Source organism: Mixophyes fleayi, chromosome 2, assembly GCF_038048845.1.
Source record: "Mixophyes fleayi isolate aMixFle1 chromosome 2, aMixFle1.hap1, whole genome shotgun sequence".
Taxonomy (NCBI): Eukaryota; Metazoa; Chordata; class Amphibia; order Anura; family Limnodynastidae; genus Mixophyes; species Mixophyes fleayi.
Window position 1 is genome coordinate 192,508,833 of NC_134403.1, and position 234,062 is coordinate 192,742,894.

The window sequence follows — 234,062 nt, forward strand, 5'->3', positions numbered from 1 at the left end:
AAAAAAAGGGTCAACACTGCAAATATTGACATTTTGCATAAATGTAATGTAATGTCAATAAAAGCCTTTGACACTTTGACATCTGACAAAAGGTCTAAAAACACTGAAGCAGTAAACTTTGTGAAAACCAATATTTATGTCATTCTCAAAACTTTTGGCCATCACTGTATCATCCGCATTCAGATGTTACCTATTTACTTGCTTTTATCAGTGTTAAAAATTGCTAGTAAAAGCATGATTTCCAACGTCAGTGGATAAGGAGTGTTATGTCTGTAACTATTAGGTATAGGCAAAAAGGGGGGTAGGTTGCGCTTCCTCTAAGTATATAGAAGCAGCCAAACGGTGAACCTGAAGTGTGTGGGAGGGAATCCCTACCCTCCCAAATAGAGATTAAATATATGGTTATTATATAACAGGTTCTGGGCGCTGATGGGTATAAAATGCATAAAGTATTTATTTTGGAACAATTTATATATAACACATTCCGGCCGGAAAATGGTTAAACATACATATGTAAACATAAAGTAAACATTAAGAAAATGATGGTGTTCGGATCAGAATCTAATGGATTTCAAAATCCTGGTACATAGATATGTCCCGCTGGGTCTGCTTAAGAGGCCATATACAATGTGGCAATATGATATAAAATAGATATTGTCCAGTGGTAAAAATATGTTCAGTAAATAACCAATGTCCCAAATGCCTGAAAGCCTAAAGACACGAACCAAAGGTGATTTACGTGGCAGAATCGGCATGTAAGTTTGTCGGAAGGAACGAGGAATCCTCCTAGGATGCGACAGCGTCTCCTAACTCTCTGTAAACTGGTTGCAATGATCTCAATGGTCCGCTGACTGTACGTGCAGCGGCAGTGGCGTGCGCATGCTGTGTTGTACTTCTTACGGACAGCTGGTATCTGGTTGAACCTTCCGGTGGGGTAGTGGTGGTGATATTAAATAGGTAGCATTTACAGGCAGTGACCCATTAATGCCGATGGTGACCAATTCTGCAACACTTTTTTCACACTTTTTTCAGTTCACATGAACTGTTATGAATGAACAACTCCATTCCTAGAGTACCACTTAAAGGATATTTCTTTTTGACCATAAATTGCTCAATCAACGTGTCCCCTTTTTTTTTTTTTATTAATTTGCATATGCCCAAATACAGCCATGAGAATATAATTCACCAAGAACAAATTACTAGCATTCCCCCGCCCCCACCACAACTCCCTAAAATAACTTGTGGAAGCACACCACTCAAAGATAAAGTGGATAACCCACTTCCTTTTGATGGCAGTGTAACCCAATACCTAATAAATAGATGGCAGTGTAGAACAAGTAGATTATCTCTGATATGGTGGAAAAGATGCAAATGTAGCCACAAAAATAATTAGATTACAACAATACAATACAAAATAAAGTTTAATAAAGTTAAACTTATTTAAGTTTGTAGGCAATAAACAGATATAATAAATATAATATGACAATATGAAAATGAGATAATATCTGAACGCAGATTAGGCAAATTAGGCAGCTAATCAGGAGCAGTCTCTCCTCTGTCCTGATTAGTTGATTGGCCGCCATTAAATAGACAGTCTTACCAGACATTGGCTCATTTTCTGTCGGGAGCTCATTGGGAGCAGTCCACTTCATCTCTGTGGATTTTATTTTCTTCCTATTGATCAAGAAAAGAAGAAGATGGTAGTTCATTGTTTATTTATTACACTGCACTGCAGAAAATGTAAAAGGAAAACTATTTTTAAAAAGTGCCCAAATTAATTATATTATTAAGTACAGTTAATGAATCTACTGTATAATTATTCTACTATATATTTGATTATTATTAAATATTCTAATATAGAAGGGAGCACTATTATTTACTAATAAATACAAGGGACACACAATTTATTTTATTTGCCTGGTACCCAATAGCTAGGGGTATCAGGAGGGACCCAATGCTACATAACTAGAGATGCCCAGCCTAATGCTTACTTAGCATTAACTTTTCTTCTGGCCCTCCTAAAGGATCGGTCTCATTGCTGCAGAGATATGTTGAATGTAGTGCTGATAAGACACTGTAAATACTCTTAAGCAAAATAATGTACTCTGCTTAATAGTAGAAGAATGTATCAATATCATGTCACGTTAGTACCTTTTTCAAGGGTCACAGATTAACATAGCAATGAAAAGGGTTATAAAGAGTCTGTACAACTAGCTCAAACAGACTATAACAAGGGCAAATGGCTCCAGGTGTAGTGCAGTCTACTGTTAGGCAGGTTACCAACATATGCAATGGTCATTTACCAATTCTGGAAATCTGGTGGATCCCCGGAATACAAATGACCTTCATTGACTCTCCTCACATGAAGCAATATAGGTGGGGTAACACTAACAGCAGCAGAAAGAACATAAAACAATGGCAAAGAGACAGGAAAGTAGCAGACCACTGGAACAATCCTTTACTGTCCTTGAATACCTGAGCTGGGTCTGGGTTCTCTCTGTTCCTCTGGGTTGGTAGTAGTATAGACTACCTCTGTTCCTCTAGGCTACTGTAGAATTCCCTGTGTTCATAGTGGCTAGTATAACTCCCCTACCCTTCCTCTGGCCTAGTACTAGACTTCCCCTGCTTTGGCAGCTACCTATAGCAATCTTGTTGCTCTCCCTACTAGATTGCCAGCATTGATGACAAAGCCTAGTCTGTAAGGTTATCAACTCTTTCTGTCAGTATTGCAGCATATGAAGCCCTCCTCATCTCTTATAGTCTGTAAGTGCTGTGCAAATTCGCTGCTCTTCTGCCTGGCTCTAGGACTCTCATGCAAACAGTATTTATACTCTCTATGCATTTCCTCCTCTTCAGCATGCTCAACAGCCATGCAGGGATTTGCTTCTACTTTACTATGACTCCTCCAATGGCCACACCAATCTCCACATCTGCCACTCCCTTCTTCCCCTAATTCTTGCACCACAAAAGCAATTATGGTGAGATCTGACATCCTACCCTGAGTCCTAGCACCTCAGGCACGCTAGGAACAGTTGTTTTTTATAAACATAGCTGTACTGGGTGGCTCCCTACTGCTGAAAACTCCCTATTTTTTGTCAATCAACTCTCGGGACCCACCCATGCCCTCGATGGCCTCTTTATTAGGTAGATCGTTCTAGTACTGGGTAAGACCCCACTTTGCCCCCAGAACAGCCTGAAATTTTTGTGGCATGGATTTAACCATGTGCTGGAAACATTCCTTACAGATTTTGGTCCTTTTTGTCATGATATCATAGTGCAGTTGCTGCAGATTTGTCAGCTGCATATACAGGCGCAAATCTCCTGTTCCTGCACATCTCAAAGGTGCTCTGTTGGATTTAAATCTGGGGACTGTAGAGGCCATTAGAGTATATCAAACTCATTGACATGTTCAGCTTGAGATGATATCTGCTTTGTCACATGGCGAGTTACCCTGCTGTAAGAAGCCATTGCAAGATTGTTAGACTGTGGCTAAAAAGAGATGCACATGTCAGTAATAAAACCCATGCCACTACAACAAAAACAAAGTTATACATGATCTTTGGATTATAGAACATGCCTTGCACCCAGGAGTAGGAGTACTCTCAGCCGCTATCTAGGTGTTCCTGGTAAACACACACTAATGAATAGGTGGAGAAATAATGTGCATATTATAGTAGAAAAGCAGCCAGGTGTACCCTCATACATGGTGAGGCCAGAGGGACAAGACCTATCACTGTCAGCACCTGTTAACCATGGAGGAGGGGGGGGGGATTCGATTTCCAGGATGAGAAAAAGAGGAGAAATGCCTCATTTAAAAAGGGTGAACAGTTAAGGACCCTCAAGAATGAATGAAACACAAAAAGAAAAACAATTGGATTTGTGCCATTCAGAAGAATTTGCTTCTGATGTAAGAGACTGGGGTTGTGATGCCGAGCACTTCCCAAGGCAAAACATTCAACAACCCCAAGAGAAGAGAATGGCAATTGTTGAAAAGAGGGGCAACAACAGAGGAAACCAATAGTGAGGGGTCCCGATCATCTACTTTGGTGGCGAATGCAAGAGTAAAAGATAATGAATCAAGAGAAGATTCAGGAGAGAGATGAGATGTATCTGGAGTTGATGAGGCAGACTCCCAAGTCCACACATATCCTAGAATGGAGACTTGGATCCCATTATGCTCACTTATGATGTGAGGTGCCCAGGTGGGTACACTGTCGAACAGTGGGTCTGAGATGATACTATGACCCTAAAGTGCCTTATGATTGATGGAATGACCGTGGTAGCCTGTAAAAACAGTAGACAGGATGTATAACCCAGAATTATTTTGCAGACAGTGCACAGGCACTGAAAAGAAGAGCAGCCGTGCAAAGTCACCAGGGGAAGAGTGTAGCCTTCTTTGCCACTCAGGTGAAACAATGTAGCACACAATAAGATCCTCTATTACCCAGTGAATATGCAGATGTGAAGGCTCACAGCGCAGGTACAAGAGAATCTGTAAGGATAGAGAGAAAGCTGAGGGTGGGAAAGTTCCCTTTAGAAAGAACATTGTGAGAGAGCACAGGACAATATTTAAAAGACGAAATTGGGCCTTTTATGTACACAATTTTGGAGAGGTGTAGGTTTGGAAGGGACTTTATTGATTTGATCAAATACTTCTAGAATAAACCAATAACTTCCCTTCTAATTAACACACTTCAAGGGGCTCCCATAGAAATGCACAGGGGGACCAGACAGGGTTGCCCTTTATCCCCATTATTGTTTAATTTATCATTAGATCCAATGTTAAGGGTTCTTCAAAATTGGCCAGTCATGCAAGGGATCCAAATTGGTGATGAGAGTATCCGTGTTACGGCATTTGCAGGTAATCTTTTATTATACGTGTCCAACACTGAGGCCGCTCTGATTCCCCTGATGATGAAGATTGAGGAGTTTCTATCTGTCTCTGGATTCAGGGTTAATTTCAATAAATCAACTGTTTTCTCTCTGGGCATGGATGGACATAAACCCAATTGGGCAACTAACATTCCCTTGAAGTGGGAGATTAACTATATATCCTACTTGGGGGTCTTCCTTCCTCCTAATCTAGCCACTCTTTATACACTCAACATAAGACGTATAATCGAATCTATAAAGATAGAGATAAAAGGGTGGGAGAATCTCAAAGTTTCATATCTGGGTAGAGCGAACCTCTTGAAGATTGTGTCCTTCCCCAAATTGCTATATCCTCTGCAAACATTACGCTTACTTCTCACAAAATCAGATGAACATTTATTGAATTGTCTATTCCGCATGTTCATTTGGAGGAAAAAACATCTCTGTATCCCGTTTATCAAACTACAACAGTCATCTTCCAATGGAGACATCAACTTTCCCAATATAGTTCTGTATAGTTACGCTGCACATTTACGGTACTTGAGAGATTGGATATCACAAACTAATATATATAGCAATTTGGCATTGGAAAAACAATTTATACCTCCTATGCATATAAAGTCCTTTCTTCACATTCATGACCAGGAAATATCGATAGAATTATTAGATAACCCACTGGTGATGTCGGTGAGAAAGATTTGGCACATTCTTCAACATAAATTTAATTTAAATCCTTACAAATCTATACACCTTCCTTTTGTTGGTAATCCTGATTTTCAGGATGGCATGGTGGCTCGTCCCTTTAAGACATGAGAACAACAGGGTCTATACTCTGCAGGTCAATTGATGGATACATCAACCAAGAAACCATTGCGTTATGCCCAAGCTAGTGAAAACTTTCCATTTCTAGGCCCTTGCGGGATGACATTTCTCCAAGCCCAACATTATGTCAAGAGCCTAATTGTTTTTTTCTCAGACATAGATTGGAATATTCCATTAGACAATATATTACTCTCTAAATCCCCCAAACAAAAAGCTATTTCAATTCATTTTAGACTCCTGAGAAACAACATAGACTATTCTACCATGCGCTCGGGCCTTGCTCAATGGTTATTGACATTCACGCACTTAACTAATGAAATTTTGCTTAAAAACTTAAACATCTCGACCAGATTGCTGCCAGCCTCTACATATGTAGAAATGTTCCTTAATATATTTCACAGGGGATATATATCTCCACATCGCAGATTGGCTTTGGGTCTGTCAGATAATGATAAGTATCCTAAATGTGGGATGGGAGGGGCGGACTTGTTTCATTGTTTCTGGTGATGTCCAGTTATTAGAGGGTTCTGGATGCGCGTGTGGAGGTTCGCTACTACTGATCTGGTAAATTATCTCCCTTTCACACCAGACTGGGCTATATTGGGCATTCTCCCAGCAAATACCCGTACATCCAGGGGTGGCAGACGTCTGCTGCTGATCATTTCGGCAGTGGCAAGAAAATGCATCCTCCACATGTGGATCCAGAGCACATCCCCCACACTGGACCTCTTTAAAGAAAAAATGTTCTTTGCCATGAAAATGGACTGGTTGGAAGCCTCCCTCCAAAAACAAAATACACAGGGAGATTGTTTTGACACTTGGGAGAGCTTTGTTGGCACTTTGTCAGTCCCGCTGAGAGAAGAAATACAAAAATGTTTTCAGCACAGCCTTTGGTATGAAACTAGAATATTCATGCAAGACCCACCTATCTTTCTGAACTAGTGGAGTGCTTTTGTTGCCCCGGTCTCCAGGCTTTTGTCTCTTATGTGTCATATCATATATTTATAGTTCACTTCAGAAACTCAGAGATGACGGCTTTCCTCATACTATATGTCGTGGTTCGTGATTATTATGTATAAACATATCTTTGTTCTAATTTATTTACTGATGTGTACATGTTTGACATTCTTCAATAAAGAAGTTTAGAAAAAAAAAAAAAAAGAAGAAATTGGAGCCATCAGTGAGCCATGCTGTGTGGGCATGGGAAATAAAGTCAAGCTCTGGTCCTCTGTAGAGAGAACAGCCTGGCAGACCAGAGGAGGCACAAAGAGTCTGATACGTCCATTGTATCGTATGAAATAAAAGATTTTCCGATGCAATCGCCGTGGTTCCAAAATGTGTTTTATCCTCTGTGGACATTAACAAAATCCTAATTAATGGATTTCATGGGTGGAAATAAAAGTTTTTTAAAAAAAAAACTTTTTTTGTTGTTTTATCACCAACGCCTATATTATTAACAGGTGACACTGATTAAATTTTTTTTCTTTTGCGAATTTATAACCCACATAAGTATTGGATGTATCCTGTAGCGTCTTGCGTCTATTAGAGCACAGCAGACCTGCTCCTGATTGAAACAGCACATGTATCTTGAGATCATTTTATTGATGAATTCGAGAGTGCGCAAAGTCGAAATACATGCGTTTAATACTAAATGCAGGTTCTGCTCAGAATGCGTGCCTTGATGAATCAGGCCCATTTAGTTTAGAATAACTTTACATTTTTTACATACCCAGAGCCTAGCTGTGGGACTTAACCCTTTCAGTGCTGCGCACCAGCATCTTACCAGCATTGCAGTGACCATACATTACAAATACACATACATTCATTTAAAATACACAGTTTTGCACTCCATGGCGCTCAACACCGGGGGTTATCCCATTGAATGCTGTGCCACTGGGTATTACTCACATTTAAAATACATTTAATATTATAAAAATAATTTTTTACTAATTATTATACACAGACAGCTCCTAGTACCGGTGAATTCATCCAAGCACTTTCCAAGACGACCACACTCTTCCCCTCCTAGTCCATTTATGCCAGGTCTCCACGATTTGGATTCTGGTTTTGCAGTTTCTTGGGGTTACTGGAGGTGACCCCAAAAAAACAGCTCTTCCTGCTGAAACAGTCCATCTGCAATGCTGTGGGCCTTTCCTTGCTTGTGAATAATACAAAAGTAATAAATTTGAAGTGCAAAACTTTTTCAATAGTGGTATACTGCTCCTCTCGGGATAGCAGTTTCCTGCTCAAATAAGCCACAGGGTGCTACTGCCCATTTGGCCCCACTTGGCCAGGTACTGTTCCCAGACTATATTGTGATGCATCAGTTTGCCCAATCAAGCATTTGTAATAATTTGGCACCATCAGCACTGCAACTCACACCAGGGGGTGAATGTATCAGCTCCGATTTTGAAAATCCAGCGATTTTCTCACGGGTGTTTTATCTCGCAGATGTAATAAAGTGAGACTTGCTGTTAAATCGCCAGAGATCTGTTAGTGTCAAAATCGTTATTTACAAAATTGATAGAGACCAAAGTCCCGACTGTTTGCAACTCTAGCTGCGATTAAGCAAACTCTCCAGAGTTTGCTTTAAAAATCCCTAAATACAACAGGCTGCATCTTAACAGCGTTATTAGTAAACACATCACTGTTACACTGCCCCTGCCTATAGAGCCAGAGGTCTGCCAGCTGTCAAAAGTTTAAAAATAGATAAATATTCTAAAAAAAAATGCGTGGGATCCTCTCATCCGATCACTATTAACCCTACTGCTGCCAGACTACTGTTTGTTGCGTGAAAATCGGGTAAAAATTTGCGTGGGGTCTCCCCAATTTTCACATAACCGCCACTAGACAAACCAGCTGTGGTGGCTGGCACTATAACAGGGAGACACGTGGCAGGGGTCCCCCTGCCATACTGACAACTAACCCCAGGCTGTTCAGCGCTGGGCTAGATTCCCTAGGGAGTGGGTCCGCCAGACAAAACAACCGGGGCCCCCCCTCTAGGGACACCCAGTCAAGTGCTGGTCGGTGGGAGTAGGGTAATAACGGCGAAAATTAAGTTTAAAAAAAACCAGACGCCATTTTGTTTTGTGGAACTACAAGTCCCATTCATCCCAGGCTGCCATAAACAGTGTGTCACGGTTTGGTATTCTGGACTCTTGAATCCGCCCAACAGATGTTACCCCTAGCAGGGTGCGGAGTCTAACGGGCGAATGGTTTTCACCAGCGGTCACCGCAAGGTGACTTGGACTCAGCAGCGTTCGCCCGCAGGTCGCGGTCCCTACCAGGGGTGTTGGGCAAGATCCCAGGGGAGTGATGGTGACTGGTGTAACGTAGGCACACTGGTAATGTTGTAGTTATACACCCAGACAGTGGATAGACAACAGATGCAGGATAAAAGTACAATCAGCGATTTAATGATGACTGGATGATCAACAGGACAGTCTCAAATATATAGATACAAAGAACGTAGTAACAGGGTGAGCAGTGCCACCGGCAATATAGTATGAAAGAATACAATTAGAGATGTAATCAATATATTCAAATATAGCAATAGCGTGAACAGTCCAGCAACAGAGTAAAGATGGTAATGCAGCAGGTATATGGGACCACAATAAGGCAGCACTGCATCGGAGGTACATGTAACAGTAGAGGTAGCAAGAGAGAGATACTCTGTATGCACTATATGCTTAGATGGAATGGGAACAGTTCAGCCAGCAGGAGTAGATAAGAACAAGTAGCTAGATGATACGACCTGTAATGCCACTGAGCCACAGAGGCAACTGTGGAGTAGATGAAGCTTGTGTGTTGCAGTCCGGAGCAGTAACACAATAGGGTCAGGTGTAACTTGAGCAGCACGGCCCGTGTAGTAGCAGCACAATAAAGACAAGTGTAGCTTAAGTGATCCAGCCTGTGGAACAGCAATACAACAGAGGCAGGTGCAGCTTGAGTAATGGAGTCTGTGGAACGGCAACACAGCAGAGACAGGTGCAGCCTGAGCAGTATAGCCAGTGGAACAGCAAACACAGCAGAAGCAGATGCAGCTTGAGCAGTATAGCCCTTGAAACAGCAACACAGCAGAGGCACTGACGATCCAGGAGAGAGCACACAGAATAGGTAGGAACCTAATCAGACAGGTAACTTGATCAACAGGCCCAGAGGAAAGGGAGGAAGTGCCTTTTCAAGTTTAGAGCCAGAACCAGGAACCAATAGGAATCTTGCCAAAAGCAGACAGCTACTCAGACTGCACATGTGCAGATCAGGACTAAGGGTTTGAGGTCTGCTTAATGAGGCACAGGTGAATGTCTTAGTCTCTGTTTATGGAAGCCGAATAAGCGCCGTGTGACACAGTGTTGGCATGCTGATGCTTCTATAACTACAAGCACCAGCATACCAATGAAAGCCAGGGCATGCTAGCACGTGGAGAAACACAAGTGCCAACATGGCCTGACACCCATGGCTGGCTGCGACCTATAGTACCACAAAACAAAATGTTTACAAAACCACTACACCTTCATTAAAACCACATACTTTTATTAAAAATAATAAAACCCCAATAAATACAGTAAACACCATCAATCGTACCACATATATTTATTAAAAATAAGAAAACCCTAATATACTTACCAATCAGATTTCTTCTTTTGTCAGCAGCTTTTAATCCAAAAATTCTTCTAAACCATGTTTGTAGTTTCTTTTTAACAAAATTATTTTTTATTGGGGTATTTAAATGGTAAGGGAAGGGATACAGAACAAAGGAAGGGAATGGGGAGGGGTACATAGTGGGGAGCAGACACAACACAAGCTAAATACAATCACAATTTGTAATTTCAATAGTCCCTGCTTGAAATGTGCCAAATAAATTGTAATTCCCAATGTCCTGCTTGAAAAGTCCAAAATAAATTGTAATTTCAAATGTGTCTGCTTGTAAATATCTTCTGTTTTTCTTGACCAGGAGGGCCCCTTTGTTGCTTGCAGTCTTCTTAGCTTCAGCCCAGGAGGGGCCACATATTTGTAATCTAATCCGGAACATGCTTGGTTAGAAAAATAAAAAAGAGGACACACAACGCAGGAACAGCTTGTACACTGTACAAGCTCCGATACGCAAAGCACTTAGCACAGCCGTGAGGTCTATTTATAGTATAAGGGGGTTCCCCCTTTGCTCAATCAAATGTGGAAATATACTTCGTTCTAGCTAACTTATCTAATAGAGCTTCAATGCAGGGCATGGGATAGGCATCTGAAACGTTACCAACATTCAACCAGCGGTAATCTATGCAAAACCGCACTGACTTGTCCTTCTTGGGAGCTAATAAAAAGGAGGACACCCATGGACTATAGGAGGGCTGGATCAAACCTAGCTCAAGCATCTCCTGCACCTCAATGTGTATATAGTCCTTAGCCTCTGGTGAGACCCGCAAAGCTGCTCCTTCTTGTAAGCCCTCAAGTGCTCATTCTAGCCTTCTTCTTCTATGCCCGCCTTAGCTCTGGCATCTGCGAGGATGTCAGGTAGTGTATTACTTCCTGTCTTGTCAGTAGGTAAGCAGTAAAACCCAGCTACTGACTCCATGCGCTGGTAGTATGCCTTATAATTGCTATCAAACAACACCTTCTAGTGATGTCACTTAGGCATTTTGAGACCATGTACTGTCCAGCCCAGGTACCCTGGAGCTTGTTCTGACATGTGGGTATTAGAACAAGTACCTTCTGCCCAACCTACAGAACTCTGGCACGTGCATCCTGATCATATCAAGTCGTCTACTTGATCTGCGCTTCTGCTAGGTTAGCCAGTGTGAGCCCCATGTGATTCTCTAACAGATCCCTGAGCTTAAAACATACTCCACCACAGAGACATCCTGGGTGAGTATCTCCCCTTCCTAAGACACCTGGGACAGGTTGAGGGGCCCATGTAATTTGTGACCATATAGCAACTTAAAGGGTGAGAAACTGCTAGGCTCCTGTGACACCTCTCGATAAGCATATAGGAGGTTAGCAGGTAGCGTTCCCAGTTTCCTCCCTCAGAAGTTACAAAGGCTTGAATCATCTGGTTCAGAGTCCAATTTCACATAGAAAAACAAAGGGCAATGTGTATATAAAGGCACTCTTGGGAACTATAGTAACATATGAATTGGGTAAACACATAAAATTAAACTTTATTATAGAACAAGACAATTTAACTGCTCCCACAGTCTATTAGTCTGAGGATGGTAGGGGACTGTATGGAGTTGCTGAACTCCATACTTTGCTCAGAGACACTGGACCAGTTCACTCATTGTGACCCTTGATCTCTTAGGATCTCACTAGGGAGCCCTACTCTACAAAATATTCCTAGCAGGGTGTCCGCCACATTTTCTGCAGTGATGGCTGACAGAGCCAGTCTCCAGATACCTGGTAGTGTAATCCACCATAGTGAGGATGTACTTCTTCCTTGATCTCGGCGTAGGTATGGTGACCTATAATGTCCACAGCCACTTGCTGGAAAGAATATCCAACTATTGGCAAGGACCTGAGGATAAGCACTGGGGCACCCAAGTCGCTGACATACATCACGAGACTTACAGTAGGCTCGGACATCATCCAACAGTCCAGGCCAGAAAATATTCTGTGTCAGTCACTTTAGTATTCGGTCTCACCCCTGATGCTCAGCCATAGGGATTTTGTGGTCAACTGATATCATCTGCACATGAAAGCTCCGTGGGGCCACCAGTTGAAATTATTCCCGCTCAGTCCTATCCCCTTCTACCTTACTAGCTACCTGGTACAGCAACCCATTCCTCCAGGTCACTCTCCATCCCTGAAAGGCCACTGCCATCTGCCTTCCAAGGAGGGATCAGAGAGCTGAACTTCCCTAATCTCCTTCCTGTGCAGTTCTCCTAAGTTGGGACACTCTACAGGGGGGCCAGGTTTAGGGCTACTAAGGTCATTCAGGGAGGAATTAGTCATAAGGAAGTCATGGTGGGCAACACTATTCCATGCTGGAGCTGGCAGGCTACTAGAAGCAGGCAACCCCACAAGATCAGATGCACTGGTGGTAACAATATCCTCTTAATTGCTGGAAGATCTCACCTTTCCATAGACAAAGAGCTGGTTGGGATCTGATGATCCAGCAGCTTGTACATTTTCATTTGCGCTGGATGATGCTGTGGATGTTCATGATGAACTTTGTCTGGCAGCTTGGGTCTTTTCATCTAGGCAGATGGTGGTGCAGTTCCTGAAGACTTTAGTCTGGCTGCTTGACTCCAGGTGATGGGGATATTAAACTCTATCGCCATCCCATGATCAAGATTTTTGCCCAGGACCACATCTGAAGGCCATTCATCACTGTGGGAATCTCTCATCTCCTTGCAGCTCACAAACTGAGCCATACCCTTGCCATGGGCACCTCTCTATCATGTCCATCCACCACTCTGACTTTGGCAGGTTAGCAAAACTTCAGGGGTGATTGAGGCCCCCTCTGTGTCCTTCTCCCTACAAGTGTTCCACTTGGACTGGCTGCAGATGTTTCCACATGTTTTTAGTTGGCATTTTTGCCATACAATTGACTCTCTCCAATGAGTGGGACATTTGCAATAACACTTTCTCTCCAGCTGGGGCTTTGGAGGTCTCTGATAACTTCCAGGAATAGGGTGGAGCAGGGGCTGGCTAAAAACACCCGGATTTCTGGGTACTTGCTTAGGGGGATTATGAACAGAAGAGGAGTGTTCCCCTGTTCATACAGTCCTTTGGAGCTGTCTGCTAGACTATCGCTTCTGTCAGTGTGATTGAAATGCTAAATACTTATCCACAAACTGGGTCACTGCTTCCAGTGTTGCTGCACTATGGTGCAATATCCATTCCTTCACCTTCTATGATCCCCGGCGGTGAAGCTGCTGTCTACAAATTAAGTCCACTAATACTTCTCATCTCTTCACAAACTGCTGCAACTGGTCTTCAAATTCATCATGGCTAATGTGAGGGCTTTTAAGCCAAGTCCTAAATCTTCTGCAGTTATGTTTCTGGAGTAATTACATAGCGCTTAAGGAGGGCCCTTTTAACCATGTCATAGTCTACACAGACCTTTGAGCCCAATGCATGATAGGCCTCCATTGCATGTCCTTCTAGTTTGGAGACCAAATCCTTGATCCATTCCCATTTGGGCAAATTATGGTGTCAAACACCTGCAAATGTCCATCAATGTCCCCAACACTGTCATCAAACTTTGTAAAGTGGAGGAAACCTAATCTTTGCGTTCGCTGGACAGAGTCGCTCTGTCTCAATTGCTCTGTCTCCTATGGATTACAGCTGCTGCTTTAATACTGAGAATAAGCCATTATCCGGGTGTTGTGCTTGTCTGTTGGTTCATTCTGTGGGAGAGGGCAGTAATAGATTCAGATATCTCTAGGTTTGGTGTTGGCCTCTCTTCTTGATCAGCCGCCTCATCTGCTGGCCTGTTCTGCTCATTCCAAGCCATCAGGCCCCTTTCATTTCTTTGCCACTGAGAAATTATTTTCAATGTTTCTTACCTGACACTGAATCTCGAGATCCTCCTTAGACATTGTGCTGTATTTAGCCATCCTGTGTGTTTCCCTGTGCTGCTGGTACTCTTCACTTGAGTAGCTCGACTTTCCCAATCTGGGGGTAAATGTATTAACATGCGGGTTCTTCAACACCCGCGAGTTCAGCGTCTTCGGCGATTAAATTTAATGCGACGCTGCATTGTAAAGGGAAGTTTCCCTTAATAATGCAGCTCCACTATAAATTTAATCGCCGAAGACCCTGAACTTGCGGGTGTTGAAGAACCCGCATGTTAATACATTTAACCCCTGGTCTCCAAAAAATTGCCTGGGGGGGGAAAAGTGCAAGAATTATCCCACCGCTTACCACCAGTTATAAACTGTGATCAGATGAACTTACTTTGGCACCCAGTCTGGGAGGATCTGTTAGGAACCCCTCCAGCCGGCACAACACAACCCGGAATCTACTCTGCCAGTCAGGTGTTCACTGGAGCCCCTGAAGGTGGGGACAGACTGGGCCGCAGACTGACAGAGGGTCGTGAAGTGCGTACCAGCTGGGGAGTACCCAGGCAAGAAGAGTCAGGTCCACGCAGAGGTCAAGGGCCGGCAGCAGACAACAGTATCGATGAACAAGCTGAGGTCAGGGGTCACAGGCAAATAGCAGAACGGGTAAACAGGCCAAAGATCAGGGTCACAGGAAACACGAGCGAGGTCCAAATCAAAGCCAAGGGTCATACACGGGGAGTCAAATAGAGATATCAGGATACAGGACAGGAACTAGCAGGTTAGCAGACTGGAACACAGGAGCTATAACCGGCAATGAGGCAGCAGACCTCATTGCCTTAAATACCAGTGGCCACCAATCAGAGCCTAGCGCTGAATTAGACACAGCCCCCAGCATAATTAATAGGTTGCATTAATTAGCCCACAGGCTAGAAAATATGGTGAGCGCTGCGCCCGGCTTCCTCTCATTGCCGGGACGCAGCGCTGAAGCGTCTTCTCGTTGCCCCGGCAACGGCCGGGTCAGGGCCGGAAGTGACGTCCCGGTCGCCATAGCGACGGCCGGGACGCAGGTGAGTGAGTCGCGGTGGCTGGGCACCGCCGCGGCTCGTAACAGGATCTAACACAGTGTATCTGGGTTGCATTCTCACCACGAGTAACCCACTGTCTCTGACTCCAAATACTGGTGCCACCTGCCACTTGACGACTTGTGAGTGCCAACTGCACAATAATTGTAGGAGAATAGAGCTGTCACCACCAGACTTCTTCACCGGCACCTGGAACTACTTACTGGGTAGCTGGTATATCTGCTGCGCCTGTTTGTTGTAGGCTGGCACCCCCTGACAGTGTATAATGGATCAGGACTGCTGGGTAGCAGGCAGAGCTTTGACACAGAGATGCTGAGTTCAATGCAAGACAGCTGGGGAACGGAATAGTGTAAGATCTTATTTGTTGATCACAGGATAAAGCAGGGAATAGGCTATAGAATCTTGAAGCAGTGATGGTTTGTTACTCAAGAGTTCTTATAAGGGCCATTACACACTAGTTACAGGTAATAGGGATAATCCAGAAGTACCGATGGTATATATTTTACATGGACAAAAGAACTCTTTTTATACAGTTTAAAGTACATAACCTGGCAGGAGGAAATCCAGCATCGAGTTCCTTTAACAAATTTATGATTTGTGCAGCCTGCACATGAATCAACCTAGAGGGGTTTCACACTTCTAACATTGTAGCCAGTGGCAGTGGGAGAGTACTTCCCCTCTGTCCACAGGCTGCAAGGGAGAGGTATGGGGGGTCAGCTTCTTCCCCACTCCTTGTGCCTGCAAGTCTAGGGTGGTAGATTTATCTTTAAATCTCCCTCCTAAAAATACTTCCAGGGACCCTGCCTCTTCTATCAGGCCAAAAATAGTACCAGAAGGAGAGTGACAAGTGGCCCCTTTGGCCACTGGTAGACCTGAGCTGCTCCTGCAGCCCCCACTAGACTGCCAGGGGGTGGTGGGATGCCATATGAAATCCACAGGGCTCTGGTTCCTAAGGACTGGGAGCCTGAAGTCTAAGAGCCCCCAGAAAGGACCCCAAACTCCACTGGATCGCCAGTGAATAGGTGGAAACATGTTTATGTTTTATTAAATACATATAGTTTAGAATAACTTTACATTTTTGCATTTCCTGCACCTCTCGCTAGGAATTAACCCTTTCGGCCCCTGCACACTGGTTACTTACCGATGTCGCAGCGCCCATACATTACATTTCCACATACATTAATTTAAAATATACAGTTTTACATTTATTTTTATAAAATACATTTTTACTAATTATTATATACGTTATCCTAGCACCGGCCAGAGCTCCAAACCCAGCCACAGACATACATACAGCTTGGTCAGGAAAATCATATCTCACAGTGTGGCCAGAAGCAGCGTTCTTACGCAAAGACAAGCGCACTGTATTTACAGCTAGGCTGGGAGAAACATATTCGCAGCCCGGCTGGGAGAAGCGCATTTATTGTTTGGCTGGAGGAAGTGAGCATATAGCTTGGTTGGGAAACCTAACTCCACAGTTTGGCCAGGAGGAATGTGTTTACAGCCTTTTGTTAAGGAGCGTATGTGCAGCTTGGCCACAAGAAGAGTACTTATGGTGTGGCCGGTAAAAGTTTTATTAATTTGGCCAGGAGGCAATTTTAGCTTTATTAGGATGCTGCATCCTCTATTAAAGATAAAGGACCTACAACTTGTCTGGACCCTGGGCATCCTTACTGTGCTTATGTACCACCAATGGATAACTGTAGGATTAGCATCAGGACCACATGCTTGTTGATCTGGGATCTGTATAACTTAATCTAGTTTAGTAATTTCTGGTTATCTATACAGAAGTTGCTATATTATTGACTTTGGGATGTTGTGGAGATTCCTGTGAGGTCTGGAGGTATTCTGTTTTTTTTTTTTTTAAAGTTTTCTTTATTATTATTATTGCTATTGTTTTACAGTTGTGTTTTGCATTTCAGTACTGAATCACAGCTGTATCTTCCATCCCTCCTTCCTGTTTAACCTAAAACCCTCAGATAACAGGGTCACCTAGTGGCCCTAAGCCTTAACACCTTGTATCATCACAGTGAAAAAACACCATGTATATATATATATATATATATATGGCAATTTAATGGGGAAATTCAATTGCTGACTATGTGTCGCCAGACATCACAGAGATGTCCGGCTGCACACATTGCTGTCCAATACGGTAAAAAATCTCCACCCATTTTCTCCCCCACATCCCTATGAGACAAGAGGGAAAGTGCGCAGATTTGATAAAAAAACAACTTTCCCACAACGTGTCTCCACCAACTGTTCCAGAGACACATCACTGCATCTCATGCTGAATTGAATTCCCCCCTTAAGACTGATGAATGTGTTATCTTAAGTGAGTTTCTCTGATTGCTGTGTTATGAAATATATATATTGGTTTTTAAGTGTATTTTTAAATAAATTTCAACGTTTTTAACCAGAAAGTGAATTCTGCTGTTAACTTTCCATTAATAGATCAAGATCAATCTGGATTGATTACTTTTAACAGCTTTGGAATATGAAGTAGTTAGCGCTATCTAATTGAGTTTATCCTAGTTTGGTATAAAAAGAAGAAATAATAATCCTTACAAAGACAACAGCTTCACTAATTTTGCGTTTATTTATTTATACATTATACTGTATATTCAGCAATTAGATAAACTTTGTATCCATCTATTCATTTTTAGCACTCAGAACCACATATTTTTAGCATTGGTCCATGTTGGTAAATGCAGTCTGCATTTTACACTGAAGGCATTTTATATTATGATGGGAAATCACTGCCCCAAAAATATGAAATAAAATGAAGTGCTATATTTATTCCTAGTGTAGGCTTGGAGTTTAATAAAATATGTTATCTGCTTTTTTTCTATCTACAATTAAAACTGCATTTCCTTTATGCAAATTAAACAGTTGAAATACTAAACCCACAATACATAATCAGATCTTCCACATGTTGTTATATGTACATGCCTGTAAAGCAGGCTCTATTGTTTTGGTTTATGGTCATTGCTTTTAATACTGTATAAGCACAAGGGTACAATGAATTTCCATAACAATATTAACTACATCCCACGCTATAAGCACTGACTTGTTATTACAGCAAACTGTATATGTTTCAGATAACAGGATAGAAAAATGGTAGTATATGTGCATAATGTATCTGAACAAAGAGTCCCTCTGTGCAATCTGCGCTTTATAATGTGCACTACCTAACGCTCTGCTAACTATGCATTTCACGGGTTTGCTTGGTTGCGATCGATTGTTCCACAGGGAGTATTTACATGTAATAAACTTAAGACTTTGGTTTGCACAATAGGATGAGAGATGGAGCGAGGACTTGCCTGGAATTTGTATGAGTACATAGATTAAAAGCTCAGCAGGCCCCACGTCAGAGGCTGCTCGTCTGCAGCTGGTATTGTGCGTTTGTTAGAAATTGTGTGATCTCCTCACAAAGCTGATTTATGTGTATCCTACTAATCTACAGAAATCCTTCTACCAGTCACAAGACTCCATGCACTAGCTATAAACATGTATGATAATACTTGGCGGCCTGTGTAACTGGAATTAGCCTCTGCAATCCCAGGGAACACCCGAGCTAAGTAATTAAATGCAGTAATGTCTTTCTATAACCTACCTACCTGCCTCCTCTCTGCATCCCATAACAACAATCAATAACATTTCTGCCTTACAAATACTGTACATTAAAATGTACGATTCACAGTATCCTTGAGATTGATACTACACCTTAATATGATCTCTTGAAATGGTCCTCACCAGAGCCGGATTTAGACCTCATGGTGCCCTAGGCAACTTATTGGTTTGGGCCCCCCTCCCTTGGAGCCCCCACACGAAAAATGTAATGGGAATGTAAACAAGTGGATGGAATTTTATTATTTTACAATGAAGGCAGCATGAGAAGTAGCAATATACCATATACACCCCACTTCCACCACTGCTTACCTTTCAGTTCACACAAATTGTACTTTATGATTAACACCTAAGTTTAGTTAAAGTTAATTAACATGTCAAGAAACTGTAGTTCAGGGTTAGTAAGCACAGTAATGAAAAAACTGTAGTCTCCTATCACTACCACGTCATAGACCGTCCGCTACTACAGTTACTGACTGCAGCCCTCTACCTACAGAAACATGAAAAAGTGCTGTAATGTAATAATCATGTTAATATGTCAGTCTTCTGATAGTTGGCAGACTGTGCTGCTCTCTCCTACCTGTTCTTCTCACTTTCATCACTTGTGGCTGCTGTGTCTTTAGATTAGTTGCTGCTTGTCTGGATCCTGAAAATGTTGGAGACCCTATTTGGAAAAAAAAATGGGTACATGAAATTTAGTGAACTCCAACCAGCCCCAGTGTTAAATCAATATAGCCCCCACATTTTATAAGTAGGCCTCCCTCCAACCAGAACATTAAATTAATAGTGTTACCATTTAAAAAATAAACCTATTTCCCTCCCACAAACAGCCCCTCACACACACATAATATAAATACACTGGCCCCCCACACACACACAGTGGCCCTTCACACACACATAATACACACAGACAATGGCCCCTCACACACACATAATATACACAGACAATGGCCCCTCACACACACATAATACACACAGACAATGGCCCCTCACACATACATAATACACACAGACAATGGCCCCTCACACACACATAATACACAGACAATGGCCCCTCACACACACATAATACACAGACAATGGCCCCTCACACACACATAATACACACAGACAATGGCCCCTCACACACACATAATACACACAGACAATGGCCCCTCACACACACATAATACACACAGACAATGGCCCCTCACACACACATAATACACAGACAATGGCCCCTCACACACACATAATACACACAGACAATGGCCCCTCACACACACATAATACACACAGACAATGGCCCCTCACACACACATAATACACACAGACAATGGCCCCTCACACACACATAATACACACAGACAATGGCCCCTCACACACACATAATACACACAGACAATGGCCCCTCACACACACATAATACACACAGACAATGGCCCCTCACACACACATAATACACACAGACAATGGCCCCTCACACACACATAATACACACAGACAATGGCCCCTCACACACACATAATACACACAGACAATGGCCCCTCACACACACATAATACACACAGACAATGGCCCCTCACACACACATAATACACACAGACAATGGCCCCTCACACACACATAATACACACAGACAATGGCCCCTCACACACACATAATACACACAGACAATGGCCCCTCACACACACATAATACACACAGACAATGGCCCCTCACACACACATAATACACACAATGGCCCCTCACACACACATAATACAAACAGACAATGGCCCCTCACACACACATAATACAAACAGACAATGGCCCCTCACACACACACATAATACAAACAGACAATGGCCCCTCACACACACATAATACAAACAGACAATGGCCCCTCACACACACATAATACAAACAGACAATGGCCCCTCACACACACATAATACAAACAGACAATGGCCCCTCACACACACATAATACAAACAGACAATGGCCCCTCACACACACATAATACAAACAGACAATGGCCCCTCACACACACATAATACAAACAGACAATGGCCCCTCACACACACATAATACAAAAAGACAATGGCCCCTCACACACACATAATACAAACACACAATGGCCCCTCACATGCACATAATACACACAGACAATGGCCCCTCACATACACACACTATTAATATACTACCCTACCCCTTCCCCAACTTACCTTTTTACATCTAGGAGCTGTGCAGTCTTCTGTGCATCCCTTTCACACATGGGACGTCCCATGTGACACACATCAGGCCGCACAGAGGAGGGAGGGTGGAGACCAGCCTACACAGTAGCCCCTCCCCAGTCTCGCGGAACCCGACTCGGATGGACAGGATGAGGAAATTAAACTCAGCCATTAGCAAGCTCATTACCTCCTGCAGCAGCAGCATATGACATTAAGACAGTGGCATGAAATGTACAGTCCTATATAGGTGTGGCTAGGTACACCTTTCAGGTGTCGTGTTAGACTTGTTTAATAATTTAATACAGGAAGCACTGGAGCTGATGTTGTGCTGAGTGGTCACATCTGGTGAGGCTCTAGTCCTTATGGAGGGCTCAGGGAACCCAGTGTGGTGGAGGAAAATTCTGTCTCTAGCTTCAATGATTGGGCCATCACAGGCAGCATGCCAAGGGCGATAGTAGAGGTCATGTGTACCAAGCTTTGGTTCCTGAAGGTGTTATTGCAGTGCTTACATGGTAGAACACACCCTGGTGTATTGAGTTGGTAAATACCATAGCCTTTCTAGTCCCTTTCCTGCATCTGTTGATTTGTGAATAAAGCTGTGACTATTTTGGCCCCATACCAGTCTGCCAGTCTTTATCTGGGTAGCATGTGGCAGTGGGGTCCTGGCTTATTGACATATGCTCAATAATTACGCTTATGACTGCCTAGATCTGTCCTTGAGTAAGTCTCTCTGTCTGCAAAAACTAAAGACACATGCATTACAAGACCCACTCTGGTGTGATTTTCATAAGCAGGCATGCAAAATAAGAATTGACATATTAAGCAGAATTGTGAATTAATTTTAGTGAAGCAAAGAACTACGAACATTTCAATGTATTTGTTTTAAATCTGTTACCTTAGAAACCTACTGTGTACATGCCTGTATCTGTAGGTCAGCCTATATGCCTACATCAGACTGACTATGGCAATCATGTGCTGAATCAAATTTAATCAAGAAAAATACAGTTGGTTTCATCAGAGGATGACTGACGGTATAGGAATCATACTTATAAATTATGCCATGACACTATTTATACTACCAATAATGATTTTTACTGCACATCCACTTCCTCCCCAGCTATCATAAGGCTAATATTAAGGTATAAGAATTCCTAATGCCTCTTTAGACAGGCAGGAGGGAAAGAGTAACTGCTGTCAAGTCTCCATTTCTGTTTGTGTGTGTGTGTGCACAATAGTTAATAAAGACTGCACTCTCACCAACTGCAGGCAATACAGAGGAGAGAGCTGACCAGACCAGGAAAGTGAAAGGATGGCAGCTGAGTATTCTCTGCAGCACTACAATGCCCAGCAACTACAGGCAATATACAGAGTAGAGCAGATAGCGATCACCAGTTTCTGTGTATCACAGTGTTGCTGGAACTATGCACATTATCCAGATTCCAGGGGGCTGCATCAGCAAAGATACCCATAGGTTTGCTGCATTCAGAGGGGACCCTAGTGTGAGTTGTCATCTGCAGTGCAAAACTCTGACCGCTACACTTACTGTGGGGTTCTAGTAATGTTTATTTAAGACAGGGTATATTCTAGTATTATTGTAGGCTATTTGATTATTAAGTGGAATTTTGCACTGGTTTAAAACTTATAGCTGCCTGGCCCCAGACAGATACGTAGCATTGAGGCATTGTTTTACAGCTGTTCACACTATATACAAAGATATTTAAAAATATAATTAATGAGTATGTTTGTTCCATCCCTTTACAGCACTGTTACTCTGTTCTACCCCCAGGGGCAAATGCAGGATTTGTAGAGGGGGGTTTCCACACCACGCCACCAGTGGGCGTGACCAGCATGCATGGGGGCATGGCTATAATTTTAGACAGTGCTTGGCTGCTTTCCAACTCTTCCTACCCCTATAATATACATGGGCAATGATGCGTGCACTACTGTTTGGTGCACGCAGCTCTCCCTTTTCAAGCATAGCTGGGTGAAGCTGGGGCAGGGTCCAGCCACCTCAATTATACAGTGCCCCAGGCTTGTAGGGGGGTTTCTAGGCACTAGGAAGCCCCCCCCTGTTTGCCTATGACCCCTGTTATCATTGTTTTTACTTGCACTTATCATTTACCTGTGCTTGCTCCCATCCTATTTTTTTTACTGTCAATAAATTCAATGTTCTGATCTTTTTAATACTTGGTAAGACAGGCAGAGGTTCTCCAAGGTCGACCCTGGCATGTGAAGACTGCAAGAGAGCTCTCACCAGCTTAGAGCTGGTTGTCACTATGGCAGGGAGACCCAATGCTATGGCTTTCTCTGCTATACTGGCACCAGCACAGGCTGCCATAACTTAGTGCTGGTATTGGAAATTTCAGGATACCCAATGCTCTTTGTTTCCCTATTTTTACCAATATGAGCCTAGGATGTCAGCACTAGGACTGGTTTGTCCTTTTTGGGATTTTTTATTTATTTCTTACTTTGCCAGCTCACAAATTAGGACAATTTAGGACAAACCACAGTTTGTAAAGACAAACTGCATGGTAAAACAGGCAAACCTTTGGGATAGACAAATAATTTAAAAACAGAGTTGAACGCCTCCCCTAAAACCCCAATGAGTTTCTGCTAAAACAGGGAAACAACAAGCATGGGTGCCCCCTGCTTGAATAGAAACCAGTACCAGGCTAGATAATTTATTCCGGTTCCCATTATAACAGGAAAACCAACAGCATGAGGTCCCTTCAGTCACAGTAGAAAGCAGCCCCAGCCTGCTATATATCATCATCATCATCACCATTTATTTATATAGCGCCACTAATTCCGCAGCGTTGTACAGAGAACTCATTCACATCAGTCCCTGCTCCACTGGAGCTTACAGTCTAAATTTCGTAACACACACACTCGGACAGACAGAGAGAGAGAGACTAGGGTATATCATGGTATTTGATAGCAGCCAATTAACCTACTAGTATGTTTTTGGAGTGTGAGAGGAAACCGGAGCACCTGGAGGAAACCCATGCACACACATGGAGAACATACAAACTCCACACAGATAAGGCCATGGTCGGGATTTGACCCCAGTGCTGTGAGGCAGAAGTGCTAACCACTCAAACACTCCTCATTACCCTTGTTCGTGTTCTTCACTTTATTATAAAGTAGAGAACAAGAGTATTGGGTATTTTATTTTTGAGTTAATTAAACTTCATTTTACTAATGTGTTTCTGTGTTTTGTTTACTTTTTATACTATATTGGTTTTGTGGTCCAGGATTTGAGGGACTATGGTTACCATTAAAATGGAACCACTGAGGTCCCAAGGCCAAATTAATTGAATGGAATAAGGAATATAGGGTTTTATTTCACGTACTGATCGTACTGATAGGCAAATTGTTCTTAGACTATGAAAACCACCTCTATGCAGTTTTGGAAAACCACATCTGTTTTGTGAACACAGAACCAGGCTCTTAATAAATTGGCATGCTCTACACATTGCATTTGATTGCATTGCAAAAAAGGCATGTAGATGCGGCATGAGGGGAGGGCAAGGTACCAGTGGTACAGATTATGGAGTCTTCCATAGCCCCATCTAAGACACATTATAGACAGGAAAAGTGACTGAACGGATCAATAGCTTTCTATTGTTCCACACAGTTAATCTGCTTAATGTCTCCCATCAGATGGTGCAAACTTTTGCACTACCACAGATATGGCTCCTTTGGCCCACAATTCTATACACCTAAATGTAAAAACTTTCGTATATGCAAAAAAGTTTGCTGTAATTTGGCACTTTTATAAATAGCCACTCTGTCTGTCTTATAACTGTATATAGTCTTTTGGAAGGAAATAATAATTATGACAGCTAGGTATTCATTTACAATTGCAGGTACATTTCCCATTATAGCCAATAGAAATAGATGCTGTTTCTAGTGGCCTGGAAAGAAAGAATGACGGCTGATGTCAGCTATGTGCTGCCCCATCTGAAATCTATAGTGTTTCACATAATCACAGCTGCCTGTGCGAGCAAGCTCTTAAACTGTGTCAGACATAGGGGTATATCTGTGCATGATAAGTACTTCTCAGGGCCTGCTGTCAGACATTACTGATGTTTGTAAAATCTAATAATTCCAGCAACATTTGACGCTAGCATGAATTGTCTTTTCATTAAGCAGATCTTACCTGAGCTGAGCGGGGGTGTAACACGTACAAAGTATCGGGCCCGGGCCTGCCTGTATAGTGGGAGGAGCCACTAACCTGGTGACTTGACAGTCCTTTTGGAGGCTATGAAAGGAGCCCCAAGAAGTTGTTGTACAGGGGCCCGAAATTCCTTTTGCCAGCCCTGTTTTTCTGTAGCCCAACAAATAAAGTTTGTAACCAGTGTAACCAGCACACTAATGTGACACATGAAAATTCGACCTTTGATATTTATAAAAAATGTTTGTTTGAGGTCTTCAAGACAACATAAATGAGCAAAACCACTGCAAAATTTAGCTTCCATCAAGTTTAATGGTTCCACAATATAATCTTCGAGTTCTGTTTTTGTTTCACCTTCCCACAGAATGCCATTTTGTATTGTCTTTGTAAGCTCACACTTTGCGGAATTTACATCCTTTATTTCATTCTGCTGTGTGGTGAGCTTGGGGTAAAACTGGCCAAATTCCTCCAGTGAAACCCAGAGTGAGAGAAACATTTCGAAGAATAGGGATGAAATAACTTTTGCTCACCTCTTCTGGACAACACTGGAAGTAAAGATACATAAAGCTATTATACTGAAACCACTTTACACACGCAGCTTGTCTAACAGGTCAGCAAGATAGTGCCACATATCTCCCTCCATGCTGGAAATTCACACAGCAAGAAGATATTAAAAAATACTCACTATTAAAGCTTTTGAAACGAGGCAAAAAAAGACACACAGATAATGCAGATAATTATGTATTGTCATCTAAGTCACAGTGACTGCTGTGACAAGGCCACAAGCCAAGTGTTATAGATCTCCAAAGTGATTTCTAATATACATAATAATTTAGTAGGGGTGTGTTATACAGTTATTATTTACACTTTATATGTGCATTCAGAGGATTTATTGAGCATGTTTTGGCCTGAGAGACGCAACAGGAGCTTGCCATGGCTCCCTAACCCCAAATACTGAGGTGTGCTGGGGGCGGGGCATTGTATCCAACATGTGGGGGGCAAGTTAAAGTGAAAAAAAAAGAGCAAAGGCAGTGTCGGACTGGGATATAAAGGGCACACGGGGAAGGGAGAATGCTGAATGGTAGGAGCCCATTAAATAGTGTGCACCGCTGAAGGGGCTTGGCTGGTTTAGCTATTTTAGAACTACAAGTTCCATCTTGCACTCTAGCATGACATGCTGGGCCTGAGTCATTAAGGGACGTAAATGCTGATGCGTGCTGTATTTTGTGTAATATCGCTCTGCACATGCCCAGAAAGGGACTATATGTCAGGGAACGCAGCAACATTCAATTCGAGCGTAAAGGACCCTTCTGTCAGCCTATAATTACAGCGGCAGAAATTGAAGGGGAATGGGCATATGCACGTAGTCAATGTACAGTAAGGGCGTGCCAAGCTCGAGCACACACAGCAACATCCGATTCAAGCTTTGAGCATCTCAAAGGTACGTGCTTTCCTGTCATATCACTTGCACTAGAAACAGGTCGATGTAAGTGCCGAGTGATAGTGATGATGGTTGCGTATCCATGCTAGAACATGTGTTTGCAGTCAGCAACCACTGTAAAAATGCATTTTATGTACATTAGTCATTAATAATGTCATAATAAATGTATTTGATGGAAAAAGAAAGATATAAAAAAACTTTTTTTTTATGTTTTATCATTAATGACTATATTATTGACAGGTGACATTAATTGAATACTTCATTTTTCGGTACGTTCTGATGGGACTTATATGCATTGGACGTATACTGCAATGTGTTGTCTGTCAGAGAGGAGCTTACCTAGAGCCGTATTGAAGTCGTTTCTTCAGATCCAATCTTTTTTAAATTTGAATGCACGATTTATATGTGTTTTAAAAAAACACAATTTACGTTCGTTTTGTGTGACTTAATGAATTTAATTGCTTGCAGTTTCACAACACTGAATAGACAGAGGCATTGATAAAATTAAATGTTATTGACTGACGGACCACTTGCCTTGCAGCTTGTATTCTGGCCTGTCTGCTTTGCTTCTGTAGCTTCAACGGAGCACATTTTACTCTACTAAAAAAGACACTTTATAAGAACTACATTTAAAAAAAAAATATATTATTTGCGTTTATTTGTTTTTATAGCAATGTAATTTTGATATCACTTGTCTAAACTATGGTTAACATAGGGGTGCTTGATGAGAATTAATTCTGTTGAAAGAAAGACATCCTGTTCAAAGATATAGGGTCCTATTTTTTATGTACAGCCCCTTTATAACGTTATAAAACGGCTTATCACAATGTTAAAAAATCCCTTATCGCCACAATTTACCAAACAAATAATGCCAGGCAGCTCAGTTAATTTCAGCTGCCTCATTATAACTGGCCCAAAGTGAAAAAAGTTAACTTACCAGTTTGCCAGTTCAGTCTTTGAGACAGCTTGCTAGATTCATTTTCACTAATGTGGAATTTAAAAGAAAAAAATAAATAATAAAATCTATTTAAAAATTGTTAAAATTTATTTACAAGCTTATATACATTAATAAATGCTTTATTAATTGAATAGTTTTTTAAATGATTTCAGTATGTTTACCTGTTAACAGAATAGGTATTGTGACAGTGCAAGTACCGCAGTTCGCATGGGGAAGCCATCACTGGCGACAGCTGGTGACTCTTATCAATCATAGCCGGATTAAGGGGGGGGGGCACAGGGGGCTCTCTCTGAGGGCCCCCCGCCGCCGGCCGCCATCTGATCGGATCACCTGTCAGTTGGTGATCCGATTCTGTTGCTTTTGCTTTGCGGCTGTGGGGCCCCCCTGACGCAGGCGCACCGCCCCCCGCAAAATTTGACAGCTGTCCTGATGTACAGCAGTCGCGGTGCAGGCTATTCTAAGATGGCCGAAATGGAGCTGCAGCTCCTCACATGCAATACCAGAAGAGACTGTCTGGGATACTGTGCTGAATGTGGGTTCCTAGGTAAGTCCTACTTTCACTTGGAGTATGTATGTGTGTATTTATGTGTATATGTGTAATATATATTATATATATATTACACATATACACATAAATACATATACACATATATATATATATACCGTATATACTCGAGTATAAGTCGACCCGAATATAAGCCGAGGCACCTAATTTTACCACAAAAAACTGGGAAAACTTATTGACTCGAGTATAAGCCTAGGGTGGGAAATGCAGCAGCAACTGGTAAATTTCAAAAATAAAAATAGATACCAATAAAATTACATTAATTGAGGCATCAGTAGGTTAAATGTTTTTGAATATTTATTTCAAAGAAAAACAGTAAACTAGCTCTGTAAGTGGAAAAGAGTCAACAAAACCAATATGGTATCAACAATAACTTTAAAAGTACAAAAACCTTAGCTCAATCAGCAACCAAGCTAAAACACAAGAGTTAAAATCCTTCAAAACTGGATTCCTCCTCATCATCTGTATGTCCAAACAGAGCTTCAACTCTATCTGGTGTGAGGCTATCAGCATAGACATTGTCGTCATCACAGAGTTCGCAGTCATCACCATCACTGCTGTCGTTCTCATACAAAGCGCTGTCTTCACTGCCATCCATAGCATTACTAATGCCACATTTCTTGAAGGCACGTTGCACCATGTCCTCTGGAATCTCTTCCCATGCATCACGAACCCACTTTGCTACCAATTCTATGTCGGGCTTCCTCAGATTTCCAACTTTTGTCAGTTGGGCTTGACCAGATGACATCCATTCATGCCACATCTTTCGCACACGGTCTTTGAAAGGTTTGTTTAAACACACATCTAGGGGCTGCAATACAGATGTAAGCCCACCTGGGATAACGGCCAAAGTAACTTGAGAAGACTTTGCCAATTTTTTTATGTCATCAGATGTGTGGGCTCTGAACATATCCCAAACTAGCAATGATGGTTTTTTCTTTAAGGCTGTTCCTGGACGTCCGTTCCAAATTTCTTCCAGCCATTTTTTTGTTCCGTCTTCATCCATCCAGCCTTTAATATGTGCACGCACTGTAATTCGTGGTGGGAATTTGACCTTTTTAGGCAAGGTCTTTCTTTTAAAAATAATGACAGGCCGCAGCTTAGTTCCATTAGCCAAACATGACAGAACGACTGTGAAATGGTTTTTTTCATTTCCTGTGGTTCTGAGTAAAATAGTTTTTTCTCCCAAACTTGCCACAGTTCTGTTGCTAGGAAGATCAAAGGTCATAGGTGTTTCATCCATATTCCCAATATCTCCCAGGTCAAAGTTATGGATCCTTCTTTGTTTTATGATGAATGAATGGAATGACATCACTTTCTCTTCAAGGTCTTTTGGCAACTTCTGTGAAATCTTTGTTCTTTGCCGCAAACATAAGGCAAACCTATTCATAAAGCGGGTACACCATCCTGCTGACGCAACAAAATTTTCAATGCCTGGTGCTTTTAATTTGTCATCTTTAGCCAATTGAAGGGCACGTAAGCGAATTCCCATACGTGTCACGCAGTAACCATTTTGACGACACTCTATAACCCATTTATGCAATTCAGTCTCTAGAGCTTCATATGAAGTCGTTAAACCACGTCGAGCCTTTTTTGCCTTTGGAATCTTTTCCAAGTCAGCTTTCATTTTCCGCCACTCCCTCACTTGTTTTTCGTCAACACAAAATTCCCTACTTGCAATACTGTTATTGCTCTGTTCTGCTCTTGACACAACCTTAAGTTTGAAGCCAGCTTCGTATGACCTGCGTTTTTGTTTTGGTCCAGGATTAGAAGTACTGGGATCCATTTCTAACAGGATAAAAAAAAACATCTAGTATTTTATGCACTTTATTATGCTCATCTTCTTTTTTTTTTTTTTTTACTTTACTTTTATACATTCAGCTGAGACCCCAGGCTTCCACTACAGTGGAAGCACATTCATTAGAAGCAGCGGCACCCAGCAGTTATGCAGCTCTAGATAACAGTGACCCCCCCCTGTCAGGATGTGTGCATTGCAATTAGTGAGGGCATCTCGGCTTCTCATCAGCACCCCTCGCCGCTAAGTGCTTTGGCGCACAGTCCAAATTCTTGAAGACACACATACTTTCGGTTGCTTTGTTTGTGAAAGATGGGTGATGATGCAGGGTTGAATATCTGGGCGGCACGGTGGTGTAGTGGTTAGCACTTCTGCCTTACAGCACTGGGGTCATGAGTTCAATTCCCAACCATGGCCTTATATGAGTGGAGTTTCTATGTTCTCCCTGTGTTTGCGTGGGTTTCCTCCAGGTGCTCCAGTTTCCTCCCACACTCCAAAAACATACTACTAGGTTAATTTTTATTACCGTACTTTTGCAGAAGAGACACGTGTACTAATGTTGTTATAGTAAAATGATGGAGTTGTGTTTTTCTAATTACGGTACATCTTCCAGATATAACAACAACATACGGGTAATCCATTATATACAGTTAATGGGGGAAAATACCAACAAGACATTTCACATCCCCTTGTTAAATCCTAGAGGGATATGGGGGAATGAAGTGTTAACACACAACACAAGACATTTCATTGTGTCTTTTTTGCGATAATACAACCACCAATCGTTGATGGTGACTGTATTCAACCTACCAGGACCACAATGCACGATTACAATTCCACGGACACCATACTGAAGCTAAAAGGACTACAACTAATAATATACCGGTACTTATTGAACACTCAAGCGATGAGCGAGTTGTTCTACTGATGGCATGCAGCAACTTCTACATTCATGATTGTGCTGTGTTTTATCAATCAGTTTTCTTATTTATTAGAACGAGTATACATGTTGGAGATCTCCTTATTCTCGTACTGCTTAGACATAGAGAATTTCAAACCCTGGTTCTATTTTTATCTATACATTGCCTCCTTTATTGATAACTGGACTTTATCCATATGTCTGCATACGCATTTATGGTTTTTATGCGCATGTTACAGTACGGTCATTACCTGTAATTAACCTACCGGTATATATCTGTTGCTATAATATTGTACAATATTTTAATATTTCATTGCATATTTACATTGATATATGTGCTACATGATATTATTTTCACAAATTACTGTATATTAAATATATTCCATATTTTTACTTTAGATATAGTATACTGTGGGCACAGAATTGTATTTTGTAACGAGGATGGTGCCTGCCTCCATAGCTTCAGCCCTTAAGTTCCACTTAAGGGCTGAAGAGAAAGAGAAAGAAAATATTAACTTACAAGTTTGGTGAGAAAAAAATCAACTTTCAAGAGCTTGGTGCCTGTTGCTGTAAGTTCCGCAGTGGAACGCATGTGCGTTCCACCGACAGGAAGTTCCAAATGCCGAACTTCCGGTCGGTGGAACGCACATGCGTTCCACTGCGGAACTTACGGGAACAGGCACCAAGCTCTTGAAAGTTGATTTTTTCTCACCAAACTTGTAAGTTAATATTTTCTTTCTCTTTCTCTTCAGCCCTTAAGCGGAACTTAGGGGCTGAAGCTATGGAGGCAGGCACCATCCTCGTTACGGCGGTGCATTGGTGTCCTGGAGCATCACCCGAGTATAAGCCGAGGGGGGGCTTTTCCAGCACATTTTTTGTGCTGGAAAACTCGGCTTATACTCGAGTATATATACGGTATATATATATATATATATATATATATATATATATATATATATATATATATATATTATAATATGTGTATGTATATGTTAATTGAACCTTTAATAGAAGAGGCATAATTACTTTAATAATTAATGACAAAATAGGGGATCCCATAACATATTTGTTGTGTGTGCCTACGTATATACATATATATATGTAGATAGATAGATATATCAAAATTATTGACATGTTATAAATGTTTCTTTCATTTTAATGTGCGGCATCATTGCTCTTTATGTATGTGTATTTATATGTATACATATATATACATTTATACACATACACATACATAAAGAGCAATGATACCGCACATTAAAAAGAAAGAAACATTTATAACATGTCAATAAGTTTGAGATATATATATATATATATATATATATATATATATATATAAAGATGGAGGTGGAGGTGCACAATAGTGTAGTACAATAATATAAATGGAATCATACACGAATCCACAGTGGGACTTTAGCACCAGTGATAAGGAAACCAGAGACCATAATATATCACCCAAGTGCAGTTATAAGGGTGTATGTGTATCAAACATGGATACTTCACAGCATAGAACAAGGGTATACTAAATAACAAGCCCCTCAGCATAAATTATGGGTCACCCAATCCACATTTGTACGGGTGTATGCGTACCAGAAATAAAAACTTTTCCGCTTATCTGGGGGCCCTCAGATTGTACTTACCTGCCATGCTCAGTTTTGTCCACATTGCGTCTGATCAGCAGCCACAAGGACTCCATCGATTTCAAAATTGGAGACATACAGGTAAACACAAAGGGGGAGATAGAGACATGGGGGTGAAAGAAATATCTCGGGGGTGAAGACTGTAGACATCTAATCATTGTTGAAAATGGGGAGGAACAGAGGTGCCCAGGAACAGAGCAGAGGTCAGTCAGAAGGAGCAGAGGTCAAGGGGTATGCATGTGCACTATGAACATGATAAGGCAGTGCACATATAAGCACATTCTTGCCCACTCTCACTGTACATGAGACTCCTGGTAGACTCACCGTAGAGCAGGCCATTCTCCTGCACCCTCCCCAAATAATAATGAAGTGGATAGGATGTGGCATCTATTACGCCAGCAGCAGTGAATCGTTTCATTTTGGCCCCATCCCTAAGACAAAATTACACAGTCCCGTCTCCACACTTGCAATTCACTCTCCCTTCTGAGGAGTAATATAAAGTGGGCAATTATGTGTAAGCAGAATGCCACATGCTGCCTCAACAGAAATAGAGAAAACAGGAATAGGGGCAGTAACTGTGAATATGCAAATGACACGGCACATCATTTCTGCAACGTTCCAGTGCTCTTTAAAAGTAATTTAAAAAGTGGGAAAAAATCCTGGTCGGTGCATGGATATGCTAAGAGGAGCATAGAGGAGACTATGGGAGGGGAGACCAGCTCTACTGGGACAAGCTCACCTACATAGCGGCTGCTCTTTCTGCAGTATTTATTAGCATCATTTGTGTATCAGAATTATTTGTATTATTCAGCCTATGGCAGTGGTTCCCAAACTTTTGCAGTTCGCGGCACCCTTAGAGTCTCCAAATTTTTTCAAGGCACCCCTCCAAAATAATTACTGAGCAGTCCTGTTTTAGAAGTAGTTGGGTCAAAAAATTGTAATAAGTATTTAGGTCACGACAGAAATACTTATTTAGTTGTATGCAAAAATGCCCCTCTGCATCCGGACACTCTGCCCCCTCTGCATCCAGGCACACTGCCCCCTCTGCATCCAGGCACACTGCCCCCTCTGCATCCAGGCACACTGCCCCCTCTGTCACGCTGGCCCCCTCCTCTGCTCTCTGTCCCCCTCCTCTGCCATCTGTCCCCCCTCCTCTGCCCTCTGTCCACCTCCTCTGCCCTCTGCCCTCCTTCTCTGCTCTCTGTCCCCCTCCTCTGCCCTCTGTCCCCCTCCTCTGCCCTCTGTCTCCCTCCTCTGCCCTCTGTCCCCCTCCTCTGCCCTCTGTCCCCCTCCTCTGCCCTCTGTCCTCCTCCTCTGCCCTCTGTCCCCCTCCTCTGCCCTCTGTCCTCCTCCTCTGCCCTCTGTCCCCCTCCTCTGCCCTCTGTCCTCCTCCTCTGCCCCCCTCCTCTGCCCTCTGTCCCCCTCTCCTCCTCTGCCATCTGTCCCCCTCCTCTGCCATCTGCCCTCCTCCTCTGCCCTCTGTCCCCCTCCTCTGCCCTCTGTCCCCCTCCTCTGCTCTCTGTCCCCCTCCTCTGCCCTCTGTCCTCTATCCCCCTCCTCTGCCCTCTGTCCCCCTCCTCTGCCCTCTGTCCCCCTCCTCTGCCATCTGTCCTCCTCCTCTGCCATCTGTCCCCCTCCTCTGCCATCTGCCCTCCTCCTCTGCTCTCTGTCCCCCTCCTCTGCCATCTGCCCTCTTCCTCTGCTCTCTGTCCCCCTCTCTGCCATCTGCCCTCCTCCTCTGCCCCGCGCCAGCTACAGAAAAAAGCAAACAGAAACTTACCAATCCGCGCGGCGCTAGGACCCTGCAGCCTCCTCTCTTGCGCATCTGTCACTGACGTCGATATTCAGTGACAGCTGCGGGAGAGAGGAGGCTGCTGGGTCCTAGCGCCGCACGGATTGGTAAGTTTTTGTTTGCTTTCTGTGTTCTAGGGCTGGCCCGCGGCACCCCAGTGATAGCGCCGCGGCACCCCTGGGAGCCGCGGCGCACACTTTGGGAACCGCCGGCCTATGGTAAAAAGCATTGTGGTATAACAGTTCATGATGCAGTGCTCATTTCAGATGCAGTCGCATTAAAACTAAGGTTTCTGTAGCTCATCAGATAACACAAAGATATATTATATATCACGTTCACATTTCTTTGCTCGCTTTAAATTGTCAAAGAAAAGAGAATTTTAAAACCATAGGGTTTATGTTTAAACATTAAGCAAACATTCTGGGTAATAAAAGAGAAACCTTACCAGACTTCTAAAGCAGTAATTACATTATCTGCATTTAATTTTAACTTTTAATTTTCAAACCGTATAAAAAATACATTACATAAAGAGAAGAAGAACTGTCCAGTAACAAAATACAATTGTTGACGCGTAACATGTATACATGGTAAAGTAACATTTTTATAGTCTAGTGTTTATAGATTGGACAGGCAAGTGTGTGGGTGAGAAGAATCGTCAGACTAAAATAGGGTTTTAAATTTTGTGTGAGGGAGGTCTTGGGTTGAAAGTTGGGTGAGACAGGGAGGGGTGGGGAGTTTCTTGATCAAGCATTCCCGGGAACTGGAAAGTGGTGTGTATGGAACCATAGTCCATACCGCTTGTTGTTTAGGTACAGTATTGTTCAGTAGGGTTGGGTACGGTTTTTCGATTACGAAAAATCCGACACCCAAGAAACCTACAAATAAAAAAACGAATGTATTAAAAACCAATATAAATATTAACAGACTTGCTTGAAAACCGACTGTGCAGATCACCGATGGAGCAGCATGATGACCGTAAGTGATTTCGAATGAAGAGCGGTCCGGCACTAGTTTAGTATCATCGCGACTTCTATTAATGTTAATTTAAAGCGGCAATGTCTGGTTAAGTGTTTAAACACTTAACATGCGGGGTCTCGATATTATGGTGATCATGCTGCTCCATCTGTGATCTGCTCAGTTGGTATTTATTTAAGTCTATTAATATTTATATCAGTTTTTAATACATTCGTTTTTTATTTGGAAATCTCGTGGGTGACGTAAAACCGGTTCAGCAGACAAGTAATGTATCCCATGCAGGATATGTACCATATTCGATTCAGCAGCTCAGCTCTCGAGGGTCAGGCTGTTTCCAGGCTCGAGCAATGAGGAATTTAGAGGCCTCGAATATGTGTGGGGGGAAACGGTCGATTGGTTTACTAAGACCAGTAGTTGGTTGGTTAAGTAAGATCTTTAGGAGTTCCCTGGGGACTCATTCTCCAGTTGCCTAGTAAATGATATCCAGGGTGAGGTCCTAAAAGTCACAAATAATTGGACATTCCCACCAGATATGAAAGAAAGTGCCCTGAGCTCCGCAGAGTCACCAGCAACAGTCAGTCACCAGAGGGTACATACGGTGAAGTCTGTCTGGAACCATGTACCAACGAGCATAAATCTTAAAACAGTTCTCTTGGATACCAGCGTTAATGGAGACCTTGGCTCCTCAGGTACAGATGACGGACCATTCCTCCAGGGTGATCCCAAGGTTCTGTTCCCCCTCCTCTTCGTGGGGTGCGAGAGGTTGATCAGAGGTGACCATGATAGAGTGGTACATGAGTGATATATTCCCTCTGCGGCCAACTGAATAGATACATTTACATTCGAACGGGGAGAAGACATGGAGTTTTTTGGTCCGATATTGGGATTGTATAAAACTTCGGATTTGAAGATATTGAAACTGTGTTGAAGGAGAAGGGTGGCATTTGGCGCATATGTCTTCGTAGGACGCAGGGACTGATTCACCCATAATGTGGAGAAATTGGTCAACCTTATGTGATTTCCACCAATGAGAGACTGTATCTGAGTAGCCCAGGGAGAACAATGGATGAGTCCAGATTGGTGTCAAGGGGAACAGATAAGGTGCTAATTCATGGTGACGGTTAGCCAAATTCCATGTAGATAAAGTGAGAGATAGAGGTCCATGTGTAGACTGAGGCAGGTCTATGGATCTTAGGTAGCCATGACAAGTGATGTAAGGGTATATGCGGGGTTAAGGTATTTTCTATATCCACCCATTTCTTTTGTCCCAGGTTGATGTGCCACAAAATGATATAGCTGAGTTGGGTAGCTAAATTGTAGTTATGTATTAGTGGAAGACCAAGGACCCGGATTCTTTGAGCTTAGAGAGTAGTTTTACTTAGTCTAGGTTTCCGCCCACCCCATATGAAACAGTTACATCAAGATTGCAAGGATGCAAATATCCGGTGTGGCATCAGTACCAGGAGTGTTTGAAATAAATATAGGAGGAAGAACGTTCATTTTAATAGCCTGGATTCTCCCCACACAGGAGATATACATTGGGTCCCATTTGGAGAGGTTCCGTTGAATGCAGGCCACTAATGACAAACACAGGCAACACGGTGGCTTAGTGGTTAGCACTTCTGCCTTACATCACTGAGGTCATGAGTTTAATTCCCAACCTTGTTTGCGTGGGTTTTCTCCAGGTGCTCCGATTTCCTCCCACACTCCAAAAACATTCTAGTAGGTTAATTGGTTGCTTTCAAAATTGACTCTAGTCTCTCTGTCTGTGTATGTATGTTAGGTAGTTTAGACTGTAAGCTCCAATAGGGCAGGGACTGTTGTGAGTGAGTTCTCTGTACAGCGCTGTGGAATTAGTAGCGCTATATAAATAGCTGATGATGATAATTTGAGTGATAAAGCCCAGAGTAATGTTTAGTGATAGCAAATCCCAGATATCAGATAAAATGAGGACACCAGTGGAATTTGGGGAAGAATTGAAGGGTCTCAAGTGTCGAATGGGGATGTGAAGCGACATAGCTTCGGACTTGGTGTTCTTTATTTTGTATACTGACAGGGCCCCGAAGCAAGATAATTCCATCGTTAGCTTTGTATTTGTTAGTTGAAAGTAAGTCGTCAGTGAACATGGATGTAAGTGGTCAGTGAACATGGATATCTTGTATTGTTTGGTGCCTAGACGGACACCAGTTACCTTGTGGTTAAGACGAATTTTGGCCACCAGAGGTTCGATGCATAAGGCAAAAAGAAGAGGGGATAACAGACAACTCTGTTGTGTGCTGTAATACAGTCAGATGTAACTGGACACCTGGCCGTTATCCGTGAGGTGGGGGTTCATGTAGAGGGCATGTATAGACTGCAAGATATGACCTTGAAGAAAAAACACCTCCAGCACAGAAAATATGAAGGGCCAAGAGGCCATATCGAACACCTTCTCGGCGTCCATGGCAAGCAAGACTGAGGGGAGCTTTTTCGTGTTAATATATTGAAGTAGGTTGATCACTCTACGGGTGTTATCAGCAGCCTGTCTATTGCGGATGAATCCTACCTGATCAGGGTCTATGAACTCAGCCAGGACTCCGTTGATTCTGTATGCTAATATTTTGAAGAGAATAGTTTTATGTCTGTTGAGAAGTGATATTGGGCGGAAGTTAGTGCACACTATCTAATCTTTATCTGGTTTAGGTATAACAATGATCGTGGATGAGGTGGAGTCTGGGTGGAAGATGTCGCCAGGCAATACCAAATTAAAGAGGTAAGTTTAGGGAGCAATTTGTGGGCGAAGGTTATATAGTAAGTCATGGGAAGTCCACCAGGTCCTGGAGCTTTGGAGGGCTTCTGAGAGCTGAGGGCGACTTTAACCTCTTCTTTGGAGATGTCCTCGCACAGTGCCACTGCCCTCGCCTGACTCAGTCTTGGTAAGTTAAAGGATCATAAATAAGTGCTAGTGTCAGAGCTGTGTAAGGCAGCATCTCCCAAGGGTGACAAATTGACAAATTATAAGAGCCTCGTAGAAGGAACAAAAGGTATTATTGATTACTCAGGAGTCATAGGACCAGAAGTTTGTGGGATCCCGTATTATATTGTCTGCGATGAACGTTTAGCTTTAACACCGTTTGCCAGAAGAGAGTCAGCTTTATTGTCTTTCTTGTAAAACCTCTATCCCAGCCAACGAATACTCTTTTCTGTTTTTTTTCAGCTAAAAGGTGACTAGGTTTACCCCGTAGTTGAGTGAGTCAGGAAAGGGTGGATGTGGAGTGGGTGCGTTTGTGTTGCGTTTCCAGGGAGAGAATTTGAGAGAGTGAACCAATCTGCTCCGTCTGCTAGTTGTTGCGGGTCATTATCTGCATTTCATTCAGTGCAGATCTCTGAATTGTAAGTGACGATACAAAATTGCACTTATTGTTGCAATAAATGTTTCAAAGGGCAGGTAAGTGTGGTGGTATTGGTGGGGGGAGCATTAGTGTAATGTGCAGGGGCTATTATTGTAATATGGGGTTATTAATGTAATGCAGTTGGGCTACTCAATCAATGTAGTGGCTGGTTGGGCTATTAGTTTTAATATGGGATCTCTTAATTAAATATGGGTCCATGAAATGTGGAATTGGAGGGGGCTATAAATATATTGTTCTATGTAATAATGCAATGTGCAGTCTCTGCATTAAATAATTTATTTAAGGGATTGGTTGGGGAAAGGCCTATTTATGTAATGCGGTTGTTGATTTAATGGAGGAGCTGGTAGGGGGACAGGAGGCATGCAGTGTTTATTTGTTGCTCAGCTTTCCAGGAGGGAAAAAGTACCTATCTCTTTCCAAACAGGGCCCCAATATTCCAGGTTCTAGCAGAAATGTGAGCTAAAGGTACCAGCAATATCAGGTGATCAAAGCTGCAGGAACAGATATGAGAGCAGCAGTCTGCCAACTATCCCAATTCTGACTGGGTCTCGACTTGGAAGGTATTTCCCACTTTATGCTCTGCTTGAAAGGGGAAGCTGGTAGCATCTAACAGTGGTGCAATCGGCATCGCTAGAGTGTTTGAAACAAAAAAAAATTGAAGGGCTACCAAGCACTGTCTAAAGCGATAGCCATTTCCTATGCATGTTGACCATGCCCACTTTCCATTCCAAGGGTGTGTAGTCGCTATGCGGTGGCACATTCGTGACCATACCTAATGCCAATTTGATCGTGGCTACTGAAAATTTTGCACTGCTTACAATGAGGCTGCAGGAAGATAACATACTGAAATATTCAACTATATTCTATTGTATATGCTGGATGCGATACAGGCAAAGATGCGTCAGTCACTCAGGGAGATAACATACTGAAATATTCAACTATATTCTATTGTATATGCTGGATGCAACACAGGCAAAGATGCATTAGACACGAAACACTTCAATTAGGCAGATGATATAAGTCAGGTATCCATTTTGGTTCTATGTCATTTATTTGTAGTTCTGTAAGGATATTGTGTTTGTGTTAGGTACATTTGTGGAACTACACGTTTTAACAGGACCTGGCTTTCAGGACAGAAATACTACCTGTGGTATTTCTGTCTTGGGTCCCACTGTATCTGTCCTGCTTTCTGCGGGCTGCACAAATTGGCATTGCGGGCCTCATCCATACCATGGGTTCTGTGTCTGTGAATAACAGCAATGCTGATATTGGTGTGAAAATAACATGGAACATATTTCCTGACTGGCTCCTCCAGCAGTGAAAGGGTTGTGTCTTACTAAAGACCTGCTTCAGGCCAGACTTTGCAGTGACGACTAATGTTACTCTCGTGCCACAGAAGGCTTCTCAACCCTTTTTTCTAAATTACAAGCAGCAGAAAGATCGTCCGTCACTAAAATTACAGATAACGAGGATGCTAATGGCTGAGTGGTTATTTTTTTTATTTTTAGCATCATTCTTAGACTCGGCCAGGAAATCATTAACAAGATTTTCTGACACTTCATTGCCCAGCTGTCCTGGGCTCTCTCCCTCAAGCAGACGTTACTGTCAGTGTCCTGGAGCAGCCGGGGACCGAGATCCATAATACACTACTTATATGAAGAATACTCCAGCAACTTTTGGTTTGATTTTTATATATATATATATATATATATATATATATATATATATATATATATATAATTGTACTCTTTATAGAAGCTGGCAGATGAACTCATAGGTTACAACATGTGATCTGGGAAAACTTGCAGAATAGATTGTTTACAGAAGAGATGGTGGAGTTGGCGTCTCTCATTGGCAATGGCAGAGTAACCATCACGTCATGTATATATCAGGGTTGACATTAGCCCTCTAGTGCGGATTGGAGTACATGGACAAGTTTTAATATTTTAGGACTGATTTCTACAGCCCAATGATTTGAATGAGATCACAGAAGTGGGTGCTAGATGTTCATTCCCCAGTAACAGTGCCTGTGCAGAAATGTCAGACTGGGTCACACAACGGGACCGTTTGACTTGAATGGAAAGTAAATCTATCAGGCATCATTATAAAAGAGGTAAATTTGCTGTAATCTTTAATTAACATCAATGGAGATTAACATGGTTTCTTGGTAAGGAAGTCAGATATGATTGACATCAGCCAAAGATCCTGGTAATAATAAATAACTTTACACTTATTATTTAACTTTATCTGGTAATTGTCACCACCTGGAGTAATGCTGACAGCACAGCAGCCTTTGCCAACAAACTTTACTACAGCACCCTCGAGGTCCTGGGCAAGCAGACCTTTCTGTGTGCGGCTTCTGAGTGAATTGGTGTCTCTGTTCTGCATCAATGAGCCAAAGACATGGTGACTGGCTCACATATTCTAAGCATCTGTTACTGTGCAGCAACGTCTAGGCCCAAGATCCACACATATTTCCTATGTCATGTGTTTGGTTCTACAGGAACCAAAGAGAGCGCAACAAACATTGAAATAGGCAACAAATAGATTTGATAACAAGTGACACAGTCACACTAAGCCAGTGATGGGCATCCCGATACACTTCAAGGGCCGTATTAGACAGCCCATTAACCTTCCAAAGGGCTGTATATTATCCTAAATCTCAGTAATAAGTAACAATATGATTAATTGAAGAAAGAGACACCAGTCTGTAGCAGGAATTTTAAACAAGCGGTACAAGCTATAATAAACAAATCTAACAATAAAGCAGGAAGGACCTGGGGGCCACAGGTGGCAGCTCTGAGGGCCGCATGCTGGCAGCTCTGAGGGCCGCATGCTGGCAGCTCTGAGGGCCGCATGCAGCTCTAGGTCTGCTTGTTGGCGATCATTGCACTAAACAATAAACATTAGCATTTTTAGCATGGCACTGTGGTCTTAGGTCAGGGTCGTCATAGATCAGTCAGTGACAACTAAGCTAAATTGCATGTGCCATACCAAAAATCGCCGCCCTCCTCCCTCCTCTCCTTACCTTGTCTCACCACCGCCGCCTCTCTGCTCCGTCTCCTCCCCTCCACTCACTGACACTAGTAAGTGAAGGGGCGGAGACGGAGCAGAGAGGCGGCGGTGGTGACAAAATAGCCTCTCCCCCCCCTCCCCGTCCATCTGAATGCTGTGCGGCGGCTGTGACAGGTATGGTCAGCGGTCGCCGCACAGTTTTAAAGTCTTTTAGTATTCTGTGGCGCCCTCCAGAGCCCGGCGCCCTAGGCAAGTGCCTAACCTTGCCTAATGGGAGCGCCGGGCCTGAATACCTGAGATTGTGACCCCCACTCTTTTTGATGATTGTAACAAGTTTTCTTTGGGAAAAATATAATTATAACATAGAAACATATCAGTAAAAAAGTAATTTGTCAATGAAATTATTTGAGATAGCTGAAAACTCTATCATAACTAGTCACTAAGAAATAGCTAGTCGCTAAGAAAGGAGAGTGACTACAACTGGGCCCACATACTGTGGTGCTTAACATTTATTTTTTAGCTGAACGTCAAGTGTCAGTGTGCCCACCTTCCCCTCCAGTGTGTCATTGTTCAGGGACCCTAACGCTTCCAACTGAACATACTACATACATGGGACCACAGAAAAAGATTCTGGGACAATACCTGGGGTCCTAAACCACAGATTGCAAAGCTCTGTTCTAGGACCTAAGAGCACATGCCATAACCAAATATATATGGTTCTGCCTGTCTTATGATGATCTACAATTTCAATATTTGTACCTTGCAAATATATGACATTAGTGGAGGTATTCATCCAAGCACTTATACCTCATCATTTATGATTATTAGCAAATCCAGCTAAATGGTACAAGTGGGCCTCTGGTTGGTTTGCATGCAGGTACCGACTGTTTTTGAATGCATCACACAAATATTGGACAGCATTATTTTTACACTGTAATTTAGCGTTGAGCTAGTACCCCCCCCCCCCTCTTCCCCCAACTCTAATTCTATCCATAAATTTTACATCTGAACCCCATCTGACATAGCAGCACAAATTGGTTTTGCCAATGCCCCAAATTACACCTTCTAGCTGACTTAACTCCTATCCCTAAATGGGTGATGGATGTTCCAGTCAGGGGTGCTTCCTTATACTGTTTCAAAGTTATTTGCCTGCTGCCTGGAGGTGTCATAATAATTCAGTGGTAGCATAGCCATGAATGACAGCTGACGGTAGTTAAGATGCCAGGGAATGGGGTGTTTATCTGTGCCAACATAGTAAACGTGGCTTAAAAGAGTGTGGTCAAAATATATACATTTTTTATGTCCCCGGATTTGTCTTTTCAGTATCTATTAACTATGCTCTCCTGTTCTATCAATATGTAAACTTATTATTGCTTTATTTATATTAAACTGTAATATAAAAAGAACGACTGTCATTTAGGCAGCATACAAATGATACATGCCATGGCAACGATCCAGTGAAGTATGTTGGTATAAGCATTAATTATTCTGCTTATTCTGCAATATGCTGTTATTTTCGACTCCCGCTGTAGAAAGCATTGCCTTTAATCTGCTACGATTCTCCTGCCACACAACTGTGTCTTGTTTTTTCTTTATGCTGTGTAGATTGATTTGTACAGAGATGTTGCGTGGTCCCTTGCTCTTCCCTTTAAATTGTTTTCAGAAAGGTTTTGAGCTGGCAGTGGCCTTACAAAACCCATTGAGAGAAAGACAGTCATACCAGTTCACCCCCCCTCCTGTACATGTACATTAATACAGCAAAAATCAGAGCCTTCTCCCTCCCCGGGGATATCAGAGCAATAACCACACGCCTTTTCTCCTCTTCACACTCCTGACACTGCTCCTATCTTCCCGAGAAGGATATTTTCTCTTTCATATTCCCTTGGATATCACGGATCAAATATTCATACAACCTCCTAGAGAACAGGCTGCGACGTGATGCATAATGTAACTAGCAGATACGCTGCACAGCAGCATATACTAACGCACAATCAAATTGCAAGCTCCTGTGCACAGGTTCCCATGTGTACTAACATATCTAACAGAGTTGTCCTATGGTAGCATCTGGTCAGAGACACTGGAGGAATTATATTAGCCTGTGATTCCCTATGTCTTGCTAAATGATTATGCTAATATGACAAAAATCAATTCTTGAAATCCTTGCTGATTAAAGTAAAAAGTCCTGGAAATAGGTGTCAATCCTTAATTTATTGGAAAACAAAAGTCGAATATGGACTGCCACGCTGATAGCATTTTTAATACAGTTCTCATCTCATTATAGTATATACACCACACAGTCTTTTCTGTGCCTCAAATGTATGAACATCTGAAAATGGCCATTGCCACAGTGCTATGGACACGTCAGATAAGTAAGAGTTATGAGGCGTTCAAACCTGTGTAGGCAACGTATTAGCATATAGTTGTATGAAAGTTGTATGAGCGCTAATATCAGTATACCTCTCAAAATGTACCTGCAAATTGGTAGGAGGATGTAAGTAAATAATGAATTGTAGCGTTGAGATAAGTACAGTACGTGTCCGATAAGCCTTCTGTAGAAATAAACTGTGCTTTGAATGCTAAGACAGGAACATGCTGCCCTCTGCTGACCACACTATGTATTGTACTTTACTGCATTTGCTATTTATAGTTTCTTCCGTACATGGACAGGCTATAGAAAAGGTGGAGGATGACTATAATCATGATGATAATAATGATAACAATAGCATGTCTATGAACACGCAGAGTAGCGTTCAAATAGGCAAATGCAAGTTTTTAACAGGCCTATTTATCAAGTAGTGTAATTTAACCAAAGTACACTTACCGTCATTCTGATGCAAATTGGAGAATTCCTCAAATTTATGAATGTTGCATCGCAGTATATTGTGGATATTTACTGCTTTGCATTCTATTTTGTTTTTATGAGCAGTCACCATAAAAGAGTATGGTGACTGCTCCCTAACACAATCTAACAAGTTCCGAAAAAGAGATTTTTTCAGAAACTTGCTATGTTAATGTACGCGTACATCATCGTAAATTAAGTCTTCACTTCACTTTTCCTTTATGTCCAGCTGCATGTGCGGAGGGAAGGGATCATGTGATACCTCCCTGTCACATGATTTTTGTTTGTCTCAGTGACTACTGGGTTCCTGTGCGTAGGCTCAAGAATTTCGATCAGCGCATGCGCACAGACATTGTAAGGAGGAACGAAGAAGGTATGAACAAATCTGGACACAAGCACATTACAAAGAAGCCGTGGTATTTTTTTTTCCCCACAGAAACAGTAGTTTATCGGAACTGCTGTTCATGTGTTGGTTTTTTAATAAATATGAGAAATAGTTAAATCCTTATCAATGCGATAAGTATTGTAAACTATTTTTAATTGTTTGTGATTTTTGTTAAATAGGCCCCCAAGACTCAAGTTTCTCTGTACACAAACTTAATTAGGGTGCACTGAGGGTTTTTTTTTTAATCTACCCAAACCACTTTCTAGCTGACATTCTGTTAGTATACAAAGAAGGTTAGGAGATAGATTTGGAAAATTTCTACAAGTGTAAAAAGATGTACCTTTTTTCATAGTGTGCCAGTATGAGTTATACCTATTTTACACAGTTATTTTCAAACTGTAAATACTTAGGCTAAATTAAAAGTGGAAATCAAGTGGATGTCTGACCTATACTGAAATGAACAGATTTTATGTAGTGTAGCTGTGTCATGGTCCTGGAAATGTAAAAAGGCCATTACTTACCTAGGGGTAAAGGTATCAATCGGCAGCTATCTAAAACCATTTATTTTCGGCGATTTACTGTTGGTATTTAAAATGGCAACTATATTAAATGCTAAACCCACCAGGCTTTGCCTTTAATAAAATGATGCTGGCAAATTGCCGAAAATCAGTAGTTTTATTTAAATGCCTATTGCTACATTTACCCCTTCATTTCCAGGGAATTCAATTTGAAAGTGTTCCTGACGAAGGAGCCATTCCTTGAAATTGTGGGCAGGTTTCTCTCTTACAGTACTGCTCTCTTTGTCCAGTGAGCTGACCTTCACAATCACATCACATACTTCTCTTTCATATCAAAATGATGTGAGTAATCTACAGAACTGCAAGGCAAGCAGCAGTAAGAACTAAGTTTTCTTACCAGACCCCTAAATATTTCCATTACTCCCCATTACTACTTCCTGGTCTTGCTGAGCATGTAGGCAGAATTATTTATCTTTGTGTGTAAAGCCTGTCTGTGGCGTATTAGCACACATATCACATGCACCAATCAGCCATGTTAAAACCACTGACAAGTGAAGTGAATAACATTGAATATCTCGCTACAGTGACACCTGTCAAGGGGTGAAATATATTATGCAGCAAGTGAACAGTTATTGAAGTTGATGTGGTTAGTACCTACCAAAAGTGGTCCAAGGAAAGACAACCAGTAATCCGGCGACAGGGTCATGGGTGCCCAAGACTCACCTGATACACTTGGGGAGGAAGGCTAGCCCGCCTGGTCCAACCCCACAGAAGAGCTACTGTAGCACAAATTGATTAAAAAAAACAATGCTGGCTATGATAGAAGTGTCAGAACACACATTATAGTGCAGCTTGCTGTGTATTGGGCTGCATGTTGACCCCTGTCCACTGCTGAAAGTGCCTACAATGGGCTTGTGAGCACCAGAACTGGGTCACAGAGCAATGGGGAAGAGATGGCACCAGAATGCACTATGGAAAGAAGACAAGCTGGCGGAGGCAGTGTGATGCTCCAGGCAATGTTCTGCTGGGAGACTTTGGGTCCTGGTATTTCTTAGACATGTATCACCTACCGAAGCATTGTTGCAGACCAAGTACACCCCTTTATGGCATGGTAATCTTTGATGGCATTGGTCTCTTTCAGCAGGATAATACAACCTGCCACACTGTAAAAATTGTTCAGGAATGGATTGAGGAACATAACAAAGAGTTCAAGGTGTTGACTTGGCCTTCAAATTCCCCAGATCTCAATCCAGTCGAGCCTCTATGGGATGTGCTGGAAAAACAAGTCTGAGCAATGGAGGCCCCACCTCACAACTTACAGGACTTAAAGGATCTGCTGCTAACATCTTGGTGCCAGATACCACAGGGCACCTTCAGAGGTGACTCGACGGGTCAGAGATGTTTTGGCAGTACAAGGGGAACCTACACAATATTAGGCAAGTGGTTTTAATGTTGTGACTGATCGGTATATATTCATATTAATGTTTAATTAATAAGACCCAGCAAACAAAGCCAAAATAAATATACTTGTCATCTAACTAGACCCTAAATTCTAAGGCTATCACTAAATAAAGCAAATACATTTATCACTTTGCAGACCATTACAATTTGCCTGGTTGCTATGTGCCCACCAACATCTTCTGCTGAATGCCCCCATTTTAGATACTTAATTGCTAGGCAGGCACCGATTATTCAGTTGTCCCTTCCTGCCCAGTGCTGTCAAACCAACACTTGGACAATGATGCTACTTACTTTACAGGCTGCCAGAAGCTCTTTTCTTTGACAATGACTGCGCTTAGCATTTGAGGGCAGAAAAACAGTTGTATATATAACAACAGGCTATATAGATGAATTTCAGTTGGGTGGCAGCGGTGTAGCTAATTGCAAACATTAAATATATTGAAATTGGACAACAAATTATAGAAAACACAACATACATTTGGCAGCTTTTGTTTATAGCATTCTCCCCAAAAATGACATGCCCTCTTTTAATGTTTACAATAATGAACAGAACATGCTGCAGTATCACCTCGTATATAAATTTTACTAACTTGGCGATTCCCCAAGAAAAAGTCTTGGAGGCTGCTCTGTGCAGCCATTTTCCCTTGGTCAATTTCATCCATTATTTTAAAAAGGTGTCGGTGGAGTGTGAGCAGCAGGGCAGATCAGAAGCCGCAAACTTTTGATGTAGCTCCTGATTGGTCTTCTCAAACAAAATAATTCACTATGGTTACGGGGATTCTTTGAGAACATAGGTGTGTATTCATGGTCTTTTGAAGCTCCACTCTTGTTAGTGATCTAGAGAATGGGACAGACTTAAAACCTTGTTTAACATAATTTTCAGCATTAGTAACATAGTTCATTTTGGGTACAGTTCTACTTTAATTAATATTTTACAATTTCTTTCTGTTAGTTAATCCTATTGCTGCTACATGTCTGTTCCAAATGTGCGTTTGGGAAGACCCGTAAAATATACCTCGGTTTTTCTGCTCTAACACTAGAAGCACTGAGAGAAGCATGGCCTGGGCTTACTAGTCCCACATCATCTCTTTCCTACAGGAAACTCCATCGATCATGTCACAAAGGTATCCTGCCTATCCCCTGTGGTAGTTTGTGACAAATGAGAATGATAAGCTGTATACTGAGTTATTTCGCTGCCTGGGGCAGCAACTGCAATGGCGTGTTTCTCTTCCATTATGCAGACTACTACAAACATTTGTATACTGCTAGTGACGGCTATTTAGTAAGATTATAACTTTTATCACTATTAGACGAACCAGCAAGACAGAAACCACTTTGTAAAGAGAACATACATTTTGTTATTCCCTATATTTTGTTGCCCCCCTCCCTTTAAATTGCTGCGAGACAACTGCCACAGTTTGCCTCATATCCTAGTATGTGCACTCTATTTTTGTTTACTGACACTCACTGCAACACAGCAGACTGATACAGATCAATTTCTGTACTCACAGCAAAAACATATTTCTGTATCATAAAATATATTTTAATATATAGAGCTACAAAGCCACAACAAACCAATAAAACACACACTAATATACCGAGTGGAAGCTATAATACATTTATAAGCTAAACAGGAAACTGTAAAATAATTATTTATTGATATCTATTTAATAATAAGAGAGCAGCTTAAATCTGCCATGGAGCACTGTGATGCAATTGTCAAATGGGTTCTAGTGGTGGGCTGACGGTGTGAATTTAGTTTGAACTCTGTTACTTGAACTTTCCATAGAAGTTCAATGGCTTTTAGATCTGAAGAAATCACTGTGAACAGGGAGTTATCCATTTTTTAAATATTGTAGCATCTTGAGATCATTTAAAAAACAAAATATCTCTCGCGCAGCACAACCAGATTTAAAGTCGCTGTGCGCCCTGATTTCCATAAGGGTGCCTAGATCTCCACCAAGGTGAATAGGTGTGTGGATTAAGATGGCCGTATTTCTGGTGGAGTCTGCACAGACTGAGGGGAGGAGTTGGATGGAGTGAAGGAGTTATTTACAAAGTATGGAGATGGCACAATAGAAACAAGATTTACTTTTGAGAGCAAAATTAACAGGGTCTGGCTGGCAAATTTTAGCCCGGTGGTGGAGACTCAGCTCAGCAGCCTATCAGGTACATTTTAAAGGAAAAAAAATGCACGTAGCCTAGTGACCCAACCCAAGGTAGCCCACTATGAGACTGGCTCGGGGGGGGGGGGGAGTGCCCCCCCAACACCCAGTCCGGTCAGGCCCTGAAAATTATTGACATTAGAAAAAGGGGTTTTAGGGGTGTTTCTTGCTATGCAGAGGGGCGTACACCCACGTCGATTCTCCTCTGATGGATTTATTGGGTGGGGTACTAAATAACGATATGTAACACACCGACTCTACTTATCCCGACCTAGTTATTCTGAAACTGCCACTATTACTGGTGGTCTTAAGGGGGTGCTGTAAATAGGAGCCTGCTGGAGAATGCATTTTACTAATCTTTGCACATTCTCCAGCAGACACCTACTTACAGCGCCCCCTTAAGACCACCAGTAATAGTGTCGCCTTCACAAATGACGCCATTCTGTGTGCCGGACACTGAATGTGTACAAATTGTTACAAGACAGCTTTTTGAACAGTCGCCAACATCAACATGTCGCGGATGGCAGTTTCGGAATAACTAGGTCGGGGTAAGTAGTGTCGGTGTGTGGTAAGTCATTAAAATGACTACCACCGGTTTTATTTATACCCGTTTTGTATTACCATGTTGAAAAAACAAAAGTATCTTTTATTGAAAGGAGTTGTACTATAGTGGGAGAAGGTTGGACTTTGATGACTTACACTTTTGTGCCTATGGAGATTTTTCCATCTTTCCGCGTAGTGAAGCCTGCTCTACACTCAGAGACCCCGCACACTACAAAGCCATTTCCAAGTCTCCCTGTAAAAACAGCATTTAAAAATGCACCTATTACATGTTGTGGTTTTTTTTTAAGTGACCAAGTAATACAAGAAATATAGAGGTTTTTACCACCTCATCCCTCCCCTTATAAAAGGCTCCCAGTCCCAAGTGTGTAAAATGTAACAATTGCTGGAAGCAGTGTGAAAGTGTTGGACTGAAATGACAGTTGTTTATCAGATTCAAACATTTTCAATAACACATTCATTGCCCAGGAGACCTATGGTTGGGTGTTTTATTACATGAACTACCCGCTTGATCTTTTTGCATCAGATAATTAAAGGGAATTATTTATTAACCTTTCTAGGCAGCAAAACTGAGAAAAATGAGGATGAAAAAATACTGCTCCACACATTAAAACTAAAAGTGCTATTTATTTCCTGGAAATGTTTATTTTCCTTCCAGTATTTGTAACCAGTTTTAGAATTTAGCAAAATCGTGTTCAATAAGGTTATGAAGCCCAATCATCACAAACACGGGGGATTACAGAAAATGTAACTATATTTACACCAATGTCCTTAAGAGATGCTCCCAATGGTACAAGTAGATTTATATTTTATGGTATATCCTACAGTAGTTCAACTGCATTCACCCATAGATAAATGCAACATATCAGAATCAAATGGCAGATTATTTATAAACTTGGTTATACAAAATTGATGACTGACACAGAACGCACTATTTTCTCTCTATTGTCCATCCTTTGTTATCTATGACATTTCTACAGTTTGCCATATGGATCAATGATCACCACTGCAAATTCTAATTAAGCTATAGAATGCCTGCCTATATATATCCCTAAACATAACCAACTCTGCAGACCATCAAGCCTTCCTCAGTCTCTATTTGATCATCACTGTTTCCCAGCCTCTGGCTTCTCTCTACTGGTCTCGTCTGGCACTCACTCAGAGGACCGCGACCTAGGGGGCAGAGGCCGCAAAAAGTCCATATCTCCTTACGGGGTTCCTGGCGAAAACCATCTGCCTTATTTAGACTCCGCACCTCTGGGCTGAGTAGCGCCTAGTCAGGCAGATTACAAATTTCCGATTACCATGGTGACTGTGACAGTAATGTACATATTAGAGATTAAGTTGTCCATTTGACAGATTGAAATTGATATATTTGGCAGAACATCTCATAATCTGAGTCTGAGAAATTCACAGAAACATAGAGATTGACAGCAGAAAAGAACCTACAGGTTCATTTAGTCTGCCTACTTTGCGTGCCTTTGTTTTCTGGGGGGGGGGCATTAGGGGGTACCTCTTTATTCTTAATGTCTTCTATTTTAGTCTTAACAATAGCAAAGCTGCAAGTGTATGAGCAACAAATGAACCTCCAGCTCCTTAAAAACACCATATTTAGGTCTGGAAGAGCAATTAATAGGTGGGCAGTCAGTATCATGGCTCCCCAACTTTGCATTACATTCTGATTTGGACATGCTATGAATTTCTGTTTTATCTTAGTCTTCAAGTATTTATGAAATATAGCTTTATTTCTTTACAATTGGACACTGTATATAATATCCTTACATTACAAAAACAAAAAATGAGCATTAGGATTTAAAATCAAGGCCACAAAACTAGACCCTGGTATCTATTAATTAAACATATTTCGAAGCTCTTCCTTATTTATTGCCTAAAACATATTGGGCACAAATTCAGGGATTATTTTTTTAGTATTCTGGATTGGAATCAACAATCAACAATCCAGTCCCGCTTTATCTTCGGACGCAAATCCCTTTGCAGGACGTATATTGCGTGAAACTGCTCTGTACATGTTCAGAAACTGATTTTACGCCAGTAAATGCAAATGCATACAATTCATCTGTGAACTCAAATGACACTTTCGACTGCCTATAACTTGAAGGGTGGAACAGGAGAGCAAGGGGTGTATGTACATAGGCAATGTACAGTAAGGGCGTGCCGAGGTCGAGTCCATGCACATTTATCCGATGCAAGCATCTCTGAGGCACGTGATTTTTAGCTGTATCAATCACACCAGCTACAGAGCAGGTGTAAGCAGGGCTGCCAAGAGGAATTCAGTGCCCCAGTACAACAAATTCATGGGGCCCCCCCTCATAGTCGAGTAAGCCCTTAAAATTTTTTGGAGGTGTGGTCATACATTCGGGGGCGTGTCAATGCACCGTTGGGGCGTTGCTAGCCTAACGGCGGTGCAAAATTTTTCAGGGGTGTGGTCATACATTTGTGGGCATGTCAATGCGCTGTTGGGGCGTGGCTAGCCTAACGGCGGTGCAAAATTTTTCGGAGGTGTGGTCATACATTCAGGGGCGTGTCAATGCACCGTTGGGGCGTGGCTAGCCTAACGGCAGGGAAATTTTTTTGGGGGTGTGGTCATACATTTGGGGGTGTGGCAATGCGCTGTTGGGGCGTGGCTAACACATCAAAATCACTAGGTCCTGAATTCACCAAAGCGTGACATATGTCCCAGCACTCCTGACTTTTAAGACATCTAGCACCACAGTGTAGTATAGAAAGAATGCAGTGTGTACACAAAGAGTTCAGTCTTGGCCTGCACCTTACATTGGGCACAACACTCACCAAAAATTGCCATTGTCCCTACTAGAATCACAACATTTCACACACTCTGCTGCTCTCTCCTATCTGTTCTTCTCACTTTCACCACCTGTGACTGCTGCTTTCTTTAGTTGCGGCTTGTCCGGATCCTGGAATGTTGGAGGACCTATTTGGGAAAAAAATGGCTACATTTAGAAAATTACAGCCAGCTCTGGCGTTAAATCAATAGCACCCACGATTAATAATTAAGCCTTCCTCCAGCCCCAACATTAAAATAATAGTATTCACATTTAATAAATAAACCTATTCTCTTCCTGCAAACAGCAATACCTATTTCCCGCAATCATCACTGCCATTAAATAACTCATAGTCACATTTAATAAATAGACCTTTCTCCCTAAACTCACCCCCATATTCAATAGCCCCCAAACCACCCCATCTTATATAGTCCCCATTATTAAATTGCCCCACCATCACCCTACAAACAAAATAGCGCCCATTAATTAGCCACCACCAACCTCACACACACTACATTGCAACAAGCCCCCTGTGCCATCACACACACAATACTGTGCCCCTTCATCACAACTACACTGCGCCATCCATGCTGCTTTCCCCCCTTCTTTTTCACTCTGTGCCTCTCCCCTTTTTTTTAATTAGTGCTTCTCTCCCCTTTTTTCTAATTAGTGCTTCTCTCCCCTTTTTTTCCTCTGTGCCTCTTTGCCTTTTTTTTTCCCTTTGTGCCTCTTTGCCCCTTTTTTTTCCTCTGTGCCCCTTTTTTCCTCTGTGCCTCTTTGTCCCTTTTTTCCTCTGTGCCTGTGTCTCTTTTTTCCTCTGTGCCTCTTTGCCCTTTTTTTCCTCTGTGCCTTTTTTCCTCTGTGCCTGTGTCCCTTTTTTTCTGTCCCTTTTTTTCTCTGTGCCTCTTTTTTCCTCTGTGTCCCTTTTTTCCTCTGTGCCTGTGTCCCTTTTTTCCTGTGCCCGTGTCCCTTTTTTCCTGTGTCCCTTTTTTTCGCTGTCCCTCTTTTCCTGTGCCCCTTTTTCCTGTGTCGCTTTTTTTCTGTCCCTCTGTGTCCCTTTTTTCCTGTGTCCTTTTTTCTCTGTCCCTGTGTCCCTTTTTTCCTCTGCCTGTGTCCCTTTTTTCCTCTGTGTCTTTTTTTCTCTGTCCTTCTCTGTCCCTTTTTTCCTCTGTGCCCCTTTTTTTCTCTGTCCCTTTTTTCCTCTGTGCCTGTGTCCCTTTTTCCTGTGTCCCTTTTTTTCTCTGTCCCTCTGTGTCCCTTTTTTCCTGTGTCCTTTTTTCTCTGTCCCTGTGTCCCTTTTTTCCCTGTGTCCCTTTTTTTCTCTGTCCCTCTGTGTCCCTTTTTTTCTCTGTCCCTCTGTGTCCCTTTTTTTACCTGTGTCCCTTTTTTTCTCTATCCCTGTGTCCCTTTTTTTCTCTGTCCCTTTTTCCTCTGTGTCCCTTTTTTTCTCTGTCCCTCTGTGTCCCTTTTTTCCTCTGAGTCCTTTTTTCTCCCTGTCCCTCTGTGTCCCTTTTTTCCTCTGTGCCTGTGTCCCTTTTTTTCTCTGTCCCTCTGTGTCCCTTTTTTCCTCTGTGTCCCTTTCTTTCTCTGTCCCTCTGTGTCCCTTTTTTTCTGCCCTTCTGTGTCCCTTTTTTCTCTGTCCCTGTGTCCCTTTTTTCCTGTGTCCCTTTTTTTCTCTGTCCCTGTGTCCCTTTTTTCCTCTGTGTTCGTTTTTTTCTCTGTCCCTCTGTGTCCCTTTTTTCCTCTGTGTCCCTTTTTTTCTCTGTCCCTCTGTGTCCCGTTTTTTCTCTGTCCCTGTGTCCCTTTTTCCCTCCTTCTCCTTTTTTTCTCTGTCCCTCTGTGTCCCTTTTTTTCTGTCCCTGTGTCCCTTTTTTTCTCTGTCCCTCTGTGTCCCTTTTTTCCTCTGTGCCTCTGTGTCCCTTCTTTATAGCACTGTCCCTTTCTGTTTTCCTCTCCTTGACTCTCCGTTTCTTTACTTACCTTTTGGTAGGTTCTTTTCTCTTCTGTCTTCTCTTCTTTCTTCTGGCTTCTTTCCTCATGCTGCAGCGCTCCTCACTGGCTGACTGTCGGGCGTGACTGGATGACGTCACGCCCGACAGTCAGTGTGAATGGAGAAGACAGGAGAGGAGGGACGCGGCGCCGCGGTCACGTGAGTATTAATTTTTTTGCTTTTTTTAGATCTTATTGCTCCCCCCACCAACAAAACACCCCCCCCTCCCCCCGGGAAAAAATAAATAAATAAATTTAAAAAAGCGCAAGTTAAAAAAAAATGAAAATAAAAAAAAATAGTAGCGAGGCCGGGCCCGGGTAAAATGTACCCGCTTTTCCCCCTCTCGGCGGCCCTGGGTGTAAGTGCTGAGTATTAATAACATCCTGATATATGTATTTTTTAATGTATTTAAAAAAAAAAAATCCATGCGTTCTGATGGGACATTATATTGCACAAATGCATTGTGCGTATCCTGCAGTGTGTATCCTGTATATCTGCATACGGCAAGTAACGTATAGCCAGAGCGTACTTATACCCGTATTCAAATGGAAATATTTCTTGAGATCCGCTTGCACTTGAATACAGTTTCCCCCTGATTTTAAAAAATGCAAATTGCCTTCACTTTGCTTTCCTTGATGAATCAGGCCATGTTAATAAAATTAATTTATTACTTTTACATGCGCAGTTTCAATCATCTGTCTAGTTAACAGCATTAACCAGCATCCTAACTGCACCTGAAAATTGGGTTACTGACATATGGTGGTAGAGATTCATTTACCTGTTTTTATGCAATTATGAACGGCTCATACGTCAGTTTTGGGTTTCACTACATCCAACTAATGTGACATTTATTTTATGTTACAAGGCTATTTGGTTTGGCATAGTATAATGAAGAGCAGTTTACATTCCAGTTCTGCATAATGCAGACTAAGCACGAACATCAGATAATAAAGACCATTAGCTGAGCGCTGTATCTTTATGTGTTTTTCCTCCATGTCTAAAAGGCCTGTCTGGCCAAAGCAATACAGAATATCATATTAGTACATCCGGATTTCAAGATGTATGGTGTGGAAAGCTAAAACGCAGGCAGTCGCAAATGAGCAAATTCATCCATCTGAAGTTGAATTCCTCTCAATTTTTTAAATCCAGCTCCACTTATTAAAGCTACAATGTTACGATCATATACATTGCTATCTACTCTACTGAGCCTACATTGTCCCTAAAGTGTAAATACATCTTACCTAGATATATTGCAGGCAATAACATTGAATAGTTAATTTATATTATACATTTACATTTGTTTGTGATGAAAAATTGCCTTTCAGTTCACCCAGACTTTCAAATGTCTTGTTTCACTCAAACAGCGCAGTAGGTGTGGTTCAAATTATTGGAATATTATTTCTATGAAATGAGAAAGTATAGGAGCTTCTGGGGGTAAATTTATCAAAGTCCGTTTTTTTCATCTCGCGGGAGATCGGCGTCTTTGCAGCTAAAATTTAAAGGGGCGATGGCTTGTAAAGGCAAACTTGCATTTACAAGCCATCGCCCCTTTAAATTTTAGCTGCAAAGACATTTACCCCCTGGTCTCTAATTTATGGAGGAATTCAAGTCAAAATTGAGGAGAATTTAAGAGTTCATAGCTTCAGACAGGCTGACAAAAGCCATGAAATGATCTGAGGACATCACATTTGCCAAAAGTCTCTGATTTGAATTTCAGCGACAGTCCATGATTTTAAGGATGTTCATTTTGAATTACTGACTAGTGATTGAAAACCACCTCTCTTATTCTATATGTTGGATAAAACTATCTGTATCTGTTCTTATTTTCTGCACTGCATGGTGTAAGATTCCATAAAAGTGAGTACTTAACATTGAACTGTGCTTTGTTCATGTTCACCAGTCAGTTCATATTAGGGAATATAGTATTCAGGGTCATAAATAGGTATTACTATATATCTGGGCCATATAGCAACATTTGGTATTGTCCCATTCTTAGAAGCCATTCCAACCACCGCCCCATAGCTAAAATCTACCATCCACAAAGTATTAAGCCACATTCAGTACAATAATTACTGGTTTAGCTGATCTGAGCTACTCAATCCAGTCAATCTAAATATTACTAATGAAAATAAAAAAAGTTTTGTGCTTATATGTTAACATTTGGAAGGTACTGACACAAAGCAAAAGCATGGAGTGTCAAAACAAAAAGGGGCCTAAAAGTCAGGTTTTACCCACTGATCTTTGCAGTTACACAAGCTGTATTATAGGAAGAAAGTTTGCAAATAAACAGAAATTAAAGCCAACTCTGTGCAGGGAAAATAAATCAATTTATCTGTGACCTGGTGTCAGGTTGGAAGAAGCATTAATGCAGAGCAGGGTGGGGGAGAGGAGCTGTCGCTGAGAGATGGCAAGCAAGCAACTGATGATACAAAAGGTGATTCAATGGGGGACAGGGATAAAACCAACTTCTTTTTACAGAACAGGAGGTCAGCAGAGAGAGTCTGCAATCTGCTAGTTATTACGCACCACTCTCCAGTATCCGCTGCCTATTACAGCTTCATCTTCACTGTTTGTTGCTTCTTTCCTTGGCCATTACATTTTCTTTCTTTTATGTGAACATCAGGGGTCCCCAGAGAAGTGTGCCCTTGTCTGCTCCTTTCTTTACACCACAGCAAAGGGTTCACAATCCTGACCTGAGGATTGGAGATCAGGGATGTGCCTCCTAACCTATACATTGCCAAGGGGAAATACATATTCAATGAACCACATCGATGCTCTTGTCAAATCTTTACACAAACAGCTCTTAATTTTCTTTTCTTGGCCGTATACTTGAATTTAAAAAACGATAATAAGATGTTATGCTGTGATGGGCCAAGCATGCTGCTGCCTGGGTCAACAACTTAAATGGTGCCCTTCTCGTTCCTTACACAGACAACAATAAGCTTTTTTATATGCATAGAGAATATAATAGACAAATATTGTCACTTTCATCATGGATTTATTAGCTCTACCAACAAGCAGAAACTGCTGACTGACTTTTGCAGCTATTCCCTACATTTGCTGTCCCTGTTTCCTCAGTTTACCTGATCGTAAGCCCATCCCTGCTGCCATTACAACACTTCTGCTATAACATTGGCACTACGCAGAGCTGTGCGCCAGGAAAGGGTTAAGCATTGCACCACTGACAGAAGAAAAGATGCATTGGGGCTAGTGTAATTCCCTCCACATATAATAAATATAATATCACCGGTGTGTAGGGACTCTTTGGGGGATAAGCCTTACATGCCATCTGGATAGATGCAGGAATCAGGACTTCACTAATGCATAGCCAGAGTGGGGATGGAGCGGACTATCCAGACAGACCTTTATGTATTATTCATAAGTCATGAGTACATTGTGCAGATAAAATACTCTCAGAGCACAGACAAAAGAACAATGTCAGAAAAACGTGTTTACATAAATGGTAAAGGAAAGCATACACACTAATGTGCACACAACTACAAAAAATATACGTACTGCACACATTTTAACTTGGCAAAGAGACAAGGACAATGAGTAAGTCGAGCTGCTAAGGTCTTATGCTATTAATTAAATTATATGAGCAGTAATTAAACGTGCACACATTTTTAGTTTAAAAAAATGCATTTTTAAAAATGGTACTTATTCATTCTGTTATATACCTATTTTGACACCGGTCATTAGTGTGGTTATGGTACATTGGAGTGGAGAACAGATCACTGCATATTTATACCTATGAATGGAAGTTGTCATGTTGATCATCACACATAAGCTAAAACAAATCATACACAGCACCACAATATAGTCATAATAAAAATATTGCTGGGCATTTCATAAACAGTTTAACACAGTTAAGCATTTTTATAGACCCTCACAAGCTGGATGATGGGATGCTGGACCATTCTGTGAATTGCAAATGTTTGTATCCCAGACAAGGAAACTTCTTACACCGCTGTTAAGTTAATGTCGTAAAAATGGTATAGGATTCTACCAGAGGTGCTGCTGTTTTGCCCCTGAACTTTATACCTTGCCTGTAGGAGTTAATCTCCTTACCTGATTAGTACTGCATCTGTCTCACAGCTTCATGTGCCTGCCTCAATCTGTGTTCTGGTCACTTCATTGTTTATACCTGGCTGCTGCTTGTCTCTTGTTTATCCCTGTTCCAGTTCTGCTTTACTGCTGTTTGATCTCCCATTGTGACCCTCTGCCTGATTACCGGACCCTGCCTGTTTGCCTGTTGCCCTGACCTCTGCCTGATTACTGGATTATGCTTGTTCACTTGTGACCCTGACCTCTGCCTGGCTACTGGATTCTGCTTGAACGCTTGTTGCCCTGACCTCTGCTTGTTTACTGGACTCAGCTAGTCTGCTTCCCTGGACTTCCTCGAGCCTCTGGCAATCTGGAATCCTGATCCCTGCCTCCTTAGCCTGGAGCCTCGTGCCTCCTGACAATTGGGTAACTCAATATACTTGTTCCTGCATTTAAACTGTATTTGTCATTGCTTGGGACATGTTGCTCCTGTGGACTATTCCTGCCATTCATCACACTTGTTCATATTCAATACACTTGTTCCTGCATTTAAACTGTATTTGTCATTGCTTGGATCCTGTTGCTTCTGTGGACTATTCCTGCCATTCATCACACCTGTTCGTATTTGTGTATTGGAGTATACCTGTTTATTCTGCTATCTGCATATTCCATATTCCACGAACTCAATCCTTCTTCACATATTTTGCCTAAATAAAGACACTTGGTTCTTATACTTCTGTTGCCTCTTCCTGAATTTGCTAGGAATCATAACAATAGGGAGTCCGGTTATCTTATGCAGTTGAAAGGATGAGATCTCAGAGTTCAAAGCTCTGTATATATATTTGCAAGTTGTGTGCCTCTCTTTAGCGTATGTTGGTGTTGTATTAGGTCAGGTAGCATTCACTAGGCCCCTAAATATTCTTTCTTCCTGCCTCAGACAGAAAGGGACAAGGTAAAACACAGGGTCATTGTCACAAAGGCCAGGAGGCCAGAGGGAAGTACACGTGTACAGACTCTTGAGGTACATAGGCTATATATGGAAGCAGCTTTTGAAATTATGTCTAGTAGCTTACAGTAGAAAACACTGAAGACGGAACAAAAAGTAGTCTATAAAGGTGGAATAAATAGATGGTATAGGAGGACCTTACAGAGGAGTTCTATCACATGATGGAAACAGAGTGAACATTCTACCATTCCTTTGTGGTAGGATCTGGAAGAGGCTGTCTTGGTGTACAGATGCATGTCCTCATAGTATGTACTATGAGCAATGTGCGAAACGTACGTCGGGGTTTAGTGACGTCATTAGGACGCCACTCACACCCGACAACACAGACAGGCACTGATCTCCCGTCTCAAGTAAACGCTGTAACGCTTTACTAATGGCGCTGTCTGTGCGCTATATGATTGTATATATTCATATGGAAACACGAGTATAGGGGAAAGGTGGTCACCATAACTACATAGGCAGTCCAAGGGAATAATAGGAATAAATTTATGGACTAGCCCACGCTAGTAGTGCCATTACACACTCATGCAATATTGAGGATATGTGACATACCTATGACCCTGTGTGTTTGGGAGAAGTCTCCTTTGCGTTAGAGAGTGTGAGACTTATATGAGTAGTGATCAGAATGATATATTCAAGATAAAGTTACGCAGCGCTCTCTATATGTTTGTCAGAGAAATCTATGACATATATTTTCAGACTGCGTGATGTGATTCAATTAAATTCATAATACACAGCAATTGATGCTTATTGAGATCACTTCTTTATTTCTCTCAGAATTACTTTGGAGATTAGCTGTATCAATATATACTACATCAAGAGATTTGATGATTAATATCCTATTAGGAGATTAATAATGAAGGGAATTTTCTCTTGATGTCTTAATAAGGATATTTTTTTCCCTGTACTGTTGTCGGGTGTTTTGTTTTAACACAACACATACACACTACTTACCATTTTTAATATTTCGCATTTTCTTTATTTTTAATATATACAATAAAAGTCAAGTTTTATACTTATATATGGAATTCACTTATAAGGGACTGGATTGCCTCTTATGTTTTTCTTTTCTTTTTCTATATGCCCTATGCTTAAAATTAATGAGAGTGCACCATATCTATCCTTGGACTAATTTTGCCATAAATAAATAGATAACGAGTCCCACCTGTGTGCGACCACATCTCTATGTTACTTTGGATGTAAATACCCTCAAATTAAAGCTGAAAGTCTGCAGTTAAAGCACATCTTGTTTGTTTCATTTCAGATCCATTGTGGTGGTGTATAGAGCCCAAAATATAAAGATTGTGTCGATGTCCCAATATTTATGGACCTGACTGTATTCCATGCACTTACTATACCTTTACATTAAACTGAACTATAAACATACAGTTCCTTTATACAGCATTTGCAATTCCATTACACAAATGCTACCATGACCAAAACTTCACTAACTCCATATTATCTGAACTCAGACAATTCCATTCAAATAACCTAACAAAAATATTAGACCAACACAGAACCACAAAGAACTATGTATATATCCAGATTCAGCCATTTTCCATTCAAAAACACATTACACTTCATTCAAACTCTACCATTTACAAACCATCACAAAACTATACATTTTTGTATCATGTTGTGTCTTGGTTCTGGTTTCTGTATATGAAATGTACGGCGCTGCGGACCCTTTGTGGCGCCTTATAAGTCAAAGATAATAATAATTATAATAATAACTATATATTTCCAGATTCACTCACCTCCCATTCAATTACATTTTACCTACTAGCCAGATTCTAATATGAATTGCCTTCCCCGGCACTCACATATACAGACCACCATTCCATTTAACTTAGTTTCCAGCAGCCGTCTCTGCATGTTCTATCCGGTTCAAAACAGGATAACAAGAGAGAGCTTTGTGTTTCTGCTAGAGAAAAAGTTAACTTACAAGTGGACGGAGTTTATTTTTCCACAGGAAGTGCTCACAGCTTTTCACATGTTAATTTGACCAACTGCTCAAGACTTGTTTCTCAGGTATTCACAAGTTCCATAGTAACAGGTGGGGGAAGGGATTGTATGTGCAAAGTCACTGTCCTCATTCAACTATGGCTGAATTCTGATCTTATGTTATAAAATGAAATATAAAGTAATAGATTATTTATATACTCTTCATCACCCAACAGCTATAAATCCATCAAAATATATTACAATGTCATAGCAACTCAGTTCTGCTTAATGGCTTTCATACAGAAGTTGTATAAAAAGAAAACAAGCAAAACATATTTTCTTCGTATCCTAACGTGTGTACATGTGGCTGCAATGGTACACCAACTCCAAGATAAGTTAATTTTGCTATTAGTAATCAATGTATATTGACATCCCATCCAGCGCACATATATCTGCAGGTCTGGTAAGAAACTTCCAACAGTGATCCCATTGTCGACATCATCATCAGCCCCATGAACAGATACAAATTTAGTAAGGTGTTTTTGGATGCTTATTAACAGAATTAATCATCTCTCATCCAGAGAGCCATTGAGTGGGTTATTAATACTTAATCCCTTTGATACTTTAGTGTCCACGTAAAAGAAAATCCAATAACACTCTCTACAGAGTAACAAATTATCTCAATGATCACGACAAGGAAGTTGAATAACATAATCAATTGGCATACTTCTTAGGTCAGCTGCAGTATGTCTAGTATTAAGAAAATGTGTGGTCTCTGGGAATTGTGTACAGTCTGATTTGAGATGTATGTTTACATATCTTTTCACTTTAATTATGTAGTTGTATTACCACACACCTTAGCCCAGATGGGTACTTCATGATTTACACAACATAGCTTAAACTGTATGATAAATTATGTGTTTACTTATCAGTTGAGAAACATTTTCAACTAGGTGATGTGCTGAACCGATCATAGCAATGCACAGCATCCATTCAAACTAGATAATCACAAAGATTTCCACATGTCCTGTAACAAATAAGGAGTTAAGATGTAAAGATACCCTCAATTTTGTATCAATGGATAGTTCCAGTGTTTCTTAATTGAAATACAGGTAGTGGACAAAAAAGACCTATATAGAGTTTCTTAAAAGGGCATTGGGCCAGTATGGCCTGTATGTGTCGTAGCATTGGATCTGTCAATGTCTGGACTTGTGCAGAAGGGATGCAGAATCATTCTTCACTCAACTGACACCTGCTAGAAGACACTGTTATTCCTGTAAAATCAGCCGAGAAAACTATTTTTAGGATTATTTATCCACATGCAGTTTGTATCTCTTGATTTTATCCTTTGGACCCCATTTACTCTTATGTCTGAAAAAGAAACCTGCACCTGCGGGAGACGTGGACTTCCTGATGAAGCCTCGCTGGAGATTCTCAGAGATATAGGTGGACATTGCCAGATTCTCAGGAAGGGATAACGGATAGATTCTGCCTTTAGGTAGTGGTTTTTCCGGCAGCAATTCGATGGCACAATCCTAAGGGCGATGAGGAGGGAGAACCTCCGCAGAGGCCTTGCAGAACACGCCTTGAAAGGTGATGTAGGTAGAAGGCAAGTCACCCTGCGATGATGACAAACAACAAGGAAGAGGATGATCTCTGGGCTTGACTTCTGACAAGCAATATCCAAGACATTGGGAGCCCCATGAGGTAACCATAGCGCGACTCCAGTCGAACTGGGGGGAGTGAAGCTTGAGCCACGGTAGTCCTAAAATAACGGAATTCACCGACCGAGGAAGAACCAGGAACTCAATCTCTTCAGAATGTAGCACCCCTACCGTCAGCCGAATAGGAAAAGAAATGTGGGTAACAGAAACATTGGAAATACGATTCCCATCCAAAGCGGTGAGAAAAAGCGCCTGAGGCAATTTTCGGATCGATAATTGGCGTTGCGATGCCAATGTGACAGAGATGAAATTTCCGGCTGAGCCGGAGTCCACAAAGGCTGAGGTCTCATGAGGGCTGACAGGAGTATCCAGGGATATAGACATAAGGAAGTCAGAACCGGAATTAGTATAGGGAGTTGTAAACCTAACTCCTAAGTCGGCCTCCACAATACAAACAAAGATGTTGTTTGAAACGTCTTTGACGTTCTTCAGGGGATAAGCGAGAACGGCCTATCTGCATGGGTTCCTCCGAAGGTCCAGGATTTTGAAAAATGGGGACAAGACGTGGAGAGATTCGTCTGGTAGCAGAGCGTTCTTGAGTTCGCTCCCGGAAGCGCAAATCAATATGATTGCATAAGGAAATCAAAAAGTCCAGATCTGCAGGGAGGTCGCGTGACACTAATTCGTCCTTGACGTGGTCTGCCAGTCTTTGCCAAAAAGTCGCCACCAACGCCTCGTTGTTCCATCTCAGTTCGGAAGAGAGCGTGCGAAACTGAATCGCATACTGACCGACTGTCAGAGACCCCTGGCGGAGGTTCAGAAGACTGGAGGCGGCAGAAGATACCAGGCCGGGTTCGTCAAAAACTCTCTGGAATGCCTCAATAAACGAAGATACATTAGAGAGGAGATGCTCATTCTGCTCCCACAGGGGAGAGGCCCAAGCTAGGGCTTGTCCGGATAAGAGGGAGATGATGAAGGCCACTTATTACCCGTTTAAAGGGAAACGAAGCAGGATTGCACTTAAAGTGAATCAGACACTGGTTCAGGAATCCCCTGCATCTCTTGGGTTCACCATCAAATTTGTCTGGCGGAGAGAGTCTCAGGGAAGTGGTAGAGACCACAACAGCAGAAGAGGGAGTGACCGCGGCTCCAGAGGTAGTTACGGTATGGCCTGGGGGGAGGTTACTGAGGCCTGAAGGGATTTGAGTCGAGCTGCGACTCCTTGGATGCATTGGAGAAGCTGTGCCTGTTCGGACTCCGGCTTTTCCACTCTGTGAGCCAAATGGAGGAGTAGGTCCCGGGCCGAAGGTTCAGCAGGAGTTTCTGTAGACATTCTGGGCCAGAGCAAACTGTCACAATGAGATTACTGCTACCTGCGGATATTGACACTGCAACACCGGCATAACCATGGCAGCCAGGTCATGCTGGCACTTGGAGAACCACAAGTGCCAACATGGCCTGCCACCCATGGCCTCTGTAATGTTGAGACCTGTAGTTCCACAAAAAAAAATGTTAAAAAAACAACAACATTCTCATTAAAACCACATTGTCACGATGAGATTACTGCTACCTGCGGATATTGACACTGCAACACTAGAAGGCGCGGAGTCTAACACACCGCCGGTCTTCACCAGGGACCCCCGCAAGGAAGTTTGGGTTTCGCGGCAAGCGACATGCAGGTCGCGGCCCTCCCAGGAAGCTATCCGCGAGGTAGTGATGAGAATCGTGGTCGTACAGGCTGTGGTCAGGCAACGTGCGAGCAGGCAAGGTACAGAAACAGAATCCAAAGGGTAATCAGCAAGCCGAGGGTCAATCCAGAGAGAGCAATATAAGGCAGAAGGATAATCCAGAACGAGGTCAAAGGAAGCCGGGTCGGTACACAGGGAAACAACAGGGTATACAGGAATCATGGAACGCTGGAGGCCAGGTAAACTAGTTGCTCTGGCACCCTAAGGGTGTCAGAGCCATCTTTAAATAGGAGGGAGACAGTGTTCATTGGTGGACAGTGTTCATTGGTGGACAGGGAGCGGCGGTCAGATACGGTGACTGCCGACAGAGAATCATGCAGCGCGTCCCGTTGCCATGGCAACGGGCGTGCACGCGCCTGGTGATCCCGGAAGTGGCGTCTCCGCTGCCTAGCAACGGAGCCCCCAGGAGGAGGAACACGTCCGTCCCCGGCCAGCGGGGAAGCACGGGGACGGTGTCTGACACACATACTTTCAATAAAAAATAAAAAAACAATAAAAACATAACACATTCTCTTTTTTACCACATAAATTTAATAAAAATAATAAACCCAAAATACTCACCTATCTGAATTCTTCTTCTTTTGTCAGCAACTTTTAATCCAAATGTGCTTAAAAAACTAGATCCAAATGTCAATGCTTGAAACCATGTCCTGAAATATTTATAGATCCAAATGTCCATGCTTGTAAATATCTTCTGTTCTTCTTGTCATCTAGACCCCCTAGTTGCTTCAGTTTTCTTATCTTCAGGGCAACAAGGGCCCCCATATTTGTAAATCCAAATCCAGAACATGCTTGAAGAAAAAAAACAACAATTGATAAACAACACAACCTTTGCTTGTACATTGTACAAACAGACCTACGCTACTGAACTGAATTCAGCCGTGAGGTCTACTTATATATATATATATATATATATATATATATATACTGTATTGGGAATTCCCACTCTGTCATGGGTAATCCCCATAGAGTATAAATAGACCTATGGTAACCGCTTGTAGTTATAGAAGCATCAGCATGCTCACAGTTTATGGCACCCTGGCATGGCTGGGACTTGTAGTTCCACAAAAAAATAGCATCTGTTTTTTTTAAAATTATAATTGCCGATATTACCCTACACCCACAGCTTAGGGGTCTAGGAAGAGCCCTAGTGCTTTAGTCCTAGAGGGGGGCTCGCATGTTGTTTTTTGCGGACACCACTCCCTAGGGAATCCAGCCCAGTGCTAAACAGCCTGGGATTGCTTTGTCATTATGGCAGTTGGACCCCTGTCGCGTGTCCCTCTGCTATAGAGCCAACCCCCCCAGCTGGTTTGCCTAGTGCAGTTTATGTGAAAATCAGGAGGCACCCCATGCAAATTTTTTCCCAATTTTCATGTTACCAGCAGTAGGATGGCTGTACTAGGGTTAATAGTGCTCGGATGGGGGGACCCCAAGCATTTTTATTTTTTGAACATTTATCTCTTTTTAAACTTTTGACAGCCACCGGGCCACCGACTGTATAGACAGAGCAGTATAACAGTGATGTGTTTACTAATCACGCAGCTAGGAAACAAAGGAGAGTTTGCAAAAAACGGGAGTGCTTGAAATCCCAGCAAATCGCTACAGATTTCCAGCGATTTTGAAGATCAGAGTAAAAATTGCAGCTTAATACATTTGCAGACTTGGGGACTAAAATTGCGGGTTTGCAGCGATTTTTAAATGATGAAAATATCGGACCTTAATACATTTACCCCCTGGAAGGGTGCTTACATGACTGCAATGTGGAATAGGATCTGCCGTGATGACATAATCTTCAAAACCCGAACATAATAATGGACGCAAATGGCGACCTCTTGTTATCATATCTCAACCTACATCTCTCACAGAAGAGAGGCAGTGTTCTCCCCAGCACCTATTTCCCGGGTGCTCCACCCGGCTGTTTTTACTTACCAGCTGGCTCTTGGAGCCCAAAAGAGTCCTATTATAATAGAATAAACCATTGCTTATTTTGATATAACAAGCACTACAGCCAGCAGTGTGTTAGACCACCAGTCTGACTAGTCCTAGCAGGTGTAGACAATAACTTCCAACATTTTTCATTAATATTGCAAAGTATTACAACTGCCCTCACCTGGCTCCACTTAATGCCACCAGGCTGCTTCTTAATGTCACCCGGCTGGCAACATTTTTGGGGAGAACACTGAGAAGTATTAAAAGTAGGCAAATAAGGTTTAATCACTTCACTCAGCCCAGTAACAGAAAGTCTATGTCTCACGAACACGCTCCCAGCTGCAGTGACTTTGGGGTGATTTGCTGTATGAGGTCACACGATTCCAGCCCACAGTCTCTCTTTAACTATCACACAGGTTATAGACCTACTGAATCGCGACAAACAGTGCTCACACCTCATACACTTCAGGTTTTCCCCCACCTATTGAATACAGGCAATAGGACCCCAACATACTGTACCACAATGGCACACAAAGCTTCTAGCTGCTCCCAGACTAGCAAGACCCACACCAGCAAACACAGGGTTAACTCTTCACATCTTCACAGCTGTAAATGCAAGCACACACAGCTTGTTAATCAAATGTATCAACAAATTACACACTGGCATTCAAAGGGTTAACTTGGCCGATCTATTTTCTTCTTAACAGGATAATGGATTTGTTAGAGTATCAAGGATGCAACATATTAAACTATAGATTTAATATACAAAAGTACAGGGCATACAGATATAAAAAATAATGAATAAACAATTATTAGATTGACATAACAAGCAAACAGTTTAAAATAAAAGGGGTTACATTCAGAATAGCACTTACTTGAGTTGCATAATCTGTGCCATGGGAAATTGGTTAGGAAGATGGACAGCTTATCAATGTGAACTGATTCCCAAAAAGGTCTGACAATCTGCTATACCTGGTCTCAGCCTTTTAAAGACACTTCCACACCTCTTTCTACCCCCAGGGAGTTGTGGCCTGTGACACTTTTTTCAATCACCATTTGCATGTTGCCTGATTTATTAGCCAATTCTACTATGTGACCTAACTTTTCTGTGGAGCGTCACACAGAATATTTTCACCAATTTTATCATTAATAAATCCCCTATGACTGTCCATCTTTTGATACCAAACATGATGAAATTTTGACGTGACATACTTTTCCAAAGATATGTGATTTCTGCTCCTCAGTATGGAGTCCCACCCAGATTCCCCAACATATGAACTATGAAGACATTTTCCTTTGAAGCTTATATTTCTATATACATGTATAGGCCTTCAAAATGCTGCCTTGGGCTGCAAGGATGTCAAGTTCCCTATGTTCACGACACTATGATTTATATCAAAAGCAGATAGTGGCTTTACTTCTCATTTAATAGTCTATAAAATGCCACTTTCCATCCATTCAGCAATCAGAGCTTCCATAATAGTAGTCTAAAACCAGTGCAAACTCAAAAACAAGACATTCCATTGAGAAAAAATTGGGTTTTCCTGCATGGCAACCCCATCGTCTCTCCGTCACAACAAATAGATTACAGAAATAAGCAGCTAAAAAAGCTGATGAGGAGAGCTGAGGAGAACATTAAACTTTTTTTTTTTTAATCAGCTCCATAATACAATAGAAAATACAATACTCAGAGTGGAGAACTTCGTATGCAACAGGTCATGGATATTCCTGCAAGCACAGATGTAGGATAACAACCGTCTTAGCTCAGCATAGTCATTGGAGGAGAGACAGTATATACACTGGTGTCAGCAAAACAGGAGCAAAATATTAGCAACATTTGACCTTAAGTGTTCAGTCCTATATACTGTAAATACTTATTTGACAAGCATCTTCTCTCAGTAGTGCCCATAGCTGAATAAGGGCTTTTTATGGTCCCCACTGAATTTTGTACCTCTTCCATCCATCTGTCTATGACTTGGCATTCCTGAACTTACTGATTCTTTGTTGGTTGCTAGTTAGATATATTGGTCAGTGGCTATAGCTATGTGAATGTAATACCCCCTCTGGTATTGTTATTTGCACCTCCCAGTGAACTGACTGTATGGCCCGGAACTAGGACCCAGAGAAGAACAGGAATTTTGCTTAGCAACAAAACTGGTATGAGGAGATGAGAACCTATGTAGAGAGTGACAGCCAGGGACCCAGAAAACAGGGGAAGTGGTCCTGGAATCCCCCTTGTAATCTGGGGAGCAGGTCTATGGCCTGCTGCCATGAAGGACCAAAATAAAACATCAGAGACAGAATACTAGTGACATGGGACAGATATGAGGGATAAATTACCTCAGAATGTTGCAGGATGATAGAAAGGAGAGACAGCATACAGAGAAGTCAGAGATATTACCCCTGCAAAGGAGGGGTGAGAGATATTACCCTCGCAGAGCAGGAGTGAGTGATATTACCCTCGCAGATGAAAAATAATACTTCCACAGAGGTGTGACAGATATTACTAGTGCAGAGGAGGGATGAGAAATCATACCCCCACAGAGGAGGGATGATAGATAATGATAGATAGTTGTAATTCCAGAATAGCCAATGGAGAACTTAGGCCCTGTGAACATTCCAGATCTCAAGACATCCCTAACTCACTTTGAAAGCACTGTGAGACCTATGTGGAAAAAGGTTTAAAATCTGTCTTAACCAATAACGTGTGCATTTTCTAAGGGGAGACCTGGCAAAGGTGAAAGTGAGCCATCCTTCTCCTACTCCTCACACGCCATATCTTCACTAGTAAGTTAGTGATTCTGGTTTTATTTCCTATTTTATTTCTAAAACTTATTTGTACAACTTATCTTGTATGTCTTGTTATTAACTGTTTTGTAATTAAGCCTTCAAAATATTTTTCAGATTAAATATATTTAATCTGGCATACTCTCCAAGACTCTTTGTGAACTTACAAAGCTCAGTGCTACATGTGTATGTGATTTAAGTGTGAAACATTAATAAGTGGTTTTGGTGAACGCAAGGACGCCGTAGTAAATACTTCATAGTGGCAGAAAAGGTGTATTCATTTTTAAGTGACTAAGGTGACTCCAGTCAAGGCCAGCTGTTCAGATTGCAAATCTGAGACAGGCTGGGCGTTCGTGACATCACGTTCATGCCTGCCTCCCCCCTTTGCAATCACGGGTGCATTAAATTCCTCCGGTCCCAGGATTCAATATGATTCAACCAGGGTTTTTGTCAATTTTTTACCTCTTACTGACATGTCATTTCTAGCCAAGATACAACTAGAGATATCTTGAACACCTCTTCTCCACAGTTGTTGGAAGTCCCAGCGATGTAAAGTGTGCACAGTGATGTGTCTGTAGGGAGGCAAGATCATTCCAGAGTTCGAGTTGCAGGCAGAGACGCCACCACAGCTATTGAATATACTATACCAGTCACAAACGATACACACGATGGATCCTCCTTTAGATAGCACTAATGATGATTCTTCGAACACAGAATAGGGTCGGCACAAGCTCTTAAAATTGCTAGATACATCTGCTAGGTAAATAACATACGGGCATGACTCCAAGGTTAATGTCCCAGGTAATTGCACATGGTAGTAACATGGTAAAATGTTTCAACATGGCGCTGTGGGGTATTGGGCAGAATGCTAGGGATAAAATTAAAAAAGCCTTCTAGTGGATATGTTCATGATTACGGATTTGGCCAAAAGAGGCCTGGCGGCTCGGGAGACATACCGTAAAAGGGAGAAACTGTGCAGATTGTTTCCAAATTGGCTGGCAGGGTACTGTGTATTTGCAGCAATGTACATAGAGACCAGGCCAACAGAACATACTGAGGTGTGGCTATACCTGTATTTAGTTAAAGATATGTTCATCAATGACAACAAAATGGTATGAGGCACTCATGACAAACTGTTTCATTGAACAATGAGTGGGCATGCGACTTGTCGGCAAAAGCCTTTTCTGGCAGCATGGAGGGTCGCAACTCCCGTCCCCACCAAAGACAGGTGTATGCCTTTAATGCAGGATCATGTTCAAGGGGAACAACATGCACGTGTGTTCCATTTGCAGGAGTTCTAATCAAGAAACTGAGTGCCCTAGAAATGTGAAAGGCAAAGGAAGAGAAAGAAGTGCTCCAGGAGCTCCTGCATGTTAAAGATTTGCAAGTGCTTTAATTTTAAGACAAGTTTTCACTTACGGCTTTAGAATCCCTGTGCAAGTTGATTTGCACTTACCAGTCCCTAGGAACTTAAGGTCTGCTTATCTTTTCTCTCACATATTAGTGAGAGAAAAGTGTGAAAATAAATATGCCTGGGCCACGTATTGGGCCCCTTTTCTTTACCATTTTCAGGACTTAGTAGTTTCGCCCCCAGGTGTTGCTCCAAAGAAGTGGCCAAATACCGTCTGATCCAACACATGTCGTATCCAGCTGGGGATTCAGTCAACAATTCCATAGACTGCACCATAGTTCTGTTATTTATCAGTTTTTTTAGTCTGAGTTAGCTTAGTTCAAGAATTCGCACAAGGAACACCTTTTAGCCATCTGTCTGGCCATTGGCTAAAAGGTGTTTGCTGACTTTGCATCCAAAATAGTTTATGGGCTTTAAATTACATAGCGGCTTTTGGCCATTGGGTTTTACCCAACAGCCAATGTAAAAGTCCATTTACCCATGGGTTATTTGATCGCCTGTGCATAGGGTCGACAGAATCACCCCAATGCCAGGACACCTTATTCGCAGCCCAAGCTTTATTTTCCATTTTAAGGGTTCGCAGATAATTAAGCCGGTATAAAGGGACTAGCGGAGATGTCATTGACACCATCCACCAGACGAGCATACCGAGCAGTGTCGCAAACAATGGAGCCAATTCCTAGTTTTTTGAGGTCGTCGGGATTCAAATCAGAGCAACGACATAATGGCTTTTATTTGACCCCAATATAAAGCAGGTGCCTCAAAGACATTCATGTCCGCTATGCTACCGAGTATTATGTTTATGGCACCATTAAAGGGAGTCGAGGATCTAACAAAGATCTTCTTAATTTAAAAGGCCCTTAGCGTGTGACAGGCCGGTCCCCCGAGGAATTTAAGAGTTCATTTGGTTGGTTCACCGTTTAGTTGATTCCCTAAAAGGTGTGATGTTCGATGGTTACAAGTTAATTTTGTTTAGCACAGCCTTCTTTTTGACCTTTTTTGGCGTATTTAGGATTTGTGGATTAGTGGTGCAATCTAAACGATGCACAGGCTCGGGTTTGCTTGTGCGAGTGAATTATTCTCTGTACATATGATACCCCCATATGGAAATCCGGTGCCTATAAAAAATACATCAGACCAACAAAATAATTGGCCAGTTCCTAACCCTCACAAATTTGGGTAGTTCTGGGTGTCCAGACACAGGATGGCACTGAACTGGTCCTCCTTCTCCTGCCCTGTGGAGGTTCCTTGTTTGGGCAGAAGACAGCTCTGTGGCCGACTTTTCTTCCCCTTTTAACACATGAGATCGCAAAATGGGGCCACCAAGACATAATGGTAACCTATTTGGAAAAGGGAAAGTTACTGGATCTTATTATTAGGATCAGAGAGGATTTGAGGATTGTAAAGTCCAGATGACCGGCTATTCAGTTGTTCGGGTCTGGCATAGTATTACGCATCCTTTGCCATAGACCATCCCTTAATATCGGTGGATCAGGTACGGTTAATTAGAAGGGATGGAGTTCACCTCACCAATCAAGGTTTATGGCTATTTATCGAGCAAATTTTCTTGAAGGTTGGGGGTTATCTTAGTTTGCCTGGTGGCGGGCTGTCGGTCCATTGAAGGTGGTGGGAAAGGACTGCAATTGGAGACTGATACACACTGCGCTATAGGTATTGACTGCAGGTAACTTTCCTCTGTAACTGTAGGTAAAGGTGACTTTTGGTCCTTTTGTGTGGAGGAACTCTTGACTTGCTTTGTGGGGGCACGTCATTGTGAGTCTAGAGGGGTTGCAGTCAATCTGACGCAAGGTTTAGTGCTGGCCATTTAGTAAGGGAAGTCATCTTTGGTTAGTCGATTCAGGGCCAGTTGGACATCCACTCGTTTGCTTTGTATATTCAGCTGGAGCTGTCCCACAGTTTCTTTCTCCGCCAGCAAAAAATATTTCTTTAAATAAACTGTGACCTATTTTTGCCAAAGTTAATATTTGAGTCGTTATTTCATATTTACAGTGTAAGTTATAATTGTGGAAGGTAACTGTTAAGGGGAAAGGGGGCAGAAACGGTATGCAGTCTATACCCCTGCAAAGAAGGGGTGAGAGATATTACCATTTCAGAGGAGTGAGAGATATTACCCCTGCAGAGAAGGGGTGAAAGATAATACCACGCAGAGGGTGAGAAATATTACCCCACAGAGAAAGAGTGAGAGGTATTACTCCGTAGAGAAGGTGTGAGAGACATTGTCCTGCAGAGGAGGCTGAGGGATATTAACTCCGAAGAGGAGGGGTGAGTGAACACTGCTGTGAGAAATGAGGTTGAGCTAAAAAAAACACACCATTTAAATGTGACTGTCCCATTAATATTCTGTGCAAACGTTAAGGACTGTGCAGGAGGAGGCAGGAGATGTACATATGAACTGTACATAATTATTTTATCACTGCAACAGTTTAAAACTGTACTGGAGTGCTGACGTGTAAATAAAGTTTATTATGCAATATAGAGATGGTTTGGTGCCCAAATAATTGATAAATAATCTGATTGCACTGTACCACCAAGTTACATCACCTGTGTCCCAACATCTTCAAAGAATATCCTGCATGTGCCGGGTCCCTCCGGTCATCTACATCCATGGCAGGAACTAATCAGGGCTAGAGAAGGAGGTGCACTGCCTAACCTGTGCATCTCAGCACTAAACACAGTGGCAGGGCATTTAATGCACAAGACCTAGGGGCAACTGAGTGGCAGTAACAAGTACCAGTGACACATTAAGTTATATGGGAAAAGAAGCTGCTAAAAGCGAACTCCACGACTCGCCTAGCTACAGTTGCTGGCCTAATGGTGCTGCTGGTTAGGATTGCTAACACTGCAGGATGATAGTCTCATAGCCAAATACAGTGTGGAATGTCATGTCTTGAAAGCAAGAAGCAAAAGCAGAACTGAAAGGTATTTCCGAAATTTGCACTTCTGGAAAACAGCCTGTTTCTTTGCGAGTACTTTGCATGTATAACCTGCATTAGGCTATGAAGTCACAGTGGTGGGAAACAGGGGTATTTTAATGTTGAATTAAGCGAGACCCAAATGAGAAATAAGTTTCTGATGTCAAGCAGAATACAAACACGGATAAGTCATCCACATAAAATCCAACTATTGGTGCTTTTGTTTTTTTTACAAAATTGGGAATATGTCTCTAATGCCACTTCTAGATCTTCTATCAGTTTCTGACATTAACTACGTCATCTAAATTAAATGTCATGAAAATGTTTAATTTTTAAATATACTTTTATTGCATTTTGAAAATAAAACAAATACAACAATGAAACAATATTTTTTTAGAAAAATATGAACATTACAATTCAAAACAGTTTTTAAAGACTATGGTGTTACAGAAAGTTTTTAGCTATCCTAAACATTGTAGAAATTAAACCCCTGCCAGCTAGTAAACAGTTATATGGTCTAGAAAGCTAAAGGAAATATTTACAATCATTTTAAATTCTAAAACTGTTCAAAACCTGCTATGCAGAAAGTAAACAACAGCAACTATTCTAAGTGTTGTGTATTATTCTGATCTTAGAATGTAAAAGGCCAAAACTTGGGTGGCCCATACATGACTGATGGATCAACCATGGCAGCCGCATTAGTATCATAAGAAACAGGAGGCTGAAAACTGGGTATCATATTATGTATTGGCCAAATGGGGCTTGTTGCTGTTGTGACATCTGGGTGATTAGCCGTGGGCAAATTATTATAATTGTTGTAATTCTGTGATGCCATCTCTTGAAGACTGTTTGCCAAGAAACAGAGGCTACTTATCAGCTCTGGCACACCCACGTCCTCAGCTTCAGAGCTCTGCTCTCTGGAGGGAAGCCAAATAGGTGGGAGCCCTTGTTCTGCCATTTGACGCTCTTCTCTTTCCACATCATCTAGTATAGATGCAAAAATGTCATCAGGGACATCAAGATCCTCACTCTGTACCCTGCTGATCCTTTTTGGACAGGAAGTCCAGGATGGATGATTTGGAAGAAGAAGGCCTAGCAACAGATGGGGATGGCCATCATCAATCCCTATGGAAAAGATATCATACACAGAAAATAATGGCAAGACGCAAAGGCAATAGATACTCAGCAACAATTTTCATATATTGTCTTTTATAATTCACTGCATCAGTATACTTCTGAAATAAAAATGTTGGCACACACTAATAACTATCTGGGCTTCAATGAGGACTGTTAGTGTGCTAGAAAGACAACAGTACACACAAGCCAATAGTCATCTTCTGAATGTATTTACTGACATCGTGTGTATGGGCAGCATAACCCTTTGTCCTGAAGAGATATAAGCTTTCGAAAGTTTGTCTTAACAAAAAGAAAGCCATCACCAATTACTACTCAACTTTCTACATTTTAGAATAAATGAGAGATATTGTTTGCAAGGTTACATGACTGTTCCTGAGATATATTTAACTAAATATTGACGTTGTCAGATATTGTTGCAAGGGAAATTCTCAAAGGGGGTGAGTCTGGAAACAGAGATTACAAACATTTTTAAGAAATTTAAATTCTTTGTCACAAGCTAACAAACATATTTTTGGCTATGCAGAATAATAATAGTTCACAGACACAGCATGTAGCAGAGCGTGGATGGAGAAAAATAGTGATTATACATTCACATCGATATTTCAGTAAGCTATGGAGTTACCAAATTCTGCAGCAGTGTTTTCAAAATCCTCCTAGCAACAAGTGGTGTTCCTGCCAGCGAGCACAACATATGTGCCCGACCCTTGTAAGCATAACCTTTAAAAGTCATATGTTCAGCCTGGATTGCTACATCATCTCTCAGAAATCATCAGGATTCAAATCCCCATTTTGAAAAACTGTTATGCTGGGTATTTGAATCCCCATGACATCCAACACATGTGTTTGTGTGAGCACACGTGCTAATTTCAATTGGTAACAAAATTAATTTAAGCTTTTAGATATGCCCTGACAGGGGGTTTAAATAATACTTAGAGTCCGTGAAGAGATAGACTTACTATACCATGCTGGTTTTCAGTGTCACTGACTACTCCTTTTGGCACCACTTTGACATGCCAGTCACTCACCACATGTGAATTGACTGCACACCAACATGATGTCCTTGACAGTTGTAGGAGGATAATTGCTGCCACGAACAGGATCCTTCACCAGGACCTCGATGGTTAATCTGAAACCTTCTTATTCAGTTACTGTAGATCAGGACTGCTTGGTAGATTTTATTATTATCACTGTCATTATCATTATTACACATGCGCAACAAACTGCCCATTATTCATAACCTCTTCATCTGCAACACTCTTAACCATCTTGCCATCGCAAAAACCTGGCTTTCTTCTACTGATACTGCTTCCTCCGCTGCTGTTTCCAATTTCTTGATAATTTGGCTGCATGGCTTCCCCACTACCTCTTCTCAGACCACGCGTCCATCATCCTAGGTGACTTTAACAACCCACAGATCCAGTGTCCATCAAACTTCTTGCCCTTTCTTCGTCCTATGGCCTTTTAGAATGGACCTCTTCCCCCAACCCACTATTTCAGTCACTACCCTGACCTTGTCTTCTCCAATCAATGAGCTCTTTCTGACTTCTGACTTCTCCACCTCTTCCTTTCCACTCTCTGACCACCATCTCCTCTCTTTCACTCTTTCCTCATCTTCTTCATCTCCTGCACCCGCCCCCACACCAAAATCTACCCTTACTAGCCAAATCTTGATGCTCTTGATCCTGCTATTTTCGCCTCTACGCTTGAAATTCAACTCTCCCCTCTATCCACTCTGGCCTACCCCAACCAGGCAGCCTCCCTCTACAAAACATTTTTTTGTAGATACTCCGTTGCCCCCCCCCCCACTCTCCTCCCTCCCATTTTCCCTTACTGCTATTGATTTTGCCTTCTTTTTCTCTTCTACTATTGAGGCCATCAGACACAAAATCTCCTACCATCACAAATCTGCCACCCCTACTACTCCACCCTCCTCTCCCTCCAGCCACCACCTCTTGTGCTCCTTCAGCCCCACTATGAATGACTTAGTCCATTCTCTTATATTGTCATTTCCATCCTCAACCTGCCTCCTGGCTTCCTTCCCCTCTCACCTCCTTCACTCCTGCTCCCCCCACCACCTGCTCCCACCTTTCTCACCTCTTCAATCTGTCCCCCTCCATTGGAATCTTCCCCTCATCCTTTAAATATGCTCTTGTCTCACCCATTAAAAAAACAATAATGACCCCACCACACTCTCTAACTACCGCTCCATTCCTCTACTCCCTTTTGCCTCAAAGTTACTTGAGCGGCTTACCTACAACCATCTCAGCAGCTACCTCTCTGACAACTCCCTCCTTTAAACTCTTCAATCTGGCTTCCATCCTTCCACAGAAACCGCCTTGACCAATGTCAGCAATGTTCTTCTCTCGGCAAAATCCATTGGCCACTTCTCCCTGTTTATCCTCCTAGACCTCTCTGTGGCCTTTGACACCATGGATCACCCTCTCCTACTCCACACCCTTCACACCATTGGCCATTCTGACAACATCCTTTAATGATTCAACTCCTATTTCGCTAACCATCTCCTGAACTTTCTCCGTAGCTCAGTTGTACAGCTGTCTCTCAGCCATCTCCTCCTGAATGTCCTTATGCTTTCTCAAACTTAAGGTCAAAACTAGACTCACTGTCTTCCATCCATCAAGAGTCTTCTCCTCTCCCAACCTCTCTATCACTTTCTCAACACCCATAGCCCCACTGTTCCCCAACCCCACTGATTGGGCACCATCGTTGGAATCAGACCCTTCCTCGCATAGGATGTCACCAAAACTCTTATCCAGTCACTGATCATTTCTAATCTCGACCATTGCAACCTTCTCCTTATTGGCATTCCGCTAACCCCCCCCCCCCCCTCCCACACACACACACACCAACCTCGCTCCTCTTCGATCCATACTTAATGCTGCAGTTAGGCTTATCTTCCTCTCTCACTACTCACATCTGTCTGCCCCCCCCCCCTGCCATACCTTCCCCTGGCTCCCCTTCCCCTGCAGAATCCTCTTACAATTCCTCACCTTTAAATACAAGGCCTTCTCCTACTCATACAAGGTCTTCTCCAATACAAAGTCAGTGTCGCTCAGACACTTTGAGACTGTACTTGAGCTTACCAGAACCTTCTGCCCCTCCTCAAAGTTTCTAGTTTGGAAATACTGATCGCACCAAGTGTTCTACTTGGTTTGTACTTCTAGGAGGTTAGACTGAACTGTACCTATGAGCCACTGTAACTACTGACTGAGCTGCACTATACACTATACTCCACCACAAGTATTCTGTGTAGCTAGCTGTCCATGCCAAAAATTCCTGGATGTACCCTGAGTCTGTGGCCATGCAGCAACTCAAATGGTGAAAAACTGGTAGACTCCTACATAAACTCACAACAAGCAAACATAAGGTGTGGTAGGTTATGCTTCCAGCCTCTCCCCGCCAAAGTCACAAATGCCCATAGCATCTGGGTTTGAATCCCAATAAACAGCTTGTCCAGTCCATGTTTAGGTAAAGCTACATCACTCAGCTTAGAAACATTGAACCAGTTCACTCAAAAAATGTGTTCCATGATAGGTTAGGTTATCAAATCGATTGGATTAATCAACCATTGTGAGAATGTACCCCTTTCCTGATCTAATGGGAACAGACAGTGGACCTTCTATGTCCAAAGCTACCTGCTGAAAACGGTTCTCTACTGGCAAGGATTTGAGGGGGACACAAGTACTGGAATGTCTAAACCACTGGCAAGTGTCACAGGAATTACAGAAGTCTCTGACTCTAAAAGCCACAAATAATTTTGCGTCAGTGTTGGTTACTCCTCTGGTGTCCAGCCAGAGGATTTCCGTTAGCAGCTGATGATAGTTGAATGTGCTCCTAGAAAGGCCTACCCCTTCCACATTCCTGGTTATCCTGTACATTAGCCCATTGTGTCAGGTCACATACTCACCTTCATCCCTGAAAGGCTGATTCCATGTGGTTGTCTCATGCTATCCAGAGTAGGATCAGAGAGCTTATCTCCCCTAAACTCCCTCCTGTGGCAGTCACTCTCTGCTAGATTAGGACATTTTACTGGGGATCTACTTTTTCACAGTCAAAACATAATCTTTCCAGCCAGGGCTCAGAGGGTCTGTGATAGCAGTCAGGGATGAGAGGGTGCTGGCTAGAAGCTCTCGAGCAGGGCCACTCCACAATAGGCACACAATGCATGTCCCTGCAGTGTAGAGACAAAATATTTCCAATCTGTCTTTGGCAGTCATGGAGTCTGCTTGTCATCTCAAACACCTGCAAATGACCATCAACGTCTGAAATACTGTACGCAAATTTGGAAAACCTAGTCATCATCATCATCATCATTTATCATCATTTATTTATATAGCGCCACTAATTCCGCAGCGCTGTACAGAGAACTCATTCACATCAGTCCCTGCCCCATTGGAGCTTACAGTCTAAATTCCCTACTATAAACACACACTCATGTAAAGACAGACAGACAGAGAGGGAGAGACTAGGGTCAATTTGATTTCAGCCAATTAACCTACCAGTATGTTTTTGGAGTGTGGGAGGAAACCGGAGCACCCGGAGGAAACCCACGCAAACACAGGGAGAACATACAAACTCCACACAGATAAGGCCATGGTTGGGAATTGAACTCATGACCCCAGTGCTGTGAGGCAGATGTGCTAACCACTAGGCCACTGTGCTGCCTAGTCACACAAGCCTATGTACTGTGACTGGTACCTGTTTACTGCGGGCTGGAGGTCGTGACAAAACATTCCTTGCACCATGCATGATAAACAGCCCTGGATACACCAACACGTTATGCTGCCAGTTGCTTCCTTAGCACTGAACCCTGATGTTGGTTTTGGGGAACGGTCAGGGGCTGTTTTTATTCATTATTTAAACACTACAGATATATGTTACGTACTCACCTCTCCTCACTCCAGCGTCATTCTCGTTCCCTGCATCTGAAGGAGCTTCCAGGTATCGTCGGTCTCATGACCGCATGCCGTGGCAGGAAGATTGATTTACTGTGTATATAAACATCACTCTGGCACTAGTTCAGTGTCAGAGCAACTTGTATCTATTGTGACTGTTTCTGTGTACTTTGCTTGTATCCTGCTTTATTCCTGTGTACCAGTTACCTATACCTACTCTCCTGCGCTTGTGTACCGATCCTGGCTTGCTGACTATCCGTTGTTTCAGTGCTATTTGCCTTCAGTGTTACAGACCTCGGATTGACCTGACCTTGAATCTGCCTGCTGTTCTTGTACTCCGCTGCAAGATAGTATTAACAGACCCTACTTGTCCTTAACTTGTTTTTGCCTGCTGATTTGATACTCCGCTGCCAGACTGTGTTACCGGATGACGACTTGTCTTGACTCAGATTTTGACTGCTGACTCTGTACTTAGCTGACAGAATGTGTCCCCCTCCACTGCCCCTCTCACGCTGTGTCCCCCTCCTCTGCCCCGCTGTGCCTCTCCTCTGCCCCACCTCTGCTCTCTGTCCCCCTTCTCTGCCCTGTTGTCCGCATCCTCTGCTCTCTGTCCCCATCCTCTGCTCTCTGTCCCCATCCTCTGCCCCTCTGTCCCCCTCCTCTGCTCTCTGTCCCCCTCCTCTGCCCTGCTGTCACTATCCTCTGCCCCTCTGTCCCCCTCCTCTGCTCTCTGTCCCCCTCCTCTGCCCTGCTGTCACCATCCTCTGCCCCGCTGTCCCCTTCCTCTGCCCCGCTGTCACCATCCTCTGCTCTCCTCCTCTGTCCCGCTGTCACCATCCTCTGTCCCCCTCCTCTGTCCCGCTGTCACCACCCTCTGCTCTCCTTCTCTGTCCCGCTGTCACCATCCTGTCACCAACCTCTGTCCCGCTGTCACCATCCTCTGCTCTCCTCCTCTGTCCCGCTGTCACCATCCTCTGCTCTCCTCCTCTGTCCCGCTGTCACCATCCTGTCACCAACCTCTGTCCCGCTGTCACCATCCTCTGCTCTCCTCCTCTGTCCCGCTGTCACCATCCTGTCACCAACCTCTGTCCCGCTGTCACCATCCTCTGCTCTCCTCCTCTGTCCCGCTGTCACCATCCTCTGTCCCCCTCCTCTGTCCCACTGTCACCATCCTCTGCTCTCCTCCTCTGTCCCGCTGTCACCATCCTCTCACCAACCTCTGTCACCATCCTCTGTTCTCCTCCGCTATCACCATCCTGTCACAACCTCTGTCCCGCTGTCACCATCCTCTGCTCTCCTCCTCTGTCCCGCTGTCACCATCCTCTGTCCCCCTCCTCTGCCACGATCCCTCTCACTCTGCCGCGCGCCAGGCGCCAGCCATAAAAAATTAAAAAAACACATAAACTTACCAATCCGTCGGGCGCCGGGACCCAGCAACCTCCTCTCTCCTGCAGCTTGTTACTGACGTCGATATTCAGTGACAGCTGCAGGAGAGAGGAGGATGCTGGGTCCCGGCGCCCGGCGGATTGGTAAGTTTCTGTGTTTTGTTTTGTTTTTTATGTCTGGCCCGCGGCACCCCAGTGACAGCGCCGCGGCACCCCTGGGAGCCGCGGCGCACAGTTTGGGAACCGCCGGTCTAACCAATCTCTTCAATGCCATCTCCTGCCCACCTGTGTCCTCTTCTTCCACAGTGCTACACCTAGAGGCAGACCTGTGGGCCGAAACCTGCAAGCTCTCAGCAGCAAAGCCCATCCCGCCTTGCGATGGTTCTTGGTGAACATCGGGGAGCGCGTTAGACACCGCACCACTGGCTGGCTGCCGTTAACCTAGATTAGCACAGGGATCCCATTCCGTCTGTTACAATATATCAGTCATAATTATCATGTTACCACCAGCCCTTATCAATACGCCTCCTTAGAAGCCAAGTAGTCCGCATATCTAGGGGACGGACATGTTATACTTATATGTGCACACCCTTATGTACAAGCCTCCAATCAGCCTCTCTAGGTAATTTAAACTCAAATATATTGTTTTGTGCATGTGCAGTGTACGCTAGTCAAAGTCATTAATTAGGTATTGTGTATTTATATTACCTTTTTTTAGTAAGGTTCCTATGTTCTTGGCAATTACTGACACTAGTTGTGGCTAGTGCACTGGCAAGAAGTTGAAAGTTGATATCTAAGCCTTGGGTCACTTCCAGATGATTGATACACCATCTCAATTTATCATCATCCTGATCATTAGCTATTTATATAGCGCCAATAATTCTGCAGCACTGTACAAAAAACACACTCACATCAGTCCCTACCCCATTGGAGCTTACAGTCTAAATTCCCTAACATTCACACACACAAAGACTAAGGTCAATTTGATAGCAGCCTATTAACCTACTAGTATGTTTTCGGAGTGTGGGAGGAAACCGGAGCACCCGGAGGAAATCCATGCAAACACAGAGAGCACATACAAACTCCAAACAGATAAGGCTGTGGACAGGAATTGAACTCATGATCCCAGTGCTGTGAGGCTTTCTAACATGCAGACATTTCCTACCTTTACACCACCCACTTTTTGCTCTATCCACATACACATATGCAGCTCTAACACTAAGACATGGAGCCTATCATATGGGGCAAAAGGATCAATTTGACAATAAAGTTGACAATTAGAACTTGGAGAAAGGTAAAGGTACTTTAAACAAAAGTTGTTCAGTGCACAAATGATATAGGCCTGGGAGAAATACTTAACTGAAATGTAATCTTGATCAGCATAAAGATCACTGATCAGTCACTGCACAGTGAAAGTAACTCTTCCTTTCTGTTTGCTTATTTCAAGTAATAGTGCAGGACAATAAATAGAAGATCTCTGGTCTAGGGGCTAGATTTACTAAGCTGCGGGTTTGAAAAAGTGGGGATGTTGCCTAAAGCAACCAATCAGATTCTAGCTGTCATTTTGTAGAAGGTACTAAATAAATGAAAGCTAGAATCTGTTTGGTAGCTATAGGCAACATCCCCACTTTTTCAAACCCGCAGCTTAGTAAATCTAGCCCTAGGACTCATGATCATCAACACTTGCCACCAATGCATGAACAAAGAGCAACCAAAATCAACAGTATTTTATATAAAAATAGAAAAATAGCTATAATAGAAAAATAGAAAAAAATATAATTAAGTGCAAAAACCGAATGACTGAGATGACAGAAGTCCTAGCAAATTGTCAGATGATAATAAATATTTTACCACTAGAATAAACATTCAAAATGAAAAGAAACAGTGCTAAGACACATGGAAGAAGTAAGCTTTCTTGGATGAGACTTACCTGGTCCCCCCAATGGGTGTAGTCTGGGAGGGATTGGTTGAAATGCTGGCAGTGGGATAAGAAAGGCCTCCATTTTGTTGGTCCTAATAATTCCATATTTCAGTTTGCAGTTGAGGTATGAATAGAGCCGGCTACAGAACACAGCATCACTAGCGGTCTGTGGATAGAAGCGGAGCAGGCACATATCCTGTGTGGACACAATCACAAACACTGTATATTTTGCTACTGCATAAAATACCAAACATATCATATACATATGTGGTCTGGTTAAGCTGATGTTATAAACTCACATGTATGAAAAAATTATGATAGAGAATACAGCAGAACATTTTTTAAGTAATCTGAAATTATATCCTTTTAAAAAAAGATTATTGCAAGTAAAAATATAATGGATCGCTGAATTTGCAGAGGTATATTAGTAAGATTTATATATGGAGTTAGAATACACTGTATTTTTCTGAATTATATATTTGTAAAATGTATTACCCGATTATTTATTAATATATGTTGTCATATTACAATCTAATTACAATAAGTTTGAGACTTGTGCAATCATATATGTCTTCAAAAGTGGCCAATTGCTTACTGCCATAAATTGTGTCGATATGTGTGATTTCAATGCTTGAATATGATAACACTAGCCAAAAAAGGTCGTCTTTATATTGCCTTTAATATAAAACAATAAATTGACAATTTTATACAATTTTGAAGTTGACATCATGCTAGTCCTTGATAAAAAAATTGTGGATTACCAAAATGCGACAGCTGCTACCAGCTACTGCAGTATGAGCTTTATTTACTATCACAAGTTCTCCTAATTGGATCTATAGGCTTTTAAAAAGCTATCAATAGAATTTCAAGAAAGGCATCATGCTAATATTTCTGGCTGAATGGTTTTCATTGACATTTTAACATCTTAGGGTATAACTGCAACTCCAGTCCTCAAGGGCTTATAACAAATAAGCTTCAAACCGAAACAATGATAACTCATATTTAAAAAGTATATGTAAGAAGCATCTATTAATATACTTAAAAAGCAAGAAACTAATATTTTATGCTGACTTACTACAGTTCTACAATCTTAGGCATCTGCCAACTAGGAACTGCCACGAAGATGTCTCTAAAAATGTGCAGTAGTAAGCTATATACACAGAGAACAATGAAAACTATATATACTGCTCTAAACAAATAAAGGCTACTTTAACACCATCTTTGCTTCATAAGTGCTAAGTCAATCAATGAATCATTTAATGGTCAGAGCAAATACTAAATGCTTAACTTCTACAGGTTCTGAGCATTTGACATCCTCTGTCTAGGTGTCTGTCTTATTTCGCACAAGTACTATGATTATTATTATTATTATTGACATCCTCTGTCTAGGTGTCTGTCTTATGTCGCACAAGTACTATGATAACAATAAAATTGAACTGGTCCTCATTTAATGTAGGCTGCAATTCTGTGGACCAAATGTAATTGTAAAATTATGGCCACAAAATTGAGGCCTAACATGCATTGACTGTAGCTAAATAGATAAACTCCATTTACCAGTTCACAGACCCATGTCCACAACTTGGCAGACAAATTAAATTATAAAAGATATAAATGAATTGAACACAACATACTAAATGTAGCTGCAAACGCTACAGAGCACTAAACACCTAATAATATCATAAGTCAGTAAGGTGTTGTGGTGTATGTCTCCATTCTGACTTCTCTGCCCTAACTAGACCAGCTGTCATGAGTTCCCAACACCCTTCAGGTGTATTTAAGGCCTGCTAAAGCACTGTTGGTTGATTGAGCATTGTGGTCTGTCCCTGTGCCCAGCTCTGCTTTCTCTCTGCTTGTGTCTTTGTTTTAACGTGAGTCTTGTACACCGTGTTTTTTTGGTCCCACTGTCCTGTGCCAACAGGGGACATCAGATCTGATTTTGTCATTGCCTTGCCTTGTTTTCGTCTGAGAGTTCCCTGCTGTAGCACTGATGTCCCCTGTGTTATAACGGTAAGTCCTGGGGGACATCTAAGTGCCTGAGCATAGGGAAAAGCAGCTGCTATAAACCCAAAAGCATGCGGAGTCTGGATACTCTGTTCTCCTTTAGTGATTTAGGTAACGCGTTTTTCCCAATCCTTGTGTTATTCCTGCTATAAAAGCCATGGAAGGCACAAGGGGACTGCTGAAAGGCCAGATTTATTTGGGTATTACACAACATAATCACACTATTATAATCAGAGTAGCTCTGTGATTGTGATTGAGATATCTAGCTAAAATATCAGGAAAAAAAACTCAATTCTGTACTTGGGTATCAATAAAGGTTGGTTTACAACAAGGAACCTTCCAGACTTTCCAGATACATTACTTAACGCTACATATGAAATCTGAATTATTTAGTAATTGAGCAATCTAAAATCATCTCTCTGCCCCAACTATTAAAGTCATTTTATCGCTTACCAATAAAACATTGTCCAATGCGAATGTTGTGGTTCCAAAGCACAAAGATATTTAATTGCAAAATATAGCAGGATTTACAGCAACCATTATTACGCATTAAAGATGTTACAATAAAGCAGGAAAGTATAAAAACACTGAATACATTACATTTTCCTTATAGTTCTTCACCCAGTCATGGTCACATGTAGTCAGGATCAGAGAGACAAAACAATGGTCCAGTATGCTTATATGTAGCTTCAGCATAGAAAAAACACTGATGATGTCACTATGTATACAGATAACACTTAGTGAGGTCTTCATTGGTCCAGGGTTAATGATATTCCAGTTCCCTGCTGGTCATAGGTCAGTTCATTTGATCCTTTCAAAGGGTGAGGGGCAAACTCCCCCAAGTGTTGTCTACGTTTTCCCTCTAAATAACCAGTTCAAACTGACCCACACACTAAGTACATCTGAGTACTAATCTCATATTGCTTATATCTTGCGACCGCTACATTCGATCGCTACTCTGTCCAAACCAGGTTAATGTTGGTGAAATAATATTTAATATGAGACCAAACTCTTTACCTTTTAAAACACCATAAATACCTTTACTATAGTATTATATATGCATAAATAAACAATCTAACACAGTTTACTAATAAATAAATAAATGTGGATTGAAACCTTATTAAATGTGTATTATTTACAAGTGTAAGTGCGAATGTAACTGTGTGTTATGAACCCGTGCGATTGCATCATAAAACGTGGCGTATTAATCACATTCGCACGGTAAAACTATATTAATCAATATGGTTTACTTCATCCCATTATTTGACTTCGACACAACCTACATGGTAACCAATTTTCACCAGTCTGAAATCCAGCGTTTCCATGCAGTTTTCTGTGCTATATGTGATATCATAAAGCACTTTAAAGGTAGACAAAACCCTGATGTAGAAAATATTTAGAAAAAGTCTAAAAGGCTGTAGGTGGCCTATTTATTTGTATGTTAATTTGTGATGTCATTCTTCACGTTAAATAGATTTTACTTTGTAGCAGGAGATGCTTTTACATGTTAGTCATATTTCAATTAATTATTTATAAAGTACAAAAGCATTCCACAAAGGAATATAATAGGATCTGAAAACAACTGACAGACATGATGGAATGTAGTTACCATCTAAACCTCATCACACAGAAAATGCTCGTTTTGCTGATGATTTTAATGGAATTTCACCTTGTTTTCTCTATTGTTTTGTAAATATAATAACAAAATAGTGTAGCTGATGGGCATAGAGAAATTATCTTTCATTTATTAAAGTGAAAAGGGTGCCATATCCAAGGTCAAAATAAGTATAGTTCTAGAGCTTCAGTAGAAGAGTTAGGTCAACTGGCCAAATTACCATGAAAATTTAAATGCTTTGCTTAAGTCCTTGGAAACAGGCAATACATCTTTCTATCTTAAACATTGTTAGGTATTCTCTCCCCCTACTTCCATACTTAAAGGGACACTAACCTCAAACATGTTCTATGCATTAAGAGGCTTTCCACTTTAAGTCATACTTGCCAACTCTCCCGGAATGTCCGGGAGACTCCCGCATTTTGTGAGAGTCTCCCGGACTCCCGGGCGAGTGTGGCAATCTCCCGAATTCTGCCCACTTCACTAGGAAGTGCCCCACTTCCTAGTGAAGTGGGCAGAATTAGATCCCAAACGCCGCGATTCCCGGTGAATCGCGGCGTTTGGCCCCGCCCCCGCTGTCAAATGACGCAATTTGCGTCATGACGTCACAGGGGGCGGGGCCGAAATGACGCGATTTCGGCCACCCCGCCCCTTCACGCCCCCCTCCACTGGCTGGCTCCCGGAAGGGAGCTGAAGAAAGTAGGTAAGTATGCTTTAAGTTAAATGAAATCCCAACCTGTGTAGTTTCCTCCCATACACACATATAGCCGGGACCTCTGGCAATGACCTTGTCGCTGCTCAGATCTCGAGACTGAGCATTAAAAGCAAAGGTCCCGGCTATATGTGAGTACTGGAACACTGCTAAATATAGAGAATTGTAAGGGTGTTATATTACTATTGGGACTAGTACAAGGTTTATTCAAAATGGAAATACTATTTAATTAGTTTTATGTCATCCCTCTGTGCAGGCTATGAGAATCTAACAACTTTTTGTCATATCCTAATATCTGCAGACACTATCTTACTGTTCCTCTCTAGCTCACTGTCCAACTTATACCAAATCTAATCCACTTTTGCACCTGTTAAACTGAGAAATGCTGAGAAATGCCCCAAAAACTAGAATATATGGAAATGGAACTATATATATTTCAGATGTATCATATCAATCAGTATACAGTGCATAAACTGCACATCAGACACTTCATGTTCAATGGTGCAGAAAGCAACTGGAATGGACTACCAAGCATTGGGAAAAGGTAATATGCTCAGATGAAAAATTGCCATGTTTTGGAGAAACTAATAAGTACAAATGTGGTGTCATCTAAAGAATTCTACAGTCCAAATTCTTGTTTCCAACAGTGAAGTGTTACGGTGGTTTATGTAATGTTATAAGTTGCATTTTCCTGGCCTGCCTAAAATGCAGTCAATCATTAAGGTGACAAAAAAATGCTACTTAATGATACTGAGTAATCATCTTCTTCCCATATTGTAACATTTTTTCCTGATGAGTGTTTTTTTTCCAGGATGACATGCCCTATCCACAGAGCATGTGTGGTCACCCAATGGTTTGATGTAATCTATATATCATGGTCTTCTCAATCACCAGAACTGAACACAATCGAGTATTTACTGGACTTTCTGGAATATCGCCTGCGACAGCATTTATCACACCATCGATCAAGCATCAGTTAAGTTACAAATTGTGGAAGAATGGTGCTCCATCCTTCCTGCACAATTCCAGACTTAATGCCATGTCAATACATGATGCACACAGGCCGTACTGGCCACATATAGTGACCAAACTACCTATTAAGTGACTTCATCTTTGTAGCTGTAATAACCCTTACATATTTGTCAAACTTAGAGATACCCTGGAGATGTGGGGTAAATACTGAAGATAGTTCGCATAAATACTGTAAAGATGACACTTCTTCCTAAGGACGCTTACAACAGTCTCTGCGATTTCATGGGTGGAAAAGGGAAGGCTTATACACATAGTCAATGTACAGTAAAGGCGTGTCAAGCTGGGGGGCACGCAGCACAATCCGGTTTAAGCTTTGGGCATCTCAAAGGTCTGGGTAAATGCCGATTAATAGTGATGACGTCAAATATGCATGCAAGAACATGTGTTTGCAATCAGGAGAAACTGTACAAATGCATTTTCTGTACAGTAGACATTAATAACATTCTAATAAATTTTACGGAGAAAAAAACAAACTTTTATTTATTTTTATCTTTTGTCATTAATGACTATATTAATAACATGACATTAAGTGAATATTTTTTTTCTGTGCATTCTTTTATGACTTTATATTCCACATACACTATATAGACAAAAAGTATTTGACCACACCTGTTTGAATTGAATGATTTTAGTCAGACCTGTTGTTGCCAAAGATGTATAAAATCAAACACCTAGCCATGCAGTCTCCATTTGTAAACATTTGTGATAAAAAAAATGGGTCGTTTCGAAGAGCTCAGGGACTTCTAGTGTGGTACTGTGATAGGATGCCACCTTTGCAATAAGATTCCTGAAATTTTTATACCTGCGTGTGACGATTATGTAATATATCTAATGATTGATTGTTATTCTCTGTTAAATTCATGTATGACAATGTGAATATTTTATGTAACCTTGTAATGCTAGATCATGTCATTTTGCTTTGCTAGATGACATGAGTTTGAACTTAGGCAAGTGTCATTAATCTGATGAAAATAGCCAGACCAGGGAGAAATATGCATCTGAGGAGTTTGAAGCCCCAAAGTTGAAAACCATCTAGCCAAACAGAACGAGCAAAGGTGGGAAATGAGTTCCTGTGAGCATTCCAGAGCTCAGGACATCCCTAGCTCACTTTGAAAAGCCCTGTGACATTAGGGAGATCAATCTGTCCTTATTGACAGCTAAACTGCAAAGGTGGGGGTGTGAGAGCAATGTGGAAAAAAGGTTTAAAATCTTCTGCTTTAGACAATAACGTGTGCATTTTCATGAGGGGGGTCTATCAAGACTGAAATGTTTCATTTTCCTCAATTGTGTTCCCTCACACAACATGTCTTAACTAGTAAGTAGTGATTTTATTTCATATTTTGTTTTCTGAAACTTATTTGTCCAAACATATTGTATGTCTTGTTATTAATTTTTGCAACTAAGCATTAGAACCATTTTTCAGATTAAATAAATTTAATCTAATGTGTTCTGCGTGATTCTTTGTGAATTTACGAAGTCCAGGGAGGCTCATGCTACATGTGCATGTGGTTTAAGAAACATTAAGAAGTGGTTTTGCTGAACGTAAGGACACCATAATAAATCCTTTGTGATGGCAGAAAAGGTGCATTCATTGCCAGCTGTTCAGATTGCTGTATCTGGAACAGATTGGGCGTTCGTGACACTGCTGAATATTCCACGGTCAACTGTAAGTGATATTATTATTAAGTGGAAGCATTTTTAGAACAACAAATCTGTCCCAAAGCGGAAGACCACATAAAATCACAGAGCAGGGTCAATGACTGGTAAAGCACATGGAGCGTAACAGTCGCCAATAGTCTGCTGATTCCATAGCTGAAGATTTCTGAACTTCCACTGGCATTAATGTAAGCACAAAAACTGTGCAGTGGGAGCTTAATGGAATAGGTTTCCATGGCCGAGCAGCAGCATGCAAGCTTCACATCACCAAGGCCCATGTCAAGCACCGGATAGAGTGTTGTAAAACACAGACACTGAACTACTTCTCTGTTTGGCAGTCAGATGGGCGAGTCTGGGTTTTGCAGATGCCGGGAGAACGTTACCTGTCTGACTGCATTATGCCAAATGTGAAGTTTAGTCGAAAGATAGATAATGGTAATGGGTTGTTTTTCAGGGTTTGGCTTAGGCCCCTTATCTCCAATGAAGGGCAATATTGATGCTTCAGAATACCAAGTCATTTTGGACAATGCTATGCTTCCAACTTTGTGGTAACAGTTTAGGGAAGGCTCCTTTCTATTCCAACATGACTGTATCCCAGTGCACAAAGCAGGGACTACAAAGACATGGTTTGATGAGGTTGGTGTGGAAGAACTTGACTGGCCCACACAGAGACCTATACTCAACCTGATCGAACACCTTTGGGATGAACTGGAATGGAGATTGTGAGCCAGGCCTTCTCATCCAACATCAGTGCCTGACTTCATAAATGCTCTACAGAATGAATGGTAACAAATTCCCACAGAAACACTCCAACATCTTGTGGAAAGCCTTCCAAGAAGAGTGAAAGGTGTTATCCTTGCAAAAGGGGGACCAACTCCATATTAAAGTAAAAGTATTTGAATACAATGTCATTACAGTCCCTATTGGTTTAATTGTTAAGCGCCTGAATACTTTTGTCCATATACAGGGGCAAACGCAGGATTTTTAAGGGGGGGTTTCCAAATAGTTGGATTCTGAACAAAGCAAAAATACAACTTAAAAAATAAAGCACCACAATAAAATAATAGCATTGATAACACACACTAAAACTAGCAATGATACTCCACATTAAAACTAACACTGAAACCGCACATCAAAATAGCATTGATAACACACATTAAAACTAACATTGCTAATGTACATGAAAAAAAACAAACATTTATAACATGACACAAGTTTGGACTATATATATATATATATATATATATATATATATATATATATAAATATATACAAGTTAACCCGTGCATGATACTCATGCATTCTAGTCAAATCAAGCTACTTAAAGTGTTAAAAAGGTTCTTGTCATGCATTTGGGCCATAGCCCAGGCCTCAACCACCAACCACTCCCCACTGTCACCCCCGGCAACCACCAACCACTCCCAACTGTCACCCCCGGCAACCACCAACCACTCCCAACTGTCACTTCTCCTTCAAGAAATATATATATATATTTTTTAAATCTTTATAAACACTTTTAACAATTAACAAATTAAATTAACAAATTAAAAACATCTTAGTATACCAAATTTCAGCCCTTTCTGAATTTTTTTTTCACACACACTAAGAATTTAGTAGGTCAGTGTATAACTCCGCCCAGCAGGTGGCGCAGGAACTTTGTTTTATTTATTCCACACACAGACAGACTAACACACGCCACTAGACATTTATATTATAGATAGATATATATATATATATATATATATATATATATATATATAGATTTGTTATTGGGTTACAGGGTGAAATCAGATACTGGCCACAATCAACCTGATGTAGTTTTTTTATTAATAGAACAAAGACTCTATTCCTGGGCAGCCTGCAGGGTATTCAGAGCTGTGTGAGTATATATAAATATTGTATTATAGGATTAAAAAAGTAGAGGAATCCTCTACTTTTTTAATCCTATAATACAATATTTATATACAATAACACAGCTCTGCATACCCTGCAGGCTGCCCAGAAATAGAGTCTTTGGTCGTTTAATAAAACAGTAAATCAGATTGATTGTGGCCAGTATCTGACGATATTTTACTATATATTAATTGAAATATTGCTTGAAATATCAAGCCCTACCGTGCCACAGGGAAGCCAGGATGGGTGATGCTGGGTATTCAAGGGAGGAGCTGCTGCGCTCGCGCATGCGCAGCAGCTCCTTCTCGCCGATTGTGAGTTATACAGCAGCCGCGGCGCTGTGACAGAAGCGTTGCGGCGGTGGTGTAATAGAGAAAATCTTTTGCGTGTTTAAAAACATGCTTTTGCCAGACTACGATTCCCGCAGAGGCGGGTTTCTGGAGACTCAGAAACCCCCCCTGCGTGCGCCCCATATATAGTGTATGTATTGAACATAACTGCCTGTGTATTGTCTGTTAGAGCAGAGAGGACCTAGACCCATATTCATCAACAGACGTATTTTCAGATCTGCTCCTTGTTGAAAACGGACATACGTATGCCCGATTTATGTGCATTTACGTTCGTTTTGTGCATCTTATTGAATCAGGCCTCTTCTGTGAAATATTTATGGTATAAGAAATTGTGTCACATGTCACGAATAGCCACCTCTAGCTACTCCTTGATTTAATATCTTATCATATATTCATACAGTCAAACAATATATCACCTCTATTTCGTCAGGAAATCTCTGCTAACTACCTTTACCAGTCACAAACCGCACACTGTGCACTCATGACTTGGAAGTGTTTACTGTAAGGGTTTACACACGATTCCAGCACCCAATCTTCCTCTCACCTATCGCAGAGGTTACAGATAACAAACAGCGCTCACACAGCCACACCCACTTTGGTTTTGCCACCACCTACTGAATAAGGTAAAAAGGACCCCAATATACTGTCTCCCGCTGGCACAGAATGAGCACTCCTTGTTACTCACAGGTTAGCAGGGCCCACACCAGCAATCAAAGGGTTAACACATAACCCCTAAATGCTCTATGACACAGAGGCACAAGCAGGCACACACTAGACTTTGTATACAAATGTATCCACACCTGAACATTTTAAGGGTTAGCACGGTCAAGCAATTTTCTTCATAAAAGACTGTGAAATTGTTTAAAGCAAAAGGACATCACCAATTAAATTTTAGATTTAATATACAAAAAGAACAATGCTTGGAGGTTATAAAAACAATTAATAAACAATTGACATATATACACAAACAAAACATATTTAAAATAAGGGGATTAAAGTCAGAGTATAATTTACACACCGCTGTATTCTGCGCCAAGGGAAATTGACTTGGAAGATGAACAGCTTATCAATGAAGATTGATTTCCTTAAAGACTGACAATTTCTTGTGACTGGTCTCAGCTTTTTTTTTTTTTTTTTTTTTTTTTTTTTTTTTAAATCCAGTATTTTTATTGAAATTTTTTAAGATATAAACATACTAAACAACAAAAAGAAAAGAAAAACAATCGCATACATATTGGAATTAAATGACGGAATTTACAAGATTACATTAAAGCATAATAATAAATGTGCTATATTCATTCAGTGAGTGAAATGTACATTTTTGTCAGTTTATTAACTTTCCCCTTCAATCGGAGCCCAAAGAGACAAGTGGCCGGTGAACTAAGAGACACTTCAATTCCAGTAACCTGAATACATCTCCTGATCCCCCTTCGCCAGAAGATTTGTATACATGAACACTCCCATAGAAGGTGCCAAAAATTAGCATTGATCAAATTGCATTTCGGACAGTTAGGGGTAGCATCCGGGCGAAATTTTGCCAATCTAATAGGGGTAAAGTAGGCCCTGTGTAAGACAAACACCTGTATTTGTTGAAATTTTATTGATGAAGTATAACCTTTAGTACTGTCTGTAACCATTTCCCACTCCTTGTCTGATAAAGGGCCAATATCTATTTCCCACTGATTCCTCAAACCATCCAAATCATCTGCAGTGGATTCATACAGAAGACATGAATACATTCGAGAGATCAGACCTCTATAACCCAAGGCCTGTAATTGTTTCCTCAGTGGATCCACCCCAAACACCAAAGTCTCCCCTTTAAATTGTGTGTTTAGGGCGTGTCGTAACTGAAGGTAAGAATAAAACATTGTTCTGGGTACAGAGAATTCCCCAACCAACTGTTCGAAGGATTTAAGTACATTTGTATCATAAAGCTGACCTACCGACACCACACCCAACCGAGACCACTCCCTGACCCTTTTCACTGTATTCAACTTCTCAAATTTCTTTGCCCCCCAGATAGGAGTATATGGATCAATGTCAGTTTGTTTCATTATTTTATTACAGATTGTCCAAATCTTAACTGCCTAAATCAGGAGCGGAGGAGCCCGCATACCAAGCCGCCCCGCCAGAAGTGACTGTAAGGGAGTGTGATTAGAATTAAATTGGTGTACCAACACCCAATGTAGCTCATGGTAATCGGGGTCCGAAACCCATGCCTTAAGGTGGACCAATTGAGAGGCAAAATAATATAATTTCAAGTTAGGAAGTGCAAATCCACCAGAAGATCTGGATCTATACAGCGAGCTGAGCTTGACCTTAGCCCTTCCCCCTCCCCAAACCAATGAAATCAAATGGCTATCAATGCATCGGAAAATGGAGGGTGGAATATATACAGGTGACTGCTGGAGTATATATAAAAACTTTGGCTGCACCATCATCTTAATTAAATTTATCCTACCGGAGACAGAAAGTGGGAGCTTCTTCCATACATGAGTTTTTTCTTTAATGTATTTGATCTGGGGCCGCAAATTAAGTTCTACATATTCAGCGGGGGTATTAGAGATCCATATTCCCAAGTATTTGAATTTCGATGCCCATTTTAACTGTAAGCCTTCTGGCATTGTCACAGGACACTCCCATCCCAGAGGGAACACGCTAGATTTATCCCAATTAATTTTTAGGCCGGAAAAAAACCCAAATCCATCAACCACCCGCAGCAAATGTTTTAGGGAAGTGTCGTGATCTGAAAGGAACAACAGCATATCATCTGCATATAATGCCACCTTATCCTCTCTGTGCTCTGATCTAAGTCCCTCAATTTCTCTATCATGCCGGATTTTACAGGCCAGCGGCTCTATTGCTAATGCAAACAGGGCCGGAGACAACGGGCATCCCTGTCTAGTACCCCGCTCTAATTGAAATTGTTGAGAAAGATGCCCATTGACACAGACCCGCGCCACTGGATGTGAATACAAAAGTTTAACGCATTTTATAAATTCCGGGCCCACTCCAAATCGGGACAATACCTCCCACAGGTATGGCCACTCCACCGAATCAAACACCTTGGCTGCGTCCAAGGACACCACAACTTCGCTCTCAGAAGAGGGTGACCGCACCTGCAGGAGAGTATACAGCCTTCTAAGATTGATAGACGTGGACTTGCCTGGCATAAATCCCGTCTGATCCGGATGAATTAATTCCAGCACCACTCTTCTTAACCTCAAAGCCAGTAATTTTGCTAGAATCTTAACATCATTTGACAAAAGTGAAATCGGGCGGTAGGACTCAGGGTACAACAAATCTTTCCCTGACTTAGGCAGCACCACCACTATTGCCTCTGCCATTGAAGGGGAAAGAGCGCCAATCTCACCCAGCTCGCTGAATGTATCCAACAACCTAGACACAAAAAAGGGCCGGTGTTTTTTATATAATTCAATTGGGATTCCATCTACTCCAGGGGCTTTACCATTAGGGAATGACATAATAGCTATATCAATCTCTTCAAGAGTAAAGGGTGAGTCCAAAAACTCCCTACTATCATCGGAGAGGACAGGAAGGGAGATACCATTCAAATACTGCTGTAACGTATCCATGTCATATCTGACCTGTGACTTATATGTATTCGTGTAATATTTATGAAATACCTTAACAATATCAGATACTTCTTAACCCCACTGTCATCACAGATAACCGGTACTGCTGCATCTGCCCTCTCCGCCCTTGTCAGATAAGCCAGGAAGCTACCATTTCTATCGTCCTCTGCATATCGTACATGCTTAGAAAACAGAAATTTACGTTTGGATTTCTCAAATACATACTCTACCCACTCTCTCTGGGCCAACTGCCATGTTCCCCTTGCAACTTCAGTTTTGTCCGCAATGTATTGTACTTCTAAGGATTTACATTTTTTTCTCTAATATCTGTTCTTTTTGTCTGTTCTTTTTGTCTGGACGACTTTTTAATTTCAGCTATGCCAGCAATTAATGTCCCCCTTAGGAAAGCCTTAAAAGCGTCCCAAACTATAGGTGGCCTTGCTGTTACCAGATTATCTACAAAGAAGCCTTCCCACTGTGTCACCAAGGTCGCTCCTGTACCCATCAAGGAGAGCCAGAAGGGATTTAATTTCCAAAAGGACTGGCCTCTATCAACTGCAAAATCAATAGATAGGCAGAGGGGCGAGTGGTCTGAAATTCCCCTAGCCCTATATTCCACGCTCCTTACCAGCGGTACCAGAGAGTGTGACAGCAGAGCCAGATCAATTCTTGAAAATGCATTATGTGATGTAGAAAAGCAGGAGAATTGGACATCTTCTGAGTGTCTCAAACGCCATACATCTACTAACCCCATTTCCTCAACCAGAGCAGAAAAAGCCGACTTAGAGTTGCCAACTACAGCATTTTTCTCTCGCCATCTGTCCACCTCTCCATTTTGTCCCATTATTAAAATCCCCTATACAAATGGCTGGAACATCTGGGAACAATGCCATGAATTCTCCACATTTCCTTAACACCTCACCATTATACAGTGGGGGTATATATACAGCTAACAGAATCACCGGAACCCAATTAATGACAGCCTTCATCAGTACAAACCTTCCCCCTGCATCCACTTGAATTTTTTCCAAGGAGAAGCAAAGACGTTTATGTACCAATATAGAGACCCCTCGAGAATTAGTCGTGTACGTAGAGTGGTATGCCCTACCTACCCATGCTTTTTTAAGGGCTAGTATTCTATCACCGTGTAAGTGAGTCTCCAATAGACAAACAATATCAGGATCATTTTTTCTAATTTGTCTTAGTACAAGAGAACGTTTCACAGCATTATTTAGGCCCCGCACATTCCAGGAGAGAATTTTCAGCTCCTTATCAGATGTACCAGAATACATATAATAGTAGTCCCTCTTATCTCACTACCCCGCATCCCACACCCCTGCAGAGCATACATTGACATACTTATAAGCACATATAATCCTTGTCTATATATTTGTGATAACATTAAAACTACCCACAACTTAAATAACTTTAATACTAAACCCATACCCCCACCCTGTATACTCCACCCAACTTAAGTATACCTTAAACCCAAACTAAAATTACCTTAAGATATTCAGCAGGCCAGCACACTACCAAAAAAGGTCACCCGCCAACCCGCAAAATACCAGAAGATAGAGGAAGGAAAAGGAAGGAAGGAAAAGGGGCGAATTGAGACAAGAGAGGAAAAGAACGGCTTTAAAGCCATGGGCTCTCCAGCCCATTACATATTTTTTTTTTTTTTTTACAGTGGACCTTTCAATATTAGTTTGAAAATCACAGACCCCACCTCAGCTTTTTAAAGATATCTTTACACCTTACCCCACCTCCAGTGGTTGTGGTCCATGACACTACCTACAATCGCCATTTGCATGCTGCCTGATTTACTACCCAATTATACTATGTGACCTAACTTTCCTGTGGAGTGTCACACAGACCCAAGTTTATTTTTAATAGATCAACTAGGAATTTACCAATTGATAAACAGGCCTAGGTTCAGCATATTCCTTGAGCTTATACTAATTTTCTCAACTTCTGTGTGACAGAATGCTTTATTTGACGTATGGGCTTCCCTTCATCATGCTATTAAGGAATATGTGGTTGATCACTACTTTTATTGATTTTAAACTGCATTTCGGAAACTGAATTATATTTGTCTATATAACATTCAGCAAGCCACCAAGTAAACACACACCAGACCCTCTGACTTCACATTTTACACCTTAGTAGCTCAATTTATCAATGGATTCATTTGGTATCCCATATTCACATTGCAGTTATGATTAGGCCTTATTCCCCACATTTATGTTATGGGTTAATCCCTGTAACTGTAATTCTTCTATGTTCACTACACCATATAAAAAAATCTAGTATGCTTTATGAGGTTTTAAGTACGTATTCTTAAACTGTGTGTGCTATATAACGGAATTACTAAACAAAATAGATTGTGCTATGATTAGGTCTAATGGTGAGGTTTTGAGGGTGTTGTGTAATGGAGGATTACTTATTAGTTCTGTGATAACAATAAATGAAAAATAAAAAAAAATAGTACATTGATTCACCATACACTTGTCATAGTCTTAAAACAATAATATGACCACAATGTAGTAGAAATATGAATATCTTCTCATGTGAAAGCAGCCATACATTCAGGCCAATTATAGTGCTTCTTATTTGCAGTAGATGAGCTACAATACTTTCACTGTACAGATGTAAAAACATTGGTGGCAATCTCTGAAAAGTAGTGCACAAGTAACTATTCTAGTACTTAGAAAAAAATAAAACAAATGTCTTCATATTTGCTATGGATCTTCATCCTGCAAGCTGGTGGTGTAATGGTGTGGGAATGTTTTCTTGGCACATATTAGACCTTGTATTACCAATTGAGCATTGTTTAAATATCGCAGCCTGAGTATTCTTGCTGACCAAGTGCATCCCTTCATGGCCATGGTCTACCCTTCTTTTAATGGCTACTTCCAGCAGGCTAACGAGTCTAAGATCTCAATGTAATATAGCACCTTTGGGATGTGTTGGGACAAGATATTTGTAGCTTGAATTTGCAGCTGACGAATCTGCAGCAACTGCATGATGTTATCACGTCAATATGGATCAGAATCTCTAAAGAATCAATTCCAAATACAATTCAGGGGTCCTACTCAGTACTAGAAAGGTACCTAATAAAGTGGCCACTGAATGTATATTGTACAATGGACATCCTACTGTGAAACATGGGGATATTATATGCCCGACAAAAGGTAATACTACCACACTAGATTTGTATAAACTGACCTTAATGTTATATTACCTTTTGATGGTAATAATATATCAATTTACTATGTACATTAGTATATAGTTACAGGGGAGGTGCTATTACTTTTACTAGAAGAGATTCATGAAAAGAAAAGAAAACCAAGTGTTGTTTTATAGTGTACAAACAAAAAAAAACTTATTTTTTACAAAATGTAGTTCTCAATTATTTAAAAAACACAACTATATTTGTGTAAAGCACCATCCCCGCACTTCTCCTAGGTGCCAGGGAACGGTTGCCTGTCATACTTCCCGCTCGCGTCCCATTGCCTAGCAACAGGATGCTGTGCTCCGTGTGGGTGATAAAGTATGGCTGTCTAACCACAATCTCAAGATCAATGAACCATCCATGAAATTTGCACCCCGGTATATTGGTCCATTTCCTATTTCTCATGTAATTATCCAGTGACCTTCAAACTACAGTTACCACCCTCTCTCCGGGTACATAATTAATTTCATATTTCGTTGTTGAAAGCTCTTACTCAACAAATTCAGCAATAAAACACCTCATCTTCCCATTCAGACCATCCACGGTGAAGAATTTGAATGCATTCTTATAAAACGGACCCTCAGGGGCAAGGTCCAATTCAAGGCCCATTAGAAAGGTTACGGATCCAAGGAAAGATCTTTAGTTAACAAAGCAGACCTCCATGCCCCCCGTCTTGTGGCTGAATTTCATAAGAACCTTAGCGTTGCTTCCGAGAGAGGGGAGGGGAGGGGGGAACTGTCACACACCGTCCCAGCACTTCTCCTAGGTGCTGGGGAACGGTCGCCTGACCTACTTCCTGCTCACGTCCCGTTGCCTAGCTCCTCTGGATTCTGCCTCCCCCAGAGCGTGCAAGCGCATTTCAACCGCTAGGCAATGTGACGCTTGTTCCGTGGCTCTGTCAGTGGTCAGCTGTGCTCTGACAGCTGAAATCACTCTTCTCCTACCAGGTCTTACGTCCTCCTACTTTAGGACCTCACTTTCACATGTACCTTGCCCGAGTATTGGTTCACCAATCTCCAGCGTTCCAGTGTCACGTTCCCTGTTCCTGTGTTGTGATGTTTTAATTCTGACCTCTGCTTGTTTTGTGACCATCCCTTTTGCTCTGTGATTCCGTACTGCATTGGCCGCAAGACTCCTGACCTTGACTACACTGATCACTCAGTGTATTTTCCCTTTTGTATCACGCCATTGCTGGCTTGTACCTGGTTGTTCTGCTATTCCTGTGTATACTCCTTTGTACTGGTGAACTAACTGGGAGAACCGCAACCTGCCCACCTCACGCAGCCAAGTCCATACCTCCTTGCAGGGGTCCCTGGTGAATACCGGAGGCGCGTTAGACTCCGTGCCTCACAGTCTAGTTTTGCCAATACCAGTCAGTGGCAACTTCTGCTATTACAGACGTGATAATTTTGAATTATTTAAATTATCAATTTAATACGATGTAAACGAAATCCCAGTGAATTGTTTAAACTTATAAAGTTTTAACTTGTAAAACAATACGCTAGGAGATGTCTCAATATTATTGACTTAATCTTAATAGTACATTATAGTATGTCCTCAACAATAGGGGTCAATAGTTTTCAAAGTATAAGAGTAGAACGACTGTACCGATAGTAAAGTCCGGTAGTAGCCACTGATTGAGGAGCTATAAGTTGTCCAATTTAGAAAGCAGATATGGTCCTATTATTATAAACTTTTTTGGCAAACATGGGTTATCTGATAGTTTTTCAATCACTGTTAGGTTTGTATTATAAAATAAATGACAGAGTTGCTCCAAGTTATTATGGGCTAACTATTCCTAGCGGACATGTGCTGCATTCTAGTTCTACGCTATTGATCTTATTATTAATGGATTCACTTTAACATTTAAAAGTTAGGACTTGAAACTCCCAGTGTACAAGCCGACTTGTTGGTCTACATATGGTAATTCTTTCATATTAGTTTCTGATCCGCTTAATGGAATAAGATTTAAATATATTCATTATTATATGGTCAGAGTTTATCTAACAGTGGTATCATTAGTTGATAATACAAATATCTTTCATAAAGTTTGCAAGAGTGAATTTTAAATTCATTAATAAAAAGAATATAAATATGCAGTGGAGGCAGGGATATATAAATATATGAGCAGAGCCTTCAATTATAAGTTTAATCTTTCAATATTTTTTGATTATTGGGAAAGAAGCCGTAGTAGAAATAGGGTTTTATGTTTGCATTTGCATAGTGTTTTAAACCAAGGGTTAGATTTACTAACGGGTGGTTTGATAAACCCTGCCGTTTTTCGGCTAGTTTGACGGCGGTTTAGCCATCGCCGGATTTACTAAAGGCAAAACCACCGTCCAAACGCCCAGAAATGACTTTTTGCTAAACCACCACTTTAGAAATCGCCATCCTGATTTTAACAATGATGAACATACAAACAGCCGGATTTACTATGGAGGGGTTTGGCATACCGCCGGAAAAACGCCATTCAAACGACCAAAATAAAAGAGCTGATTGTGAGCGGCGAGATTGCTCAAACAGTATGCAGCTCCGGCAGCTGTCAAAATAGTAAAGAAAAGATAAAAGTTTTTTTTAAAAAAAGCATGGGGTCCCCCCCTCTATTCAGTCTTAACCCTAGTGCTGCCAGCCTACTGCTGGTTTCGTTTTATCTATTCTTTACTATTTTGACAACTGCCGGAGCTCCGGCAGTATAACAGGCAGTATGATAATGATGAATTTATCACAAAACCGCTGTGTTTTCAAGGAAAAGCATCATGTTTCTTTCCAAGCCGCCGGCGGCTTGGAGCCTTACATCCCGCCGTTACATTTCCGGCAGATTCTCCTTGAAGCTTACAATCGCCCAGTAGTAAATCCGGCTGTTTGACATGCAAAACCTCCGGAAAAACGTGGTGATGCATGGCGGATAAAACATGCCGAGCAACCCGCCCATTAGTAAATCTAGCCCCAAGTCTTAATGATAAATTCATTTGCAATTACTTCTATAATTTTTAATATTAATGTGATACTCATTATTGCTGATTTAATTTGTGTTTACTGTTGGTATCTGCGTTTCTTATACTTACAAATTGAATTTATAATAATGTTTTCATTTGTAAAAGGGATTACAATTTATATCAGAATCAAATATGATATAACTGATATGACCAATGTTTTATATGTACATTTTTACTATAAAAATATTTTGGCGTTCGTATTTTTATTACTCTTTACATGGATACATAGTTGCTGCTAAGATCCTGTGTTGGAATGATGATACCGACACCTATTATATATTTATATTATTATTAATAATTTGCATCAAAGATTAATTATAACCAAACACCAATCTACTGTATTGTTTAAAAAAATGGTTTACATTCGTACAGAGGTGAGGTTAATTGTAATTCATGTAGAGTGAGGAGTCATACATAATGAGTTATGGTATTAGATGATTAAACATTTATTTAATTCATTATTCTTTGTTTATTTATGATTTTCTTATTAATCCACATTCAATCCAAAGGACCAGTAGGCTGGTGGCTCCACCACTACACAAACACCCTGCGACCAGTGTCAGCACTGCATTCCAGATCCATGACACCACCTGATCTCAAAGGTAAGTATCATCAATATGATTCTTAATATTATAGAGACAGATGGTATAAATTATAGTACTTATACAGTATTTATTGTTGCTGATTTAGTCCTAGCATCCAACAGGCAAATAAGACCACCATTACATAGATACCCCCACAGCCGGCTCTGGTGCCCTATCTTCGTCCACAATATTCCAACTCATTCCAAAAGTAAGTTTTATCAATGTACTATTTATATAATAGAGATGGATAATGGCATAGTGTGTTTGTTGGATACACTCAAGATTTGCCACACTTTGCAGTATATCAACTATATCAAATGGCGACAAATCTTGAATGTATTATTCAAATAAATACACATTTGTTACTCTCTGGCATAAATAAAGTATATTCTAACATGTCCACTGTACTGAAAATCATACTTATGCCTAGTGATGTCAGAAAGTAAAGATAAGGATAACTTTCAGTTTTTATACACATATTGACACCACTCAAGTATTTTAGTAAAGCACTTGTGACTACACATACAGGACTAGATAAATCCAGGTTGCCATTGCACCTATGAAATGCATTCTAAACAGTGGAAGATGTCATCCTTCTGCGCTCCCTTCCTCCTCTCTGCAGTAACTAGAATCTGGCTGAAAGTAACTATCAGCTCTCCGGTGCATATGCTGGGAACCTGTGTGATGGGGCAAAGGTGCCAATGCAAGTGTGATGGAAGCAAAGGCTAGCACTGTAAGTGTGATGAGGTACAGGCTGGTAATGTAACTGTGATGGGGAATGCTTCTTATTATTACTAACATTTATTTACATAGTGCCAGTATACTCACCAGCACTTTACAATAGAGAACAAACTAAGTTATAAAATAAGTCTGGATATTAACAGATAGACAAAGACGTAGGAAGGCCCTGCTTGCAAGCTTCCAATCTGTTTGAAAATAAGAAGTTTGATACATGAAGCGGTACGTATAGTATATTGGTTCAAATGGGAAAAAGTGCTTAGTTGGCTTATATGATCCAATTGCACAGCAATGTTGGTTTGGGAGTCAGAGGGTTGTTTACGCATAAAAGAATAAATATACTTTTTGACTGAACTGTGTAGACAGGTGGTAATTAGCTAGAATAGCCTAAGGAGGTTAAGAAAATGGGAATTGATAAGCTTGCCCGAGAAGGTGAGGGAACTCTTAAAGGTTTTGAGGGGAAAGTCTTGTTTGAGGGAGGGGATTCCATAAAGTGAGTGTAGCCTGAAAAAAGTCCTGTAATCTGGAATGAGAGCAGGCATTGAGTGTGGATGAGAAGTGCAGATCTTAGTCAAGCTGTTAGATATTTTGAGACAAATGGAGGTAGGTTGGCTAATGGCTTTCTATGTTAATAGAAGTATTTTATATTGGATTTGGCAAAATAGAGGAAACCAATGTAGGGACTGACAGAGCAGAGCTGCAGAAGGGCGTTTTGTGAGGAAAATAAGCTTAGTCGATGTAATCAAAATAGACAGTAGAAGTGAAAGTCTGGTTGGGGGAAACCAGCAAGATGGGAATTGCATGAATTAAAGTTTTTGCAGCATCTCTGAAATTCCAGAGAGTATGTAGTCCAAATGATGGGAACGTGAGTCATGGAATGCAGGTGAGGCACTGTTTAATTATTGACCCAAGCTTTTTAATGCCAGAAAGTTGATGTTGTTTGAGGAAGAGTCCGTGCATGGAGGTTGGTTTGTTACAGAGTATACATTCGACAGGGTACAAGTAAAGGATTTTTGAAAGTGAGTCAGGCAATATATTTGAGGTTTGCTGGTGTCATGCAACGGACCCTCCAGAGTACTTTCCAAGGGTCCAACACATCCCTTCTCTCTCAGGTACTGTGCATCTCCTCCTCCGCCACCGCCGATGTCGCTATAGAGGGCAGATGACATCTTGGACTTTTTGGACATGCTCATTACTAATCTATATCTAAATATAAACTATGCTCTCCCTCTCTTGGGACCCTAATTGCCTCCATACTATTTTAGGCACCTCTGACAGCAAGATGGTGCCAGTTGATTGAAGTCCCTAGTCTAGTTAATTTGGCTACTGGCTCCTTCAGTGTGTTCCTGGATATTCCGCTCCTGTTTTCTACTGACTATTCCGTTCCAGAGTGTTCCTGGTTAATTCCATATATTCCAGTGTGTTCATGGTTACTACATTCATTCCAGTGTGTCCCTGGTTATTCCATGCACGCCAGTGAGTTCAGGGCTATTCAATATCCTACGTGATCCCTCTGCATTCACGTCTGGTTTCATCTACTTGTCAGTCACATCCGATACCTGCATGGAGGGCCACGACCTATGGAAAGATAGCAGCCATATCCATATATCCTTGCGAGGGTGAAAAACCTACCATTTGTTAAAATCTGCACTTCCATTGCAGGTAGAGTCAAATCACCTGACTGTTTGCATCCAGAAGTTTTAGTGTGAATCCTGAAAGTTGGATTTCAATACTTAGTTGAAAAGTGCTCCAGTACCGTGAGGGGGTGTCACTACATTAAGGCAGTGTGGCCATCAAGAGACAGAAAAGTCACTGGACATTTGGATGATATAGGAAGCAACATCTAAAAACCCACAGAGGGGGAAGTGTTGCCAGGATCAGTATAGTCACTAAGAAAGGTCCCTCGAGTGGCAAAATCCCTCGATATTGAGATGTTATGCGTAGATCTGTCTCATGAAAGCCCTATATAGAAGGAAGTGCTGACATTGTGGTGACTAATGAAGAGGGTCCCTGGATATTATAATAGAAGAGAGTCCCTAGGGGAGGGGATGTCATACAAGAACCTCTGCTACTCAGTCCAGTGTGTGTCTGCGTGTGTGAGAAGCTGAGACCTGACATCCTGTGAAATTACTGTGCACTGATACACTGGGTATGTAACCGTGATATTTCACTGAAACTATTAGTCAATAAGTACTGCGCAGGTGGAGGGAGGAGACTGAGTAAAGACATAGCAATTACATCTGCTAAAGAACTGCACTGGAGGAGTTGAGAAACATTATGTTACATTGTCCAGGACAATAAGATGCAGTTTTTGAATGTAGCAAATGCTGCCTCAGATGTTGTTCACAGTTTGTTGTACTGTGTTGTTTAACTGTGATTTTCGATTAAGTAAGTAGATCCCCTAGTAAGGAAATCACAACTGCCTCAGCCCCCATCAATTGCATTCCCTGTAGATCTGGGGCAAATAATAATTATTACATATAGTGCTAGATATGCTGCACTTAAAAATTTTGTGTGCTTCACAAATTGCTTATCATAAAATTGCTGAATTCACACTTTTGGCCTTGGCTCATGCATTTTGTATAAATTTGCCCAGTCCTGACAGTAAACCGAGGAAATTTAAAACTATCCATGTATATTTCAGTTTGCTCTTAACATCTAATGGTATTTAATCGAAATATGAGTAAATCAAATTGTGTGTAAGCTTAAATACGATCAGTGATCAAATTTCAAGTTGAAGTGTGTGTATTCTAATCATGCAACTAAAGTCTAACACTGTTATACAGTGTGCAGAGACTGTTCTTAATCTGATATTTTTATTTTTTATTTAAAAAATAAATGGTATTGCAATGTGCAATAAATGAAAATGTATATAATCATGACTTATAATAATACTTTCTTCTTAAAATGTGAAAAATCTTGCTTCAAAGGCAAGCATAAGGCATCAAGGAATGTGGTCTTAGCTTTGCAATAGTAAAATATTCTAGGGCCTGATTCATGTGCTACATGAAAAAACAGTCAGTATTTAACTTATGTGCAAAACAGAAAACTAATTTGCACCCCTTGCATTGTAACATGGTTTTGTCCAGTAGACTTAAATAAGAAACTTCTTAATTTAAGATCCTTAATGAATCAGGCCCCTAGACTAGAACACTTTGTGGCATGTACAGTGAATGTCTTGTTTCACCTTAAGGGCTAGATTTACTAAAAGGCAGTTTGCTCAAACCGTTGCTTTTCGGCTATTTTACTGGCGGTTTTGAAACTGCTGGATTTACTAAAGCCCAAACCACCGTTAAACGGACAGAATAGACATTTTTCCAAACCACCACGCCAATTTTAACAATGATGAACATACAAACAGCTGGATTTACTAAGCTGGGGTTTTCAAAACAGCCATCCAAACGGCCAAAATGAAAGCGATGGTTATAAGTGGCGCGATTGCTCAAACTGCATGCTGTTTGAGCTGTTTTGCCATTCAGAACATAAGAGAAAGCACCACTGACATTTAAATTACTTGGGAAATCATTATTTATTAAGTGGCAAAATGAATTTAATATTAACTTTATGAAACTACAAGTTCCAGCATGCTTTGTCAGCAGATAGCTCGCTGATAGCTGACAAGGCATGCTGGGATTTGTAGTTTCACAACACCTGGGGAGCCACAGGTTGGCCAGGCCTGCCTTAGTGTCTAAAGGTGACCACAAATACTTCAATACATTCTTATATGGACAAAGTCAACCAGTAGTTCTAGCAATCCCCATCATTCTAGTATTACTATAAAGTAGCCCTCAAAAAATATGTATTCATCACACCTGACACTACAGATGGGGTGTGGGATGAAACACTGGAAGCAATATATTCTTTCAGATAGCCCTATGCATTACCTTTTTGTCAATTGTTCCCCACACCCCTTAGACTAAAATCTCATTTGGACAGGACCTTGTTTACCGCCTGTTCTACATCACTGTATATAATTTATTTGTATCACAATCTCTTCAATGTACATTGGCGCGTAAAACATTGACGTCCTATAAATAAAACATATAATAATAATGATAATTTCATTTGGGGACGGAATGTAGCCTTGAGGCTTTACAGAAATGATTTGCTTATAGAAGATATTCATATGCCAACAGATGTGAGACTTGGCTCTCAGAGTAGAAGCTTTGGATCAATATGTCTTAGAAAGCGAAGATCTTTCATGCATCATGAACAGAACCACTGGGGAAACAGAGACCCAACAGAGTTTCTAAAAGCTTGTTACAATGTCAAGACGGAAGTAATAGGTAATCATTAGCTAATGGATCTCTGAAGACACTGGTTTACTTTATCAGGTATAGGAAGTGCACCACACAATCCATCAAATTCATAAGGTCTTTAAATAGAAACCATAGAAACTTGAAAATGTCCTTTTAATATGGAAGTGTAGTAGCTAACACAATGGCAAACAATTGTGCATACTCCACGGGTCAATAGTGGACACTCAACCTTACAACAGTGTTATTCTGTACACTGAAATGAATGGACTGACAGCATAAGGGACATTATACTTATTTAGATGACAATGTATGTTTGTCATAGCTTCTCTTGCTGAATAAAAAAGGTTCTTTGCCATTGCCTGTTAAGTGATCGACCATTCATGTGCTTAGTTGGCTATTGTGTGGCACTATTACTGTACTTTCTAAATGGTATTTACATAACCTCTTTAAAGAAAATGGTAATATGGAAACATAAAGATAACAACCCATTAGGAATCGAAGATATTTTATAACTTAATAGCCAAGACAATTTGTAGCTTCCATGTTAATTTTATATATATTTTTCAGATATGACTTCCTTTTGGTAGTATCTCACAATGAATATCTCATTTTGTAATTGGACTACTCAGTGGAAAATGTTCAAAAACTAAAAGGAAATACAACTATGATTTTTTTACTTGCTATTTTCCACACTGAATTCAACACCAGAAATAAAGCTTGGAAAATATACATTAATCATAAAATGTAACAACAACTTATGTGGAGGCAATTTAGGGCACATCTCATCCATGCAAGAGAGTGAGAAAAATAATGTACAACACATAGGATCATACACTCCGTCAGTATATACCTCAGTCAGACTTTACTCTGTCCAGGATATACACAGCAAATATTAAAATATATATTTTATTTCTCAAAATCTACAACCCATTTTTTATACTCATGTATTATACTCATGTGTTATACGTTCCATTACCTGCAAAAAAAACTTGGCCTGTTGCCTTCTAATAGTCTTATATTTCACAGCAGGGAATACATTACCCCATATATTATATACCCAATTTAAATAGAAATGATCATTTATAAGACAGCCTTTCCCCTTAAAACATCTTCTCTCCCAAAATATCTTCAGAATTTCACAGGAAGATAAAATTATCCTCTCAAGATCACACACAGCAAGTGTCTTGAGCATTTAGCTGTTGATAATCTACACAGGCAATGCTGTAAAGATCAGATAGCTTTGTGATTTCAACATGAAGCCTGCAAGTATACACTACAGATGAGGTTGAGAGAAGATAAATAAGAAATGTTTGAGCCAAGAAAGATAACAAAAATGAGAAATAACAAGGTTATGATTCAGCTTGTTCTTGTACCAACATAAAACATTGCACTGTAAATCTCCCAGAAAGCTATGAAATTATAATGTTTGTACTCAGACTCCATTTGCATCACCATTTAATTATTTTAAAGGAACATTAATATGGTGTATGAGTAAACAGAAATACAAATAACACTGTATTATTATCTTTGCTATTAATTCTTACATATTGTAGGCTTGTTGACAATTGTAGTTTTTTTTTTGTTGTTTTTTTTTTTTTTTTTTTTTTAAGTTTTTCTTAAAATTGCACTTCCACAAGTAAAAGGTGGTAATTCAGAGTCCTCACCCCCTCTCCTGCCCAAACGTCTGTATTACAAAACTGGCAAATTAATTTTGTAAACCAACTTAAAATGGTATGTTTGGGGGGAGTGAGTAGTAGGGACTCGGTGCACTGGCAACTTTTTCTAGGTAGTTCTGCAGCTTTAAAAACTCTTTCAGAATATTGTTATTATTTTATTATTGTTTTATTCAGAAATGGCATTGTGGTAATAATTTGAGTTGCATTAATGCGCCCAGCACCCCATATAACTAGTAATGCCATGATCCGTCTAGGTCTGATTTCAGGATGCAAACTTTTGAAACCTTGGACATTTGACATATGTGCTGCAGAAATGCATTTTTGCACATTCATAAATGATCCTTAACTTCCTTACTATTCTTTAATTCTTCAGCTTCATATTCAGGCTGCACTGCAACTTCTCAACTTCTCTCTTGGGTTAAAGTTAAGACTTGGTGAACTGTAGGTTAAGGATTGCTCTCATTCTTGGGTAAAGCTGGGTACACACTTATGCAATCTTACTTCAGATGCAATTTCTGTAACAATTTCACCAATGATTGAAAGTCCCGATGAGCATGCAGATTTATGTGTACACACCTACACATTTTACCTATAGATCTGTGATCTTGATCATTTATAACCATCGGCTGAAAAGATCGTGCCTCTGTACACACTCTACAGATAACTGCCTACGAAGTTCGTTGTGAGTGCATACAGACTTTAAAATCATCCTTCATTGATCATAATTTTTATTTATTTTTTTAAATACATTTTATTAGTAACATCTTATCTTGCACAGCATTACATTGTATAAAACTCTTGAAAGGTACAATGGAAAGATGACAAATGCACATACAAAGTTAACAGTGTGTATAGCACTCTTTCACATAGTTTTTACAAAACAAGTTCAGCTTCATATAAACATGGTACCATGGAGATGTTATTTTATTTTAAATTATACATTGATCATAATTTTTAGGAAGTGTAGAAAACCAAATCAACAGATGCAATGTGTTTTTGTACGATAAAACATGATCATGGGAACACTCTTGCAATACCTGAACAAACGGTCGTGAATCGTGTGATTTGCACGATAATTGCATAGATGTTTACCTAGCCTAGGCTTCAGCTTACATCTTGATACCCTGACGTTCAATACAATTCCTAAATACCAAGTAGAAATATGGGTGCAAAGCTAAGTCCATTGGAAAAATATAAATAGTTACATACCGTAGGTAAAAAAGTTGAAAAGAGATGTAGGCCAATCAATTTCAATCTTTTAGAGAAATTGGGATGGTCATGAGAAACAGCATGCAAAGCCCTGCCAATAGCAATAGTGTTGAGAGCGTTACCTACATCAGTGAGACACAGGAGCAGGAGAATTGCTGGATATTGGGATGGTCTTTGTTGATTTGCCTTGAGAAATCCCTACAGAGAAAGAAGTGCCAGCAGCAATCGTGTGGCGACTGAAGAAAAAGGTAGGGGATGGTGTGCACTTAGGAGGACCGACCCGAGTTATTGGGAGGGTTCATTAGTAGCAGAGCGTCCCTGGGGGAGGGGATGTCGTGCAAGGACCTTTTCTACTCAGTCCACTGTGTGCCTGCGAGTGTGAGAAGCTGTTATGTGGCATGCTGTGGAATTACTGTGACCAGGAACACCGAGTATATAACCATGATATTTTACTGCAACTATTGTGACTAAGTATTGTGCAAGTAAAGTGAGGAAACTGTGTAAAGACATAGCAATTACATCTGCTAAAGAACTGTACTGGAGAAGTTAATGATAAGTGAACTTGTTTTATTGCTACTGTTAAGCTTATTGTGTTGGAGGAAGAGAAGTCATGCAAAAAAAGTTTTTTTCTTGTTTGAATTGTTATGGCCTGGGGCCCAAGATAATGACTTACACTGCAGTAGTACTTGCACCACCAGTGCACTCTGTGTTAAACACCTATGTATTTTGGGGCCCACTGGTACATATGCAGAGGAGAGAAGAAGTACACTACACACTACACCTTGACATCCTAAAGTTTGCATGCAATACCAGGGAGTTCAAAATAACTTCCTCTGGATCTAAGGATCCTGAAATGAAAATGCTTTAGATCAAGCATTATATTCTGGTGTACTATAAAGCAGATATTACAATACAACACATTTTACCATCCTATACACTCAGCGGCCACTTTATTAGATACAACTATACACATGCTCATTAATGCAAATATCTAATCAGCCAATTATGGAGCAACAACACAATGCATGAAAGCATGTAGACATGGTCAAGAGGTTCATTTGTTGATTAGACAATAGCAGAATCAGGAAGAAATGTGATTTAAGTGACTTTCAACGTGGAATTATTGATGGTACCAGGCGGGGTGGTTTGATCTCAGAAACTACTGATCTCATGGTAATTTCACACACACACCAGTAACTAGAGTTTACAGAGAATGGTAAGGAAAACAAAAAACATCCAGTGAGCGGCAGTACTGTGGCCCAGAAATGTCTTATTAAAAAGAAAGGGCAGAGGAGAATGACCACTACATGTTCCACTCCTGTCAGCTAAGAAAACTGAGGCTACAATGGGTACGGGTTCACCAAAACTGGACAGTTGAAGATTGGAAAAACTTTGCCTGGTCTGGTGAAACTCAATTTGTATTAAAAAATTCAGATGATAGGGTCAGATTGTGGTGTACACAAAATTAATCCATGGATCTATCCTGCATTTTGTAAACAGTGCAGGCTGGTTGCATGATGGTGTGGGGAATGTTTTCTTGGCACACATTAAGCACTTTAATACTTGAGCTCCATTTAAGTACCACACCCTGCCTGAGTATTGTTGTTGACCATGTGCATCCATTTAAAGCTACAGTCTACTAATCTTGTAATGGCTACTTCCAGCAGGATGTCCTCATAAAGAATGGCCACAAGGGACAGAGGAAGAGCTCCTTTTCCCCTAAACCTCTTAGCTTATACTCTTTAGGAGACAAGGTTTATCAGTCTCCCCTTCACCACAAATCTGGGGGAATCCCTTTAACCTGGAAAAGTTTTACCCATGGCCACTGATTATTAACCCCTTCCCCCATAGGGGAGCTTTACACAGGTCAGTGCAGGAGGCTCTCCAAGATCAGGGGAAACAAAGGCCATAAAGGCCTACCACACGCATCAATCCAAAAAAGCAGAACAAAAACCAATGCGACAATGCAATTGAGAACATAACAAATACCTTCAGTTGAACTGTAAATATTTCCTTCCCCAACCAGAAAAATAGTAAATAAAATGCACAGTGCACTACTAAAATCACTCCCATGTAATTTATGTCCACCACCGGGTCTCCAATCTGGGGACAAATATATGCTGGGCATTTCTGCTACCATGCAAAACAATGAAGGATAATGCTCCGACTAGGGAAGGAACTTTCTTCATAAAGACTGTTGCTGTATCAATAGTAAATATGAGTATAATTTCTCTATTCTGATTCAAGTATCCATCGAGGGGGTGCACCACCAACTTCTACAATAAGTCAAAAGAGAAGTTAAGGTTCAATGAACCATAGAGGGGGCACTCCAGTTCCTAAGAAATTATACTTTTGACATATAACATATAGAACAGGGCCGTAGCCTTTATTTCAAATTATGACTAATTAAAAGGGTGAAATATAAAGGTAAAAAAATTAAGGAAAATAGAAAGACAAAGTGTTCAAATCAAAAGCCCTTCGGTGACTGTCGCTGAATGGTTAGTGTACAAAAACTTAAATGTAACTTGACACAATATAGCTATTTAATCATCATATAAATGAAAGGCTTCTAGTGTCAGGTGAGCAGCCACGAAGAAGTAATTTCTCAATGTAAGAGAGAGATATATTCACTGATAACTCGCTAGTTGTACGAATAGTGCAAGTATCAGAGAACTGAAAATATCATAAATCCCCAAATTCGTATCAAGTAAATGAATTCTCTATAGGTCAGGGTTGTTGTTACCAGTTTCTTGGCCAGAGGATTAAAGCAGCACCGTTCAACAAAGACTAGACAATGCACCTCCAAACCACATTTCAACTTAATCTTAGCCAAAAGGCAGAAAAATGGATGCTCTTAAGTTTGTACTCAATACACCTCAACCTGAAATGCTCAGGTAATAAGCAGCTCTGCCTCAAAGTGCCCCCTCTGACTCAAAGCACAGGCTCATATGTAAAATAATAAAGAAAATTTGACCCAACACAAAAATAAATGAAAAGAAAGCAGTCACTGGTCCTGTGCCTTGTGATGGAATTACACATATTGAAATAAAAGAAGATGAGTCATAATTAAAGCTAAAAAATTTAACTTCCAATCAGCACAGGGTGACAACGCTGCATTTGCACTGACACTTACGGGAAAAAAAAAGAGAATTACAGCAGAACTAAAACCCAAATGGAAGTGGCCTATCATTTTACTCACATATCAAACACAGCTGCATTTTGTAATCTATAATTTGTTCTGGCTTTTGTGAGAGTTCTTTCTGATCCTAACAGTATGAGTAGAAGTAATATAGAACTACAATGTAATATAATATCGAGGACGGATAAACTCCTTTAATAAAAATATATGATATTTAATAAGAGAAAACTTTAAAAATGCAATATATTTAAATTCAAACGTATCATTTAAAGTAAGTTAGTGATTTGTTCAGTACCTTTGTGCATTCAGGCCAGATCAGATCCATGAATTCCCAGACAGAGTCTGGACGGATGAATCCTTTGCTTGTGATTGTCTTTGGTAATTCCTGAAGAAGATACAAAGAAGAGCTAAAAGGTCCACTAAACGGCATATTGAAAATTTCAGTTATGAACCTCCCTCCTAACATGGTATCCTGTTACAAAGGATTGAAATGCTGATTTAGTAAAGTATAAATACTCTTGTTATTTCATGTAGGCTATATTAGTCAACTCAATAATATACAGTCTTTTCCATATTAACACCATACATTCAGTTTTCTTTCTCTTTAATGTAATTTAAAACTAAGCCACCAAGGAGGTCATCTACTAAGGGCAAAACGGCCACTCACAGCTCAGTTGCAGCTTTGGGCCCAGTGTGCACTGTGATTTGTGTAAATGTTTCTACAGGGAGCATAGGTTTACAATACAAAATATCAGTATTTGCAGAGGAGCAGAAGGGGGGCTTGGACAGAGAGAAGGCATTCCCATTGAAGTATATAAGTGGAGCCATGGTGCACCTTGTTTGGTGGAGCAGTGCAGAAACGAGACATCAGGTAAAGAGCAAGAGAGGATTGAATGGACTCAAAAACAACATAGCCCCTCCCTGAGGCTACCAGTACAACTCCACTTTGCCACCTCGGTTGCATGGGCTGGGATAATTAACAAGACTGGGGTGGCAATCCAATACACATAATGCCTAAAGAGTAAATCAATAAATAAACATACAATAAATATACAGAAAACACACACAATTTTCAAATACATTTTAATGTAATAAATGGACCCCCAAAACATTTTATTCTATGTGAAATAACACATTATTTTCTTCTTTGTTTATACATGGAAGTCCAAAGAGCAAATACAATCTTATTGTCGTCTTTCTTGATCCATTGTAGTCCGAGTAGAGAATCCCAGATTTGGTCATTTTACCTTGATTGCTCGCTTCGTACAAAAGTGTTGTTTTTGTTTTTTTTTGGGGGGGGGGGGGGGGGGGGGTGGGGGGGGACTACAATGGATCAAGAAAGAAGAAGGGAATATTTTATTTTGTTACTTAAAAAGGTAGGTATCAAGGTTTTGGGGAATTGTTTGTTCAATTAAAATTTGTTTGAAAATTATAAATCTCTTTTTTTGTTTACTATTTTTGTACTATATTATAATGGAAACCAGCCCAGGCTGGCTGACAATTTGGGGGTGAGGCATGCATGTTTTTGAAAATTATATATATTAATATTGGAAGAAATAATAACAATGTACGTACAGCAGGGGCGGATCTAGAAAAATGCTGTACCCGGTGCGATTTAGGGGGGGTGATTTAGGCCCCGCCCCTTTCTAGCATCTTAGGCTGCCGACGGCTGCCCACTATGTGCAGGTCCATCCAGCCGTGACAGGCAGGAACAGTGTGCTGCCCGGCTGCTCTGATTGTGTTTTAAACACAGTCAGACCAACCGGGCAGCACACTGTCCCTGCCTGTCACGGCTGGACGGACCTGCACATACTGTGCAGTCGTCGGCAGCAAGTGTCTGGCGGGGGGGGGGGGGCGATCGCCCCGATCGTCCCCCCCTGGATCCGCCACTGACGTACAGTCTTTGTTTACACTTTCCAATGTACAGGCGGCTGCGAGTCCCCAAAAATCACATGATGTCACTGGAAAATACCTATAAATGCAAAGAAAGGAATAGGGTGCACAATAGTGTAGTATTTAAGGATTTGATTCAGAGAGCCTTAAGTGAGATATATATGAGTACCAGACTTCCAGATTTTTCAGACACGTCAGAATTGGATTATTCAGAACTGGGTAATTCTGGATGATTCTCAATGTTTGGGAATGAGGTTCTGAAGTGTCTGAAAAATCTGGCAGATATATATATCTCAATTAAGGACCTCTGAATCATATCCTGAAATACTACACTATTGTGCGCCCCAGCCCTATCCCTTTCTTTGCATACACACACACACACACACATATATATATTATATATACATAAATATTTATACATACATATATATATATATATATATATATATATATATATATACGGTATACACATACATACTTCTGATCATTTCAACAGAGACTACTTGCTTACTTAATTGAGTGACATCCCCAGCGACCATATTGAAGTCCAATATAGAAAATTATTACTAGTGTAATTACTGTTAGCGTCAAGATAATATTATACCCTTGTGGACTTAATATCTGCATTAACATGAACTGATAGAGATGGAATTCGTCTGCTACACTGACAGCACAGAGAAAGGGTAGACAAGACCTACACAGTGACTTTACTACAATGGAACCGATATCACTGAAGACTACTAGGCAGAGGATATTATTAATGTCAGTGACAGCTAATACTATGTACTGAAACTAAATACAGATCTGTCAGTTAAATCATAATTGCTGGAGTTCACCAAATTAATTATATGTTACCACAGCGATTATTTCTATGTGCACCAACTCATGGCCATCATCTAACTGTGAGTTATAACTAACTATATCTGCAGTTATAATTAGGCAGTTTGAACTATACAGTGATAACGATACTTTGTATTACAGCATGTAATATAGTCTGGTATAATTAACTGTCAAAATCATATGTTCTTATATAGATAACTTGTGCTGAAATAAGCATTATAAGATAAGGTTTTATTTAGGCTAGGTACACACTGGAGAATTTTCCATACAATCTGTTATTTACAACGATTGTACCTACAACTGAAGGTCCTACCAGTCTGGTGATTCATGTGTACACACTACTACACGATTATCTTCAGATCTGTGCACTTCATCTGGTCCTATAGTCATTTACAGAATGACAGCACAATAGTCACTCATTCATTCCTGTCACACTGATTAAAACCGCGTTGTTATAGCTATCCACATGTTCTTAAGAATTTTGTTAGTTTTTGTGACTCTGAAACGAAATATACTGTCTCAGAATGAACAAACAAACTATTTCATCTAAAGCACTCTCTTCATTTAGTCACCAGGACATGTTCATTGCCAGCATCGGCTGAAAAGACCATGACTCTGTAAACTCTATGGAGATCGTGATCATGAGTTCATATACACTACATGATTGGAAGGTGATTGGAACGAGATTGTTAAACAGTACCACCAACCAAATGAAACGACAATTGTCACTTTCATCGTTTAAGTATACGCACTAACGCGAAATGTGGCAGAGCGGTTGTTTATCGGGTGATTGGCCAATAATTGGCTGAAAAATATCCAGTGTGTACAAAGTCTTAATGTGTATCACTGTTGGATTCATGGTTTCAGTCAAAAATTGTTAATTATATATAGCAATATATCTTCATTGTATTAGAAGTTATTTAGTATAAATAATTATTTAAGAGGTTTACTTACTGAAGGAAAACATTCAATAGTTTAATAGACCTATTGTAGTTGCTCTATTCACAGATCCTCGACATACAAAATGACTTCATTAATCAGTTACATTATAAAGTCACTTAGTTCTTTGAACCTTATAACAGATCTATAAATAAATAAATATATATATCTCATCGTAGAACATTGTTTCTGTAATATGTTAATGTGATAACTTCCTGAGTTGACCCACGGTTGCCCTAATTCAGTTTTACCTGCCAAGTCCCTATTCAGACTCAGATGGAGGCATCAACATTTTCACACGCTAAAATACTGTAGATACAGAAAGCTACTTACCTTAAAGTAACCCTAAAATTGTTATCATATCAAGGAGGCGTTACTTAAGCTTATACCATGCAATGTGATGAACAAACTTTACATACATAAAAGTGACACAAAAAGCAGTGATAATTTCACTATCCCTTTTCTCATGACTTTGTTAAGTCATACTTAATTCTAAACCAAGGAGTTTTGCCGAGTACATCAAGGGGTAAATGTATCAATATGCGGGTTCTTCAACACCTGCGTGTTCAGCCTCTTCCGCGATTAAATTTCAAGCGGCGCTGCATTGTAAAGGGTTAACTTCCCTTTACAATGCAGCGCCGCTTGAAATTTAATCGCGGAAGAGGCTGAACACGCGGGTGTTGAAGAACCCGCATATTGATACATTTACCCCCTGGAGTGCTTTGTCAATGAAGTCCTGAGACTTAGCAGGCACAATATGAAGGGCAGCAATGTACCATTTGTGTGAGTGGCAAGAAGCAAAGAGTTTTGATAATCTTACCACCCAAACATAATTTCCACTGTTCTCTTAAGGGTTATTAAGTGTAAAAATAAAATCACACTTAATTAATTCAAATAACACAACTATCAACTATTTCATAAGACTTATTGCACATTAAATATTAATGTAATGATACATTAGTACATTATTGGATAATGCATCTGAGGCAAGTCTTTGAATAATTATCAAATTGCTCTGTCTACACATTAACCTTAATATGCTAGTGATTAGTATATTTCTAACTAGCTAGCAAATAAATCACACTTAGCTTTGTTAAGAGTACTTTAAAACACATTTTGCTTCCCAATTTGAATCTTCTATAGGAGGTATGAAATACAATAATATTGTCCTGCAAACCATACCATACATTTTTGTAATATTGATCTCAGGAGCAACACCACAGACATTTGAGCAACTTGCTTTACTCCTATTTTCCGTTACTTTCATGAGACAATAAGATTCTCTTTCTGTATTTAATTAAAGCACCTTACTGCTTAAACTGTCTCTCAAACTCCCCCCAAAGCAGCCAAGATAGAACACCATATTAATTCCCTATAAGATATTTGTATAGGATTTGATTTATGCTTGAGAACAGGGCAGTAACTAACATTAAACTGTGATAAAAATTTAGTAGGAGGCAGGGTGAAGGTACACTAGGATCTTAAATAAAGCTGGCATCACTACCAATCAAAGACTGCTGCCTTGACTTAGAAAATACTCTGTTCCAAAACACAATGGAAGGATAACATTGAGATAGTGTGCATTTACACTATTTTAAATTATGCTCATTCTCATTTTAGACAAACCCCATTTCAGGACCGGTGCTGGCATCACCAGAGCCACTCTGCCGGAGCATGAGCACGGCCACAAAAGCTTCTTTGGGTTTCGCTGCTCATGCACAGCTGCTCCATACTCCATTGTCTGGTCCGATGCTGTCTCTGTCAGAGTGGGGACTCAGATATTAAGGGGCAGGTGCCCATGCAGAAAAAGAAACATTTTTTTTCGGAGCAGATGGACAGGCAGGGCATCCTCCTGCCTCGCTCACCATGTTCCACCGGCCCTGCCCCTTTTTAAGGAGCAAGAGAAAGCCAAAAGATTTAGAAGAGACTCTCGGGAACACAGAAAAAACTGCAGTTTCTTGGCAATTCATTGTGTAATTGCTTTTGTTAGCCACTAAAATACAGAAAATGGAGAGTAATAGAGTGGTCACAAACAAATTGGAGGCAGAATTTTTAAGCACTGGGTTTAAGGAGTGTTTTACGCTGCCTATAAACAGGGAGGTAAAAGTGACAAAACCGAGGAATTTATGATCTGCTACTGAGTGGCCAGGCAATGTGAGGGAGAAAGTGGATAAGATGAATGTGGAGTAAATGATAGGGCCATTTTCAGAACCCCATATCCAAGATTTACTTATATCTCAAGTGAGGGTTGTACCTAAAAAGGTCACTGGAAAAATTAGGCTAATACACTACTTATCATACCCAGATGGGGGTTCCATCAATGACACTATAGATCAGTGGCAATGCAAGGTTGTGTATCAGTCTTTTGACTTAGCACTTGCAATAGTTAGATGATATGGAGAGAGAGCACAAATGGCAAAAATAGATATTGATGGCTTCACATTAAGTTGAATGCAAATTGTGTTTCTGGCGTACAGGGCGGATGAATGCAAAGAATCTTGTGAAGAATTGTCTGAAACTCTGGAGAGAAGCAAGCTTGTCTGAAGAGGATAGGTAGGCCCAAAGTGGTGTTTCAGAGAGGCTAATCTAAATTAGCTGTCTGAAGGAGTACAAGGAACATGCCAAGTGAAAAAAATGAAATGTGGAAACCTATGGAGGAGGCCCTGATCGTGGATAGGATGACCTTCTCTGATATCTGCCCTGGCTAAAGAACCTGGCCTCAACCGCCCAACTGTGAATCAAATGACTAAGTCTTCGTGGACAAAATGGGTCCAGACCCTCATCTCCTAGAGGCAGCCTCAAAGATGGCGCTGTTGGCATGCTTAGAATGTCAGAGTACTCAGATCTTCTCAGTTAGTCTGGTGCTACCAGAAATACTAGGAGCACCCTTTCTGCAGGCTATCTTTAAGTACCCGAGGAAGCCTAAAGAGGAAAAAAGTTCTGAAGGAGTAAATGTTCTACTAGTTCAAGAAAGGAATGCTGTATGTAATGGTGTGTAATGAGAGTAAGTCATTTTTTTATGTTACATATTATTGTATTTCATGTCTAACTTTATGACATACATTTTTAGAATCATTAGCAGATAATTATTATATTGTAAAGGTACAGTCATTTAAACACAAGTAATTCATAGTCTGCAGAAAGTCGTAAGACAAGAGAGAAATACTGAAAAAAGCAATTAGAGGAGTCAAATAGCAGAGATAGAAAACTTTAAAAAAAAGGACTCAATGTAATCTAAAACCCATTGGAAATATTCCAACACATCATAATAAAATATGTATTTAGCTCAATGCAATTTTATTTCTGACCATTAAATAATGTACATCATACTATAAAATAACAATACTTTGTGATGATTCTTTGCTGAATGTGAGGACACTACTAACCTGGCAAAGGTGGGTGTTATAGCCAGACACTTTAAAGGCTGTAACTTTGAACTGCTTTATAGAAAACATGTGAATGAATCCTTTCCACACTGCAGAACTTGATGGAGGCATCTCCTGACTTTCAGCACCGAGAACGTCTCTGGAAGAGGAAAGCAAATGCTGAGTGACGGGAGCTTTACACATAGAGCCTCATTTAGAGTTGGATTTGTCTGCGGTCTGAGTGCAGGAGTAACATCTCTGTTGCGTAAAAGCATACTTGTGTATATTGAGTCACACACATATCTTAGAATGCATCCAACTCAAAAACAGTAATTCTTGCTCCAGGTGTATGTCAGGCATAGAAGTGTGCATACTTATGCTTAACAATAGCGTAGAGATGCAGCTTGAACATGTTAGTAGCAAAAGTGACTTATTAACAGTATAATAATGTAATGAAGTGCAATATACACAACAGAGAATAGTGTCTACACAGTTATTAAGAAATGTGGAAGCTGCATTCTCTGTATAAAACACAATTCAATACAAACACCTCTACATCCATTGTTTGCCCTTTTAAAAATTAAATGTGGATCTTCCTTCCTGCAGTAGAAATGACAAATAAGTAATGCGAATGTGAAAAGTTGCGATATATCGCCGTAACGCTGGTGAATGAAGTACCATCAGCTGGAGAGGTCAATGCAAACTTAGTCAATCAGTGCTGCTGATGGCCATCATCCTCCATCATCATTGCATACCGTTACTCCAGCCCTCCAATACTCAACCTATAATTGCACACCCTGTTCTGCATTAATAAGTCTATAAGATCTTAGCATTTAAACATAAAAAAGACCTAATTTACATATATACTCAACCTTTTCGTGTACTCTGTGGTCTCTAGTGTCTGTGAAGAAAGATTCCCCATACTGCTGTTTTCTGCTGTGGCTTTGACAGGTGATTTCAATTTTGTACACTGGCTGAGATCCATGTCATCTGAAGGTTGGGTTTCTCCTATGGAGGAGAATAGCAGAGTATTAAGAATATCTTTAGTTTCCTTTTTTCATAAATTAGATATTCTAAAAGGCTGCTGTTTTGGAGCTCAAGTATGGAAAGATAACCCACTTAGTCCCATGGAATGTCTGAGAATTTTGGTAATCTTGCTGGCATTGGAGAGACACATGTCTGCATACAACAGTTGTGTCCCTAGAGAGCCAGCCTCCCCCCAAAACCTCAGTCCTCCAGCGCTTTAGTGGAGAGGAGATAGTGGTACTCAGGCAAACTGTTTAGGTGTTTGTGTCAGGTGAAATATGGGTCCTCTTCTGGGTGAATGGAAGGAATTGTTGGTACTAGTTATTTATGCGGGTGCCACTCTGGTCAGCTCTGTCAATACATTCTAATCAGCGCACACATAAGCTTGGCAGAAACTGATTTCAAATTTACCACTCTGGAGCTCCCAATAATAAATAAGTGATAGTGTCAAGTCATTCCCAAATTATCTTCCTTTTAATTATTATTGGATAAACAGTCATATAACCAATACTATTCAAGTTTGCAATAACTTTTTATGTCGCTTATAATGAACAGCTTCTTATTTATGCCATTGCTTATAAGCAACTTCTTGCTATGCAATTTACATTATTAGATTCTTTACCAAATACTTTCTCATCAGTAATATTCTTTGATACTTCTCATTATAAGTCACTCACACTGATGCTATTAGATCTATAAAAACTGTGCAGGCTGCTTTTATAATTTCTAGTTGTTACAAATTTGACACATTGAGCCTGATTCAGAGTGGAACACAAGTGTAAACAACTTGCAACTGAAAAAGTCACATGCAAGTGTATGTGTATGTATCCAGTGTTAAAGATGTTGAAGTTGCGTCCAGATTTGAGAGTAGCGGATGCGTCTGCTGACAAACAAACACACCCTTCACATACATCCAACTTGCGAAGCATGTACAAAAACCTTTTATATTATATGTTATGAACGCAATTGCTATGAAGTATCATTTAAACTTGTATAACCTAGCTAATACAGCATGAACACCTTCCCGACATGCATACAAAACAATGTGCACTTCTTTTTTGCATCTTTGCTACAACACATTGGGCAAATCTATGGGCAAGAGACTACTATAGTCTCTATAAGCATCTGCGAATCATTCGTAAACCTCTAATTACAAGCGGATGGCTAGTTCAGGTGTTCTTCATCATACTCTGCTACTTACACTTGCCCCATACCGTATGCAAAAAAAAAAAAAACTTTTTCAACCATCAGCAACTACATCCCAGTCTGAATCCATATGCAATTGATCAAACACACTTTTACTGTATACTGTGTAGGTTTGAACACAACTTCCCTTCCCTGACACTCCTCTTCAGGTAAAACGAGTCGTAAGTGCAAAAAAGTAATTTGTCTGAATATCTTCAGTTGTGTACATTCACTTTCTAAACATGTTATGTGTGAAAAAATGCAAAGATACGCTACTTAAACCGGTGTACGTCTAACTCAGAATCAGGACCATAGTATCTTTGTCTAAATGATTGCAACTAAGACTATCTAATACTCGTATCCTACTACTTATTTGTTTGAACAGGAAAGTTTTATCCTATCCCCTCCTTCCTTTATGACTTGCTGTTTTCTTTCCTGTTCACTTGTATGCTAGAGATTAAACCATGCATACGGATTAATGATTCTGCTAACAGTCTAGCTGTCTGTTTCGGCCACAACTAACGACTGCTGTCTCTAACTAGTTCATATTATATAGCTATATTATATCCAGTTCCCACTATATACTGTATTTAAAAGTAACAATAGAGAGAGGCTTTGAAAAGGAAGATCGATAACTACAGAGATATCAATTGGTCCTTGATTTGGTTCAGTGGCGGCACCTCCACAAAAATTAGAGAATGCTACTGATGCAGAAATAGGTTTTTGATTATTTTTTTTACAAAGGGCATCAAATATATAGATTACGAAATATCTGGTGCGGTGGTATTACTGAATTGTATGACCCTGCACCCGCTGTCTATTTGTCACGTGAACCAGCTGTCTTTCTGTCTCCTGAACCCACTGCCTGCCTGCCCGTCTCTTACTCCGAACCCGCTGCCTGCCTGCCTGACTGACTGACTGTGCTGGGGTGTGATCTGACTAGAATGTACAGCCAGTTCTTACCAGGCTACCACTTAACCCTTTTCTGGAGACAATCAATCGTTGAACCTGGAAACCTTATTGGGAGATATTTAGTCCTCAGTGGGATATTTGAATATCGTAACATAAAAGAGCTGCAAATGCCAAACTACTGACAGAAAATAAAAAGTGGAGGAATTGGTGCAACCACCAAATCCTCTTCTTACCCGTGCAAATGAGACAATCCACATCCAAAAGGTGACTCTTGTGCTGAGATGTGGTGTCAATCCTTCCTTTGGCTCTAGAACTTCCATAATCTTGGGTGTAGTAAGGCGAATCCTAAGAAGACAGGTACTTTTTTTATCCACAGCCATCTAAAGCACAAACTATCTGAATACAGTCCTTCATTGTTTATGTGTAGCTGGAAGATTTAAAAATACAGATCAATCTCAAGAGGCATACTGATAAAAGTGTACATGTCCCATCCTACTACCACTTCAGAGTTACCCTCTAACCCTCTAAGGGATATCTGTACTACTAGTCCACATTACATGCGCTTTTTCATAAATGTGCAAGTGACAGGTGCAAATTTGGGCTATTAAAAATACAGGACAAGGACCAATCTCCACCAGCTCGGAACTGGTAAAGGGTATTTTTGAGTTAAAATGACTGTGCACCATTCTGCAGAGCAATGTATACTCCCCCTGTATATATGCTCTCTCCATCCCTTTATTTAAGTTCAATAATCTTGAATTAAATAAAGTTTTCCACTGTACCACAAAACTGGTGTGCTCCTCGATAGTTAGCAAGTAAGTCTTCACTCCACCCAACTCCTCCACTGGACCTGTGTAAAATTCTCCTCTACAAATACACACTTATGGTGCACCTGCGCAAATTAAGGAGAACTGTGTGACCAGGAAGACTTTGCTATGTCTTGGCGGATTTCAATTCCTGTAATTTCCCCCAATGGTTTACAAGTGCCTCTCTGCCGCTTTATTTAGTAGTTTGACTCACACAAAAGGAATGCCATTGGAACAGTCCCTGAAGCTATTACATGTAGATTTAAGTTTATAATACTTGCAACTGTTTACCCTTTGGAATTCTCTTTTAATACAAGGTTCTAATTTGGAAAAAAAATAAATTCCACTCTAGCTGTACATACAGTTGGAATTGCCACTCTCACATTACACTTACTTTCCATATACTGGATGCATTTTACAAGATATTTCTTTCAAGTTTTTACTCACGGACAGATCCTCTAGGGTCCACATCCGTTCTGGTGAATCTATTTCGATTAGCCCCTTGTGTGTGAGTTTTGTCATCTGTCTCTTGTGGTGGGGCTCGTTTTCTGCTCTCTCAATGATCTCCAAAGTCTAAATAAAAGAAAGGCAAGAGTGTGGATATCTTGCTATGCCAATTAAACAAAAAAGGGGTTTATGGCATGAATAGTCAGATAGATAACCTTTGCCAAATGTTCAGATGTTCTCTTGCAAGCAATGTTCACTGTGTGCCCTCCGACGCACCCTTAGTGCTAAGTCCTACAAAATGCTCCATTCTTGGTGTTCCCAGATTTGGCTTTGGAGATTCAAAGGAACAAGTTTTTTTTGGACAAGAGGTAGTTGTGTGTAGCTAGCCTAGTATATTTCATGCTGCACCAGCATCTGCTGAGAGTAGATGCAGATGCCCAGTTCCAAGTTTTGACTCGCCAATGGAAAGTGCACAATTGGCTGGCACAGGACAGTAAGCACAGATCGGGCTATGTAATACTCCCCTGGCAAAGGGGTAGAGAATTTGAATTCGTAAGTGCCTTTTAGCTCTGCATCGCACCTGGACTGCCCCATGGAGGAAAGCATTTGATACAATCCCTGTTACCATTGTTTTGGCCTGTCAACAGTAAGTACTGACTGTGCTTATACTTGTAGCTTTTATAGAGTTTAGTTACTCTGATTTATGACGTTTTATTGATAGAGACACATATTATACTTGCAAGCACCATACAATTCCTGCCCAGCCTGGCTCCACCCTATGTATCAGGCCCTTAGCCAATACCATTCACACAAGTCAACCATGTGCAATGGACCCAACCTGAGTCACTGTCAGTGTTGCCTCATTCTCAAGCATTTATCATACCTGATTTTGGAGTGTGTTAGTGTTGAACACATGACCATAAAATGCAATCCCCCTGTTCTAGGACAGATATTTTTATACTGTGCTTCTTTGCCAGGATGAACTAAAAGTGTACAGTGGCACTGTATAGAAATAGAGGGCCGGGAACATCATGAAGGTAAACTCGGGTCACTAATAATATGTGCAAAGTATGCTACAATTATGACTCCGTGACGAGGCATACATGCTGCCATAGAGGCAACACCTTAATGAAGACCCAGAAATCTGATGACACATCAAAAGGAGCACACAAATCTGGACATACGATCCCTGGAAAAGCAAAGTGGAGGAAGCACTGGTGGCCCTTTCATATGTAGCAAAAAAGGCAAAAGACATTGTTATTAAGGGAAGCCAGTAATTGACCTACTCACATGGCCTGAATCACCGACTGAAGTGACTCCAACTTGTATCACTCCAGCAGAAGATATTTGTTGAGGGTTTTCAGGTCAGTAAAAAAACAAAAAACAATACCACTGATGCCCTAGGACAGGACAATTGAAAGACGCTTTGACACCCAAGCAGTTTTAAAGGCAATCCTGAGAGTCAAACCATAAAATAGACTCTTTAGAAGATCGTCTATATTCTTGTCCTAGGGGACCTTGAAAAATACCACACCTGAAAGAGGAATTATGATCCTCACACAAATCCAAATATCCCTTTGAAAAAGCTAAAGTGCTCCAAAACGATATGAAGTGCAAAAACATTTGTCTGGATCATTCCATTCCTTGACATCAGCTCACCAAAAGTTGGTTTGGTGGAAAAAGCAACAAGGCTACAGGATTGTTTTTTTTTTTGTTTCTTTTTTAAATACATTTTATTAGTAACATCTTATCTTGAACAATATTACAGAATAGCAAAATTCTTATAAGGTACATTAGTGAGATTACATATGCACATATACATAGAGCAATATATATGACATTCTCTCACAGTGCTTTACAATATAAACTCAACTTCATGTCAATTTGGTAGCATGTAGATGTTATTTTATTATGGGTTGTACAAACAAAGGGGAAAGAGAAAAAGAAGAGGGGGAGGAGGGAATGGTATAAGGTGAGATGGGGGGGGGGGGGGGGGGGCAGAATACAGGATTGTTTTAATAAAATGAAGTGCAGAGTTTGACCTTAATCTTGTGAGTCCTGGAAGGTCAAGGGCTGATAGTACTACCTGGCAAGACTCACCAGAAGTTCCAGAGGAGCTGCCGCTCTCTAAAGTGAGGCCTGCTTTAGAGCAAGATTATAAAGGTAAAACATTATCCTGAGATGGGGGAGACCTGGGGAACAGAGGTTAGTATATACTTTGCCCGAACCACTATATCCCATGGAAAGTTTGGACTGATGAGATCCTGCAATGCAGTGGCAGGCTAAATCAAGTCTGCAGACTGTGGTGAATCATGATCCTGTAGAAATGGAAACATGGTGGCCCCACAGAAGCTGCTGTAATCCCAGCACTCCTGCTATTTGCAGTTCCATGTTCCACATCTGTGCTAGAGTCTCCAAGGGGCACCCCCAAACAACTCCCACCTTTTCTACCATCTTGAAATTCCAAACCCCTAAATTTGAGCACACTGCGATGCGTTCCATTTTTGAAAAGAATCCTCCTCTGGCAAGCCCCAAAACAAGATATTAATTTTGTGGGACAGTACTATTTAAAGAGGGCGCAGTTACAGACCCTGCTTTTCAAGAGGGTTACCAGCCTATTTCTCCCAACAAAACGCCTAGAATTACCCCCCGCCTCAGGGCTGCAAAAGATTGGGTTTTTATCCCTAAATCTATTTTACGATGCACTCTGCACCTCCTGTTTGGACTTCTGCAAGAAAGAAAGAGTATAAAACAAATTGTATGTACAGTACGCATTAAAAACTTCCTCCTTTATGCATTTAATGTAAAAAAAAAAAAACATATTTTTATTAATGATTATAGTATGAGTTGGTGATTTTTTTGTATATTTTTTTTTTTTGCATGAGCTCTGATGGGACCTCATGGTGCACATATGCATGTGCGTATCCTGCAGTCTGTACTGTCTATCTACATACAGGAATTAAAGAATAGCATATAAGCTATATAGAGCATACTTATATGGAAACATATCTTGAGTTCTGCCTGTATTTGAATAGGGCGTACAAGTTACCTGTGGTTACTTTAAATGCAAGATGTGTTCACATTGCATTCCAAGATAAATCAGGCCCAACAAGCTTTTATTGGGGTGTTTCTAAAAAAAACATTTAGTGCACGTGCACCTTGCAACAAGCTTTTCGGATAAATACCTGCACTTGTACATATAAAGAGGCAATGAGGAGATTTTGCAGTTCAAAAATTATCCTTAGATACTATGCTTCCACATTGATAACACGTTAAATTGAGACACTTCACTCACATGCCTTCTTTCCTGCTTTCTCCAATCTGTCAGCTCCTGTCCAGCCATTTCTGTAGGGCTCAATTGAACAAGGAATTGTGGGGTGATCTCCCCAAGTACTACACGGTGAAAGAAGATCTGACAAAGAAAAAGGTGAGTAGACATGGTAACTACAGATGACCTGCAGAGAAGCCTTATAATGCTATACAAACTTTATTCTGTGGCTGCAAAGTAAACACACAGGCAGCAGCTTGTACAGTAAGTCAGTGATGAAAGTCATGATTTCATCTGTTTACTATTGTAAATACTGTTAAAAAAAGCTTCAGTGAAGGAGAAATGCAATCCAAATGGAATGGATACTACCAGGTGACACAGAGAAGTCTTACTCACTCTATTGTGCTGCTGAGTGGGCTCGCTAGTCCCAGTCACTGGTCCTGTTAATAAGAAGACCAAACAGCCTACAAGTGACAGCGGCACACAATACAAAAAGACCCTGCAAACAAATTAAATCATCCTCCACTTTATGCAAGCTAACTACTGTTAAAGACATTTCACTAACTATTTCATAACTGGAGGGTTTTGGTTTTAAAAAAAACAGAACATGTTTTATGTTTAGGATATGTTTCTATTTCACTGGAAATAGTTATCTATTGTTTTGTTTGGGAAAGGTAGGGCTTTCTATCTCTTTCTTACTCCGTGGGCATTATAAGAAAAACATTGTACAAAAAGATTTTAAATAAATAACATTTCCATGACACTTACAAAAGTAATTTTAACGTAATTAGTGCACCCCCCAGAAATATACCCTCAAATTACATCTGGGTAGTTCTTCCAACAATGTGACCAAATATTTCTTACTGTTTGCAATATCTGTTGCCGTAATATGAATGAGAAACTATGGTATCATTTAAAACACTTTAGTTTTAAATAATTTTACCCTTTAATGTATATTGCAACATCCATGTGCACAAATACTTAGAGGGTGGGAGTCAATGGGTATAGGGCTAAGAGACAAAAATTAAGGTGATAGCGCCTTTTTAAATTTAATTGGGGTTTTTTTTTGGGGGGGGGGGAAGGAGGGGGGTTATTTTTTAAACAAAATTGTCCAAGGAGGCCTGATGCATGTCCCTCTGCATCTCTGCAGCAATAGTTCACTCACATACCAGCTAGTAGGAGATCACTATTTCAGTGATCTTTTAATGCAAAGTTGCAGGGAAAAGATGGATCAGCTTCTGACAGCCCTGACATGGCCCTTCATGTATCCCAGTTTTGCCAGCAACCCCAATCCAGATGTTTTTTCTTTTTTTTGTGTTTCAATGTGAACGCTATGTAAGGAGTGGTCTGGTACCTGAGAGTCAAAACCAACAGTTCTAAAGCTCAGCGCAGGAACTGAAGGATGTCACTGACATCCTGGTTGTTGAGTTGGAAAAAGAGAGACTCCATATCTGCTCCCATGTTTAAATGCCATTTATAAATGGTAACTCAAGCAAAACTGAAAACTGATCTGCTCTTTATATACTGTGGGTGGTCATGAAGCTATTAGGTTTCTTGGTGGATACTAGATAAAGTAACTAACATAAACATATAGACAAACATACACTAGCAAAAATAATATATGTTTTTACTATCACTGCTATTATTATTTTTATATCTGGTATTGCATTTTAGACAATGTATTTACTTTTGTTTGCATAGCAAATGTGGTTGCTCATATAGCTGAAATAATTCTGGCTACATTTATGTATCATGACATACCTTATTTTTGGGGTCTTTCAGATTGAAGAGGAGACTTCTGTACTTTGATTTATACCTCACTCCAGTATCATGATATAAGTTGTACATTTCATTCTCCACATTCTTTGCCAGTTTTTCCACCGATTCCATGTGCACATCAAGGTTTTGTGTCTCCTGAACTCTGAAATATAGAAAGATAAAAAAAAAATAGAATTCTAGATTTTAATAGTTATAAAATCTGAGCACATAAACGGGGTTCATGTAGAGTTGAATGCATTTGCTCCCTGAACATATGCAGGAAGAGACGCATGAAATCTAAAGCGCATTTACAGACGGACGTATCTCAAGATGTGTCTAGATGTAAAACAGTGGCACTTGTGGCAAACATACGACAGGCATACAAGTGTAGATGCTTAGACTTACAATAGCGTTTGTAATTTGTAAGTGTCATATACACAGGAGACAATAGTGTCTTGACAGTAATTAATAAACTCATAATTTTCCACAAAAAATATAATTATAAACGAACACAAAAATAAATTCCAAAAACAAAGTAAATTTTATATTAACTAACATTAAATAAAAATTAAATTAAGTTACATTAAATATCTGTTGTTTTCCCCTTTAAAAAATGAAATGGAAATCTTGTCAAATATTGCAAATAAACGGGCGCAACTTCATATAATATAGCTGCACCACTAATGAATTAAGTAATGTCATCTGGACATATGTGTACTTATTTGTGGTACCCATGCGCAGTAGGTGAATGTGTATGTTATGCAACAGATAAGGAGGCCAAGGACGAACTATACATGAGCCTCAATCCGTTCTGTTGTTTGTTTGTTTTTGTCACTTTATTTTGTAGTTCTGCCAGTTCTTCCATTGCTTAGTGTAGATAGATTTTAATGCATTGCACAATTTAAACTTTTGGGGGAACACTTCAACAAAGTGTCAAGCGTATCCATGCATAAGACATGTAAATGAAACAAAGAAGGCTTTGTTCCAGTCAAAATATGTGGAGGTGGAACAAGTATCTATATTGGCTTGACAACATACATAAGGCACGTCAAACCAAATTGAGGAGTTAGTTAATTGTAAAGTAGAATAGAATGCAGACAATGAATGCTATGTAATCAATGTAATTGTAACTATGTACATGAACATGTTTCTGGACATTTAAAATTAAATCTATTGCTTTTTAACATGTTTTTTAATATGTTAAGCTGTTACTCTTGGAAAGTGATGTGTTCAGTATTTGGGATGATTGAGCAAATTCAGTCCAGTAGAAAACAATGTAAAGCACCCAATGAAAAATCAATTAATTCAAAATATATCATGGAAATGTCATACTGAGCAATTAAACAGTTCAAAATATTTATTTTATGAGTCAAATTTTTGAAGCTGAGATGTATGCATAAAAGGAACTGATTGGAACTAAAGACATCTGACGTATAGGTGGTGGAGTAGTAGTGCATTTTTACACACACCAACCAGTCCTCCGCTCAGTATTACAGGACACTAAAGGCCGTCTAATATGACGGGCAGCAGAGAACAAGCTTGCACTCTCCCATAGCAAATGTAAATACAGTTTCATCTCATGAGGCTATATTTACTAAACTGCGGGTTTGCAGCAGTGGAGATGTTGCCTATAGCAACCAGATTCTAGCTGCCATTTTGTAGAATGTACTAAATAAATGATAACTAGAATCTGATTGGTTGCTATAGGCAACATATCCACTCTTTCAAATCCACAGTTTAGTAAATATAACCCATGGACTTTAAAGTATGGGAACTTTTACACATATTGGTAAGTAGTGCTATTAGATGTCGTTAAATATTAAAGATTGGCTTGAGATGTAACATTTCTCTGTACAGAACTGTATGAAATGCCCTGACATAGGTCATTAATGTAGCAATGTTACCTCTTCAGCAGAACGTCATATAATGTCTGCACTGTGGTGGTCCGAATATCTTTAGAGGACTTTCCCGAAGCCAGCTTCAGAGAGTCCAGTGTCTTCACTCTTTTATTTATGGATGTTTTATTGCGCAGGTTTCCTTTTAAATCTACAAATTAAAGGGAAAAATTGCTTACCCCAAACATTTCTTAAATCTACTCATGAAAAAATCAATATCTGCTGGAAACCAAGATTGTCAAATGGAGGAGATGCAAGCATCCACAACTTTGTTTTTTTTGTTTACAAATTAACACTAACTACTTATATATGCATCAATGCTAAAAATAGTTCCCAACATTTCAAATAAGCAACTTAAGATTGGTTATAGACAAGTGCACAAACCACGGCCTTCTTCAGTATAAGAGTTAAAATGAACAGCAGCCAATTATACACAATTAGAAAACACAACATAGCAATAGACTTTACAAAAATATGCAGGGTGAATACAATGATACTGAAATTAGGAAAGTCCTTTCAATTAAAAGGCAATTCCATCTTACAATTTAAATTCAGGTATTGGAAAACGTACATAAACCAAACCTTTGAGGAAAGAGAAGGTTTTTAAATTCATAGGGGCTCATTTAGAGTGGGACATAAGCCTGTTTTCTTCTTTTTTGCTTAAAGAAAGCATCTCTGTACTGCACATTTGCACAAGAAAAGCATATGAATGCATCCATATATAGTTTATTTACGCTGACTTACATCTCGTTAGCCCTGGAGAGGTAGAAAAGAGGCGAGAAAGGATGGGCAAGCAGAGTACCGTATCATCTATCTGGAATTGCTTTAAAGATAGGAGTTCCAGCCTCCATTACTTCTGGGAATGTTCCTTCAGGATCTAAGGTACAGCGTTTTTAAACTTTTCTACAATCAAGCATACTGACAGATACCTTTAAAGAACTGTGAGTTCTTATATACTTACAAATGATTTATGAGCTATGGAGTTGGCGGAATAGCTGGTACTATTTTGGGTTTTGAATTTTATCTATACCTGCCATACTTAGTGTGTTTTCTATGTTCATATTTTATGTGTATTTTATTATGGTTTTTATATATGAGGTTATAATAAATATTGTATTAAACGCCAATGGGCTGATTCCACCATACTGTTCTAAACCCTAAATACTTTAAAATAATGACTCACATAATGACCCTGAAAAAAAACACACGGACACAGTAATACATTTTGGCGGACTAAGGTCAAAGTTTATTAATTAATTAGAAATTGTAGAAAATTGTGGCAACGAAAGGCAGGCTACAAGTTAAAACAAACTTTATTAGAATACTTTAAAAGGGGGTGGTCAGCCGGCCCAAATACCCTGGCGCAATCCTTACGGAGTCAGAAAGACTCCACTCCCTCTGGCCTCACGGGTATGCTTACTAAAACGATACCCAGAGCACCCTAAAGAGACAGGATCGAAGGGAGGATGACTCCTGCGGCCAACCAAACCAACTGCGCTCTGTATTAACCGCTGCCTGCACCGCTTTCCCGCCTACTGTGCCTCAACTGAATGCAGAAAGAGAAGTATGGTTAGAACACATAAGACATACTACATAAACCACATATAACATAAAAAAGGGGTGGGAGGGCGTGTGTTCCATGAGAAGAAAGGAGGAGCAACACCTTTTCACACAGGATTATCAGCACGTCTCCAGACTCCACCCCAGCCACCTCATTGGCCATGAAAAGCTTAACAATTTAACCCTTTAGAGTAAACAATCAGTGTGCCTAACAACAAGCCCAGCGTTTAACCACGCTCCTTCCTAATCAGGTATCACTTTAACCAGCACGCTCTTCTGTAGTTTTATGCTTAGATTACATAACAGGTAGAGTACTTGATAATGTTGAGCAGCGGTTAAGTAAGGCACCTTATTACCCTGCTGATAGGCAAAAGCTGAGTGGAGCACCATATTTACTTATTAGTACTTGATCTGTGTTGTGTGTTTTTATTTGGTGAATACTACAATATTTTCATAGAAGTTAGGATCCATACAGACCCGTTTGACCATCTCTGCAGGACCTAAAATAGAGGGATTTTGTAATAGAAGCACGTGGATTTGAGTTCAAAAGCAGGACAGTTGAGAGGCATAAAGAAAACATAAAATACTAATAGTAGATCGCTAAACCCGCAAGTTAAATAAACAGGGCCCGATTTATGGGGTTCCAGGTACCCTTCCATTAAAGCTTAATTGTCCGAAGTGTTTGCTCGATCTGTACATGCACGGCATCCATGCTGCCATCCAACCTGCTGACTGTACTGGTTAGACTAACACTGCTCTTACTGCCTACAGTTAATGTTCTCCTGCCTAGTAACAGGGATGGGCTGCATCTACATCTCTCTGTGAACAGTAAACATCATACTGCAGCACCATTAGGAGGGCAGAGTGTGCTGCATGACAGGGTGGGCAATTAGGATTTGGGGGCCCAGGAGCTAGCAGTCTGGTTCAGTGGCGGATCCAGGGGGGGGCCCTAGCAGGGGCTTGCTGCCAGCGGCTGCACATTATGTGCAGGTCCATTCAGCAGTGACAGGCAGGGCCAGCGTGCTGCCCGGCCGCTCTGATTGTGTTTTAAACACAATCAGAGCATCCGGGCAGCACACTGTCCCTGCCTGTCACTGCTGAACGGACCCGCACATAGTATGCAGCCGCCGGCAGCCTCAGATGTCAAAAAGGGGGCGGGGCCTAAATCCCCCCCCCCCCTTACATCGCCCCGGGTGGCAGTATTCTCTAGATCCGCCCCTGGTCTGGTTACCCTATCTATAATCCATCTTTGAATTGAGAGGTAAACAGAAAACAGAATAATTTGAGAAACTGCTAAGAACCAAATGAGATCAGATAAGCCTAATTTTACAGAAGATGTGGTTAATGGAGCTGTTAAACAAGATCTTTCACAAAAAGTTAAGTTAAAAACTGAATTATGTTCTCAAATAAAATATTGCAAATATGGTTAATTATTAAAAATGCTAATATTATTTGATTAAACAATTTTTGTACAAATACTGTAAGAACTTGCCAGAACACTGTAAACCGACAGATGTTGCTGTCTGATGTGATATTTGCCCATCCATGAGCCTTGTTTATGTTACGTTCAGTGACTTCTTCTTATGAATCATTTTATTTTCAATGCTTATGTTGAAATCTGACTTCACAGAGTCAACAAATAGTGGTCAATGGAACTGCTCACATGACTGGTGCTTATGAGTAAAATAACTTTTATTACTATGATTGAGTTATAGATTGTGTGGAGGCCCTTGTTGTATTGGGGCCCTGGGGCTAGTGTCCTGGTTGCCCGCAGATGCTATTATTGAGACTTCAAAAATCTTTCCAGAGTTTTCTGTACTTAAACTTTATTTCCTCATCTAGCCAGTGCTATGGTGTGAAGTATTTGTTGCTCATCACCCAGTGACAAACACTTCATTTCACTCCAACAATTAATGTATAGCTGAGCCGGTGAAAAGGTGAAGTAGTTTAAAATAAAATATAGGAGAAAATAAAGGGAAAATAAATACTCCTCTGCAAAGAAGCCCTTTTTAATGGTCCTAAATGCATTGAATTACAATCCAACAATAAAAAGACTGAACTATAAATACAAACCTCTTTGCTTCCTCAAATGTCATTTATGTGCAGAAAACCTGGAGGAATTATAAAGCACTTACAAATATAAAAAGAAAGGATGACATGGTAAAAGCTTCAATGAGATCTAGCTAATATTAACAACTATGGCTGAACATTTCTACCTAAACTTCTCTAAAGTGAAACCAATGAAATTGTAAAATGTAGCAAAACAAGTGAAAAGAAGCTAACAAGCCACTAGACTCTACCAGCAGCCTAACTAAGGAAAGATGTTTCCCTTATTCACCTAAGCACATGTCTGTACATAAAGCCTTAATGCAAATTTTCACGCTGGCACAAATAGAATTTTGCGATACTCACTTTAAACCCTATAATGTTGATGCCAGTTTGGGTCAGACGTGAACAGAAGGCGTAGGCAGTGTATTTATTAAACAATCCTACTGTATGAATATTTTCTTTAGTACTTTATACAGTAACTGACATTGGGGTATAACATCAATGAGTTCAGTTTTTCAAAATTCAGGAAAAAGTGTTATGCAGCACTAAATATAGAAGTGAAGGACAGACTGGTGCACCCATTACGCCTTAGAACTATATCAGTGCTATATATTACTACACTACAAATAATTTCTTGTAATAATTGTCAACATGCATCCACTAAATAGGGCCCCTTGTATGCTAACCTCAGGTTTCACCCAATCCTTCTACCTAATTTTCCAAACAATTTCTTAATTCTTAGTTACCAACAAAATAGAATTATTGTAACAAACTTGGAGATGCTGAAAGAGACATCAAACCGAGGAAAGTTATAAAAGTAATACAGATAGATCCCGCAGATCCCTTCTAGTTATAACCATAGGGGATGAAGTGTGGCTTTCAATTAGAAACTTACAAGTCAATGTGCCTTTTTCCAAGTTCAGCCAACAATATATGGGTCCATTCAAAGTAGTGATCAAACAATCTGTTAATTTTTTAGCTTGAACTCCCTAAGTATATAAAGATTTATCCAGTCTTCCATGTGGCTTTGCTGAAACCATATATCCCAACTGCTTTCCCAAGTTGATTGACAACAATTTATTGTAGAAAGAATCCTAGATTCAACAATTTTCCTGGATCAAATCCAGTACCTTATTCAGAGGCAGGGTAATGATCCTATAGATAACACATTGGAGCCAGAAGGTAATTCTGATTATGCAGCATGATTACTGAGGGAGTTTCATCAAAGATACCCTTATAAAGCACTGTTCACACTATGTCATTGAGAAGATGGAGAATGTTAGAAAATTGTGTTTTACCTCGACACTTCCTACTTTCACTTTGCCCATTAATTCTGCCCTCATCCAAAATGGTCTATGACGCATTGCTTGGTTGCCATCTTGTTTCCTGTGTTCAGTCTGGGCCTATATATAGCTATATATATAGCTACTTCATGCTGTGATTGAGTAGTGTAGTTGAGCACCTACTATGTGTTCCAGTGTGACTTCTACTTAAACTTACTGCATTATGAATCTGTCTTACTTCTGACTTTCTATCTGCAATGCCGTATACCAAATTAATTTTAGTTTGTCACAACAAGCTTCAGTTGTTCTCACCACATTGAGGACAATAATGTCTGATGTTAAAATCCAGCTGACAGTTCTAGTGTGTACATTCAAAGGGGCTCATGCTGACTTGGATGTACACCCTATTAAAGTAATTTTATCGTTTTCCAATAAGCATTGTCTAAGCGATAATTATAATACAGTACCGATACCAAATACATACATACCGCCGTGCACAATGCGCTAGCTGGTACCAGCAACAGTACTTCACTCTAGAATACTGTGGTCAGAGAATGACTGGGCTAGTACCAGCAAAGCTGTATTATGTACACTCAGTGTTACAGAGAAAGCAATGCAGATGATGTGGCTTGCTTCTATTGGTCCAGGCTTCAGGAAGGTCCAGTGTACTGCAGGTCATAGGCCAGTTTAAACCAAAATATCCAAAGGTGGGGGGTCAGCTCTCCAGGGGACTCTAATTTTCCGGCCAGGAATCCAGTTTCAACTAGTCTATTAGCATTATACAGTCAGTATCACTTTAAACATTTATTCCCTAACATCGCTAACTAGAGTATGCAATGTGCGATCTCTTCGGCTAATAAACCGGACAACTGCTGTTGAATAGGGGATTAAAATGATACTAAACATGACATATGTCCTGTAACCGGAACCTTAAATATCACTAGAGTGTACACATAACCTTTATATATATATATATATATATATATATATATATATATATAACTATAACCTAAATACCATCTGCTCATAAATCACTGTGGATTGGAACCATTATAAATATGGAATATATATATAAATGAATGCGAAAGTGCGAGTGTATGCGTGCATATTTGATCGTGCGATCGTGCCGTGCCACGTGTTACGTGCATACTAATCGCACGGTAAAACAATATTAACCAATATACTTTCGTTCATCCAATTATACGACTTCGACAACCCATTAGCCTACCATAAAATATGCAAATGTGTATTGTGCATGACCACAAAAAAAGCATATGCCTACATCCATATGTAGATTTGGTACTTGGTATTTGGTGGAGGGGTGGGACATGTATGGAAGGAGCGTGTAGATGCAGACCGTATACAGTAAGGGCATATTTGCGTAATTCTTATTATTATTACCATTTATTTATATAGCGCCACTAATTACTCAGCGCTGTACAGAGAACTCACTCACATCAGTCCCTGCCGCATTGGAGCTTACAGTCTAAATTCCCTAACACATACACACAGACAGACACACAGAATAGGGTCAGTTTGGTAGCAGCCAATTAACCTGCCTCTCCGCCATCTCCTCCTGGATGTCTGAGCGTTTTCTCAAAATCAATATCTCTAAAACGGAACTCATTGTCTTTCCTCCGTCCAGACTCCCATCCCACCATGACCTCTCTATTGTCGTCAACAACACCACCATCTCCTCTGTCACCCAACTCCGCTGCCTGGGTGTCACCCTCGACTCCTCTCTCTCTTCTGCCCCCCATATTCACTCCCTTGCCCAAACCTGTCGCTTCCAACTACGCAACATCGCCCGCATCTGACCCTTTCTCTCTCAGGATGCTACCAAGACTATCATCCACGCACTCATCATCTCCCGCCTGGATTACTGCAACCTTCTCCTCACCGGCCTCCCCCACTCCCATCTCTCCCGTTCCTCCGCTCTGTACCCAATGCGGCCACAAGACTCATCTTCCTCTCACGCCGCTCCTCCTCTGCCTCCCCTCTCTGCATCGCCTTACACTGGCTTCCCTTCCTCTACAGAATCCTTTTCAAACTCCTCACCACCACTTACAAGGCTCTCTCCCACTCTACTGCCTCCTACATCTCTAACCTCCTCTCCATTCACACTCCTGCCCGCTCCCTGCGCTCAGCCAATGATTGACGCCTCTCCTCCACTCTTATCACCTCTTCCCACTCCAGAATCCAAGACTTTTCCCGTGCTGCCCCCCTTCACTGGAATGACCTACCTCGTTCCATCTGCCTCTCTCCTACTGTGCTCCTTCAAACGCGCGCTGAAAACCCACCTCTTCCTTAAAGCCTACCAATCATCCACATGATCCCCTTCACATAACTCCTCGCTCTCCCCCTGGCCTCATCTGGCTCCCACTGTGCCGGTTCTGTTTTCCCTCCCTTAGGATGTAAGCTCACATGAGCAGGGCCCTCTTCCCTCCTGTCTCCCTACCTGTTCTTCTGCTCCGTGTTTACTGCATTTGCCAGCCTGGAGTTTCTGAAGTATTGGTATTTTTGTTTATTGTTTTGTACTGTTTTACCCTGTTTAGTCTACTGTTTGTACTGTGTATAGCTCTGCGGAAGCCTTGTGGTGCCTAACAAATAAAGGATAATAATAATAATAATAATAATAGCGATGCATATATGCCCTTCAGTAGCTATTTCAGTTGTGGGTGTCTGAGTTCTGGTGATGAAGACGGGGGCCAGAACAAGCTAACCGCTTATGATTGGCTGATTGCGAATTCACCTCTGAAACATTTGATCGTGCATATATTGTTAGATTTCGTGGGTGTAATTTAAAATTACGTTTTAGCATCTTTCAATCATACGTAAGAAGGAATATTAAATGTTAAGCATTTTAAGTATGTCCAAATAAACCTGGCACATTATTGGTGCAGAGTTGAACGTATCTTGAAATGCCTACACCTCAGCGTACAGGCGTATATGCACTATTTTTATGTGCAGCTTCTTATAGTTTTATTTTTTGACCGCATATGCATCCAACTCAGCATCGGCCCCAAAGACTCAACACACTTGCTATTCTTATTAACAAGTGAAAGCAATTAGTTATATAAAATGGTCATTTTACTATACACTGTGCCCCCTGCCAAGGTTGCTGTCTTCTTATGTGCATGATGTCACAAGAAAAGTTGCAGGGAGGTTTTCCACTTTTGAGGTTCATAAATTACTTTTAATGTTTTTCTGAAACATTATTCCATAGGATTCACGATAATAAAAAGCATCTTTATTCTACACTCACTGAGAATCCTTGTACTGTAGGCATATGGAGTGGCAATAAAGCAAACCTAATTGCATATATTTTCCAAAGCAAAGAAATTAAAGTGCTAGTGCCATCTAAATGTGTTGTGAAAAACTATAACATTAAATTATAGGCTACTTGTATTACGTCATGACTTTGGATTAGTCACTGACCACGATCTAATGTACTGCAACCCATACAAATCAATCCACACACTTTAAAGATTGATCAAAGCCAGGGGCGGGCTGGGCCGGGTGGCAGGATGGTAGTTGTCCCGCGGGCCGAACACAAAAAGACTATTTTGGGCCGGTATAGGGACTGGACCAAGTCTATTACTTTGTGGCTAGTCCCTCCTCTGGGACCAGCCACCTTCCATCATTGACTGCAGATCCGCAGCCCCTCCACCTTGTGTGCCGTCCCATGTGAAGATCAGTGCGTGCAACGGAACAAGGTAAGTGGTGTGTGTGCTGTCAATGTAGTGTGTGTGCTGTCAATGTAGTGTGTGTGTGCTGGCAATGTAATGTGTGTGTGTGCTGACAATGTAGTGTGTGTTTTGTCAATAGAGTGTGTCTGAGATGTTAATATAGTGTGTGTGCTGTCCATACAGTGTGTGTTAGATGTCAATAGAGTGTGTGTGAGATGTCAATGTAGTGTGTGTGCTGTCAATAGTGCGTGTGAGATGTCAATATAGTGTGTGTGAGATGTCAATACAGAGTGTGTGAGATGTCAATGTAGTGTGTGTGCTGTAAATAGAGTGTGTGTGAGATGTTAATATAGTGTGTGTGCTGTCCATACAGTGTGTGTGAGATGTCAATACAGTGTGTGTGTGCTGTCAATGTAGTGTGTGTGTGCTGGCAATGTAATGTGTGTGTGTGCTGACAATGTAGTGTGTGTTTTGTCAATAGAGTGTGTCTGAGATGTTAATATAGTGTGTGTGCTGTCCATACAGTGTGTGTTAGATGTCAATAGAGTGTGTGTGAGATGTCAATGTAGTGTGTGTGCTGTCAATAGTGCGTGTGAGATGTCAATATAGTGTGTGTGAGATGTCAATACAGAGTGTGTGAGATGTCAATGTAGTGTGTGTGCTGTAAATAGAGTGTGTGTGAGATGTTAATATAGTGTGTGTGCTGTCCATACAGTGCGTGTTAGATGTCAATACAGTGTGTGTGAGATGTCAATGTAGTGTGTGTGCTGTCAATAGAGTGTTTGTGAGATGTTAATATAGTGTGTGTGCTGTCCATACAGTGTGTGTGAGATGTCAATAGTGTGTGTGAGATGTTAATATAGTGTGTGTGTGCTGTCCATACAGTGTGTGTGAGATGTCAATACAGTGTGTGTGAGATGTCAATATAGCGTGTGTGTGCTGTGCATACAGTGTGTGTGAGATGTCAATACAGTGTGTGTGTGATGTCAATATAGCGTGTGTGTGCTGTGCATACAGTGTGTGTGAGATGTCAATACAGTGTGTGTGAGATGTCAATATAGCGTGTGTGTGCTGTGCATACAGTGTGTGTGAGATGTCAATACAGTGTGTGTGTGATGTCAATACAGTGTGTGTGTGTGTTTGTGGAACATTTCACTATAATGTGTGAGGGAAGGAAAAGCATGTTAATATAATGTGTGAGGGAAGGGGGGTCTTAATTTAGTGTGGGAGGTAGGCTATTTAATGATGGAGTGCAGGATTGGGCTAGTTATTTATTAGGTGCTATTTTATTTGTGGGGTGGTGGTGGGGCAATTTAATTTATTGGTGAGGCTGTTTGGCGGGAGATAAATAGGTTTATATATTAAATGTGTTTGCTATTTAATGTTAGAGTTGATTGGAGAGAATTAGATCTATTTAGCAAATGAGAATATTATTATTTTAAGGTTAGAGCTGGAGGGAGGCCTAATTATAAAACGTGGGTGCTATTAATTTAACACCTGTTTGGAGTTTTCTAAATTTTATGTACCCATTTTTTTTCTTAATAGGGCATCCAACATTCCAGGATCCAGATAAGCAGCAAATGAGTTATGAAACCAGCACTCACAAGTGGTGAAAGTGACAAGAACAGGTAAGAGAGAACAGGACAGTCTGCCAACTGTCCTGCATCTGGTGAGACAGTCCTGAATTTGGGTGACTGTCTCACTTAGGACAGTATTTGGGTGACTGTCTCACTTAGGACAGTTGGGAGGTATGTCCTGCTTCACACTGTACTACTTGTGAAGGCAGAGCTGCCTGTACCTAACTGTAGTGCACACAGTATTGCCTGTGTATTTATCTAAAATGATAACCATGTTACGTCACAGGTGGTTACCCTGTCTAGAGTGCCCAGGCCCCCCAGGATTAACCAACACTAAAATAGCCTCTTTTTATATAGATAAATATTTATTGTACCAAAAACCACCCTTTAAGGATTGGCCGCTACTTATGGGCCAGTGCTGTGTACTTGCCTCCCCCCCACCCCCCCTCTTCCGGGCTAAAGTCTGCCAGCCCTCCTCTGATCAAAACCCAGTTCTATTTGGCTGCACTACATTTACACTTATTAGCAAATAATGTCCAGTGTTATTAAGTGACATTGTCACAAGTAAAGTGATTTCATGAATGTACTGCACCTACTGTTGGCGTTTCAAATGAAGCTTCTTCACAAATGGATAAGGTTTTCTGCAAACCTGCAAGAAGTTACACTAAGAATAAATACTTATCATAGAGATTCTTCCCTTGAAAGAACGGGAAAAATTACCAATGGTGCCTTTCAGTTTATCACAATAAAGGCAAATCTTTTCTGACTGCATAAATGGCATTGAGATCAACACTTTCCTTCATTAGACTAGGTGGCCAAAATTTTGAAAAGTCTTTATGCTAAAAAAAATGTTTACATAGATGGAGGTGCAAGAAAATGTTTTAAGGTTTTAAGTTAAAAAGAAGGCATAGAAGATACAAAAACAGGAACTCATATAATAGAAGACACAATAAATTCTAAACAGCAATAGACAAACACATTTGAGCGTCATTGAATATAGAAGTGTTTCTCAAAAAAGAAGAAAAACATTTAGCTATTATTCCTAGTTTTACAGTAATGTTTTGCAATTTACAAAATCAAAATATCACATTTACTGTATGAAGTAAGCACTTAACTCTTGCAAGATTATAAACAGGTTTGCTCAGCGTAGGTATTTTTCATAAAAAGATGATTTCAGCTTATAATCTTATTATCAGACCTGCTGCAGTGAATTGAGTCAGTATGTTATTTGATGTTATCTCTACTGCTGTGTTCTATTTTATTGTCCCTAGCTATATTGCCCATAGTGTCTTTTCATTTATCTGTGCTACACTTGTTTACATTTTTCATAACACAAAATTAAAAGATAAAAAAAAAAGAAATGTTTTGAGATCCAGCCACGAAAATCGATGTAAGTTTATTTAAGGACAAACAGGAGAGTTTAGCAAGTATTATAGGAATCAGAAAGTCTCCTTGAGAACAATATATATTATATATTGCCAGAATACTCCCTTTTCTTAACCAAGATGCTACTAAAACTCATCCATTTTCTCATCATCTCCCGTCTTCACTACTGCAACCTCCTGCTATCTGGCATTCTCCTAACCTATGTCAAAATACTCTACCTCTCTTAGATTTACCTATGACCTGCCCTTAGTTCCATCTCACTCTCGACCACAAGTCGTCCCCAATGCTGCTACCCACTTATGAAATTCCCTACCACACCCAATCAGACTTCCCCCACAGCCTTCAAATGTTTACACTCTCTCTGAAAATCCATCTCTTTATCATAACTTATCCCCGCTGAAACTACTAACACTAATATACCCTCGCAACTATCCAAATCTCCACTTTGGACCACACTTGCTCCTCTTGTGCCCTTTTCCACTTAGAATGTAAGCTCTGCCATGAACATGGCCCTCCATATCCTTTGTTGTCATGTCTGCATTTATTTTGTTATCCTTGTATGTCCTTGTTTTATGTGTCTGCTGTTGTCTCTACTGTATGTCGCTGCGGAGCACTGTGGTGCCTTACAAATCTATGATGATAAATAATAACATGAACAGATTCAGAGAAATGGAAAATATGAATCTTAGCCAATTAATTAAAAATATTACTCCTATTAGAAGATCCCTCTTGCATTCCCTACATCATAAAAAAAGAAGCTTTTCACGTTTTAGGGAATTTTATATAAATAAAAGCAGTAGCAAAATAATTCATTTATTCCTTTTTTTAACTTGGGTAACTGTGCAAAGGAATCACGTAATGCCGCTTTATACATGTAAACCCTCCTAGCTCTCATACTGCTTTCCATGTACAATATACCATTGGCCTAGTCACTGTAGAAAAAAAGAAATATTAAGATCCTTGTGAAAAGATAACAAGTCTTCATCCATCCTTGCTTTGGGGTTAACGAGTAGTTTGATACAAATAAAATTGTCTAGTGTATATGTATATGTTATTATTACAGTAAAAACTAATTAAAAACACTTGATTTAAAAAGTCAAATATCAGCTCCCTATCTACTGATGGAAGAGAAATACTTAATATTCTGCAAAGGTTTTATACAGATCTTTATTCTCAATACCCTATTAATGCTGCTTCTAAACATCAGGTCTGTAGAAAGGTATCTCTTCCCTGTATTACGGATTCTCTTCTAGCTCCAATCCAAGTAGATGCAGTTGTCAATGTGGTAAAAACCCTGAAACCCTTTAAAGCACCAGGGCCTGATGGCCTAAGCGGTGAGTTTTACAAAATATTATCAAATTTGATAACCGAACCACTTACCAACTTCTTTATGCAGGTGATTGATTGTCGATCATTACCTCTACACTTTAACTCAGCTATTCTAAGGGTCCTACCAAAACAGGGCAGAAAATTAGAAGATCCGGGGTCTTATAGACCAATCTCCTTACTTAACACCGACTATAAAATCCTTACTAAAATACTAGCTGAAAGATTGAAACTTATTTTACCCACAATTATACATAAAAATCAATCTGGCTTTATTTGGGGTCGTAACTCTGTCACAAACATACGCAAGATTCTGGCAGTCCTATCGCACATACAATTTCTACAAAGCCCAGATGCTAGTCTCATTCTTTCGTTGAATGCGGAAAAAGCCTTTGACTTAGTAACATGGGATCATTTGCTTGAAACATTACGGAGATTTCGCTTTCCAGAAGCCTTTATACTAACCATACAAACTTTATATCATAACCCCCAGACAGAAATAACTGCAAATGGCCATATTTCATCACCATTCAAAATTCAGCGCGGCACACGACAAGGATGTCCTCTTTCCCCTTTGGTTTTTGTAATAGCCTTAGAACCTTAAGCTGTAACTCTTAGAGAAAGCCCTGGTTACTCAGGTATACATACCGGCTCAGAAGAATGTAAATTAGCACTATTTGCTGATGATATGATGTTACTGGTCACACACCCGGAGGAGTCTATTCCCACAATTGTCAATATAATTGAAAACTATGGCACCTTTGCAGGGTATAAGATTAACTTCCACAAGTCTGAGATTCTCCCCATATCAAGTATAACAATGAACCCCGAACAAACTAGAGCCATATCAAATTTTCACTTAGTTACCCAAAAACTTAAATACTTAGGTATATATATTCCTTCCTCTTTGGATAACTGATACAAATTCAATTACCCACCTATTAGAGGTTAGAATGCACTTTAGATAATTGGAGGAATCTTTCACTGTCATTGCTTGTCAGAAATGCGGTGATCAAGTCTATTATATTCCCCAAACTAATATACCCGTTGCAGATGCTCCCTCTCTGTCTTACCAAATCAGATGTGCATAAGTGTACTAAACTTTGTGCTATCTTTTTGTGGCAAGGTAAACGTCCAAGGATTAGACAAAACTTAGCAATATAAATTAAAGGGTGGAATTGGTTTCCCGGATATTACTGCATTTATGTTCTCTGCTCTTTTTCACTATGCCCTGGGTTGGTTGTTAAATCAAGAATATTTTGTTAACCTATCTTTGGAATCTGAACTAGTTTGTCAATATTCATTGGCTGCACTTCTCCATCTTCCGAGAAAGCAGATACCAGAGGTAATAATGCATAACACTTTGTTTGCAGACACTTATAAAGCCTAAAATACTATAGTGAAAAGTCTAAATCACCCTCGAGCCACTACACACTATATGGGGTAACCCAGCGTTTCCCCCGGGCCTGGATAATATCTATTTCTCCTCCTGGGAACCTAAGGGCATTGCTGCGATAAAAGATGTCTTTGATCCTGGAGGCATTTTACTCATCTTTCAGCAACTTAAAAATAATCTACCTACATAATGCTCACTTCTTTATGTATCTACAGCTACGTCATTATATCATGTCACATACTGACAACAGAATGTCTCTTCCTACATCTAGTACTAGATGAATTGTTGCACTTCTCCAAGAATCAAAATTTTCGAATCAGATTCCTGTATTCAGATTTACTTCCATCGGATATGCCTAAAATTTGGGCTACCACATACAATGCTTGGTCGAGGGATGCTCTCTCGCTCAATTCTGCAACAGATTTGTTCAAGTATGGTAATAACATATTAAAATGGCTCCATTCCACCAGATTACAAGAGACCCAGATAAGATTTTTAAATCAAGCCTGTATATCCCAATCTCAAAGAAGGTGTTATATTTCAGATGAATCGAGTCTCTGCCCCAAATGTAAATATACATGTGCATCCTTCTATCATAACATTTGGCAATGTAGAAAAATTCAGAAATTCTGGAATAAAGTCTTACATTTTTTGTCTTCAGTTTTGGGTATTTCTCTACCAGCTGATAAACATGCCATTTTTCTATGTCATTTTGATAATTGGATCTCTCTGATTCCCCCCTATGGAATCACAAGACGTTAAGTCGTTTATTACGGTCACTATTACAATTGCTAAATTAATAATTTTCCGACACTGGGCCAACCCGTCTACCCCATCTCTATCAGAAGTAAAGCACAAACTCTTCAATACATTATATCTTTATAGAAGAGCCACTTTGCCGGATATTGATAAAGGGGTTGAAAGATTTTATAAGAAATGTGGGCCATTTGTCGATTCCCTTAACCCAATGTACAAAAATAAATACTAAAAATGTTTGAAAACACAGCTTGGTATCTTTACCGCTCACTGGAAGGAAGCTGAATAATTTTAGCTTGAATCTTATGTTGTGAGATAGTGTGAGGAGTGTGATGACCATATGCAATGGGATCCGTTTCTGGGGGTGCCACCCCCCCCTTCCCATTGGAGACTCCACACTGTGTACAGTGGAGAGGTATACGTTTAAGCTTGATTACCTTACTGTAGTTTCGGAGGATGCTCACGGTCGTCCGCCTTGTTTATTTATTTGATTTATTTATATTTATTTTTATTTGATTTTTTATGATTGTATAGTTGCTCGTTTGCAAATTTCTTTAAAATGTTCTACATCCAGTAACATGTTTAGAGCATATGATCTACAAAAAGATGTGGTGTTATGCAGCAATTGCACAACAACGCATCCTTCGGACATACATTATACAAACATTTTGTTTGGTTGGTTGAAATGTAATTGTATTGAACATTTGTATACAATGCAATTTGGTCATATGGTACCTCTTCTCTGGATGATGTATATCCATTGTATTTGTATCTGAAAAATTACTAATAAAAATGTTATAAAAAAAAAAAGTCAGATATCAGTGGCAGTGAATAGAGAATTACATTCTTTTGACTACCCATACTCATGTGCATCTTAACAAATAAGAATTTTGGTGCCGACGAATTTCTAATGAGCTCCAGACTTTCAGTCTTATTATTTATGTAATCTTCCATAGTGAAGGTTTCTGTAACAGAGAAGACATATCCTACCACATGGCAGTGAGCATCCTGGAACAAAGTCAATGGGACAAGACAAATCTTGAGAAGAAAGCTGGCACAAAAATATGTACCATATTGGAGCTGTAGTGAAGAAATTAGGCTATACCTGAAATAACTAGATTATAAGAGAATGAAATGTCAAGGAAAGAAAGAACTTCAGAAAATAAGGCCCTAAAAGGAATTAACACCATACCAGCAATCCTCAACAGGTGGCCGAACTGCACTCTAATCAATTCCTTACTGGCAATTCTCAATAAGTGGCCGAACTGCATACTCCAGAACTCACATCAGCTTTTGACAACAGCAATCAGGGATAGGGAACACCACCGGATTGCAGCCCATATACACCCTGCAATCACAGCCTAGTTCTGCAGGAGCAAACTTTGGATAAAAGCCTTGAACTTGTTTACCGACTAGTACTGTATTGACTTGTTTTTTACCTCTGTTTTCCTTCTACTTTTTTACAGTGTCCAACTCTACCATCAAGGCTTATGTCCTAAAACTGTTATACAGTCTCCAATTCTAGGATCATGGCTTTAATCTCCCATGATCTTACTCTCTCCAGCCCTATAACCATGGAATCGTCCATTTATACTTGTCCTCTGGGGACAAGCTCCTTTGTCTAGAGAAGTGTGTTTCTGCCTGCTACCACAGCCAAGGTCCCACTTCTGAGTAGCTGCAAATCTGCATTCCATAAGCCTCCTGTCAAACCACCAAAAGCTTGGTGACAGTTCCTAAACTGAAACTAAAATAGTGCAGGATCCACTAGCTGAGAAAATAAGTTGTTCAGTGATAGACACTGACTTGAAGAGAAGTAGTGAATGAAACAGTAGGAAAAAAAAAAATTTTTCAAAAGAGAAGTCGATAAACTGTTGTGAAGAATACAAAAAAAAATGTGCAAATTAGTTGAATGGTCTTAAACAGAGGAACATGCAGGTTTTTTTTTATAAACAAAACGATTTGGTGAAGAACACATGGAAACTTAGAGGGATCTCTTGCAGAGATCTGACAGAATAAATCCAGCAGCATATGTCTTACTCGGATAGGTGTGTACAACCTAGCTGCATGGTTTCTTCTGTGCCAGTACTGTAGATGTCACAGGAGTAAAGACGATGGGCGTTAGATGGCTACTGCTGTGCTATCATGGAGTCATACACCAATTTTGATGGACATGGTGATACGTTCTTCCAATTCAGCAAGTATCAAGTCTCTGCCAAATCTTGTCAGAAGTCTACAGCCAGAGTCCCATTATGCCAACCAGTTTCAGCAGGGTTCAAAACGTAACAATATTCAGTGCTTATTAGTATACTGCCCAACAGTCCAGTTGAGAAGAAGCTGTGTTGAAGCAAAAGAGATGCATCAAAGAAAGCCTAAATAAACACCTTACAAAAGAACTCATAAGGATCATCCATTTTACAAAAGCAGAAGCCCAGGTAAATATCTCTCCAGATAGCAGGTCTATTAATATTGCAATTTTAAATGGATGCTGCATTGATTGAGAAAACCTCAAAATGCCTATAAGCCTCTTCAATCGTTTTGGGGTGCAGGAATGTGAAGAACAGCAATGCCAATAACAATTGGAGCAGTCCTGGGGGTAAATGTATCAAGCTGCGAGTTTCCGGCAGGTTTGAAAAAAGTGAAGATGTTGCCTATAGCAACCAATCAGATTCTAGTTATAATTTATTTAGTACAGTCTACAAAATGACAGCTAGAATTTGATTGGTTGCTATAGACAACATCTCCAAAATTCAAACCCGCCAGAAACTCGCAGCTAGATACATTTACCCCCTTTAAGTATCTAATTTGACACTTTATGCTGGGTAATAAAAACTTATAGTTCCCTTTTTTGTTTCACAACCTTCAACGTGTTGCCAGTGACAGAAGAAACACATTTCCTAACATATGTATATTTAAGCTAGTCCAAAGAGGCAACATTTTGGAGGAGACATACAGACAATTGCCTAATGTGTCCAGCATTAAGCCAAGTTTAGTACACAGACTTAAGAGCATGGAACAATCTGGGGTTGAGGCAACAAACAGACAAAAATATGGTAAGAAATATAATGTACATAGAGCCCCAGTGCTTTGTTTTTTGGAGCAGCACCATATGTAATAATTAGTTGTTATATAACAAAGCTCTGCTCAAAAAGGGAACAGAGGTGACATCTGCCACCTCAGAGATGACGGAGGATTTTGGCACACAGAGGAGGGGAGAGAGTAATCTTATTATTGCACAGTCATGTCATCACACTGCCCTGACTCCTCCCCCATGGAAATACACTGCTCCACATAGTCATATACAAAAAATATGATCAGAGTAACTCAAGCACAAAGCTCAGCAGCTTTACACAAAACATAACATTTATCAGACAAACAAGGAAATAATAAATTGATTTGTCCCTGCCTATGCCAGATCTGCACTGCAGTAGACAATACCATTTTACAAATTTTTATGCTGTGTTGGTTTCTATGTGAAGAAACAAAGAGATATGAACGTATACTCAAGCGATGTTCATGCGATAGTGAGCACAAGGAGCACTTACTACAGCTTCCAACTTAGGGGAGTGAAGTGGGCAGGGAAGGGGCAATTTGCCGTCCTCAATGTACGAAAGGGGCATCAAGCTGTACAGACGAGAAATTACTTGTTTTTCTGCCGTATCTCTTGCACCAGCTCTGGGGCTAGTCTAAGTCCCGATCAGAATGATGACAGTTTCGTAAACATCCTGTTACATAGTTTTGTAATCACAAACAACTGTAAACTTTATTTGTATGTTCAGTAGATATTAGCAACGTTTGAATCAATGTATTTCACGGGGATTTCTTTTTTTAAAAACACTTTTTTTTCCAATGTTTTATCATTAATGCCTTTATTATTATCATGTGACATTAATTCTATCATTGTTTTAATTCCCTGTGCTATTAAGAATTTATTATTAACATAAGTATTGGGACGCATAGTGCAGTATCTGTGTAGTAGAGCACAGGAGACCTACAACCGAATTCAACAGCACACGTATCTTTAGATTAGTTCCTTGATGAATTCAGGAGTCCGGAACTCATGGATACGTGCACAGAATACGAAGCGTCTTCCCTTTTGTTTGATAATATAATTTTGGCAGTAAAGCGGCCTGCGCTCCATTAGCATTACTATGGTAACTTTACTGTAGATTTCTGCTTTGACTTCCTGAGTCACGAGCAAAGATCAGCGTTAAAGATTACCGTACTAACGGAAATAATGTGCACTATTACCATAGTAACGGTAATAGTGCGCAGGCCACATTACTTTCGCCAGTAATGCGGCCAAATGAATTCCCCCCACGCTGTTGCAAAGTAAAGCATCAGTGAATAACCAGTGTAGCTAATTGTTAGCTTGTTACTTAGAAAATACGGTAGTGTGGTTAATCCGTACTGAATGGATAGGAGTCACACATTTGCATTGCCTGAATAAGGCTAATGCTGATTTTATATGAGGAGAGATGAGGCATTGATAGGGGACTTTCCATCTATTTGTGGAATGTAAATAATTTACCTCAGCACATTCATTCATCTAATTATTTTAAATTCGTGTTGCAGTGCAGAAATAATGATAACTGACTGCCATTTACGTTGTCTAAAGCAGATAAATTCAAACTTATAATAAATAGTAAATAAATTATATTAAATGAATATGATATGTGCAATAGTCTAAAAGGGAAACATATGTTGCTTGAAAACAATCATACAAAGCTGATTCCATTTGTGAAGGCACTTACATGACTAGAATATAATGATTATAACGCCCATTTGTTTTCTAATGTACATTTTTCCCTTATTGCATTTTATACACGATTTAAGCAATACATTCATTAACCCTCATTGCTGACAGAGTGAGAAATAGCGAAAATACAAATAAGTTATTTATACCAGATATTGTTTATGGTAGACGATCAACTCTGGTAGGAATTCTGGGAAATATCAATGAAGTTGATTAAAAACCATAACAAAAAAAAAGATATCCAACAAAACTTGGTAAAGCTAATGCTTATTACATATTTAACTTTTACGTTTACTTGATATCAAGTCTATGGAGCTTGTTGTAAACAAATACAAATTTTACTTTCTACAAAGTAGTCTGCATATGGTTACATAATATGGTTTATCAATGACTTGCTTTCCTAGTTTGCAAAAGATAAGTCTGACAAAAGTAACTCACTTGCTGGACCAGCCAACGGATACAGATGGTCTCTTGCCCTTCTTGTATCAAGGAGAGTGGTTATTTGTCCCTCAGAAAGTTCTCCATTCTCTTCACGTATTATGTCACCATCAACATCACCATCCTGATAGAGAAAAACACAACAGTTCAATACGTATTTGCCCTATATTCTATAGCTAGACACAACCACATAGCCAAAAACATGTCTATGGAGAGCAAGCAGAATAAGGCAACGCTTGGGGCAAGACTTCCCATGAACTTTCATACATCATCAAATCCTCCATTCTGTCTACTAATTCCATCATAACTTGAGTTTTCAATTGTCAAGTGCCATGTTTCAAATTATTATTATAATTAATTTATAAAACATCAATATATCACACAATGCTCTTCTATTAGAGGAGCATGCTGCATAGACAGATTATATGCGATAATTGATTTTAAAATAAAAGGTAGATGTGGTCAGTCTAAATGAGGTTACTGTTTGACATAGGAAACAGCTGTGATAGAAGGTAGTGAGAGAGTAATTGTAGAGACACTGGTGGAGGAATTGGGGATAGCCAGTGTTAAAGATGTAAACTGAAATAGTACTCATATAGAGTAAAAAAAGTAGTCTTCTTTTAGGGAATTGTTTAAAATTCTGAATGTTAAAAAAAAAGTCTTATAATGCAACATTTAGTTTCATAGAGAGCGAGCTGTGCAAGGGGAAGTCTTGGTTTCATTATAATTTGCTATCACAAATTATACTGTGTCAGCACAGCAGGAAAACTGCACACAACTTGAGCAACAAATGACGTTGTGTGATGAATATGAAATAAATCAACTTCAGTCCAAGGATATCTTCTTATGTGAATCCACTCACCAGATACAAAATATATAAGTGCCTTATATATATTAAACGTGTTCCATATACTGTAATTAATATCTTCACCCAACTCCTTAAGTGATAACACTTACAAGATGAAAAGAAATAGTAGGCTTGGGTTCAAATTCTTTTGAAATCCTCCATGGATTCACATAAGAAGATATCCTTGGACTGAAGTTGATTTATTTCATATTCATCACAGGACGTCATTTGTTGTTACAATATTATACTATGTTGTGTTTTTGTATTTTTTACGGTGTATCACTATATAACGGAGGAAAGATCTGAACAAGGTAACCCACGGATCTACTCCTCAAATATAAGTATTTTTGTATTATCTTATTTATGTTAAGAAGATAAGATTGGTCATTTTCTCTGGTTACACGTGTATCGCTTTATTGTGGGACACATCTATGTTACTACGGTCAGCAGCGCTAAAATATTCCTATACATATATATATTTTTCTAACTCTAAGGAAAATTGTGTGACTCCTATAGGAAGTTTAGCAGCAGCTGATTGTTGCGCAATCCACCCTTCTTACATATAACTTTACCTGATTAAAGACTGGCAGCATGGTGCAACAATGGAGATTTTATGAGCTAAATCAGTGCTTTTTTTACCCACATAAAGAGGTTATTTTTCTAGATAATATGTGCCACATAGCATTTGTTTCACAAATATTTAAAATAAAAAAACAAAACACACAATAGTTGCAATTGCAACTAATTTTAGATACAAATATAATCCTCAGTCTCATATATTTATAGCACTATAGTAGCTAGAAACATAGAGGGGAATTCAATTGGCCTCGTTACTGGTAAAAGTAACTTGGCCTGCGCATTGTTACCGTTAGTACGGTAATAGTGCGCTTAATTACCGTTATTACGGTAGTTTTAACGCAGGGTTAAAGTTACCGCAATAACGGTAATAGCTTTAACGCCGCAAATCAGATACTGAGAACTACATATAAGCATAAAGAACAGGGAAGTAGCATTATGCACTATGTAGATGTCCACATATATCCCAACCATGGCCTTATCTGTGTGGAGTTTGTATTTTCTCCCCTGTGTTTGCGTGGGTTTCCTCCCACACTCTCATCATCATCACCACCATTTATTTATATAGCGCCACTAATTCCGCAGCGCTGTACAGAGAACTCACTCACATCTGTCCCTGCCCATTGGAGCTTACAGTCTAAATTCCCTAACACACACAAACACAGGCAGGCAGACTAGGATCAATTTGTTAACAGCCAATTAACCTACCAGTATGTTTTTGGAGTGTGAGAGGAACCCGGAGCACCCGGAGGAAACCCACGCAAACACGGGGAGAACATACAAACTCCTCACAGATAAGGCCATGGTCAGGAATTGAACTCATGACCCCAGTGCTGCAAGGCAGAAGTGCTAACCACTGCACCACCGTGCTGCACACTCTAAAAACATACTCATAGAGATTTGGCTATACACGGGTAAGTCAAAATTTCACAAAGATCTGGCTCAGGTAACCATCCTGGGTATTTGAACATTAAGATTAGATACTGAAATATGCATAAAAGCAACAGAAATAACCCTAGGTCCCATATATGAAGCACATTTTATTTGCACCACTATGGGGCATATTCAATTCCGATCCCGATTCGCGGGATCGCGCCGGAACGGCCGCGAACCTAATCCGGGGTACCGCAATAACGTGGATTTTCGTTTGCAGCCCATAGGGCTGCGTACGAAAATCCGAGTTATTGCGATACCGTATTACCGTAGTAGTGCGCATTTTCCGCGGTAACGCACTACTGCCGGTAATACGGTATCGCAATAACGCAGATTTTCGTACGCAGCCCTATGGGCGGATCGGAATGGAATTGAATATGCCCCTATATGTCTTGATTTTGCTCAGCACACATCAAGGTGCATGCAACAAGAACCTACTCCTTTGGTACCACACCTTTCAAAGAAACTTTTCAGTTTTTCTTCTAAAATACTGTTTGTCTAAGCCTCATGTGTGACTTAAATTAATTATGAGTGATGGGACATTTGTGTTGTCCTTATTGTATATGGTAATTTTGTGTGAGTAAAGATGTTTCTCATCTTGCTTGGTGTCCGTCTATAAATCTTCATCATCATTATTAGCTATATATGTGTGTCTTTGACAAATTGCAATGTGGAGGCACAAAACAAGTCCTGTTAAAGTACAGGAAGGGATAGGAAGATGAGCTGCATGTATCTAGCAGGTGGGTCAGGGCCATTCACTTGTAAGTGCAGTAAAGGCACACAGAGGCAAGTTATGCACTCACCTTTGGCAAGTCTTATATTGGTTTATAAGTGTGTTTGAAATATGTTCTTTACCACGCATACATTTTTACACCTACTTAAGACGGGTGCAGTTTTCAAGTTGATGAAACTCTACCCACATAAAAGTCCATTCATGTTTTACAACTTTTTTTTTTAGAACTCTTTATATTGGTTAGTCAAGAATATAACAAGAACATTTAACAGTACATCTAGTAAAGCAAAATGTTCCAAAGTTAAACATGAGAGGCCTTAGTCATTACGGAGAGCAAAGCATAAAAAAGTAGTAACTTGAAGCAAACCATGTTGCATTGTGCATTGGAGGGGGTGATAAATTTCAAATGTGGGGCCAGATTTATAGTTGGGGTAGGGCATGTCCTAGATCAACTTTTAATGTCAATGTAAAAATAAAGCTAGCAAGTATTTGTATGTTAGATTAAAAAACAACCAGTATTTTAACATAGTAACATACATAGTTAATGAGGTTGAAAAAAGACACCAGTCCATCAAGTTCAACCTATTTTGGATCTCCTGCGATCCTGCACTTATATTTGAAATTAATCCAGAGTAGGCAACCGCCCATCTGTTTCAATTTTGAAAATCCCCCCAGACTCAATATTGCAATCCAATTTTACCCTATATCCACTACTATCCTTTATTTTAAATTAACGGTCGTATCCCTGGATACACCTTTCCGCTAAAAATTTGTCTAACCCTTTCTTAAACATATCTATTGAATCTGCCATCACAACCTTCCCTGGCAATGAATTCCATATCTTGACTGCCCTTACTGTAAAGAACCCCTTCCTTTGCTGGTTGTGAAATTTCCTCTCCTCTAACCTTAGGGGATGACCACGTGTCCTGTGTATGGTCCTTGGGGTAAAAAGTTCCCATGAAAGCTCTCTGTATTGACCCCTAATGTATTTGTACATAGTAATCATATCTCCCCTTAGACGCCTCTTTTCTAAAGTAAACATGCCTAAACTGGCTAACCTTTCCTCATAACTTAATGACTCCATACCCTTTATCAATTTTGTCGCCCTTCTCTGAACCCTTTCTAGTTCCAAATTATCTTTTTTATAGAGTGGTGCCCAGAACTGTACTGCATATTCAAGATGAGGTCTTACCAATGATTTATACAGTGGCAAAATTACACTGTCTTCCCTTGCATCTATGCCCCTTTTTATGCATGCCAATACTTTGTTTGCCCTTGCAGCTGCTGCTTGACATTGAGCACTATTGCTAAGTCTACTGTCTACGAGCACTCCCAAATCCTTTTCCATTATAGATTCTCCCAAATTAATTCCATTTAATTTATAGATTGCGTTCTTGTTTTTGATCCCTGAATGCATAACCTTACATTTATCTGTGTTAAACCTCATATTCCATTTAGCCGCCCAATCCTCCAGTTTATTTAAGTCCCTCTGTAGAGAAGCTACATCTTGCTCTGATTTTATTACCTTACAGAGTTTAGTGTCATCTGCAAAAATAGAAACTTTACTCTCTAAACCATCACCAAGGTCATTAATAAATATATTAAAAAGGAGTGGTCCCAGCACGGAACCTTGAGGTACTCCACTTAAGACCTTTGACCAATTAGAAAATGTTCCATTTATCATAACTCTCTGTTCCCTATTCTCTAACCAGTTTTCGATCCAAGTACAAATTTTGATTTCTAGACCCAGTTCCCTTATTTTGTAAACCAACCTCTTGTGTGGCACTGTATCAAAGGCCTTTGCAAAATCTAAGTAGACCACATCTACTGTCCTGCCCTGGTCTAAGTTCCCACTAACTTCCTCGTAGAAACTAATTAGATTAGTTTGACATGACCTATCCCTCACAAATCCATGTTGATTCCCACTAATAATTTTATTGCGTACCAAGTAATCCTGAATACTGTCCCTTAAAATACCTTCCAGTAGTTTCCCCACTATTGATGTCAGGCTTACAGGTCTATAATTCTCTGGTTGTGATCTCGTCCCCTTTTTAAACAACGGCACCACATCTGCTATTCGCCAATCCCTTGGTACTGAGCCTGATGAGATTGAATCTCTGAAAATTAAGAATAGCGGTCTAGCTATTTCCGAGTTTAACTCCATAAGGACCCTTGGGTGTATGCCATCTGGACCTGGAGCTTTATTTATCTTAATATTCTTCAGTCGCCTTTGGACTTCTTCCTCTGACAACCAAGTATTAATTAATGGCATGGTTTCATTTCCATTTTTATGTATTACTCCTGCCATTTGTTCCTCTCTGGTAAATACTGAAGAAAAGAACGTGTTTAATATCTCTGCTTTTTCCTTAGTATCATTTATCAATTCACCCATCTCACTTCTTAGGGGTCCTATATTATCTTTTTTAATCCTTTTGCCATTTATATACTTAAAAAAACTTTTTGGGGTTTGTCTTACTTTCTTTTGCAACGTGCCTTTCATTTTCTAATTTAGCCAATCTAATTTCCTTTTTGCATGTTTTATTACATTCCTTGTACCTATGGAAGGACTCCTCTGACCCTTCAGACTTAAACAATTTAAATGCACGCTTCTTCCTTTGCATTTCTTCCCTTACCTTTTTATTTAGCCACATTGGTTTAGACTTAATTATTTTACATTTATTTCCCATAGGAATGAACTTATACGTGTATGTTTCCAACAACATTTTAAAGACAGCCCACATTTTTTCCGTATTTTTTCCTTCAAAGGCTTTGTCCCAGTCTATGCTCTTTATAGACTCCTTTAGCATATTAAAATTTGCCTTTTTAAAGTTTAAAGTCCTAGTTGATCCCTTATACTGTTGTTTCTGGAAACTAATTTCAAATGAGACCATATTATGATCACTGTTTCCCAAGTGCTCCTTTACTTGAATATTTGATATTACGTCTACATTGTTTTTTATTACTAGGTCCAGTATAGTCCGGTTCCTAGTTGGTTCCTCAACTAATTGGGACATGTAATGGTCTTTTAGCGTGCTCAGAAACCTATTTCCCCTAGCTGTACCGCAGGTCTCAGTACTCCAATCAATGTCCGGATAATTAAAATCCCCCATAATTAAAATTTGACCTAGTTGTGTAGCCTTTTCAATTTGCTGTAGAAGTTGGGCTTCCTCAATCGTACTAATATCTGGCGGTTTATAGCATATCCCTATCAGAAACTTCTCTGAACTTTTTCCTCCGCTGGATATTTCCACCCACAATGCCTCTATATTATCACCAATATTCTCGTATATAACTTCCTGAATACTTGGTTTTAATTCTGGCTTAATATAAAGACATACTCCTCCTCCCCTTTTATTTACCCTATCCCTCCTGAAGAGAGAATAGCCTTCCAAGTTGACTGCCCAGTCATGTGTATCATCCCACCAGGTCTCAGTAATACCTATAATATCATACTGCTCATTCATTGCTACTAGTTCTAACTCCCCCATTTTACCTGTCAGGCTTCTTGCATTTGCAAGCATACACTTAAGTCTATTGCCTCCCTTAGGTATTTCTTTTTGCTTAAAAAAGGGCCGCTCTTTATCGGCTATGCTTCACTTTCCCCCCTCTCCACCCCCTTTACTCTTGTTAAATTCCTCCTTACTACTCTCAATGTCTATCCCATAAATACTTGCTTGCCCCTCCCCCCCGGAGCCTAGTTTAAAATCTCCAACCTTCTAACCATCCTCTCCCCTAGCACTGCAGCCCCCTCCTCATTCAGGTGCAATCCATCACGACAATAAAGATGGCAACTGACCGAGAAATCAGCCCAGTGCTCTAAGAATCCAAAACCCTCCTTCCTACACCAATCTTTTAGCCACACATTAACCTCTCTAATCTCCCGCTGCCTCCCTGGACTAGCGCGTGGCACAGGTAGTATTTCCGAAAATACTACCTTGGATGTCCTTGCCTTAAGTTTGCGACCTATGTCCCTGAAATCATTCTTTAGGACACCCCTTCTTCCTCTAACTCGGTCATTGGTGCCAACATGCACCAAAACCGCTGGGTTACTTATCTGCAAAATAACAAACTAATTTTCAACCCTTGTATTGTAACATGGTTTGTCCCAGAGAACATTTACTCCTCATTTTGCCTTACTTTCCTTATTGACTCAGGCCCGAGATGTCTTAAAGTGACTTAACAATTATTGAGCATTGGTTAGTTGTTGTATCTTGAGTTCGCTGCCCATCAAAGTGGCTTGGCTGACTAGTCCATCGAGCACTGACCAGAGTGAGCTGAACCTTCTCTGCTACTGTATCTGTACCCTCTCATTCATTTACACTTTCCATTTGGAACTTCCCTGTAGAAGACAAATCTCTGTACTGGACTCAAATACATTTATACAAATTAATTAGGTTCCTCTAATATTTTTTTCTTTCAAACTAAACAAACCTAGTTTTTCTAACCTCTCTAAAATTTAAATATTCCATTGCCTTTATAAATGATGTAACCCTCTGTAATTCTCCTATATTCATAAAGAGTGGTGCAAAAGCTGTAGCTCATATTGAAGACGTGATCCTTCATCACATGCATTTGTCAACATTTTTATGCATACCAGAATCTTATTTGCCTTTACAGCCACTGCCTGGCGCTGTGTGCGGCTACTCAGCTTTCTGTCATCTAGTATTCCTTAAGTCTATTATCACGTCAGCTTTCCCTCAATTGTATTTCATGTAATGTGTAAGCAGCATAGTTATTACCTCAGTCTAGGTGCAAAACCCTACATTTATCTATATTAATAATTGTGTCAGTGCCCAATTGCCATCTTGTCTAATAAAAAATGTAGAAAGTTACCATCATGCTCTTGGTTAACTACCTGTAACTTAGCATCCTCAGTAAATATGGACTTCTTACACTAGATGCTAACTACAAGGTCATTAATAAAAAGACTAGAGAGGGCAGGACCCTATAATCAATGTGGTATATCTCTAATAACTTTAGCTCAATCTCAATATGTTCTATTTTTAACTAATCTTTGTTGGTACTGAGGTGGAAATCTTTTAAACAATATTAAAAGTGGGCACACTAGCCATCTTGAGGTCCTGTATGGAGCTACAGTGTTAACCTCCAGTGGGGCTTGTGCACATAACAGTTAATAACAAACAATAGGAACACTGATCCCTATGGTAAGTGCTTCATGCGCTGTTCCCAAACCACCAAGTAAGCCCCATAATGGATACTGCTTTGCAATAACGTAAGTAGCCTATAAAAAAATTATAGCAGTGATGCATTTTTAATATTTCAGCAAAGAGTAGACAATTTACTTTGTTCAATGTTTGTTTGATCTTTACCAAAGGCATAAGTCGAGCCCTGTCTGTTCCACACTATGCTTTAAAGAGTTTCCTGTGCAAGGTACTATGAGACGCACTTGAGTAGTTTAGCCAACATAGGAGACTCAGAATAATGAAGACAAAGAGGTGTATGTAGCAAGACAGAAGTAGGTTAAGAAGGTAATCAGATGTGCAAAGGCACAAGCTGAAGAGAAAATGGTCCAGTCAGTATGTAAAGGGGGAAAACATTTTTTAGGTTTATAAGTAAAAGGAGGAATAATAAGACTAAAGACTGAGAGTCTTGTTGAGGGAGACAAGGTAATAGCAGATCATCTTAATAATTTCTTTTGCTCAGTGTTCACTACAGAAAGAGCGGGGAAGGGGCCACAGTTAAGTTGCAAATATATTCCTAAAAATAAGGTAAATATAAGTACATTTATAGAGGAGAAGGTCCTAACAGAACTCTAAAAAACTGAAAGTGGATAAATCAATGAGGGCCAGAGAGAATACATCCAAGGATACGAAAAGAGATTAAAGGGGTGCTGGTAACACCATAAACAGCATTATTCAACCAGTCACAAGCTACAGGAGTAATTCAAGAAAAACTGGAAAAAGAGCAAATGTAGTCCCACTGCACAAAAGTGGAAGCAAGAAAGAGGCAAGTAATTACCAACCAGTGAGCCTTATATCATTAGTAGGGAAATTGATGGAAACATTCTTAAAACAAAGAGTTGTAGAATATCTCAAATCCAGTAATTTACAGGATCCCAAACAGCATGGATTTACTGGGGGGGAGATCGTGCTGAACAAATCTTATTGAATTTTTTGACTGAGTGACTAAAATAATAGATGGGGGACTATAGATGTAGCTTATCTAGACTTTAGTGAGGTTTTTGACACTGTCCCAATTGCAGACTGTTAAATAATCTTGAAAATTTGGGATTGGATTCTAAGGGGGGTATTCAATTGTCGGCGGGATTGCCGAAAATCCTGCGGTCCGCGTACGATTATCGATATTACGGTAATCGTGCGCGGAAAAACATGTAATACGGTAATTTACTCGCTGGATTTCAGCTCGCAGCTCCCTGAGCCGTGAGCTGAAATCCAGCAACAAATTACCGTATTCCATGTATTAGGTTTTCCGCGGCAGGATTTTCGGCGATCCCGACAACAATTGAATATGCCCCTAAGATGGATAAATGGATAAGATCTTGGTTGCAGGATAGAAAACAGAGAGTTGTAGTAAATGGACTGCATTCACATGAAGGGAAGGTTACCAGTGGAGTAACCCAAGGATCTGTTCTTGGACCAGTGCTTTTAATATCTTTATTGGTGACACTGCAAATGACACTGAAGGGAAAGTATGCCTTTTTGCAAATGACAGAAAGATATGCAACAGGGAAAACACACCAGGAGGGGTAAAACAAATGATTGATGATCTAGGTAGAGTAGAGGAATGGTCAAAATAAATTGGCAACTAGAGTTTAATGCCAAAAATGCAAAATCCTGCACCTGGTACTCAAAAACCCAAAGGCTAAATATAGTATTAATGGCACTATAATGGAAACTACTGAGGTGGAAAGGGATCCAGGAGTAAATATTTCAGGTGACTTAAAAACAGGTAAGCAATGAAATAATCAAGTGAGATGCTTGGTTGCATAGGGGAAGGAATCAGTAGCAGAAAGAAAGAAGTAACAATGCCACAGTATAGGTCATTGGTACGGCTTCATCTAGAAAACTGTGTTCAATTCTGGAGGCCATGGGCCTGATTCATTAATGAAAGTAAGGCAAAAAAATTAGCAAGTTTTCTCCCGGACAAAAACATGTTACAATGCAAGGGGTGCAAATTAGTTTATTATTTTGCACATAAGTTAAATACTGTCTGTTTTTTCATGTAGCACACAAATACTTGATGGCTTATTTGTACACTGACATTTAAAATTGATCTAGGACATGCATTACCACAACTACAATTCCGTCCTCACATTTTAAATTTACCTCCCCCTCCAATACAACATGGTTGTGCCAAGGTTCAAAGTTACTCATTTTTTTTTGTTTACTTTCCCTAATGAATCAGGCCCCATATCTCCAGAAGATTAGAGACTGTACAAAGAAGGGCAACTAAAATGGTGCATGGTCTACAGCACACAACTTACCCAGAAAGAATAAAAAATATCTTAATATGTATAGTTTGGAACAGAGAAGGGAAAGGGGGGACATGATAGAAGCTTTCAAATATATCAAGGGGTTTAACAAGGTACAGGAGGGAAACATTCTTCAAACGAAGAGAAGTATTAGAAACCAAGAACATGTACTGACACTGGAGGGAAGTAGGTTCAAAGGAAATTTGAGGAAAAGCGACTTCATAGAAAGGGTAGTAGATAAGTGGAATAGCCTCCCATCAGAGGTGGTAGAGGCTAATACAGGAGAGCAATTTAACCATGCTTGGGAAAGACATAAGGATATCCTTACAAAGACTAAAGGCTCAAATAGGGTTTGAGGTTACCATAGGTTAAAAATTGGGCAAACTAGATGGGTCAAGCGGTTCTTATTTGTCATCAAATTCTATCTTTCTACGTTAACACAAATAAAGATATAGACCTAGACTTTCACAGGGCGCACTGGTTTGAATAGCAAGATGACCAGGTTAGCTGAGGAGCAGCAATTTGTACAGACAGAAAGTAGAAGTTAAAGAGGTGTATGTAGCTAGACAGAAGTAGGCTAAGATGGTAATCAGATGTTAAACTTTGTAGTGAAGGCATGGCTATTGAGGGACAATGCAGGCACACAGATATGTCTCGTATTGAGAAATGAAACTTCATTTTGTGGAGCAAGATCATTGTTAGGAGATAAACGATGGAAAAGACGCAGTCCGCAAAAGGATTATAATTCTTCTCCAGCTCAGAGCTGGCAAAGATCAAGTCTTGTTGCATTCTTTTAACGAGACCCTGTGCCTGTTTGTTTCCCTTTAGTGGAGAAGTACCATTCCAAATGCAACTCTGAATAATATAATAATATACTTCACAGACAAAACCTCCACCTTAAATGGGCAGTACCCATGCACAGTGTACTGTTTAAAATGAAAAATATATAAATAATTGAATAAACGGATAGTGCACCCCCTTCCCTAGGCCCTCAACCAGCAAGAGCAGAGTACACTGTGCAAGTGTAAATGTCAGATAAAAGGCCAGCCTCCTACCCTTTTTAGTGAATAAAATTGTCTTTTCTCTTTTGTCCCTTTCTCCTCTTCGATTTGGCCAATTCCAGGGCTGATTCCGTTAAAAATTTAAAAAACAAAAAAAAAACAAAAAACAGGGAGCATGTCCCATTCCCCAAATCCAACCAACACCAATTCTGGACACCCTGGCCTGGTTTCCTCTACAATAGTTTTCCCCGTCATAGTGACAAGTCAGCACAGGCTTGGACCCTCTATAATGGGATGAGCTTCAAAGAGCAGGCTGTATGGTGTCTATTCAATCAGCTAGCACTAAAATCATTAAGATAAGACAAGGGACTTAATGGCAAGTAATTTTATAATTTTTTTGAAGTAGGTTTATTAGAATGGAGACATGTAAGTAAAAGTAAGAACAAAGTCTCTGATACATTTACCTGGATGAGAATGTAATCTTCCAGATCTATTTGGTCAGAACAAATTTCCAGCTCATCAAGTATCTGTACTTCTTTGGAATCTGCGTTCCAGGATCCCAAAAGCCTGCAAGATTGGTCTTCTCGCTTCTGTAGCATGCCAGAAAAATAAAAAAAATATACCCATATAACAGAATCAAAGGTGTTACTTTTACGGTGTAAAATGCATTTATCAGCATTGGGTGAAATTGAGGCCTTGACCTGAGATAATCCTTAAATAGTAAGCATGGGTGTGATTTCCATTCACAGGAATAGGTGTGACAAAGCACTAAGTTGAGCTAAGCATCATAGTCAAAACTTACATTTTTTGGACTACATGACTTCCACCTGTCATGTTTTGAGTCCGCGCTGTTTGCCAGCGCAAAGAAGGGTGATTTCAGTTAACCAAATAAAAGTACATTGGCTATAGTAACTGACTTGTATTACTTGAAGGTATGTTAAAATGTCCGGTCATCCCCCTTCCATAACTTTGTACTAGACAAGATGGAGTCCGGCCATTGGGCTTATACAATAAACTGCAAATTTTGACCTCTAAGATGCCACACTCACATGAGTGCTGAGAGCAATTAAGAATTTTCAGGAAAAAAAGACACAAGAATAATTTGTGTTATATTTTTTCTTTATTTATCTACAAGAATGTGGGTGACACAATCAGCACTTCAGGCTCATGCTTGCAAAAGAACCTAGTCTAATAGCACCATTTATACATGCAATGCAAGATAATATAAGATAAGAAATACAATCAAAGACCAACAAATAAGAGTCTTTTATGTATAATAAGCACTACATGGTGCAGTGCATCAATATAAGCACAAATATGCCATGCTTCATGGGTGTAAGCTAGCCTAGTAGTCTGATTATTATGACTGAGTGTTTGTCTTGAACAACTGAAAACATCAATACTGGGCATAATTTGTTTTTGACTCTCCCCAAATGTTAATTTAATCTTTTTAGTTTTCTCCTAATATAATGCTTATTTGTCCCTCAATGATAGTTCATATCCCTTATGACTGTATGTAAGGGAACATCGGGGGGTATTGTGGCTGGATCACTTATAAATAACGCATTGTATAAATTTATTTAAAGGAAACAGCACAGGGCGCTTATTTATATCATAGCAACTGTACTGATTTTATTATATCGTGTGGCATTTTGTATAGGGAGTGCATTCATTTCTGAGGTATTGATTTGTAACTTTTGAGACAGGATGTCATGATTGGATTTGTGTAACTTTTCTAAAGAAAGTCCCTCATGTTAATTAGACCTTTTCATCTCAGTGGCCAACACGTCTGTTCGGCCTGTATACACAGCAGGGGGGGCACTGCCTCTCTGTGTGGCTTATATCCTACATCTCAGATCCTGTACAAATAAAGCACACAGAAGGTTTTGGGGTATAGCAGATAAGTGAAAATTTTGTTAACTTTGCACTGCATTTAAATGCATGTTTTGGGAAACATATTGCATCCTGATACTAAACATATCTCAAACTTCTGGAGCCAGCAAAGAGTACAGGGAGCTGGCTTACTCCCTCCCTGCTAGGCTGTTCCAAAAACTGTATTAAACAGCACCGATTTGTACTGAAATGTATGATTATTGTTCCATCTGACTTTCTGATCACTGGTACCATCAACCAGGTACCATTGAACTGTCCTTATCAGGACATTTCAGCCAAATAAACATCACTTGCTTCAAGACCTGCTTGACAACTTCTTCCCTGCTGTAATTGCCTGTGACCTACAGATTAGACCCAACTCTAATCCGATTCTGGTTGTTCTGAAAATTGGACCCATATCCTAGGTCAGTGTGATAGGCCCAGGTGCACGAGCTAGGGGGTACACTAGCATCGACAGTTACACAGAACAACTTGGTTATGGATGCTGTTAAGAAGTCCAGTGGTGGCAGCATTGCAAGCCCCTACTACTCCTATGGCGAGGGTGCAATTGGGATAAAGAAAGGGAGCGGTGGCAAAGTAAGCCCAGCCGGTTCCCAGCAACAACTAAATGGGTGGCATAGGCGGTCCATCCCGTCACTGGTATATTTACTAAGTTGCAGATTTGAAAGAGTGGAGTTGTTGCCTATAGCAAACCATTCAGATTGTAGTTGACATTTTGTAGAATGCACTAAATAACTGAAAGCCAGAATCTGATTGGGTGCTATAAGCAACATCTCCACTTTTTCAAACCTGCAGTTTAGTAAATATACCCCTGGTCTCTATTTCATGTGATTAATATATGAATTGCCTTTAACTAAACATTGCACATTAATTTACATTCACATATCTATATGCAGTGTGCATTCTGGCTTACATGTTCTAGCATGATACAAAGGATGTGTGGTACCCCAAAGCCCTGTTGAACAGCACAGAGGAGTGCATAAATGCTTTTAAAATGCAGGGCTACAAGGGGTTAATTGTGCTCCTGAAAACTTGTGCCCAGGAGTAACTTGACAGGAGGAGGATGAAGGCCCTGATTGGCTTGGGGAGTAACAGGAAAAGGGATGTGCAGGAAGGAGGAGAAAGAGAGAGCAGCGTGGTAGAAGGAACAAGGGGGAGGACGTGCAGCCGAGCAGAGACAAGAGTGAGCTGCTGCCAGAACTGTGACATTGCCAGCAAAGCGGACGGAGAACAGCTGGGGACACGCAGCAGGGTGCCAAAGACAGTCTCCACTAACTGCAGAACTGTCTCAAGGTAAAACCCTAGCCTGCAGTGTACTGCACACACCCCAGCGTCAGAGGGAAGTGATGAGAGAATCTATCCAAAACTGACATTGCATTCTTGTACAAGGAAGGATTGTGAGAGCTTTTCCCCCAGATCATACCTTTACACAGGCTGCAGGGAACAATTAAGACGGTCGTTTCAGCTATATCCTGTGTGTGTGCTGATATCTGGACACCATATCCTGTTGCAGAGCACATGTGCTGATAGAGATTCATTGACTGTTGAGAGAACAGCACCATCTTGTGGCTGAAATGAGCAACAGCCCTGCTTTCTACTATAATACTTAACCCTTGATGGAAACCTCTGCAGGACATTGGAACACTACCAAATTCCTGTGCACAGGTCAGCCCAGGACTGAGTGGAAAATATGGTATCGTTACCGGGGATAATATTGGTGCACCAAATGTTTTAGATGATGTTAATGTTATGTGATTTACCTAAGAATTGATTTATTAATATTGAAGGTGTGACATTCAGTGTTAGTGGTACCGCTGCAATTCAAGTTAACTCAGCAGTAGATGCTAAAAGTGGGGCGCCTGACCCATAGGGAATAGCCCGGTACCCCAAACACCTGAATAAGAAGTAGCCCTCTAGTGGGCGCGGTAGTGACCGTAAGAGTCTTGATGGGTTATTATTGATGGTTTTTGCATCATCACCAGTCAGATATTGTTAACGTGAAAGTAGTAACTGTGATTACCAGTGTGCCTTATTAGACAATGTGCATTGAAGATGTTATCGTTATTCTGCCTTATATTCACCAGGTGAATGTCATATGTTAAATGCTATTGTGCTCTATTCTGATCAGACGCATTATTTTGTCATTACTATTGAGCTGAATGGGGTCAGTGGCGCGGTGTCTTACCGAAACTATCCTTACCGCATTCTCAATAAACCCAAGTTGTTTGACCAATCCTTGTCCCTTTCATTGAAGTATTTATCTCCTGACCACCGGATATCCAAACAGAAAAAAACCTCACTCATGTCTGGAGGACAAGGTAATGGAAGGATTCCTATCAGTACTCGACCACCACAAAAACTTTGGCGTCAAACCGAACAGGATCCGAGTGCATCAGGAGAGTAATACCCTCAGTGAAAAATGGATCAGCAAAAGGGCGGGGGAGCAGAGCAACCGGCAGGGCCACAAAACCCAGAACAGGCCGCCCCAGCAGCAACACCAAATATGCCCATAACCCTACCGTACTATTTTGGGGCCCCATGGCTCCCGAAGTACAGCGGGGACGACGACAAGCTACAGGAGACTTCATTCACAGAATTCAAGAACAAACTGGAATCCATGTTCCGGCTATACCCCGTTGAATGAACAGCAGAAAGTAGAGATCTTAATAGGGCAACTCACAGGGTCGGCGCTCAGAGAAGTAATCTCATGGCCGATGGACAAGAAAGAAGCGGCACAAGTTTTAAAAAAAAATTCCACAACGTTTGAGACAAGAACTCTTCCGGAGCTGAAGATGAAACTATATGCTCGCAAGCAACAACCGAACGAGACACTGCGGGACTATGCCCTGAGCCTACAAGAGATGCTAAGAGCCATTCAGGCAGTGGACAAAGAGGAAGTACGAAATACGGACGAAGCCCTGACCGTACAGTTCGTAGAAGGAGTCGCCCAAGAAAGCGTTAAGATTCAGGTACGACTGATGAAGGCACAGATGCCAGGCAAAACCTTCTGAGAGTTTAAAGAGACCGCCATCGCCATTGTCGGTAACCAACGGAGAAGGGAGGAAGAATACCCAGAATTGGTGGGCTTCAGAGAAAGCGCAAGCTCGAGGGGAGCCATGGCAAGCAGCACAGAAAAATCAACACAGGCCAAAGAATCGGTAATACAGAGCGGTCAGTATCCCACCGAAGACCCAATACAAATGCTCAAAAAGCAAATGGAGGAGCTGGCCGTCGGAATGGTAGAAATCCAGAAAGAGATGCGCCAAATGGCGAGGCTACCGGCACCCACCTATGGGGAACCAGAGTGGAGGCCCGAAAGACAAAGACCAGTCCAAGGCAGGTGGGAACAACCTCGCGAGTATGTACGGCGATCGCCCAACCAATTCGTGCGAGCCCCGGGAATAGATCCGGATCCAGAAAACTGGAGGCCCCAGTTCATCGGACAACGTCCCACGTTACCCGTTACAATTAATGGAGTGGAGACCCTGGCTATGCTTGACACGGGGTCGCAGATTACGACCATCCGGCTACCTACATTCCACAAGTATTGGGGCAAAGAGCAGCTGTTATCACCACCCCCAACCTGGCTGCGGCTGACCGCCAGTAACGGCCTCGAGATTGCGTGTGAAGGGTATTGGGAAGCGGACATCCAGATCGGAGCGACCTTGTTGCCAAGACAAGGCTGTCTCGTCACCGCCCCCTGTGAAGGGAACATAGCCCCCATCATCCTGGGGATGAATGTGCTGCAAAGATGCCCGGATGAGCTAGTGGCGACTTTGAAGGGTAAATTAACCCAAGCGGCGTCCCCCGGTCATCAGGCCTTTGTACATACTGTTCGGCTCCTACAAGGTCATCAAAAGTCAGCTGGTCCCCATGTAAAGGTTTTGGGCACTGTCAAGTGGTTTAATGTGCGGAATGGATATGGCTTCATCAACAGAAATGACACCAAAGAAGATGTCTTTGTCCACCAGACAGCAATGAAGCGAAATAACCCACGGAAGTTTCTGCGCAGTGTTGGAGACGGGGAGACTGTGGAATTTGATGTTGTGGAGGGAGAGAAGGGTGCCGAGGCAGCAAACGTGACTGGCCCTGGTGGTGTACCAGTAAAAGGAAGCAGATTTGCACCCTACCAACGAAGGTTCCGCAGACGTTTCTACCGACCAAGAGGAGAGAATGCTGCAGAATCTGGTGGAGAAGTAAGTGCAGAGCAAGTGAGCGAGGGAGTGAGAGCAGAGGAAGTGTCCCCTCAGCAGAGACCTGTTAAGCGCAGGCAACCGCCTCCGTTCTTCTACAAACGGCAGAAGAAAGACTACGACCGGGATGTGCAGGCCTGTCGGCTGCCAGAAAAGAGCATCGTCCTCAAGAAGAATAATCGACCCCGGAGTAAGCTGGATCCCAAGTGGAAGTTAAACCCGTATGTGATTACGGCCGAACCCATATCAAGCTCCGCCCAAGGCCAGACCAAGGGCCAGAAGAAACTTCAAGGGATGACTGGGACGAAGAGCCAGACGATGGCGAAGGGACTTTGCCTCAGCTGCCCACTGACCCTTTCGAGCTACTATTGGCGGTATCAGGATTAGAGATCTACTGAAACTGTTGTATATAATGTATATTAAAACTGCTGTCATTGAAAATGTTTGCCATTATAACTTTTGTAGATGTGTGATTTGAGTTGATAAAGAACAACCACCTTTATGTCTTAATGCGTGAGGACACGCACCTGAAAAAGCGGGGGTGAATGTGGTACCCCAAAGCCCTGTTGAACAGCACAGAGGAGTGCATAAATGCTTTTAAAATGCAGGGCTACAAGGGGTTAATTGTGCTCCTGAAAACTTGTGCCCAGGAGTGATTGACAGGAGGAGGATGAAGGCCCTGATTGGCTGGGGGAGTAACAGGAAGTGGATGTGCAGGAAGGAGGAGAAAGAGAGAGCAGCATGGTAGAAGGAACAAGGGGGAGGACGTGCAGCCGAGCAGAGACAAGAGTGAGCTGCTGCCAGAACTGTGATATTGCCAGCAAAGCGGACGAAGAAACAGCTGGGGACACGCAGCAGGGTGCCAAAGACAGTCTCCACTAACTGCAGAACCATCTCAAGGTAAAACCCTAGCCTGCAGTGTACTGCACACACCCCAGTGTCAGAGGGAAGAGTGATGAGAGAATCTATCCAAAACTGACATTGCATTCTTGTACAAGGAAGGATTGTGAGAGCTTTTCCCCCAGATCATACCTTTACACAGGCTGCAGGGAACAATTAAGACGGTCGTTTCAGCTATATCCTGTGTGTGAGCTGATATCTGGACACCATATCCTGTTGCAGAGCACATGTGCTGATAGAGATTCATTGACTGTTGAGAGAACAGCGCCATCTTGTGGCTGAAATGAGCAACAGCCCTGCTTTCTACTATAATACTTAACCCTTGATGGAAACCTCTGCAGGACATTGGAACACTACCAAATTCCTGTGCACAGGTCAGCCCAGGACTGAGTGGAAAATATGGTAACGTTACCGGGGATAATATTGGTGCACCAAATGTTTTAGATGATGTTAATGTTATGTGATTTACCTAAGAATTGATTTATTAATATTGAAGGTGTGACATTCAGTGTTAGTGGTACCGCTGCAATTCAAGTTAACTCAGCAGTAGATGCTAAAAGTGGGGCGCCTGACCCATAGGGAATAGCCCGGTACCCCAAACACCTGAATAAGAAGTAGCCCTCTAGTGGGCGCGGTAGTGACCGTAAGAGTCTTGATGGGTTATTATTGATGGTTTTTGCATCATCACCAGTCAGATATTGTTAACGTGAAAGTAGTAACTGTGATTACCAGTGTGCCTTATTAGACAATGTGCATTGAAGATGTTATTGTTATTCTGCCTTATACTCACCAGGTGTATGTCATATGTTAAATGCTATTGTGCTCTATGCTGATCAGACGCATTATTTTGTCATTACTATTGAGCTGAAGGGGTCAGTGGCGCGGTGTCTTACCGAAACTATCCTTACCGCATTCTCAATAAACCCAAGTTGTTTGACCAATCCTTTTCCCTTTCATTGAAGTATTTATCTCCTGACCACCGGATATCCGAACAGAAAAGAACCTGACTCGTGTCTGGAGGACAAGGTAAGGGAAGGATTCCCATCAGAAATCGACCACCACAGATGTCAGATTTAAAAAAAGAACTGCGATTCACAGCCTGTCAGGTTATAGATGTCTGGTATTTTTGTATATCGTAGCAGTCATAAAATATCCTACGCTTACATATATGCAATTTCCGCCTTTTTGACAAAGTAGGGCAGACCTAACAAAGGGGCAGTAAGTTTCAACAAAATGCTGATTGAATTGTTCTTGTTTGTGAAACAAATAGTTTCACAGTTTTTTTTTTTGTTTTTTTTTAATTCTGGGAATACCCCTTACGTCATTGGTCCTTGTGAGCAAGTAGGATGTAATAAGTGCTTCAGCTAGGAAGCTTATTTCAGCTAGAGGAATGCCCAAGTTTCGTGTTTTGGTTAATTCTGTGCATAGTAAGGTACAATATTGTGTCTACATTTCAGCAGTGACCGATCCAGTTCTAGATCTCTACCAATGCAGAATTTACTTGCTCCATATTCCGCTGAGCATGTCTATGTGCAGTTTTGTGGAAATAGGCGCAGATAATTGTGGAAACCTGTACTGCTCTTCAAATACATAAATGACCCTTACATACAGAAAACGTGGAGGCCACACAACAGTTCAGATTAAAAAGACATCTGTTGTTTCATTATAAATTCTGGTGCCAAAACCAATTTTGTTTAGCTCAAGCATACACAACATTATACCAGCCTTCCAGATTAAATGAGCTGCCTTCACACATTACTAATAATTACACATATTCCAAATCTTAATATATTTTCTAAAATGCACCAATAAACTATTATGTGGCCATTTCTAGATGGTTTACGTTTAACAGTGGGGGTATAAACTAGCACAAATGAACCCAGAATTCAAGGTGTCTCACCAGAGGTTTTCCCCCAACATAAAATCCTGTATTCTGATGGCTTTTCCAAATACTTGCTTAATGTCAAACCAGCATTAAAGTATACTTTGGTCCACTCAATCTCCCTCCCCCAACAAAAAAATATATTTTAAAAAGGATTTAGATAAAGTAATTAATTGAGAAGAAAAGTGATAATTGCACTAGATATATATGAGTGCCATCAGCTCTACATTGGAATTACCAAAAAAAAAAACAAACCCTGTATTATGGAGCTATCATTACGGTCATAATTAATTCCTTGAAAGGTACAATTATTTTCAATCCAGTCACTCCAACAGCTTCCCTATTGTTTAATCTACTCCGATTGCAATATAACAGGATGAAAACAGACTAATTTCTCATATTTAGATAGTTTATATGTCTCACTTTTTCAGTATAGAGCTGTTTTGGGCAATCTGCAAATGAGACCTCCAACTAGTGAGATCTCACATACAGCCTGTGGCATGCTTCTCTCAAAGTAGCAGGGATCACAATGTGGATGTCTCTGTTTGCTGCTTCATAACTCCACCGATTCAAGCCCTACAGCTGCCAGGTATCCTCATGTATATAGAGAGCATATAACACTATTGAAATGTTGCCAACTTATTACTCAAGGTAACACTATTCAAGTGGCATGCCTAGGGGTGAAGTGGGTCTCTCATGAAATTTTCTTTTAACTGACAATACTCTTCATTTCTTGAAGGCAAACTGCTGATTCAACAGTATTAACAGAAAAAGAGTTTTACAATTTACTGTGCTTGAGCCACAACAAAAGGTTACCCTTTTACAGACAGATTCAACTTCATGTCACATGCATAGTGAACATAATTACTTAAAGCAGCAAGCCCATGAAAACAAAGTAATGTTTTTTTTATCTATATAAATTAATGTGGCAGGCCATAAGAAGAATATTGGTAATTACAATTTACCTTGGTTTGTTTTTTCAGGCTGCTATTGATGATCTATAGTTTTGCAGGTTTTGCACAGTATCATGTGACTACCATGACAACCACAGTCACATGGCAAACAATGTTGTGAGCAGAGAAACTTTGGAATGCCCCTCTGAGCGCTGTCTGCTCTGTACACAGTAAAATCCTCCCTCTCCTTCTCCTCCTCTCTGCCATCACAAGACACGCTGAGAACAGTGAGGTGTGTGTGTGTTACTAGCAGCCAAACTTGTCTACCCTCCAGAGAAAATTTGAATTTTAGGAGGACAGCTAAGAAAATCACTATCACATGCATATTTAAAAGGTACTTAACTTGCAATTTAAACAAAAAAGGGATACGTGGGATTGCTGCTTTAAGTTCTGTATAATGTTAGTTTGGGATGCCATGATCTTCGATTAAGTACAGAGATCTTGGAACTGAGATGAATTGCATGAGATAGTAACTGCTATCTAATGCAAGAAATCAGGATGCAGAAGTATACTGTATGAGCAGTGCTTATTTTCACTTTATCTTTTTAAAGCATTATTGTATTAACTTATTTTGAAAGGAAAACCTAAAGGAATTGTCCACCAGAAATGAAACAAAAAATCATCCCACACCTCCTCTTTAATTCTTTTTTTTTTCTCATTTAAATGTGAAAAAACTGCTATGTTCAGAATGCATAGAGAAAGGTTATTCAGGAAAATTGTATATATATTTTATTTCTTAAATAATGTAAATGAGAAAAAGCTCTTGGTTAAAAAGGAGGCGGTATAATAAGCAAGCAAAAGTGAAATGATTTTTATAGCAGATTTTTTTTTTTAAATACTTATAAATCAACATTTATTGAACGTGAAAATAAGAAATGCAATACAAGTTTTTTATGATCATGCTCACGATCATGTCTGACGGCTCAGAGCATTTGATGAACAGATGTAAATGCTCAACAGTAAAGTGTCCTTGTAAATGGCAGAAACTCAAGAACTAATCTGCAAGCACAGCCGTACTAAATGTTCAATAATTGCATAGATTTTCAGTAATCAAAAACATGCTTTGCTATTTTCTCACTGTACAAAATAAAATGTGAAATCATAACGTAGTAAACGTAATTACTGAAATTCTACATTGTGGAGACGGCATTAATGTTTTCATAACATGCAGTTAGAAGTCAATGCCAAATTGTGGTTCACAGATTTAGTTGTGGGTCAAAGAATGGCAAATCTTTCTTGTCTATAACTGCAATTACTAAAATGACCTTGATATTACTCTGTGCAGATGAGCAGAAAAGTAAGGTTAGAGAAGAATGTAAATAAAATACATACATAAAATACAACTTTGACACCATTTGGCTGGACAAAGTCTTCCTCCTGAATCACAAATAGAACATGCATGTTGTAACATGACAAAAATCAAAGGTCACTCCATGACAGGATGCAGCACAACTGGTAGTCAAGTTTCATTTCCACACTTTCTTCGATACATTACAGTCACATTACCTACCTTAAATTGTCAGGTGCCATCCCCGCACTTCTCCTAGGTGCCGGGGATGGACGCCTGTCTCTTCTCGCTGACGGCGTCCCTTTGCTTTCCTGATTCCAGGCGGCCACGCTGTGCGCCCACGCGCAATGATTGCCACGTTCCGTTTCCTAGCAACGGGATGCACTTCTCCTGCTCGCCGGCATTTCAGCTGCAGCTGATCACTTCTAACCCCTGCATATCAGGGAGCACGTCCTTCTATTCAAACCTCCTTCAGCCTGTATCTGGTGCCAGAGTATTGATTCACTAGCTCCAGCCTTCAGTTCCTGTTCCTGCATTGTGTTTTGGTTATGACCTTTGGCTTAATCCCCGGACTACTCTCTTGTGTTATCCCTGGTACTGTTCTCGTCTGTTTGGTATTGACCTCTAGCTTTCATCTGACCATTCTCTGCATTATCCTTGTGTACTTCGCTCCTGTTTAGCTTCTGACCCAGACCGTTCGACCATTCCTGTTCCACACTACCGCACTGGTGACTAACCTCGCGACCTGCGCACCTCACACAGCCAAGTCCATACCTCATTGCGGGGCTCCCTGGTGAATACCAGGGGCGCGTTAGACTCCGTGCCTCATTGTTTAGTTGTGTCAATACCAGTTTGTAGCACCTCCTGTAGCTCTATCGTGACATTAATAAAGACAGACACCATGTTCCCACACTGCACCGTTTTAAGTAAAAAAGCAAACCCCAAAATCATCTACAGCCCCAGCCATAAACTGGGCTTGATTCCATTATGATAGAGAGAGCATGAGCTTAGTGTCCCCCTGCCATGGCACAAAAAATAACACAGTATCCCTCCCAGATGAAAAGGACTTGATCTGTTACCAAGCCAAAATCCGTCTGTGTGGCCAAGGTAATGAACAAGACTGGGAATACTGGAGTGGAAAGGTGATCCTTTGTTAAGTATAAAAAATCTTTTTTATTGCTCCGATACAGTATAAATGGAAAAAATGGAGGACATATGGCCCATTTTTTTAAAAAATTATTTTATGCATTAATTTTTTACTTTAAACAGAACAGGCCCTGCAAAATCAAGACCAGCACTGGGGTAAGGGGAGGGGTGGTAACTTTTCTGGAATCTGTCAATTCAATCTACCCATCTGTAATATGCTATAAATAAGCCAAAACAGAGCAGTATTTTAGGTGAAACAAAGTGCAATTTTATGTAATGAAATGCGTGGTTCTAAAGGGGTTGGATGCTGAACTTTGATTTGGCATTTCCACTTTTGCACAGTGGAGATGTTTCCATCTCTCTGTACACCAATGTGTTCTAGTTTTCAGAGGCATCTCCAAAAATGGAGAGAAGCGGCTTCATTCATTAAGGCACGCAAAATGAATGCATTGTGCGTTTTTTTTTTAAAATGCACGCAATTCGGGCATATGCATGTCCATATTCACAAGCATATCTAAAGAAACATCTCTTGTTGAATACGGGTCTAGGTACGCTCTGCATATACGGTACTTGCCGTATTGAGATAGACACAACACACTGCAGGATACGTACAATACATATGAGGAACATAAAGTTCCAGCAGAACACACAGAAAAAGCATTCATTGTCAGCTGTTAATAAAATAAAAGATGAAAAAACATTCCCCCATGAAATTATCAGGATGTTATTAATGACTACTGTACATTAAATGCATGTTTACAGTTGCTCTCGATTGCAAACACATGTACTAGCATTCATACGCGACTGTCATCACTATCACTTGGCACTTACATGCAGTTGGTGCAGGTGATATGACTGAAAATGACGCACTTTATAGATGCCCAAAGCTTGAATCGGTCGCTGTTACCCCCCCTTTCGCGCCTCGATCCAACCATGAAATCATAGGCTGCCGGAAGTGTGAATTGCATACACTTGCGCTCACTGGTGAAAAGTCTCTGGACAGGTGCAGAGCAATTTAACACAAAATACGGCACATATCAGCATTTAAATTCCATAATGAATCAAGCTCTAGTTGTGCACCGTGATATGCGATCTTCTAGTTTGCAGAGGCATCTTCAGAAAAAGGAGAGTAGGTGTTCACCGTGATATGTGATCTTCTAGCATGCAGAGGAATCTCCAGAGAGTGGAGAGTAGGTGTGCACTGTGATATGTGATCTTCTAGCATGCAGAGGAATCTTCAGAGAGAGGAGAGTAGGTGTTCACCGTGATATGTGATCTTCTAGCATGCAGAGGAATCTCCAGAGAGTGGAGAGTAGGTGTGCACTGTGATATGTGATCTTCTAGTTTACAGAGGCATCTCCACAGAGTAGAGTAAGCGTGCACTGTGATATGTGATCTTCTAATTTGCAGAAGCATGTTCAGAGAGTGGAGAGTGGGTGTGTGCCACGATGTGCGTTCTTGTTTCAGAGGCATCTCAAGAGAGTGAAGAGTAGGTGTGCACCGTGATATGTGATCTTCTAGTTTGCAGAGGAATCATCAAAGACTGGAGTGTATGTGTGCACCGTGAAATGCGATTTTCTAGTTTGCAGAGGCATCTTCAGAGAGTGTAGAGTAGGTGGCACCGTGATATGTGATCTTCTAGCTTGAAGAGGCATCTTCAGAGAGCATAGAGTAGGTGTGCACCGTGATGTGCTCTGGGCAGGCCCTCAAGGCACATAGATGCAAAACCAAAACATGAACTTCATAAATGATCTCCCATGTATTTTTCACTATTTTTGCACTGCTATATTTCTGTGAAAGACCTTCCTATATCACAAGTCACTGATTTGGATGAAATTAATTAACTAGCCTGTAGCAGCAATATATGTGGTATAAGACTTTTTATTTACTTCTTTAACCAGTAGTATTTCTGTTGCCATGTCAGCATGCAGCAACTAGAACAAATATAAACAGATTTAAACAGACGTCTTTTACTAGAATTTTTAACCCACTAATTACCAGAGGTACATTCTCATTTTCATGCCGGATCACCTTCAGCTGTATAGCGATTTACAGGTTTTTTAATTAGGGTATTGAAGTGAACTTTTTTGTGACAGATAGCCCATTGTTTTGGTACCAATCTGAAATAAAATTCCTTTTATTTAATTTTTCACTTTCAGTTTTTGCAACCTTAGAAATAAATCATAAAATGTCATCAGCAATTCCTCATAGTTATTTACATACCAAACATGTATACTTTACTACAGTTTAGGGTGAGTTATATGAGCAACAAAGGCAGCTGTAATTGTATGGTCCAGAAGCAGTAACAGTGGTACTTAATTGTGTCTCTGGGTTTTGACATTCACGTTTTGACATAGGTAGAAATAATTCTTGTGTCTGCAACACTTTGTGAACATTTCCCTCTTGTCAGCACTCCGGTCAGAAGACAATGTGAGGGAAAGTTTGAAGAGGATTCTAACAGGCTCATCTGAGTGAAAGCTAAAAGATTGTGCAGGTAACCTGTCATTTTACCTAGACAAAAATACAGACATATTCCCAAGCAAAGGTTGACAAACTCAACTGTCAATTACAGAGACAGATAAAGCAGGGAAATAATACTAATACTAGAAACTAATTCATTTAGCTAAATATGACTTTAAATTAAAAAGCTGAACTTTTGGACAGTTGGTAACTCATCTTGTGCATTGTAGATATTCTCTGCACATCTCTAACTCAACACATTCCCATTCTGCTCTCCGTGTAATTATTTGCCCAGCATTGTGCAGAGGCTTACAGACTGAGGACAATATGCTTAATCAGACTGATAGGAAAGTAGATTACAGTAAATTACCTGGTATCCAGTGCAATGAATAAAAAGCTCTGTTTAGAGAAGCTAGAACAGGATGATTAAATCTATTTTAGGTGACCAATTACCTTGGAAAATCAACATTTGCTTTTGCAAGTGGTGCTGCCACAATTTGATGCACAAAGATGCTTTGTATCAAGTAACAAGAATTTAGAGATTGAATAAATGGCAATTTCTAGAGATTACACACTGAGGCTTTGTAATTGGTTGTTACGGAGAAGAATATGCCTCCACTTCTTTGGTAGAATTGTACTGGCTAAGCCTCATATAGGAGGCGATAGAGGCTAGGTCAGTTCAGTACTGATAGGATTACAAATTTTCTGAATATACAGGGCTCAGAATTAGACTTTTGGTCAGATATAAAGGGATTTACAAAAACATAATTTGATGGTAATAAATATGATATTGCTATCAGGCAAGCTTGAACTCTTCCAGCACAAAGCTGTTGATCCATTAATGACCCTTTACAAATAAAGTACTGACAATGTACTACACAACTATATTTAATTTATATATTATTATTATATATAGTGGGTGGGAGTGAGCCTTAAGCTATTGTGCTGTTATTAAATGGCACAACAAAATGATAGCTGCAGTAGCTGGGGTGGGGGTCACTTGAGGGACCAGGTACCATACAAAGTGGTTTCTGGCCCCAAAATCATTGCACAAGGCGTTCACAGTCTGTGACATCTCATGTGATGTCACAGGGATTTATTTGAAGTGTAGAAAAACCGTGTTAAATCCTATGTAAAATGAATTTAATAGTAAATGCTGTTACAAAATACTACTGAATCCAATTTACATTAGAATAAGAATAGGAGAGACCTATTTCAATCTCAAGTGATCTAGTTACAAAAGTTACATAATGGAGAAAAAAGTGCTAACGAAAGAAAAACTTATACCATTATTAATGGCTCAAGAACGACCTCTAACATTAAAAAAGTACACTTTTTGGCATCTCCATACTCCGGAGGCAAAAAAAAAATCTTGAGGCAATAATATAAGGTTGACCTAACTCTGTAAAAGTAATTATAAAGACTTCCAGAAAAGTGTATTTTACTCTGTTGAATAAAAATTAAGATATTTTATGCCAATATGTGTCCAAATGAAAGCCTTTTCTCTATTTTGAACAAGATAAAGCTTGCTTACTTAAGACTTGTCATAAAGTGATTAAGTAGTGAAGTTCAATTTAAGAATGGGATATGCATCTGTGAGACACACAATAGTTATTATTTTGCTAGCAACACAGCCTAGAAAAATTTTACTCTTGTTGCAAATAAAGTACAAGTATCATCTTAATGAAAATGAACAAAGACTAAAAAATAAACTAATAGAATAGAAATATAAAGTAAAACTCACCTTTTTGATAGGTGAAACTATATCCATCATGCAGTGCATCCTCTCATTCACAGAGGCATTGTTCAGAGCAGGTGTATTCAAATTTTGAGAAATATGGTGATCCACAGAGGGCTCAGTCTGCCTCATGACATTAGGAGGTTTCAGCACTGAGACAAACTGTACATCTGAATCAGGATCAGATAAGGTGTCAAGTGGTGATTCCAACTTGAATTTCTCAAACAATCCCAATGGGCTGTATCTTTCATGGTCCTGTGGTGACCACGCAGGGTTAGAGGGATCCAGATACATTGGCTTGTCCATGTTCTGACTTGTTCCCTTGGCCTGAAATAAAATGTCACAATTTTATTGTCCTTGTAGTAGGGTACACAGAGAGTGTTTTAAGTGGTCTAATCATAAATGCTACCACTATTACATCTAATCTAATTACATTTTCTTGTAATATATATATATATATATATATATATATATATATATATATATATATATATATATATATATATTAGAAATGTTCACTGACCCCCGTGTTCTGGTTTTGGTTTTGAAGATGGATTAACTTCTTGTTTTGGTTTGGGCAAAAACGCCCTTGCGTGTTTTGGTTTTGGATCTCTATTTTTTTCTACAATCCCTATTTTTTTTTTTGCTAAAATAACTTAATTTTGCTTTTTTCCCCCTACATTAATACTAACCTCAATAACACTAATTTCAAGTTATTTGCAGTCAATTTTGACCACCTCACAGGTCACAATATTATTTTCATACACTTTCAAACAAAGACTGCAGCGACCTGGCTGGATGCTAAGCGACAGAGCATTGACTCAAACACACGGCAGTTCATAGCACATCTAGGAAACATTTCCACACAGCAGTGGCAGAAAAGAAAAGTGGCGCAAGATGGAATCAGTTATGATTCATTTGAGCGCTCCACCCGTTCCTTGATTAACTGTGGTAATTCTACAGCTAATACATGGCGACGAGCGATGAACCCCACCGCGGGAGGCGTTCTTTTATCAGACCCAGACCAATCCAGGGTGCCAGACAATGCACTAAAAAGAGCCATTGTAATTCACAGCAAAGAGCAAGTTCATCAATGAGCTTCGAATCAGCCCCAATTCCCCAAAAATTATAATATAGTTAGGTACTTTTGACGCAAAGTGCAGATTACAAACACTTTGTGCAATATTGATGAAACACCAGCAAAGTGGAAGGTAATACATATACACGTCTATTTAGACATCCAGGCTTACATTATTTCTGCAAGCAACGTTGTTCTTTGTTAATAAAACTGTTGTCTTTATACCGTTCCAAAAAAAATAAAAAATATTCCTCCACCGTTCTTTGGATGTTGATAGTTGATAGTAGGATCAGGTGGCGTTACAGCAGAGGTGTCACTAATTCTGGTCAATATTTTTACAATAGACAAGACCAGGGGGTAAATGTATGAACCTCCGGATTCTTCAACTCCGGCGAGTTCAGCGTCTTCAGCGCTTAAATTTAAAGCGGCGCTGCCTTGTAAAGGGAAGTCTCCCTTTACAAGGCAGCGCCGCTTTAAATTTAGGCACTGAAGACGCTGAACTCGCCGGAGTTGAAGAATCCGGAGGTTCATACATTTACCCCCAGATGTCAAAATGTTGTACTGACTCATCTGCATCATCAATGGGTGTCTAAGATTTTTGCAAAGCACACAACAGTATATAGCACATGTAGGTAACATTGGCACACAGCGGTAGCTGAAAGGAAAAGTGGTGCAAGATGGAATTATCCTTGGGCCCTCCCACACACCCTTATGTTGGATCTTAAAAAGGACATGCACACTTTAACAAATCAAGCACTTCAGCAGGAGTGACACTTTTGAGGCTGATGTGCTTGGTTTGTTTGGGCCCACACAAAAAAACCTAACAATGGCCTTAGAGCACCTAAGGTAACAGTGCTGTTAATGAACACTACTGTGGCAAGATGTTGTTGTCATCATCCTCAGCCTCATCTGCACCCTCATCAGTGTGTACATCATCCTCACACATTATTAATTCACCAACGCTGGAATCCACCATTACAGAAGTCTCAGTATTTTAATGCAATTTGCAGGAAAGGCCTACCTCGTGGAAATTGGAAATCATTTTTATGAACATCATGTTTTCCACATTTTGAGGAAGTAGCCTCCTACGCCGATCGCTGACAAGGTTCCCCGGCTGTGTTGAAAACTCTTTCCGAGTACACACTGGAGGGTGGGCAGCTTAGGCACTGCAAAGCAAGTTGGTACATGGGTTTTCAAATTCCAGTATGTAAAGGGACTGTCTGATGTGTCTATTTCTATGCTGTCATGAAAATAGTCCTCCACCATCCTTTGGATGTTTATAGTAGGATCAAGTGGAGATACAGCAGAGGTGTCACGTTTTTTGGTCAATTCTTCTAGACCAGACCAGATGTCAAAATGTTGTGCTGAGTCATCTGCATCATCCCTGGGTCTCTTGGGAAAGCTAAGTTTTTTCATAGCAGCAGTTGAGTGAGAAACTGAAGGAGTAGACGCCGTCCTGTCACGTAACACTTGAGCTGTCATCTTGCTCACCAGGAGCTCCTTGCATCTCTTCAGATCTGGGTCAGTTGGAAATAAAGAGAAGACATAGCTCCTAAACCTAGGATCAAGCACAGTCGCCAAAATGTAGTGATCCGGGTCCCTAAATCTTGGCGTCCGACACCTGCTCTCCTTCCCAAGATACTCAAAGATTCCCTGGCGGTGTGGGATAAATTTACTGTAATTAGCCAAAACCTCACGGTACCTACCTCTAATATCTCGCTGACAACTGTGACAAAGCTTATCCCAGAGTTAAATTTAAATCGTTGGATTGAGAATGGGGCCAAGTTCTGGTCAGATCTACTCGAGGGGCAGGGACTTATGTCATTCTCGCAAATACGAGATAAGTTTCACCTCCCCGCCCAGGAATTCTATAAATATTTGCAGCTTAGACATTGGTTCTCTGCCCTTCCTGGTCAAGGTTTGGAAATGTCTTGTGCACCAGCCCTTATATACACGAGATTGACAAAGGGATCTAATAGAGCAGGTATTACCTTTTGGTATAAACTTCTCTTCCCAACCACATCAGAATCTAAGTCCAGTTCCCAAATTCAATGGGAAACAGACCTTAACATTACGCTCTCCACGGGTCAATGGAAGAAAATATTTATTAATTCTTTTCAAATGTCCAAATGTGTGAATCATTCGGAAATGATGGTGAAGTTAATTAACAGACTATACATTACGCCGACTCGTCTTCACAAAATGTGGCCCGCTCAATCAAAATTTTGTTGGAGACAATGTGGCTTACTAGGGGATATTATGCACATATTTTGGGGATGCCCTCTTCTTCGTCCTTTCTGGGAGCAGGTGTTTGAGTTTGCCAACAAGATCACCTCTCAAAAAATAGATCTCACTCCGGAAGTTGCTTTATTACATCATTTTCCACCTCAATTCCCTCTCCATGCTAGATATGTGTTTTGTCATATTTTGATAGCTGCCAGGGCAGCATTGGCTCAAAATTGGAAAACCCCCGTCCTGCCTACGTTAAGCAAAGTGATCACTAATGTACAGTTTAGCTTCGAGATGGAGACATGGGGGATGCCATACTCTTCATCCCCCTCATCACCCCTAATAAAGTGGTTTTCCTGGCATGTGTATACTACTGAGGGAGAGGGAGCAACCAGAACTCGTACTGATTCATTACTTCCTCTTTCACAGTTTACCTTGAATGAATCCTGGTCAGAACCCACATAATTTCCCGTTAGGATAAACCCAATAAGAGCTTGTCCTCTCTGCTGCAATAGGGGCCTATGCTCTTTATGCTTTTCTTGTATTGCATTACTGTTCTAATGACCTGTGAGTCTCCTCTATGTTAAGTATCGCGAATTTTGAAGTGCTGTAACGTGTTTACCCCACTATGTACCCCCCCCCCTTCCCCCTTCTTTTCTCTGGTCTTCCCTCCCCTTCCCCTGCTTTTTTTTCTGTATCCCTTTTATTTGTAAGAAAAATAAAACACTATTGAAGTTAAAATGTAGTGATCCGATTTCAAGATTTTGATAACTCTTTGATCCTGGCGAAGCAAATAAAATACTTGATCTACAAGTCCAATATACTTAGCTTAATTGCTTTGTTTTATCTCCTCCTTCAGTTTCTCAAGCTGTTTTTCCAAAAATCTAATGAAGGGAATCACTTGACTCAAGCTAGCAGTGTCTGAATTCACTTCACAGGTGACTACTTCGAATGGATTCAGCACCTTGCACAACATATAGTATTCTTCACTGCGCTTGACTAATATACATCCCCTTCCTTTCCCAATCTTATGGCTTGTGGAGTAAGGGTTTTCGCTGTTCCTCCATCCGCAGAAGCATATACAGGGTGGAATTCCACCTTGTCGCCACCTCTTGCTTCAGTTGGTGGCAGGGCAAATTAAATTGATCTTGTAGCTGCTGCAATGTCCTACATGCTGTTGCCGAATGCCGGTAGTGTCCAGATATTTTATGGGCTACAAACAGCATCTCCTACACGTCCATTTAATTTTTTAAAAAGCTCTGCACCAACAAGTTTATTGTGTGAGCAAAACAGGGAATGTGATAGAATTCACCCAGCTGTAATGCTCTCACAATATTGGTGGCGTTATCAGAAAATGACATATCCTGAGGAGAGTCCAAGCGGGATAAGCCATGTTACAATGGCATCCCTTAGTTTTTGTAACAGATTGTCAGCTCTATGCCTCTTAGTGAGGCCGATGCTACACAGAGTAGCCTGCCTCTGAAAAATGTGACGTACTTGGGTACATGCTGCTGCTGTTCCTGCTGGTGAAGGCGAACGACCAACCCAGTGGGCTATCACAGTCATATAATCTTTAGTTTGCCCAGTTTCGCTTGTCCACATATCTGTGGTTAAGTGTACAGTGGGTAGAATGGCATTTTGTAGCCCAATAATAACATTTTTACGAACTTTCTGCAAGAGGCCAGGAATAGCTTTTCTAGTAAAATGGTGTTGTGATGAAATTTGGTAACGGGGACACAAGAACTCAAGTAACTGTCTAAAACCAACTGTATTAATAGTGGATGTTGGACGCAGATCTAATACTAGCATAGTCACCATGGCGTCTGTGATCCGCTTTGCAACTGGGTGACAGCTTTCATACTTGCTTCCTCTTGCAAAGGATTGTTTAACAGTCAATAGTTGTAAACTACTAGTGGTCTTCTTCTTGGTCTGCTTCTGGGATGTAGATCCACCCCCAGCAGCAGCAGCAGCAGTGGGACTAACGCTCAAGAATTCTTCTGAGGAATCCAGGATAGTGGAGGAGTCATCTAGCCTTACGAACTTGGATGCAGGACTAACTCCGATCACTACTGAGGATATTGATGAGGACGGTGTTGTGGGTGTAGATTGCAGGTGTCGGGATCTAGCTAAGAGAAGGGACCTAGCTGATGATGGACTGCTTGCTGTTATTTTTTTTATCATAAGTTTTTGATTTTCCCAAGAGCTTGCCATGAACTCACTTCAAATGGCGTAACATGGATGAGGTTCCTAGATGGTTAAGGTCCCTACCTCTACTGACTGTGGCTTTACAATGCTACAAATGGCTAGACAACTGTTGTCAGGATTTGGGTAAAAATAATTCCACACATAAGAGGTATTATGCCCAGGTATGACAATGGCCTTCTTCTTATCAGATGCAAGAACTGCTTCCACTGGGGCAGGACTTACACAAACAACACAATCCTCATCAACATCCTAATTAGTGCCCTCTTCAGCTACACAAATATCCCCCTCATCCCGTTGCAACTCCAATGTGGCATCCTCAATTTGTGTATCACCGGCTACACTTTGGCTGTTCATGCACACATGTGCAGAAATGCTGAAAGGGGCCTTCTTTATGGGTACACTATCAGAAAGGTCAGGATTGTACATAGCACTCGTGGATAGACTCTCCTCAGGAATTTGTGTCATTTCTGAATCTGAACATACATTTTCCTCTAATGCCTTACTGTTTTATTCCAGCTCGGCTTTTACACGTAAAAGTATTTGGATACCACTTTTGGAGTCCGAATGATAAGGTCTTGCTTGTTCATGAGTGACTTTAAAAGAAGATGCCTCAGTGACAGTTGCAGAACTAGCACTCATAGAGAAAGGCGAAGGCCTCATTCTTTCTTTCCTTGCCACTGCGTGTGTAGAATGACATGTTGGCAATTTAATTAATTTTTTTTTCAGATAACTTTGCCTGGATTACAGGTCTTTCTTTTTTGACCAAGGTAAAAGGTGTTTTTTTACATTTTTGTCTCCCTGACTTAAAAACACTATGCACTTTAACATAGGCTTTAGCAGATGATGTAGAGAGATTACTATTAACATGACTGGTGCCAGCAACTGCTTGGTGCTCCTGGTCTTCTGTGTACTGCTGTGAATCCATTTTGATAACACAGTACAATGTGACTGCAGATTAAGAACAACACTGCCAGCCCTATTATTTGTATTTCAGCAATGACAGTTAGCAATGGAGCTCTCCTTTTTGTGTGTTACCTATATAACACTGTACAATGGGACTGCAGATTTAGAAGCCAAAGCCTGCCAGCCCTATTATTTCTATTTCATCAATGACAATTAGCAATGGAGCAATGGACCTCTCCCGAATGTCACTGGAGACTTTGAAGAACATTGCTACCTATCCTCTTTCTTTTCTACCTATGACGCTGCCCAAATGCACTAAAGACTGCCAAGAACCGTGCTACCCCTTCTGTGTCCCTTTGTGATATGGCGCTAGATCGCCATGGAGGGCGGTACTTATACCAATGGAACAGCATATTAGATACATGTTCTTATTCACTTATGAACCTCATTATCAACAATAGGACCGCCTCTCTCCAATGAATAGATAAGGAATTGAACCTCATACGGGAGAAATTAAAACCCATCGAACATCTTGAGGACTTAACAAACCTAGAGAGACTCACTACCAGCAAATTACTGAGTATTGAGGAGGACATAATTAAAATTAAGGAGAAAAAGTTTCAGAGGGATCTCAAGGATCTAGAACAAGGTTACCATACCCCTCCAAGAACCAGGGTGTCATTACCCAATCCATTGCAGCAGTCATTACCCAATCCATTGCAGCAGGGGAAAAAATCCAAACCACGGAATCTGAACACACAATGTTTGCATACGCTCATAAGGAAACCTTACCGCACACAATCACATAAGTCTCCACTCATCAAGCATCCACCCAGATACATAGACACGGATAGGGTTTACCAACCATTAGACCAACGGAATCTGGGACCAACCAGGGGTCCCACCACAGAGTCCCTTAGGAAAGCGAAACCCAATCACGAAGAGAATGTGAAAGAGGGATATAAGAGAGGTGTTAAGGAAGCACGCCATCTCCTCTCCCAGGACCAGTCCACATTATTGGACAAACTCAAACACATTGACTCACATCAGGTTAACACTGAACCAGAAGAGCCTTGTGCAGATGAATTGATTGATCATTTTTTAACATTAGCCCAGGGCACCACTCAAAAACCTATTAGCCCAGTGAGTATCAGAAAAAGAAAAGAAAGATCCCCGTCTCAAGAGGAACAAGGGGAGGAACAAAGGGACATAGAGAGAGAAGGAGCAAGGCCCAAAACCAAAGTAAAGAAATAAATACTGAAACCAAAATGGAAATAGGCACTGCTGGTATTTTCAATCTAAGCAGCGAAGAACTTACCAAACCTGAAACTGATCTCCTCAGTAAAGGCCTAAGGTCGGACCCAACAGGCCACTTAATAAGTTTGAGACTTACATAGTTTTTTCCCAAATACAAACCCACCCCGCCAATAGACACACCCAAATATGTTGAAGAGTTCCAACACACTAAACTTAAAAATAAGTCAACCTTTTTCCCTACGCACTGTAAAGGCCCCTATCTGGAAACCTTCCAGAAACTGGTAGAGAGCGACTTGGATAAGCTCAGTATCAAACCCAAGTTTAACTCACACAATATCACCAAACTAGAAAGGAAGGCTCTGAAGGACCTTCAGTGCAATAAAAGCATGGTTATTAAACCAGCTGATAAAGGGGGTGGTATAACTCTCCTTGACCGAACTACATACCTTACTGAATTAGAGACTCAGTTAAAAGACACCTCCACGTATAAAACCCTGCCTGGGAACCCAACACAGCAATACCAACAAGAACTTACCACACTTCTAAACGGAGCATTACAAAAGGGCATACTTACCAAATCAGAATATCAGTATCTACTAAATCAACACCCAAGGTTGCCGGTCATTTACTGTTTACCTAAAATACACAAGTCTCTCACCAACCCCACTCGGCCGACCGATCATTTCTGGCATAGAATCACTCACTACACACCTCTCTAGCTACATTGACACCTTCCTACAACCAGCAGTGATCAATCAAAGAAGTTACCTTAAAGACACCAGACATGTCTTACAGGTTTTACAAAACATAGATTGGAAGGATGGGTATCTACTCATGACATGCGATGTATGCTCTCTGTACACCATCATAGATCATAAGATAGGATGTGAATATGTACAGCATATCCTTTCCACAGTGACAGATATCCCCCCAGAGCAGATTCATCATGCAAGCCATCAATTTCACCTTGCACCACAATTATTTTTGGTTTAGTGGAGGCTACTATGAACAGGTTCGAGGAACTGCTATGGGCGCGAAATTTGGGCCCAGTTACGCGAACCTGTTCATGGCTCATTGGGAAAACATTACTATCTGGCACAACAACCCATATAGTCCATACATCTTGAGATGGCATAGATACATAGACGACGTCTTGTGTATATGGACGGGAACCATGGACATGCTCCAAGAGTTCCTTGGTTATCTCAACAACAATTACATCAACCTTCGTTTCACTGCCCAGATCAGCGATACTAGGGTGGAGTTCTTAGATCTAGACATAGCCATCTCAGACAATCATATTCAGACCAAGACTTTCCTCAAACCGGTGGACTGTAATTCTTACATTCCAGCAACGAGTGGCCACCTGAAAAGATGGCTTACCAACATACCAAAAGGCCAGTTCACCCGCATTAGACGGAATTGTTCTAACTTAACGTCATATGAGGATCAATCCAAAATTCTAAAAGAAAGATTCCTTGAACGGAACTATGACAGGGACACCATTAACGTGGCATTTGAGGAAGTCAAAGGGTTAGATAGGGAGACCCTCCTTCGATCCAAAACGTCCACCACAGATGCAGATGACTCATTACCACCAGCACTCATTACCAAGTACAGTTCCAATCATAAGGAACTCGAAAAGATTGTATGGAGACATTGGCACATATTGCAGATGGATGACCATCTGAAGTACATTCTTCCAGAACACCCAAAGATCATTTACCGGAAATCTGACTCCCTCAATACAAAGTTAGTGAAATGCTGCATCCCCACCGCAAAGGGAGAACAAAAACAAAGCTGGCTCAAAGAGAATAGTGGGGGTTTCTATTTTTGCCATAGGTGCCAGGCTTGCACTATGACCAATCAGAGGGGAATGAAACCCATTACCACCTTTAGATCCCACATCACAGGGGAGTCCTTTCAAATCAAAACCAAGATAACATGCGATACCATAGGTGTGGTCTACTTACTGGAGTGCCCCTGTGGCCTCCAGTATGTGGGACGCACCATTCGGAAACTGCATGTCCACTCTGAGCACATACGAAATTTTAAAAAACAAGTCAGAGAACCACACCGTATCTGCCCACTTTCTTAAATACCATAACCACGACCATACCACTCTAAAATACACAGGGATCTGTAAAGTCACAAAACCTTGGAGAGGTGGAGACTATGTATCACTTATTTCAAAGGAAGAAGCCAGGTGGATTTTTTATCTAAAAACCCTGACTCCAAAGGGACTTAATATAGATTTTGATTTGGGATATTTTTTGAAATCATAAGACTCCCTTTTTCCCCTTTTCCACCTTGCGTTTATCCCGCTCTTCCATCCACCCCCATATCGGGTTGTACAGCCACCATACAGGGCTTATTGCCCCAGGATTAGCATATACACTGTTCATTCACAGTCAGATTCACACTGTATTCCCAGCGTGAAACAGTATGCAATTCTGATGTACATCACATTGTTCATTTTTTTATATTATTTAGAACTACCCGGAAATGTATATTGTTCTAGTGGCTGCAAGTGGTTTTTTAACATATCCGTTGTTTTCGGAGTAACATTTACTATCAAAGGCAATTGCATGTATGGTACTAGACACCATGTTAATAACAGACAACTCTTTATCAGCTATGTATTTTACTTTATTTTACTTTATTTTGTAAACAACTGACAGCCATTCATTGTCTGAACACAATCCAATTACCAGGCATTCATATTTCATTGTTACCAGCTGAGCCTCCGGCCAATTAAGTGAAATTGTTGCCGCCCAATTGAAAATATCCGGACTTTATATAAACTGGAAGAAAGACCAGTTCCACCATAACAATCCCTGAGGAAGCTCACTGCCTTTTGGCCACGAGCGAAACGCGTTGGTTGATAACACTACCACCTACTGATTCAGCACTGTCAAATGCTCAACATCTTTATTCTAGCATGCTAGATCACCACCTCCAGTCTACTAAGTACGCAACCGCTGTCCGCGAGGAATACTAAGAGCGTGCAGGCTGTGTGTCTGCGTCCTGCACCACTATATAAACCAGAGGCAGGAGACGCCGTCACACTGTAGGAGGGACCCCCGCCCAACGGATATCTACTATCAAGAGTTACCAAGTAAGTCACCTTGGATTTTCTATAGACTATTTGGGATAATCTCTTTATATTGGACAATTCCTTCACCATCGCCACAATGTACATGGCCTCTAGGTCCACTTAGTGCAATTATTCAAGTGTCAGTACTCTTTTGGGACATCTGACTCATTTTGATTTGCTACTAATCAACAAAGTTAAAAGGGCATTTGTTTACATTGCCATATCGGACATTCCACAATACGGTTACAATACCCAGTGGACAATTGATGTGTATGGATTGATATGGTTCAATTTCATCATTTGTTTTTATTTGCTTTTTGCTTGTTTCACATATCGTTTACCAAGTGCAAATGTCAGTTTATTTTGTTTCCGGCCGGAAAACTTACTGTATACATTATGTTGCAATAAATAACATTAACCACCAACTTTGCTATACATGCTATACCTTCTAGCGCCCAGAACCTGATATACCACGTTATCTGAACATCTTCAAAATATAGTTTCTCATTTATAACTTAAACACACAGTTCCTCTTTCCAAATTTTCAATATAAGGATATATATATAGTGGATGGATAATCTGGACTACTTGCTTCAAAAATATCCATTTGACTCCTAAATGCAGTTTGTTCTGATTTTGCTTCATAGGGCTTTTGAGAAATGTATAACCCGTACTGACTGCATTTTTCGTAGTGATCTCCTGATTCTAGTGAATGCAATGTAGGCAACACACCACAAGCACATGTAAAGCTACCTGTGAGCACAAGCAAAGAACTGTTGAGAGAAAGATGATTCCATTTCTGTTGTCACAGCTCAGTATTTTGCTGGATAACAGCTGGATAATTCATATCCTGTGATGGGATTGCCTAGCAAAGCCCACCACGGATGTTGCCAGATGTTCATGGAAAATCTATTCAAATATCTATATTTTAGCATACCAGCTTATGGTATAACAAATGGAGGTCATTCTTAACATTATCCCATGGAACTAAACTTAATCATGATTTTTCTAGGACACCTAGAACCTGGAACTTAGATAGAGAATTCTTCAGAAAGATAGAGAGCCCTACTCAAACCTCAGGCAGATATTTTCCACAGTCATTCTAGAATTTTTCCATAAGCTAACTCAGCCTTCTTTGCTTGTCATACTTCTCTGGTATGTTCCATGGAGCTTTGAAGTTTATAGCTGACCCTAGAGTTCAGGTCTGAGAATGCCTTAATGGTTCTGGGTCCATAGGACCTTGTACATTTGCCACTTTTGATTGCCTGGTTTACTTTCACATAAAGCATAAAGAAAAGCAGCTATTGAAAAGTTTGTATAGAATGAAACTATCTCAGCCTACAGCTATTTTCTAAATTACGTTAGACATTTAAATTATATGAGCTTAGGGCCAATGGAACCATTAGGTGAACCTAGGTGGTTGCCTAGTGCTCCAATTTTTAGGGGAAGCCTAAAATACTGAATGAGTGACATAATCTAACTCATCCAGTGTTTTTAATGCCCCTGCGTTGCCCCAACATAAAGGGGAGGTAGCCAGCAGCTTTTAGCTGCTGCTGCTCCATGTCAGTGTTATGGTAGAAGTGTGACATCATAGCTAACTTATGTCACAGCCAAATGCCACACACCCAGTCTAAGGATGCCGACCCCACTTCGTAAGTTGGACGCAATTTACGATTACAGTGCAAGAGTAAACTGCATCCCGCAAATTACTTAGGATTATGAGCAGCAAGTATTTTTAAATATAAAGACTCAGATACACTTTAAGCATAAGGCCACTAAATAGATATTAAAAAAAAACCAGTAGGCCTCACCTACAGTTTAATGAGCACCAGTGCTGCCAAAAAGCATGGAGTCCACCTGAATTTACTAGTACCAACACTAGGTTTTGCTAGCAAGGGCTGGAGGCACAATAGCAAAGCGGTAACCCCACCACCCCCAGGCGTAACCAGCCCTCTTCCAACAGCTCTGGTGCAGTGGGCGCAGTTAATAGTATAAAATTGATTTATTTATTTATAAAGAAAAAATATACGTTGTGCACAACAGGTCCCAGTATGGCCATGCTGTCATTATGTGTATGGGCAGGCTGTAAATTGTAGTACTACAAGCTTAGTGCAACAAGTTCAGATCTAGGCCTGTGGACCTAGGCCTTGCAAGAAAATATTCTTTGATCAGTGAAATCTCATTTATGTGATTTATTTTAAGTGCAATTATTTTAGTGCAAGAGCTGGGGTCAGAGTTATCAAGATCACTGCCCGCACAGTCATAATCCAGTAACCATCACCTCTCTGAGCTGATAATCTTTTTATTTATAATTTCACGTCCATCAGGATAAGCCATGTGTTGCTGGAACATCTAATATAAGAACAAGCTCTTACTTTAGACACCAAGGCTGTCATCCAAATGCTCTACTGGACAGTTGCCAAAATTTGTATATGAATTCTAGAGAAAATTACCCACTAGGCAGTATTATATGTAACATACATCATACAGATATAAATCACTAGTGTTTTTTTATTAAAAAAAAAAAGCTGTTTATCACAGAGATAGAAAATCACTTATTGACACAATCTATCATTAAAATATCGCCAGGGCAACTGAGCAATACTCAAATGCCTTAGTGATACTGGCCCAAAGCAGTAAGGGATAACTTACCATTTTGCCAGTTCAAGGAATATGCACATGTGTGACCCAGCTAGCCGGAATGCACGTGCGCAGACTTGGGTGGCTCACATATATTCCTTTAATACAGATATGATCTGGTAGAGGTCAGAGAGATGAATCCTTATCTGCAGGCAGCACGGTGGCTTAGTGGTTAGCACTTCTGCCACACAGCACTGGGGTTATGAGTTTGATTCCCAATCATGCCTTATATATGTGGAGTTTGTATGTTCTCCCCATGTTTGTGTGGGTTTACTCCAGGTGCTCCGGTTTCCTCCCTCACTCGTAAAACATACTGATAGGTTAATTGGCTGCTATTAAATTGCCCTTAGTCTCTCTCTGTCTGTGTGTGTGTATGTTAGGGAACTTACATTGTAAGCTTCAATGGGGCAGGGACTGATGTGAATGAGTTCTCTGTACAACGCTGCGGAATTAGTGGCGCTATATAAAGAGATGATGATCCTTGACACATTTTGCAAGTGGCCAAGAGGGGTAAAAACTTTAGTTCTGGGTCTGGCACTCACTGGCTCAAGCTGAGACCCAACATACTGCAAGTAACTAGGTTTAGTGACATCCTTCAGTTGTTCCCTTTTATCACATTATTCACCAATATACAACTTCAGCTATAAGTAACAGACCTTTAACAACCTTTACAGAATAAATTCCAATCTATTTTCACAATTAAAGCAGCATATGCTTAAACACCAATAATAGGGGAATTTAACAAGGCTGGAATTAATTAGCCAGGGAAATTCAGCGGGGTGTCCTTGTTTCCCACTGTATGCCCTTGTCCTTGATAAGGTTTTGAAATTAGAACAATCCTCTCTCTCTCTTCCTATCTCTCGGGAGCAGAGCTTTGAAAGGTAAATCCTACAGAGCAGTGTATGCAAATCTCCCATAGCTTTGAAAGTGATTTCATTCTGACATATGCAAAAAGAAACTCTTTCAAGCATCTCACACTTTATCCTCAATGATTCTCATCATCTTGACATATATTTAGGCTTTAAAATTAAGTAGAAAAAAGGTGTCTTGTGGATCTATTAGATGGTAACCTCCATTTCTCCTCTTTATGTTGCTACAACACACCAGCATTACTCTGACATATACATTAATATCAGCCAAATGTATTGTGGAGTCAGACATCACCAATTAGTCTAGATGAAATTAAAAACATAATGTGACAGCAAAACCTAAGCACTTTTTTACAAAATATTGCTAAACCACTTCCTCTGCTGGTTATTTCCAGTGATGCTGTACTAGTTTGTTCACAAATACATTTTTATGCAATGAAGAAATGCCAAATTTGTTACAGGGAAATTCTTTTTCTTCATCAGTGAATTTGAATCTGTTTGCGACACCTGAATTTAGAGTTTAACATAACTTGTACTTAAGGCCTCTTGTGCCTGAAAAAGTGGTACGAGGCATTGACATGAAGTTCAGTACAAGTCTAACTAGACCATATCTCTGCTCCCCGAGGACTTGTTACTGAAGGCTGGCTGTAAGTATATATGCTGTCATCAGCATCTTTACTGTTAAAAATAAAATAAAGTTTTTTTGTTTTTTTTTAAATAAGGTCCCCAACCCCCCAAATGACTAATCTGTACCAGCACTATAACCTGCTCGTTGACTAGGGGGTCAACGAGCATGGAGCAAAAGAGGTAACCAGCAGCAGGCTTTGTCAGACTGGGGTGATCACACCATAACAAAGAAACCCACAGCGTTGGGTGCTCCCATCATAATGTGAACCAGCTCCAGCCGTTTATCAATAGTGGCTGAAGCTCCTAGGGGAATCTTGGCCATGAAAAACTAGTGCCCCTCCAGGGCAAACAGTCGGTGCTGAATAGTACTGGGGTTCTTTCTAGATTCCCTTGGTAATAGTTATTAGTAAAAAAAAAAAGATTAAATACTATTGTGGTACTGTAAGTCTAAACAAGCCCTGGCAGCCATTGACTGCTTTGGAATGCTGGCACTTGCAAAACTACAATTGCCAGCATGCCCATGCTGAACCTTGTGAAAAGTGTTAGTATGCCCGGCAGCCAGAGCCCGCTGGAACAGTTAGTTCAACAAAAGTATATAAGAGAAACATAAATGCAGACAATATTTTTAAAACATTTTTATTAAAATAAAAATGCCTGCAAACCCCTTATTTGCCTTTTTATTACACACCGAAATCCAAAGGAAATATTTGTTCCTGATGTAGCCCGTATGGTAAAAAAAGAAAAAAACATAACATGTGGACGCAAATTGCTTCCGGCAGAGCCACAAGAATTATTAGGGAATTATTGGTATTACGATCTTCATGTCCCACTTGGCTACCACTGAATGCTGATAGATCCTACATACTTTTTAAGAAAAAGTTATTTAGCTATGTAACCCTTATTGTGTGGTGAGCAGTGTATACTCGTTATTAATGGTCAGAAGTAAGTAGTAACCCCAAATCAGCCGGTGTACATGCATACAATAACCTACAAAATAGCTTTGTAAACACAGAAGAACTGCCGGGGATGGCTAAACAATTATAACAGACACCATAATTGGATCCTGAGCAAATGGTTTTAGGACCACTGAGTAAACAGTTACTTTTTATACAGACTACAAAGCTCTTTTTCAACAGAAAGGAGAGCATCAATAAAGCATACTCCAAACTGTGCAGGAAAGTCCCATTTTGAGGAGAACATGCTGCCAATTGGTACCTTTGTCCATACTGCCAGGAAGTTGGGGAGGTTTGCTCACCATGTTTAGGAGGTATGTCCTGCTCACCAATACAAAGATCTTTTTAATGGGCAGTGGCTGGTGTGCGTCAGAAGTGTCAGGCATGGCCCTGGGGAATATGATACAACCTATGCCCCAGTTTGGACTGTAGCTAATGTTGGGGGTATTATCTACATACTTCCTTGAGGCACTGTGCCTTATTCTGCACTGTAACAATTCAGTAGATAATGGTCAGGGGGTGCAGGTATTCTATAAGTTCAATCAAATCAGACTTTAACTTCAAATTTATTCTAGAAGACAGATAGAAACAATAAATAAATCATACAGATATCATGCCCGCTTGCCAGGGAAAGAAAATATGGCCTATGATTGTATTAGGAATTAAATTCATCTCTGAATATAATTGCTTCATCTCTTCTTCCAAAACCTACAGAAACCATCTGTGACTACTTCACATTAAATTAAGAACTGGGTAAACTACAAGTTCTGCATCACTGTTCACAAGAATTAGCACAAATTGCTGTGATTTTACCATGACAATTTGCTAGTAAAATGTGGGGGTGATAAGCATAGATATTGGAACATTGCAAAAGTATGAGATCTATTACGACATTCAGCGACAGAAAACAATATGCAATTAAATATGCACTGAAATTAACTTGTCACTATGCATACCTCTGTGTCCAACTAAAATGTGCATACATTTGGCCAGTTGAAGTTAATATAATTTATATTTGCATGACCTTTTCTGTAATGCGCAGCTGAGTAAATGATGAACTGGCTGCCTCATTCTGCTGTTGAGTGCATGTGTATGAGTGTGTTATCTATCACTTTCATTTGCAAAGTTAGCAGAGAAAACACAAACAGTTCTTCCATTTGTAAAGTATCAAACAGATGGGGGCTCTTCCATAGTGCATTATCCAAGTAAAAAGATTTTATTAAAAACAGAATATACACGCACCAGATGGACCAAAAAGTCAGCACCGATGATTTGAATGGTTTGAGGAATCAGTGGGAAATAGATATTGGCTCTTTATCAGACAAGGAGTGGGGAATGGTTACAGACAGTACTAACGGTTATACTTCGTCATTACAATTTCAACAAATACAGGTGTTTATCCTACACAGGGCTTACTTTACCCCTATTAGACTGGCAAAATTTCATCCGGATGTTACCCCTAACTGCCCGAAATGCAATTCGGTGAATGCTAACTTTTGGCACCTTCTATGGGAGTGTCCATGTATACAAATATTCTGGCGCAGAGTTAGGCGATGTATCCGGATTACTGGAATTGAAGTGCCTCTTCGTTCACCGCCCACTTGTCTCTTTGTGCTCCGTTTGAAGGGTAAAGTTAATAAAGTGACAAAAATGTACATTTCACAGTTATTGATGTTGGCTAAGGTCTGTATAGCGAGGCTGTGGTTGGCACCGACGAATCCCACGGTTAAAAATTGGAAGACACTGGTTAATACCACCATAAGGCACGAGAGATTTGTCTATACTAGCAGACAGGCTCTGAAGAAATTTGAGAATATATGGTACAGATGGTTAGAGTCTCCATTCTATCCTGTGTCATCTAGTTCAGATGCTCCGAGTACTTAAATGTATGGCTCCCGCAATTCTTATAATAAATATCCATAAAGTCCATATGGTAAACCCTGCATGTGTAACATACCTTTGTATGAGCATTTATGATGTATGATCCTCAATGAGTATAGCAAATATACTGTTATTATGCTTTACTGAAATCTTGTAAATTGCGTCATTTAATTCTGATGTGTATGCGATTATTTTTCTTTTCTTATTGTTGTTTGGTATGTTTGTATCTTGAAAAATTCCAATAAAAATACTGGATTTAATTAAAAAAAAAAAAAAGTCAGCAACCAAGAACGGCTACATTCTATTACTTGCCAATGATACATAAGCAGTTGAATCCCCCGAACGTCCGATAGTGTTGGGGATTGAGTCTCTTACTGCACATCTTTCTGAGTTTATAGATCATTTTCTAAAAAAGTATGTTGTAGATTTGAAATCATATTTAAAAGATTCTACCCATGTACTTCAGGTGATAAGGGCTATCAAATGGCAAGCAGATTATATTTGGTGTACTAGCCATGTGCAGTCTCTTTATAAAGAGGGGTAAAAGCAGTCAGAGAATGTCTGCCCCCATCTGTTTGATACTTTAGGAATTTATTGAACCGTGGAGACCGGGCTGTTGAAGGGGAGGACGCGCAGACTAGTGACTGCTAGTGCTGACACTGTTTGTGTGTGTGCTGTTTATGAAAGAACACCAGTTACGGACAATACCAAGTACTTTTTTACCTTTACACCTAGATAGGTGTTGAAACAGAATTGTGTTTAAGCGCACTGTGTTTATTTCTACTAAGTTCTTCCTTTTGACCAGGCCATGCCATTTGGAAAAATAGGAATGCACATTGACATCAGAATGGCAACATTTTTGCATTTGATCTGGTTGAGCATAGGTTGACCTTTATTAGTAGTCCTGTTCCTTTTCATGAGATATAAAGAATTATAAACAACTACAACACAGTACCTTCTGCCTGGTATTAAATGCAGAGAACATTCTAATCAATAATATACAACACAGCAAGCATCCTAGTGATATCTATACACTAGAGAGCAGTGACCATTATACAATACAGGTAACATGAAAATAAGAAATATACAATACAGAGAACATTCTAGTGACCGCTACACACTACAGAGAGCATTTTCTGTATAGTGCTATGTAATATAAACAGCGCTATACATTAGAGAGCATTCCATTGATCGCTATACCATGCAGAGAGCATCTTAGTAACCAATAAACAAAGAATAAAAACTGAGGGCTGGATAAGACCGAAGGGAATTTAAAGCATTGCTGTATCTTTAACTGGAATTATCCTCTGGAGATTGATAGTTAACTATTGGGAGTCCGCCCATCTGGTGTCATAGGAGAGGGGGGCAGAGGCTATCAGTGGGATGGGCGGAGAGTTATTCAGTCTCTTCAGATCTGGACGTTGCCCACCCGCCCTCCCTGGTTGTTGGTTCTTGAGAGTACGAGAAAACGACTGGATGCTGTTCAGGATGGGGCTCAGTTACTGGCAGCTGACATGGCTGTTCGTGTCCCTGGATGGAGAGTGGCCGGAAAATGCAGTACAGTCGACGGCCAGTGGTTTGGGCGCACATTTACGGTATTGGGCATGATGAACCCGCCTCTCTTTGAGTGAATCGGCTATAGTCTCGGTACAGGTACCACCCTTGTGGGTTGCCCTGTAGTTGCTTTCCGTCTAGCCCAGAGGATGGACGGGTTCTGTAAAATTGGGACGAGGTGTCCCGTCAAGGTAGATATGTGCGCCCAGCGTGTGATTGACTGTTCCCCAGATGATGAGGTACCAATGGCTAATGCTGGGACAGTTGGGTTTTACCTGGCAGATGTCCGACTGACTGATTTATTCTCTACCACATTTAAATAAATCATTTAATTTTGCCACGCTCAGGTCTCGTGTTGTTATTTAAGGTGATAGTTAACTAAGAGTAAGAAGGTAAAGGAGGTCAAGATATCAGACATAAACCTTTTATATTCTAGCAAACTCTATGCAATACAAATAATCTTTATAACCAATATAGAGAGCATCTTATGTTAAATGTAACACATACATAATTCTAGTGACCTATATATCTTTTGATAGATCCTGAAACCCCAATCCCCTTACCACTCACTAACAGCAACAACACTAAGGGCTTGATTCATGTCCGAACAGAACATACACCTATGTTGCATGTTTAAAAGAGCACGTAACCTAAATCTTAGTTCTGCCTAAACAGTACTTGCCGTAAGTAGGACTTCAGTATACACACATCCATTAAAAAAAACAATAAATGTTCACATCAGAATGCATAAAACTTTTATTTTATCAAAATTTAAATAACTGTTAACAGTATAATCATTTATAAAAATAAAAAAAATATATAATTTTTTATATTAATTACATAAATAAAGAAACTATCAATGCATACTGTACATACAATGCATTTTTATATTATATTTTTGTGGTATAAGTTTTTCTGTTTTAATTCAAAGCCTATGCCATGTCAGCCATCACTATCAGTAGCCTTTAACACCTGACTTGTAGTCAGTGCAAAAGATATGGCTGAAAACAAGCGTACTTCCAATGAACACAGGACTTGAATCAGCCACATCTGGGTTGGAACGTCCTTCCTGTACATTGCCTACATTAGTCTAGCCCTTCCCTTCCCCATTCCGCCTCTCAAGTCATAGACAGCCGTAACTCTCAGGTGCGTGCTGAAATGAATTGCATGACATTTTATTCATTAGCGTAATGTCCATTTCTGGGCATGCGCAGAGCTATTTCACACTGTTGCATATCGTATGCAAAAGCAATTGGGCCATAAGCAGTACCTTTTAAAAACAAGTCAAGTTCTGGCTCACACTGGTTTATATTGTTACCGTTTGCGTTTTTTCATAATATGTGCTTATATTTATACAATTTTAAGCAGCATCACCTCTTTGTCTTTGATTTAATGGGCATATCTTTGTTTCCAGTACAGGGTAAGGGTGGTAGGAACATATCCTTTATACTCTTTGACACTGAAAACAGTATTTAACATCTATATAATTAGAATCAGAGATAGTGTCTATCAGACTCTGGGAGAGGATTCTAAAAAGTACATTATCTTTCTGGAGATCATACAGTACTACCACTACATGGGTGAAATGATGGCAAATTGATATAGGATTACTAGATCTTTTATAACCATCATATTACAGATAGGAAATTACAGTCTCACATTCTACTATGTAGTGTTTTGAGATCTCTATGATTTTAGGTGGTAATTTATAGACACCACAATATATTTTCTTTTCAAGTAGATAATATGATATCTGTCACCTTGGCGTAGAGAGGGTATTATGTCCCTCAATATCTTCTTTAATAGGTGTATAATACTATAAACCCATGATATTTATCTTATTTACATTACAATAGACTTTGCTGATTCTCTACTTGAGACATTATAGACCTCTGTACTATAAGGGGTCAATATAAGTTATACCACAACTGAGACCTCTGTACTATAAGGGGTCAATAAAAGCTACATCCTATTTGGCCCATGAATACTTTTATGCTCTCTGCTGGTCATCTTTTGCGTGGTTGAAACAAAAAATATTTTAAAAAATTTTCACTGATTTATGTTTAATTCACTTATTTTGTTATTTTAATATTTCGCTTCTAAATGAATGAGGACTTGATCATCATTTATAGAGATATGTTTTTTACTTAATAGTACTAATAAAGGTATTTACCCGAAAACAACGAATTTTAATATAAATAGATGGATAGGAGTGCTCCAATGGTCCATAGCTTTCCTCTTGTTTTCCCTTCTTATACTGTTTAAATGGAAATAGCACCCCCTCATCTTAATATTGTCTGTGATATGAGAATGAGGTATATCCCAACCCTGTGCGGACAACTTCCTTCCTTTTTCACTGCGTACATTCACTACATAACACTGCACCACTTCACAATATCACATGTGCCCCTTCACAATGTTCCCCTTCCCGATATCACAATCTGCCCTTTAACAATACCACACTGTGCCCCTTCTCAATTTCACTGTGTCCCTTCTCAATATCACCCTTTTCAATTTCACTCTGTGCGCCTTCTCAATATCACACTGTGCCCCTTCTCAATTTCACCCTGTGCTCCTTGTCTATTTCACTCTGTGCCCCTTGTCTATTTCACCCTGTGCCCCTTGTTTATTCACTCTGTGCCCCTTGTCTATTCACTCTGTGCCCCTTGTCTATTTTCTCTGTGCTCCTTGTCTATTTACCCTGTGCCCCTTATCTATTCAATCTGTGCCCCTTGTCTATTTCACTCTGTGCCCCTTCACAATTTCACCCATTGCCCTTGTCTATTTCACCATGTACCCCATGTCTTTTTCGCTCTGTGCCCCTTGTCTTACCTTTTACTTACCCTTCTTTCTTCTGTCTTCTGTGTTCTCCTCGGTCTTCTATCCTCAGGCTCCACACTGCCCTGCTCTTCACTGAAAATGTTGGGTGTGACGACGACACAAGTGAGAATGGAGCAGGGAGGAGGGGAGGGGACAGGAGGGCACCTGGGGCTGTAACTGGGTTTTTTTTTCTTGGTTGGCAAACAAACGGGTGGTGGCAGAAAGAAGGGAGCATTTGGCGCCCTCCCCCCCTCTGCTCTGCCTACCCCACCAGCCCTGGCCACAGCATCCGTGTGATCACCGGGGCAGTTTGGGAACCGCTGCGCTAGATTATAGGTCGCTCACAGAGCTCTGCAAAGTGCATCTCTCTACGTCAGCTCAAATATAAAATAAAACAGTGAAAAGAGTGAAAACTCAATGCATTCAAATGAAGTACCATTCTTATCAGTAGGGCTGCAGATATTAAGAAAGGTAGGACAATCTCTTCTTTTCAACTGTTTGCCTAAGTTGCTTTAGTAAATAAATAAAAAATATATATATTTTCCACTATTGCACCACTTCCCTAAAACTGTACAGTCTTGGGTTATAAAGTAATCAATGGTATTTGCACACCAGTAAAAAATGGCAGTACAGGGGCTGATCACTTCTTTGTATTTTTTTAAACTTTTTGGGGGATATTATGTTGATAACACATAGTACCATAGGTCACATTTATTACAGCATATAAACACATGTTCTGACACTTGGGACACTTGCTAGCCCATCAGATCATCTAATTCATGCAGGAAACACTTGTGATCATGTCACTGATGTTTAATTGAGAAACAATTATGGTGCATGGGGAATGTGATCTACATGAGACTATTTTAGCCATGTGTCTAGGAGGATACTTTGTGATATATTTTCTAAACTGCGGGTTTGAAACAGTGGAGATGTTGCCTATAGCAACCAATCAGATTCTAGCTGTCATTTTGTAGAATATACTAAATAAATGATAACTAGAATCTGATTGGTTGCTATAGGCAACATCTCCACTTTTTCAAACCCGCAGTTTAATTAATATACCACTTTATCTCTATTTACATGCGAGCCTATTACCTTTTTGCCAACTAACGTACAATTTTTACCTATGTCATCCTAAGTCTGTGGGAGTCATCAACGTAAATATAATGGTGATATAACCTGAAAAATTTAAATGGAATAAACCTGAAATGTAAGTGCAACTTTAGTACTTTCTTACTAATTTTATTTGTCCTTAACTATGATCTGTTACTTTTATCCTCTCTCTCTTTAGAATAAATGTAAACATATCTGCTCCTCTACGGCAGCACCCAGACACTCTTGTTATCTACCTTCAGTAGTCCCCTTGTTACAATCACCACCTCAAAGACGCGCTGGAAGGGAATTTGCCAGGCGTGGGAAAATGACATTCAACTCAGTGCAGCCCAGACTCCGCTCAGCTCATGCGATGCGAGCAGCTTCTTCCTTCCAAGCCATTGGGGAGGACGCCTCTGACCAAATGCGATTCATTCAAGTATTGGGGAGGCAGGTTTCTGGGCAACCAGAATCCACCTTTAAGTGTATGTGGGGCGTTAGAATCCCCTCCCAATTTAGCACTGCATCAGCAAGCACCCCCACTTTGCGCACTGGCCACAGATGACCGCGGCCAGGCCCTTCTGTGGAAAAGCAGGTAGGCTCTCACAGCTCATGCCCCAAAAACCATGTGCCCTAGACTGCAGTCTAGTCAGCCTATTGTTATATTATATATTATTCAGGTATTGTATTTGAGAAACTAATTTTTCTTGGTGTGCATTTATAATATGCAGTGTTGTGGTCATTCAACCCAATTGCTGAAGGACCATATTTGTGGCCAATTTTTCATCACACGTGGAGGACCAAATTGAACAGATCTGGATATGTGGGATCCCAAAGTGCACCATGCAGTCTGGTTGGCAAATGACTGCACATAAATGCTCATGTAGGTCATTTTCTAGATTTTTGCACATGCTCAATTGAATTTGAATATGAATTATGCAGATCTAATCTAACCCAACACTCAGGATGAAATTGCCATGTGTGTGGTAGGTTTTAGTTTATTGAAATCCACACTGAGGGGTATATTTACTAAGCTGTGGGTTTGAAAAAGTGGAGATGTTGCTTATAGCAACCAATCAGATTCTAGCTGTCATTTTGTAGAATGCACTAAATAAATTAAAGCTTGAATCTGATTGGTTGCTATAGGCAACATCTCCACTTTTCCAAACCCACAGTTTAGTAAATCTAGCCCCTAGGGTGCATGAGTTTAGATTGCCAACTCTATATTAATTGTTAGAGAATGTTTTTGCTGACAGTAAGAAAAAAATAAGGATCAGTACAAATAAAGTAATATACAGTACATTAAATTAACCACAGCAATGGTTTTGGGTCCAAATATAGTTATTCGGTGCTATATTTTTATAGATTATATATATTTTTACCTTTTTATACTTTTTATATTAATCTAATTAAAGTGTATGTAAAATATCTATCTATACATTGTTTTAATTTTTTAATTGAGACAATTTTACAAAGCATGAATCACCAATAATCAAGAAAAAATTACAGCATCTCAGCTTGCCAAGTAATATTTCCATAAGGTAAATGAAGAGTAAGTTTCAGCACATCGGCATAATATTTTGATTGTAAAAATGGTGCAATGTCTTGGGAGAGGGTAAGGTAAGTAAGGAAGGAAAGGGTTGGTGGGCATGCAGGCATGCTGGGACAACTAGCGATCACAGGGCACAACTATATAACTGTAGTCCATCCACAAGGAAGGCGGGGGCTCCAAACACCAGACCAGGTCAGCCTTCAATTTGTTGATATGGGGACAGTTATCATGCTGTTCTTGGGAATTTTATGCCCATTAACATTTAGAGAAATAAAGTTCAAGCTCACAGAGGTCAAAGGTATTTACAGCAAAGTAGAACCAGCCCCACAGACGGGCTGTGATCCCAAAGACTTCCAACTCCCCAATGAGGAGTAAGGGTGGGGAGGGAAAGAGAGGGAAAAATATGATATGGAAATCACCTAGGGGTGGCAAGACATTTACTCACCAAATGGGATATAGACAAGGCAATATCAAGAACACCTTTTAACAAATAGATGAAGTGGAGTGTTGGCTGGTAGCTGACCACCGGGCGTTATTAGAGGGAATAAGGAGGTATGGGTAGTATACAATGAGGAGGTAAAAGGTAGTATACAATGAGAGGGGATGCCTAGGGAAGCTATCCAAGTGGAGGATTGTGATAGGGAAATAAGCTGCATGGACATTTGATTCAAGTCTGTGCAGAGAGGTCTCAGCATAGTGATATTGGCTCCAATGTATCACAGGAGGGACAGCTAAATGTAAAAACAACAATTTCTTGAATGCACCTGGGGGCTCGGGGTGGCTTTCTTGGTGGCTATAGGGGGTTGACACAACAACTGTGGCCATAGCTAGTCAGAAAATTTCAGTCCTGGACAGAATTTTAAGCTGAGATGGCCCAGGCACCTCCCAGCAAGAGCTAGCAGACTGGGGTAGGCTGGATTAAAGGCTTGTTGCAAATTTCTTTATTAATTTGTCAGTAAAAATAATTTTCAAGGGTTTGTTAGACAAATGTACATACAATCCAAAAAAATATTGTACTTTCTATTGACAGGGCATATTTATGTACATTTTTATTTTGCATCAACTTGTATTTTAGCAAAAGAGCAATTAACGACAATTTTAATTATTGGAACAAGCGTCCCAACCCATGCCACACATCTGACATTTCTGAAATCAACTTGGGGGAAGAATGGTAGATGCGATTCATCTCCCACGCCCAAGTTATAGGAAATAAATGGCACAGTACACACAACAAATAAATTCCATGCATGAACTTATACTACTGCCAGAAATAAAGAAAACGGGGAAGTCTCATTCTGTATCTACGACATTAAGAGTGATAGAAATTACTTCCTTATTGACTGTATTGCGGGCACCAGCTTTATGTTCAATGTTTATTCGTTATGAGAATAGTGAAGATTCCCTTCTATCACACATTGGACAGTCATGAGCAGGTTGTATCACCAAGCTCTATCCATTGTACTGATGACATTTATTGCACTCTAGAGCCACTGTGGCTTCCACTTTGAACATGTGTTAGTAGAAACAAAATCTACTTCAGAATTTTAGAAATCTAGAACTTATGCCTAAGTCTTGAGGGACATTTTTTACCTGTTTTCATACCAGCACATACCTCCCCACCTCAAGCTCTGCCCTTAGGTTTGGGAGACGTGTCCATCTTACTTTTTAGCTCGGTAAATTTTACTAGATTTCTGCTCACATGCAAACCTATTTGTCAAGAGGACCTGATCACTAGTTACTTGAGTATTTTGTCCTTGCCTGCTTCCTTTCTGAACTATGTCAGAGTTTGGTTTACTTTATGAGTCAGCAGGCCTGCAGACACTCACTGCTTCCACTCATTATTAACAATCTCAATAAGTCATATCACAAATTTAAGAGGCACAGTTTCAAATGGTAACTCATACTTACTGAAGATTCTCACATGTGGTAAGCCCCCTGAGCTGTGCCATACCTCTTCCTCCAAAAAGGCGGTCCTACCAAGGCCACTGCACTGTACCAGGCTCACACAGATAAATGCTTTTGAACTTTTTTTCGATAGAGCTTTGCTGAATCTGCAGCAAATCTTGGGTTGGCAGTAATGGCATCTAAACTGACTTATAGTACTGAATTCTGATGCTAGGAGGCACTTCATCACTGTGGTGCCTTACCACTCTTGCCGTTGAGATGATACAATCAAGATGACTGTGTTGTTTCTGTATGTAATGCAGTTGGATGTCGTACATCCTGCATCGACTTACTACATTAATATATGCAGAGCACATAGAGACACTACTTTCAAAACAGACTTATATCCTTTTGCTGCTCTTGCGTCATTGGACAAGATAAACTGATACACTTAATATTCACTGGTGGAAAAAGCTAATTTCATCAAGGAAAAACAGGTAATGTGTGATTTCAGGCAACTCAACTTTCACTGCTAAACATTTCACATTTGTCTACAAATAAATCTTAGCAAATCATGTAGTGATTCCAATGCCCCCTAGGATTTATGAGATTTTACTCCAAGAGGGTCAGTTTGTGCTCTCAATTTCAAGTCAACAAATTTTTTCGTTCCCTGCTCTCTCTTTGCAGCAGTTATAGAAACTTGGCATTTTAGGGCCTGAGTTGTTAAGGAACATATCTGCCGGTTTTGTGCATATTGTCAGCAAAAATCCCCTGCGCATGCTCAGAACCGGATAATATGCAACAGAACGCACCTACATCCAAGTCAGCTTCCAGCGCAAACGTCATATACTACAGCCTACGATTTCAGGGAGGGAACAGGGTGGGGAATGGGTGGATGTACGTAGGCAATATACAGTAAGAGTGCTCCCGTGCAGCAACATCCAAATCACACTAAGAAGCACGCAGAAGTGGTTATGTACAGTACAAATTAAGAACAGCCTAATAAATATTTTTCAAGAAAAAAAACAAAAACATTTTTATAATTTCCATGTATAATCATAAATTACTATATTATTAACAGGTAAAAATGAATTGCATTTTTTTTTTTTGTTCATTGAGATTTTATATTCCACCATAGGTATTGTATGTATCCTGCAGTGCCTGGTCTAGTAGAGCAGAGTACACCTACACCCATAGTCCCCACACACACGTATCTTGATATCCTTTCCTAGTTGACTTTGGGAGTATGCAGTGCCAACTTACGTGCATCTTAAAATAAAATCACAATGCGCTCAGTATGCATACCTAAATGACTCAGGTCCTTAGTGTCTAGTATCTTTGCATGCATTTGCGCTTCTTTAGTAGGTAAAATTATTAATTTTGTTTGTCCTGTAAAAATGTTTTATTCTTTCACTGTATGACACTACAATTGTGTGGAAAGTACATACAACAGTCAACAGGCATTTACTTTTTATAACACAGCGCTGCGGAATTAGTGGCGCTATATAAATAAACGGTGATGATGATGATGACATCTGTCAATATTCACCTGTCGCACCAGGTGTATACATGCTTTCTATTTAGCCATCATTACCAATGTTAAGCCCTTCTATATAGGCATGCGCAGCACATTTCATTAGGGTGTGCACCCTGAGAGACTTAGGGGCACATATATCAATATTCACATAAAGTGAAAAATAGTTTTCAATCCTTATCGCAATGATAAGGATTGAACTATTTCTCAAATTTATGTACAACCCAGCACAGAAACAGCAGTTCCGATTAACTGCTGTTTCTGTGCTAAAAAAAATCATACTTACCCGCCTCTTCGGAACGCGATGTCCACAGATCTCCCCCTCGTCTTCTTCACTTCTCTTCTTACAGCATGTGCAGTCCGAATAACTGCACATGCGCACAAATATCTCGCTCTGTCTCTGCAACGAGAAAGCGGTGAGTGACAGGGAGGGATCATGTGATCCCTCCACACATGCGCTGTCCAGCTCTGCTCTTCGGAGCAGAGCTGACAGTACTGACATTTTTCATTTATGATAAAAAAAGATGGTGTACATTATCAAGACGAGTTTCCGAAAAAAATGTTTTTTCGGAACTTGTTAGATTGCGGCCGGGAGCAGTCACCATACTGTAGAATGGTGACTACTCCCAAAAATGAAAAGCAATGCAAAGCAGCAGATATTGCGATGCACACTTTCTTAAATATGCGGGGGACACATAGGGACGTTTTTTTTATGGTAAGTGCACGATAGTGCGTTATCATTCTTTGTTAAATATGCCCCTTAGAGAGGCATACGCTGCGTCACAGTTCACAGTCAGAAGGTTATGTCTCTCCTAGGGGAGGGGTGCCTAAATGTGCCCCATATCATACTATGCCATACAGTAATGCCCCCAGTTCATACTATGCCACATAACAGTGCCCCCAAATTATATTATGCCACATATTAGTGCCCTCACTTCCTATTATGTCACCCAGTAGAGTCGCCGATTTAATTTATACACACTGACACGTGACCTTAAGTTTAAACACATGTATTAAAAAGAACATATGTAGACATGACTGAGCTCACCTCTGCAGTCAGCAACAGAGTCCAGTCTTGGCGTGGTCAGTTCCGCGGGAATCGGATGAGCTGCAGGGATCGGACATGCGCAGCAGCTGCGGTGCGGAAACCGGCTGTGTATTAGGGTGTGTCTGGGTATGGCCGGAGCGAGCACCTATGGTCACATCTGGCAACTCTGTTTTCTTCAATCACTCTTCTATAGGAAAACGTTCGGAAGATCGATAAAGAAATATGCGTGTGACATTCACTGTACCTTTGGAGCACTCATCAACATATCCATGAATCCTCTATGGAGCTTACTAATATGACCAGATATGCTGACACATAATAGAACACTTACATCTCAGATCTTGCAGCTGACAACCAGGCATTTTAATTTCAGATCGGAGGAGGCAAAATGTTTTATAACACTTTAAACTTTGTTTAACATCACATTTTAAAGGTGTTTCGAGTATTTCAAACTTCCTGTGATCTTATGTATTTGCCCTTGGCATCTTCACTTTCAGATATATGTAGCTTATTTCGCTAGAGGTCCATAAGTTTAGTGCACTTACTAAGGCTTCTTCTCATGGCTTTCCTAAATTGCACTTCTTGCAGTATAGATGCCTTTACAGCAGGGGAGTAACTTTTTTTGTCCTGCCTTAGGTAATGTACCTACAGGAGGTTGCACATCCACCCACTGAAAAATGTCATAAGCATAGGCACAGTGTTCATAGTGGAGTCAGTGTCTGTACTGCCAACATCCCAGTATTTTATCTCCCCAAAAAAGAATTTGTTGGACAAATTTTATAGCTGTCATTTATGCACATTTGGGAAAGAAACATTTTATCAAGTGTGCCTATGATGACACACTTGATAAGAAATTGATTTAACAGTAAGTGGAAATTCCAATCTCCAAATAATAGCAACTTTGAGCTAACTGTAATCAAAATTGGAAAAACAGTTGATAATAATCCCAACCATAGGAAGCCTATCTGAAGGGTCCAAAATATTTCAGTACAGCAGCTAACTACTGTCAGATCTAGGTGTTGTTATATCATCAGCCCCTCACAACAGCATCTAGAGGGGTTTTATTCTCACAGTCTGTGTTAATCAGCATGTAACTGAAAAGAGCAGCTTGCCTTTTCTGATACAATTCTGAGAACAACCAGACAGTTTTCGAACTGCAATCCCAAATTTTAGTCAGATAGAATATATTTTTAAAGGTATTTTAACCCTATATTTTATGTTTTCCACTTGTATTTGTTGAATGTAATTATTAAAGGATGAAAGTCTACAAACATTATTGTAATTGGACTTTACCTAGTTTCTATGATGGTATTTTGTTTGCAGGTCTTACTATTTAGTACAGATCCATTTTTTGTTTTTTTCCCAGCATTGGAAATCATGATCAAGCGCAGGCAAACAGTGGCTAAGTGGTTAGCACTCCTACCTTACAGCACTGGGGTCATGAGTCCAATTCCCGACCATGGCCTTATCTGTGAGGAGTTTGTATGTTCTCCCCGTGTTTGCGTGGGTTTCCTCCCACACTCCCAAAAACATACTGGTAGGTTGTTTGGCTGCTAACAAATTGACCGGTGTCTGTATGTGTGTTAGGGAATTTAGATTGTAAGCCCCAATGGGGCAGGGACTGATGTGAGTGAGTTCTCTGTACAGCGTTGCGGAATTAGTGTCGCTATATAAATAAATGGTAATAATAATAAATAGCGGACCTAAGTTTGCTCATAGTTTGCACAAATGGACACAGAAATATATAGCATAGTCTCATCCCATTGATAGACAATATGAGGATACCAGGGTTGGTATCCTTTAATGGGTTTTTAAATCACTCTGGTACAACTCCAAAATCGTGAAATTAGTTCATTTTTATTTAAAAATTCAGCCAGTACAATGAACAATTCCAGTTTATAGCTAGGCTGTAACCCAAAAGCTTTCAGAAGAAACTAACCACTAGAATGTCCTTATTACTGGTCAGATTGAATAGTGGGATTTAGCAGTCTGTTATGGGAATTGGAAGATAGCAGCCAAGCCTTTTGTTCACTGTTGCAGTAGGGAATAGCTCCGTGTCTCACGGCCTGGAATAATTTCTCACACGGCCGGGTAAACCAACAATGGATAGAACAGAACCTAGAACTGACGGAACCTAGAACCTTGCTCAGCCTTCCAACGAAGTAGCATACCTCAGAAAGTTCACAGCCTAACTATATACATTGCTTCAGTGATTTTTCCTATAGAAAGCTGTGTGGTGCCAAATTGTCTGTGCTGTCCTAGTCCTCTGTTTATACTCATTGTCCCCAGGCAATATAGCACACTGAGAACATAATCATATTGTCTCCTAACCCACACAATCTGAAAAGTTCATTACATCTCAGTGATTAAACAATAGACCCACGTTATCTATGGCACCCATCTGGTTGCATTTTTAGGAACCCATAAACAGGCTTAGACTTTGCACAAAAATAAACATTGAAAGGAGAAAGGGGGCATTATGGAATGTCCTTTGTGGTTCTCAAGTGGTGTAACCCTGCTTTCTCCTTATACAACTAAGCACAGAACATGTATAAGGTAGTATCTTAATACAGTCTGCAAATGTTGTAATTTCAGTTTTATGATATCAGGGCCTCTCAACATAGCAAAATGTCTTCTCTGTGTCCTTGTGTTATATTGATGCTTTGCTTACAGTAAGGTCATTGATAACAGCTTATTGTTTCTGTGCATGTACCAATGTGACTTTAGGATCTGAGTCTCACTCTACATCCAAATTACATCAGAGAAGAACGGTTTGTCTCAAGATATAGAACACTTGCAGCGTTACAGATTCAACATGCTGAGGAGAGCTATGGATTGAATTTACAGCAATTTTATGCCAATTGCTCTCAGTAGGGGTCTTCTGGGTTCTGAAACGATCAGTGTACCAAGTGTACACTGTGTTAACTTACAAGTGACACTAATATCAGAGGAAATATACTAGTGTTGCATTCATGGAAGATTAAAAAATAATTTACAATTTGATGCACAGGAAATTACCAGTCTCCAGTCATCCAACTCCCCGCAAGTAGTAAAAAGAAAAAGTGAGCGATATTATTACCTTCAGTTCCTCAAGTGCCCAGCCCTCGGAGAAGAGAATTCCAGGTTACCAATGGATAATATAGGGTGCATATTGACACTAATTTAAATGCAATTGGATGACACTTGCTCTAAAAAAAAAAAAAAAAAAGTAATCTGATGACTTGCGTGTGCTATGCTCCATTTCCCACAGTCCTCTGCACCTGGCAAATTGAACTATGGTATTTGAGGATTACAGATTAGCAACTTTACTCTGTTCCTTCTCCTGAAAGCTTTACATACACAGTACTGGTCTATTTGGAACAGTGTTGGCTAACCTGTGACACTCCAGGTGTTGTGAAACTAAAAGTCCCAGCATACCCATCCAGCAATAAGCTGCTATATATTGGCAAAGCATGCTGGAACTTGCAGTTTCACAACACCTGGAGTGTCATAGGTTAGCCAACACTGATTTAGAACATAGGTGCTATGAAATTATATTCAATTATGCTTGTCTATTTTGCTCTAGTAAAATGGATTTTTTTATAATCTCTGTAGTGTTATATTAACAAATTTGGTTAATATTGCTTTTCTCACAATGACTGTGTATAAAGACATTTAAAAATAGATGTCTGGAATTGTCATTTATTGTTTATTTTTAATGGACTGGTTAAACAAGCATTACGTTTTTGATTACATAATTTATCGTTGCAGTTATTATTTATCCTAGATTCTGTTATGCTACAATATTTTCATGTTGTATACAATTTTATTTTTATGCTTATTAACCAAAATGGAATCCTTTAATAAAAAGTTTATTTAAAAAAAGGGGGTTTTCACACTTAAACAAACTTTGTATTTTCTTTGAATCCTCTTCTCCATGTTGATACTATGATACATGACCCTCAGTGTTTACTCTATTCAGAAGGGTCCTGGTGATTTCTGAAACTTTCCACCATTATTAGAATCAGTTGAGACCTCTGCTGGCCAACTAGTGTAAAGACAAACATAAAAAATATGTTTATATACACATACATTCATAGGGGGGTATTCAAATGTTAGCGAGATCCCCGGAAAACGAGCGCTCTAAAAATATTAGCGTTAATACGGTAATTACTCGCTGAATTTCGCGAGATGAAATTCAGCGAGTAAACTACCGTATTAACGGTATTTACGCGCATATTACCGTATTAACGCTAATATATTTTGAGCGCTCGTTTTTCCGGGAATCTCGCTAACAATTGAATACCCCCCATAGATAGAAATACACACAAACATATATTTTTTATACAATTATTATCCTTTATTTAAGTACAAACGTATTGCAAAGCATTGTGCATTGGGAGGATCATGATACAAATGAACTGCTCAAATTAATGAGATCAAATCAAGTACAATTTTATATATAAGGTTGTGGATGTACAGTTGAAGCTGGTGTTGGTGGGGATAGTGTGTGTGGCTACTGTAAGGCAGAAGCATCACCAGCCACAAATATTAAAGTAGTCATTGGCAACTGTGCAGCTATCAGTGGTGTGGTACCGTTGGAATGACAGTGGACAATTGGAGACAGTGGAAGGTGGAGACATGAAAGATGAACCCAGTCACTGTAGAAATCCTCAGACCACCTGTTTGCCAGCGGCACCTCCTTTCTCTTCTAGTTATGAAAAAGTTTTTTTTTTGTTTTTTTTTTTAAGATTTGTTTATTCAAGGTCATTAACAAACATAAAAGCATGGTACATAATCAACAAGAATCTGCTGCAGTACAAAAAGATGTGGATAAACCACTTAAAGAGACCAAAGTTTTTCAAAGATAAAGGAAAAGGGAAAAAAGAAAGAGTGAAAAAAAGGAGAGAAACAGAGAAGAAGATGCGAGCGGAAAATGACAGAAAAGGGAAAATATAGTTGAAGGAGGGAAGTAGGCGATGTGGCTACGGCCGCAGGCGGCGAGAGTGGATTGATATTCAGAGAGCAATAGCTCTAGTTATGCTATGGGAGGGGGGGAGCGATATTGAAAAAAGGACAACCAAGGATCCCAAACTTTCTTAAAGGACTTAGAGGAGTTATTGATTATGCTTGTTATAAATTCCATACGGGGAACATGCCATGCTCAATTGATAATAGCTTGAAGAGAGGGAGGTGCGCTTTCTATTCAATTGCGATTTGGCATGTGGCGGCTGAGATTATATGATGTGCTAATTTATTTTGAAGATGCGCTACAGCAGGGAATCCGAGGGGCAAAAGAAAGAATTTTGAATCAAGTGAAATGTCAATTTGAATCAGGGATTGAATTAGTTTTGGACATTCCCACCAGATAAGAAGAAACGTGCAGACCCCAGAACTCTCACCCCAGCAACGATCTAAAGCATCAGGTAATATTTTGTGAAGCTGGGTCTGGACGTAGGACCACCTATACAGGAGCTTATGTACGTTTTCTTTGATCTTAACACATATTGAGTTGGAAGCAGCATTCTACCATATATCAGGCCAGTCTTCATCATCTAAGGAGGTATCCAAATCTTGTTCCCATGCCAACTTGCGTGGGTCCAGAGGGGAGTTGGATGTGCGAGAGAGTTCAGAATATATGGTGGAAATTAAGCCAGGCATAGATGCCCTGCCCAGGCACATTGCCTCAACCGTAGTGAGTGGGCGTGCAGAGAGGCGCGTTTTGATAGAGGTATGGAAGTTGCAAATTTGGACATACTGGTAGATGTATTTAGATGGGATTTCCATAGCTGCTTCAACATCAGTGAACTGTGGAAAAAGGGTAGAGCTTTATATATCATTTACATAACGGCACCCCGAGAGTGCCAGGTGGAGAATTCGAAGGGTTGCAAACCCGATGGGAATTCTGGGGAGTTGAATAAAGGGATAATCAGAGAGGGGTGCTTGGAGAGACCATATCGCCTGGATGTCAAGTCCCAAATTGCTAGGCAGTGTGCTACCATCAGCTGAGCTAGAACTTGTTTGGGGCGGCGAGCCTGTGGGAGCCAGAGGAGGGTAGCAGGGGTGAGTAGACCCAGACCTTCAGCCTCAACAGATATCCTGACTCATTGAGTGATATGGGCAGATAAATAATAGTGCTTGAAATTTGGGATTCCAAGGCCACCACCCCAAGAGGATCGCTGAATGACTCACAGCCCTATACGTGGTCGTTTGCCTGCCCAGATAAATTTAGAGGTAATGTATTGGAGGTGTTTAAACATATAGGGGGGAATTCAAATAGGGAGGGTTTGGAACAGATATAGCAATCTCGGAAGGGTGGTTATTTTTACTGCATTAATACATCCTATCCAAGAGATGTATTGGCGAGACCAGGATTGAAGGTCAAACTTCACTTTGGAGAGGGAGTGGGGAAAGTTGGCTTGAAAGAGCTGGTAATGGTGCTTAGTTAAGAAAACACCCTAAGTATTTCAGTTTTTGTAGCCTCCTGTTGAAGGGAAATTATTGTTCTAACAAGGATTTGTCTGATTGGGGAATATAAAATTCCAGCGCCTCGATGCCCATAGGTTTCTAGTTCAGAAAGGGGGGACGACGTCGTCTGCATAGAGGGCCACTTTATGGTTTGTCTTATCCACTCGGATATCTGAAATCACCCTATTAGCACAAATCCTGGCAGCTAGGGGTTCAATCACTAATGCAAAAATAAGGGCAGCACAGTGGCCTAGTGGTTAGCACGTCTGCCTCACAGCACTGGGGTCATGAGTTCGATTCCCGACCATGGCCTTATCTGTGTGGAGTTTGTATGTTCTCCCTGTGTTTGCGTGGGTTTCCTCCGGGTGCTCCGGTTTCCTCCCACACTCCAAAAACATACTGGTAGGTTAATTGGCTGCAATCAAAAATTGACCCTAGTCTCTGTCTGTCTCCCTCTCTGTCTGTCTTTGTGTGAGTGTGTGTATATATTAGGGAATTTAGACTGTAAGCTCCAATGGGGCAGGGACTGATGTGAATGAGTTCTCTGTACAGCGCTGCGGAATTAGTGGCGCTATATAAATAAATGATGATGATGATGATGATGATGAAGTGGGGAGCGGGGGCATCCCTGATGTGTACCATTCAAGATATTGAAGGGCAATGAAGTGTACCCATTAGCTGAAACTTTGGCAGAGGGGAAGCGATATAGGGCGGAGACACCCTTCAAAAATTTACTGGGGAAGCCCATAGATCCAAGGACCCCATACATGAATGGCCACGAAATGCGATCAAAAGATTTTTCGGCATGTAGTGCCATAAGTAGGGAGGGGATTTTGCCGACATGTATGGAATGGATTAAATTGATAGCCCTCCTGGTATTGTCTGGTGCCTGTCATCCAGCAATAAATCCAACTTGATCCGGATGAATCAGGTCGGGAGGAGGGGGTTCAATCTAGTGGCCAGAATCATAGCATATAGCTTTAAGTCGACATCAGTATCCAGCGCATTGTGTGAGGTCTCTTTTTCCGGGTTTTGGAATAACTGCAATATTAGCCTGGGTGGTTGCTAGGTCAAAGGATGACCCCTCTAGGATTAGGTTAAAAAGGGAAGTCAGGTGAGGTGTAAGTGTACCAGCAAATTTCTTATAATATTGGACTGTAAACCCGTCAGGACCAGGGGCTGATGAGGGTTTGAGGGTCTTTATGGCTGCTAAGACTTCTTCAGAAGTGATATCGGCATTGAATATAGAGAGTTTGGAGAGGGTAAATTTAGGTAGGGGGGTATCAGCTAGGGAGTCCAACATGAGACCCCCACAGCCCTGTGGAGCAGGATGATTGTACAGGGAGGTATAGATGTTTCTAAATTCGTTGACTATGTCTAAGGGGTCATAAGTAATGGAGTTGGTGGATTTCTTATGTATCTTATCAATCAGAGCAAGAGTGCACTTCTGTCAAAGCTTTCTGGCCAACATTTAATCCGCTTTGTTCGCATTATCAAAAAAACGCTGTTGAAGCTTATGTAAGAGAGAGACAGCTCTGCGAGACAGTATCGTGTTTAATTGGCCTTTCAGTGACTCGATCTGTGATATAAGGGCAGGGTCGGAGTTTATATTATGTTGTGTCAACAGGTCTGTGAAGAGTTGTTCAAGGCAAGATATTTCTTAGCTTGCGAGGTGGTGCTAATAAGCTGGCCGTGGATAGTTGCTTTGTGGGCCTCCCATATAATCCCTGGCGCCACCTCTGGGGATGAGTTTTCTTGAAAGTAATTAGAAATAGCCATTTTGATGTGAATGAAAGCGGTAGAGTTTAATAGAAGGGAGTCATCCAGGTGTATCATATAGGTATAGCATATTGAAAAGTACATAGACTACCGCATGATCTGTCCAAGAGAAAAGAGTAATTCCAGCTTGAATGACCATAGTCGTGAGTGATTGAGACACATGGAGCATATCAATGCGAGAGTATAGTTGATGAGGGGCCGAAAAATTAGTGTAATGTCTTGCAGTAGAGTTTTTAAGGCTCCAGGTGTCATAGAGGGTGTGCTGTTTCAGTAACGTGGATAAGGTCAAGCAGTCACTAGAGGGTGGGGCAGGTGGTGTTCGAGAGGAGGTGGAGGTTTTGTTTAACTGTTAATCTAATACAATATTGAAGTCACCCCCACTATGACATGACCTTGGTTGGAAGGGGACCTTGCTATGTATAAGAATGGCAACCCTCCGTTTTTTGCAATCAGCTGAGGCAAATAAGGTCTGGGAAAACTGTTTACCCTGGAGTAGTGTGAGTACCTGTGAGATGGGTCTCTTGGAGAAAGATGATGTTGGCTTTTTACCTCCTTCAGGCTCCCAAGACTATGGTGTATTTGCACAGGGAATTGAGGCCATTAACATTGATGGAGAGGAGTTTCAGGGCCATGGCACTGACTGAAGAGCAGATACTAGATGAGGCCAAGCTGCCAGCTGCAATAGGAAAACAAGTTAGACCATATACAATCAGGTGGGTGAGGGAGGGGGGATGGGGAAGCCACAAGAAACAGGAGCAGAGAGAAAAGTATCAGCAAGTCTTCTCACCAGTGAGAGAGTGAAAGACCTAGTAGGAGAAGAGGGACAATCAGTAATAGGAGGAGAAGGAAAAGAGGGGGAAAGAGGCCAAATTGGGTAAAAACTCTGAGTAAAAGGAACCCGAGTGGGGTTCAAAGACATAGTAAAAGAACTGTACATTAAAGAATGCTAAATACAAAAGGGTGCATGGGGGATGGCCCCGAGTCCTAAGGTGAACTCGATCGGGACCTTGGATCCACTATAAGAGTTTTTCCTCAATAATGACAACAAAAATAATGAACTAAGAGAACAGAGTGTGGTGTAATATATAAAAACCAAATCCGATATACAGTATAATTATATGGGGAAGGGAGGATGGGAGGGGAGAGGAGGGAGGGAAAAGGAGACAGCAGGTCAAATACTTTGAGTCATAAACAATAATTAGTGCATTTAAAAATATACTAACGCTCATAACCAAACAACGAGTTGCATCTAAAGACAGCAATGGACAAGATAAGTTCTAGAAGCAATACTCAATCAGTAATCAGACGAGGTGAGGAACTGGAGGCCGGATGCTCCAGTAAATGTTAGATCTGTAAAGGTAAAAAGACAACGGTTGGGTTGGAAAATATGTATAACATGCAGCGTTTTGCCTTAGTTAAATCATTGTTTTAAATTCAGCTGGCAAAATCTCTGAACATCAGTGAATATGCAACACCACAGAATAATACATTTATACCATGGTGTTTTAACATTAAGTAATGTTAGTAGGCATTTTTATAATTTTATTTAAACACTTTTCAAGTTTAATACAAATATTTTAACTTTTGGACATGACCAAGGAATAAGAACTCAGTAATACAGAGTATAATAAATCATAGATAAAGTTTTAAAAGCTTGTTCATTAAAATAATTTGTAGGATATTTACCTGTATTATGCAAGATTTGTGACCAGTGTGTATTTGAAAGTTATATTTCTAATTATGGTTCCAATGTCCCACAAACTGGTAACCATGTAGTTGTATCTAATAAAAGATTATACCTATAATAGCAGGTGATTCAGTTTGACAGTTATTAATACATCTTTTAAAGTGGATCCTCATGTAAAACATCTAGTAAGGTTGAGTATTTACACATAGATTGGAATAAGGTATATGTGAAAGATAAATTTGACATTCTTAGAAAGGATTTTAATATTTTAAATATTTCCAATCAATCGTTAATAAATGAGTAATTATTTTACTTTGTATTAAGTTGTGGTAAATTAGCAGGGGCTAATTTATATCAAATACTAATTAAAATATATTTTCATTTGAATGTATCTCATATATGTAAGAGGTTTAGCGTAGAACAAGACAAAACAGAAATATTACGGTGTAGCCTCTTATTAAGCTAAAACATTTCTTAATAATAAAAAATAATAAAAATTTCAGAATCATACAGGCTAAATAAAAGAGAACAAAGCAGCCCTTCCTTCTCGTTATAGTGACATCTCCTACAACCAAAGTATGTACAAATAATAAGCAAAAGAAGGAAACATGGGTGCTTACTCGTATATTAGCACAGAAATCTATATATTAGATATAATCAATCTTAGTGTCAGTGGAAAAAGGTTTTTTTCTCTGTCACAATTCCAAACTGGGAATATAACATAGATGGATCCTGTGGATAGGTTTGTCATTTAGATGTCTTCACATTACTCACAGTACCATAGATCTGCCTGTTTACTCCCATTTAGTAGGAGAAACCTCCCACTGGCAGCAACAGACAAAAATAATTCAAACCAGGAATCCACTTTATTGCTGGAATAGGTATGATTAAGATCGGTGTTGTAGCTTTCCACCTCCAAATTCCTCACTCCAAGAGTTTAATGAAATACACCCCACTCGACATGTATGGAGGAAAAAACAAAAACATACACATAGTATAATACCACAGGTAAAAATCAAAACAATATGCTTTTATTCAACTCACATTTAAAACATGATAAGATATTCAAAATACAAAAATTTCTGTGACAATCCAGCACACATACATACAGGAATCCGTAGCAGATAGATGGAAATATAAGCTTCCAAAATATAAAACAGCGCCCATCCGAAATAAGAGCTGTTAAAACTGGACCATAAGGATTACTCTGTAATGTTCATGGAATGTCATTCATCTTCCCCAAACAAGTGCCTATATGTCTGTGTGCTGGATTGTCACAGAATTTTTTTTTGTATTTTGAATATTTTATCATGTTTTAAATGTTGAATAAAAGCATAGTGTTTTGATTTTTACCTGCAGTATTACACCATGTGAATGTTTTTTTCCTCCTTACATGTCGAGTGGGGTGTATTTCATTAAACTCTTGGAGTGAGGAATTTGGAGGTGGAAAGCTACAACACTGATCCTAATCATACCTATTCCAGCAAGAAAGTTGATTCCTGGTTTGAATTATTTTTGTCTTTGCTGGCAGTGGGAGTAAACAGGTAGATCTATGGTACATTGAGTAATGTGAAGACATCTAAACGACAAATACATCCACAGGATCCATCTATGTTATATTCCCAGTTTGGAATTGTGACATAGAAAAAAACTTTTTCCATTGACACTAAGGGGTATATTTACGAAGCTGCGGGTTTGAAAAAGTGGAGGTGTCGTCGTTAGCAGCCAATCAGATTCTAGCTATCATTTATTTAGTGCATTCTACAAAATGACAGCTAGAATCTGATTGGTTGTTATAGGCAACATCTCCACTTTTTCAGACCCGCAGTTTAGTAAATATACCCCTAAGATTGATTATATCTAATATATAGATTTATGTGCTACGATATGAGTAAGTGCCCATGTTTTCTTCTTGTGCTTATTATTTGTACATAATTTGGTTAATAATAATCTAATTTAGGTTGTCAGTTTCTATAGATACCCAATGTGAGATCAAGGCTATGCTATATCTGTGTGAACTATCACTTAACTGTGCAGCTATAAAAAGAAAAATTCTTGTATCAGGAACAGGAAGACTTCCAAGAGAGCATTTCCTTGTTAAAATATTTAATCTCACTCTATGGCATTTATAATTCCAAATGAAAGTTGTAAAAGAGTTTTGTAGATATAATAAATCAGTTAATAGTTCACGATCAGACTTAAAAATAACACAAGCTTTTGAAGTATATTTTTTATTTGTAGTATTTATTTTTCATAACATGAGCTTAGATTTAGTAACTAAAATTAGTTTTGATTGTTTTTATAATTTACATTATATAATAAAATTAAATTAGTTGAGAATGTAATAAAGTATTTCAAGTAAATGGGTTTAATTTGAAAATTAATTTGCTTGTAATTAAAATACATTGTGTCATTTGGAAGATTTATATTTAATATTTTAGATTTTTACATATTTATGTCACAGATGCACAAGCCATAGCCAGATGACACCAGCAGGAGGCAGGACAGATAACCAGGGACAGAAATACTGCAGTAGTGTTTATGTCCTGCAACCTGGGTACCCATGTATCTGCTCTGTCCAACATTTAACCAGATCTCACTGTAGTGGTGGGGATTGTATCAGTGTGGTCAGGCAGTCTGGCAGTAACCAGTATGAAATAGTTCACTCTGAAACACTGACACTGTACTGCAGAGCATAGTCTCTGAGTGAGCCATGTTTCACAGCTGCTGCCTGGGAGCCATCCTTCACCACAGGACAGGTATGTAGAGTAATGATAATCAGGGCCGCTGTGAGGGGGGGGGAGGGGACGGGTACCAATTATCCGGGCCCGGACATGCCAGGGGGCCTGGACCCTCACTGCCTACTGTTTTTTGTTGTTGGTTTTTTTTTTGGGGGGGGGGGGGGGGTGAAAGGGTTTATTTCATTTTTGTTCCGTTTCTTTTTTTTTTCTTAATGCCAGGGGGGGGGAGGAGCTCCGCCCCCTTCGGTGGTGGGGGAGCAGGATACTGATAAAAAACAAACAAACATACTCACATGATCGTGGCTCAGGCGTCCCTCCTCCTTCCTCTCTGCTTCGATCACACTGAATGTCGGGCGTGACATGATGACGTCACGCCCGACATTCAGTGAGGAGCGGGGCGCAGAGAGGACCCAGCAAGAAGAGAGAAGAAGGAAGAGAGAAGAGATGAAAGAAGCCAAATCAAAGGTAAGTAAAGGAACGGAGGAAAGCAGAAAGGCACAGTGTGATGAAGGAGAGGGGTGGAGCAGCACTGCACAGTGATGAATGAGAGGGGGGGGGGGGAGCAGCATGAAACAGTAATGAAGGAGAGGGGAGAGCAGCATGGCACAGTGAAGGAAAGGGGATGCAGGTTGGCACAATGATGAAGGAGGGGAGAGCAGCATAGCACAGTGATGAAGGAGAGGGGGAAGCAGGGTGTCACAGTGCGATGAAGTGGAGGGAGCAGCATGGCACAGTGATGAGGGAGAGGGGGGGCAGGCAGGGGAGGGCTGGCAAATGTTAGCCTAGAGGGCAAGGCTTGACTCAGCACCCTATTTTGAAGGGAAAAAAATGCAGGTGGCCCTGTGAAACAACCCAATTTAGCACACAATGGGACCAGCCCGGGGAACAAATGCCCCATTGCCCCCCTGCCCAGGATGGCACAGTGATGAAGGGGGGGGGGGGCAGCATGGCACATTGATGGAGAGGGGGGGGGGCAGGATGGCACAGTGATGAAGGAGGCGGAGCAGCATGGCACAGTGATTAAGGAAAGGGGGCAGCATGGCACAGTGATGAAGGAGAGGGGAGCAGCATGGTACAGTGATGAAGGAGAGGGGAGCAGCATGGTACAGTGATGAAGGAGAGGGGGCAGGATTGCACAGTGTGATGAAGGGGGGGCAGCATGGCATAGTGTGATGAAGGGGAGGGGGAGCAGCATGGCACAGAGTGATGAGGGGGGTGCAGCATGGCACAGTGAATGAAAGAGGGCCAGTGGAAGGGGGAAAAATCATCATGGAGGGCGCAGTGTGATCATAAGGGGGCACAGTGTGGTGATGATGAAGGGGCATAGTAATGTGTGTGTGTGTGTGTGTGTGTGATGGCACAGGGGGCTTGTGGTAATGTGTGTGTGTGATGGCAGAGGTGGTTTGTGGCAATGTAGTGTGAGGTAGGTAGTAGCTAATTAATGGGTGCAATTTTGTTTGTGGGGTGATGATGGGGCAATTTAATAATGGGGACTATTCATTTAACATGGGGCGGTTTGGGGGCTATTGAATGTGTGGGTGAGTTTGGGGAGAATGAGGTCTCTTTATTAAATGTGACTATTTTTGAAATGTAAATACTATATATTTATTGCTGGGGCTGTTTGGAGGGAGGGAACTAAGTTTATTTATTAATTGGGAATACTATTATTTTAATGTTGGGGCTGGAGGAATTATTAATCGTGGGTGCTATTGATTTAACGCCGGGGCTGGTTGGAATTTTGTAAATGTACCCATTTTTCTTTTCCAAATAGAGCCCCCAACATTCCAGGATCCAGACAAGCCGCAAATTAAGAAACCAGCAGCCACAGGTGGTGAAAGTGACAAGAACAGTTAGAAGACAGTCTTTGAAATGTTGTGATTCTAGTGGGACAATCCCAATTTTTGGTGACTGTTCTGGCCATTGTAAGGGGCAGGCCAAGACTGTGAACTCTTTATGTACTACACTATGGTGCCAGATGTCCTGAAAGTCAGGAGTGCTGAGACATATGTCACGCTCCGGGGCTAGCGGACACTGCACCCTTGTGCCTATAGTGTACACAACAATGCAGGTTTGTATTCTGTAGAAGTGTGGCCTAGCGCTTCTCATCTGCTACCCATGCCCAATGACGCATAACCACTAGTACTAGTGGCGGCGCCATTTTTTTTTTCATGCTCAACTATAAGGGGGGCACCATGAAATTGTTGTACCCGGGCCCTGAATTCCTCTTGGCAGCCCCGATGATGATGATAATAAGGCAGACAGCAAGCCTGGGACAGTGGGAGAACAAATGTGCTGAGGATAAGTATGTACTACAGTGGAGGAAAGACATGTGTTACATAGGCAATGGGAGATGTAAGTAAGGTAAGAAAAACAAATGTGTAACTGGCATGGCACACCCTTTGGTGACCTTGCTCCTTTTTGTCTTCATGCCACCACTTGACTGCGGCGAAGAGACTTTCACAATGTTGTCAGCTATTCTAGAACTGCAAAGAGGCTCCTCTGTCCCTATAATAAATTTGTTGTATTTTACATTTTTAAGCAAGTTAATACTTTATTACAGCCCCTTGAAATGGGTAGTCTCCCAATGTGGCCTCAGGCTTAAAACCTGAATAAAATAAAAGGTTGTGCACTCCTAGTTTATGTGAAGGCCTGAAATTTCTTACCATATTTCAAGTGATTTCATTGTTGAGATTTTGTTGGATTGGATATGCTTACTATTATAATCTCCACGCAGCATTAGTTTCTGTTTAATATTATTTAGTTGTATATTGTAAATATTAGAATTCTATAGATTTATTTCTAACTTTAGATGCCCATAGTTCAATACATAGAGCAAACAATTCTGGTAATAATAAACATCAAATCAGATCTCCACCTATTTTTATATCTACAGTATATTATTTGCTTGAAGTGCCATAATTCAAATATTGTCTATAGAAATTATAAGTGATGGTTTAAGAAAATTTTAAATATAATCATCTAGACCAAATTGTTTGAATAAATATTTCATATATAGCCATTTAATCACATCAAATTCTTTATGGATGTTTCATTTTACCATAAAAAGTCATAAATATCTGATATGATCGCAGCCCCACTGCATAAGCATAGGTGGGAAACTGGGCTTACTCTGGAAAAGGCAATAATGGTCATGATAGCCATTACAATTGGATGTACCCATACAATAAGATATGGAGAGACACAAAAACAAAAATTATCCACAATCTAGCTGTAAAATCATGAATTAATAGTGACCTAAGTCTCCCAAACAGAAAATCAGTGGAAGATAAGATGTCTAGATTGTATATGGATAGATGTCAAACCAGCTGCTCTGCAAAAATCTGTAATTGAAGCCTGAGCCTTTTTGGCCCAAGATGTTGTTACAGCCCATGTTGAGTGGGCTCTCAGGAGTTCTGGTACCTTATGCCCATTCCTCTTATATGCCTGTACAATTACGTCTCGGATCCATCAGGAAAAGGCTTGTTTAGAAAGGGGCACACCCTTTCCGGGACCTTTGAGGAACTACAAAGAGTTGTTTTGTATTTCTGAATTCTTCTGTCTTGGATAAGTATGGAAATTGCTATTACCAAGTCCAAGGAATGCAATTTTCTGCCTTTCTAGGTGGTCCCTTATAGCCACAAAGGATCTGATAGAAGGATGGATCCTCTTTACTGCTTAGAAGAAAAGTATAATCAAATCTTCTGAGGCTAACTTGGTATCCAAGAACACTCAAAGCAGACACTTGAGTACCTGGAGTGTAAACAATGCAAGATCTTTACTGAGTCCATCCTGATGGAAGTCAAGGGCTTGAGGAATAGTTGCTGCAGTTGAATTGAATTTAGAGCCACACCATGCTATAAATGTCTATCAAATTCTGTAATAGATTGAAGAATTCTTCTTACTTGCTCTGAGATTTCCTTACTTCTGAGCAGTTATCTCTCACTCTCCATGCCATTAAAGCTAGCTGCTCTGGATTTGGATAAAGAATTTGACCTTGGTGTAGTAGATCTGACAAAGAGGCAGAGGTCATGGTTGATCCCAGAGCATTTCCCAAACTACAGAAAACCACAGATAACAAGGCCAAACAAAAGGATTGCTATTACTCCTGCCTTCTCTTTTTCAAGCTTTTTTCTTAGAATGCGAGTGATGAGTGGAAAGGGAGCGAAGACCTAGCCAAGTTGAAAAGTCCAAGGAATAGTCAGAACATATATTCCTTCGGTCTCTGGAACCTTGTACCCTGGAATCTTTGCTTTTTGACATAATGTTCACCTTAAGAACTCCAAATTTCCCTATCAGTAGCTGGAACTATACTTGATTTAGAGACTATTCTGCTAGGTGAAACACTTTTCGAGTGATGTAATCTGCTATTACATTTTGCATGTCTGCTACATGCAATCCTGGGAGACACTTCAGTTTCCTCTCTACCCAAGACATGATTCTTGCCACTTGCACCATCAAATTTCTGCTTCTTGTTTCTTCCTGTTGACTTATGAAGGCTACCACTGTCTTGTTGTCCAAGAATATTGGGAGATGCTTTCCGTTTAGATGAAGAAGGAAGGGCTGAATTGCATTCCACACTATAACCGTTTCCAAGAATTTGATGGGAAGTTTTTCTTGATTTGTGACCATGTGCCTTGCAGCATCTGTCCCTGAAGTGGGGCTTCCAGGCCTACAACACTAGTATCTGTCATGAGTATTATCCATTCTGACTCCAAAAGTGACACTCCTCTTGTCTTTAACTTTGGGTTTAGCCACTACCTTAGACCTGTTTGACAGGGTGTTGGCATGATTCAGAGAAGTCTACTTGTGATCCCACTGTGTTAGAAATTCCCACTAGAGATTCTGCATGTGCCATCATCTTGTCCAAGTAATGATCCCTGTGGTGGAGGAAAACATCCAACATCCAACATTTCCAACAATTGAATTCCCTTCTTATTGTCATTCACTAATGCATCTGCAGTTGACATGCCAGGGACTGGATTTTGATACACATTTCTTCTGATAGAGACACTTTGTTATTTGTTGTGATGGGATGAGATGAGATGACTTTTCTTCTTGTTTACAACCCAGTCATATTCTGAGATGTTCTGTAGTTGACATTGCAATCTGACCTGATTTTCCCACCATGAGAATGTCAACCAGATAGGGTCATATCTCAACCCCTTGTTTCTTCAATTCCGCCACCAGAGAAACTAGCACTTCAGTAAAAGTTCTGTAACATTTTGCCAGTCCAAACGACATGCAGGTGAACTGACAGCACTGGCCCAAAATCCAATACCGGAGGAATTTACTGTGATGAACTGCAACAGGGAAATTAAAAGAAGCATCCAGAAGGTCTATGGATGTAAGAAAATCTCCTTTGCTAATGGCCACAAAGTTGGTGTGGACAAACATGTAGAGTGTCTTCAAACCAGAACCAGGCAAAAGGCTGCAGCTTACTGTCTGACAATGAAGAGCCTGGAATAGAAAGCGTTGCTTTCTTGACCTGCATGAACAAGACTCAGACCTCTGTTAAGGATTGTAGACTGTTTTGCAGGTCAACCATTTCTATTATGGTTGACAATGTCCTGAACCAAAGAAGTTAGCCCTGGGATACCGATAAACCTCTATTTTGTATCAGTTTCACCGATTTGTGATACATGGTTTATATTTTCAGATATTTTCAGTGTGTGATTCTGTCCCCTACTGGTAGGAATGAAGTCTGATCCCAAAACTGTCACTGTAGATTCTTCTGATTTTAGTTCTAGATGCCCAAAAGGACTATTGGATGTAGCAGGCATATTTTGACAGTCGTACGGTCTCCCTTGCTTATAATTTCCCGCCTCTGACGAGCCGAGGAAAAATACGTTGGCCTGCTATCCTTTAGCAAATGGTTAGATTTATCCCCAGAGGATTTCTGTATGAGTGTCAAATTTGTCTCCAAAGAGCATAAACCATTAAAATGGGAGATTGGCTAGAATATTCTTTAACTGAGTCTGCTGCCCAATGGTGTAATAAAAGAGCTCTCTTACTGCCACTGCTGCTGATGCCATTGTCCTTGTTGTGAAATCAATATTGTCCAAAGATGCTTCACACAACTCAATGGCCCTCTGCATTATTTCAATGCTTTTCAATATGTATTTTCTGCTCAAATTCTATAGCACATCTGTTTGCAGCATTTCTTCCCACAATCTACGTGCCCTGGCCTCTAAGGCCATGGCTATACAAGATTTGAAAGTGGTGCCAGGTGAAAAAAGCTTTTTAAGAAAAAAGAAAAAGTATTTCTGAATGATATAGTAGCCCACCTAGCTTTGGGAACAAAGTCAATTCCTGAGCCTCCTCACCACTGAATGGATACATTTGGCCTCATGCATTTAGGAACGTAACTAGCGATTTTTGGCGTATAATATAATTACTCTGCACATGCTCTGAACCAAACCATACACCACAGAATGCAGCAATGTCATCTTCGAGTGCAAAGGACACTTACTACAGCCTACAATTTCAGTGGCAGAACAGGGTGGGGATGGGTGGATGCACTATTTATAGTAATGTATTTTATGTACAGTAGATATTTTTTTCTCTGTGATATTGCAGATATGTATTGGACGTATCCTGGTGTCCTGTCTATTAGAGCAGACCAAGACCCATATTCATAACCAGACGTATCTTTACATCCGCTCCTTGTTAAACATGGTCTTTGCGTTTACCCGATGCACCTGCATTTTTTTTAAAAATAACACATATTACATTCGTTTTGCATTTGGTAATGAATGAATCTTTCACCACCTGATGTACATGGAAAACTATATCCTTTCTAATGTGTTTTTCAAACAGGGATTTGGGAGTCTCTTTGGCAGATGATTCTTCCTCTTTACCCATAGATTTGTATATATAAGTAAAATCTCCATATTGTCCAAGTCAAACATCCTAGGTGTTTCTTTAATCTCACCGATTCATTACTAGAGAAATCTTCTGAATCCCCCAGAGAACTGCATTCTGACCGCAAATACACTTCCTCTAAATCCAAGCTTGTCCGAGACCTTGCTCTCTTCAATCCCTGTATAACTTTCAAATCTTCCTTAGTTACAAAAGATTCCTTCATCCATGGCATAAGCTCCTTAAACTGCTCAAGAGGCTGCGTTTTTTTCCCTGGATTGAGAACTACAAGTTGTACAAAAACACTTTTAGACTCAATAGTTAAAGGCTTATCACAGGCTCCAGAACTCTATGTTGTTATAGCTCGCTGTTCTTCCCTCCACGGACTCTCCAAGACTACTGAAATGACAGGCCATTACTATAACATTGATATGTATAAAGTATTAAGCACCTCTACAAGTTGCCTTGAATACCAGTCGGGGGCCATCTCTTCCACTGTTTATTGATATTGTATTATCATTTTTCTTATACTTTACAATCTGCACAATGAAAACATGTTTAATTTGCAACTAATAAATGTTTATTTAATTATAATGATGGAACCCAGTTTGTCTCAAAGTTTAACAGTGCAGCTGCTTCTATTAAGAAAATCATCAAACAGAATCATCATAATTTGTATTAAAAACCGTTTGTAAGTTCTGAAGCTTCTATTATCTTTAAAAAAAATCTAAAAATGTAGGCAACTTTTTAGCTACCAGGGTGTTTAAGGATGAAAGATTGGAGAGAACAACTACTACTAATAAGGAGCTGATTACAACACAGACTTAAAGGTAATTATAAATGTGGAAATACTTGATGCTTTATATGTCAGTTTATTCTGCATAAAAAAATAAAGATTATTTTGAATCATAATACTAAAAGAGGTGTTTCAATTCAATCACTTATCAATTGTAACACAAATTAGGTGATCTATTTATTACAATGTGTACTAGAAATAGAACACAGCAGACCCACTATGAGGAAGGAAGGGGGGGGGGGGGGAAGGGGAGAGATAGATTTAGAAAACTTTGTTTGAGAGGCATATTGATTCACAAGCTTCATACAGTACATCCAGATGGTCTGAATGATTTAATAGAGTAGGACTTTGATTAATATTAATATACTTGGTAAATTGGATCACTCTGTGAAGGTTCTATACAAGGGAACTCATTTTTCATGTAGAGCCTTTATTTTGCGAGTTTAAACTATATCAGTCTGAACTATTTACTAAAATGATAACTGAGCAGAGAAATTCATACATTCATGTAAGGGGAATTAGATTAAGACAACATTTTTTCCCACTCGTTTACAAACCTTTATGGCCCATAACCAATTAATGTGATGGGATCCTTCTTTTCCACTACCCTTCAACTCCCCCCTCCTCATGATCTCCCCTATCCCAGGCATTCACCAGTATTGGATGTTATATTCTGGCCCTATTGCAATGTAGACAGCTAGTATATCATTTTCCTCATTTCCCCCTGTCCCTACCCATTACCTCTTTTGGACTTACCTTCTCAGATGTTCATTATTCTCATGCATCATAATATGGCAACTATGTACCGCAATGTCCATACTATGCTTGTTCTAATTAGTCTGTTTAACCCACCTTTATACTAGAATTCTGCTCTTACAAGTAGATGTACTCTGTTTGCTAGATTATTGTACGCTTAGTCTTGTATATTGTAATGAAGCTGTTAGGCGCTTATCTTCTGACTTCACTGGCTTGATGGGATGTATATTTTTTATGTTCAACGTCCCTATTGTTCTTTTTGTTTTTAAATCTTTTTATTGGTTTTAAAAGGAGAATACCTTTTATCTTGCAACATTTGGCAGGTGCTTATGTATATGCTAGACCAGTGTTGGCTAACCTGTGACACTCCAGGGGGTAAATGTATCAAGCTGAGAGTTTTCTGGCGGGTTTGAAAAACCAATCAGATTCTAGCTATCATTTATTTAGTACATTCTAGAAAATGAGAGCTAGAATCTGATTGGTTGCTATAGGCAACATCTCCACTTTTCAAACCCCCCAGAAAACGCTCACCTCGATACATTTACCCCCAGGTGTTGTGAAACTACAAGTCCCAGCATGCTTTGCCAATATATAGCAGCTTATTGCTGGAAGGGTATGCTGGCACTTGTAGTTTCACAACACCTGGAGTGTCACAGGTTAGCCAACACTGTGCTAGACACTGGTATACTATGTTTCCCATAGCAAAGGTTTTATTTGTCTAAAATATTTATTAAGACTAGATTATGTGCAACTAGTGCTTGTGTATTGTGCAAATCACTCGGGACTCTGGCCGACAGTACGTTAAAAAAAAAAAAACTAGTGTTCTGTTAAATGATTGTTTCTAAAAATTGTAGCCATATGACATACTATAAACTTTAAATTGTTGGGTCAAAACCTCAGACCAAAAATCATCAGTTTGTTACTATTGACACAAGAAATCCACAAGAAAAAAAACGCATGTACAAGAAAAACTATAGTCAACAGTGTGTATTTGCAACCAGTCCAGACGTAGAGGACGATACAAAACTTTTCCGCATCTGTGAAACCGGAAGAGCACAGGAATTTCTGGACAGAAAGGTTTTTAAAGATGAAGTTTTTGAAAAAACTTGCACTTTGAGTGACATACAAAGTGTGTTCGGCTCTGGTATTCGGTAGCATAGTAATTGCATGAAACTATATATTAAATTCAACACCTCGAATTCCACAGAAAGTCTTCAATGTTATCTTAATTTCACACGTGATCTAAGATGTTTTGAGCATGAATTTTCACACAAAAGGTTATGCACTTTTTGATATTTGGGCCAAATTTACGAAACAAAATTCAAATAACACAGATAGAGAAATTAAGTCCATGATTATTGAGGTGTATGGTGACCATGTAGGTTTCTCATACTCAAGGGAAAAGCCATCACAACTTATGTATGCAAATATTAATTATGGTTTGGTTGTAGATAAAGTGCAATCTACTGAAGTAATTAAATCTCCAAGAGTCTGGACTCCAAGAAACAAGTGATGCTCTTCGGTGCATAGAAGTAGCACATCTTACTACCTAATGCACAATGGATTTTTGAAGAAGCCAAACAAACCACAACCAAGCAAAGAACTTGAAAGACAGTTTTAAATTAAAGATGATGTCATTATTAATACATCACAGGAGAGAATAGCTGTGGTGATTGACTTAATGGCCCAGTATCTCCCTCTTGGTTGACAACATGACTTTCTCCGGTCACGCAAGCCTGCTGCCTTTGGTAAAGGTGAGGGCTGTGTCATGGTTGACTCAATCATATCCAGTCCCTCACCAAAACCTGCCACTTCTGCCTCCGCAACGTTATGAAAATCCATCCCTTCCTCTCTCAGGAAGCAACCAAAATTCTGGTCCATTCACTCATCGTTTCTCGTATCGTCTATTGCAACCTCCTTCTCTCTGGCCTTCCTCTCACATTTCTGACCTTCAAACCATACAGAATGTTGCGGCTAGGCTCATCTTCCTCTCCCACTGCACATCTTCCATTTCTCTTCTGTGAAAATCCTTTCATTGGCACACTATCGGTTTCAGAATTCAGTTCAAGCTCCTTATCCTCATCTACAAAGCCCTTACCAACACTTCCAACCTCAATCCTTCAAATGCTCACTCAACTCGCCTTGTATTACCTCATTTTTTACTTGCTTCTGTATCCAGCGCTACGGAATCTGTGGCGTCTTATAAATATTGGCATAGGCGCAAAGCGTATGTCAAACGGCTCTTGTTTTAGACATGGAGACTTTTTCCCAAACCGAGGCAACTTATTAGAACTTCATGAAAATGAAGGTGGAATATCTAATGTTGCTGAATCTTCAGTAATCAATATGTTTGGAGAAGATAAATGTGAGTTGATATTAAAATAGATCATGTACATTTTGTTCTTCATCTCCAAAATCATTAGAGTTGGACTCCACTGATACTCCTGGATTAGTATCCTATCAAGGGGTAATAGTACCTTGCATAGATTTTAAATTAGTGATTTTATACAATTCCTCCAAATTCTTCATTTGTTTACCATGCCCAAAGCAACTATTTAAAATTTTAATACATTATAGCATCAGGACATCTACTGTATTTAAATTGTTGCAACATTTTTATGCAAGTTATATTGGGCATTATTTATGAAGAAACAGTGCAGTGCATAAGAGCCCTTATTTTACTGGGTTGCTATCTTATTTGCTCCGCAAGATCATGTGTTGCCAGAGCAAATATGGGCAGGTCGCATCCAGATTTTAATTTGAAAGAGAAAAATTACTCTTTTGGTAATACTTTTTTTTTTTTTAAGTGGGTTTCCCCTATAATAAGAAGATCAGTCTAAACTACAGAAACTTTCTTGCAACATTCAGCAACTTATGAGAACCTATTTGTCAAGGCAAAGTTACTGCTTACAAGTGATTGTTAGCACTGTGAAATATGAACAGACTGTCCTGTCCCAATATAGACTGATTAAGTATTTTAGGGAGTGATGCAGCTAAAATGTTGGAACAAAGGCTTTTTAGCATAAAATATGCACCAATAATGCGTATGCATACATCCATATGCCAATTTGGTCATCTCTTACATTTCCGACTTATGATTAGAGAGGCTGGACAAGATGGGAAGGAACAGGAAAGTGTCGGGCGAGTACAAGGGCGTGTTCTCATAACTTCAGGATAATCAGAAGCGGACGCAGCTACAGATACACCTGCTAGGGGGCACATCTCTTG

The 234,062-nt window shown here is 40.4% G+C and overlaps 1 protein-coding gene across 4 annotated transcripts; it reads right to left on the minus strand.

Annotated features, from left to right (window-relative positions):
* Nucleotides 1-74,284: 74,284 nt before the first annotated feature.
* SPOCD1 (SPOC domain containing 1) lies at nucleotides 74,285-209,868 on the minus strand. 4 transcript variants are annotated; one of them, XM_075195192.1, is made up of 15 exons: nucleotides 209,771-209,868; nucleotides 180,551-180,871; nucleotides 175,245-175,289; nucleotides 164,556-164,681; nucleotides 152,549-152,672; nucleotides 132,345-132,486; nucleotides 130,444-130,603; nucleotides 128,710-128,826; nucleotides 125,415-125,540; nucleotides 124,395-124,506; nucleotides 121,911-122,046; nucleotides 121,060-121,198; nucleotides 114,297-114,386; nucleotides 83,326-83,512; nucleotides 74,285-75,085 (listed from the first exon to the last, which is right to left on the minus strand). In XM_075195192.1, exons 2-15 carry the CDS (start codon nucleotides 180,848-180,850, stop codon nucleotides 74,592-74,594), a joined length of 2,298 nt encoding a protein of 765 aa, XP_075051293.1. In that variant the 5' UTR covers nucleotides 180,851-180,871; nucleotides 209,771-209,868; the 3' UTR covers nucleotides 74,285-74,591. The 4 variants fall into 4 exon arrangements, with proteins under 4 accessions (XP_075051293.1, XP_075051291.1, XP_075051292.1 ...); XM_075195190.1 differs by lacking the exon at nucleotides 209,771-209,868 and adding an exon at nucleotides 209,009-209,118; XM_075195191.1 differs by lacking the exons at nucleotides 175,245-175,289; nucleotides 209,771-209,868 and adding an exon at nucleotides 209,009-209,118.
* Nucleotides 209,869-234,062: the final 24,194 nt, after the last annotated feature.

Excerpts from the sequence above, each read along its gene's own strand:
- SPOCD1 (XM_075195190.1), bottom strand. The coding sequence starts at position 209,098 with ATGTGCAGTTATTCGGACTGCACATGCTGTAAGAAGAGAAGTGAAGAA. Across the intron at positions 180,872-209,008 it reads ATCGCGTTCCGAAGAGGCGG|GCCAAGGGAACAAGTCAGAA; the intron begins GTAAGTATGATT and ends ATTTTATTTCAG. Across the intron at positions 122,047-124,394 it reads GGATTGTCTCATTTGCACGG|GAGAAACCCAACCTTCAGAT; the intron begins GTAAGAAGAGGA and ends TCTCCTCCATAG.